This window comes from Gigantopelta aegis, chromosome 9 (genome assembly GCF_016097555.1).
Source record: "Gigantopelta aegis isolate Gae_Host chromosome 9, Gae_host_genome, whole genome shotgun sequence".
Lineage (NCBI taxonomy): Eukaryota > Metazoa > Mollusca > Gastropoda > Neomphalida > Peltospiridae > Gigantopelta > Gigantopelta aegis.
Window position 1 is genome coordinate 8,419,918 of NC_054707.1, and position 246,733 is coordinate 8,666,650.

Below are 246,733 nucleotides of genomic sequence, written 5' to 3' on the forward strand. Positions count from 1 at the left end.
AAATCTATCATCAAACATATGATAGTTACAACACAAAAGATATTACAAAGCAACATGATAGTTACAACACAAAAGATATTACAAAGCAACACGATAGTTACAACACAAAAGATATTACAAAGCAACATGATAGTTACAACACAAAAGATATTACAAAGCAACCATACATCCCACAGATTGCTTAGCCACAATCATCTGAAGAAGAAAAGTAAGTCGAACTGTTCACACATGGTACATCGCTGGAATTCTTTCATTTATTGACCTTCAGATTACCACAGAATCTCTATTCAATATTGCCTGATCAGTTCAATAACAGTTAAAGTCGCACACCCTAGTTCAATCCAGCGAAAATAAATTATAATTTGGTTTATCTACAAACCTGTAACACACTTAGATCACGTTTTTATCAAATGGAGTGAAAAAGCAGGTTTTATATCGATAAATACCATGGGAATCCCCATGTCCCAATTGCTTGAAATAATTTTGAAAGTTAGTATTCTGATGTCACCGGTAGAAGCACAACAATGCCTACATCATGACAAATTTCACAGACTTGGGGTGCGTTCGTTTCACCTCTCCTGGACATGTTCCAACTGTTCTGTCCTGGTTGTATCCCCTCTCCAGATATCGTAAGACTTAACAAAATTATTGGTTTTAAGGTTTTGTAACGTTTTGTATTGAGACACTTACTTGTCTGAACTTTATTGTTACTGAAAATGTTCACGAACTGTGAAGAAAAATCTCACAAATGAACAACATGTTGATTGCGCGAACCGTGCACGAGAAAACAAACCGAACCAAAATGATAACGGTCACGTGATATACCAACGTCTGTGACATTAAAAATAGATTGGACCTCGCTTGCTTAAAGGTTTTTTCTCGACAACACGTTTTGTGAAAAAATGCAAAAAATGCATTTCGTGGTTTTACAAACATCAGGATTACCAAAAAGCACTTCAGGTGAATGGAAATGTGTATTCTAAATAATAAAATGTAAGTAAAGTGCAATTTTATTTGTGAAAAATGGGTTTTAATAGCGAAAAACAACGCTGTAATGGTTAACAAATAAACGTAACTAGGGTGTGTCCCTTTAACACTTGAGCTATGTCAGTTAATGACTGAAATGTTCAGCAATATATTTTAGTTGAGGTTTTTAGTTAGTTACAGTTTCAGCTGTATTTTGTTTCAGTATCTATCCAATTGAAGAAAACTATTTTTTTTTACACCACATAGCCATAGTTGAAAAGTTGCTAAAGTGTTAATTGTTAAACAAGGATTCCTTTTCTCTTCTTTTTACATTTGTCATGTATATACTGTACAAAAAGGAAAGAGATTTTTCCAATTTTAATTTCTTAGTGAGTACTCAGCGTATGAAGATTTATAACACCCAGACTCCCCACAGACTGACAGAAATACAGTGTATTTAACAGCCAGACTCCCCACAGACTGACAGAAATACAGTGTATTTAACAGCAATCTATCCAGAGGTTTAGTACCATTAAACTCACGTTAATGGACTCTGTTATGCCATCTTCTAATATAATGTCAGACAAGCAAAACACCATTGTCCCTAAATCTAGGTTAATGTCTATTATACATTTATACTATAAGACAACAGTAATCTATGTAATGTCTCATATAAATAGCGCAAAGTAGTTATAATGAACTGGAAGGGACCATGATAGTTAGTTCGTTATCCCAGTAGTTTGTTGTACACATTTGTGTAAGTTGGTTATTAATCAGGGGTGGAAACTGGTGAACTGTAAAAAAGAAGAAATCTTGAGGGTCCTGGAAATTCTTAAAATCCTAGGTTAAAATCTGTGCCATCCGACATATTTTGGAGGAAAGGACGATTAAAATGCAAGGAAATGCAATGTTCCATGAGAGGAAAACAGCTGATCAAAGGAGAATTCCCACCCCTGATTAATGTATAGGGAGATAAAACAGGACTTTACGATCAGTTCGTTCTATGCAGTAGTTCGTTCTAAGCATGTTCATTATACATGCATGTGTACTTTACTGTATACTGCTATGAAACTATTTCCAGCTACTTCACACTGGCAATACCCACTGGTTGTCGATGTTCTCTGTTTAAGGTATGGAAATAACCACATAACAATAATCTGTACATGAGAGCTGTTACATATTACAACCAATCAAACAATCCAAGAAAAGTGGGTAAATTATCTTAATTTCTATCTTTAGACATATATGCTGATCTAAACAAGCATGTACAACATAACAAAAATGCTTGACTTCATTTCTGTAATGTTACATAATGTTATTTGTCTTTTTACAAAATATTTGTTTAACTTTTAATTTCTAAATAAACATAATTTTTGTTATATTTATCTCAACACAACTTTATTTCAATTGAAATTAATGTAAAAAATTTGCACATCAGAGGAAGCCCGCTACATTTTTTCTAATGCAGCAAGGGATCTTTTATATACACTTTCCCACAGACAGGAAAACACATACCACGGCCTTTGTCCAGTTGTGGTGCACTGGTTGGAATGAGAAAAAAACCAATGAGCTGAATGGATCCACAGAGGTGGTTTGATCCTGCAACACAAGCACCCCAAGCGAGCACTCAACCGACTGAGCTAAATCCCACAAAATCAAATGAGTTGAGTCAGGTAACTGGCAGATTCACGTGGTGGGGGTGGGCGTATCACAGAGGGCCAATGACACACTTCTTCCATAATATACATTAAACTGCCCTGAAAATTATTACCGAGTATCCTTATTTCAAAGTGTTCTGTGGAGTATGTCCCCAAATCCCCTACATATCTCACTCCCTTTGGGAACTCAGCTTCTCCGTCTTTGATGACATTTTTTGAATTGCGACACCTCCCCGCCCCCTTTTATAAACACCCTAGATCCACCACTGCAGGTTGCATGACAGGTGATGGCAATTAAAACTAATGGTAGCAGTTTCTTCCTTTGCTTCAGTGGTCACTATAAATGTATAAATGGTCAATACAAACAGTAATTGCAGGATAAAAGTATTATGACAATACATACATTTAAATGTATGAAAGAATGAACAACAGGTAACAAATTGTTCAGTATTCTGTCATGAATTGCTATGCAAGTTTCAGTAATAGTTACACTGTTCTAAAACTTATCACATTCACTATTATCGCAATCGACATTCTTCACAGTACAAAATTTTAAATGTCTTCCCCGACAAACAAATATTCTGACAAAGATACTTATATATGTATATCGCTGTGTGAAATTATCTAATTGGCAGAACTTTGAAGAAATGAGTAACTTAATATATTCAAACTGATTTGTAAATCTTGGAAATTTAGATATTAAAGTGAAACGGTTCCCTGTGTATGATTTTGTGACTAAACTGATCAAGTGTCAGATTTTCAAAAGATTTGTCACTTTATTATGAATAAAGTATTAACAATAATGCACAGTCTTTCTTACATATTTTCTTTATTATTCAATGACAATAATAACCAAAACAATTCATTAATAAAGACAAATTCACAAGCGTAGAAATCAAAATCTTTTGCAAGAAAACACATACACCATTCAAAAAATTGTCTTACAAACAAAATGTCGTAAATAACATTTTAGTATAACCCTTGCTATAAAACATGTTAGAAAAACAGTAAAGACAGTCTTCCTTCTGTTAATTAACATTTTCTGAAAGTTTAACCTATATCCAAAAACAATTGGAGTACATTACAATATATTAAAAACATCCAAACAAAACAAAGTAAACTTGTACACATACATACATTTGATATAGACAAGCATATTACCTGAAAGAAAGAAAGAAATGTTTTATTTAACGACGCACTCAACACATTTTATTTACGGTTATATGGCGTCAGACATATGGTTAAACCACACAGATTTTGAGAGGAAACCCGCTGTCGCCATATAGGCTACTCTTTTTACGACAGGCAGCAAGGGATCTTTTATTTGCGCTTCCCACAGACAGGATAGCACAAACCATGGCCTTTGTTGAACCAGTTATCACTGGTCGGTGCAAGTGGTTTACACCTACCCATTGAGCCTTTGCGGAGCACTCACTCAGGGTTTGGAGTCGGTATCTGGATTAAAAATCCCATGCCTCGACTGGTATCCGAACCCAGTACCTACCAGCCTGTAGACCGATGGCCTAACCACGACGACACCGAGGCCGGTATTACCTGAAAGATGTATAATAGTCACATTTCATAGGTGCATTGTAAGAAATTAACTCCTTAATAAAAAAAATTAGTTTCTGGACACCGGACTCTATTGGAAAAAAAGGATAGATGCTAATTCCAAGTTAGTTTTATATTATTTTTTAACATGTAGGGGAAAATACATAGCATTTATGTGGACCCAGGTATGAATGCAGTAAATAAAAAATAAAAAATGTTTTTTAATGATTATCTTTCCTTTATCCACGCACACAAAATTATACACTCACCAACCCACCCACACTAACACATTACAGACACACACCCATAGCCAAACACCTACACAGAAGAGGAAAAATAACCATAGGCTATGAAGGATTGTACTCAATATTTTGTAAATTCCCTGTCAAATACAACAATGCCGTAGTAGTTTCGTTTGGCTGAATGTAGGCCTGATGTAATGTCTCATCCGACTGGTCGAACGATTCCTCCATGGCCGCACCCACCACATCGAGGGCCTGTTGAGTCTGTATCGTCTGTAGCGTGTCAGGGTCAATCTCGGACAGCTGGTCAGTGGACAGACTCGGGATGTCTGTCTGCTCAATGTCCACTGTCGCCGCCTGCAGGTCAGTCTGTTGTTGTTGCTGTAGTTCATGGGTGCGCAGGTGGCGGTGAAGTGCGTACTTGGTGTTGAAACACTTGTTGCATTCTCCGCAGGAGAACGATCTCGGGTTGAGGTGAATTGTCTGGATGTGTTTCTTCTGAACCTGTCACGAGTAACAACACTGATTAAAACATCTTTAAAGAATTGTTTATCTTTTGTGAATTTATCCACATATAACAGTAACATATTATATAAAATCACATAGTGACACAATCTGATATTAAATTTTGACTGTTATGTTATATTCATTACAATATAAAGTCATCTCATTAACTTCATGATAAAGATAAAAACAGTCATATCTGATGACGCCTCTTTATAAAGTCATCTCATTAATTTCACGATGAACATAAAAACAGACATATCTGATGACGCCTCTTTAAAAAGTCATCTCATTAATTTCACGATGAACATAAAAACAGACATATCTGATGACGCCAATTTATACTGGTACTTTGTATTATTGAACTTCATTGTTCAAAACCCCACAAAAAAATACCAAAAGAAAATATGATATTGTTTGTGTTTTTATTAATAAATAATGATTGAAATTTAATAATAATGATTATCTGTTCTCTCTTTTAGATTCATCTGGGTATAAACAAACATAAAAACCAGTGACCAATACTGTTGACACACCAATCACCCAAAGCACTTCAACATTTAGTACGAATACTTCCAAGTTCAATTAAAAAACTCTTCCAACCCATTCCACATCCATATGTGGAAGATGGAATTCACTTCCAGTTCTGTTTTTTGTTTTTTTGGTTTCAATGATCAATGACAGAATACAGTTCCTTCCAGTTCCAGTTATGACATCACATTGTTCGAAGGCAATGATACAGTCCCAGACTTAGCGTTATGAGAAAGCAACAGAATTCAGTTTCAAAACCATATTTTATGCACACACACACCAGTTCGCAGCCCGAATTTAAGATGTTTTAATAAACTTCAGATTCACAGATCATATTTCAAGTGTACGTACTTGTGGTGTTTTGAACGATGCTCCACAGTGATCACAAAGAAACGGTCTGTCTTTTGAGTGCATTGTCTCGTGTTCTTTCAAATGTGCCTGTCAAAAGAAAAAACAAGCATTATTCTGTTGTAAACTCACATGTTATTACACGACCATGTGTGTCAAGCATACAAACTTAGCCTAGTAGCAATTAAACCAGAATAATGTTTAATTTTCTATCTTGGAAAGAAAGAATAGTCCCTGTGACATCATTCTACTGTGGGGCGGGATGTAGCCGAGTGGTAAAACGTTTGCTTGATGCGTGGTTGGTCTAGGATCGATCCCCGTCGGTGGGCCCATTGGGCTATTTCTCGTTCCAGCCAGTGCACCATGACTGGTATATCAAAGGCCGTGATATGTGTTATCCTGTCTGTGGGATGGTGCATATAAAAGATCCTGCTCATCGAAAAGAGTAGCCCATAAAGTGGCGACAGCGAGTTTCCTCCTTCAATATCTGTGTGGTCCATAACCATATGTCCGATGACATATAACCGTAAATAAAATGTGTTGATTGCGTCGTTAAATAAAACATTTCTTTCCTTCATTCTACTGAAAACAAATAAGTTCATCACTTACAGTCTGAAATATCACCACTTTTTACTCTGATGGGTCCAAAAAGGAAAGTAACTCTCATTAAACTTAAACATACAAGCAACATTTACTTTTGTTAAGAAGTGAACACATGCAATTTTCCACCAAATTTATTTTGACTACTAGAATAGTAATGTCTGTATTTTATACAAAGTTGTAATGTGGGATTGAATATCGCTAAGTTTCAAACTAACTGCCATTAACACTGTCAACTTTTGACACTCCGTGGATTGAGATTTTGGTTGCAATCACGGTGTGCTATTACTATTTACCGATAGACCAAATTTAATTTACTAGTAGCATAATAATGTCTGTATTTCATTCAAAGTTGTAATGTGGGACTGAATGTACATGTAGGTATTTTTAAACTGATTGCAGTAACACAATCACTTACCTGAGACCTGAATCCCTTGTTACACTGACTGTAACAGTGAACCACTAACCTGAGACGTGAATCCCTTGTTACACTGACTGTAACAGTGAACCACTTACCTGAGATCTGAATCCCTTGTTACACTGACTGTAACAGTGAACCACTTACCTGAGATCTGAATCCCTTGTTACACTGACTGAACCACTTACCTGAAATGTGAATCCCTTGTTACACTGACTGTAACAGTGAACCACTTACCTGAGACCTGAATCCCTTGTTACACTGACTGAACCACTTACCTGAGATCTGAATCCCTTGTTACACCGACTGTAACAATGAACCACTTACCTGAGATCTGAATCCCTTGTTACACCGACTGTAACAATGAACCACTTACCTGAGATCTGAATCCCTTGTTACACTGACTAACAGTGAACCACTTACCTGAGACCTAAATCCCTTGTTACACTGACTGTAACAGTGAACCACTTACCTGAGATGTGAATCCCTTGTTACACTGACTGAACCACTTACCTGAGATCTGAATCCCTTGTTACACTGACTGAACCACTTACCTGAGATCTGAATCCCTTGTTACACTGACTGAACCACTTACCTGAGATGTGAATCCCTTGTTACACTGACTGAACCACTTACCTGAGATGTGAATCCCTTGTTACACTGACTGTAACAGTGAACCACTTACCTGAGACCTGAATCCCTTGTTACACTGACTGAACCACTTACCTGAGATCTGAATCCCTTGTTACACCGACTGTAACAATGAACCACTTACCTGAGACCTGAATCCCTTGTTACACTGACTGAACCACTTACCTGAGATCTGAATCCCTTGTTACACTGACTGAACCACTTACCTGAGATCTGAATCCCTTGTTACACTGACTGAACCACTTACCTGAGATGTGAATCCCTTGTTACACTGACTGAACCACTTACCTGAGATCTGAATCCCTTGTTACACTGACTGAACCACTTACCTGAGATCTGAATCCCTTGTTACAGACTGAACCACTTACCTGAGATGTGAATCCCTTGTTACACTGACTGAACCACTTACCTGAGATCTGAATCCCTTGTTACACTGACTGAACCACTTACCTGAGATCTGAATCCCTTGTGACTGAACCACTTACCTGAGATGTGAATCCCTGTTACACTGACTGAACCACTTACCTGAGATGTGAATCCCTTGTTACACTGACTGTAACAGTGAACCACTTACCTGAGACCTGAATCCCTTGTTACACTGACTGAACCACTTACCTGAGATCTGAATCCCTTGTTACACCGACTGTAACAATGAACCACTTACCTGAGACCTGAATCCCTTGTTACACTGACTGAACCACTTACCTGAGATCTGAATCCCTTGTTACACTGACTGAACCACTTACCTGAGATCTGAATCCTTTGTTACACTGACTGAACCACTTACCTGAGATCTGAATCCTTTGTTACACTGACTGAACCACTTACCTGAGATCTGAATCCTTTGTTACACCGACTGTAACAATGAACCACTTACCTGAGACCTGAATCCCTTGTTACACTGACTGAACCACTTACCTGAGACCTGAATCCCTTGTTACACTGACTGAACCACTTACCTGAGATCTGAATCCCTTGTTACACTGACTGAACCACTTACCTGAGATCTGAATCCTTTGTTACACTGACTGAACCACTTACCTGAGATCTGAATCCCTTGTTACACTGACTGAACCACTTACCTGAGATCTGAATCCCTTGTTACACTGACTGAACCACTTACCTGAGACCTGAATCCCTTGTTACACTGACTGAACCACTTACCTGAGATCTGAATCCTTTGTTACACTGACTGCAGTTGAATGCGAACAGCCGGTCCTTCCTGTCGACGTGGACAATCTTGTGTTGGGCCAGTGTGTCGGGCCGCTTGAACGCCATGCCACATGTGTCACACAGGAAGGGGCGGGCGTTGCCGTGGACATTCTTACGATGTCGGATGTAATGCTCTTTACGAATTGTCGTGTACGAGCACTCGTTACACACATACTCAGTTGTAGCTCCATTTGTTGGTAGTGCTAGAAATAGTACAGAATACACGGTTCAGAAACAATCACATGTATTTTTGTTTTAATAGGCATCTGAAAGAAAACAAAATTGTCTACTAACCTATTTATGGGTTATGCAAAAATACATTTAATAACCATTTTCTTTTTGTGTAACCTGTTACATCCATGTAAATGATGTCCTAACTTTAATGCATGAAAATTAAGACTTTCGTGATCACCACACAAACAATCTTTGTAGCAATTTTCAGAGGCCTATTTAAAGTTTACTGAAGAAGTAAAAAGTGTAGCACAACAAGCAAAGGCTGTATGTTTTCGCTAACAAATCTTTAAGCAAACAAGCATTCAGAGAATACTGCTAAAGCAATACATGTCCCAGTGGCAGTGAATAGCACGTCCCACAAAAAGTTTGTATCTCCTAAGTTCAAGGACCATAACTCTGTCAAAAATCGATAAATTCCATATTAATGTGACAGTTACAGTTAATTCCCAAAGTCAAAGATTTTGCCTTAACTTTATATGTATCTGTACATATAAAATTTCAGCTCAATATCTTGAAGCACTGCGGGAAAAAAAAAGTTCAAAAATACTTTATGTGGGACAGACAGACGAACAGACAGTTAAACCAGTAGAGGACTTCAGGTTCTATATATTTTCATAGCATCTGTACTGTCATAACATTATTGACATACTTGGATTATTTCAGAATATTACTAACGTCAACCCTGAGTATTCCTAGAGTTATTGCTCTTGAAATAAGGCTATAAATACTGAACAGATTAAGCACTGAAAAAATGTTAAAGCACCAAATTTCAAAGTCAACCGTAATTTACAAGAACATTCAGCGAAATGAAAGTCGCACTGTGTTCATTATTGGATCAGTGAAAACACCAAATATTTTTTTAAATTTTAATCTTCTGATGAAGATGGCAGAATGCTGTCGAAATGTAGGGAGATAACTGAAAAGAAAGTGATTTATATTTATATTTTACCTTTTCCACAAGCAAAAGGTATACTTTTCTGACACCCATAACACATGAAAAAACTCAAAGAAAGTGAAGACGTAAATGTCCAAACCTCTGGTAGACGCGTGTGTCTGAAGATGGCGGTGATACAGGGTGTTGTGCACGGTCTTGTACTCGCAGTCGGGACAGAACTTGAGCTGGTTTCTCTTCTCCTGGTTCGACTCGTGTCGTAACAGTCTGTGTCGACGTAACAGCTTTAGGTTGTCGGCTTTGTACGCACAGATGTTACACTGGAACACATGAGTACTGTGGATGATCTCGTGGCGCCGCAACACGCTCAGCCGCACCGACACGAAGTTACACTTGGAGCAGTGCTGTAGTTTAGTGCTGTTGTTCTCGTGCAGCTTCCTGTGCTTCTCGAAATGACTCTCACGTTTTGTCCTAAACGAACACATTGGACAAAAGAATTTAAACGGCGACAATGCTTCATACTGCTTCCCCGGTCTTTCAGGCTTCTTTGACCCGGTGTATTTTGGGGTGTATTCCAAACTAGAATCTGAAAAAAATTATTAATAATAATTAAAATTAAATAAATTTGAGCTCACAGATATAAGTTACAAAGTGCAACTACATTTAAAACCATTAACAAAACACATCAAGGTTTGGATATAATGTGATTATTCTAACATAAAACATTATATTTAAATATAAATTCCACAGAATTAAGCATCTTGCCTACCATAAATAAATTTTCCACACAATAATTATTTCCTGCAAACGTAAGACTGGGGAAGTCAAGTCATGTTATAATGTCGCTTCCCAAAATTACGTCACTCATTGGTCAAATGATTACATATAATTTGTGACATAACGTTCAGGAATAAACTAATTTAAAAGATAACAAATTACATATTTTTTAGTTAATACATTTTTAGTCTTTTAAACACGCACTGTGATGACCATTCATCCACTATAAACCAAGTTTCATCAATTTAGGACTTAGAAAAATGGACCAAAATGCAAACACTTATGGTTGGAGCTAAGCAAAAAACTTGACACTGCTGTCAGCTGTCAGCACAATTAGAAAAGTAATACCTATGTTTCGCCGTTTCACTTTGTCAAAGCGAGAAAAAAAATACACTTACCATAATTATACTGTTTCTGAACATCCTCTGGCATATTTATTGTGGTGCCTGAAAAATATTAACAGTTATGAAAATATATCTACAGATATACAATAATACTGACACTAGTCTTCTACTAATATACTACCAGTGGGTCCTGCACAACCAGTTATTGGTACATAAATTAAAGTGACAGACTCTAGTTTTTAAACACTAGAACATATTTTTCGCTATTAAAACTGTTTTTGATCATTTAAATTAGAAGTATTTTCATTTTATTATTTAGAATATTCATTTTCATAAACCTGAAGTGGTTCTGGTCATCCAGGTTTTTGTAATACCCCAAAATGCATTTTTCATAATTCTAAAAATGCATGTTCATCTGAGAAGTAATGGTTATCGAGACAAGCTCTAGGTTTGTTTTAGACATTATTTCCCCGTTTAAACATCAGTCTTTTGCTTCTCTCTGTTATAAATGTATCCAAATGCGCTGCAGGTTTGTAGATTAACAAAACTTTGTGCCCAATTTCACTGCCTAAAACTAGCGTCTATACCTTTAAACGTCTGGCAGAATGAACACTGTGGTGATTTCCTTTAAACGTCTGGCAGAATGAACACTGTGGTGATTTCCTTTAAACGTCTGGCAGAATGAACACTGTGGTGATTTCCTTTAAACATCTGGCAGAATGAACACCGTGGTGATTTCCTTTAAACGTTAACCTTATAATATAGTACCGGCCTCGGTGGCGTCGTGGTAAGCCATCGGTCTACAGGCTGGTAGGTACTGGGTTCGGATCCCAGTCGAGGCATGGGATTTTTAATCCAGATACCGACTCCAAACCCTGAGTGAGTGCTCCGCAAGGCTCAGTGGGTAGGTGTAAACCACTTGCTCCGACCAGTGATCCATAACTGGTTCAACAAAGGCCATGGTTTGTGCTATCCTGCCTGTGGGAAGCGCAAATAAAAGATCCCTTGCTGCCAATCGGAAGAGTAGCCCATGTAGTGGCGACAGCAGGTTTCCTCTCAAAATCTGTGTGGTCCTGAACCATATGTCTGATGCCATATAACCGTAAATAAAATGTGTTGAGTGCGTCCTTAAATAAAACATTTCTTTCTTTCTTTTTTTTTGTAATAAAGTAAAGTTTGCTTTATTTGACGACGCCTCTAGAGCACATTGAGTTTTATCTTATCATCATCTATTGGACGCCAAACATATGTTCATTCTGACATATTTCTTTAGAGGAAACCTGCTGCCGCCACATAGACTACTCTTTCCGATAAGCAGCAAGGGGTCTTTTATATGCACTTTCCCCACACAGGACAGCACATACCACAGCCTTTGATGAACCAGTTGTGGACCACTGCTTAGAATGGAAAATAGCCCAAACTGCAAATGGGTCTACTGAGAAGGATCGACCCGATGACCGACTGCTTCGCAGGTGGACACGCTACCGCTTGAGCTACATCCCGCTCCCGAACTTTGTAATAAAACTACATGTAACTCGTGCTTTGCATGGGAACGATTAGATGGGCTATTGTGATCTTACACTGTGCTTTCCTCCCAAAATATTATCACTGTGATAGCCAGCTCCAATTTTTTCCCCAGAATTTTTGTTCAGAGGGCTGGCAAAATAATTTGATGTAAACTGAGGCAACAAAGGGGTCGAAAATGCTAGAAGGGTCCTTGGGCATACTCTCCTGTAAAACGTTTTTGAAAGTTTTGAAATTTCAGCTGCTTTTAGATGCATTCTGGAGTGCATGTGGGTGCCATGTACATTTATAGAAGGATATATTTTAAGATACATTTTAATAATAATGTTTATTACCGTATTTGACCGGGAATAAGCCCATGCCTGTGAATAAGCCCACTCCCATTTTTTGCAGATCTAAAGAATTAGGCCCATATCCTTGAATAAGCCCATACCCAAATATGTAGTATGTTTGCTATCAAAATTCACTGAAAGTTCAAAAGATCGTTGGGTGACAAACTGGTCCCAAGATAACAAGTATTAAAATGATTTAAAACAATGTTGTAGTTTGTGTTGTTTTTATTTTTTATAGCTTAATAAATACGATTATATTACCAATAAAGTGCATACTTTTAGTACTATGTACCATCCCCCCACCCCACCCAGCCACAAACACACTACAGTCATATGCAGTCAACAATTTCACAGTCGGCTATTGTACTTTGATCAACAAAGCGACCATTTCGTGAAACCTAAAGTATGTCTGTTTCACTTGTGTCTTTGATGAAAGCCGACCTTCCTGGCTTACAGTAAAAATAGCTACAACAAAAACCTTTCTGATTGGTTGATTTGTAATACTACTTGTGACGTCCCATGAACTGACTGTTGTGAGGTATGGAAGAGGGCGTGAAGACTGCCTTGATTGACAACCAACTCATGATTGGTTGAATGGTGTGGTAAGCATTTTAATTAATTGACTGTTGTTTTTGTTGTGAATTCTCAGTTGAGGCGCACTGACTCATTAATGAATAAAATAAAAGAAATAAGTGTTTAACACAAACGATGCAGCCACATCTGTGTTTTTATAATATCATTAGGTTTATTTAGTACTAATCACACATCAAACGAATTGAGAAAAAAATATTATGCATCAAACAAAATTAATAGAAAAGGTGAGTAATATTGATAAACAAGCTCGCTTGGGGGTAATTACTGAGAAATGCTATATAGTGGGTCTTAAAAATACACATAGTTTGTTTTCACCAATATACACTGAACATGCCTTTCGTACGCAAACGGTATACTGTAAAAGATAAGTTAGATGTTGTTGGCTGGTTTAGACGTAATGGCCGAAATCTGTCCGCGGCTGAAAGAGAATATGGCATTTCAAGAAAACAGGTTCGACTGTGGGACAAAGATTACGAGAAATTGCTGATGTTTTCGAAAGGCAAAGATAGCGAACGAAAGAATATTGGTAGTGGAGCGGAAGCAATGAACACCGAAATGGATCAAGCCGTCTTCGAATGGTTCAAGGATGAGCGGGCAGAAGGTAGATGCGTGTCAAAACTACTTTCTGCAAAGCAAGGCCAGAGAAGTTACCAGTCAGATTAGAGTACAGAAGTTCCAGGCATCAAACGGGTGGCTACGTAGGTGGAAGCAGCGATATTCGGTGGGAATCAGACGGGGGACAAACGACGCACAGAAAATCCCGAGTGATTACAAGGAGAAAATTTCAGGTTTTCATTCAGCAATCCGGGCTTTAAGACAGAAATGGGACTACACCGATTACAACATAGCGAATATGGACCAGACGATGGTTAGATTTGACACTGTACCGAAATACACAAATGAGGTCAAAGGAGCAAAGACTGTGCGAATCTCTCACACCGGCGGTGCTAAAAAGGGGTGTACAGTAGCTTTGACGGCGAGTGCAAATGGGGACAAACGGAAAGCTTTGATCATCTTCAAGGAAAAAATGGTGTTATCGGCCCACGAGTGCTACCCACGTTGAAAGTGCCAGACAATGTATTGATTACTGCTACGGAGAACGGTTGGATGACAACAGTGAAAGTACACCATTTCATCAGACATGTCTGGGGACCAAACGACGACGACACTCGGCGACTTCTCATATTGGACGCATACAAGCCACACACGTGCCAGTCATCGACAGATCGTTTTGACGAGTACGAGACCGACATAGTAACAGTACCAGGAGGTATGTAAAAAATGTTTTTTTAATTTGATATTTTGTAATTTGATATTCAAATTTGTTTATTTATTTATTTATTCACAGCGGTCTGGAAATAAGCCCACCCCCAACAAAGCTACAAATGAGTTGTCTTGGCCCCCTGGGCTTATTCCCGGTCAAATACGGTATTATTAAATATTGGCATTATGTCAAAACTATAATTTAAAAAAGAAGTATGAAATTATTCTAAAATTTTAAAAAATAAATCACTTACGACAATAAAAATGTACTGGTCATGCTTAAAAATTTATTTAATTTTAATCACTGATAAAACCAATAAAAGAAAGTAAATAATTTGTCATTGTATTATTTCAAATACTGATATAACTGAGATTGTGTCTGATAGTTTCTTACTTTACACAACAGATGAGTGGATTAGTCAGTGGATACTTAAATTGCTAATTTGTCTTTAAAAAATATGCTAAACAAATTAATTGGCTATTGAAGTAAACCAAAGCTAATGAATAAATGAAGCATTAAACAAATGAATGAAATTAAACATTAAACAATAAATTGATATTGAAAATTCTTTAAAAAGTTCTCTAAGAAGAGAGTGGAGGTAAACCATTGCATTGAAAACCATAAACCTTTTGTGTACCCCACATCTTTAAATATAGAACGTTTGTGATTTTATGTACCAGCTGCTGTATACGTTGTGTACCCCACATCTTTAAAAACAGAACGTTTGTGATTTTACGTACCAGCTGCTGTATACGTTGTGTACCCCACATCTTTAAAAACAGAACGTTTGTGATTTTACGTACCAGCTGCTGTATACGTTGTGTACCCCACATCTTTAAAAACAGAACGTTTGTGATTTTACGTACCAGCTGCTGTATACGTTAATGCATCTAACGGTTTAAAAACAGAACATCTAACGCTGTTTAATGCATCTAACGGTTTAGAAACGTTGGTCTTCTTGAGCACCTCTTCAGATTTCATAGAAACAACCGTTCCGCGGAGTTTCTTGGGCTGAGATTTGCGCCCTCGTCTTGAAAGAACTGGTTTATGATCCCCATCATCATCATCCTCATCATCCAGCTCCTGGAGCTGCAGACACCCTCCGTACCGGGATGGCTGGTGGATTTCTCGACCCCTCGACGACACAAACGGAACTAAGATATTGCAGTTGGTTCCTCGGTGATGGACTTCTGGTTTCGTCACCTCCTCTCCAACAAATTTTAACCTAGAATTAACATCACTATTAAGGACTGTAATAAATGTTTACTACGGGGTTCGATCTTAACGGTCGCTTTATCACCCCTGGCGACTGAAAATACGGACAGGCAAGTCAAACCCATCCCAGGTTGCCCACCTGGCGACAAAAATATTTATTGACAGTCACAGTGGAATGACTGAATGCTCAGATTTATATTCATCGTAGTGATGCGCAGTTAACCATGGAATCAGTTCGGTTTTGGTAACAGAAGAAAAACCGAAAACCATACTGGTAACCATGGAGATAGAAAAAAACCAATGTTTGGAAAACCCAGTGTCTGTGAACATAGGGCCTATTGCCTATTTTAACGCATCCACATGACATTTTCTTATGCACATGTCTTCTGCAATTTAAAGTCGTCTATGTTTATTATTTATTTGAACCTTTCATTTGTACCCGTACTTTATTATTTGTACCCATAAGGTATCTCCAGTGGGTTTTCAATATCACCTATTTTCATTAATTTCTGAGTCAAAAGGTAGATTTACTATTAACACTGCGATTGGGAAAAAAAGAGTCTTTATCAAAATGAGAATTACGTAAAATTGTTTGTTAAAGTTTATCCAGATTACAAACGAACTCAATTACCATTATGTCTGCCGTTCTTATCGTATTACCGGTATGTGACATTACCCGAGGACTTCCGATATTGACCCATTTGAAACAACTCAGCCATTTGATTCTTACTTACACTTCTACCGATGTGTTCAGAGTGAGTTTGTTTTGAACTATGGGTTTTTTTTAACTACTTTTTTGTTTGAGTTGCAATCTAAAACCATACTGATTTATTTTATATATGGAACAAAATAAGTTCACAACATTTGAGGGAAAGAATCTTGGGCTAGTGATAATATCTGTAGATTAATGTATTTTTTTATTTACTAACCTGGTTGACTAATATTTTTTTTAATCGACCTACAAGCCTGGAACATGATGAATTTCATCGGCAGTCACAGTGGAATGACTAGATGTTAAGATAAATATATATGAAAATAATGTTATATTGACAGTCCAGGTAGAAGGATTGTATTCGGCATGGCTAACTATGTTTTAAATGAATGGTATTTTATTTTATAGACAGACACTGAAATATTGTTCTGTCCAAAATAAATATTTTCTCACAGTATATGTTGTTTGGATATTGATAAATATATTTACTTTACAATTTTAAGTTGGGGAAAGTGAAAAACATCAAAGGCAAGTGAAAGTGCTTTTAACACTTGTCTCAAGTCAAAAAATATCTCAACAGCAAACACTGTTACTACATTTTCATATACAAAAAGGAATTACGGTGTTTGCCCATTTTACCCAGTGCTCCACGACTGGTAAATCAAATACCATGGTATGTACTGCCCTCTCTATGAGAATGAGCCTACAGAGGTTTTTGTTGGCCAACATCATCAGATTTTTTTTTGCCTGTTTGACAGTCTATTATTTTAAGTTTGATGCTGAATCAATCATGTTTAGTCCAGAAGATTTTGATTTGATTTGGCAGAATTTGTCGCTTGCTGGACCAAATGTAATAGTGATTTCCCTAGAAATTAGGCAAGGCATGGCAGACCAAACACTTTTGGGGCACTTGTTTTTCATTAAAAATACAAAAAAATAATAGTTAAAATAAACATTACTGTAATTTATGTGCTTGCTTTAATAAATGAATGGCAAAAGATATAAAAGGCATATTTTATTAATTAATAATACCTTTTTGGGTGTTTTATAAAGACAATTTTAGAATTAATTACTGAAAAAGGCTTGTTTAATCTCAGGGCAGCATGGTGCTGATTGAGGCAAGATGGTGCTAGACTACTGAGGCATGGTTCTGCACCATGCTAAAAGAAGCTAGGGAAAACACTACGTAAAGCAGAAATTTCAGTAAGTTTTGACCCCTGGCATATAAAAAATTATCTTACGGCCTTTCAGTAGGAATAGCATATTTAGTGGCAACAGATATTCTCCTAATCTCAACCAAAAATACTTAGTTTAAAATGTGTTGAAGGTGCCATTAATATGCCATAAAAAAGCAACCTAATTTCATGTTTTCGAAGTAGTCTAAAATGTAAATGACACCTACAAATTTTTCAAACTCTGCATCTTAAGCATTGTGTCAAATTTCTCAGGTACAAGCTATTGAGATACATGTGTTGGAAACTTAGTAGAAAATGATCTCAAAATATACCTGGAGCTGCCTGGGATGTTGAGCAGCTCCTGTAAGTGGTTGTAGAGGTGGACGACCATGTCCAGGCTGCCGGTGACGCTGTAGCCGAGGTCGGTTTTCTGTAGCCGTGCGTTAGTCTCAGACTGGACCTCGTCCAGTAGGACAGACTCACAGTCCGGAATCACGTCTAGTAGAGTGGACGAGATCGACACACACACATTGGAAAACACCTGAAAACACAGTACACGTGTAATTTTTGTCCTGGTGAAATTTGTTAAGTGGAAGATCTGTTAAATATAACTGCAGGACTCACTCTGCCCATAACTACCTCATCTAGTATCTAGCTAACAACATTTTATTTAAATGAGCTATACATGTACTTTTAATAACTTTCAAGAAAATACTCTTCAGGCAGACAAAATGTTTTTAAACAAAAACTCTTTCCAGTGAGCCCTGAAACACAGGTTCTAGAATATGGTTTTTTTCAATTCACTTGCCATGGGGCCATTGGATTTGAACATTCACTGGCCATGGTGAAAAAGTAAATTAAAATAATAACTTTTTAATGTACATTTTGCATACTGAGATCATGTTTAATCAATTTGTCAATTTATACAACAGATAGGCTCATTAGGCATACTTTATGGTGTGTTTAAAAAAAACATGAAACAATTTTCACCAGTTACCTATTAATTTTTTAAAAATTATTTCCATTAAAACTACCTAAGTTATAATAAATAATCCATGTTAGCCTACCTATTACAAAAATTAACAACATTAAAAACAAATTAATATTTTATCCCTTATAAATGAGTATATATTTATTTACTTGTGAATGGGAAAATTCTCCCCCACCCCCCAAAAACCGAAAAGAAAAAACAATAAAGAAACAAGAACTTTTATTAGCATAGTATTGCAGGCTTACGCACCCCCCCCCCCCCCCCAACACACACATCAAATTAGTAGTTTTTCAAAGTAGGTACTTTGTTAAATTTATCTATTTTACAATATTGTGTACTTAATTATTATAATATTTTTGCAATTTATATATTTTATAAATTAAATTAATAATTTACACATTTAAAATTTTGCAAATGTAAATGGTGACATGCAACCTTTAAAACTAATTTAAAAAACTGGTTTTGTTTTGCATATTACGCTTGCACTGTACTACTATTAGTATTAGAGTACACATCTTTGGGTTCCAGTGTAAAAAAAAAAATGGTGGCAAAACAATGAACTTTTGTTCTTTCAATGTTTTTTCAATGTTTACACTTTATAACTTGAATAAAGTTACATCGGTAGGTATATTAATGTCATGGATGGGTCAAAGATTACTGGTGGCCAACTATTTGCTAGTGACATATTGCATGTGACAGCAAATCGAATGAAGTGACTTGTAGATGTTTCTTTTGTTTTCGTATGATCGTAGCGTTATAGATTCTTTTTTTTTTGGATCAGGATCGCACAAAATAACTTTTAGTGACCCGAATCCAAAAACCTCTTGCCTTGGGTATTGGACCACTGTGTTCTAGAACCTCTGCCTGAACAAGCTTTAACACACCATGCAGGTGTGTATATTTTTTTGTTTTTAGTTAAAAATTATTGTACTTATAATTATAATTAATACTTGGAAATAATTTCTACAGTTTCATGTTGCATTTTTAACACCAACCATCATTTTATGTTCTACATGTAAATAGATGTAGCTAATTTTTCCAACAGTAATCTGTTTTAATGATAATACCCCTTCCAGACAAAAAAGCCCACATCAAATAAATGTTTAAAGAATTTTCCAAATCCTCCTTAACATTATCTTAACTGCTTGTTAACGTACAGAAAGTTTATCCACATCTGTAGTTGGAAGTTGGGGGTATTCCAAAGTCTGCGATTTGTTTTCTGATGAAATCTCTGTCGGGACTGACCTCGGGACGACTGCATCCATTTTCCCACCAGCACCTGTCTCCATAACAACCTGAGATGCAAGATTAGACTGGTCTGTTTTGGAATAACCAGCATCACTCTTACCCTCGGCACCATTCTGCAACACGAATCGAGCCCTATTCGGATCAGTGTACAATGTATTGTGGTCACCTTGAGCAGTAGCCTGCGCTGTGAACTGAGACGGATTGGGTTCAACAAAGGATGTGTTGTGACTGTCTTGAGACGAATTCTGTAAAATAAACCCAGAGAGATCCGGTTCTGTATAAGTCGGATCAGCGACGCATCCACTTGCGTTCTGTATAATAAATCTTGAATGATCCGGTTCCATGTAAGATGTATTCTGTTTACCATGAACACTGGTCTGAAGAATGACCTGAGATTGACCATCAGACTGACCCGGGTCAGAGAAAGCTGCAGGTTTGCCGTCAGTGCCGGACTGAATAATAAAGTGAGACTGCATTGGAAAGACATCCTCTTTCTTTCCAGCGCCAGTCTGCAGAATAAACTCTGTCTGGGCTGATTTAGTGAAAGCGATACTGTGTTTATTGATTGCTCTGTCAGAAACAACATACTGCTTACTGCCAGCATTGTCAGGAAGAACAAACGGCTTACTGCCAGCACTGTCAGAAAGAACAAATGGCTTACTGCCAGCACCATCAGAAAGAACATACTGCTTACTGCTGGTGCTGTCGGAAAGAACAAACTCCTTACTACTACCACTGTCCGAAAGAATAAACTGCTTACTGCTAGTGCTGTCAGAAAGGACAAACTCCTTACTGCTACCACTGTCCGAAAGAATAAACTGCTTACTGTTGGTGCTGTCGGAAAGAACAAACTCCTTACTGCTACCACTGTCAGAAAGAATAAACTGCTTACTGCCAGCATTGACAGGAAGAACATACTGTTTGCTACTACCACTGTCGGAAAGAACAAACTGTTCCGGTCCACCGACAACTGTCCCATCGCTGGAAATGATGGCCAACTCACTGCCTTCTCCCACTGCGGTCAGTTCTGCGGCTCCCTGGATCTGATCGAGGTTAAAAGGGAGCGTGTGAAAAGTGATGTACGTGTTCTGAGGACCAAGAGCTGTCCACTGTACTTGGTTGGCGTTGAATTCTCCGGACAGAGATGCAGGTCCTGTGCAGGTCGCCACCGCCGCAGAGATGGTGTTCTGTACAACTTGACCATCTTCAGAAACTCTGTTACAAGTAGGAAAAAAAGAAAGAGAGAAAGATATTAATATTATTAAATATTGGCAATATTTATGGTCATTCATATTCCATGGTGGGAATTGAATTCAATCGGTAGAATGCCTGCCCGAGTTGCTTAGGTCGTAGTGTGAAACACCCTCTGTGGATTCATTCTCTGGTTGTTTTTTCTCCAGTCCTAATCAGTGTCTTATAACTGGTATAACATGGTATGTCCTGTCCTGTTCGTGGGAAAGTGCATATAAGTTCCCTTGCTGCAAATAAAAAAAATTAAGTGGGTTTCCTCCAAATTTCACACAAAAATTACGTTTGATATCCAATAGCCGATGATTATAGTAATCAGTGAGCTCTAGTGGTGGCGTTAAACAAAACATTAACTTTCATATTCCATGTTATTAACTATCAAATATCTGTAGGCCTGACCAGATCAATACCATAGTCTAAAGTATGGAAGTAGATTAATTGAATCCAGGATGTTTCGCCCCCCAGTCAGTTCGCCCCCAGTTTGACCTGTTCGCCCTATGTACCAGTTCGCCCCCAACTGTTTGCTTGTTCGCCCCAACTATTTGTCAGTTCGCACCTAACTTTTAGTCAGTTCGCCCCAAACTCCCAATTATTTGTTACTTTTAAACAATTATTGTATTGTTTCTTTAGAATTATGTTAGTGCGTGTCACTGTGTTTCTTTTCATAGAGGGGAGGAATTGTTGTCTTTTCACGATTTGGACGGATCATGAGTCAGTCGGGGCACCGATTATATAATCACCAGTTTAATTAATATATATATATATACTGAACAAAATAAGAAACTTCCGCTAACTTTGCTTGAACATAACTTGATGAAAACAAACCGGGGGAATAATTGTTATACATGCGTTTAAGGGTGTTCCATGATGCATCGTTTGGTGCAAAAATCATGGCCATAGGTTAACAGAAACTGGGAGAAATTTTGACCAAGTGTAGTAGAGGTTAAAAATAAAAACACCCACTTAATAATGGGTATGACCACCTCTTGAACTGATCACTGCAGTGCATCGCAGGCGCATAAAATTGACTAAAGTGTTGATTTCTGCCTGTGGAATATTGTTCCATTCCTGAATGAGCGCTTGACAAAGTTCGTTGACGTTAGCGGATGGGTTGGGACGACGCCTCAATCGTCTGTCCAGACTATCCCAGACATGCTCGATGGGGTTGAGATCAGGACTTTTAGCGGGCCTGTCATCAATGAAATCGATGTTATTTGTCCTAAAAAAAATTACAGTGTCTCTAGCTGTATGAGAGGTAGCAGTATCATGCTGAAAAATCGAGATGTTGGTGTTGTTATGGAACAGAGGAATGACGTGATGAGCGAGAAGGTCATCAAGGTAACGTTGAGCATTTAAATTGCCATCAATGATGACTAGTGGTGAATGATAACCATGGGCAATGGCTGCCCAGACCATGACAGAACCCCCACCCCGAAACGATCTCGTTCAAGAACACAACAGTCAGCATAGCGTTCATTTCTCCTACGGTAGATGCGCACCCTGCCATCACCACATTGTAAAGAAAATCTGGATTCATCCAAAAAAAGAATGATATTCCAGCGTCGCCGTATCCACCGTGTGTGTACACGTGCCCAATTAAGACAATTTAGACGATGACGTTGCGTTAAAACTCATCCGACGTAAGGGCGTCGTACATGTAAACCGTTCTCCTGCAGACGATTATGAACAGTTTGCCCACTGATTCGGTTATTATCAAGCCCAGGTGTGTTAGCAGCAGTAGCAGTGGCAGTTTGGAATCGATTGCGCAAATGCGTGTACATGATATAGCGGTCCACGTGGCAAGTCGTTGGTGCTTCCTGTCGTTCGAAATCTGACGCGAAGATTTCGTATCGCTCGACTAGAACTCCCAACATGCCTTGCAACGTCTTCTGTCGACATGCCAGCATCAAGCATGCCAATCGCCCGTTTGCGTAAATTATTGGGTATGCTTGGCATACTAAAAATGCTACAATGTAAAAAAACTTTTTTTTTTACAAATTTTGAAGCGTTTTCGTTCACTTGACAACAATGTCAGTAAGACAAGTAAAACAAATTGACCGAATACTACACGGGACATGTCGAACCATGCATGCACGTGCAAATTGAATTTCACGTTGTCGACGATTAACAGTGCAAAAATAATCGATAAAATTCATGAATCCCTGATAATACAGTTCAAGGCTAATACTACCTATATAATTTCATTACACAATGAATTCTTTAACACAACAAATACTGTATTTACAAATCAGAAGTTTCTTTTTTAGTTCAGTATATATATATATATATATATATATATATATATATAAAATTAAAGAGAGCACTTTTACACATATACGGTTGCACTAGAGGAAGCTCGGCACACACAGATTGGTCCAGACCACACATTCACATCAACACAGTGGTATCTTTATGGGGGCGAACTGGTTATGCACGTGGGGGCGAACTGACATCCTAAATTTGGGGATGAACTGACTGGGGGTGAACAGACCTGGGGGCGAACTGGCTTGGTGGCAAAACGTCTGGTATCCGATTAATTTATTGTAATTGCTAACATGTGGTTCAGACTTCAGTTTATTATGGGCAAAGGCTGAGGGTGGGGGGTGGGCGGTTGACTAAAACAATTCTTGCCATGCAATATCAGGGCTAGCTCTAGGTGAACAAATATTTTGCCAAATAATCTAAATAATGCAAAACCCAGTCATTTTCCAACAAAATACCGACCATTACATTTCTGCATGATGGTGCATATAAAAGATCCCTTGTTACTAACAGTAAAATATAGCAGGTTTCCTCTCTAACACTATGATAAAATTACCAAATATTTGACATCCAATAGCCGATGTTAATGAATCAATGTTCTCTAGTGGTATCGTTAAACAAAACAATCTTTTTTTGGTGATTGTCAGACACTCATATTATCGTATGAGACGGCCCCTGGAAGACGGAATAGCTGAGTGGACGATCATGTAGGTCAGCAAACTTAGAATTCTACTATCCGAAGTTTACTGAAGCTTAGCCGAATGTGGGTGCTGTCGGGTTTCTTTCTGTAGTGTGTGTATTAGTGATTAATATCTGGATTTTTTTTTTAATCAAACAACTCGAAAATGATTGATGTAAATGTATTTGACGTTGAACATAGGATCGTTGTGATATTAGACTACTCTTTGGTGGGCAGCGACTGAATTTTTTTTAGCATAATTTGGTTTCTGACTGTAACGAGAGCATGTAACTGTCCAAATGTCCATCTAGCTCTCGTATAGTCAGTATTTGGGCTAGGGTAGGTAGGAGAGGGGACCACCCGTGTTGGCAAATACAAGGGAGCACCAGCAGCCCGACCAGAATCGGTAGGGGGCAGAGCCAATTTCGGTGCTATTGAATTTTTAATTTCCCGTAGGATTAAGTCAAAAAGGAGTGCACAATCGCTTAAAGGAATTGGGGCACATTTTTTAACAGTACATTCAAAAAAATAAAAAAGGGAGTTATATGTTAATTTGAACCTAGTTTGCCGAGAGTAGCTCATATTGGAACCTTGCATAATGGTGACTGTCGTTTGCCTGGGTACCAGATATTTCGCCCCAAAGTCTGTTCGCCTCCAAATAGGATGTCAGTTCACCCCCACGTGCATAACCAGTTCACCCCCCATAACGATACCACTGTGTCGATGTGAATGTGTGGTCTGGACCCATCTGTGTGTGCCGAGCTTCCTCTAGTGCAACCCTATATGTGTAAAAGTGCTCTTTTTAATTTTATATATTAATTAAACTGGTGATTATATCATTGGTGCCTGGACTGACTCATGATCTGTCCAAATCGTGGAAAGACAACAATCCCTCCCCTCTTAAAGAAAAGTAACACACACGCTAAAATGCCTCTAAAGAAACAATACAATAATTGTCTAAAAGTAACAAATAATTGGGAGTTGGAGGCGAACTGACTAAAAGTTTCGGGCGAACCGACTTGGGGGTAAAATAGGTCAAACTGGGGGCGAAACGTCATGGAATTGTTTGCCTCACATGATTGCTCCCCCATCTTTTTTTTCTCTGCTAAATGGTTTAAAAGACCACTCTTTGTTATTAACTAAGGCTTTATTTATTGCTTTGTCCGAGTGTGCAGTAGTAATTAAATGCACACATGGACACACAGAAAGTGAACATGGGATTAAATCTGTAAGTAAACTAAGGACACATCAACAGAGGAAACTAAACACAGAAATAAAAGAGACCGCCCACAAAACTTGCGAAAAAGTTTTAAGGAGTTCGTTGTAAATGAGTAAAACTTCCATAACAAAAAGCTCATAGCTCACATTTCTAATACACGATTGTTTTGCTCATCCATCCTTAATATAAACTGCGAAAATAGACAACATTAATAAAACCATAATATATTTTGAAATATGTTAGATATATTTGCTACAAAATGTGAAAACAACACATTTCCCCTGTCGGTCGCCATTTTCTTAGAACCTGATTAAATGCGCATGCGTGCCTCAAAGAACAAATAATTTGTTAAATATATAAATTTTCATTTGGGTTTACTGTGTTAGGTATTAGGATGTATCATAATAATGTAATATAAATTTTAAGGTGTCTATATTTTTAAAAAAGCATTTTAAAATCCCGCCTTTAACGCCATCATTATTATGCGCGCCTGATAAAATGGCAGCTTCCTTTGCCGGGCCTGACAGCCGTTTTGTGTACATTTCCGATTTCATTTTCGTTTGTTTGCAGACACCAGCATCAGATTGTATATACAAAGGTGAATAAAACATTGTGTGTGTCATAAAGCAATAAATGATTGTGGAAATATTTTCCTTCGGCGCTGTCAACTGCTAATTATGTGTAAAATATCGTAACGTAACCAAATTACGCCAGTAACCAGTTTTCGACACCTTCCTTCATGAGATCGCCCTAGCCCGAGTACTCTGACGGTAAGAGAGTTAAACGGACATTTGGACGGTTATCACGCTCTCTAACTTTTTCCCAATCAAAAAACCTCACTAAGAATTTGTTGTTTGCAGGACTTGAGCATAGATCAAAAGAAAGTAGTGGACACTAGACTCTGGTAGAGCAAGATGCTCCATCTGTATTTCAGCAACCTGGCAAGCCGAACCAGAAAAAATGCCCATGGGCTGAGAGATATTTGTAGACTGTGTATAAAATGTAAAATGTATCGGAAGGTAACGCTTTCCTCTCCAGCAAACGGGTGATTTATGCACTATGTGACTGACTACTCACATTTGATGTTTCATAAACTCTAAAATCTGTTCTGTTCTGCATTTTATCAACAAGGTGGAAATGGACAGATACGCATGTTTACGCCCGACAACATTATTATTACGACTATATTTGTGGTTGGTATAAATCATATGATATTTATAAAGTGTCAACAAAGTAAAAAAAACCCCACTTATTGGATACGATTTTGGCAGAATTATTTTCTTAGTGAGTTTTTTTGATTGGGAAAGTTTTTTTAATTGTAAATTTCAGGTGATCGTCTCTAACCGTCAGAGAACAATTATAGCAACAGTCTCCACCAAATGGTAGTAAAAGATTCCCGCTCTAATAAAACAATGATCTTATGTTCGACATTAAATACCTTTGCATAGATAATTTTTGAATTCCTTGATAACCAAAAATTCACATATTAATCACTAATACACCCACTACAGGAAAAAAACCCTTAATGCCTTAAAAAAAAATCAACAATATGATTAGTATTATGACTATGAAATGTTTTGCTTCAGGATTCAGCATTGGGACACACACACACACACACATATACATACATGCACACCCAAACACATACAAGTTAAAAACAAATTACCCTGCAATATTTTTTATTCATATATTTTTACATCTTTAGATCCAAGTGATATATCTAGATGGGGTGTATTTCCTGTAGACCATGTGTGGCAAAAACTATGTGACATACCAATTGCTGAATTATAAACAATTTGCTGGGGTGTCGTTAAACAAACTCTTTTTTAGGTAATTTATTCAGACTCCTGGATTAGGGTAAAAAGAAACGTCCTGGAAAATTAACTAAAATAGTGCTTAAAAGCCTTGGAAAATGAAACCTGTTGAAGTGTATGAACCCTGTGTACATACGTCTATTCTTTTTTTAGGTTGAAAAAAACTGAAATTCTTTTCTCACTGGACTGAAGATTGAACACAATGGAAGTAGGTCACAAAGAGGTGAGCAGTCTGACCAACCAGGTCAAGCTGACCCTGATGAGGGCGTGGCGTGAGAGGTGGTCGGAGGTCAAATGGGGAGTTCATCTGAAACGTATCGTCGCAGGACATACTGGAGAAACATGCGATTTGTCAGGTATGTACCCTTTTAGGTAGTGTGTAAATACAGATTATTATACTTGTAAGCTTGTGTGTTGTACTGATTTTACAAAACAAGTGTCAAGATTTTCGTACTGACCGAACGAGAGCAAGGGTAATGCATGAATCCTGACAATAGTTTCGTAAAATCAGTATGATTCACACACAAGTGTAATAATTTCTTTCTGATCCATAAAATTAGTTTTATGAATAACAAGGACCATGTCAAAACGTTTCAAATATAACTAGAAGGAGACGATGAAGTGACATCATTTCCGTAAGCAATTATACAAAGCTAAAAGTAAGACTGGGGGAACTGCATTAAGTTACGACGTTGCTTCCCAAAATTAGATAATTCATTGAGCACTTAAAATCATTATGACATACGTGTGTCATACTGGTTATATTTCCCTGTATATTTTGCTTTCCAGACGGTTCATCCACTGGACAATTTATCCACGGATGATTCGTCCACTCACATCGGGCATTTCATCCACTCGATGACTGCATTTTTTTCAAACATATTAATAGTTATTTCTTTTGACATTGTAATCGTTTCTTAACATTATTTTGTGGTATACTATAACGAAAAAAGTAAAATAGAGTTAGAATTCAACATTAATATCCGTTTTTTATTAACTGTTTGTATTGATTATCATGCGGACGATTTGTCTACTCGCTCATACATTATCTCACATGTCATGATGTGGTAAATAGGTAATGCAAGCCTCCGCGTCGGAAGACTTTATTACCATGTCATGTTCTCCTTCAATGGCGAAATAAAATAAAAACTCGTCTTCAATTCCAATTTAATTAAATGTTTTTTTAGACGTTTAGACTTGGTGAAACAAGCTTAAGCTAATTACTTCACAATATCACAATAGAGGACACCTGTACACTTAATTGGTAAAGCAAACAGAAACCAAACAAGTTGAAAGGGCAGGGCTAAAGATTATCTTTACTGGGCATATTGTACTAAAAACATCCTATGACATGTAGTGTGAAAGGCGTACATTATAGAAACAAACAATAACCGAATAAATAGAAACGCCAAAGAATTATGTCTGCAGAGCATTGTTACAAAAACATCTACCAAGCATAATCTAATGACTGCATCCCTATATTTTGAACTACATTTATGTGGATAATAATTGATTCTTTGTGTCTCATTCACCCAAATCTGAAATTAGATGTGGGTGTGACAAAGACAAAAGTCAATTTTTATTAGGCCAAATAAAAAAATATGTTCGGTTCTGGTTACATATGGGGAGAAAAATAAGGGTAGGTACACATGTATGTAGGCTATAACCTTTCTATTTAAAAAAAAAAAAAAATCCAAAAATTTGTCAAACCTGTTCTAGCAAAGAGCAATAAAGTAACATTTCATTCTCACTGAGCATTTGAAGATCAGTAGGTGGAATTTTTTTTTAGTCCCAGTGTAAGCATCTCCAATGTTTATAAAATTTCACCCAATTGTACATCCATATAAATAATAGATGCTTGCAAAATTTTAGGGACAAATTCTAATTTGTTTTGAAATTATGGTTGTTCAAATTTCAGCTTGATATCTTTATAATTAAAAAAGTTATTAGCATTAAAAAATTGTCTCTGTAACCACAAGTGCATAAAATGGGCCAACAGGCCCTGCATTTGACCAGCCATAATTTCAAAACTAATTAGAATTTGGCCCAAAAAATGTGCATGCATCCATTATTTATATGGATGCACAAATGAGTACCTGTAAACTTTCTTAAATATCGAAGATGGTCGCCCAGGAAGATTTGTGGAATTTTGTTGTTTTGTTGTTGAATGACCCATAAAACAACATTTTACTAGATAACTCTCATATATTAGTATTTATTACTTCCTTTTAGATCCCTTGCTGCTAATCGGAAAGAGTAGCCCATGTAGTGGCGACAGCGGGTTTCCTCTCAAAATCTGTGTGGTCCTTAACCATATGTCTGACGCCATATAACCGTAAATAAAATGGGTTGAGAGCGTCGTTAAACAAAACATTTCTTTCCTTTAGCAGTATCGTACTTTAAAACCCATTGATATCATAGGTGTATCAAAACATAACCTGTCCATTTCAAACAAATATTTAACCAACCAGGCTTGTGTTAACAAAATATTTAATTTGAAAAACAGATGATCTGTTAGTTTTTATATATAAAGATATTTGATGTAAAATGGTGCATATGGAAGAGCCAAAACAGTTCGTAACATGCATGACATTGGCTGTTGCCAAGGATATTTACATGTACTGTATGTTCATTCATCGTCAAGTCCATCTCAAACATTATGTGATACATCGAAAGTCTGCATATCCATTTAACTACCGGTAATTTAATTAACGTAGGAATTGACTGCATATATTTGTTTGGTTCATGCAAATATGAACTGCCCAAACAGTGTACCACTGTATGAGTCCACATAATGCCATAAAGTTTCTTGTGACTTTCAGAGATTTTACTACAGCAAGCATTGGTTGGAAGCAGTCCAAACACACTGGTTCTGTCCTATCTAAAACATGCCGTGCTTTCACAGGTGAGATTTCTATGACCTCTTACATCTGTTTCAGAGGAACCAATTTGCAGACACTGTTATAAAACAAGTTTGTTTTGAAAGCACAGGAACAAATTTAGTAAATACAGGACTCCAACTTAAGAATTTGTTGCCTACAGCAATTTTTAGAAAACATTGCCATGGGTGAAACGGCCTATAACAGTTTGTTTTGCAAAGTGATTTTTGCTATATGTAGACATTTCAAAAGCATAAATGTTAAATACTAGCAGATAATATACACCAGCTATATACCAGGGGTGGGAATTCTCCTCGGATCAGCTGTTTTCCTCTCATGGAACATTGCATTTCTTTGCATTTTAATCGTCCTTTCCTCAAAAAATGTGTCACATGGCACAGATTTTAACCTAGGATTTCAAGAATTTCCAGGACCTCTAGATTTCCTCTTTTTTACAGTTCACCAATTCCCACCCCTGATATACAGTTTGCCATCGTTGAGTTGCTTTACCAATGGCAGAACTTTTTAACCAGTGGCAGAAAAGTGCCATCGGTGACGCTCCTGACCTATGGCAATTTATATCTCAACTACGGCAATTGCCGTCATTAAGTTCGAGTCCAGAAATAAACTAAATATAAAAACGTCTAAATGGGTTATCCAAATGTTCAATTCTCAGAGGCGTGTTGATAACAGATTTATTTATTCCAAAACTATCATCTTTCAGCAACATTAATAAGTTGTTATTATTCAGTGTACAAAACATAGTGATTTACATATGAATAATCAAATGTACATCAGGGCTTCTAGATTATTTAAGTCTTATTTTGTAAATATAAATATCCTGCCCTCTCTTCCCACTCCCCAATCTAAGGTGGTTTTTCGAGCTCTATCTCCCTCTTTATGTGACATATCGGATTATTACTACATGTATTAGTAAAATTGTAGTTATTTAAAGTAGGGCTACTGAATTTTTAATCATGGCTAGTACATTTTTTAAATCACTGATTCCATGGCTAGTGGATGTTTATTAAATTCTAGAAGCCCTATACATTCATGTATTATACCAATAATGAATATTATCATGTTAACGACACTCATCGTTTTGTGTTGTTTTAGGTGATACCCTACAGCTCAGTGTTCAAACACATCTCCAAGTTTGAGCAACTCACTCGACCCTACTGTGTGCTGGCTCTTGTTGATCTGGCTGAAGTGTTCGCAACAAAAATAAGGTAAAATATTTGTTATCAAACATGCTGATTGAAAATAAAATAAAATAAACACTATATAGCTAGCCAGGTCGTTGAGAAAGTATTACACACATGTATTACTTGGCAGTAACTGGGTCTTAATCTTCTTTATGTGTGCGGTAACATGTTGTCACAAGGAAGAGATGGATTACTTGCAATATATTTCATATCTTGATTTTGTCTGGGGTATCCACCTCGCGATAATTTTAGGGTTCACACTGAAACAAATTTTGCTTTAGCCAATTTTTAGATATGTAGAGTATTTCCTTAAAAATTATTAAAATGTGACTAATTTAAAGACACTTTTATGAGCCAAAGACTAAATGTAGCCACCTTGTTAAAAAAATTAACAGTTATCTGTTAATAATCCCCATAGTATAACTTATGATATAACAGAAACTCTTTTCTTTTAAATGTCTGATAGCTTAAAATTTCAATGTTCTTCTGTGTGTTTCATATTGCCGTCTAAAGCAATACATTTTATTAGTATCTTGCATTTCACATTTCTTGTGTTGTCAGCTATATTTAACATATAAAAAACATAACATTAGTTTTTTTGTTGTGTTCTAGTTTTACATACAGCCCAGACAGTGCTCTCCAGCTAAGCAAATCTCTGCTGTTACTGCTGCACTGGTTGCTATTGACAACCCTGCGGTGTCTGCAGAAGGTGCAGGAAGGCAAACAGAGCCAGGAGTACTTGGCGATCATTGAAAACTCGAGTACCGCGGTTTTAAGAATGCTGGAACAGCAGACTGTGTGCGCCTTGTTACAGATCTCACGCTCTGAAGTCGTTGGTCAGTTTGTGTTGTTTGTTAACACTTCAGGTTGTTTATAGATTTTAGGGTTTTAACCATCGCTCGGTAATGTGTAGTTTGCTAATTGAAGTTGAATTTAGAGGACATATTTCTTTAATACTTTAATTAAAACAAATTTCCATTTAAAATGATGGATAATATGGAAAATATATTGCTACATATTTTCAAACAAAAACGCTAAATTCCTAAAACTGTTCTCGTTAGAACTGTTAAAACAGATCTTCTAGAATTTGTTTTAAAATCCACTAACCATGGGATCAGTGATTTTAAAAATTTACTAGCCACAATTAAAAATTCATTAGCCCTACTTTACTTTAAGTTTAAGTTAATACAATTTTACTAAATGATAATAAAAATTGAATATGTCACCTAAAGAGAGAGCGAGAGATAGCTTAAAAACAGTAACATTGGGGGTGGACTTGGGGGGCAGGATATTCAGCTTAAAAACAGTAACATTGGGGGTGGACTTGGTGGGCAGGATATTCATATTTACAAAATAGACTTAACTGCAACATTTGACCAAAAAAATTCACTAGCCGTCGGGCATGGCAATAGTAGTTATTTACTAGCCCAACATTGAACATAACTAGCCATGGGACTGGGGCTACCATAATCTATAAGCCCTGTTAAAAGAATAATTGTCACTTTGTGAACAAAATACAATGAAACCCACCCCACCATTTAAAAAAAACCCTGAAAAGCATAGTTCAGTTAAAACGGGATGTCGGTTCGACAGTCACGGGTATTCATTTTGCTAAACCGATCAAAGTTTTAATATTATTATTTTAATAAAGATTTCAAGATATCTGAAAAATAATAAAGAGATTTTTTTAAGCGATTCGCTACCTTGGGATAATATTTCCCTAGGGTTTTTTATTTCCATCTTCATCGAGTGAATCGATCGCATTGATATTGCCAGGTGATAAAAAGTAGGTTTTGTAAAGGCAGTGTATATATTATTTGGCACCCAAGATAAATGATTTTAATAATGAACACTACCACTTCCATTTTTATAGGTGATACCCCCCCACCCCCCCGAAAAAAAGAAAAAAAAAGAAAGAAATAATAATAATAATAAATGTTTCTAATATTTATTAAGGAATTGTTGAATAAACAAATGACAGTAAGTAAAAATCATCAGTTACGGCCAATTAAATCTGCACTGAGGTTAAAATATCAGACACAAGTTAATGGACACAAAAGACAGAATGACTGTTCTGATCACGTCACAAAGTTGGTGCCAAATAAGTGTGTGTGTGGGGGGGTTCTGTCGGAGATTGCCGAAAAAATAAAAATAAAATGTTTTCATTGTTAAAATAAAATATAACTTTTATTTGTGTATCAAACATACAGATGGATACTGGTATGGGACACAACAGAGGCTGTTGAAAAATAGTGTTAAATTATGTTACCGTAACTGCCGTAAGCTACTGAAGTTTTTCGTACACAACACGGCTTGTTTCCTTTGATGTCCAGTGTGCAGACTGATCGATGTTTTTCAGTGTGAAAAAAATGTGCATCAGAACTGGGTGATGTAAATTATAACAGGATACCAAAAAATAAAGAGGGGTGCAGAAACAACAAATGGGGCTGCCACACATCAAATGAGGTGGCATATCACGAAAGTGAGGAGGCAAAATGCAGTGAGAATGTATATTATACAACAACACATGGTACGCGCATGACTAAATATAGTTTCATTGCGTGATACGAACTAAACACCCATTAACTCCAACCAGGATCCAAACATCCGTGTTAAATACTGGCAGATAATGTTCATACACGTTTATACATTTTGCTGTCGGTCAGGAGCTTTACCGACTGCAGTAATTTTATCTGACGGCACAAAAGTGCCATCGGTTACGCCCCCAACTGACGGCAGTTTATATGTCACTGACAGCAATTGCCGTCGTTGCCGCCGTTAAATTCGAGCCCTGGGTTTCACTGACTGATGAAGAAATCTAATGTTATTATATTTGTCAAAGATTTTTGTCTTTGATATAAAAACTCCTATAACCAAGTATAATTAGTAGTTTTTGTGTGAAGTATTTTAATTTATGTTTTCAGATGTGTACCGTGAGTTTGAGCAGACTGAACTGAACGTGCGCGGTACACTGAGTCAGCTGCCACAGAATTCTCTACCAGGCTCGGTACGCGAGAAAGTGTCGCTCACTCTCACCAGTTTGTCTCAGTAAGTCTTACTCAGTCAGTTACCACAAATGCGCTACCGGGCTCAATATGCGAGAAAGTGTCACTCACTCTCACCAGTTTATCTCAGTCTTTCTGACAGTCAGTTAACACAGAACGCTCTACCGGGCTTGGTACACGAGAAAGAGTCACTCACTCTCACCAGTTTGTCTCAGTAAGTCTTTTACACAGTCAGTTACCACAGAACGCTCTACCGGGCTTGGTACGTGAGAAAGTGTCACTCACTCTCACCAGTTTGTCTCAGTAAGTCTTTCTCAATCAGTTACCACAGAATGCGCTACCGGGCTCAGTACGCGAGAAAGTGTCGCTCACTCTCACCAGTTTGTCTCAGTAAGTCTTTTTCACAGTCAGTTACTGCAGAACGCTGTACCGGGCTCGGTACGTGAGAAAGTGTTGCCCACTCTCACCAGTTTGTTTCAATAAGTCTTTCTCAATCAGTTACCACAGAATGCGCTACCAGGCTCAGTACGCGAGAAAGTGTCGCTCACTCTCACCAGTTTGTCTCAGTAAGTCTTTTTCACAGTCAGTTACTGCAGAACGCTCTACCGGGCTTGGTACACGAGAAAGTGTTGCCCACTCTCACCAGTTTGTTTCAATAAGTCTTTTACACAATCAGTTACCGCAGAACGCTCTACCGGGCTCGGTACTTGAGAAAGTGTTGCCCACTCTCACCAGTTTGTTTCAATAAGTCTTTTACACAATCAGTTACCGCAGAACGCTCTACCGGGCTCGGTACGTGAGAAAGTGTTGCTCACTCTCACCAGTTTGTCTCAGTAAGTCTTTCACACAGTCAGTTAACACAGAACGCTCTACCGGGCTCGGTACGTGTTTCAATAAGTCTTTCACACAGTCCGTTAACACAGAACGCTCTACCGGGCTCGGTACGTGTTTCAATAAGTCTTTCACACAGTCAGTTACTGCAGAACGCTCTACCGGGCTCGGTACATGTTTCAATAAGTCTTTCACACAGTCAGTTAACACAGAACGCTCTACCGGGCTCGGTACGTGTTTCAATAAGTCTTTCACACAGTCAGTTAACACAGAACGCTCTACCGGGCTCGGTACGTGTTTCAATAAGTCTTTCACACAGTCAGTTAACACAGAACGCTCTACCGGGCTCGGTACGTGTTTCAATAAGTCTTTCACACAGTCAGTTAACACAGAACGCTCTACCAGGCTCGGTACGTGTTTCAATAAGTCTTTCACATGTTGGATCTTTTCCATGTACGGGTGAGATTTAACTGGGTTGGTTGAGTGTGTTCTTGATTAGCTTTATTCCATCTTGAACCACCTTGGTGGACCTATTGTTTGGTTTAGTTTGGTCACCTGTACTCGGTAAACAGTATCCATCAGCTATTATATCAAAGGCTGTTATATGTGGGGGAAGTGCTTATGAAATACTCCTTGCCATTAATGAAAAAATGTAGTGGGTTTCCTCTGAAGAAGGGGCAGGATGTGGTAAAGCGCTCGCTTGATGCACGGTTGGTTTCGGATCGAACACGTTGGTGGCCTCAATGAGCTATTTCTCGTTCCAGCTAGTGCTCCACAACTGGTATAACAAAGGCCATGGTATGTGTTATCCTGTCTGTGGGATGGTGCATATAAAAGATCCCTTGCTGCTAATCGGAAAGAGTAGCCCATGAAGTGACGACAGCGGGTTCCTCTCTCTATATCTGTGTCGTCCGTAGCCATATGCCTGACACCATATAACCGTGCGCCGTTAAATAGAACATTTCCTTCCTTCCTCTCAAGGCAACTCAGCATTGCCAAGTGCTTGACATCCAGTAACTGATGGTTAATCAATCAATGTGTTCCAGTGCTTGACATCCAGTAACTGATGGTTAATCAGTCAATGTGTTCCAGTGCTTGACATCCAGTAACTGATGGTTAATCAGTCAATGTGTTCCAGTGCTTGACATCCAGCATTAGCAGTAGCTGACATTAGAGATAGAATATGTATTTTTTCGAGGAGATTTTACAGTTGATATATCTGTTGACTTCTAGCATAATAAATTGCATGTTATAACTTATAGCTCTGTGGTAGTGATCACATGAGATGCATTGGGTCTGAATTATCCTTTTTTACCCAACAAGTGGTCCATAACTGGTGTATGAAAGGCCATGGTATGTGTTGTTCTGTTTGTGGAAGATTCATGAAACATCCATTGTTGCTGTACAGTTCATATATTCTTTGTGAAGACAGGAAAACGTTCAACACCAATTAGTCATAGTTTAAAATCAGCTGAGATTTTGTTAACCACTCCTTTCCATTTTTGATATAAATTGTTTTCTGTTTGTATGTTACTGGAATGTCAGCTGTTGACCGATGTTGAAGTAATGTTTTTTATTTCTTATTTGTAGATTACAAGAATCTCAGTTGTCGAACACTCCGATACTACAAGTTCCTCACCTTCCCATTTGTCCAACTATCAATGGGCTTGTGGCACTGGAGGTAGTGCTGAATCCAACCAATGAAATGCAGCCATTTGTCGACCAAGTCTTGGTCATCACTAGACTACTGGTAATGAACATTTGCTTGATAAATCATCAGGATTTCAAAAATTACTTTTTACTTTTTTATTCAAGATATGGAATGTGTATGTAGTAGCATCATCGTTTTGGAACAAATGACAACTGCATTGTTTTGGGTCAAATGACTCTTTAATGGCTGACAATAGATTCCATTTTTATATCACCCTATAACAATATAATTAAAATACAATATAACAATACATTCATTATGCATATATAAATCTCAGGATACACAATACATAATATTCCTTCATTTAAATAATAGTATTTAACGTGGCATGACATAAAAGTAATTAATGCATAATACAAAATATGTCTTATGATTACAACAGATATAGTTATAATACATAATATACATTATCACTCACATGTCCAAATAAATGATTTAATATATGTCTCCATTATAACAAATTACAATACACAAGATATTCTCAATCATGTGAAATACATACATGTCCTGAAATAAGAATTATATTATAAAAATACATATACAAATATATTACATACCAAGTATGTGACACCAGGGCAAATGGAACTGGTCACACTTAAAAGGATTGACGTATCTGCATAAAAGAATTACAATAATAAATAACCACGCAGACACGTTATGCTTCATAAAATATATAATAAAATACAACAATCTCTAAAGTGTTCATCACCACAAACATACACTAGCAAACATTGCATTCATATTAAATTATGTTTATCACATATTTAGATTTAGATTAATCAAATTACTGAATTAATAAGAATTAATATTACACTGTACAGTTTATAATGTTATACAGAAATATATAATAATTACTTGTTATAAAGCATGATTTAGTCAATTACATTTACATTAAAGTATATGTTATTATAGTGTAGCCAAACAATAAATAACCTAACTATAACTAACCTTAAGTCTTCTCTAGAAATATCTTCCAATAAATTAAGCAAACATGAAGTATTAACTCTAGAAGAGCAAACTATAATGTGGACCACAATACCAGACGTACACCAGTATTTAAGGAAACAGTGAACTGTAATAAGCTATCACTTCAGACAAGAACGCTAAAACCACATCAGCTTACACTGTACCCAAGCTGGAAACAATAGGACAGGCGCGGCGCATGGGTGATAGTGCTATTGTTACTAAGTTGTGCAAGGTGTCATACATGCCTGTGCAATTTGTAACAAGCCAAGATACCTGAAAATAGTAATCAACTTGTCATTAAGAATAAAATAATTAAAGGTACACAATCTGTTGTAATTCACTACCTGTTTATGGAAATAAAATAATTAATTACATGAAAACAAATAAAACCAATGCATTAATATAAAACAATAATTATCCACAAGTCAATATTATTACATGTATACATGACATACATACTTCCAACGCTCACACAGAAAATAATTTAGTTTTAGCCAATTTAAAAAAAATATATTTAGAATATTTCCTTGAACATGATTGAAAAAAGGCTAATTTTTTCAATTTTATTTAGCCAACTACTAAGTATTGTTTTTAGCCTTTTTGTAAATAAAATTAACAGTTGGCTTATTTGGGAATAGGGAGGGTGAGCCCTGACTTTCCTATGGGAAAATGCCAATTAGTTACACTGAGATGGAGGCAACGATTTGGAAATTTTTACACATCCTGTATTTGCAAAGAAACCTTTATGTTGCGATCTGAATCTTCTTGCTGAATCAGCTATAATAAAGAGCTTATTGTCTAGGTTTATTATCCAGGCTATTTATTTTGTTAAAGGGACATTCCCGAGTTTGCTGCATTGTAAGATGTTTCCGACTAATAAAATATTTCTACAATTAAACTTGCATATATTAAATATATTTTCTTGTTTAGAATATCAGTGTCTGGATATTCAATGTGTTTGTGGTCATCTTAATATATACTACTCAAAAGAATTTAAGGGTCAAAAATTTATAACCAAATAAGTTTCAGAGTGTATTAGATTGACAATGTAAACTACACCCATTTTTTTTTTTATTGTTCCATATTTACAAAAAACCACAAATAAACGTCACTGTATACAAGAAAGTCACATGACATGCTGTCAAAGTTGAAGGTTGTCAAACATGGATTTTACACATTAGAACATTCGTTTAATAGTGTGTGAATCCACCCCTGGTGCAAATACACTCGACACATCGTTGCCTCATGCTGTTGATCAGACGTCTGAAGAACTCTTGGGGAATGGCCTGCCACTCTGCCATAAGAAGTTGACCCAGATCATGAAGGTTGGCCGGAGGGGCATGGTTATCCCGAACTCTCCTGCCTAATTCGTCCCAGGCGTGCTCTATTGGGGCCAAGTCAGGCGAATATGCTGGCCAATCCATCCTGGCGATACCTTGTTGTCTGAGAAAGTCCGTTACCACCCTGGCGCGGTGGGGTCTGGCATTGTCATCCTGCAGAACTGCCCCACCGCCAATCTGCTGAAGGCCTGGGAGAACCAACGGCCGGATAATCTCATTCAGATAGCGGATTCCATTCAGATTGCCATCCACCACATAGAGGGGGGTCCTGTGGTGGATAGAGATGCCGCCCCACACCATGACGCTGCCACCACCGAACCGGTGACATTGTCTAACGTTAACGTCAGCGAAGCGCTCCCCAGGACGTCTGTAGACACGAACCCGACCGTCGTTGAACTGGAGACTAAACCTGGACTCATCAGTGAACATCTCTCGACCCCACTGAACACGTTGCCACTGCAGATGAAGCATGCACCAGTGACGTCTGGCCATTCTGTGACATGGTAGGAGTGGTGGTCGAACAGCCTGGCGACGGCAGCGTAGATTATTGGCTCTCAGACGATTGCGTATGGTTTGATCAGACACTCGAGTTCCAGTCGCAGTCCGCAGATTGTCACGTAATCGGCGTGCAGTGGTTGTGCGTTGGCGTAGAGCCATATTGGTGATGTAGCGGTCCTCTCTATTTGTAGTGCTTCGGGGTCTTCCCGAACGTGGACGATTTCGAATAGAATTCGTTGCTTGGTACCGTTGCCACAGTCGCCAACAACACTCTGACTGACACCAAGTCTCAGAGCAACATTTCTTTGCGTATTGCCATCCTGAAGCCAAGCAATAGCCCTTCCTTGATCTTCGATAGTCAGTTGAAGTCGTACCATTGTCGAATTTGGAGTGCACCATACACGAACGCAAGCTCCAATTATATGGAAATTCAGCATTGGGAACATGGAATACACGTGCAAAGCGTGCAAATGAAGCGCTTTGTGAAAAAGCAAGTTATGGGCACTTAGCAGACCTTTCGCTTTCGCCCTAATTTACGTGCAAATGTAAGCATGTTTTTGCCATTAGAACTAGTCGACAGTGTCAATGACAGTGGATTTTAATTCATTTATGGGTTGCTTAGACCCACTTTCGTCAAAATGGAACAATACCATGCGTGACATTATGGTCTAGCTGATATAATTGACATTCAGAAAATAATGTCGAAAATATCGTCTGACCCTTAAATTCTTTTGAGTAGTATATTTGTAAGAAGCCCAAACTGGATTTTGTCTTCAAATAATTTTGTACGTAAGGAAAAAAATCTTTTTTAGGAAATAAAATTTAACTTAGTGCAAATATTAGAATGATCAGAAACACGTTTAATATACAGCCACTAATATTTTATGCAGAAAAATATATTTGATATGTAATTACAATCGTCAAATGTCTCTGTTAGTCGATAACATGTTAAAAATTGCAGCAAACTCAAGAATGTCCCTTTAACATTTAATGTTCAATGGCCAATGAATGTGCTCTGTTAGTGTTGTTAACAAAAGTTGATATTTATTTAGTGAGCTCTAGTGGTGTTAATAAGTGTGCTCTAGTGATGTCACAAAACAAATGAAACTATATTTTAACTGTAGAAACTGAGTTGGCCTCAGCTGTACCAGGAAATGTTCCGTGCGTGTTTCATGGGTTTGGTCGACTCGACAGACTCTCAAGAGGAACTCAAGTGGGCAGCATTCACCTTTCTTAAGGTGAGAAGTTTTAAAAATGTTTGCATTATCTTAAAAATAAAATAAACATTATGAAAACCCCCAGGAATTCTGAGAGTACTACTGAAGCAATACATGTCCCCTGCTGCGCCAACAAATTTCAATATCTCATCAGTTTAAGAGCCATAACTGTGTGAAAAAATGGGTAAATTGCCTTGAAAGTCAAACTTGATGAATAACAGAACATGATAAAACTATATACAAAATTTCAGCTCAATACAATGAGGCATTGCGAAAAACAAAATGTCTGGATAACAAATTTTCATATCTCTAAAGTTCAAGGGCCATAACTGTCAAAAATGGGTAAATTGTCATGAAAGTCAAATTCAGTCTGTGACCTTACATGATAAAGCTATATACAAAATTTCCCTAACAGGATCCGAAAACTCTTTGGGTCATTGAGACATCAGGGCTTATAGATTATTGTAGCCCCACTCCCATAGCTAGTGTTATTCCATGTTGGGCTAGTAAATATCTACTATTGCCATGCCCGACGGCTAGTGAAATGTTTTGGTTAAATGTTGCAGTTAAGTCTATTGTGTAAATTTGAATATCCTTCCCCGAACCCAACACCCAAAGCTCTATCTCTCTGTTTAGGTGACATATCTGATTATTACCATTATCTTGTAAAAAGAATTATTAACTTAAAGTCAAGTAGGGCTAGTGAATTTTTAATCATGGCTAGTAAGATTTTAAAATCATTGATCTCATGGCTAGTGTATTTTATAAAAATTCTACAAGCTCTGTGACATACACACACCCTCACCACGTCAAGGAAGAAAGGAGGAAATGTTTTATTCAACGACACACTTATCCACACCAAGAAATGGACCGTGATGGGGAAGGGGACTAGTAAAACAAAATATTTCATTAAATTAGAAAATTTGTTTTTGTTTCAGATGCCTCACATCCTGACTAAGATGCAGCAGCTGAGTATCGGTGCGGACTTCCGTGTCGAGCTGGAGCGAGGATTCGATCTCTTCCTCAACTACATCCACCTCCTCGACCTGACAGACATCAAACAGAAGTAGGTAGTCTCAGAGAAAAGAAATGTTTGTTTAACACAACTTCTGGCCATTTTAAACTATGGCTATTTGGTGTTTAAAATGTTGGTTATGGCAGTGTGACTTATATACATGGGTTACTATTGTCGGATAAGCAGAAAGGCATCTTTTAAACACACTTTCCCATAGACAGGATGGTGTATACTAAAGCCGTATATACCAGCTATGAGTACATAGTTTTGAAAAAATTTCTGTGAACTTACTCTTTAACTGTTTTTTTGCAAGTTTGTATTATTGATTATAGATGCATTGTATTAGTATTGACCCATCCTGTTAATTGTTCATACCTATTAAATATATTTATATTTAAATATATACCTATATATGTGCGAATACTATACATGGCAAATATGTATAACAGTTTCTGACTGTATTATGGGCCTATGGCCTTTATACTGAATACAATTGTCTTGTCTTGTCACAGTGTGTGAGATCTTATTCATATTTAGTGTGAAGTTGTTTGACTATGATGAATTGATGTTTTATTTCCGTCAGGTATGACTGTGTTGGCGAGTTACTCAAACAGTGCGTGCGGTTTGAGCTGCTGGCTGAGACTCAAAAAGATCACTTGCTTCAAAGACGGTAAGTTTATCATCACGCTATCAGTTCTTGGAGACACTAGGTTTTCTTTTTGTTACTTCAGTTGATATTGTCATAATTTTTTCCCACCTTATTTATTCTAGGAGTGCATTATTGTCTACTTTAACAGGTTTAAGGAGATTAGTTATTGGTTTTGTTGCCAAAATATAGGCTCTATATAAAACAACCTTGTATTTATATATAAAATAATAGGGGGAAAAAAAGAATTGATACTTTAACCTAAATGAAAATAGGACAACTGTTGCTTCATTGTGGGTTTTTGTCTTCCAAATTAATATATGATCGGACTCTATTTTGAAATTATCTGTGTGGTCCTTAACGCTATATAAACGTAAATAAAATGTGTTGAGTGCATCGTTAAATAAAACATTTCTTTCTTTCTTTCTATTTAGAATTTTGTCTATTAGTGTCACCAATGGTTTAGTTTAAGTGTTAGACCTGTGCTGTGTACAAATCAGCCGTTATTTAATCTTGGAGTATGGTAAATAGTTTTGTTTAACTGTTAGATCTGTGTGTTTTGTTTCTTTTCAGAAACGCGGAGAAAGAGAACCCGCGTCTGCCCGAGACGAGTTCAAGCAGCAGCACAACGTCGCTGATAATGCGAGCTGAAATGACGGTAACGTCAATACTGAAGGTAGAGGTAGTTTCATCCACACTGTTGGCCCAGTGCTTTCTTGCTTCTCTTTGGTTCGCTGTAATGGCAGTTTTACATTTATTTTCATCACGGTCGCTTTTTTTATTACACAGTTTTGTTTCCTTTGTTAAATAAACTATGTTAGTTTATGCACACATGAAGTATACTATTAGATTTTGTTTAGTTTTTTTGTCCTCATTTCATAGTGTTTACTATCAATAACCTTGCTTGCATTTTATAATGCGTTAGACCAAACTAGATTTTACATTCCAAGACAAGATTTCAAATTTTATATGGGAAACACTTTTTACAGTTCCATGCATTGTGATCATTTGAACTTATGGGAGAAAAAAAAATTCCTGATTAGTCGAGTTAAGTTTCATGTTTAGATCTGTTCTCACAAACTTTGAGTCCTAGATCATTGAAACTTGGTTTATAGATGCACTGAAAAACGTTTATAGTAGGCTAGATATTAACTTCTTCAGGATTTTGATTTGACCACAGTGTTGATTATCAATCACATTGTTTGTATTTTACTGTTGTCTCGCAAAACACTGTACAGTAAGTATCACTGTTGTTACTGTCTGATAAATTGATGTCTCCTCTCGTATAAACTATAACTCATTACTATTGGCTGTCCAACATTCACCATTGAATTTATTACACACTAGTGTAAGATATTGCTCATGTCAAACAATCAGTCGATATCTAACTAGTGTAATATTGGCGTGACGTAGATCACTTGCTGACCCAATTCATAGAAATAACATACAGTAGGTCTCGACATCTGCTTACTTTTGTGTTGCGGCTTGTTTGCAGTTGGTTTGTAATAAATAAAATACTAAACTAGCTTACCCATTATACCATTTTTATGAAACTCGTGAACAGTGTTGCTATCAATCGCTTTCGCTCGTTAAATACCAAAACTATTCACTCATTTTATAAAAATGGTATGACAGGCAAGCTCGTTTAGTATTCTATATATGTGCCGTGTTGGGGGTGGGGGGTGGGCAGTAATTATTGTTTTTTTATGCTTGATGGGTCTTCTACACTGGTTCCTCTATAAATATGTTCATATACTTACCATTTGTGACACCCAATAGCCGATATGTATTTTTGTGCTGGTGTGTCGTTAAACAAACATTCAATCAAACATGGTTTAAATAAAAATTTATTTGTGGGTAATGGGTATATTAAATTAAAAAAAAAAAAAAAAACCCCACACCATTGGTCAAATCTGAATACACCATACTGCCACAGTAATTTTATCACTTTTATTGATTTTTGTCATAAGTTGGAATACTGATTCTCTTAATATGGGTACACTTATTTACTGTAGTTTAAGAGTGGCCGGAGCAGAATGTATCCCAGTGGTAAGGCACGGTCGGTCTGGGATCAGTCCCTATCGGTGGACCCATTTGGGCTCTTTTTCATTTTAGCCAGTGCACCACAACTGGTATATCAAGGACCATGGTAAGTGCTGTCCTGTCTGTGGGATAGTTCATATAAAAGATCCCTTGCTACTTAGGGAAAAATGTAGCAGGTTTCCTCTCAAAGACTATATCAAAATTACCAAATGTTTGACATCCAATGATTAATAAACCAGTGTGCTCTAGTGGTGGTGTTAAACAAAACAAAGTTCAACTTTTGTGTGTGGACTACCAAATATAGCCATCTTGAAATACATCATCTGAAATGTCTTATCCTAGGATTATCTTTCTTAACTTCTGTGTGTGGACTACCAAATATAGCCATCTTGAAATACATCATCTGAAATGTCTTGTCCTAGGATTATCTTTCTTAACTTTTGTGTGTGGACTACCAAATATAGCCATCTTGAAATACATCATCTGAAATGTCTTGTCCTAGGATTATCTTTCTTAACTTTTGTGTGTGGACTACCAAATATAGCCATCTTGAAATACATCATCTGAAATGTCTTGTCCTAGGATTATCTTTCTTAACTTTTGTGTGTGGACTACCAAATATAGCCATCTTGAAATACATCATCTGAAATGTCTTGTCCTAGGATTATCTTTCTTAACTTCTGTGTGTGGACTACCAAATATAGCCATCTTGAAATACATCATCTGAAATGTCTTGTCCTAGGATTATCTTTCTTAGCTTTTGTGTGTGGACTACCAAATATAGCCATCTTGAAATACATCATCTGAAATGTCTTGTCCTAGGATTATCTTTCTTAACTTTTGTGTGTGGACTACCAAATATAGCCATCTTGAAATACATCATCTGAAATGTCTTGTCCTAGGATTATCTTTCTTAACTTTTGTGTGTGGACTACCAAATATAGCCATCTTGAAATACATCATCTGAAATGTCTTGTCCTAGGATTATCTTTCTTAACTTCTGTGTGTGGACTACCAAATATAGCCATCTTGAAATACATCATCTGAAATGTCTTGTCCTAGGATTATCTTTCTTAACTTCTGTGTGTGGACTACCAAATATAGCCATCTTGAAATACATCATCTGAAATGTCTTGTCCTAGGATTATCTTTCTTAACTTTTGTTATGCATTTAATTTTAATTTTTTTAAACAATTTTCTGTAGTATATTTTATTTTGTCGTATTTTATGATAATGTTTTAGTTACCAGGTATTTGCTATTTTTAACCCTAGATTGCTATGCTGTGCTGTGTTTGCTTTTATTGTTTTATTTAATGTTTATATTATAATAGTAACTGAAATGTTTGTTAGGAGTATTTTGCTATTTAAAAAAAAATCTGCAATCATTACCTTTTCTTGTATAATATATGTTCCTTAGCAGTATGTTTTGGTTGGTAGCCTTCAATATCATTTTCACAATTTTGACAGGCCTATGCTTAATTTAAGAAATGGAAGACTAAAATCAGTTACTTAGAAATTACTATTGTTTAGTGGAAAGACAGATAACTGCTTGGTATGGCTAAGATATCTTAAGTATATTCAACAGTCTTATTTGTTTATAAATTCAGCCTATTTGTGTCTAAGTTTGTTTTGGAGTTTATTATGCTATGCTTGGGTGTGAGGTAAACATTTCAGTACGGTTGACGATGGTTTTGTTTCAGACACTCGATGCAGACTATCAGAAGAACCAGGATCCACTGGTTGGAATTCTAAACCACATGCTGTCGGGTCGCAGTTTCGAAATCATCCTCGCGGCAGGAGCATCCATGGGCGAGCTGCAGAACTTCGCTCTGAAGTTGATAAAGTGAGTACAGTGAAGAGCAGATTGTAAAACTTCTGTTGTGTAGATTTTGAACCACATTTCAGATCAGATCTATCACGTTTGATGGAATTCTTGAAGCTCACAAAGTAAAGTGAAACATTTGTATGACGTTGTGAAGTTATAGTTGAACAAATGAATGAGGACGTTGTTTTGTAGAATTAGTGGAGAAACATCAGTTGTATTTCAAGGTGAGGTGTAGCTCAGTGAGGGTGATGGATCACAGGATCAGTCGCCCTCGGTGGATGATAGTTTTATCCTATCCCAACTAATGTCACAAGAATATGCTTCATCAAAACACGTATCAACCATCCTATTGGAGGTGCATATAAAAGATCTGTAACAGCTTTGTTGAAGAAATAGCCTTGTGTGTGTTTTCTGTCTCTTTCTCTCTCTGTCTGTCTTTCTGTCTGTCTCTCTCTCTCTCTCTCTCTCTCTCTCTCTCTCTCTCTCTCTCTCTCTCTCTCTCTCTCTCTCTCTCTCTCTCTCTCTCTCTCTCTCTCTCTCTCTCTCTCTCTCTCTCCCCCAAATGTTGAAATAACCATAGTTTAAAGCCATGCTGAGGTGTTGTTATACAAATATTCCTTTCCTTTCCAGTTGTATTTCATAATATAGAGTTAATGTTCTCAGAGAAGATGATGACTAATGACGATCGATTCTGAGTCTGCAAACTAATGAAGAAATCGCATGTCTGATTCTCTGAGAATATTTCCTTTGTTTTTCCCGATTCTCTGAGAATATTTCCTTTGTTTTTCCTGATTCTGTGAAAATATTTACTTTTGTTTTTCCTGATTCTGTGAAAATATTTCTTTTGTTTTTCTTGATTCTCTGAGAATATTTCCTTTGTTGTTCCTGATTCTCTGAGAATATTTACTTTGTTTTTCCTGATTCTCTGAGAATATTTACTTTGTTTTTCCATGTATGAAATTCTCATGTTAATATTGGACTCCTTTGATATCTTCTTGAGAAGACATGATGTTGGAGTAGTCATCAGGATATTAATTGTGGTCAGTCCTAGTTCCCCTATTTCAGACCCCTTTGTAAATGACTTGTTTAATTTATATTTGTTACAAACAATTAAAATGTATTTTCAGAATTAACGAGTTTGCTCGACAGGCTTGCGGTGAGGGTGGGAAGGCCGCCCAGATCCGAGCCCAGCTCTTCGATGTGACTTTCCTGATGCTATGTCACATCATACAGCTGTATGGGATTGAGGTTTGCTATTCTACATTATCAAGTGTGTACCTGCTCTCTCATAAGCAACATGTTGCATCAACTACGATAAATTACTCTCCTACCTTTAATTACAATTACATTTCCCCCAAATTTTGTCCAGACACAAGTTGTGAAAAACCCATTACAGTGACAGAAATTCCACTTGTGAGACTAACGGTGTCACCAGAATCAACTTCGTTTAGATCGCATAGGCCAAAATACATGCAGTTTTCTACCGTCTGCCATTTTGCTTTTTTTATGGAATACTCTTAAAGAGGGGTGAAAGCCTTCCCAAAGTATTTACATAATTAATATAAAATCAATGTTCTCTAGTGGTATCTTTAAACAAAACAAATTTTAAACAATAATAATATAACATATATCATCATATTATGACATTGTTAGATTAAGTCGTATCCTTTCACCCCTCTTAGAGAGTATTCCATAAAAAGTCAAGATGGCAGACAGCACAAAATGACATGCTTTTTGCCCTATTTGATCTCAACGAAGTCGATATAGGTGACATAGTTATCATCTAGTATGTGGAATCTGTGTCATTGTAATGTTTTTTTTCAAGATTTCTGTCTGGACAAAATGTGGGTAAAATCTAACGAAAAATAAAAGTAGGAGAGCAGTTTATTGTAGTTGTTAACATTTTGGTTCGGACTTTAGTGAGTAAGCTTATAAGAGATAAACGAAAAGGAATGTGTGGTCAGTGGCACCTCATTGTATTTTTAATTATGGCTATTCTGACCCGAACTCTTTTTAAATAATGTATGCATTTTCAAAGTCATGTGCAGTTATGTTACGATTTATCATTATAAAATATATATATACCAATTAGCATCTGTCGTTATTCTCCTACCAGGGTGGGATTCAGCTCAGTCGATTGAGTGCTTGCTTGAGGTGCTTGCATCGCAGGATCGAACCACCTCGGTGGATCTATTCAACTGACTGGGTTTTTTCTCATTTCAACCAGTGCACCACAACTGGTAAAAGGCCGTGGTATGTGCTTTCCTGTCTGTGGGGAAAGTGTATATAAAAGATCCTTGGCTGCGTTAGGAAAATGTAGTGGGTTTCTGCCTATGACTATGTGTCATAATTACCAAACGTTTGACATCAAATAACCGAGACCGGCCTCGGTGGCGTCGTGGTTAGGCCATCGGGCTACAGGCTGGTAGGTATTGGGTTCGGATCCCAGTCGAGGCATGGGATTTTTAATCCAGATACCGACTCCAAACCCTGAGTGAGTGCTCCGCAAGACTCGATGGGTATGTGTAAACCACTTGCACCGACCAGTGATCCATAACTTGTTCAACAAAGGCCATGGTTTGTGCTATCCTGCCTGTGGGAAGTGCAAATAAAAGATCCCTTACTGCTAATCGGAAGAGTAGCCCATGTAGTGGCGACAGCGGGTTTCCTCTCAAAATCTGTGTGGTCCTTAACCATATGTCTGATGCCATATAACTGTAAATAAAATGTGTTGAGTGCATCGTTAAATAAAACATTTCTTTCTTTCTTTTTTCAAATAACCGATGATCAATGTGCTCTAGTTTAACGTTATTCCCCTACCTGTCCTAGTGGTATGGTTCACCTGGTGGGGATTATATGTTTCTGTATTGTTTCTCTCCCACAGATTGTGTCGTCGTTGAAGGAGACGACCGACTCGTTCATCGTGCAGTGGGCCCACCGCTGGCTGCCGGAGGACGGCAAGTACAAGAACATTGAGAACTGTCTGCCCAACGACCCCACGAAGGTAGACAGTCTGCTGAACCAGTTCTCGTCGGGAGGCGAACTCAGAACCAAGTAAGTCATCATTAATTTAGTCTGGATTCGATACGGCAGAATGCAAAGGAATATAGATGTTACTTTTTGTCTTGTCAGGGGTGGGATTTAGCTCAGTCATTGGAGCGCTTGTCTAAAGTGCTGCTGTTGCAGGATCAAATCACCTCAGTGGGATCCATTCAGCTGATTGGGTATTTGTCGTTCCAATCAGTGCATTACAATTGATCAAAGGCCGTTGTATGTGCTTTCCTGTCTGTGGGAAAGTGCATATAAAAGATCCCTTGCTGCTAGTGGAGTCAGAATTATCAAATGTTTCACATCCAATAGATGATGATTAATTAATTAATATGCTCTAGTGGTGTCGTTAAACAAAAACTTTAACTTATGTCTTATCTTCAGTGTCAGAAGATGAGATAAAGATATTTATTTCAGGGGATTGCATCAACTTTTGTGATTAGCATCAAATGAGTGTAATAATCAATCATATTTATGTCTTACCATACTAAGTCAGAAAATGATGTGTAGGTGTTACCTTTACCCACCTTGGTTATAGTTATTATACATTTATGTTTATAAAACTATATTAAAGGGACATTCCCGAGTTTTCTGCATTGTAAGATGTTTCTGACTAATAAAATATTTCTACGATTAAACTTACATATTACATATATTTTTTGGTTTAGAATATTAGTGTCTGTATATTCAATGTGATTTTGGTCATCTTAATATTTGTAAGAAGCCCAAACTGGATTTTGTCTTTAAATAATTTCGTATATACAAATATTAAAACGATCAGAAACACATTTAATATAAAGCCACTAATATTTTATGCAGAGAAATATATTTGACATGAAATTACAATCATTAAAAAGTCTTTGTTAGTCGATAACATCATAAAAAGTGCAGCAAACTCAGGAATGTCTCTTTAAGATTAGACCTCAATCTACAGTGTGGTAAATATAACACGAAAACACATTCTGTCTCAGTTTGAATTCATCATCATTTGTCTTCAGTAATAAATCCAGTTTGTTCGATTTGACATAATATGTCGTCACTATTTTTTGTGTTTTCAGTTTGACACGATGGCATGATGTTTGTCTCAACACACCGTTTGCAATTCAAGAAGTTCTGTTTGCCTGGGAACATGAAGCCATTAACATTGACAATGTTAAAGTGAGTTGTCTTAAATTCAACACCTCAAAGTATTACGCTGCTGATGTATATAATACAAGTAGCCAGAATGTTTTATAAAAAAAAAATAAAAAAAAGAAGAAATATGTGTTAACCCAACAAGAATTGTAATATATATATATTTTTTGTTACATCAGAGCAGCTGCTTGGTTAAATATTTAATTTAATGGCTAGATTATTCTATATAAGATACGTAGAAATTTTAAAAAAACCCAGACATTTTAATATGACTAAAATTCTAAAATTTATATTTATATTTTTTATTATTTAATATTTATTACTGAGATTCAGTAGACCCTATCTACTGGTATCATTTATATATACATCGTCAATTGTGTCACATTTTCTTTTTTCTGTCTGTATATAAGATGTTCCTGGACAACGTGAAGAGTCTGATGTGCTGTCTGTCCGTGGTGGTGTGTGTGTGGCTGTGTAGTTACATGAACACCGTCGTCGAGAAGGCACGGGTCAAACCGCTCGCCATGTTGGAACACCTGACCAGCAAGTTCAAGTCGGACCCCACGGTGCAGGCAGACAGGTGAGTTACACATTTCAGGAGAGCGATCTTCAGCTCACCTCCATTTTACCCAGGCTGAACACTGTAGGTAATTAAGTAATATTTCACGGTTGTTGTTGGTGGCTGATTAAATCTAATTAACATTTCCACCAGCATACAAACTGCCCCCCACTCCAATTTTATTGTTGTTGTTGAGTTTGTAAGCAATATACTTCTATTAAATTTTAAAATATTTTTAAAAAAGAGCGTCTGGTGGCATTAGCACACTGCCCCCTCGCATTTAGTTTGTACTCATGTGTAAGTATTGATAATTGGCCATGAACCCTTACATTAATGTTTTAACTGAGGTTTTAAAGACGTTTATGTGTTATTTGACAAATTTCTTTTGTTTTCTAGTCGCACCCACTTGATGACGATTGTGATAGATCGGATAATCAACGACATCCTGCCGGTGAACAACCCGCAGCATTCCACAGTGAACGTGTACATCCCGGCGAAGTCGCTGCCGAGCCAAGTCCTCGAGAAGACTCTGACGCAGATCTTCAACAAGGGCTGGATCGACCTGCACTCGCTACACACCGTCGAGCAGCTGCTCAGTCTGTGTGGATCAGACTGGTTCTGTGAGAGAGTCGTCGTGGTCAGTGGAAACTAACATTATATCTCTGTCTTCTATTCTTCTTCTTCTTTTTCTTCTTCCCTTTCTTCTAAATCTTCTTCCTTCTGATTCTTTTCCCTCTTCTTCTCTATTTTCTCTGTTCTTGTTTAAATCCCAGATCATAAAAACATCTGTTTGTATTATAGATCACTGTCCATGTCCAGCTACCATTATGTCCTTTTTATGGACATGTCTAAATAATTTGTTTTAATCTGTGCATTCATGTAAGTAAGTGTGTTCTGCTTGTATATCCTGACCCCCTATATGCGAACTTGATTTTTAATTAGTTTCTGTTAGTTTTGTTTTGTTATTTTTTAAACTTGTTTTTTTTGTTGTTGCTTAGAACATGGATATATCCCAACCCCGACACTGCTATTTGATCTGAGACAATAAATATTTAAAAAGAAATAAAATTATATTGCACAGATTTCTTACATAATTATTGTTTTAGCACCAGTTCAAAAGCCAAAACATAAATCCTAATCATAAGTCCTAGGTTAAATTGTATTTTGAACTTAAGGAACTCAAGTTAAACATTGTTATAATGTTGGGAAATGTGATACACAACATTTTTATCCCTGATTTTAGATTTTACAAACCCCTATAAAATCAGAGCTCATACAGAAATTGTCATAGCTACAGTATGAATTGCCGTAGCTACAGTATGAATTGCCATAGCTACAACATGAATTGCTGTAGCTACAACATGAATTGCCATAGCTGCAACATGAATTGCCATAGCTACAAAATGAATTGCCGTAGCTACAACATGAATTGCCATAGCTACAACATGAATTGCCATAGCTGCAACATGAATTGCCATAGCTACAACATGAATTGCCATAGCTTACAACGTGGATTGTCGTAGCTACAACATGGATTGCCGTAGCTACCACATGAATTGCCATAGCTACAACATGAATTGCCATAGCTATAATATGAATTGCCATAACTACAACATGAATTGCCGTAGTTACAAAATGAATTGCCAGAGCTACAACATGAATTGCCATAGCTACAAAATGAATTGCCGTAGCTACAACATGAATTGCCATAGCTACAATATGAATTGCCATAGCTACAACATGAATTGCCTTAACTACAACATGAATTGCCGTAGTTACAAAATGAATTGCCATAGCTACAACATGAATTGCCGTAGCTACAACTTGAATTGCCATAGCTACAACATGAATTGCCATAGCTACAACATGAATTGCCATAGTTACAACATGAATTGTCATAGTTACAACATGAATTGCCATAGCTAAAATATGAATTGCCATAGCTACAATATGAATTGCCACAGCTACCACATGAATTACCATAGCTACGATATGAATTGTCATATTTACAACATGAATTACCATAGCTACAACATAATTGTCATAGTTACAACATGAATTGCCATAGCTACGACATGAATTACCATAGCTACAGTATGAATTGCCGTAGCTACAAAATGAATTGCTGTAGCTACAATATGAATTGCCATAGGTCAGGGGCTTTACCAATAACAATTTGTTTGTCACTAGATAAAATTGTTTGCCATCTGTTAAAAGTGATAATTTTCTGTTTTTAATGCTGTATTTATTTGTTTCAAAAAGCTTTCAAAATTGCCATGATAATAGTTAAATTAGATTTGACTTAAATTGTGAAAAATGACCTTTATAGTTTCCAGGCTTTAAATGATTGTTTCAGCCTTTTATTTTTGAATGGGTATCACATCTCAGCACTGTGCTTGCCTGTTAGATTCATGTTATATAAAGTTTTGTTAGATGTTTGCTGCTGTTTACACTGTGTGCTAGGCTGTTGTTAACACTTCTTCCTTTTGGGGGGGGGGGGGGGGGGGGGGGTGTGCGTGCGGGATGTAGCCCAGTGGTAAAGTGCTTGCCTGATGCATGGTCAGTCTGGGATCGATCCCCATCAGGGCTATTTTTCTTTCCAACCAGTGCACCACAACTGGTATATCAAAGGCTGTGGTATGTGCTATCCTGTCTGTAGGATGGTGCATATAAAAGATCACTTGCTACTAATGGAAAAAAATTTGCAGGTTTCCTCTCTAAGACTATATGTCAAAATTACCAATGCTCTAGTGGGTTGTTAAACAATTTAATTTTTTTTTTAATTACAAAATGTTTGACATTCAGTAGCTGATGATTAATAAATCAATGTGCTCTAGTGGTGTCTTTCAACAAAACAAACTTTAACTTTCCTGTCTTTTGCAGCAAATGCTCCAGACGAACGACAACGAGTCGCTGTGTCAGGCGCTGAGCCTGGTGTTCGCGATGTTCCACATGGACCTGGAGCACCTTACCCAGGCGCTGCTCCTGCACACTGTCCCCCGCATCCTCCACGCCCGGTCCAGGCAGTACATGCTGACCAACCCCCGCGGCTACACGCTCGCCAAGCTGTGTGTCCTGTGTATCACGGCCGCACAGGTCGCAAAGACTGGACACAAAGGTAAAACACGAAATCTGTGTCATCTTTAAACTGGACACAAAGGTAAAACACGAAATCTGTGTCATCTTTAAACTGGACACAAAGCTAAAACACGAAATCTGTGTCATCTTTAAACTGGACACAAAGGTAAAACACGAAATCTGTGTCATCTTTAAACTGGACACAAAGGTAAAACACGAAATCTGTGTCATCTTTAAACTGGACACAAAGGTAAAACACGAAATCTGTGTCATCTTTAAACTGGACACAAAGGTAAAACACGAAATCTGTGTCATCTTTAAACTGGACACAAAGGTAAAACACGAAATCTATGTAATCTTTAAAATGGATGCAAAGATAAAACACGAAATCTGTGTCATCTTTAAACTGGATGCGAAGGTAAAACACGAAATCTGTGTCATCTTTAAAATGGATGCAAAGGTAAAACACGAAATCAGTGTCATTTTTAGACTGGACACAAAGGTAAAACAGAACATTTGTGTCGTCTTTAGACTGGACGCAAAGATAAAACAGGAAATTTGTGTCATCATTAGACTGGATGCAAAGATAAAACGGGAAATTTATGTGATCATTAGACTGGATACTAAGATAAAACGGGAAATTTGTGTTATCATTAGACTGGACGCAAAGATAAAACGGGAAATTTGTGTCATCATTAGACTGGATACTAAGATAAAACGGGAAATTTGTGTCATCATTAGACTGGATAATAAGATAAAATGGGAAATTTGTGTCATCTTTAAACTGGACACAAAGGTAAAACAGGACATTTGTGTCATCTTTAGACTGGACAAAAAGTAAAACAGGACATTTGTGTCATCTTTAGACTGGACACAAAGGTAAAACAGGACATTTGTGTCATCATTAGACTGGATATAAAGATAAAACGGGAAATTTGTGTCATCTTTAGACTGGACGCAAAGGTAAAACAGGACATTTGTGTCATCATTAGACTGGATATAAAGATAAAACGGGAAATTTGTGTCATCTTTAGACGGGATACAAAGGTAATGAACAGGAAGTGATAAAAGAGTGGATACAAAATGCTTGGGACCCAATTCACAATTTGTGAAGACCGTTCATTTGGCAAAATAACTTGAGAACTGGGGTAAGATTATCTGTCTCAATCTTCACAACTCGTGAAAAAAATGGTGGAACAAACACGTCATTCGGGATTGGAGTGGTGGTGCATCTTGTCCATACATTGCCTGACTTGGTGAAGTCATGTTCACGATATTCACGAGCATCAAATGAACACAGTATGATATACTGTGATTTTTGTTTGACAGCCCAGGGTACAATAATATAATGATGTGTGATTTCCTCAAGATGGATTCTGAAAATGCTGCTTACAATTGTATACAGCCTGTGAATTCATTGGCTCATAACTAACAGTTGATAATACTTTATTAGACATTTGTTACATAACTATTTGTTACCAACTAGGATGTAATTTCATGCTAGCCTGTTTTATTGTTTAGTCTAGTTTCTACAATACCAATTGTTATTTTTCAGAACCATTCATCCGAAGAGGTCGGAAAAGGTCCAGAAAGGAGGTGGAACTGGAGGTGTGTAGATTTATTGACAAATCAAATAGAGTCAAACCTGTCCTAGCGGCCACCTGTACTCAGCAGTCACCTGCCTTAGGCGGTCACTTTTTTCTCTCCCAAACGATTTATAATGTAAATGCACCTGTAATAAGCGGTCACCTGTCTAACGCGGCCAGTGGCCACCTAAATCAGATCCCAAATCACTAAAATACCTGTATTAAGCGGCCACAGTAAAGATTTACTGTTATATTAAAGGGATATTTTGATAACAGCGATAAGGTGCAGCAAATAACCAATGTTCACACCTTCGGGAATACTATTACCCATTCAGTCCCGACATCTTTACTGTGTATCAATTCAGAAAGTATGAATCTGACATGCATCTAATTGCCTCTGGGCAGGACACGCTTGACATTTGTAGATTCACTTACTATGACAATACACCGCATGAAGTAGGAATTAAATAATTAAATGGAAAAAAAAAAAAAAACTTGATGAGAACGATTAATGTCAAAAGTTGATTTATAGTCAACTGTGAAGCACACAGATTAGCACTACAGATGGTAAAACAAGAAACAATAAGAAAAGTTTTTGACTATGTATGTGGCAACCTGAACTCAGTGGCCACCTGGCTTAAGCAGCCACTTTTATCTACTCCATTGTGTGACCGCTTAAGACAGGTTTGACTGTATAGCTAAAGCCATTATGAAATAAATCTCAGTTTTTCATCCCTGCCTGGGTAGAATTATAATTTAATAACAGAAAGTAGGGCATCAAGGCAAGTTGATAAAGATTAGTTCCCGGTGTAATTTGGTTGAGGCAGATTTCACTGTATTTTATTGGTACTGCATTTAGTATTTAGTTTTTCAAATTCTCAAGTTGTGAACTAAGACAACTGTACAACGTAACCTCTATTCTATGCAAAATTCACAATTTGTTTTGCATATGCAGATTCTCTATATTTTGCTATTGTTTGTCATAGGAGCAAGATGAAGCAGATCTCCGGCCGACCAAAGTGCGGAAAGTCAACGAACCACAACTCACACTTCACTCAGAGGGATACAACTTTGGTAAGACATGACACATTAAACACACACATAGGCTACTGTAATTCTAAAGCATACATTTTGTCAGGAACAGAATGGATGTTTTTTTTAATTAAAAAACAAAACAACTAAAATTTATGACAAAAATTTATTTATTTATGGCAGGCAGAATACCAAAATATTGGATGAAATAGATCTTTAAAGAAAGAATTTGTTTATGAGTTAATGACAGGCAAAATACCAAGATAGTGGGGAAAAAAGTTGAAGTAGGTATTACTTTTCCGACAATGTAACAGCATCGAGTTTTGCATTAAGTTTTTATGTATAGCTCCCATTTCTCACAAACGTCTTTTCATTGGAAAAGAGGTCAATAGTAAACCAAAAAATATGTGCCTAGTACAGAATAGCTGTCAACACTCTTCCCACTGAATGTATTCTGCACTCGGCTGTATAACACCTAGGGATGAGACATAGCCCAGTGGTAAAGCGACTGGTGTATCAAAGGCCATGGTATGTGCTATCCTGTCTATTGGATGGTGCATATAAAAGATCCCTTGCTACTAATAATAAAAATATAGCAGGTTTCCTTTCAAAGATTATACATCAGAAAAACCAAAGGTTTGACATCCAGTAGCGGATGATTAATAAACAAAACAAGCAACCTTTTTTTTTTTCTTTTCTTTTTTATACAACACCTATATCACTGATGTAATTTTATTTTTAAATTACAGCACCATTTTGATAACTTATACTGGTAAAATCATTCTTACCTAACTACCATTTTTCAAATATAACATATTAAAACATTACTGTTACATATGTTATATTTATTGTGTATGAAGCCAAAAAGATGGTACGAAAAAATGTCTTGTCATCAACCGTAGTATGTTTATTTTTCTCATCTTTATGTTTAACATCCCCTTTTTTTTTTGACACCCAATAGCTAATCTTTTTTTTTTTGTCCCCTACCAGTCCAACCAGATGGGACTGTAGGTTTCATCTCTGTCCTTCTGTCTGTCTGTCTGTCTGTCTGTGTGTCTGCGTGTCTGCTTGTCCATCTATCCCACATATAGTTTTCTGGACTTTTTTTTACAATTTTGTGTATAGCTTTGTCATGTCAATTTACTAATTTTTCATAGAGTTATGGCCCTTAAACTTAGGAGATACAAAATATGTTGGGCTTTAATAGTACTCTCAGAATGCTTGTTGTATTTGGGTGTTGTTAAACATTCATTCATTCATTTGTTCATCCATTCATTCAATCTAGATATATTTTAGAATCTCAGTTGTCATGTCGTATTTTGCCGAATTAAGTGTTGTGTATATTTTCAGAGGACATTGCTGTGAAGGAGGATGGGGAAGCCTCGCCATCACTTGACACGAAGGAGCCTGTCAACAAAGCACTCGGTTAGTACAGTGAAACAAACTCTTGAAAATCAGACCCTCGGTAAACCAGAATTACCTCAAAACCAGACATTTTTCACAACTGGTATATCAAAGGCCATGGTATGTGCTATTCTGTCTGTGGGATGGTGCATATAAAAGATCCCTTGCTACTAATGGCAAAAATGTAGCGGGATTCCTGTCTAAGATTGTATGTCAAAATTACCAAAACGTTTGATACCCAATAGCCGATTATTCATTTAATGTGCTCTAGTGGTGTTGTTAAACAAAACAAACTGTCTAAACCAGATAACCCCTTAAACTGGACATTTTGGTTGGTCAAATGGGCATCCAGTTTATAGGAGTTTCACCGTTTGCGGATGATTTTTGTTTGTTTGTTCATACCCCAATAAACATAAAAGAAATAAAAAATAATCCTTAAATTAATTAAATAATATTATTTGTTGTACATATATTTTAAAGATGTGTTTAGAAGAGTTGATTGTTTTTGATGAATTATTATACAGTTGAAAAGCACAGTATTTGTTAGTGCAAACCAAGATGTTTGCCCTGATAAATAACCTGTTTACCATTTTTTCAGCGAATCTCTTCCATCTGATGAACGCCATCATCCATCATCGCAGTCTGACGCCACGAACTGGCTTTGTTATTTCATTCGTCGAAGAAGCCGTCAAATGTGGAGTCCAGTATTCTCGACACATTCTCCAGTTCATGCCACATGATATGGTTCGTAGGTTTGATATTTCTTGTTATTTTTCCTAGATTGTTTTGGATTGTGGTTGTTTAGTGTTCAGTTAATCAAGTTGTGTACCTTCTAGTTCTCTGGTTACTAAATTAGGTATTATTTTGGGAGCAGGACGTGACTCGGTGGTAGAGTGGTTGCCTGAGATGAAATGGGTAGTAGGATTATAGCCCTCAGTAGATTATTTTTCACCCATCCCAAACTGTGTCCCACAACTAGTGCACCAAAGGCCATGGTGTGCTAGGTCCTTTCTAGAAGAAAATGCATATAAAAGATCACTTTCTGCTTTTCAGTGGGAATAACCTATGTGGTGGCAGTGGTTTTCCTTAAGGAAATATCAAAATATCTATATTAAACATCAAATAGCCATAGTTTAAAATCAGGGGTCAAAATTGGATGAAATTCCTACCGAACATTTGTTCTAACAAGCTACAAATTGTGCGTGCACGAATCAAAATCTGCTGAATGAAACATGATTATATGTTATAATAACTTCTGTATGGTTCTGTTGATCTTCCGAGATAATAATCCAAGTAGATTCGTATAAAATAAAGTGTTCATTTCTGTTGTCTTTCATAAATAGTGTATTTTGTTAAAAATAACCAAGAGAAGCATTATTCTAATAAATGTCATGGTGTCTAATCAATACATCTATAGTGGAATCAATTTTTAAAATATTTAGACTTAGATACATGTTTTACTAAATCTATGCGTGAGTATAAATGCAAATGTGCTAGTATAAAGACAAAATAATTGCCAGTACATTCGGGACGGTTAGGAAAAACAGGTCGTGACTGTAGTATTTCGAGCCCTGAAAATGTACTGAGATGTCATTAAAAAAAGCAACACTGATTTTAAATATTATTTCTGTTTTAGTTATTGCAGATACTGGAGTGGATGAGAACTCAAATTTACAATATTATTTTTTGTTTTAGTTACTACAGATACAGAAGACAATGCCTGGAGTATATAGCAATGCTCAGATTCTGCAGATCTGTGACGTCACCACGCTCTCTGGACGCAACATCGCAGCCAAGGCTGTGTGCCACAATTCTAAGGCTGCAAAACGATGAGCGATCCACACAAGAACCTAGTCATGTACACTTCTTTGACAGACAGCCGATCATCCAGACAGTGTGTGGTGTTGTGAGATGTGCAAGATATCCAGACAATCGTGGCATTCAGATATGATGAACCTGGCTTTTGGATAAAAGTTTCTAGTTCAATCAACTGGTAGTAAGGTGCAAGAAAACCGTGCTAGAAAAAATGTTTAGCACAGGTTCTTAGCTGGTAATATGCTAGTTTTGTTAATTGGTCTCTTTGTTTTAAAGGTAGACGACCATTGCTACCCATTGATTACATCATTCTGTAAGCAAGGAAGTAAATGACGTCACGTAATATGTAACACTGCACACATTCCTTGGTGTGATATATATCAGCTGAGAGGAGTGATGTCATGGTACAAGTATAAAATGGAATTAATTTTTTCAAAGTTATACTAAAATTATAAGACTTGGAACTAGAAAATATTATTTTGTAATTTTTCAGACAAGTCGAGAGTTTCTAGAGTCTCATGTCAGAAGAACCATCTACAAAATAACCTGTGCTAGAAACTATTAATTCATGCAGACAAATGTATGGTGTCCCATGGTCCTTTAACAGATGGATGAGCATCCAGAGATGTACTTTAACAGATGGATGAGCATCCAGAGATGTCCTTTAACAGATGGATGAGCATCCAGACATATCTATTCTTGTTAGATATACACAGCAACAGAATGAATGTTATCAGTTTACACTTACGCAGATTGCTTCATGCACGTCTTTGAAGCACTGATCTCCATATATAGAACTACTGAGGGAAAAAGAACATTTATTGCAACAGAAAGTTAAACTAAACTTAGGCAGACATGAGTGGAATATTGCTCAGGTGTTCCACATTCCATGTGGTTCGTGGTCTGCTTGTTCACACCTGCTTGTATAATAAGTAATTTTTATTTTCATGTGTAATAAAAGCTGGTATCTGTTACAATTTTCATGTTTTTAAAAAAAATGGTTTATGCTGTCAACACTGTAATAGATCATCTTTACAGTCTAGGAGCCAATTTCACAAAACATTTTAGTGTACATGTTTGGTTAGCTGTTTAACATCTGTAGTATGTTGATATATTTTGGTATTTTGGAATCTAAAATATTACGCCATTACAAAAGACAGATTATGGTATAGACAAAAGAAAGTAATTTATATGTAAATTTGTATTATTTGTACTTGAGATTATTTTCCATTCAAAGATTTGTTTACACCTGCAAAACTGGATTTACTCAGGAACCTAATTCACTAAACTCACGCAACTTTGCGTCTTACAGTCCAATGGCAGTGTGTTGCAAGATATGCAGGGACAATGCGGTGTTGTTTAAGAGAGATTTTGTGTCCTAACCAGGACCATACAACTGGTATTTACTGTCCTGCCTATGGGAAGAGTTCTTGCTGCTTTATGGGTAGGATTTGTCTCAGTTCAGGTGTCATTAAACACATTCCTATCACCAACAAGCAACCTTCAACCTATCCTGGAAAAAAATAATTCACTACAGAGAATGTGTCCATGGAAGCTTGTTTGAACCTTTTCTGTATACATGACTACATGATATATTGACACTATTGTTCTTACATAGCCAAGCATATAAATATTAGCCTAATGTGCAGCAATTAAACCAGAAAAACAATGTTCACCTTTCTACATCAAAACCCCCCAGCCCTTATTAGACAACTACTACCTAAAATATTACTTTTCAAAAAGGGAAGCAACTCTTGTGAAACTTGGGGTATACGGGTAACAAATTCGATGATGAATCAACCACTTGAGCTGATCACCTTTTTGACATTGCATAATGTAATAGTTGCACCAAAAATGTCCCATAACCATCATGTCAGTGCTCCTGATATCTAACGACGACACAGACTGCTATTGCCATCAGTCATCAAGATCTAAATTGCCGTAGGATGGGAGCATCACAGATGGCACTTTGCTGTCGCTGGTTAAAATTTTCTGCCATCTGTAAAGCTCCTCAACGCTGACAAACTGAATATACCTTCTGTATCTGTCAATATTTATCATTTGTGCTTTTAAAATAGGTCTACATAATCTGAATTTGAAAAAACTTTGCCTACTGCTGACTCGAAATTGCATCGATGGGCCATTTCACCCATGGCAATGTTTTTGAAATATTGCTGTAGGCAACAAATTCTTACGTTAAGAGCCCTACATCCAGTGTAAAGCCATCTGACAAGAAAAACACTCTTTACTGATGGAATCATTTATTGTGCAGAATAAGCTATGAACAAAGTGCACATTTTACTACTTACATTTCATATACACCAAGCCACAATTGAGAGTGAATTTCTATTAGAAGCGTTTAGCACACATGATTTCATTGATTAGACTATGTTGAAACTACAACAGTTATATGGTATATTAAAAATGGTTGACTAGTCATTAAAACCTGCGTACTTAGGGATGGACATTTTAATGTTCACTACACATTGTTAAAGCAAAAGCTTCTTTGTTAAGTCAAATACTATTTAATCAAGCCAGAAAAGAAAAATTCATTTATTTAAGGCTGCAATGAAAAAGTTCAACTGACAGCTAAAAATTATAGAAATATAAAACAGTCTATGTTACAAACTGGAAAATGTTTGTGCACTAGCGTTAAGCATTTTTAAATACAATAGTAAGATACCACAACCAGACTGAGCCATAACTGGCCACACTACATGCATATAAAAGTATCTTTTCCTTCAACACTATATACAATGGCAAGGAAACAAACACAAGTCTACACAAAATAAATTAAATTACACTGTTCATACATGTGAAATACAATTGATGGAAATAGTGAAATAATTAAATACCATATGATTGATAAATACAGGATAATGAAAGACTTGTTAAAATCCCAGTCAACATTGGTCATGGAAGCTGTCTGCTAACTTGCTTGCTAAGATGAAATCTCGAAAATACTGAACAAAACTCACCTTTTGTAGTAACTTTTTGAAAGATTATAGCTTCAGTTCCTTTTTTAAGGATGACAAAAAGAAAGAAAAAAAGTCGCTGGAGACCGAGTCCAATTTTGTTAACGGAAACATGTTTATATACTACTGTCTGCTGCACTAGCTCAGTCCAGTACACTGTTTTACTGAGTTGGCTGAAATTTCAAGAAAACATAAAGACAATGACATCTCAATTATTAGCTCTTTATGAATATGTCCACACAGACCCTACGTTGAACAAGGATCTCTCAAACATTAAGGGTTGTTCTAAAATTTATCACATGGAAGGGGAGAGAGGTATGCACAATTATTTTATTAAAGTCCTAGATCAATAAAACTTGGTTTAGAGTTGCAGCTATAAATGTGCATGATTGTGCATTTAAAAAAAAAAAATTACATTAAAATTGTTTTTATTAATTTTTTTTTTTTTTTCAATTATTTTTTAACATGCTATTGAGGTGAGATTCTATGCACGAGAAAAAAAAAGATTAAACAAAAACATTAAATTTTTGTTTAAAGTTTAATGTTATTCTTTTCCTTGATTGAACATCTAGGAATGCAACTGTCAGTGACGTCAAATAATTGTATTTAATTTCACACAATACATTGAATAAATAAAATTTTCTTTTGTGGGTTATGGATATACCAAAAAGTGCTCCCCTCCAGCCTCCCCATGTCATCAATTCTAAACCTGCCCCCAGTACCCACTCATCCTCACTTCACTCTTAAAGAGAGAAATAAGATAATGATCACAAAATATGTGAAAAAACAGTTACGAGAATTTGTTCAAGTTTATTTGTTGGGGAAAATACAGCACATATCAAGCAGTCACACTTCTTAATGAAAAAGCAATCGGTACACAAACACACCAACTTGATGCTCTTGCAAAATAATATATATGGTCTTAACTGTATCCGATAAATACCAGCTCTTATACGCATACATATTGATATCGTCCTAACTGTATCACATAAATACAGGCTCTTTTTTTTTTCCACACAGCATAACACACACAACTGTGAAGGCCAACACAAATAAGTAGTAAATTTATCACAACAAAATCTCTAATACACTTCTTCCTAGTTGTTTTTTTTCCCGTAACAACACTTCCCACCAACTCGAAAAGATGACCATTTAGTTCCATTTGAAGACACTTGCAGAAACATCCGCTCCGAAATGAAGTGCTGCATGGGAAAACCTAACGGAATGGAGAAGTGAATAGTTCTATGACCTTTGTTTCCAACAATACCGTCTTATATTATCATTCATCGTAGCAAATCTGAACACGTCTTCTAACATTAGCATTCACAATATGGTACTCCTAACAAATTAAATGTATGGAATTTCAACTGTAAATAAAGGCGTCCACTAAACATTTTTTAGAGACTTTATGAAATGCTAGGCAGGAAAATGCAATTGGATAGTTAAAAAACACATTTACTGATGGAAAGAAATAAAGGATCACGCCAACACTAACAGAAAAAGAGTGACTGCCACCAAAACCCTCATCCACAGTGTCAGACAGTTAACTCGGTTACTGACATTCAATCTTGCATTACTGACATTCAGTCCCATATTACATATTTGTAGTTTACACGGACATTACAAGCTAAGAGTGGCTGAAATTTGGTTGACAATACTAAGTGTTCCCTCATTTCTTTCTCTACAAATATTACAAAAGGTCTTATGTTCACCTCAAAAATTACCACGTGATAATGCTCCAGGTATAATACTCAAAACCAACAAGCAAACCCTTCATAATAAATGAGTAAACAAGCTCAAATTCTAGGCCTCTTTTGAAAGCATTATAACATGTAATTTCTTCAATGATTTTCTCACATAAGAAACTGTTATATTATTTCAATATATGAAAGATGTCATTGTGGTTTAGACAAAATTTAATATTAAATAGTCTTGGTGATAAACCTGATGCATAATTTCAAGCTGTCGTATACTAGGGGGAAAAATGTAATTTGCTTATCAAACACGTTTTGAAGAAAATGAATTGCTGATAAAAACAAATACATTTTTGCCACAACATCAAATATAAGCTTCAAGATAACTTTTAAAGTAAAAATCTCTCCTGCTTCAAGGTTTGCTACAAAATATGTTCATGCCCAAATTCCTTTTCAACTTAAAGTAGTGACAGACCCTAGTTTTTAAACACCAAGGCATATTTTACACTATGGAGCATTTATGATCACTGAAATCAAACATTACTCCTATTTTATTGTTTAGATTATCCATTTCCTTACAAAAGAAGTGTTTCTGGTCATCCTGGTGTTTCTAATACCACAAAATGCATATTTCATATTTTAAAAACCAATTGTGCGTTTGAGAAGTAACGGATATGGAGTCGCATTTTAGTCTATTTTTAAGGATATTTCAATGCCACAGACTCTCGTTTCACTCTATTGTATAAAATTTGTTACAGGTTTGTAAATTAACCAAACTTGGTATCCATTTTTACGGGTTAAAACTAGAGTCTAGGGGGAAAATATGCTTAGTGTTTAAAAACTAGGGTCTGTCCCTTTAAAATATTGAACATGTCTTGCAGGCTTTCAGAGACATTAGATATTCTATGCCTTTTACAGATGCCACCAATAAACTGAATTTGTACTGGGTTGCCGTGGCACAAAAACACATACCTTGAAAACTGTTGAATTCTTAGAAAAGCCTGACAAAACATTCCAACAAATCAAATAACATTTTTGTATCAAAAACAAAAGGCGTAACATCACCCTTTGGGTTTTTTTAGCAGTCTCTCCCTCTTTTTGTTTAAGTTAATGGTATATTATCAGAGGGTTCAATCTGGAATATACAACTGTCGGCTGATCATGGAATTATTTTCTGGATCATAGTAATTTAAACACATAACAACACTGAACTCATTAATGATCTGTATGTGTCCTAAGGAAAAAATTTCTATCCCATCCCAACAGTACCGATTTCGCGCTTGCAATGGACACTGTAACAATGTAACACAAGGTACATGACAAAGTTAAAACCAGACATTTCGTAAATCCGAGAAGAATGTTAGTAAATGAACACATTCTTGAAGCCTGCAATGTTACTGAATTGTCTTCTGAACCATGTTTTTTGAAGAAGCGATATGTAATACTCATGTTATCAAATTTTCTAAACACAGTACAGACTATTTAAGTTTAGCTTTTACAAAATAATAATTAAAAAAAAACATTTTAAAAACATCAAGTAAAATAAAAAGATATATAAATAATTCAAAACACCTTTATGGAACATTTTAAGTACATTTTAGAAACCATTTTCTCAATATCTATCACACCAGACATGTGGTCATTATATTAATAAAAATTACGAATAAATAATCAAAATGTTCCATGGTAAATAATTAAGTTTACCAATTAGTACACTCCTGGAAAAATTTAATATTTTACCTGAAATATCTTTCTAAAAAACTGATTGTTACTGTATTGAAAAAACTGCATTTAAAACACAAATTCAAATACTCAACAAATCCAGCAATATTTTGTATTAAATTAAGAGAAAAAAAATATATCAAGAGAATCATTTCTCCAACATGGAATCCACAAAACAAATCTTGACAGCGGTCTTCCTATTCAGCATCATTTCTCTGTACCGGTGATAAGCTCTATAAACGAACAGAAAGCTGTCAACCGCCACCGCTCTTCGAACAAGTCTAGTAACCACTTGGCAAGTCCATGTAACATAGCACTGCTGAATGTATATTTGGTAAGGTAAATATAGCACACAAAATGTTAGAGAAAAACATATTGCACGATGCCAAGAACAGTGACAGAGAAAAGCACGTCGACACGTCACAAAATGGTTTGCTAGGCCTCGTGTCATTACACAATGAGACGGAACTGTGAGATGAGAAATAAACTGTCACCAGGAATCACCACAGTATGCTGAACCTGAAAAAAGAAACGAATTATTATAATCTAGCCCTGCTACTCGATCATTAAAACCCCCAATTATTACTGCAGTCTGTATATTTTAAATGATACCTGGAATGATTCATCTGACAGCCATAAAAATTCTAATGCAGATGTGTGCACGCTCAAACAATTTTTATATATATATATATATATATATATATATATGTTTTGGAGGAGCATGATTCAACACCCCTATAAACTTTGCTCCCCACAATATACCTCCCCTGCATATATTCTTGCACATGTGCCTTTAATGATTGTTAAGACTTAATAGCTATGTAAATAGTAATGACCATAAAGACTTGATGGCTATGTAAATACTAATGACCACGAAGACTTGATAACTATAGAAACACCAATGAGTGTGAGATAGCTCTGGAAATACTTACTAATGACCGTCGGACTTGATCGCTATGGATTCTGGTTTGATCGGCCCGTTCTGTGACATGCCGCCACCTCCCCCCCGGATGCCAGACGAAGCGGCAGGGGAGCCGGGGTGCTGGCCTGGTCGGATTGTTTTAGCTGAAACAAAACACACGTTAAATATTTTACACACACTTTAACAGAATCAATGGGTTTAGTCATTAGTCTTGTCTGTAAATCCACTGTATAAACACTAGTCTGGTGGTTAGGAATTTAATCAAACTGTTATCAGTGCCCCAAATATACCAATAAGTTAATCATATTATTTATTTGTAAGTTAAAAAAAACTAAACATTTTCAAAAATAAGTAACATAATTTAATTACTTGGTGAAGTGAATTCAACACACTTAAAATCTCATTGTAAGTGGCTATGAAACTAACAAATCAACACAGCTGAGGTGTAACAAACCACAATGAAAGAAAGAAAGAAGTGTTTTATTTAACGACGCACTCAACACATTTTATTTACGGTTATATGGTGTCAGACATATGGTTCAGGACCACACAGATTTTGAGAGGAAACCCGCTGTCGCCACTACATGGGCTACTCTTCCGATAGGCAGCAAGGGATCTTTTATTTGCGCTTCCCACAGGCAGGATAGCACAAACCATGGCCTTTGTTGAACCAGTTATGGATCACTGGTCGGTGCAAGTGGTTTACACCTACCCATTGAGCCTTGCGGAGCACTCACTCAGGGTTTGGAGTCGGTATCTGGATTAAAAATCCCATGCCTCGACTGGGATCCGAACCCAGTACCTACCAGCCTGTAGACCGATGGCCTGCCACGACGCCACCGAGGCCGGTCAAACCACAATGAAATCATCTCCCAGTTTCTCTTTGACCCGAAGAATCTCGCTCAACAATGAGCTAAAATAACACATCAACACAGAAGATGTATAAAAAATACACAACAAAATCAGCTGACAGTTTGTTTTATGAATTGTGACCGTACACTGGTTCTGATGACATACTGTTAGGTGAACACAACACTGTGTAGTTGCCTAGCAACAAGATTTGTTTAGCTATCTGGGCAGCACAACACTGTAGTTGCCTAGCAACAAGATTTGTTTACCTATCTGGGCAGCATGTCCTCTGCGTGCCAAATTCCTCTGTCTGACGGCTTCCTTTATTCTGTCCACCTCGATCTGATATCTACAAAATAAATGTCATTATGTCAACCTTGGTTTTAATATCTATAAATAAAACAAAACATCAAATGAGTAATAAATTTACTATTATAATGTCAACACTTATCACGAACCTGAAAAAAACATTACATTATGTTCTTCAAAAATGTATCCAATGCAAACATGAAACCAAATGATCTTGACAAGAACAAATTACAATTAAATGCCAGAGGCAGAATTTTTAAAGAAATTAATCTGACTGACCAGGAATAATTTAATATCATTTTTATTTTCTTTGAGAAATGCTGTATTTATAGAAAAGAAATCTAATTCTCAGTATCTACAATTCAAATTCTACAGTAGACTGTATCTGAATGGAACTGAAGTCTGCATTAGGATAGTAAAAAACATTACCAATATTGGAAGAATTTGTTGTAACTAAATAATATTCATTATATATAATGCTAGTGTAGACAGATTTTGCAACCCCTGCAATTAAGAAAATGTCTTCGGCAAAACAAATGCCTGGGAAAAATATTAGAATATAGTCCACAGCAAAAAGGTGCCACAGAGAATTAAAAACTCCATGGCATTGCCAACTGCCGTGGTCGTTTTGTAGTCTATCTCGTCTGATCTCTAAACCAATACATTAACGACAATCAGTTAATAAACACACCAACACACACACACAATTTATACAACTTTAAAAAAAAAAAAAAAAAAAAAAAAAAATGTTATTGCTGAATGTCTAGTTAACTCTAGTTAACTCCAGTCAAGACGGATTAATAAGACTATATTTCAGCTATTTTTCACAACAGTTATTCGTAGTAACTAAATTTGCATTCTAAATATTATCATTGTTTAGGCAGTTAGTTTGCAAAAAAAAGAGAAAAAAGAGCACAAATCTGGTGAGTCCTACGGAAGAACTACAGAAAGAAGAATATGAAATTGGTAAAACATTAGCTATGTCATACCCCGAGTTAATCATGATAGCCAGTAACTACATACAAAGCCACAGCATAGCAAACTCCACCTAGATATAAAATCCAGTGCATTAGATAAAATGTTTTTCTGGGCTTCGTTTTAGGATAAGATCAAGGTGTTCTGCCACCTTGATTTCAAACTCCTATCATTATCCGACTCCCTTTGAAAGAATAAAACAACTAAGTACTGGCTATTCAGTAAATTCCCTCACCGTTTACAGACTTCTTGGTCGAGACTGAAGGAAAAACGAGGGATGAAGTAGAACAACAGAGCATTACTCTCAAATGCAAATGAATAAATGAATGAATTAATGTTTAACGACAACCCAACAAATGCTCATGGAAGTTCATTTGACAAAAGATGGTTGATAATGAAGACACCAAAAAACCCATTTAATAACCTACGTTCTCTGATTATCTTTATATTATTTTGTGTTATATATATATGAAAACAAAAGTGAAAGTTTGTGTTGTTTAATGGAACCACTAGAGCACAATGATTTATTCATCATTGGTTAGTTACATAAATTTGGCTCATCATTATCAGCAACAATTTAACACTGCAAACTATTTTTAAACAGTTTAATCCCTGATTATTCCCACTGCTTATACAGGACACATAAAATATGATGCTACTATTCCATTAAATCTGTTCCTACTTTGTTTGTCAACCTCTAAGTCTGGCTGGAACTTTAAATAACAGGCACTATTAAATTAAGAGTTAAACACATTAATTGAAACCAGGAAAATGTACAGGTAAACAGGAACTAATGGTTAAAAGCAAGGTTTCCACAATGCTACAAGGAGAGGCTGCATGCTACGAACTTCTTTCTTACAGGGAGATTAAGTTTAAAGGTGCAATCAGTTTAGTGGTACAGATGTTCAACAGGTGATACAGTCATTCCACTTGACGAACCCACTGGGGGATTTCCTATGATAGCATGTCCTCCATGACCTGTTTAAGGTTCTGGAATGTGCTGTTCTGTCCATGGAAAAGTGAATACAAACTTTCCTTGTTGATAATTGTTAGAAGTACGAATATCTTACGCCAAACACCTTATAGTCTCCAACTGAAGAACATACTCTGGTCATGTATTTCTGAGATGAACTAAAACACCTATTTTTACCGTAAATACCAGGATAAAAGCTATTAATATTGATTAAAAACACACATGCATAATCACATGTTCCTGCTTATAGGGGTTTGTCCAGTGCATAGTTTACCAAATTTTTTTTTTTTTTATCCCTCACTGAAACACGTTATTTACAAACAGCCAAATCTGCTCAAGTGGCCATCTGTCTGAACACGTCACCTACGAGACACAGACCTGCAGTACGTTCAGGAAAATGGGTGCTCATGACTGGTATCATCGCTCATGACTGGTATCATCCCTCATGACTGGTATCATCGTGTTCTATCGCATCGCACTCACTTTAAGTTAGGCGCAAAAGCAATCTATGCTTTCCCCCTGAACATGCCAATGTATTAAACACCTAACCATCTTTAGTTAACGGTCAATTGTCTTTAAACTTCCTTAGGCACTTGCTTAATGTCAGTTTCACTGTATAGTATATCAAGACTGAATTCTAAAACTCCAGGAAGAAAGAGTATACTGCCTAGAGAATGCAGGAATATAGCTAGGATTAAAAGTTGAGAATTACACCCACTAATAATACAATGATACTTAGCCATGCTACCTATTAGCAAGCAACCAGCACATGTAATTGGCTATTGCGTCATGAGCTCCAGCTACCTTTTATTCTCGCTTCATTATTTTTTTTACCAAGCTAGGATGTGTAACAAGTTTGGATCATCCCAGTACTGGCTCCCACCTGGAGTCTTTACAACCCAATGGGGAAAGTGTTAAATCCAACACACTGACGTTTATATTGATAACAACTATTAACCCCCAGTCCTGGACAGACAGTTCAGAAAGCCAAGGTGAGTGCCCAGGACAAATATGTGCTTGAACCATAGTTGAATATAAGCACGAAAATAAAGTTTAAAAATAAAATCATTACTTTGTGTGTCCTTACTTGACAAGCTGCCTATTAAACTTTGAAACACTGTAAACATTTCAGAATAATAAACCACAAATGTTTGAGAAAGTTACTAGCCCTCATAGAAGCCTTGGGTAGTGATTATGCATTATAGTAATAGTTGATAATTTCCACTAGACCAGACCAAAAGTTCACTAGCCGGGACTGAGGGCTTTGTTGAACCCTGAACACTCTCCCTGTATCTCACAGCCCCCTCCCTGGCCTCTACTACTGTCACGTGTATCAGCTAAATGTTACTATACAGTATTCTCACCAGATTATTTTGTGTGTGCTTACTCAATGTAGGGGTTTGTTCAGCATATACAATTTACCGTAGAATATCTAGCCTCGCATCTTGAAATTGTAACAAAGTCAGACTAATAAGACGCTGTTCCTCTTCCTATTTCTCACCATCTAGCGAATGCTCTACCACTGACGTACATCTCCCCCCTCAGCCCCCACCCCAAATCTGGACTAGAAAACTCTCGTACCTCTTCCTATCTCTCATGGCTCCCTCCTTGGCCTCTTTCAACGCAGTCTCGAGCGATTTCACCCGCTCCATGGTGGCACGGAGACGCTTCTCCAACTTGGGCAGCTCACAACGCAGATCAGCATTGTCACGAACAAGCTACAAAAACAAGACATGGTGTGAATATTTCTAATCCGAGACATGACAACCAGGACAACCAAAGTTGCGAGAGTTTTGTGAATTAGGCCCCTGCTGTATAACAATTCATTGGCAAATGTGAATTTTCAAAACAAAATGTGTATGACTGGTGAGACAACTCTGTTCAATAACCATAACAACCACTAAGATTTATAAGTTTTATTTATCAATACCATTAGTGCACACTAAAACATTAATCATCAGCTATTGGATATCAAACATTACCGTATTTGACCGGAAATAAGCCCATGTCTTTGAATAAGCCCACCTCCGTTTTGATAGCATTTAAGAAATTAGGCCCTCATTCGTAAATAAGCCCACCCCCAACTTCGTCACCTTATAAATAACATGAAATTGCAAGTTTGCTCAAAGTTCATTTAAAAGGTCATACCTCCTGCAGATAATTAAACACAAATGTAACACAATATTTTACCACCAGTGAGATTTAGCAGTCTAACAATAACAGTGTGTAACATTGTTTTCAATTTCATGCCTGCAGTATTTCTCTGAAGTATCCAAGCCAAGTATGAACTAAAAACCAGTGTCTATTTTTACCACCACACTGGGTCCGCAGTTAATGCTAATTAAGCAAATACCGTATTCTGATTGGCTAAGAACAATGACCTTAGATTGACAATTCTTTGCAGTGTAAGCTAGCTGCCCGTGTCAGAAATGTGTGTATAGGCTATTGAGTTTGTTGTTAATTGCTGTTGTTTTAAGTCTTCTCAGCATTAAATTTTGGATGTAAATAAACAGCACTGGTAAGTAATTGTAACATAGAAGGTGTGTTTCTGATAATTAGATACTAGTAAAAAAAAAAACAATTTAATTAATAAACAATTATTATTTATTAATAACAAATGGAACACTAATTAATAGATGTGCTACTGAACGTTTTTTGTTTTTTTCCTAGTTCATTTAAATATTGTTATTTATTTTAATTATTATTATTAAAAAAAATTTCAACAAAACTGGCCCCTTGTCTGGGAATAAGACCACCCCATGCCAAGCTCACAATGAGTTGTCTTGGCCCCCTGGGCTTATTTCCGGTCAAATACGGTATAGTCTTAGAGAGGAAGTCCGCTACATTTAACCATAAGTAGCAAGGGATATTTTATATGCACCATCCTACAGACAGGATAGCACATACCATGGCCGTTGATATACCAGCTGTGGTGCACTGGCTAGAATGAGAAATAGCCCAATAGGCCACAGACAGGGACCACCAAGATTTAACGAACCTGTTTGTGTACTTTCGTGAGTTGTTCGAGGTTGTTTTCGAGGAAGGAGATTTTCTGTTTCTGAGCCGCACTCCCGACTGAGTCCTCATCATTGTCATCATCCTTCTCCTTCACAGACTGAAACAGCAGAAAAATATATAATTTATTTAACATTAACATAAAATACAATGAAACCCCACAAAAGCAGACCCTTAGAAAACTGGAATTGCCTCAGATATGGACAATTTTCAAGGTCCCTTAAAAAGAACAATACAGAACAGTTTAAACTGGATCCAGATTATTATTAGCAATTTTTTAAATATGGTCATAAAATCTGTAGCAAAATTCAGATACCCCAGCACGAAAAATGCATCAGCTATTGGGTGTCAAACTATGGTATATGCAAAAGACAAGAAATAAAGTGATGCACATCATACAGTTGACACTGGTTTACTAAAAGTAATGGGAGATTGTTAAACGACTCGCCTTCTTGACTCTGTTCTGCAAGTCCTGGACAAACAGTTTCCGCAGGTTGTGTAGTGTCTGCAGCTCTTTAGCCTGGAAACAAAAACAACAATACCAGATCAGTATATCACACATACACTATCAAAAAATTATATGCAAACTGTCTTTTTTTGCCTCAGCAACACTACCAACTATCATCAAGATTTCTAAACATTGTCGAAACATGCAAATGTCATGATTCAACAGAAATCTCAATACAAACCACTTGCCTGAAAAAATGCATGATATATAATGTTATGATCTATAGGTTTCTTGCAATCAGAATACTCCACTAGGTAATAAAGGTTTGTAACAAACAGAAGAAAACTTTGGATAGTTTTTCTTTTCTTTTTTTGCATGAATACTGAAACATATCTCTTACTCAGTGCATTCGCCCGCCCCCCCCCCCCCCCCCCCCCCCACATCTATGGACTGGTCAGAACATTCCAACAGCCAATCAAATGGCTATAATTTTCCACTGTGTCTAGAGTATCAACTTCCAGACACCCAACTACCTTTTTTCCCTTGTGATGTTAAGACCAGTCCATGTGTATGTAAATGGCAGCCTATGATGATAGGCCAGGTTAACATAAGAAAAGACAAGATATTTTAAGTTTCTCGTGAAACCTATAACACCTACCACAGTTTCTTCGAGTCCTTTGAGGTCCTGTGCGGCCTGCTGTCTGCGGTCGATCTGGAGCGACAACTCGGCCAGTTTCGAGGTCTTCTCGGTCTCCTCCGACTTCAGCTTGTCGTAGTCTGCCTGCAGCTTCTCCAGCGCCAGAGACAGTTTCTGGTTCGTTCTGAAGTTACAAACATAGAAAGGTTAACTTCTTTTATTTTAACTTTGGCAAATCAGTAATGATTTTTGTGATCGTAAAACAAATATAATTTTGTAATATGTTTTTTATATCCTGTTTGATTAAACTACAATTTACAACACTCACTATTTAGACAAATGCTCCGTTAAAAAAAAACAAATCTATAATATTCACTCTCTAGATTGTCAATATGTTTAAATAACACTCCATCTGAACTAGAAATTAATTTAGAACTCACTCTGAATATATGACGCCCAGTCTGTCTAAGTACTCACTCTTTGAGATTGTCTATGACGCCCTGTTTGGCTAACTATTCACTCTTTGAGGTTATCTATGACGCCCTGTTTGGCTAACTATTCACTCTTTGAGATTGTCTATGACGCCCTGTTTGGCTAACTATTCACTCTTTGAGGTTGTCTATGACGCCCTGTTTGACTAACTACTCACTCTTAGAGATCGTTTATGATGCCCTGTTTGGCTAACTATTCACTCTTTGAGGTTGTCAATGACACCCTGATCGACTAATCACTCTTTGAGGTTGTCAATGACACCCTGATCGACTAATCACTCTTCGAGGTTCTTAATGACACCCTGATCGACTAATCACTCTTTGAGGTTGTCAATGACACCCTGATCGACTAATCACTCTTCGAGGTTATTAATGACACCCTGATCGACTACTCACTCTTTGAGGTTATCAGTGACACTAATTACTCACTCTTTGAGGTTATCAATGACATCCCGATTTAACTATTCACTCTTTGAGGTTGTCGATGACACCCTGATTTAACTACTCACTCTTTGAGGCTGTCAATGATCAATTACTCACTCTTTGAGGTTGTCAATGATTAACTACTCACTTTTTGAGGTTGTCAATGACGCCCTGATATAACTACTCACTCTTTGAGGTTGTCAATGATTAACTACTCACTCTTTGAGGTTGTCGATAATGCCCTGATTTAACTACTCACTCTGAGGTTGTCAATGATTAACTACTCACTCTTTGAGGTTGTCGATAATGCCCTGATTTAACTACTCACTCTTTGAGGTTGTCAATAATGCCCTGATTTAACTACTCACTCTGAGGTTGTCAATGATTAACTACTCACTCTTTGAGGTTGTCGATAATGCCCTGATTTAACTACTCACTCTTTGAGGTTGTCAATGATTAACTACTCACTCTTTGAGGTTGTCAATGATTAACTACTCACTCTTTGAGGTTGTCAATGATTAACTACTCACTCTTTGAGGTTGTTGATAATGCCCTGATTTAACTACTCACTCTGAGGTTGTCAATGATTAAATACTCACTCTTTGAGGTTGTCGATGACGCCCTGTTTGGACGCAATCTCTTCGCGGAGGGCACTCAGCTGCTTCTGGTGCTGCTCGCGGTGCATCTCCATTTGTGACTCGAGCGTCTGCTTCATCTCCACCTCCGACTGCAGCTTGTCCGACTCCTCCTTCTGCTGTGACAGAACCGTCGCGTGCATTTGTTCTAAACAAACGAAACACATGTCATCAAAACACTTACACACAGTTATGTTCTAAACACACAAAACACATGTCATCAAAACACTCACACACACAGTTATGTTCTAAACACACTAAACACACTATCATCAAAACCCTTATACACAGAGTTATGTTCTAAACAAACGTCATCAAAACACTCACACACCCAGTTATGTTCTAAACACACGTCATCAAAACACTCACACACACAGTTATGTACTAAACACACGTCATCAAAACACTTATACACACAGTTATGTTCTAAACACACAAAAGATAGAACACCATCAAGATGTCTTCAATACACCTAGTTGTGTTATTATTCTGAACACTTAAAACATAGAATATCATGAAAACAACACCCTCCATATACAAGTTACGTGCGTTTGTTCTAAGCATACAGACCAACACAACAATATCTTCAATACAAACACAGTAATAGTTATGTGCATTTTGTTCTAAAAACACAAAATGAAAGAGCTACAGATCTCTGTAATTGTCACTACATGTTCAATAGTCATGGTGTGGTAAGCATGTGCTCTAAATACACAAAACATTTTTACTTTAATTCAGGCCATAGAAAGAATATTACAAATGAATGCAGTTGGGGAACAGGGTCAGAGACATGTTCCCCTGCAAAATATTTTTTGGACAACTAAAATGCAATTTCCAAGCACCTGAAGAACAAATTAACTATGTTTTGGAGGACAATAAAAAATATTTTTTTGATCTCAAATGCAATTTTCTAGCACTTAAAAAGAACAAATTAACTATGTTTTGGATGACAATTATGAAAACCTTGTTAATCTGTGTACCTTGTACTCTGAGTTTGGCCACCTCTTCATTGAGGTAGTCAACACTTTCCTCCAGCTTCCTCTTCTTCGAGTCTATGTCATGTATCGTCTCCGTCAGGGTCGAAATCTTAGCTTCGTGCTGTAAAATAACCAGTCACATGGTCAATAGACATTGTAGGTTCACATTGTACACATTAGATGTTAAAGTACCAAATACGTGACTAAAATATATGTGAACTAAGGACCACTTTGCTAGACTACCATATAGTAAACTAATGTTCACAACAGATGGCTAGGTATGTGATATGAAGCCATAGTGATGGTTTCATGATGACCTAATTTCAATGTATGTGGATGTAGTCATATTATTTCTAAACATGGGGCCTAATTCACTAAATTCTCACAACTTTGCGATCTCGCAGTGCAATGCTAAAAGACTTGCAAAGAGGATGCTTTGTTGTCTGGCAAAGCCTAAGAGAGTTTTGTGAATTAGGCCCCAGGTCCACTCATTTAGTATAAAACATCTTATGAACAAACATACTGTGATATATATATATACATGGTAGACATTGTGATGGTTTGCTCATGATATATAACATTGTATAATCTAAACAAACATTTTTTAATGGTAATGAAGGAAAAATTTTAAACTTTTCAAGAAAATATTTATTGGTCATTCATAAACATGAGACAATTTGAATAATTATGGTGTGTCCAAATGGGTTATAAATTTTACAGTTGATTTTACACCATTTTATTTGGTGCATAAGAACTTTTTCCCCCCGTGGTATACATATAACATATCAGAGATAGTGACATTTTGCCGATAGTAAAGAAGCATAACGAACCTGCTGTATGGTAAGCTTGCAGTCGGACAGTTCCTTCTCGGCCTGTCCCAACTTCTTGGATGTGTCCTCCTGGTTGGTCTCAATAGAATGTAGGCGAGTGACGAGTGTCTTCACCTCCGACTTCATCTTGCTGATGTACAGACGAGCCAGCGTGAAGTCCTCCTCTATCTTCTCACTGCCGCCCAGACTCGGCTGAACCAAACACAAACAAATATTAGTGCAACAACACCTCAGTTCATTTCAAACTACTAACACATGGGACCCATTTTACGAAGCCAGTTTTCTTAATGTAGATTTTCAAGTATTGTCAAAGTATGTAGTTGGATCTTTTAAATGCATTTACCGGATGACAGTTTTGATGTCACCGAGATACTTCAATGACCTAATCACTAAAACACATAGAAACAAGAACTAAGTTTAATACATTGGCTGTGGGTACATTTGACTAGGCTGTTTTCTCTCTGATCACCGTTTCATTATCACCTAGATCCTTCAATGTTCTAACTACTAACCCACTTTGAAACAATAACTAACTATGTTTAATACATTGGCTGTGTGTACATTCAACTGGGAGGTGATTCCTCTGATCACCGTTTCATTATCACCTAGATCCTTCAATGTTCTAACTACTAACCCACATTGAAACAATAACTAACAGTGTTTAATATATTGGCTGTGTGACCTTGGACTCATCAGTGTTTCCTCTGATCAACATTTCGATATCACATAAATCCTTCTGTGTTCTAACCACTAACCCACATAGAAATTGTAAACAACTGTGTTTAACATATTGCCTGAGTGTACCTTGGACTCAGCGGTGTTGCCTCCGATGACAGTTCCGATATCACCGAGATCTTTCAACAGACTGATCATCATCTCCATGACACGTTTCTTCTGGTGTGCTGATGAATCACGAAGTGCATCCAGATCAGCCTGCACAGAATTCAACGAACTCTGGAAAACAAATTAACGACAGGTTTAATGATTGGCCAGAATTCAACTGACAAATGTAAAACAAACTGACATAGGTTTATGACTGGCTGCTAACAATCTACCAATTTTTAACTGAATTCTTCGAACAGCATATCACCGATTAACAATAGCGTTCTACCGTAACAGTGGCAACTGCCATAGCTGCGATATGTATTGCCACAGGTCAGGAGCTTTTCCAATGATAATGTTTTGACAATGACCAACAACCTACCAGTTTCTGACTCAGTTCGTCGGTGAGCATGTCGATGTCCTTGTTCTTGTTCTCTACCTCCTGCGACTTCTGGTCGTAGTTCATGGCAAGCTCCTCCAGGGCCTGCAGAACCTCCTTCACCTCATCCTTGGCAGACTCATTGTCGCCCTGGATACGAGCCATCTCTGCAGTCAGATTGTCGTACTCCCGTCGACTCTGAACGATGAGCTCCTCCTGCTCCAACATCTGTTCCTTCAGCTTCTCGATCAGCTGAGCCTGGCTGTTGATCTCCTCGTCCTGAGAAAAAGAAAAGGAAAATATTATCTTGATTGTAAATGTGACAGTACATTGTAATTGATACTAATCGAATGAGAACTTTTGATTTTATCCACTCCTCCTGCTTAACATCTGTTCCTTCAGTTTCTTATCAGCTAAGTTTGGCTATTGATTTTCTCACCCGATTTCAACATTACCCCTTCCAAAGTGGAAAGAAAGTATTGTTTGACTCATCAGACCTAACTCAGGCCTAATTCCTGTTATATATAAGAGACTTAAACCCTGAACTACACTCAGATAAACTCGGTTTATAATGAAAATGTCAAATTTGAACGAGCAATCATGATTGAACCTTCACCGAGAAATCCCTAGGCTACACTAACTCTCAACAGTGGCCCTCAGTCAAGTACTGTACCACTGAGCTATATCAGCAGTGACCTTCCGTCAAGTACTGTACCACTGAGCTATATCTCACCCCCCTAACTATCAACAGTGACCTTCCGTCAAGTACGGTACCACTGAGCTATATCTCGCCCCCCTAACTATCAACAGTGACCTTCCGTCAAGTACGGTACCACTGAGCTATATCTCGCCCCCCTAACTATCAACAGTGACCTTCCGTCAAGTACGGTACCACTGAGCTATATCTCACCCCCTAACTATCAACAGTGACCTTCCGTCAAGTACTGTACCACTGAGCTATATCTCATCCCCTATCAACAGTGACCTTCCGTCAAGTACTGTACCACTGACCTATATCTCACCCCCTAACTATCAACAGTGACCTTCCGTTGAGTACTGTACCACTGAACTACATCTGACACCTAACTCTGAAGATAACGAGTTTTTACCTTGTCGTCGAGTTGCTGGTAGATCTTCATTTTCTCCGACTCCCACTGAGTGCGCTCGTTCTCGGTGATGGTGCTTCCTGTCAAACTGCCGCTCAGACTGCCCAGCATGTTGGCGATGTTAGCTGGTCCAGTCCCGGGGGTTTCGGCTTCAACACTGACGGCAGCGGCAGCTGCCTTCAACTCAAATTGCTCATCAACAGGAACTTCCTTGCCTAAACAAGCAGACATAATCATAGAAGTCACTGAAATCACTGGGAATACATCAGGAAATCGAATAAACCAGATAATCATGCAAAAACATTAATTAATGAACTGGGTAAATGAACAAAACATGAATAAATGGCTAAATGAAATAAATGAAGCTCAAAACCGATCAACGTACCACTTCTCCACATGCACAGTTCAGCTTGAAGTTTCTCAATGATCGTCTTCAGTTTAGCGTTCCTTTCCTTCTCTCTCTCATAGCGTCTCTTCCATTCGTCCGCCGTCAGTTCTTCATTCACAGTAACAACATTCTTGATGGTCTTTGCTCTGTACACAAATGTTTATTACATTAACAATATCTCTGTGGATGTTTGTCAAAGCTCAGTTTTGTTTAAACCAGCAGAAATGTTGAAGAGTGAAAAACATTCACTAATGATTTAACATAGAAGGAAGGAAGGAAATATTTTATATAACGACGCACTCAACACATTTCATTTATGGTTATATGACGTCAGACATATAGTTAAGGACCACACAGATATTGAGATAGGAAACCTGCTGTCACCAATTCACGGGGTACGCTTTTCAATTAGCAACAAGGGATCTTTTATATGAGCCATCTCACAGACAGGGTAGTATATGCCTTTGATACACCAGTCGTGGTGCACCGGCTGGAATGAAAAATAGCCCAATGGGCTCACCGACGGGGATCGATCCTAAAACAACCGTGCATCAAGCAAGCACTTTACCACTGGGCTACGCCCCACCCCGATTTAACATACAATGAATGGATTGAATTTCCTAGAACTCACAACCGTCATTATACAAACTATTTAACATCTTGAAGCCCAATCAAAATATATTCAATTTTGTTTCTCTATTTCTAATTTTATTTACAGCTATTTATTCATTAAAGATATGACTAAATGTTATTATAATTATTAAATTATATCACATAAATCAACTTTTCCCCAAAAACAAATTGAACAATGTTTCAAATGCTAGATGAAGCACTTACAATTAATGTTATCTGACAAACATCTGATTGGACAGTCAGCTAATTTTTAGGGATTAACTTTATTTTAGATCACTTAGAAATACTATAAATGATAAAATATTAGCGATCTTAAAATTTACCGATATCCAAATAAGTGGCATAAAACTTTAGTGAAATAGTCATATCACAAACTCAAAAAAGAAAGAAAGAATAAGCTTAAGTTTTAGGGTGCTCTGAAATAGTGTTTTTGATCAATTTTGATGTTTTGCGGCTTACAGACAACTTAAATTTAGTAGCAATAGCATGTAACCATTGTCGTGTGTTCATTTAAAACAATCACTGACAAAACAATTGCACACAATTTTTTTCGGAACAGTCTGTTTTTCGTCTCTTTAATTTTAGCATCATGAAATATTAACACCTTGTATGACCTCGGTAAATTAGCTAATATTTTATACTGGCTAACATTTCCTGATTTACTGTATTCTACAAATCAGAGCAGATCTTTATGTCTAACAAAGTCTGAATGAAAACCTCACCTCTGTCCGAAGAGTAGAGTTGACTTTGTTTCCGATTCATTGTAGGAGGCTGGCGAACAACAGATGACCATGGTGGTGCGGGCGTTTCCTCCCAGACTCTCCTGCAGGATTCGTGTCAGCTTACTGTCTCGATATGGTACATGAGATTTCTAAAACACAAAAACATCTTATATCACAGCAGGTCACATCAGTCAACTTCTTACGGTCATGTCAAAGATGTCCGCTTTGCAAATCATGTTTATATGATTATCAAATTACAACTCTACTTATTAAAAATTGTCATATCTGGTATGCAGGGAACATTTTGTTTGATTAGCAATATTTTTAGTAAATTGAAAATTGTTTAGCAACAACTGTTTATTGTTTTAAAAATTGTGTAGCGATCTCTGAAATTTGTGTAGTGACTTGTGACGCGATATACTAAAAAAACGTTCCCTAGTATGGGGCTGTCCATAAAGTATGTACACAATGAGGGGTTAGGGCAAGTTGGATGTTTTGAAGAAACTACATAGATAATTGTGAGAACTTACATTTCCATCTGCCAAAGCTGATATAACATTTCCTAGAGCAGACAGAGATTTGTTGATGTTCTTCGCCTCATCTAGTACTGCTCCTTCTGCACCCGTTTTGCTAACCTATAAATATAAAAGTACAATTTATATATTTTACATCTCTTATTTTGTTAATCGAAAGCGAAAAAAACACATGATAAGAGTTCTGAGAAAGAATATCATTCCAATCTTTATAATGCGTGCAATACTGCATGTAAAAACTAAAGCTGAAAAAGAATGCAATACTGATCTCAAATAGATCTAATTACATGTCCTTTATTGTGAGAAATGACACAAGAAATAGATAAACTTTAAAAATCTTACTTTTTCACTACCCGCCAAGTCGACTAGATAAAGTTTTCCATGAAGTTTTTTCTCTGTTTCTACATTTTCCTGTTTTACATGGATAAGGAATACACTGTGGCTTCTAGAGCTGTGTTCATTCATATCTAGGAAAAACAACAAACAAATCCCATTGTTAAGTGAATATACACCTCATTCGTACATCTAGTCTACTTTAAAAAAAAATGTATATAAAAACATACACACTAACATTTCACTGGTAATTCTTTGTGTTAACTAATTCACACATAAACAACAATTAAAACTTAGTCTCCACAACGTTATTGTAATTACACTTATACATCATTTGTAAAAATGAATTTTATAAGTACATCTGACCAATAAAATAAACAGAAATTTTAATTTAAATCTGCATATAGACTGTTATGCAAAACTATGTGATGCAAATTCCGATTCATTTTGTCAGCACTAATAAAGAAAAAACCTTAACAAGGAACCAACTTACTTGTCACAGCAACATGTCGGTTAGCTTTTCCGTCTTCTATTGTGTCCATCACTTCCTCTGGGCTGGACACAAACCTTTCTGTGCAGCCCTAAAATTGAGAATTAAACAGTGACCTGAACAAAAAAGAACATAACACCGCCACCCGCCTTGCTCCAAAAAAAAATATGTTCAGGGCATTCATTTTTAATTAAAAGAAACAAATTAATTGAAATAAAAATAAATGTAATTATGTACTTGCTTTAATAAATGAATGGCAAAGTATTTAACAAAGATATTTTATCAATGAATAATAAAATTTCTAAGAGTTTTATAAGGAAGGAAGGGAATGGTTTATTTAACTTCACACTCAACAAGAGTTTTATAAAGGCAATTTTAGAATTATTGAAAAAGGCTTGTTTAATCTCTTGACAGCATGGCACTCATTAAGGCAAGATGGTGCAATACTAATGACATATGATTCCGCACCATACTAAAACAAAGTAGGAAAAACACTAATACTATAATCAGAAAGCTAATATATTAGACACAGGTTAACATGTAAAAATATGTGAGTTGCTACAAATGGCAAGTTCAAATTTATATCTGCTTATGTTCTGTCCTTGGCTACCCGGGATGGACATGCCTCAAACCTTATGGTATAGGTTACAAAAGTCAAAGTCAAAGTCTGCTTACGTTGCAGAAAAATATCTTAAAGCAAATATACTGGTATATATATATTCTAACTGAAAGATGTGTCTTTTTATTTTATTACATATTGTTATAGTTCTATCACATACAACTACTTTGTAAGGAAATCTCTCTGAGATCTTACCTTCACATAGGGAGTCTTATTTTTATCTTCATGGACAGCCAGGTTTGTTTTTGTGACTGAAAAGGAAAAAAACCCAGCACTGATATTAAAGTCTCATTCGTCATATGACCTCTTTTACAATAAGCTGCTTACGAAAGCCTCAAACAGTTGATCTCACACTGATTTTAACAGAAAAACATCATGTCATGACCAAAAATTATTCCAAGAATTATTGAAGTATTACCATAATTCAACATGAGGACATAATAATACAAAATTAAATTAATTTATTTGACAATTACATATACAACATTGTAGTGGATGAAATACCATAAAAGGTATCAGAATCCAATTTTTTAAATTAAGCAATCAAGATGCATATGCATCATTCAATTGTGTTTTGTATAATTTTATCCAAAACTAAAAGCTGATGGTTTAAAATACACTTTGATAGCAACAAATATAATTGTTTTTCCCTCCTGTCCATACTAAAAAATAATTCAAAGAACAGACTACAATACTTACAGACAATGTAAAAAGCTACTTACTGTCTAGGAGATCTCGTATTTTGTCCATGTAGATCTCAAAGTAGGACACCTGAAAAGTAATAAATATTTGTTTATATATGTTGAATTCTTTAAATTTTGCAAATTGTACTTCATGGAATAAGGTATATTACTGTTATGCTACAACATATCTCTAGGCAATTCTTGTTATTAAACAAAAATAATTAATCTATAATGTTACTTGCACATAAGTTACAATAGTTGATAAAATTTGCTGACTGCCAAAAATAATTTGTTACATTTTTAATTATCTTTCAATCCAACGTCAGTGCATGAAAAATTTGACTATGACATAGTTGGCCAACACAGTAATGAAAAACACTTTGCTGTAACCAAACAATACTTAAACCATAACGAAAAGTGTAAAAGTAGGTGATCACTAAAACCATCTTTTGTATAATAAAACCCCCCCAAAAAATAACAACTAACAAACACCATATTTAATGAGGAAAACATATGAAAAGTTAGAGAGGTAAGTTAAGCATTTTAACAAAAAACCAACCTTAATATGGAACTCCAGATTTTCATCCATACCATAGATATAGTTGAATATATCAGCAATGATTCTTGGGATAATACCGGACAAGTTGCTGTCACCCATAACACCCTGAGGAAGAAAAGAAATAAAAAATTACTAAGGACAACTGACGACTAACAATTAATCATGTAGAACATAGCTCTGAAAACACTGTAAACACCGAATACATACATCTCCTGCAAAAACAACAATCAAAAGCCAACAGAACCCACATATTGGGATTCTAGAAATCTAATCATATGTTCGGTTATATAAGTATCCAGTAAGTTGTCTCACATGTTATGATAACATGATAAATGCTGGTAAATTATCAGTGCATCAAATCAATGAAAAATGTCACAGAACAGGCAGCTACCCCAGTCCACTACTGCTTGATTCAACACATATGGTAAATTATCCTAAGCTTACCTCCATGGTGTGCGTCTTCCCACTAGCAGTTTGACCATATGCAAATATTGTTCCATTGTAGCCACCAAGTACATCTGAAACAAAATGTCACATAATAATATTTGTAATAGTCTACACATATTATGTATGTTCTATGCTGATAATAAAAAAATAAAAAAATAAAAAAATTGAATTGGTTCTAATTCTTTGGTGGGTTTTTTTTAATAACTTTAATTAAATAATAAAAAAAAATTTAAATAACAATACACAAATCAATAAATAAGTTTTTGTGCCTTGTCATGCATAACGAAGATATTTTTAAAATACTCCACCCCACCCCAAAAGATAATGTAAAACAAACATTATTCAAAGAATTACTGTACATCTATTACACAGAAGTAATGCAAAAGTTAGCAGTCAAAACTACGGTTTAATGTCAGCAGAATCTTCTTCAAAAATATTGAAGATCAGTATTATCAAACCCATTCACCAACTGTTTATAGGCAAAGTAGTTATGCATGATTTGTGTTTGTCTGGTTTGATTGTAATCTGAACTCGAGTCTGATGACCAACCATCTGTACAGTTGACCAGTTACCAGTTGTGACTGATGACGACTGTTTTGTGTTTATATTTATTGAATTTATTGAAAAGTCTCATATTATTGTGTGGATAAAAAATACTACAGACATTATTATTATTCATCTGCATTTTCATAACATTCTAATTATAAATTTGCTGTTCACAACAAAACTTTCATGATCCATATTAACAGCAATTAATTTAAAGAAAAAAAACCCATCTGGCCTTAAGCTACAAGTAAATGCACAAAATAACTTCTGGGCTGTAAAAGCAGTAAATTTTTATTGCAAGGACTGTGTGGTAAAGCCTACATCATAAAATACCAGACAACAAGCTTCACAAATATGGAAACATCTCCCTTAATTTAATGCAATTATATGTGAAACTTAAAACAAAACAAAAAACCCCACAAATTAAAGACGACAAATGCAATCAATTATTTCTTCAGAATGCCAACAGCCAGCCATAAATAAAACATGTATTAGCTGTCAATGGTTCAAACTGCCATCCATACATGACCTAATGCTGTGGCATGAATAATGTACTGGACCACCTCAACTACTGCCTATAAATACAGCTGTGAGATACAATACTAAACTGATATTGCATAGCTTTCTGGCTCAAGGTGTTGCCTGGATGTGTCCAGCAACACAGCTGGTGAGGACAATAGCTACACAGCAGCACTGGCACATTCAGCTACATTCAGCAACATGCAGCTCCAAAAATAACCACCACAGTATGAGCACTGCAGTGGAACCCCTTTAAACTGGACACACACAATACCAAGTAAAGATTCAGCTTTTAAGCTGCATTAGATTTAAAAGAGGTTTGGTTCTGTAGCAGTAATTAAAAAGTTGCTGTTAAATACATTCAAGTTTCAGGAAATTCCGGTTTACTGAGGGTACACTTTTGAGAGGTTTCACTGTATTTACACATAGTAGAATCTGCTGATGAATGAAGACTGCAGTCATTACAAACAGTCCCACCCATCTCTGCTTATAACACATATGTAGTGTTCTTCATTTCATTCAGTCATACCTGTATGTTTACATTCAAATAGGGTTCAAGTATTTTGTCCTGGACACACATAGTGATCTTAAAGGGCAAAATGTGGTCAGGACCTGGGGGTGGGGTTTCAAATATGAACCTAGCAGACACTTTTGTCTACATTTTCCCTTGACACCTAAAGAATAGCTTCATATTACACTGTGGATTTAGACTGTGGCTGTTTGGACTACATCTGTACAGGACAGGTGTTAATTATTTATGAAAACATGATTGTAGTAGTGTTACTCATCTCCCATTCACTCTGGGTCAGAGCCAGTATCGAGATAGAGCCAGTATTGAGATAGTGCCAGTATCGAGATAGATCCAGCAGCTACAACTACCAGCTCAAAAGTCAGTATCTAAATTAACTAAGATGCCCTTAACAAAGGCTTTGAAAATGTTTAAAAAGCTTATTTTGTTTAAAGATACCACTAGAGCAGTTTATTAATCATCAGCTACTGATGTCAAATTCTAAATAGTCTTAGAGGAAGTTTGCTATATTTCCCCATCAGCATCACATCGGTAGAGCCAAACAAATTATTACTAGTAAGTAAACTATATCAATTAAAACACTGTGTATTTAATGTAAACTTACCTGCAACAATTGGTTTTGCGGCCACATTGTAGACATATTCTTGTGAAACATTTGGTTTTAATATTTTGTCAAATGCAAACACTTTACCCTGAAAGCGAAACAAAGGTGAGTTGTTTTATATATATATATATATATATATATATATATATATATATACATGGATATATTTAACACTAAAAAGTATGTATATTTTACAATATTTTCCATGGCTTTAGATTGCACCATAGCTGAGACAGTAAAGGGTGTGCTCAAAATATGTATGCTCAAATTCAGTGTCAACAAATGTTCAAACTAGCTTTGGCTAGTAGCCCTATGTATTATGGTACTATAGTTGATAATTTCCACTAACCTAGAGCAAAAAAAATCACTAACTCGGACCGAGGGCTAGTGGATGGGTCGAACCCTGCCACATTAAGTACAAATATGCGAACCTTAAAACATTTCACCTCAAAATCAATGGAATGTTAAGCTGTAATTAAATTAAAATAATTTGAAATGCATTTTTGATTTTTTTTAAAGCAATAATGTTAATAATAGCTGAGAAAAGAGTTGTATATTTTCAGAAATTCATTTCAAGTTATTCTAATGTAAATACAGCTTAACATTCCATTGATTTTTAGGTGAAATGTTCAGAGGTTAGCATGTTTGTGCTTAATTTCCACTTGTCTATTTTGCGCACACCATCTATTGCCTCAGCTTTGGTGCAATCTAAAGCCCTATACATGTACACGAAATCCACTGTAATCATAAAATGTTTTACATTTCATTTACAGATGCAGGCTTAAATCATAAAATATTAGCAATTTGACAAATTTCCTACGAAAATCTGTTGCCAAATTAAAGTTCTTTAGCCAAATAGCAAACATGGTGGTACATCTATATTTGACTATTTTTTAATTAGCTTTTAGCCAAATTAGTACTGAAATATATTTGCCAAGTTCCAACTTTAATTTACATTTAGCACTATGGTGAGTGACAGCTGAAACCCTTCAGTTTGTTTGTATTTCAATTTGATGAGTGGCAGTAAAGTAAAGTAAAAGTGACAGGCAACATACCGATATGTAGAGATTTATACAAGAACAAGATACATTGTAATTATATGCAGCGGAGGTAAAACAAATTGGTTAATGATCGTAATAGCTGTAGGTGGAAAACATTCAATAAAGTTGCCACAATTTAACTTTAAATGTTTTGTTCTGACGGTCTCAAAATCTGTGCTCATTCTGGCACTGGCCAAATTCGCCAGTTACAAATTTTAAAAACCATTGGCAAATTTTATTTTATTTTGGCGAAATAATTGCATGTAGAATAATAGATATTTTGTTAGTAAATAACTGTGGTTTTAGCAACTTTTGAAGTTTAATAGACAATTTGGTAAAATGTTCTGCTCACCCAGAGCTAGCCCTGAATGTGTACACTTAAACAAATATATGATGCATGTGTATATATGTGTACTAATAATAGTAATATATACATAATATACATGTACAGTGATAACATGCTACTGGTAAATTTAACGTTTTTAATTTGACTGCTATAATAACATTTTAAGTCTGTTTCATCAAAACCTGTTGCACAGCACACAAGAAGATCAACATTTATAGCACGATTAATCTCAATAACTGTCACAGCCTTGAAAAAACTACTTTTATATCTCATTTAATAATGAGTGTTCGGTCATGCATCATCATTGTGTATTTTAGACCGATCCCATCAAACCTCCATACACATATCCAAATAAAATACCTGAATACATTGCCCACATTAGCAGGAGCAATGTAACCTAAATAACTGTATTATGATGGACTCTGAGATAGGTGTGTGTTTATGTGTGGACCAGCAGAATGCTACACAAAAGACCATAGAAATTTACATGTATATTGAATAACACATTCCTGCCTATTATACATGAGTGACTTGTCAATACAATGACTCAATCATCTACATCAGCACTTCTGTCAGGGGGCTGCACCCTGACAAAATCACATCATTCGGTTTACTTACATCTAAATGTACCTCTATGTTGGAGATTTATACCCACATATATATATATCTTGATATATGCATAGTGATGATAAAAAAAATACTCCATCAACCTACCCCCAATCAGGGTTTCTGCCAGAGGGTAAAACAGGTATGGCGCCATACCCCAAATAATTAGCAGATTGTTTATTTTAAGTTAACCTTTTGACAAAATTAGTTATTTATTATTACTGTACAATTTTCTTAACCCTATCCCTAAACTTAACCCTTTTTTTTTCTGGGAGAGGCCCCCTATACCCCCTGTTGACTGTGATTGCATTCAATTCTATAGTGCCATACCCAAAAAGTTTTTTCTAGCAGAAACACTGTCAACAAAAACAAATAACATTGACACAAAAACTAGGAGTGCTCAAACCATACTCCATAAAATTTGCATGTCAAAGAAATGTACATATAATATTATGTAATACATGTATACATATATAAATTGTATGTACATGTATGGCTGAATAGATTATGTAAATAATGTTCATGGGAGTGATTTTGGACTTAGGATGGGTTTATCCACACAAAGAAAAGTTACAAAACAAGGAATAAATAATACTACAGAAAGATTTAAGGATGTTTTTTTTAAATCAGTAAATGATAATTAATGAAAAAGCATTATGTCTAAATTACATGTACGGTACATGTATGTATAGTTATTTTATTTTTGTTTTGATATTGAACATGTACATGTGTTACTGTTACTGTTACACTAATTAGTTATACATATAGTTATTGATATAAATGTAAAAAGATTAAATGTAGGTACACGTACATATCAATAATTTGTTTTCTTATAAAGTTAAAACCAACAGCATTATTTAACCATCAGCATCAGACCTTGCAATGCAAGATTGTGTAAATTTCTAATGTACTTACATTGAATTTATATTCACCAAATATGCTGGTCATGATTAATTAATAAGTTATGCTGCAATTCAAAATAATCAGTTAACTTGCAGTTTTAAATTAAAAGTTTGTTTAAGGATAAATGAAACTGACACATATCGATCAAAATGTGTTATAGTCGGTTCCAATAAAGGTCACACTTGCCTGTTTACTGACCTCTTTATTTTAATTTCAAGAGTAAACACCACTTTATAGATCAATGGGAGCACAAACAGGTAAATGCTAAATTAGGTAGAGTATCATTAAATAGATATTTACAAAATATTTACTTGTCAGTTTAAAGCTGCAGTCCCTGGAATATTTTTATTATTTAAGCATTTAGAATAGATGATCCAGTTCTGTTTGGTACATAAAAGGTCCACCACATCGCTATAGTTTCGCAGTGCTCACTTATCTACAATATCTAGGTCAACTACAAACGCAATGGCCAGCTTTGTTTTTCTTCATTTAGCGGGATGCCAGTAGAACCGGGATTTTATGTGATTTGCGCAGGCGCCGAGCCTCTCACATGATTTTGAACAAATTTAACTGTCTTGATTGAGGGGTTGTCTTATATCGCCAAAACATATTTATATCCATAGAGGTATGGTACAATATTGCCAGGGGTTGGTGGGGGATTTGTCTTGAAATTTTGACAGTGGTCAGCAGTTGGCATACATGTTACATGTAAGAGATATTAATAAATACGTAACGCTCTAGGGGTAAAGGAAGAGGGTGTTGTGTTCGATTTACATAACATTTCAGTGGTGTAGGAAGGTGCCAAAAAGTGGGGGGCACACTTTTATATTTACACACTTTTACAGTATTATAAAACAAATATAAAGCAAACTATCTGAAAAAACTCCACATTCCCCCTTGCCCCCCCCCCCCCCCCCCCCCCACACCCCAGTGTATTTATCAAGATTATATGTTATTTCTATTCATTACTTAGACCTAAAAGGTGGGGTTTTTTTTAATGTGCGGTCGGTCTAGGATCAATCCCCATCAGCGGGCTCGTTCCAGCCAGTGCGCCATGACTGGTATATAAAAGGCCATGGTATGTGATATCCTGTCTGTGGGATGGTACATATAAACGAACCCTTGCTAAAATAAAATGTAGTGGGTTTCTAAGGCACGTGTGCACAGATTTCAGCAGGTTGGGGGTTATAGACTGTGTTGAGTGAAGTTTATATTGGGCCATGCTCCTACAGAAAATATATTTCAATTTTTTTTTACCTTGGGCATGTAAGGGTTTCGACCCCCAATACCCTACCCCACACCCCCCCTGCACATGCACCCGTTTCCTCTTAAATCAATATACTCTAACACTGATATCATTAAACAAACAAACTAACTTTGCCCTTTCCAAACAAAATAATATTTTTTTGAATTTGTTGATTTTAACACATGTAAAATTAAGATGTGAAAACGTTCATTGTCTACTTTAGTATATTTTATTAAAAAATATATACATGATCAATATGTTATTAGTATACAAACTAAACTCTGAAAGTTCTACTGACACTTTATAAAATATTAATTCTGAAATAGGAAGGTACAATTGTTGATAATGTGTTGTCAAGATCAAACCGGTTTTAACGAAAGTACCATATCCTCAACTGAACATTCTTCGTACAGCGCAAGATTTCTCATTTCATTCTTGAGACGACCCCTACAATTTCAAATCCGCAAATGCACATGTTAACTGAAACTGACAACAGGCTGTCGTTTGTGCTTTGCCGAGCAATGGCAGCACAGGCGACGAATCGAGTGTATACTTTTGATGATCGCCATTCATACCCAACACACACGAGTTTTTTAAAAGTGCATTTGAGCTTGTATTTCATATTTATGCATGATGTCATAATATGGTAACCAGAGACTGTAACTTTAATATGAAAGAAATAATTGACGAAAATAATTTTTATTCTATTTACGACACTACTTTAGCTCCCCTTAACATGTGGATTTTTAAAGAATATTTTCTTGTTCAAACCAGTGCACCACAACTGGAAAAAGGCTGTGGTATGTGTTTTTCTGTCTGTGGGAAAGTGCATATAAAAGATCCCTTGCTGCATTAGAAAACATATAGCAGCTTTCCTCTGATGACGAGTCAGAATTACCAAATGTTTGACATCCAATAGCCGATGATTAATGAATCAATGTGCTCTAGTGGTGCCGAAAAACAAAACAAACTTTCTTTTAAAATATAGTAAGACTACTAAGTACTACAAAATATTAAATATCAATGTTCAGTATTATATGGGCAGATCTTCTAGAATTTGTTTTAAAATCCACTAACCATGGGATCAGTGATTTTTTAAATTTACTAGCCACAATTAAAAATTAACTAGCCCTACTTTACATTAATTAATATAATTTTACTAAATAATAGTTATAATCAGATGTCACCTATAGAGGGAGATAAAGAAAAAAAACACACTAACATTGGTGGTTCGGGTGGGGTCAGGATATTCATATTTACAAAATTGTCTTAACTGCAACGTTTGACTTCTTTTGTTTTTCACTAGTCGTCAGGTATGGCAATAGTTATTTACTAGCCAACAATGAATATCACTAGCCATAGGAGTGGGGCTACCATAATCTAGAAACCCTGCTATAATGGGAAATAAGATAATATCTTATTATTCATAAATACCCATTAGATACAGGGTCGAAGCTAGCTGGGGGGCAAGGGGGTACTTGCCCCCCCCCCCCCCCCCCCCCCCCTCGAAAAAAATCCGAAAAGCATTATAGAAATTCTCTTAACTGTTTAAGGAGTTTTAGACTATTAACTACTCAGTTGCCCCCCCCCCCCCCCCCCCCCGCCCCCCCAAACAAAAAAAATCCTAGCTACGGCCCTGAGATGTTACATTTATTCTGTGGATAAAAAACAGTTTGTAAGTTGTTCATTATGCACCACTACCAGCGTTTCTGCCAGAAAGAAATATTTGGGTATGACGCTATGGAATTGGATGCAATCACAGTCAACGGGCGGTTGGGGGGGGGGGGGGGAGAGAGAGCTTCCCAAAGAAAGAAAATGGGTTACGTTTAACTTTAGGGTTAAGAAAATTATACTGTAATGATAACAGTAATAAAAAAAAATTAAAGGTTAACTTAAAAAAGTAAAATTGCAAACTAATTTTGGTATGGCGCCATACCTGTTTTAAACCCCCGACTACAAATGATGTTGTATAGTGCTTTAGCCCTAACTAGAACTGGGCGGTATATTGTATATACAGGGGTAGAATTAAAAAAAATTCAGGGCAAGGCCATTTGGGCTTTGGGTTTGAGGAAATTTTTGGGGCACCAAGGCCAGTGGGCAGGGCACCAAGGGCAACATTTCTTTCAAGGGTAGGGCACCTAGGCCACTTTCTGTAAAGTTTTCACTGATGCGAGTGAGTGATGAGGTTCCCTGCGCAGAACAGTCTTTATAGAGCGACTGCGCAGTTACTTCTCGGCGACCACATGGTTCTCGGATCTGTGGCTTGTAAACAATAACAATATGGCTGCGCCCATCGAAATTGCGTGTCTGAGAGTCGGCAATAATTTCTTTGGATTTCTGTTCTTATGGACGAATACACGGCAAGTGACAAATGCTGCAAAGTTCAATTTAGTTGGTACCAGACACGATAAGAGCACTAGGGCATACAAGGAAGGCAACCACGGCTACTTATGGCTGTGGACACAGTCCAATTTATCGGGGCACCGCGTCCAGTAACAAGGGCACCTACGGCAATAGCCGTAGTGCCGTGGGCCAAAATCGATCCCTGTATATACCATTCAGTATCAATACTGATTTACTATACCTAGCAAGTCTCAAAATACTAAAATGTTTTTATTAATAATTGAAACATTCCTGCTAAAATACAAGTACACTTGTATGTATCCAATGACATTGCAGTAACCCAAACAAGCTGATAATAAGAGCGTGTGGACATCATATTTCCAACAAATTTACAGTTAGTGTGTTTTGTTTAACGACACCACTAGAGCACACTGATTTATTAATCATCAGTTGATAATTTTGACTTGTAGTCATCAGATGCAACCCGCTACATTTTTCCATTAGTAGGGTAATTCCGTGGTGTCGGACGTACATTTCAGACACTTCAGCAAAGCATTACATAAATGTACAAAAAGTTCCACAACTTTTACTGTTATACATTGTAAGAACCAACTAGGGCACCATTGTTATATATAAACTTTATTCCATCCTTATGTCACTTTAGGTGTACAGAGGAAAATATGCATGGTGTCAGACGTATGCACACACACTGCAATATTTCACCCACACATGGTTGTCCAATTCTCTGTGATGTGTGAAGGCATATTAGAAATATTGTGTCCTATTCCTATAGGGTAGATGTTTATCTGTATATCAGATCATACAGACATAAAAACTTTGTGTTTTAATCACACACTAAAACAATAAAGTTAAACATGCTTGGTGTCGGACATACATTCTTTTGGTGTCAGACATATCTGTATGAAATACAACTATACAAGTTTTGAAAAACTGTCATTATAGTTAATAAACAAGATGATATAAAAAAAACAAGAACACAGTTAGAGCTAGGATTTATCGTTTTTGTTTAAAAAAAAAAAAAAAAAAAAATTACCAGGTGTTCAGGGGTGGGGGTGAACCCCACTCTTGGCCATGTTAATTTTCCACAAAGGCACCAACAGAAACTCCTTTGTGGAATAAATTTAACAGAAAATTTGACATGTCAAAGTTTCAGATACAAAGTGGTGATTACGAAATATAAACATTATTATAATGATTATGTTGGTATTCTCGAACGAAACTTAACCCTAAACTAAAACCAGGAGGCGGCTATGTGATTGAAATTTAGATGAAAACAACAGGAGGGTTTCATCTCCTTTATGCATGTATAGCTGGGTATACCGAAAATATTGCTTAATATGGTATAGGTATCAATAACGTACCAATACAAATCAACCCAAAAATACTGATACCGAATGTGAAATTTCAATATATACCACCCAGCTCTAGCCCTAACCTAATGCTAACAAATATTTGTTTAATTCACTGGGGTGGGGGAAGGGAGAATAAGTTTGTCCCAAGCCTGTGGGAACCGTGACCCCACTTGAGGATGAAACTGTGCAGGTTGTTTGGTCCATATGGTAGTCAAAACGGTTCTAGTGCAAAACAGCCCTGAAAATAATTTGTCAAAACGGCCCTAAAAAGTTAAAACAGCTAAAATGTAAACGTCAAAATGGCCCTTAAACAAGTCAAAACGGCCCTTAAGAAGTTTAGACTGCTCTAAATATATAATATAAATATATTTATTTCAAGGAATGTTATTTATTATTAATGAAATACTTTATATTCCAAGTTTGGTTGAATAAACAAAAGTTAGATTAAAATGATTTAATCATCATGTGCGTTTAGTTATCAGATAGGTCCCAAATTCAGGTTTTTACTTTCAAAAATTAATATTGGGCTACATATCATTCCTAAGAAATTACTGAATGACTTTGGTATAATAATAAATAATAATGACTTTTTTCTTAGGCCGTTATGAATATTTCCTTTGTCCGTTTTGACTTACATGTTCAGGACCATTTTATCTTGGGGCCATTTTGACTGCATACCAATTGGTCCTACTTTATATTTAAATTTAAAGCTAAAAATTTGGCTTGTCCTCTCCCCAATAGACTGTGCCATTGTGACTAGAGATTGTGCCCCACCCCCACCCCTCCAGATATCATTCCCAGTGTCTTGCCGATATTCCATCTAGTGACTACAGATTCTTTTATTTCTTGGCAAAATATTTCTGATATACATTTATGTACAAAGTATGTTTTTTAACAAATACAATATAGAACAATGATTAACATTAACAATAATGTTCATATCTTGGTTTTAACAGTAACTTCATGTACCAAAACCCCCATGAATAAATATAGTTAGTCACAGCTCAATATAATATATTATGAAAATAAACCGCTGGTTAGCCAATGCGGGCACATTTCCCTTAAAAATCAATATCACCAGACTCAGAGACTGCAGCATTCATGTTGACATGTAATGTTTAGCACCGTTACAAATGACATTAAAAAATTTAGCAGGTAAAGTAGAGGTAACAATAAAGAGAAAAATTGAATGACAGCAATTTAATTTATGCATATATTTACTGAATAAAAAATAAACTAAACAAATGTTTTAAATGTGAATTTACTTACTCCAATCGAGACTGAATCGTCTGTTGGAAATTTTAGGACAAACTTGCTGCCGGCTTTCTCTTCTGTGGGATTCAACGGCCTGACCCTGCATACCACCTTAATATTGCACTCGTTGGCCATTATCACAGTTCGGGAAATGCGTTATGTAACCAAAACACTGGCTCAATCTGATGACATAATCCTCAAAGAAGAGGTCAAAAAAGAATCAGATTCAACAAATTACGTCGACATGACTGAGAAAAAAGCAAATTTTTCATTTGTGAAATCGTCTACGGTGTATTTCCAGTTCAACAAAATAGGTATTAGAAAATAAATGCTTGTTATACGAGATTCCAAAGAAAAAGTTAGTCGGCGAAAAACGTAATTTAATCACCAGTCCCCTTCACCACAATACACATCCATCGTCCGCCGCCATTTTCTTTCTTTGGAATGCTGGGTAATGATGTCACATCATCAAATGACCTGCTTTGACCTAAAGATAGTTACACCTGCCTGTCAATCAAAACAAAATAAGGTGGAGTGGGACGACATTAGTACCTGCGGAGGTGTGGGAGGGGCCCATGGGTCGATGAACAGTATTACCGATTAATAACCATATTACCTACAATAAAGTGGGTAAATAAGAAAAGTAAAATCATGCTAAGTGATATTTAGGTCACAATTAATCCTACCTAATTTCTTTTCTTGAACAGAATGAATTTATGGCATATGTTATTTATATATCGACGATTCAGAAAATGGACATAGTTTACAACAATTAGTTAACATGTACATGTACATGTGCATGTACATGTATATTTTCTGGGCCGCATCTAGTCAAAAATACCCTAGAGTGTAGATAATAATAATAATAGACTTAAATAGTTATTATTAGCCTATTATAATAATGATAACAACGTTGTGTGTGAATAGAGCTGTGCAATTCAAATCAACTTTTATTGACCAAATGTTATATATTAATGTCATTTTAAGACTTGAAGATACCTCTCTCAGCCCCCCCCCCCTCCAAAAAAAAAATCAAAAAAAAAAATCAAAAAAGAAATCCGGTCATGTAGCTAGATAACCTATGACACAGTAATCACATGTAAACCATTTGCATAGTTAGACATACATATGGGCGTAGAAAGGTGCCAAAATGTATGTGGGGAGGGGCAAAAACACACATACGTAATTAAATATATATATACAACCACTGCTGCTACAAAGTGGGGGAACATGCCCCGTTTGCCTACGATGACTATAGCTTGGAATCAGATGACAAAGCTCAATCCATTGATGAAAGTAACTTAACCAATGAAGAACCTTGAAGATGATGTGACAACATTCAATATATATATATTCAATATATTTTAGTTAGAACATTCCATATTACTACTACATGTACTAGTATTATTATTTATAGCACAACTTGTAGACTACATTGATTATTAAAAAAATCATAAAACATTATGTAAATGTTTTGCCAAATGTTATGGTAATGTTTTCGATAATGTTTGTGTGGTGCGAAGATGTAGGGTATTAATAAAACGTTTCTAAAGTATTTATTAATAATGTTTTTAAAATGTCTTTAAAATATTACGTAAATGCTTTGGCACATGTTGTACTAATGTTTTTCAGAATGCTTTTATTACTGGAAATTTATGATTTAAAAAATGTTTTAATAATATGTTTTGATAACAAATCATAAAATGTTTCAAAAATGTTTGTTAACGTTACCCGGTATTTACAATGATCATGGACTGGGATCACTTGCTGGACACTTCTGCAAGCGTGATTTAGCTCTGTCGACTCGGTAGAGCGCTCGCCTGAGGTGCTTGCGTCATGAGATCGAACCTCCTCACTAGACCCCTTCTCTGAATTTGTTTCTGTCCCAAACAATGCACCACAACTAATATATCAAAGACCGTAGCATGTGATGTCCTGTCTATGGGAAAGTGCATATAAAACTCCCCTTGCTGTACAGCTGGTTTCCTCTAAGATTACGAGTAAAAAATACCACATGCCTAACATCCAATAACTGAAGATTAATAAATCAATGGGCTCTAGTAATATCGTTAAACAAAACAAATCAACTGTTTGGTGTGCATGTAATTACAGGTATAATTAATTACAAATTAATAAATATATTTGGTCACCATGCGATTTATAATTTTATTACCCGGCAGACTCTGCAGGTTCCGTGTACCCCGGGCTCGAGTGATACCGAGAAAGCTCAGTTGACAGCGTGTGTGAAAAAAACCTGGTCAAAATATCCTATACCAAAAGAGTTATAATCATAATGTCATAAACAAACCAAAAAAAAAAAAATAATAATAATAATAATAAAATAAATAAATAAATAAAAAAAAAAAAAAAAAAAAGTATTTGTGTTATATGTTTGTGTAGTCATTAGAAGATTTTTTTTTTAGTCATTTGTAAAAAAGGGTATATATAAAAATGCACTTTGTGTTTATCGCTGAAATAATAATAACATGGATCCAATTCTTGTTGGTGCTCCATTTTGAAAGGAGTAAAGTTCACACACGAAAGAAAGAACGAAAAAAAATAAAACATTCCAAAATGTCTGGGGAACAGTTGTGGGAAGACAGAGATGTCAGATTTGACATTAGTCCAATGTACTTACCGTATTTTAATTACTGTTATTTTTACAAATACATGACTTTTTAATTTTTTAATTATTGATTATCTAAAGAATGTATAATATGTCCTATCACAGGTTTTTATTATTTATTGCAGTAGGCCTAATGATACTGGGTTGTCATGACAATAATTCACTTAAAGGTACTTGTTCCAGGTGTGCAGAATATCATAGAAAGACTCCTCACCCACAATAAGATTGGACTAATTGATGTTACTTGAACACAAGTTCTATATAATAATACTTCTATTTTCTCTTAGATGGTCATTTGAATGTATTTATAATTTTAATTCTTGGAACTGGAAGTCCTATTTAAAGTCCAAACAACATATATAGAGGATACTCCCCGAGTGTCTTGTGATATCATAATTTATCAACGACATCACAAGACACCAGGGTGGGGGTATTCTTTTTATCATCCATTGTCATTCTTTTCTTTTGCGACAGTTGTAAACAATGTCGCAGGAGATATTGCAAGTTATAGTGCTAACGATATCTCCCACAAAAGCCTTTAAAGGGACATATCCTAATTTCAACCTGTGAAAACTAACACTAAGTTTAATTAATCTACAAACCTGTAACACATTTTGATAAAGTTTACAACTCTAAAAATAGACTTAAACTTGACTCCATAACTGTTACTTCTCAGACGCACATGCATTTTTAAAAATATGAGAAAAGCATTTGTGATATTAAAAACACCAGGATGACCCAAAACACTTCGGATGTACGGAAATTGATAATCTAAACAATAAAATCTAAGTGAAGTATCATATAAGTTACCAAAAATGGTTATAATAGTCAACAATATGCGTTAGTGTTTAAAACTAGGGTATGTCCCTTTAATGGATGATAAAGAGATTATAATGGACAAGGGCAAAATGCAGAGCATGTCGACCATACTGCCTTTAAAGGCATCGAAATGGTCAGTTTGACGTGTCTGGTAATGCATGTACAGGTTACCACAAAATACAGACCTGATAACCTATAGGTTACGACACATTTATATTTTCATTAATTTACTACATGTATAACTAGTGAGGCACTGACTTTCCGTTTCAGATTTTTCCCTTATCCGTTTCATAATGTTACAAATTCCGTTTTTTTCCGTTTCAGTATTAAACAGATTCTGTTTTTGTTTCACACACACACACACACACACACACACACACACAGTGACACACACACCGCAATTAATTGCTGGTATAAAATAAATATGCAATGAGGCAAAACATGTCAGTAGTTTGTATTTATTTTTGGTTTAAATTTAAACACGAATACGCCACGACACAGACTTCGGACATTTTCGGTTTTCTTTACGATATGATCGGGAAAATAATTACAAACGATCACACTAGTGTCACTATAAACCACTTCCCTTGTATAATTTATTTTGAACAAAGCCTGGCATACAATATGCAATTACTGCATTCCTTTGTGAGATCGGAAATATGGCAATGCCGCAAATGTTAAAAATTAATAAGCAAACATAACATAATATATCTTTCACTTGAGTAAATATCAGACAATTTTAGCTTACAATGTTCGGTTTTTCCCGTTAAATCGCCGGGAATAAGCGAAGAAAACATGACTGGTAAAACGTCTAGATACTCTACATTAAACATTTGGCGTAACATACAAAGGTACTAGTGTCGTAGCGTAGCACAGGCAGATGTCGGTGTCCATAGTTTTTAGTTCGAAAAATAAATTTTAATTAATCAAATGCGCTAATTAAAGTTGAATAATGTTTTTGAAAAAAATCGGGAATTCCGTTTCAGATAGGTATTTCCGCGATTCCGCGATCGCGGGAAAATCAGTGCCTCTAAACTAGTATAAGATACCTTCAAAGACACACTAATACTTTGCTGTTCATTCATACTCCTGTACTGATGCTGGCTGTATGTGTATCTAATTGATACTTAGACTAAGTAAGTTAGTTAATCAAAATTTAGGTGATCAAGGTCTCTGCCAGATGGTAAAACGGGTATGGCACCATACCCAAATTGTTTTGCAGATATTATTTTTTAAAATTAACTTTTTCACAAAATTAATTTCTCTTATCATTACTGTATGATTTTGTTAACCCTAACCCTAAATTTAACTCATTTTCTTTCTGGGGGAGGACCCCCATACCCCCTGTTGACTGTGGTTGCATTCAATTCCATAGAGCCATACCCAAAATATTCTTTCTGGCAGAAACACTGGTGATGTAGTTTTATTTTAATAAGGTTTTGTGTAGAATGAATTACCGTTCTTGACTTTCTTAATTAGGGTTGACTAATTCGGTCTGTTTTACTATTGGAATAGTATTGTGATAGTATCGCAATAGTGATAGTACTATTGCAATAGTATTTTGAATTTTTAAATCACTTGATAACAGTAATATGAATAGATATTTCCCCAAACTATTTATATGTACCTCAGTCTTCCAATATGTATGTATGTATATGTTTGTGTGCGTATGCCTGCGTATGTATGTATGTTTGCGTTTTTATGCATGTCTTGTTTGTACTAAGTTATTTGTAATAATGTCACTAGGTAGTGAAATCATGTTTAATACATTTATAATATAAAGACCACACATTGTTGTTATGCTTTAACTATGCATACTATTAAAACTATCGATAGTTGAGTAAACAATTGCAATAGTTATCAATAGTTTAATTAACTATCGATACATTGCTATCGAGGCACTGCCTATCGCAACATATTGATAGTTTGATGTATTGCTACACCACTATATTGTTGATTAATATGCAGTAAACTCCTTTTAACCCGAATGACCATTCTTGACTTATTTCGATCCCTGCTTTATATATTATTAAATTCTGAAGCTTTGCTTTGAAATCAAAAGGAACGTGTAAAAATTTTAAATTGTAATATTTTTTGTTTCAGCCAAATGCGGATGAGGCCAGGTGAGAAAGTGATTGATCGCCTGGATGCTGTAGAGGACACCAAAGGAAACAATGGAGATCGAGGTGAAAGACGGGTCATTAATTTAAATAAATGTGTTCACTATAGTCCATTGGCGACGAAAGGGAATCGATGAATTGGCATATAACTATATACTGTATAATACTAAAACTCTGTTGAGTGCTTGCCTGAGGTTCTTGTGTCTCAGGATCGAACCACCTCGGTAGATCCATTCAGCTGATTGGGCTTTTTCTCGTTCCAACCAGTGCACCACAACTGGTCAAAGGCCATGGTATGTGTTTTTCTGTCTGTGGGAAAGAGCACATATGAAAGATCCCTTGCTACTAATAGAAAAATGTAGCGGGTTTCCTCTCTAAGACTATATGTAAAAATTACCAAATGCTTGACATCCAATAGCCGATGATTAATTAATCAATATGCTCAAGTGGTGTTGTTGAACAAAACAAACATTAACTTTCATCCCTAAATCAAAAAGAGAGATAACCTATGCAATTTTATGGAAATTTGTAAAGAAACTCTCTTTTATTTACACAGATTTTTTTCAAAAAATGTTTTATGAGTTAGTATGGGTTTAAAACGTTATATGTTTACATATGGATTTTAATGCTATTCGTTACAGAGTTACTTACCAATTTACCGGTTCCCTTACGATGCAACAGATTATATATACAAACATGCATTTTAATTAATTGTAACAATAATCCATCTATTTTGTGGAGTGACTGATGTTTTTACATACGTGCTAATTTTGTAATTAAGTTAATAGTTTGTTGAATAATGTATTTAGAGACTGATAGATACAAACATTCTATTCACATTATATGTATGTTCAGAAACTGTTAGAAGTTTAAATGTGGTTGAGAATAGACAAAAACAATTGTCTTTAATCTTTTGAATGTTTACATTAAATTACCTTTTTATCTTGTGTTCTCAAGTTTCATGACTAAATATGGACTGCTTCTAATAGTATTATACATGTACTTAATTGTTTTTTAAATGTTTTTGCTCATTACAGGTAGACTAATAGTGACAAATCTTCGAATCATCTGGCATTCCCTTTCCCTGTTAAGAGTGAATTTGTGTAAGTAATAGTAACTAGTATTAAAAAATTCATCCTGTAATTGTATGTCTTTTGCCATAATGCAGCTTCATTCTTTTAAAACTTTCTTATGACTTTCTAAGGCTATGTTTAATGTTTAATATTCTGTCTAAAAAGTCAAACAATTAGACAAAATGTTAAGATGTGCCTAAAGTACCACAATGCACTTTAACCGATTTATGCATTTGCCCCAAGACTAATAATAACTTATAAACCCCACCCCAAAACCACATTTCCATTATTTTAACAAAGTGTAATTTTTGTTTTATGCACAACTCTTGTGTTGATCCATACGTTACTACTAAACTTTTATTTATTTGTTGACAAAGACAAATTCATTTACACATTAAACAAATAGTTATTTTTCTTCGTGCTTAAACCATGTATGTGTAATTGTGTAATCACCAGATCATTTTATTTTCAGCAATTGGATTGAACTGTGTTATCAATATCTCAACAAAAACTGCCCAATCGGTATGAATATAAAATCTTTAAGTTTTGTTTTTTGACTGTTATTTGAACAAAGTTTTTTTTTCTTCACAATTCATCAATCCCAGAATGGTATTACATTCATAATCTGAAAAATCATTTTGTTTTCCTTGTTATTAAAAAAAAAAAAGAAAAAAAAGTATTATTAATTACAGTAGAATCTCGTTGTGTTGAACTCGGAAGGGTCAAATACACTGCAACACTTGAACCAAAATTAAAGTTCCGAGTTATACTTACACGATGTTGACCCAATGGTTGGGTCGAACTACCCGATGGGTTGAACACTTTCTTGAGCACCGATGGGGTTCGAGTGATTTGTTCTTATTAAGTGATTATAAATACATTTTTGTATAATAATAATGTGTATGTTAATGTCGGTAAGAATGACCAGTATAGGTTCATGTTGGAGTTTTAAGATTAGATTTAATAAGTTTCCTTTTTTCCAGAAACTGAAAGGAAATTCTGAAGCTCTGTATGTTCTGACAAAATGTTCAGCAACCAGATTTGAATTTATCTTCACTAACCTGGTAAGAAGCACATGACTCCATTTTGTTTTATTATTTAGAAATGCAGGCAGGACACATAATTGAGATGTATGGTTTAAGTTGGACCTAAAATCTTAGTACTGGTTTGGTAAATTTGGTCGATAAATATCATTAGTAATTTGACAGATTTGGTCAATAAATCTTCACCAAAATTTACATTTCAGTTAGCCAAATGAAATAAAATATATCAAAATTATGTCTCTTTCAAGAAATGTATATCATTGTTATAAAGTGTTTCATTGTATAATTTCAACACTACAATTATAGTGGTTTATATTTCATTCCCCCCTCTTTATTAGATTTCAGGCACACCTCGGCTGTTTACCTCCATAATATCGGTTCACAGGTCAGTTTATTTGTTATTATTGTATTTACGATTAATATTAATATGTTAGTATTTGTTTGGACTTAAAAGATCAAAGAGCAAATAGTATGAAAACAAGTGGAAGAATTATGACAATTACATTGACATTACCCAATACATAATATACACTGATCGCATTTCCGTGTCAAGAGTGTAATAATCAGATTGCTTGGGGATTATTTGGGTTGTGTGTGTGTGTGGATGTTGTAGGTCTCGCACAGGAACAGATTTTAATTTTGCCAATTTTCGGATATGTAGAGTATTTTCTTGAAAATTATTAAATGTTGTAATTTGTAATGTTGTAAACTTTGTAAATGTTTTTTAATTAGCAATTGGCTAATTTGGAAATGGACATGGTGAGCCCTGATGTTGTAATGACTAATTATTATACACGTACTTGTATCACCAGATGTCAGATGCTGTAATTTGACATTGAAACAAGTGAATCTGTTTTCAGAGCGTACGAAACGTCTAAACTATACCGAGACCTGAAGCTGCGTGGTGCTTTGGTTCATAACAAGAATCTGCGACTTCTCCCCCTGGAGGAGATCTACGACAAGGTGAATGGAGTCTGGAATCTCTCCAGTGACCAGGTAAACACTGCACATCATATCATAACCATTCAGGTTTTTGTCCGGTTTTAAATAACTGTATTGTCATCATGTTACTATTAGGAAATTTATGACCGCGTGAATGGAATTTGGAATCTCTCCAATGAACAGGAAAAATGTGGAAATGGTTGTTAGGCTCAAAACACACTGGATCTGGGTCTGGGTCTGGCGAGTATGGTACCAATCTGAAATAAAACACACTGAATCGATTGTGACAAAAACACATCGTGTCTGTGCTGGCACAAACTACAGATCAGACAACAGATGACATAGAACATGGGCTATATTTTTACACTGCCACACTGGCAATTGCACAATGTATGAACCTTACTCTTTTATTTTTCTATAAACAACATAAAAGATATATATTATTCATGTTCTTAAATAAATTTATCTAACGATATGAACACATTAATATATATTGATAACACGTAACAGTTTCAGACCTAGACGTCAAAATACACCAGACATGGTGTCTCTACCACACTTGCCACACCCAGTTTTGAGCCTTACTGTGTTCAGTGTAAACAGCAAACTTTGTGTAGTTAATATAAACTGATTTCTTACTCTCCTACTGAAGAACACATGATGATATCATATATGAGAGATTGATTTTAAAATATCTGTTTTGCTGCTCCATGGTGATTACCCAGGCACCACAGCCACACTGACCAATGAAAAGAACACTTATGGAAATAATTGCTCTGTGACAAATGTTTATTGTGTAAACACGAAGCCCAGTAAATAAGTCGATAATAAAATGTCTTTGAAAACTGTTTTTTGTAGGACTTGTATGAAATAGAATATTATACTACACTTGTGTCTGTTAGATACCATTTAAGTTATGATTCATTGTTTAAAACATAATATCCAACTCACTTTTCCTCGTTAGATATGTTTTAAAACAAATCATAAGATAAATGGTGTGTACAACATAGTTTTCTTCTTGTGAAATATCAAGTTTAGTCTTGTCTTAGTGTAAGTAGGCTAGTTGTAAGGTGGAATGGTGAATTTATATATGTATAAGCTTTCAGTTTTACAAAATGTTAAGCATTATTGAGGATATTGAATTTTATCAACAGGCAGTGAATTCAGGTTCAAATGGAATATAAGTGGGAACGTTGTTTTGAGTTAAATTTATAAGCAATAAATTTAGTTTTTGTATAGATTTTGTCAGTCAGTGTCAATCAATGTGATATAAAAATATGTTTTCTGTCTGACTGATAACAAGACACACACTCTTATTGCAGGGTAACCTGGGAACGTTCTATATCACCAATGTGCGCCTTGTTTGGCATGCTAACATCAATGAATCATTCAATGTCAGCATCCCATATTTACAGATGGTAAGCATGTAATAAAGTCTTGTGTGCTGTAAGTTGAAACCTTTAGCATTATACATTTACTTTGAATTGGATCAAATTATGTAATGCTATTACCAGTCAGATCTTCTTTTTTTTGTTGAAAAGTTCATGGAAAGTTAAAAAGTTTATTTGGTTTAACTACACCAGTAGAACACATTGATTTATAATCATCTGCTAAAAAGCTGATTGGATGTCAAAGGAAAGTTTATGGATTTAAACTATAATGCATGTATATTTGTGGTACCAGTAATGAAATATTAATAATTAATTAATATTAATGCATTTTTTTTAACACTGGATTTATTTTTCTGTCTTTTTCTTCTTCTAGAAAACGATTAAGATCCGAGATTCAAAGTTTGGACTGGCGTTTGTTGTGGAAACATCAACTCTTGTGAGATATTTTTACATTGTGTAACACCTACACTATCTGGTCACTGTTCGTCCACCCTACTGGCATGAACACAACTGAATGTTGTAGAAAATATGGACATGTATTAAAAAACATTGGATATTTGTCTAACTTCAGACACATGTTTTTGTTTGGGAGGGGAAGTTCTATGTTTTTTCTTTTTAATTAATTTTCCAAGGCAGCATTTCTTGAATCCGCTCTTCCTCCCCACCCCCCCCCCCCCCCCCCCCCCCCCCAAAAAAAAAGAAGCTTGTCAGTCTAGACCACTCTTGCATAAAATCCTGCACACGCACCTGGATTTAATTAATCTAATTAACATTTTAAAAATATTTTAATTCATTTTTATTCGGTAATTTACAATATATTCAATTGTATTATCAGGTTATTTATCAGAATAAAATTATCAACCTTTAGAAACTTTCTTTCTTTAATATTTTGTTAGAAATGTTTTTCTTGCAGAGTGGAGGATATGTCCTGGGATTCCGAATAGATCCTCCGGAAAAGTTGAAAGAGATTGCCAAAGAAATCCAGAATCTTAATCGTATTTACAGTTCCTGTCCAATATTTGGGGTCGAGTTTGAGATGGAGGACAAAGTAAGTGTTAATGGTTATCTTTAGAAAGCCTATAGATCTGTTGGACAGTCGTACAACACATAAATGTTTACAGTTATTTTTAACCTGACTTAAATTGTTGAACAGTCATATAATATTTAAATATTTACAGTTAAATCTGATTACCAAACTTTATCTTTAAGTTGACTGTTAAACAGTCATACAATATTTATTTGTTTAGTTATCTTTGGATTGACTGTTGTTAAATATTTTTTATGAAGTATATGCACTCAGCAAAGATTAAAGGGACATTCCTGAGTTTGCTGCACATTTTAAGATGACATTATCGACTAACAGAGACTTTTTAACGATTGTAATTACATATCAAATACACTTTTCTGCATAAAATATCAGTAGCTGTGTATTAAATGTGTTTCTGATCGTTCCAATATTTGTACTAGGTTAAATTTCATTTTATTTCCTAAAATATATTTTTCGTACGTATGAAATTATTTGAATACAAAATCCAGTTGGGATTCTTGCAAATATTAAAATGACCAGAAACACATTGAACATACAGACACTGATATTCTAAACAAGAAAATATATTTAATATGTAAATTTAATCGTAGAAATATTGTATTAGTTAACATCTTACAATGCAGTAAACTCAGGAATGTCCCTTTAAAGTGTTGTATTAATTCAACTTTGTTTAGCAATATATATGTTTTACAAGTAGCCACTGAAATTCACACATTTATTGATGTGATCATTTTACTTGTTTGGCTATAAATAACCAGTTGTTGTTTATCGAGTAATCTTGTTTCTGATTTTTGTTTCTTTTTTAATTTTACAGCCTCAGTCAATAGAGGAGTTGACTGTGGAGCGGGTGACGGACGATATCGAGATAGAAAACGACGGACAGACGGACGCTTTTGCTGTAAGTTTGTGTGATTCATATTTAGTTTTATCAATATAGATCACATCACCATGTTTTCTTAGTTCTTCTGGCATAATGTTTTAAAGGATGTGTAGCCTATTGTGTGGCAGCAGCGGGTTTTCTCTGTCATTATCTGTCTGGTCCTTAACCATATGTTTGATGCCATATAACCACAAGTAAAATGTGTTGAGTGTGTCGTTAACTCAAACATTTCTTTGGTCTTTCCTTTCTTAAAGGATATGGTATATGCTTTTTATAGGAAAGTACAAATACTACTGTAGACCGATTAATATTGACATATGATGCATATTCGCAACAGGTAAAATTTGCAAACAACCATCGATATCAGCAATAAGCATCAGCAATGAAATAATGAGCGCGTATAAATTTTGTGACTTGAGGTTTAGTGCAAATGGCACAAAATTAATATGCACATGTGGTGTTTTTTTCCGGGTTACAGTATATTGTTGAAAACTGATGAGTAATGTGTTGTGTTTTGAAAAAACATTCGATTGTTTCTGGATATTGGACGGCTTTTTTCCATAACTGCATTCTGAAAGCTTCATACTTTGATGGGCTTTAAAAAAATGTCTTCAGATCATCATATTGATGAACATTTTTTATCTTAACAGAGCTGTAGTAATATGTTTTACACACCTGTTGATGTTAGCAAATAACAATAGGATGTTTGCCTGATTTCATCAAACATTTCACACTTGATTAGTTATTTTTTATTCAGTAACCTTCAATATATTCAACTGTATAAATACCACCCCATCCCAGCTGGCATTTTCTGACACCAGATTTAGACCTTGGGGGGCCTGGGGCACATCAGGTTCAGGGGCTCCTCAACATAGAAATTAAATTACATAACAAATAAAAAATATGAACTAATTTTATAATTATTACACTTTTTTTATAAAGGAAGTCCTTAGTCTGGGGGTCCCTCTGGCAGTGGGGCCCGGGACCTTTGCCCCCTTATAAATCTGGCACTGATTCTCTCTGAATTTGAAGTAAAACAAGTTCCAATGTACTTTGTTGTTGTTTTCCAGGCATATTTTGCTGATGGTAATAAAGAAAGAGACCGAGATCCAGTGTATTCAGAAGAACTTGGTTTGGCCATAGAGAAACTCAAAGACGGTTTTACTCTTTCTGGACTGTGGGAAGTGCTGTCCTCATGATAAACAATCAATTATTCATACACTTGATCTGGGACCATTAGATTCACAAGAACAGTAGTAGTTGTACCACAGATTTAGTTTGTTAAGACTGTTGGACGTTCTTTTTTTATTTTTATGTCAGATGAACTAAGAAAAAGAAAAACATGATTAGAATTATCCTGCTTTTGTTTTTGGTTTTTGTTACTGGCATTTGTAAAGACTATCAGAAAATTCTGACTGCCAAGTTAAAAAATATAATGCAAGTCCAATAGGTGACCATTTAAACTTGATTGTGGAAATAAAGTATTCATCAACCATCAGCATTGTGGTGATAATTATGTGCACATTACACGTTTCTAAATTGTTATTCAGTTCATTATTTTCAGTTTATATTTTAGAGTTTTTGGTTTTAACAAAATTGTTTATAATGATAGGAATACAAAAAATATTAAACAAAAGTGTTTTCATTTCATTTGATGGAACATATTTCTCTCAATTCCATGACAGCTAAGATGATTCTGGTTTTGTATATATGCATAGTGTTTCTGGTTGATGTGCTTTCTTGTTTTATTAGTATGGTATGATATGTATTCCAGCTGGTTTTGTGTGCCAAAACGGATTTCATTGGCCAACTTTATCCATTAAGGACTATGTACCTTTAACCGATGGGATTTATTGAGTTTGTTTCCAGCACATAGTATTTTTAAATTAGTGGAATTGTTTGAACCAAGTCTAAATTATGAATCACAAATTCTTCTAAAATGAAGTTCATTATTTATTCCAAATGGCTACCAATACTTCTGATAAATAATTAAGAATAATTTCTACCATGTATCTCTCCCATTAATATAAAAAAGTAATGCTATTTCCACAATAAAACAGCTCTCAGTTGTCGGTGAGTAAAGATATTTTAGCAAAAAAAAGATTTGAGAATGGTGGCCATTTTACAGTCCAAGATGGTGTCTGAAAATGCAGATTAAAAAAATTGTACCTAAAATTTTGCTTTCAGCAAAGTGAGACAACTAAATCCGTTTTGGCACAAGATATCATACTGTACTATATTGTTGAGGCAGTTTTTATTATTATTGTAAGTTACATGTTGTTTTAGAGTAACATATTGTGGCATCAGCTGTATAATTTGAACAGTAAATTGAAAAGGAAATATATTTGTGGAATATTGATAAGAAGTCTAAATCATTAAATTTATATATTGACACAACTAACAAAATGTAGCATTTGTATACAGATTCGTCAACTGTGATTTTATGTACTTTGTTCAGTGTAATATATATGATTCCGTCCATTAAAACAATTTGCAAGTGTCAATGTTCTAGTAGTTTTTTCTTTCTAGCATGAGATGTTGAGATATGTGATGTGTTGTAGGATTGGTTATCAATGGGGTTTTCCAGTCCCAACCAGTGTCCTTTGACCATCTACCATTTGAACAATATATGCTCATGACGGAATTGTGAATGTATGAAAGTAATACCTGATGCTTTAAAGTCACAGACCCTAGCTAGTTTCATTCATTTCATTTATTTCAATTTATTATCGTGCTTCTATCCAATTAAGGTTCAAGCATGCTGTCCTGGGTACACATCTCGGATATCTGAGCTGTCTGTCCAAGGCAGTGGGTTAGTTTTAGTTGTTGGTGGTTAGTGAGAGAGAAAGAGTGTGTAGTGGCCTTACACCTACCCATTAAGCCCTTAAGAACTCGCTCTGGGTTGGAGCCGGTACTGGGCTGCGAACCATGTACCTACCAGCCTGTGGTCCGATGGCTTAACCATTGCACCACCGAGGCCGGCAGCTAGTTTCAACTTGCGAAAATGGACATGAAGTTCGGTTAAACTACAAACCTGTAACACATTTGGATCAAGTTACAATAGAGTTAAAACGAGAGTTGATGTTGAAATGGGGAAATGCCCTTTAAAATAGGCTAGAACTCGTTTCGATGACCATTACTTTTCAGCAGTACTGGGTAATGTCTGATTTCAGTTATCAAAAATGAATACCCTGTACATTTTGCATACAAATAGAAAATCAGGGCCGTAGCTAGAATTTTGTTTGTTGGGGGGGGGGGGGGGCAACTGAGTAGTTAAGTCTAAAACTCCTTAAAAAGAAGAAAAGAATTTTCTTTAAGTTTCTATAATGCTCCCCCCCCCCCCCCCCAGCTAGCTACGGCCCTGTATATATATATATATATATATATATATATATATATATATATATATATATATATATATATACTGTATATAGGCCTAACTTTTCAAATTTACGATGTATTTATCAAATGCCACTTTGATCCTGTTTTCATGACAATGACATAGTTTATTATTGTCATCACTGGCATGACCTAAAAATAAAGCATATCTTTTATAACATGAGTGACCACTGTAAAATTGAAATGATGTTTGAAATACGAAATGGATTTAGAACTCGTATGACTAATATGTGCGATTGGGGTTGGGGTTTTAGAGGAAGGGGCGTAACTCTTTCTTTTCTTTCTTTCTTTTTTGTTACAAGAGTTGTTGAACGTTAAAAGGAAGATAACTCATGTAAAACGCGCCATTTATAACTTGGGAGTTGGAAGTGTTAATTTTAGGACAAGTAACATGCTAATAACAAATACCATTATTAAAAATGAGTAAATCTAAGGAAGCAGGTAAATGTGAATGCAAAGAATTAAACTAGTGTATTGACATTTGTAATGCGTTCAAATAGTAGTTGCGACGTAGGGGCCCGTCTTTCCGTGTCTACCTCGGCCTCGGGTAGCTCAGACTCGGTGAGTGGTGAAACGTTAGATTGATGCGCGGTAGGTCTAGATCGATCCCCAGCGGACCATAAATCAATGTGCTCTAGTGGTGTCATTAAACAAAACAAATTTTAACTTTAGAAAACTTGCTGAGGCGTGATTGGATGTGAGATCATTTACTCTTAAGTTAATGGACAAGTTTGTTCCTGGTTTCCAACGATTTTTCTACATCCGAGTCGGTCATCTGTCGGAGGGGGATCGGGATTTAGCTCAGTCAGTTGAGTGCTCGTCTGAAGTGCTTGCGTCACAGGATCGAACCACCTGGGTGAATCTGTTAAGCTGATTTTTTTTTTCTCTCATTCCATCCAGTACACCACAACTGGACAAAGGCCGTGGTATATGCTTTTCTGTCAGTGTGAAAATGCATATAAAAGATCCCAAGCTGCATTAGGAAAAATGTAGCGTGTTTCCTTGGATGGCATGTCAGAATTACCAAATGTTTGACATCCAGTAGCCAATGATTAATTCATCAGTGTGCACTAGTGGTGTCGTTAAACAAAACAAACTTTGATCTTTGGTTAGGACAGGTACAACAAATCACTGTTCCCCACCTCTTGAGTGTCTGTGGGGAAAGGCATATAAAACATAAAACAAGTTAAAAGATTTTTTGTTTGTAGGAGTAGCCTACTTATAGCTTAGTCCAATGCATCTGCTGTCAATCTGAACATATCTATTATCTGGTAAATAGTAAACACAGGCATGGAAAGTAGGTGGAGTGCAAATTATTATATAACTGAAGATTATGTGCATTACCACCTTCCATTTGAGAAGCAAATTAAAATAACTGCCAACACCACCCTGTCAAAGCTGGCATCCCCAGATGCCTGTGTATACTTATTTCCCATCCAAGTAAGTACACACATACATGTTAATGCTACATAATTTCATACAACAAAAGAAAACGGTATTTTAATGACGCATGTATGTATAGTGGTTACTGGTAATCACAATAGTTGAAACCTAGCAAAGAACATGATCCCGACAATGTAGGTAAGATGTTTTCAGTCTATTAAATTATTTACTTCATCACTGATAGGCAAATAAATTTCTGTTATATTTTTGTTTATTTTTAAGTCTCATGTAGATGTAAATTTATATAAATGTTGATAAAATTTTAATTTCTTTTGAACAGGTGCAGCGAAAGGTATTCTCATTTACCTGGCCCAACAGAACAGACCATACAGTGTAGTGGATATTTTCAACAATTATGGCAAAGAATTTGGAAAAACGGTATAATTTTTAAAACAAACAAAAAAGGAAGAAAACATTTGTTGTATTTTGATATAGTTTGTTAGTTCATGTATTTACTAAACCACGATATGTTGTGAAAGCATTGTGAGATATCCATTAAGCATATAAAATTTGCATTTGTATATGTGTGACATGATTCCAGCAGTTCACTGGTTTATTTATATCAAAACTGGCCATGTAGGGACCCAGTGTTTGACAAATGTTTGAGAAAGTTACTACCTCTCACAGAAGCTTTGGCTAGTGCCCTATGTATTACAGTAATAAAATTGATAATTTCCACTAGCCCAAATAAAACATTCACTAGCCTGGACTACGTGTTAGTGGATTTATTGAACCATAAGGGACCTACAGAACATGACCGTAATCAGTTAGGTACGGTATCTGGTTATTCGATTATGTGATTTATATTTACGTAATCTGGTCAGTTGTCTCAAACTAGCACTGCAATGAAATATTTTAAGAAGTTTACAGCTTTTAATTTCAGAAGTTGTAACGGTTTACTGCATAACCGATTGGCATTGTTCGTCATTTTAAAATTACATAACCGATACGCGAATATAACAACAGTTTGTGTGAATTATTGTGACCTGAGCCCTTTATACAGGGTGCAATGTGTAGCCAGTTGGACTACATGCATGTCAGTTTTTATTTTAGGCTGTGCAAAAGGCATGTGAATCCCTGGCCGAGGAAGGCAAAATCCGAGAGAAGGTGTACGGCAAACAGAAAGTGTATGTCGCAGATCAGGTGAGAAAATGTATTGAATGTCAGATAGCTGAGTACAAACTAAACATGTTTTAAATGTTAACATAGTAATCAGTGATGAGCGACATGGTTAAGACAGCTGTGGGATGATGATCCCTTGCTGTATTAAGAATTACCAAATGTTTGACCTCCAATAACCGATGATTAATAAATGAATATGCTCAAGTGGAGTCATTAAACAAAACAAACTTTGACCTTTGGTTCGGACAGGAACAACAAAACACTGTGTCCCCCACTTCTTGAGTGTTTATTATGTTCAAAAGTTGAGGTTGCTAAAAGTCTTCACAAAACACACTTGACACACACAAATGCAATTTGTTTTTAGTTATAATATTAACTGTTGAAAATATTCCGACTTGCCATCTTTTTAAATCAGCATTTTTATTCTAAAACACTGGTGAATATCTATTGTTTCTAAACTTTTCTATCGGATTACCACATTTTGTTAATAGGTATTCTTCTTCTTCTGGGTTCAAACACTGTTGGTTACGGCTCAGGATTTGTATGTTCCTGATGGAACTGTGTGGTGTTAATAATAGGTATTCAAACTTGAACAGATTACATATATATGGACCAGGGGTGGGGAAAAGCCCTTTTTTCCCGGTCTGGGGCCGATTCTCGATCTCTGAGACCGAAATTATTTTTAAAAAACGTGCGTTTGCTGGTCCCACTTTTGTCATTCTTGTCGGTCCGAAGCACCTGTCCATTTCTATTATTGGAACAAATTCCTATCCGTCAAGTGGACCGGCCTGCCTAGACATAGGTATCACATGCATGGTTTAAAATAATAAATAAATAGTGGTCAATATGGCTGGTGTTTCAGACGTTTGTGATTTTAAAGTCTGCCTAAGTATATCCATAATATCGCCAGTCACTGAAGTCGGACCTACAGTAGTGTCAATCGACTGCCACTAGGCTAGACATTTGTCAAAGTCGCTGAGCTGGTCAAGAGATTAAACAGACGTTAACGATAGCACCATTCTTGGTTTAGAGAGCCATCAAGGTATTACACTCCAATTAAAACAAAGGACCCAGAATTTGCAACTGGTTACAGTCAACACCTGTCAGCCATACTGTACAGAGCTTTGTCGGGTCGAATGTCCTAGTCCGAAGCAAGAGGTTTTTGTGCAATAGCATAAAATATACTGAAATAATCTATAAATGTATTTATTGTTGAATGTTCAATGTAGTGTATCCAATAATTATAAAGGATTTTAAAATTAACAAAAGGTTTCCACCTTTTTTGTTAACAAGTGGGAGTAAGCAGAACAGCTACATGTACTGTTATATCTAGAGCTAGCCCGAGTACTCTGACTGTAAGAGAGCTAGACGGACATTTGGACATAAACACGCTTTCATTACAGTCGGAGACCAACCTATGTCTTTTTTTGGCAATTCCTGACTACCAGACGGTAGGCAACGAGTCCCGCTCTAATACCACAACAATCCTATGTTTGACGTCAAATACCTTTACATCAATCATTTTCGAGTTAAGTGATACAAAAAAATCCACATATTAATCACTAATACACTTACTACAGAAAGAAACCCGACAGCACTCACATTGAGCTACGCTTCGTGACACTCCGTCGCAACAATTGCAAAGCTCGGCGATCTATTTCGAGACGTAGACCACGTGATCGCGCACTGGGCGATTCCGCCTTGTGCAGCAGTTACAGGGGCCGTCTCATATCAAGCGAAGTTACAACATGGAAGAGTTGGCTAATGCCGTTTTGGATGAATTTGGATTTCATTACGTCATTAAACCAAAACAATTACACATTATTGATTCCATTTTGAATTTGAAGGATACATTTGGGTGTTATCGACAGGATACGGCAAAAGTATGTGCTACGTACTGCCTCCTCTTATGAAAGATAAAGTAAGTAGTAATTTAATTTGATTATTTTATGTTTTATGAATTAGTCATTAGTACAGTAGTAGAGTGTGTGTGTGGGGGGGTTTTTTCTTCAACAATTACGTAACGCTCTTGAGGGGATGGGGTATCATAAGATGTATTCCGAGGCGTTAAGGGGAAGGATGGCAATGCTTGTTACTGCAAAATCAAAATTGAATCGGTGCATAGCTCATTCGATCTTTAAAACTTATCTTATAGTTGTTTTGCTATTCAGATCAAACTAAAAAATATTGAAATTTGTTTTGTTCAATGACACCACTAGAGCACATTGATTAATTAATCACTAGCTATTGGATGTCAAACATTTGGTAACTCTGATATGAGTATTGGAGAAGAAACCCGCTACATTAGCAATGGATCTTTTATATGTACTTTCCCACAGGCCACTGACCAGTTCTGGTGCATTAGTTGGAACGACAAAGAAATCAATTGGTTGAATGGATCCATCGAGGTTGTTCGATCCTGCGACGCGAACACTCAAACGACTGAGCTGAAACCCACTCCCTAAGAAATATGCGGAAATGACTCAAATGTGAAACTGTGGTGTAATATCTCATTAAAAAGCAAAAAGAAAAATAAAGAAGAAAAAGGCGGTAGGATACTAGTAAATTAAGTAATAAAAATAGTTCAAATTTTGTTTTGGGTTGGTTGTAAGTATTCTGTTTGCTTAATAACTAATTTCATATGAACGATCGTTTTATCCAAGCAAATGTAAATCACATATATGTATGGTAGTTAATAATTATTGACAATGAATTAACCTACGTAGAACACAGCCCAATTGTTTTCAACAACTGAACAAAGACCGATTCTGTAACACAATACTCAATGATCAGTTGTAGACAGGAGTTCCGTCATAGTAGACAAGCTGACGCCTAGGGACCGATGGCGATGAGTTTCGCCGTATGCATGTATGGCCACAAATGACTGCCAGGTCCGATGTCGGGAATTAACCTGCTTATATCAGTTTGATGTTCAAGTACGCTACCACGATTTCTGATCAGGGCCACAAACTGTACTCAGAACGAGAGGGTGTGTGGGAGCTTTAAAAAAAGGTTTAGAACTTTTTTTCAGCGTAGAATGTAGCCACAATTAATGAGATTACCCATCGATACGCATTGGCAGTTAACAGTACGACAATGATATTTGTCGCTGATTTACAAGTTCTTTTTTGACTGACGATTTGTTTATGAAAATAATAACCGCTTGATATGAGACGGCCCCTGTAACTGCTGCACAAGGCGGAATCGCCCAGTGCGCGATCACGTGGTCTACGTCTCGAAATAGATCGCCGAGCTTTGCAATTGTTGCGACGGAGTGTCACGAAGCATAGCTGAATGTGGGTGCTGTCGGGTTTCTTTCTGTAGTAAGTGTATTAGTGATTAATATGTGGATTTTTTTGTATCACTTAACTCGAAAATGATTGATGTAAAGGTATTTGACGTCAAACATAGGATTGTTGTGGTATTAGAGCGGGACTCGTTGCCTACCGTCTGGTAGTCAGGAATTGCCAAAAAAAGACATAGGTTGGTCTCTGACTGTAATGAGAGCGTGTTTATGTCCAAATGTCCGTCTAGCTCTCTTACAGTCAGAGTACTCGGGCTAATCTAGAGCCAGCAGAGGTCAAATTTCATCCAATCAATGATGACGTTATTACTTTCTTTGTCTAAACATGTGCTAGCTCAGGCTGTCAAACGCTTCAACGGTGCCATCTTTTATTAATTTTCAGGACACAGTACTGAATACTCGTACTTTTTATATATATATATATATGGGAATTAAAATTCATAACTTTTATTTGTTTTTTATATTATTTATTCTATTATGTAAAATATATACAATTTGTGTTTTTTTTCATGTTTATCGTTTCGTGTTCATGATTCAAGATAAAACCATACAAATGTCACTATGATTTTGTTAAGAACTATTTGGCAAATATCGACTTAAATGTTCTTTTTTTATTATCTCTTCCCCCCTCTCTGGTAGTGACGACATCAAGTGGGACCAATTGACAATTTTATTTTTCCCCACCCCTAATATGGACATACCTGGCTGGTCTGAAAAATTTGGCGAAAACAAAGGAAAAGAAAGTGAAATTTCTTTCAGTCAAATATGAATCACACATTAGGAATAGGAGCTGCTCTAAATTATGATTGTAACTTGATACATCATAGCCAGTGATGTTTGTCTGTTGTTGACATGATTGCATCATTGTTTATTTATAAATACAGTACACCCGATATGTAAATGTGTAAGATGGGAATGGAATGTCTGCTACAGTTTTTAATTTTGTTTTTTTTTAGTCGCAGTTTCCTGATGTGAATGATGAGAAACTCAAAGCTATGGATTTAACAATATCCAAGTTAACAGATGATTTGCAGAATGAACAAACAGAAATGAAAAAACTAGAAAGTGGTAAAAATATTGTTACTGTAGTTAAATTAAAAATTGGTGTTAAGTGTATTATATAGCAAATTCAAGGAAATAATGGACAAACTGTTAAACTATAATGTTTACTGTGTCTGTATAGAGCAGTCTGGGATTACTTGACCAAAGAAATATTTTTAACATCATCTCGGCCATTTTTAAACGTGGTTATTTGTTGTTTAGCATATGGTTGTTTCTTTGATATGAGAGGGAGGAAAGGAAAGAGATAGGGTGTGGGGGAGAAATAGAACTGAGGTTGAGCAGTCTATGTAGTAATGCAAACATTGAAATAAATGGAACCAAAATGAAAGGCACTTATTAATAAGAAAATGGAATGCAGTTAGTAGTATTTTAATTTCAGAACTGAAAGTGTTGAACAGTTCAATAACAACAAAGGAAGCTCAAAACCAGATTGAGGAGTTAACAAGAGAGGTAAGCATTGCATTGTGGAATGTGGGAGAGGGGAATGTATTTTATTTCAGACTATACCGAGAGGGTTTTTGGGTAGTATATGTTTTTAGAAAAAAATAACACAGGTGATTTTTCAAAGTTTCATTGGGAAGTGGGTTGACATGGTGGTAGGGCTCAAACAACAATGTATTATTTTTTAACAAGGTGAAAAACAAATGTACAGATTGGGGTTGATCAATACAAGGGAGAAACCAGATCTCTCGTATTGCAGACTTAGTTTTTAGTGTTAATAAATAGTTAACAGTATGGGAACTGATAATATGTGTTACTAGTTCTTAAATTAAAATATGACTGAACTGCTTACACAGATATTTTTGTTAATTTAAGTTTATGCAGGGGCGTTTTGTTTTAAACAATTTTTTTATTAAAAACAGTTGATGATCAGTTGAAAATTGAGTAGCAACTACTATTTAAAGTTTTAGAATTGTTTAGTGATCTCTGAAATTTATGTAGTGAAGAGCGATCTGATACTGACTGTTCACTGGTATGTAGGTTATAATAACTTATTGATAATATTAGTATATTAATGTTTAAAACTGAATTTTATAAATATATATGTATTTTTGTTTTAGATTGAAACAATGACAGACAAACTGAACACATTGAAAGAAGGCCGAGTTCTCATCTCTCCACAGGAAAAGGAAAAAGTAATTTTTAAGTTAAACAAAATAACAAAAAAAACCCATTATTGTTAGAGCCACAGACCCTACTTTTCTGGGTACATACCTTTTTCTGCCTTATATAAAATGCATCTTTAGCTACTACAAAGACCAGAGTTAACAGTTTAAGAGGATGTAATAGACAAACCTATTTTACATGTCTAATAACTAGGTCACTGGCTTTGATCCAGTTGAGGACGGGATGTAGCCCAGTGGTAAAGCACTCGCTCGATGCACGGTCAGTCTGGGATCGATCCCTGTCGGTGGGCCCATTGGGCTATTTCTCATTCCAGCCAATGCACCATGACTGGTATATCAAAGGCCGTGGTATGTACTACCCGGTCTGTGGGATGGTGCATGTAAAAGATCCCTTGCTGCTAACTGAAACCATATGTCTGTCATTTCCTTCTTGATCCAGTTATTTTGTTTATATTCTATTCATATCCTTCATTTGTGCAAAAAGCATAATTTTGTTCAACATGTGGTACTGTAGTTGTTCACACACCATTTTAAAAATATTTTATTAAATTAAATATAGTTTATATAAATATAATTATTAGTGTTCATTGAAATCTCTTGTCATTAAACTAATAATGATAGTTTATTTGTGTATACCATCATTAATATATATGACTTGACAGAATTATATTTAGTAAGGTACTAGTGTGTAATTTTGGCAGGTTTTATAGTTGGTACTTCCAGGAATGAGGGTAGGAGCTCATTGGATTAAAACAAATGGGGACAAGTTTGTGGCCTTCCAGTAGCAATGAACCACTTATGTATCTACTAACTTTCTTTGTTGACTTTTAGGTATAATTTCTTAATATTACAGAAGATTTTTATCTTTGTAGGTTTACAAGAACAGAGTTAAATATGTAAAAGAATGGAGGAAGAGAAAAAGAATTGTAAGTGTTAATTAGTTAGCATGTCCTATCCTATCTTGTATTAAATTACCTAAACTTAAATGAATGTTTTGTACAAATATATACTGAACAAAAAAAGAAACTTCCGATTTGTACATATAGTATTCAGTATAGTTAAAGAATTCATTGTGTAATGAAATTATATAGGTAGTATTAGCCTTGAGCTGTATTATCAGGATTCATGAAATTTATCGATTATTTTTGTACTGTTAATCGTCGACAACGTGAAATTCAATTTGCACGTACATGCATGGTTCGACATGTCCCGTGTAGTATTCGGTCAATTTGTTTTACTTGTCTTACTGACATTGTTGTCAAGTGAATGAAAACGCTTCAAAATTTGTAATTTTTTAAACGTTTTTTACATTGTAGCATTTTTAGTATGCCAAGAATACCCAATAATTTACGCGAACGGGCGATTGGCATGCTTGATGCTGGCATGTCGACAGAAGACGTTGCAAGGCATGTTGGGAGTTCTAGTCGAGCGATACAAAATCTTCGCGTAAGATTTCGAACGACAGGAAGCACCAACGACTTGCCACGTCGTGGACGTCCGCATGTTACAACGCGTGGTCAAGACCGCTATATCATGAACACGCATTTGCGCAATCGATTCCAAACTGCCACAACGTGGCGATGGCAGGGTGCGCGTCTACCGTAGGAGAAATGAACGCTATGCTGACTGTTGTGTTCTTGAACGAGATCATTTCGGGGGTGGGGGTTCTGTCATGGTCTGGGCATCCACTGCCCATGGTTATCGTTCACCACTAGTCGGCATTGATGGCAATTTAAATGCTCAACGTTACCGCAATGACATTCTCGCTCATCACGTCATTCCTCTGTTCCATAACAACGCCAACATCTCGATTTTTCAGCATGATAATGCCACCTCTCATACAGCTAGAGACACTGTAAATATTCTTAGGACAAATAACATTGATTTCATTGATGACTGGCCTGCTAAAAGTCCTGATCTCAACCCCATCGAGCATGTCTAGGATAGTCTGGACAGATGATTGAGGCGTCGTCCCAACCCACCCGCTAACGTCAACGAACTTCGTCAAGCGCTCATTCAGGAATGGAACAATATTCCACAGGCAGAAATCAACACTTTAGTTAATTCTATGCGCCTGTGATGCACTGCAGTGGTCAATTCAAGAGGTGGTCATACCCGTTATTAAGTGGGTGGGTTTTTTTTTAACCCCTACCACACTTGGTCAAAATTTCTCCCAGTTTCTGTTAAGCTATGGCCATGATTTTTGCACCAAACGATGCATCATGGAACACTCTTTAAACGCATATATAACAATTATTCCCCCGGTTTGTTTTCATCAAGTTATGTTCAAGTAAAGTTAGCGGAAGTTTCTTATTTTGTTCAGTATATATATATCTGGCCAATACGTAAAAAATGCTATCCAGAAAGTGTTGTATTTGTATAACATCAGAAACACAATAGTCATTTTTAAAGATGTACCGGGTATATACAATTATCTCATTTGCTATTTAACTTGTGATTCTGTTAAATTTTTATTTCACAATACTGTAAAATACATACCTGACATCCTAATTTTTCACACATTATCCCAAATCCTTTCCTTATCCTATATATGATGTCTTCCCTGCAGGCCATATGTTTTCTTAGCAGGCAATATTTCTTTTAGACTGCTTTTTGAAGACAAAAATAACAGAAGGCCATATTTTACTTCCTATTTCAAGCTCTAAGGATATTCAATTATTTGGAAGAATATTCTTCACATCATCACTTAGGGAATCCTGTATTAAATATTGTATACAGAACTGAGCTCTATTTTCTTAAAAATATGTTACATTTCTCTTCAGTCAACCGACATCGTCAGTGCAGTTCTTGAAGGATATCCCAAAACAAAGAAACAACTATTGGTAAAGTGACAGTTGTTATCCATTTGTGATAGCACAAAGTAGTTTTTCTTTTATAGATTTATTTCGTACAATATGAAGCTTGTGATTCCTGAACCTACTTTCTAGTTTATATTGCTGTTTACAACTTATCTTCCCATAGAAGTACATGGAAACATTAATTGTATGAAACGTTAGAACTAACAATGTTGGTTAAATAAATCTTCACAGCGTAATTGTAAAATATTGTTTTATTTTATTATTCTCTAGATGTATTGTACTAAATGTTTATTACTTTGCTGTTCTGCCTGTTTAGGGTAGTTTAATATGCCGAGAAAGTCAATGGTATGTATGGTTGGGGTGGGGGTGTGTGTGTGGTAAAAGTGTACCTTCAGAAACCAAAATTAATTCCACCAACCCCCACTGTTATTTGTACCTAAGATATGAACAACTTCAGTCACCTTTTCCTGACCTGTTCCTAAATATATGGTTTCAAGGTTTACTGTTGTGATGTTATGGTAATTTCTCAATAAAATCAAATCTTTTCTTAAAACCCTGTACACAGAATGAACTAAGTACATTTCTGACAGTTACTTCTCTCTTTTTTTTCAGGAAGAAATTGGCATAGAAACTGATGAAGATTACAATGTAAAACCACCAGAAGTTTGACAAAGCCGTGGGAAGCAGATATTACATAAAACATTGCCAAAAATACTATTTGAAATACATCATTGATGTGTTTTACAAATATCCCTTTGTGTAAGATCTGAGCCCTCTGTTAAGACATGCATCAAAGACTGCAATAGGCTATTATAAGCCGGTTTTAGTGAATATACCGTAAAATGAGTTCTACAGAGCGGAGATTTTCAATTAAATTTGTGTTTGCTTGTTCTTATATATTTTATTTATTATTTACAAACAAATAAAATATTTTTGTTAGTAAGCAGGGTTTAAATGTTGTTTTTGTTTTACAGAAGGCATATAAAGTCCTACTTTTGCCTGAACGAAGTAAAATGGTGAGATGTGGGCATTACTTTTCCCGACAGCATTTATATAGCTGCATTAGTTTTTGTGTTTAGGTCAGTTTGTCACAAACTTTGTTTAAGTCCTAGGTCAGTGAAACTTGGTTTATAGTTGCACCTAAGGATGTTCATCGCAGTGCACTGAAACTTGGTTTATAGTTGCACCTAAGGATGTTCATCGCAGTGCACTGAAAACATTTATGGTAAGTAAAATTTTATTCCGTGGAAATCTTGTTTTGTAAAACTTGACAATAACGTATGTTTATGTTGTGGTATTGTGATGTAAATTGAAGCTTCACTTTGTCAGAAGTCTGTTACTATCATTTGCTTTTGTGGTTGGGATTTAGCTGTTAGTTGAGTGCTCACCCGAGGTGATTTCGTCACAGGATTAAACCACCTTAGTGGATCCATTCAACCTATTGGGTTTTTTTTCTTGTTCCAACCAGTGCACCACAACTGGTCAAAGGCTGTGGTGTGTGCTTTCCTGTCTGTGGGAAAGTGCATGCAAAAGATCCCTTACTGCATTAGGAAAAATGTAGTGGCTTTCCTCTGATGACTCATAATTACCAAATATTTGACATCCAATAGCCGATAATTAATTAATCGATGTGCTCTAGTGGTATCGTTAAACAAAACAAACTTTCATTTGTTCTCAGTGAAAGTTCTCCACAAATATTTTTAAATCTTCACCAAACATTCCCGACTTATTAAAATGATTTAGGCCAAAGGTGAAGTCACACGAGTGCTAGAGATATCTAATTTCCACAATGTACTGCTTTACAAAAGGGTCATTCCATGTCAAATCAACAAATGGCCCACGCACTTCGGTCTCAGATTCACTTGAAATTTGTACCAAACATGCCTCAGCTATCCACATGAACAAATTGCAAGTTTGAGTTCTGTATTTCAGATAGCTTTGAAGTGATTGACATTTTCCTAACTATGGTATGAGTTAAATTTAGCTGAAAAATGGCTGCCGTAATTGTCCTGCTATGTGAAGTCACACGAGTGCTAGAGATATCTAATTTCCACAATGTACTGCTTTACAAAAGGGTCATTCCATGTCAAATCAACAAATGGCCCACGCACTTCGGTCTCAGATTCACTTGAAATTTGTACCAAACATGCCTCAGCTATCCACATGAACAAATTGCAAGTTTGAGTTCTGTATTTCAGATAGCTTTGAAGTGATTGACATTTTCCTAACTATGGTATGAGTTAAATTTAGCTGAAAAATGGCTGCCGTAATTGTCCTGCTATATTTCAAGACCTATTATCTCAGGACATGATGGACTTAGAGCCCTGAAAGTTTGCATGGGCACTAAGGAGGTTATAAAGGATTGATCATACTGAATGATTGGATACAAATGAAAAATGTCGAAAATGCATGTTTATTTCACGAGCACCCATTTTCCAGACTCTAAAACAATGTCTTACATTCACTGCACACACACAATCTTTTTTGTCTATGAAGTCCACCGCAGTCACTGCATAACTGTAACGTTTTACATCTATGTGCTGTTTAGTTATGGAATAACACCCTTCCAAAATCAGAAAAATGTCAGGTTGTGAACATTTTCAATGACAAAAAACCCAATGTGGGTTAACTTCAAAAATCCTGAAACTGAGCTCAATTTATAGCTAATGTGATGTAGTTTGTGTGTCCAAATTTCATTATCCATATAGAAGCCCTTCTTGGGAAATTTATCTTTCAATTATGCATGACTAATGTATGCATGGTTAATGTATTTTCTCATTATAAAACACCCACATTTCAGTCACTTTGCTACTTATATAGATTTAAGATTAGTAATTGTTTACAGGATGAATATTTTCTTCAGTAACACCAAAAACATAAGCTCATTTAACCCCTTGGAATTGGAATCGTTGAAGTATTTTTACTGTTACTTGTATAGTATGACCACAAGTACAAAAAAATTGTTTAGAAACCTCACAAACTGAAAGTATATATTAGACATTTTTCCAAAACGGCATGATGTCCAAATATTCAAGATTGACATTAGTGAAATGTGTGACGGTTGGTTTTTGGGGGGTTAATTTTTACCAAGAACATTATAAATTAGTGACTGATATCATTTGGCAAGTATGTCTACATGTTTAGCTCCTTGTACATGTGCTTATGGATCTGAAGACCAAGTCATCGAACTAAGTTCTGTAGAAAACAAGAACTGAAACTTTCTGATCTAGATGATAATATCAAAGAACTTTTGTGACTTCGAACAGACCTCCCTGAGGTTGAAAATGGGACTCTGTGCCTACACCATAAGCAAATCTATATCACCAAATATGTCTTCTTCCAGAAATCATGTCGTGATCCTAGGAAGGTTCACAATAAATCTGTGACTAAGGGTCTTAAAACACTAACATTTGAGATAGACCTGCTAACAGTAATAAATAAGGATGTTAGAAATCAAAAACCAGCACTGCCTGTCAGCTGGAAATGGTGTGAAATTGGAAAGTATGTTGCCTGTATATATGATGGAAAGTGGTGGGTTGGTCATGTAAGAAATATATCCAAGGAAAATGAAGATTTTCAAATTTCATCCATGCATCCTCATAGTCCAGCAAGATCATTTCATAGGCCAGAAAGAGAAGACAACTGCTACGTGTCATTCCAGTGTATTCTGTGTCTACTAAATGTACCAACCACAACAAATGGCCACCAGTATTATCTGGATGAAAAGGATGAAAGACATAAAACAAACCTGGAATGAACTGTAGTCACAACACTGTTTCTAAAGATGAAATGCTAATAACTTAATAAAGACTACATGACACTCTTACGTGGTATTAAATACATACATACATATACATGCATCCATCCATCCATTCATTCATACATATAATACTGCATACATACATGCAAGCATGCATGTACACACACACACACATACACAAAATGTCATTTGATCCATCCATTATATTTTTGAAATGCTTTGCGGATGCTGAAATCGTGCATAATTGAAAAACATATTTCCCCAAGAAGGGCTTCTATATAGATGATGAAATTTGGCACACACAAACTACATCACATTAGCTATAAAATGAGCTCAGTTTCAGGATTTTTGAAGTTAACCCATTGGGTTTCTTGTCATTGAAAATTTTCCCATTCTGACATTTTTCTGATTTTGGAAGGGTGTTATTCCATAACTAAACAGCACATAGATGTAAAACGTTAGTTATACAGTGACTGCGGTGGACTTCATAGACAAAAAAGATTGTGTGTGTGCAGTGAATGTAAGACATTGTTTTAGAGTCTGGAAAATGGGTGCTCGTGAAATAAACTTGCATTTTCGACATTTTTCATTTGTATCCAATCATTCAGTATGATGACTGAAAAGCACCAGTCTGCTACAAATCAATCCTTTATAACCTCCTTAATGCCCATGCAAACTTTCAGGGCTCCAAGTCCATCATATCCTGAGATAATAGGTCTTGAAATATAGCAGGACAATTACGGCAGCCATTTTTCAGCTAAATTTAACTCTTACCATAGTTAGGAAAATGTCCATTACTTCAAAGCTATTTGAAATACAGAACTCAAACTTGCGATTTGTTCATGTGGATAACTGAGGCCATGTTTGGTACAAATTTCAAGTGAATCTGAGACCGAAGTGCGTGGGCGACCTCAAATATTTGTCGATTTGACATGGAATGACCCAAAAGTTTACTTCATGATTTACATCAACTTGTCTTCAGCATTGGGGTATCTATAAACATAAACAATAAATCCAATAGTTGTACCAAAATATCTTTATTGCCTTAAATCTTTTCTATAATCCATTGTAATGTAAATACTGAATATAAAGCAAAACGAAGATCAAAATGAATCACACAGTGCCATGCAAAATAATATTTTTTATTCCAAATTGGTGAAATTATGAAAAAAACTATGCAATAGTAGTTTGTACATATTGACATTGATAATTCTATAATTATTTCCATAAAACAGGCTAATTGTACATTTTAAAAATTGATTTGCCACTTTTCAACAATGTAACTTCATTTTCAAGTTAATAACAACAAAGTTTTTAATATTGGATGTTCTCTTTTACAATAACCTACTGGAACTTGCAGGGTTCACTTCTTCCAAATAATTATTTTATACTAGACTAGGATATATTCCGTGGAAATATGTCATGAGCAGCAATGAAGTATATCACAGAGTTACTGTACCAGTACAGTACAGTATAATTTCTAGGCATTTATAATTTAAATAAAAAACAAATTGTGTTATAAATTAGAATATCACAAAATTGAGAAATAGCTAAGAAAATAACCTTTGTACAGGATGTTAATCAACCAACATCTTCAAAGTCCAACTCTTTTTTTTTCCAACTATTGTCTTGACTAGGATGTACACATATCTTATTATTCATGTGAGTCTCGTTTAACAGCATTGAAACAATACGGGCCGAATATATGAAATCTGTTTTGCTTAACGCAGGTGTTTAAGCATTGTAAATACATGTAATTACATGTGTGTAAATCATAAACAGACTGTAAATCCAGCCTCTTTATGTTTGAGAAAAAGCACACACACCTCACACCACCAAAATGAGCTTCAGTTTGTACAAATTTATATATATCGGTATAAATAATTGTATCATAAACATAACGGTAATATCTTCAGTTTGTTTTGCACAGATGTCATCCAATGGCCAAATATAGTAGCTTTCTTTTTAGTTGTTTTGATACAAATAAAAAATAGTCACAGTATGCCTAATTAAAGACTGGTTAATTGCCCAAAAAACATTATTGCTTAAAAATAAGGGCCGAATTTACGAAGCCTGTTTTTCTCAAACGCAGGTGTTTAACTTATGTAAATGTATGTAGTTACACATGTGTAAGACAAATAGGCTTTGTGAATTCAACCCTAATGATTCTTGCATGTGATTTTTATTTATGGATATACATGAAGTGAAACTGATTTGGTTGCTGGATGTGCCAGGTTCTTGTTTTATGATGAAGATTCCACTGACGTAACTGACTTTGCCAGTGGTAAAACAAGCTAACTGCAAATCAATAACAGAACTATCTATATAAACTGGGCTCATCTAGAAACTAGAAAAATTGTAATATGTGATTGTATCTCAATTTTTACCAAAAGGTGAATTACTATGTTTTGGAATTGGGATGATAAAAATGTCTACTTGTTACAGCATAAATTATATATATACATGTATATACCAGTGTACATATTTCTTTTCTTACAAACCAGTACAAAACCTCTCCAAAGACAGCTAGAAAATAAAATATGTAATTTGCACTAATATTTATACTATCAGTAACATCCATTTCTGTAATGTAAGTAGAATAAAATGCATATTGTGTTGTATATGTGTATATTTAAACATACCAGGTACACAGTATTAAACATGTAGCACCAAGTATAACAATGAGCTAAGTATGTACATGTAATAATAAATGTTATGTTATAACATGCACATTCATCTAGGACAGGAAAGGTTGAGGTGGGTGGGAGAAGGGATCACCTGCACTGGCAGGTGCAAACGAGCACCAGCAGCTCGACCGGGGTCTGTAGCAGGTGGAGAGATAATAATAAAAAGATTCTAAATATTTACAGTGAGACCTCTGTAGTCTGGACTCCAGTAGTCCAGAAACCCCACCTTACAGACACCCGACATACACAACAAACTCTCCACTATATAAATGTGTTCATTAATCCAGATATTCAGCTTCCGGAACTGGACGACCATTATCCAAAACAATTTGTAACAAATAAAAACAATTTGCTTCACTTGACCGGATGTAATTTCTTGCAACAGATTATTTACTGTAAAAAAAAAAAAAATTATAACTTTTTTCAACCAAGGCCAGTAAGCAACAGTAGCCACTACCATGGCCAGTAAACACCACTAGACAACATGTGCCAAAGGTTAGGTCTCACAACTATGAGTATGTTTAATTGTTGGTTTGTTCGATAGTTTCCTTCAACTTGGGAATGACATGGTTCACCGATATAGCATACCGTTTTGTTATGTTCATTGCCTTTATAAAATGTAATGAATAAAATTAAGGCCAATTGTCCTTGACAACATGTAACTGTATATTATTTTTACACTAATCCCAAGAAATGAAAATGTTGCAAAAGTACTGCCTTTAAATTGAAAGAAAAATGTTGGTACAGATAAATTAAAAAAATTCAAAATCCAGTTAAGAAATAGCTTTTAAAATTGAATTGGTTTAAAAAAATATATATACATGTAGAATTTTTTTTTTTATATAAATCTTTTATATACAAATCTGTATTTGTTGCTTATTTCTTTTATTGGTTTTCCATTCAAGGGAATCCTAAATTCAAGGGCCAAACATCAGTGAAAAGTGGGTAAATCACCACGAAAGTTAAACCTGATCAGTAACAATATATACATGATAAAGCTATATACAAAATTTCACCTCAATATTTTCAGTTATTGCAAAACGAAAGTGGAAAACTAATTTTCATATCTCTTAAGTTCAAGGGCCATAACTCTCTCAAAAATGGGTAAATTTGCCATGCAAGTTAAACTTGATCTGTAACAGTACATGATAAAGCTATATACAAACTTTCAGCTCAATATCTCAAAGCCTTCTGCACAAAACATCCGGAAAACATATGTGGGACAGACAGACAGGCGGACAGAAGGACGGAGATGAAACCTATAGTCCCCTCTGGCTGGACCGGTGGGGACTAATAAGTCTTCATGTATGATTCAGTACTACAGAAATTCGATAAACCAGACACTTTTAGGAAAAATCACACCATCCAGATTATCAAGGTCTCACTGTATTGGTACCTTACATATCAAAAAAAAAAATACTGTTATACAATATTAAGTGAATCGTTGGAGATACAACTATATAAACCTCATTAATGAAGTCAAATAATCCAATCAACTCCAAAGATAAAATTATTTGAATAATTATAAAAAAATAGCCTTAGCTGCCATTGTAATGATATTTTCAAATAATCTTTTTACAACAGTGGCATAGTGAGTGTATTTGATACTCGAAAGGAAATGATAATTTTGAGCCCTTTCCTTCATAAAGATAAATTCTACTTTGAACAACCTGTAAACACTTACAGGTTGCTAATCTGAATCCCCTCTGTTTACACACTGGTTACAACATCAGGCCCTTCCTGATTATGCCTCGGTTTCTACCATGTACTATTCTAACCACAGCTGGTAAAATATACTACTGGCTAAACAATGTGCTGGGGTGTCATTAGCCATTCTGTTTAGGGATGATACATAGCGCAGTGACAGAACATTCACCTCAGGTGTGGTGGGTCACTAGAGTAACCATCATCAAGGGAAAACACCAAAGTAGCAAGAGTTTAAAATATGCTGAGGTGTCATTAAACAAACATTTCTTTTCTTCTTTTTTTTGTCTACCACACATAACTACAGTAAAAAAGATTCATTCATCATAGACTTTCATGTTCTATTCTAAAGAGGTACAATATGCTGGGGTGTCACTAAACATTCCTTTCTTCTACCACACATTCATCACTCAATCTACAGTACAACTATCACCAGTCACAACTTGTTCTTTTTCTTTTTCGTTTCCCCCTTCTCTTTTTGTGATCTCTGCTGTTTGAGTACTTCCTCGTATCTTTTCAACTGAGAGACGAACCCTGGGTTTGGACACGTCTTCTCTCGCTTGGTCCTCAAGTATCTGAAGGCCTCTTCGAAACTCATCCCCTCGTGCTGCATCAGGTAGGCAATAACAAATGTGGCCGACCTCGACACACCCGCGTTACAGTGCACCAGCACACAGCCAGCCTTCCGCCCCTCGTCGATGAAATCCAGGGCCTCGGTGAAGTGCTGCCTGATCAGTTGTTGTGGAGTGTCGCGCAACTCGATAGTCAGGTATTTGTATTTGTATGGGTAGAGATTCTCCACCAGAGTCGCACAGTTGAGGATGTGAGTCACTTTGTATGTCTTCAAGATCTCGTCACTGTGAGCAACATCTTGAGAGCCTGTCGTGTAAACAATATAAAGTGTAATAATTAAATAAGTATATAAGTATTAAAAACTACAATGATGAATAACAATAACCAAAAAAATGGTAATGTACATGTAAGTACAGCTTCTGATTGAATGAATGAATGGATGTTTAATGACACCCCAGCACAATAAATACATCGGCTATTGGGTGTCAAACTATGGTAATGCAAAAATAATGTGATGATCAACATCAATATAAAAATTCAACAGTTAAATTAAAACACCATGTAAAGAACTGTGCAAAAGTACAAATATTACAAATACATCAAATTAAAATTTAGAGTAAAAGTCAGCATCATGTAAAAATTGTAATACAAATTCTGGATAGAATTGAAACGATTCCATCACATTCAGCTTCTAATTGTGATGATTTATATAATAGCCAGAGGTACTTAAAAATAAAAAAAACCCATAATAAAATGTGAAAAGTATACTGAAGTAAGTTTAGATAGTTTAAAAATTAAATAATTATATAAAATAGAATAGAGCCATTTTAGTGCATGCAATCTAATAAAGTAAAAAAAAAAAACTCCAAGGATTCCCCTACCGGGCCCAACAACTTTTTGTATCTCCTAAGTTCAAGGGCCATAACTATGTAAAAACTTATAAATTGCCATGAAAGTATTACGTCTAGCTTGATCTGTAACAGTATAAATGATAACAATACCAACAATTTCAGTTCAGTATCTTGAGGCATTGCCCCCCCCCCCCCACTCAAAAAAATTTCCAACATTCAAGGGCCATGAAAGTCAAACTTGATCTGTAACACAGGCCTCTGAGAATTGAAACTTTGCATAAATCATTTATGGGTTACGCAAAAACAAATTCAGGTAACCCATTTTGTTTTTACATAGCCTGTCGTGACCATGTAAATGATGTCATAAATTCAATGCGCGAATGATAAATGGGTTATGCAAAACTATACTTATGTGAACGATGTGCGAACAAAACTATCATGCCATTTTCAAAGGCCTATAACAATACATGGTTGGAGAATAAAAATAGATAACCTTCCGGTTGACAGTTTGATTCAGAATGATGCATTCAAAATGGATATTACACCTTCCAGTTGATAGTTTGATTCAGAATGATGTACATTACCGGCCTTGGTGGCATCGTGGTTAGGCCACCGGTCTACAGGCTGGTAGGTACTGGGTCGGATCCCAGTCGAGGCATGGGATTTTTAATCCAGATACCGACTCCAAACCCTGAGTGAGTGCTCCGCAAGGCTCAATGGGTAGGTGTAAACCACTTGCACCGACCACTGATCCATAACTGGTTCAACAAAGGCCATGGTTTGTGCTATCCTGCCTGTGGGAAGCTCAAATAAAAGATCCCTTACTGCCTGTCATAAAAGAGTAGCCTATGTGGCAACAGCGGGTTTCCTCTAAAAAACAATGTCAGAATTAACATATGTTTGACGCCCAATAGCGATGATAAAATCAAAAATCAATGTGCTCTAGTGGCGTCGTTAAATAAAACAAACTTTACTTTTTTAGAATGATGCACCCACCCATGATGAGTCCTGGCAAGACTTCGCCCACTTGGAGATCCTGCCATACATCTCCAACGTAGCCCTGCTCTCCGGTGATAACACTCTTCACCACCAGCCTCCCCCGCTTGTCCTTTCCCTCCACGATCTGTCGGCCGTCCACTGTCGTCACAGTGGTGTCCGTTTGACGCAGTGCCGACCTGTCGAATCCCGCCAGGAGCAGAGTTAGTTTGCTAGGTGGGGGTGAGTCACCCATGTTGCCAACTCATGTACTAAAACGAAATGAATATTTGTCTGAAAGCTTCTTGGAACATTTTAAACTACGGCTATTTGATGTCTAATATGTTATATTGATCAACATATGGTCTGGTCTATAGAAATGACAGAATGGTACCTTGTGACCATTCAAATGTTATGTATGCTCAGTGTGTGTGTGTGTGTGTGCACGCGAGTGTGTATGCATGTGTGCATGTGTGTGTGTGTCCAAACATCATGTGGTGTTACAATGGGTAGGCAAGCAATATACCATTTTTTAAACACTGTTTGTTTTTCACTCATGAATGTTCGTATGGTATAGCATTACATCAACTTATGTGGTGGGGCGGCATAGCTCCTACTGGAAAGATTTAGTTTTAATAATAACTTTTAAAATATGAACAGTACATTATATCACTAAACATGATTAAAAAAGATGGCTAATTAAAAAAACAAAAATAATTAGCCAACTACTGTCAAAGCATAAAATCTGAATGACAAAACCACTAGCCTATCTACAATCAAGACCGCATCTCTGCACAATGCAGTCGAATGGGCATTTCGCAAAATATGGATTGAATCCATGAATATCTATCCTTTAGTGCCTCATGTGTAGGACAGCTACTACTGAGGAAATCCTATAGTGGACAAAAAGAGGACTGCCACTCTCAGACTGGTTGACTAGGCCTAAATCAAAAGTGCAAAACTAGCCCCATTCTAGTACCATACATTTGACATACCAGTTGTGCCTGTGGGGCACTGAACTGGTTAGAATGCATTGGCCAGGATTTTTGATAGGGGGCAACCTACTAGGTATGATTTTATAAAATTTAATACAGTATTTTAAAAAAAAAAGGGTTTGATTGGTGAGACAATCTCTGACCCTACTCCATCAAGATAAATGCTTCGGCCCGTTATTTATTATTGTGATGTTTATTGCTGGGCCTAACAATACATGTTGTTATATGTCAAAATGTAAAAAAAAAACCCCACCCCAACCGGACCGTAGTTTACCTTTCTGACACTGTCATTCTGAACTATCACTAATACTATAATACCATCACTGTCACGGTCAGTGACCTAACCCCTACAGATGCAGTTTCAAAACATTTAACGGAACCTAGATAATGATTTTTATGATATATAATTATTTCTAAAGGTATGAGTTTAAAGGTTTTTTTTCTTCTGAATATGAAAGTCGTACGATTGATGTATTACCGGATATTACACTGGCGAATGATCGTCTGTGGGCGCAGCCATTTTTGTTTTGCTGTTCCTCTTTCCCCCTATCTCTCCAGTCTCCGCATTATTTTAGAAATATTAATTGTTGTAGGCATAAAAAGGAATGATTGTTTAACGACGCCTTAACATATTTATAAACACACAAAGATACCTACCTACCGTGCGAGCGAGCGAGCGAGAAAGAGAGAGAGAGAGAGAGAGAGAGAGAGAGAGAGAGAGAGAGAGAGAGAGAGAGAGAGAGAGAGAGAGAGAGAGAGAGAGAGAGAGAGAGACAGACATCGACAGAGAAAGGGGGGGGGGGGGGGCGAACATGCATTAATATGCTTATACATGTATGAATGTATGCACGTATACGTATGCATGTATGTTTAATACCGATATTGTCTGCAATAAACGGTTATATACATTTTTATCGTGTTTTTTCTTTAATGACATGGATCATAATAATACATTGAAAACTGCTATGGCACACTTCTAACGCCACCGTACTTGCTATAGCAGATACAAGCTTGCGGCAGCTTCGGTTATCATATTATCATATTGACACCATCCATCGTCACTCTAACTGACATCGCTTCAAATGTTACAACCACATTTAACGCTTGTTATATATATATATCTATATATATAAACCCACCCAGTTAGTGGATAATAAATAAATTATAACATTCGCGTAAGTGTCGAACGACATTTATGAAACTCGTTTAGAAATTTATTTTATACCCGCTCGGGTAATAAAACTTTCCCAAACTCGTGTAATAAATTCTGTATTGTACTCCCACTCATGCTTATTTATGGGCTATTCTAGAAAGTACATATTGATCAGATACTTCCTCCTACCACTACCACCACCACCACTACTACTACTATTACTACTACTATTACTACTACTACTACTACTACTACTACTACTACTACTACTACTACTACTACTACTACTACTACTACTACTACTACTACTACAGTGTCGCAAATACTATGCACCATATATATATACGTATGACACTTAATATATCCAATGTGCTGAGATGTCGTTAAACAAACATTCCTTCGTTATCGTCAGATCTGACACTCTGCTATCTTTATCCAACGACCACAAGTGATAGTGTGACTATACAAACAGGTCAGCACGAGACCTTCGATGTCGTGTCAGTAGTGTAGATTTAGGAACACATACGTTCTGTTAGCCGTGGTGTCTACCTATAACTCTGTCTTTACTCCACAACTCAACATGGCGAATACAGTTACTCTGAACAACGGACACAAGATGCCTGTTATAGGCCTGGGTACCTGGCAGGTATGTATCTATCTTTTTGTAATTACGTTCTATCACCATACAAATTAAACCCTGAGATGTGTATGCTATTTTCTGGAGTAAAACAAAAAAGTTAGATTCTCAGGGGGGGTGATAGCCCCCCCCCCCCACCTGCCCCCGGAGGGTACTGCCCTGTTTGTATAACAAAAAATCTGAACGACAAAACCACAATAAATGGTCAGGGCCGTATCTCTGAACAATGATGATTCTATGAATCTAGTACCTTGGCTACAGAAGGACAACAATTCCTGGAGGTTTTCTCACTCTTGCACCACCAAAAAGAAAACCGCCACCCCCAAACTAGCTTACTAAATCAAAACCAGCACCAGACAGAGCTCATTAGAATAACTACGTACAGCTCATTAAACAAAGTATATTATTTCTAATCTACAAACACTAAACATGAATGTCATGAACTTAGTTATTAAAAATAACTGGCACCCTAATAAGGTTTGTAACCATGGTGACAAAGTTGTTTTTTTTTGACGATTTTAGGGTGTCTCAACCGCCCGCTTGAGCATCTAAGTCACGGCCAGTATGCTGGCAATTTCGTCTACTGAGGCGCGGATCCAGGGGGTTCGTACACCATCTCCGAACCTTGAACTGCCCTGAAAATCTAGGACAAAGTTGCTTTTTGACGATTTTAGGGTGTCTTAACCGCCAGCTTGAGCATCTAATCCATGGCCAGTCTGCTGGCAATTTCGTCTGTAGGGGCGCGGATCCAGAACTGCCCTGAAAATCTAATGCTTGATGAATTACTGTATAATGATTTTTTGAGGATCTAGCTCGGTCGGTAGAGCGCTCGTCTGAGGTGCTTGGGCCATAGGATCGGAAACACCCACTGATGGTATATGAAATATTGTGGTATGTGCTGTCCTGTCTGTGGGAAAGCGCATATTAAAGACCACATGCTGCTAATGGAAAATATGGCTGATTCCTCTGAAGACCGCAGGTCAGATCCATGGCGATGTCGTTATACAAACAGACAGACAAATACCACCCCCACGCCCGCCAAAAACCCCAACGAAACACCCACCCCCCCGAAAACCCCCAAAAACAACAACAACAGAAAACCAAAAACAACAACAAACCAACTAAGAACCCCTCCCCCCCCCCAAACAACAAGAAAACAAAACAACAACAAACAAAAACAAAAACAAAACAAAACAAACAGCCACCAACAAAAACAAAAACAAAAACAAACAAACACAAAACGTCTATTGTATGTGTTTTCCTGTCTGTTTAAAGTGTGTCTAACATATGTTTACTGTTTCTAGGCAACGCCAGAACAAACACACAGGGCTGTAAAGATAGCGCTGGAAGTGGGCTACAGACACGTGGACACGGCGTTCGCCTACGGAAACGAGGAGGCAATAGGAGCCGCCCTTCAGGAGCACTTCAAGGAGGGCAAACTGAAGCGAGAAGACGTGTTTATCACGACCAAGGTTGGCTTGTTTAATATTCGTCTGTCTGAGGTGCGATGGGTCATAGGAACGATCGCCTTCAGGGATAGCCTTCAACGGTCTCGGGGTTTCCCTCGTCCCAGCCATTGCTCCACGACTGGAACATCGAAGGTTGTTTCTCGTCTATAGGAGGACTGCCACTTCATAGGAGATCATTTACAGGATAATAATACTAAAGGAAATTAAATACTATAGGTGAACGGCCTATTCAGTTGTAAATATATTACATCTTTAAGATAAGTGGATTTTTTAAAATTATATATACTAGTATATATGAAAGGGACATTCCTGAGTTTGCTGCAGTTTTTAAGATGTTATCGACTAATAAAATATTTCTACGATTAAACTTACATATTAAATAAATGTTCTTGTTTAGAATAACAGTGTCTGTATATTCAGCGTGTTTCTGATCGTTCTAATATTTGTACTAGGTTAAATTTCATTTTATTTCCTAAAATATGTTTTTTCGTACGTACGAAATTATTTGAAGACAGAATCCAGTTTCGACTACTTACAAATATTAAGACGACCAAAAACACGTTGAATATACAGACACTGTTATTCTAAACATGAAAATATATTTAATAAGTAAGTTGAATCGTAGAACTATTTTATTAGTCGAAAACATCTTACAATGCAACAAACTCAGGAATGTCCCTTTAATTCGATAAACTTCATTTTAAAACTATAAAATTATTTAAAAGTTATAATACAGATATAAAATGGCCACACCCCTTTCATCAACTAAAACATTTAGTACCCCAAAGTATAATGTACATTTTAATCGATCATTGATCGCTTTGTGCAATCTAATACCCAATCACTAGACTCGTTTACAATGTGTGTTGCCTTTCAGTTGTGGATGACTCATATGAAGAAAGATGACGTCCCAATTAACTTGTCGGAGAGTTTACGTCGGCTTAAACTCGACTACGTAGATCTGTATCTGGTACATGCGCCAATGGGATTCAAGGTGACTAAATCTCATTATCACTGATAGCTGCTCTTAATAAAGAATTCATTACGACGAGGCCAAGATGTAAGTTGAAAGGATGGTCAGTTGCCTGCCTGTCTAGATCTGCTTTTTACCTGCTTATCTGGCTAATCCAAATTAGTACCAGTCCTTATTAGCCCTCAGCTTTGACGTCCCTCCCCGAAATATTCGTAGACTCGCCATTGTTCACACAATGTTGTGAACAGCAAAAGTGTATACTCCAGAGCTGTCAACTTGTGGCAATTCTTAGGCGTGAGAAAGTTAGAAGTAGGCTCTTGGTCAGGTTCAGGGCGAAGTTTTTTGTTGTTGACAATGGAAATCTAAAAAAAAATCTAAAAAAAAATAAAAATCGAGCGAGTGCAACTTTTACTAATTAATACGGTTAATTTAAACCATACCAGTCGATTATCGGTAGCACCCGCGAGTGATTGTTGGTATTGAACCGATATGCTGTATTATTATTAATAGGTAACGAATTCAGAGACCCTGCATAATCAGTATATAATTCCATTCAGCTCTCAAATATAAACCACGACTATAAAATAATTTTTATTTTTTAGAAAAAAGAGTGATATTATAGTAACGTTGGGTGAGAGCGTGATGTTTGTTACAAATGCGTGAGACTCACGCCAAATGCGTGAGAGTTGACAGGTATGATACTCTGTTCTGTTCTGCGACAGTCATAAATGTGTTAAGACATCATCAACTAGTGTTACATTTTCAAAGTTTACATCGTGTGACAATTATTGGATATTGTGTTATCAATATTAATTATATGTATGGACTAGACAAGGATTAGAGCTATTGTAATTGTTATTTATTTATTTTGACTTCTATATTTGCTAATATTTATTTTTAGAATCGTGGAGACTGGACGATTTTTCCTGCTGACGAGCATGGCAAAAGTGAACTCGAAAGTGTTAATTTGATTGAAACATGGCGGGTTTGTACTCTGTTTATATATAATGGATATATAGCAAGGTTATATTAAACATGAAGATGAATACTACATGTTGGTTATTTTATAATTAAAATATGTGCTATGCAATAGACCATTTGATGCATTGGCATAGCCAGCATTTTATATTGGGGGGGGGGGGGAGACAATATTGGGGGTCGGGGTGGGTTGGTGTGGGTGATAGGCAACCCACACTATACAATGGCGTAGCCAGCATGAGGCAGACCAGGCGCTTGCGTCGTCTGGAATTTCCCCAGATTTATTTTATTTTTCCCATGGTACTGATATTTATTTTTATGGATCTGGGTTTGCCCCGGCGGTTTTTTCCTCTCTGGCTACGCCCCAGCTATATATGTATGTTTTTATTTAAACAAAAAAGTTATACTTTTTTTTCATTTAATGGTAAATAAACTATAGTACGTTTTGAATATATTTTACCCAAAAATTGAATCAGCGACTTTAACTATTAGCACCAATGCGTTTCTAATTATTGCAGTACTAGTATTTGTTATTGCAGGCCATGGAAGATCTATTGGATTCTGGAAAGGTCCGAGCTATCGGTGTGTCTAATTTTAATTCTGAACAAATTGATCTCATAGTCCAGGCAGCACGCCACCAACCAGTGACTAACCAGGTGTGTTAATTATTGTTTATTCCAGGTGACAGATTCTATCCATAGGGTACAGCTTCTATCCATATAGGTTTTGTAAAACATTATAGGCTTTGAAACATGTCAGCTACTGAAGGGTTCAGTTATATTAAAGGGATAGTAAACTCAAACATGAACTTACCTTTTAAATGGTAGGCGGTTCATAATCTTGGAACTCCTATGTAAATACATCAGTTTTAATTTGACGATTTTATTCAAAAGTACATGTGTAGATAAATATCTTAATAATAAATAAATAAATATTTACATGTAGGTTAAGTATAACGTCTATTGTTTCCTGTGATGGATTTACATGTAGGTTGAGTTCAACGTCTATTTTCTCAGTAATGGATTTACATATAGGTTGAGTGTAATGTCTATTTTCTCAGAAATGGATTTACATGTAGGTTGAGTGTAACGCCTATTTTCTCAGTAATGGATTTACATGTAGGTTGAGTGTAACGCCTATTTTCTCAGTAATGGATTTACTTGTAGGTTGAGTGTAACGCCTATTTTCTCAGTAATGGATTTACATGTAGGTTGAGTGTAACGCCTATTTTCTCAGTAATGGATGTACTTGTAGGTTGAGTGTAACGTCTATTTTCTCAGTAATGGATTTACATGTAGGTTGAGTGTAACGCCTATTTTCTCAGTACTGGATTTACTTATAGGTTGAGTGTAACGTCTGTTTTCTGTTATGGATTTACATGTAGGTTGAGTGTAACGTCTATTTTCTCAGTAATGGATTTACATGTAGGTTGAGTGTAACGCCTATTTTCTCAGTAATGGATTTACGTGTAGGTTGAGTGTAACGTCTATTTTCTCAGTAATGGATTTACATGTAGGTTGAGTGTAACGCCTATTTTCTCAGTAATGGATTTACATGTAGGTTGAGTGTAACGCATATTTTCTCAGTACTGGATTTACTTGTAGGTTGAGTGTAACGTCTGTTTTCTGTTATGGATTTTTTTTCAGTAATGGATTTACATGTAGGGTGAGTGTAACGCCTATTTTCTCAGTAATGGATTTACATGTAGGTTGAGTGTAACGCCTATTTTCTTAGTAATGGATTTACATGTAGGGTGAGTGTAACGCCTATTTTCTCAGTAATGGATTTACATGTAGGTTGAGTGTAACGCCTATTTTCTTAGTAATGGATTTACATGTAGGTTGAGTGTAACGCCTATTTCCCCCAAGAGAAGCTGGAAGAGTTTTGTGAGAAGCGCAACATCCGGTTGACAGCGTACAGCCCCCTTGGATCACCAGGAAGACCTGGACACTTGTAAGTCTTGTTCAGTGTCCAAACAAACTTTAAAAAAAAATCAACACATTACAACTGTCGTAAAAGTCTTGTTCAGTGGAAAAAACAAAAACCTGAGAAAGTCAACAAATTACAATTTTCGTAAAAGTTTTGTTCATTATCCAAACAAACTAAAAAAAGTCAACACATTACAATTGTCGTAAGTCTTGTTCAGTGCCTAAACAAACTGAAAAGATCAACACATTACAACTGTCGTAAAAGTCTTTGTTCAGTGTAAAGAAAACCCTGAAAAAGTCAACACATTACAATTATCATAAAAGTCTTGTTCAGTGTCCAAACAAACTGAAATAGTCAGCACATTACAACTGCCGTAAGTCTTGTTCAGTGTCTAAAAAAAAAACCCTGAAAAAGTTAACACATTACAACAGTCGTAAGTCTTGTTCCTTGTTCCAAAAATAGAAAAAGTCAATACATTAAAACTGTTGTAAGTCTTGTTCATTCAATGTCTAAAACACCCCACAAAAAGTCGATACATTGCAACTGTCATAAGTCTTGATCAGTGTCTAAAAACTTGTTCCAAAAAACAGAAAAAGTCAATACATTAAAACTGTTGTAAGTCTTGTTCAATGTCTAAAACACCCCACAAAAAGTCGATACAATGCAACTGTCGTAAGTCTTGTTCAGTGTCTAAACAAACGGAACAAGTCAATACATTACAACAGTCTTAAATTACGTTCGTAGTCTGAAAGTACTGGGATATTGTAATACACACGACAGTTGTAACTTCTTATTCAGTGTCTGAAAATATTGTTAGTTTTAATAAACAAAATTTATAAATTCTTGTTCAGTGGGTGAACATATGGCGCACTCAAGAACAAAATATCAGTAGGGTACACACAACAGTTGTAAGTCGTATGTATGACAATAGTGGTGTTCTTCGGGGGGAAAAGCAAACATTGCCCCATTAATTAAGAAATCAACATTGATGTTGTTTGAAGCAAATGTCTTAAGAGATCACGTGTTCATAACAACAGTAATTCACGAAAACATGCTGTTTCTAATCTCTTTTTAAAATAATATACACCAAAACTCATTCATTCATTCATTGAATTGTATTACAGTTTCAAGGTTTGTTAAAATTGTAATTGGTTTTAAATATGGATATTATTATAATTAATATGTAAATTTTGTTGTGTGTTTTACGTAGGATTAGTTAAAACTGTACTTGGTTTTTCTGTTCAACAGTGCAAATATAGATACTTAAGTTACTATTGACTCATATTTACTAATTAGCTATAATATTACCGAAACTAGTTTTACGTTTTAAATATGGATATATAATAATGAATATGCAAATTTTGTTGTGTGTTTTACGTAGGATTAATGAAGGGTCGCGAGTTCTTCTTGAGGAAACCACACTACAGGATATTGGAAGGAAATATGGGAAGACGCCTGCACAGGTATATCAAATATTTCTTGCGTAAAATGTATTTAAGTATCTGTTTTATCAATGCTTTAGCAAACCTCAGGGTTCCTTAGTCGTTTCAAATTTTGACATCTAAATATTACGTGTATATCATAAATGATGATGAATTTTAATAAAATGTGACACACTCTTGTATTTGATAAATAAACAAACATTTAATTGCAATTTATCTCAGAAAGTGTTACCAATAGGATTATCTTTTGAAAAGCAACTCCGTCTATTTTTATCTAAAAGTTTACATTGTGAAATACATGCATGGAATAAAACAGGCCTACGTTCAGCCAGCTGTTTTTCGCTAAACATTTGCAGTCTATTTTGACTGGTCCCTGAAGTTGTCATTCGTTTAGCATAAAATCAGTCTAGCAAGCGTTAGTGACAAACGGCTAGACGAATTTACCCCAGAACACAGAACGAAAATGTCTTTTTTACGTTTCTAAGAAAGTTGATATAGGAATGTTTATCTAATTCAGGTTCTGCTTCGTAATTTGATACAAAGGGGAATTTTTGTGATTCCGAAAAGCACAAGTCCACAAAGAATAAAGGAAAATTTTGAGGTATGTGTATGTGAAGTAGTGATGCATAGTGTAGGTCTATACTTATTTATAGACCGTTCTATCCTCCTACAAATTTTTTTTCTATCCTCCTACAATATTTTTTTTTTTTTTTTTTTAATTTTTTAATTTTTTAAATATTTTTATGTGTAAATAATTTCAGTTTGGTTTCAAGTAAGATGAAACTAATTGTGTTTTAGAAATAACAAAACAATATTATTTTTGTGTGCAATCTAGAAAACAATCGGCTCAAAAAAAGAAGAAGCTTGTAGTAAATTCTGTAGTATGAAAAAGGCGTTCCCCGTGGGACGGACAATAGGAGTAATGTACAGCATTGCCATGTACCAAACATTTTGTAAAAAATAGTTTTCGTTTGTTTTGAATTGAGTGATATAAATAATGCTCGTGACAACTGAAAATTATTTCACTCGGGACATAACCTATAAATATGTTAGGCAGGTATAAGTTGTTTGTTTATCTTAGGTATTTGACTTTACTCTGACTGAAGACGACATGAACAAGATAAGACAACTCCAGACCAATGAGAGAATGTTGAAATTTCATTTGTAAGTATCGAGTAATTACACAAACAATCCCAAACTCGGGATGGAAGTAATGGGCACAAAAGACAAATTTGCCGGGAATTTCAGGCCTCAAATTTGCATTTTGTATCAGGCAACCATGATAAAGTTAAAAGAACATATATTCATATAAATGCATATACACATTTATTTAAGCTAAATTATGACAAGAAGGTAACAATTCGATATAAGGAACACAAAGGAATACTTGGGTGCAAAGTAAGGGCAAAAGAACCACAGTATTAACATTTTGTATTTTCTGTAATAAAACAATATTATTATTCTATTGTCTTTCTTTTAATTTTGCTAGTGTTAGCAGGGCCGTACCCTGACCAAAATCCATGGGGGGGGGGGGGGGGGCACTAAATTTTATAAATCATTTTTAACATACTATAAAGATTAAACATTTCTATGCTATTACTGGAGATATATAAAAAAAAAAAAAGGACAAGATTCTCAGGGGGGGGCAGCTGCCCCCCCCCCTGCCCCCCCGGAGGGTACGGCCCTGGTTAGTCATATGAAATTCTCTTTGCAGCTGTTAATGGGAAAGTGTATTAAATTGTAATTGCATGTGTCAGAAATATTAAATATTTGACACCCATTAGCAGGTGATCAACTCATCAGTGTGCTCAGTGTGCATGGCGTTTGAAAGCTCTTAACAGAACGTCCACCAGGGGCATCCAAACAATGGAAACCCAATTAACCGTAGTTAAAGGGACATTCCTGAGTTTGCTGCAATTTTAAAGATGTTATCGACTAATAAAATGTTTCTACGATTAAACTTGCATATTAAATATATTTTCTTGGTTTGAATTTTAGTGGCTGTATATTAAACGTGTTTGTGATCGTTTTAATATTTGTACTAGGTTAATTTTCATTTTATTTCCTAAATAATATTTTTTTTGTACGTACGAAATTATTTCAAGACAAAATCCAGTTTGGGCTTCTTACAAATATCAAGACGACCAAAAACGCACTGAATATGCAAACACTGATATTCTAAATAAGAAAATATATTTAATATGTAAGTTTAATCGTAGAAATATTTTATTAGTCGGAAACATCTTAAAATGCAGCAAACTCAGGAATGTCCCTTTAAGAATGTATGCTGCCAAACACTTCATTTTAGTCGTAAAAAAGGCTCCATATATTCATCGTGTGATATTAATATTGGTGAACGTTTCTTTTCATATTTCAATAACTTAACAAGTCACGATTTGGATTGTAGGTTGTTATTTGTAACTCCAACACGTAACAATAAGTTATGATTATTAAACAAAACGCTTGGTTATAGTAATGCCATTCAAATCTTCCAGTAGAGTTTGTGTTTTTCCAGAGAACTTCAAGGCGTGTGAACATAACCTGTTCTCCCCGAGTCTCACGTCCATGGGTAAAGGACCCTTAATTATAAGACAAATACTAAACACGTATCCACGTAATGGTATTTAGTCATGGTATACCCGTTGAGACAAAAATTAAAATACATTGTGTTTTTCATTGCTCGTAAAATATTATTATTGCATGTCACTAATTGGTCTGATTGGCAGGTCGCCCACTAAGTAGAGACCACGTTAATGTTAGATTACCAATAACTAATTCTTACTGTACATGTGAAAATAAATATATGAAATGTCTTGTTACAAAGTTGAAGTTGTAGCACTGTGACAATATCTTTGTTATTTGTTTTTCAGTGCCGCGGATCATCCTGAATATCCATTTAATATCCCGTACTGATCCCGACTTTGATCCGTCATGTTATGGCACGTCTGATTTGGGTCAAGAAACAATATGATGTCTGTCTATAATGTTGTCTACGTCTTTGATGACATTATAATAGGACACAGTTATCAGTGATAATATTGTTAAATTTAGTTGATTACATATATTATTGTTATGTAAATAGTTACATATAAATATATATGAATATTGTCATTTGTCATGTATTACGTCATCAATAAATGATCTATTTCAATTCAACTTGCTGTTCATGTATTTTATTGTTTGGGTGAATTCACTAATACATACACTACAGGAGAAATATTTAAGGGGGTGCTGTCGGGTTTCCTCCTCTAATGAATGTATTAGTGATTGATATGTCAAATATTTGTTATCGACCAACTTGAAAGTTATCATTGTAAAGGTGTTTAACGTTAAACATTATTGTTGTATCAGCGTTGGGATCTTTGTCTACATAGCAGTAGCCAAAAATCCCGCGTTTTCGTTAATGAGTTGTCTCTGACGTCATAGTGCGATCACAACTGTCAAAATCACGGGCGTTCGGATCCTGGTTCGAGTTTCTAGGTGTTTGATTAGTACCAGTCGATGGAACACTCACGTGCGCTACGCTATATCAGGGGCGTAGGCTGGGTGGGGGGGGGGGTCGGACGACCCCCCCCCCCCCCCCCCCCCGCTGAAGCAAATGGTCCGCTTTCAGTACTAAAACATACAGGTTTATAAATATTTCGGGTGGTGCAAAAACAAAATAGAAAAAGGTCCACTTGGTTCATATTCAATCCCCCCCCCCCCCCCAGGTCCAGATCACGCTACGCCCCTGTATATTGTCGGTGTTCATATATATATATATATATATATATATATATATAGACAGGGTAGGAAATAAAGATATCTCTCTCTCTCTCTCTCTCTCTCTCTCTCTCTCTCTCTCTCTCTCTCTCTCTCTCTCTCTCTCTCTCTCTCTCTCTCTCTCTCTGTGTAGGAAGCAACAAGTACTCCCTGACAAAACAAATCACCAAACCTTTCACCCAACCTGACAGTACTCGTCAAATTATTAGGAAGCAAAGCATTAAAACATCTCAAGCAATAAAAAAACCTCCAAAAAATACTTTGTCCTGAAAATATTCAATTCCAAGACCCCTTATCCCCAAACAAAACCGCCTCATACGTCTGTTTTGATTACACAAAAGTAACAAATTTCGACTCATTTAACCTATGCTTTGTTCATTTAATTTTGTTTCCATATTATGAAGATGAAGTTCATACACGCTGCTCTGACCTCACACAACGTAGTTCGGTACACCTGCGAAAAGCTTCTTTCAACAGAACACAGCACAGCATAATTAGCACAATACATAACAAATGAACACCAATGCCTGCATATCAACAAAAGAGCACAACATAATATACAAATCAGATTTTATTTATGCAATTTAGAATAAAACAAATTACTTAATAGCTGTATAGGAGTCAAATTATACAATATATTTTAATCAATGTGAGTATTTTTACATTAGAGTATTTTAATCAAAAAGTGTATTTTACATTACAATATTTTAATCTGTGTATTTCACCAGATTATTTTAATCCGTTCGAGAATTTCACATTAGAGTATATTAATAAATGTGAGTATTTTATCAGAGTATTTTATTAAGTGAGTATTTCACCAGAGTATTTTAATAAGTCATTTTGTTACCAGAACAAAAGTAAACAATACATTTCATGATATTATTTTAATCATTATGAAATCATTATGATTATTTCACTTGGGTATTTTAATCAATGTATTTCACTTGGGTATTTTAATCAATGTATTTCACTTGGGTATTTTAATCAATGTGTTTCACTTAAGAAATTTCACCAAAATTGTTCACCAACATCAGTATGTTTTATTTAATTAGAATACATGTATTTTATCAAATAATTTCTTGTTATTTGATCAGAATATTTAATCCAAGTTTATCATATTATTTCATCAGAATATTTTATTAAAATGTTTGCTATTTTATCAGAATATTTTATTATCAAAACTTTTCATATTATTTCATCAAAATATTTTATTAAAATATTTGTTATTTTATCAGAATATTTTATCAAAGTTTTTCATATTATTTCATCAGAATATTTTATTAAAATGTTTGTTATTTCATCAGAATATTTTATCAAAGTTTTTCTTATTATTTCATCAGCATATTTTATCAAAGTGTTTCTTGTAATTTCATTAGAATATTGTATTAAAACATTACTTGTTATTTCATCAGAATATTCTATAAGAGTATTTCGTCATATTGAACAGACAGTTTTCATGGTATGATTTTCTTCACAGGGTACACGTGGCTGTCGTAGTCTGGAGGGGCGAACGACACCGCTGCTGGTTTCTTCTTCTTGTAGATGAGAACCGCCATCACGACCAGAACAATGACACACAGTCTGGAACATAACAATTATAATAATATTGACATAGCTTTAAAAAGTGAAGAGTTCGTTTAAGTATTACCATTTTAAAGGACTTGTGGTCACTTACCTGTGATTTGTGTATTCGTACACAACTCTTTACACCGTGTTTTATTATAAATGTGAGATTCTTATTCATCGTGCTGGGGTGTCGTTAAACATCCATTTGGTAATTTATTCAATTATTTCTTTATTCATTTACTGATATAATTATGAAATTTAAATTTTGCTTGTAATAAGTGATCAAGGCATAAAATAAACTGGTTTAGCGAAGTGTAATATTTACGTTATTTACATAATAAACAGTTAAGATTAAATTTAAAATATATTTAAATATATATAAAACAATTATGAAAATAAACTTTATTCACGAAATTATAAACTACGTTTAGAGGGTTAGTAATACGTACAGTATGGTTACACTGTGTTTAGAAGGTATGTAATACGTACAGTATGGTTACACTGTGTTTACAGGGTGTGTAATACGTACATTATGGTTACACTGTGTTTACAGGGTGTGTAATACGTACAGTATGGATACACTGTGTTTAGAAGGTAATATGTAAAGTATGGTTAGTGTTTAGAGGGTGTGTAATACATACAGTATGGTTACACTGTGTTTAGAAGGTATGTAATACGTACAGTATGGTTACACTGTGTTTACAGGGTGTGTAATACATACATTATGGTTACACTGCTTACAGGGTGTGTAATACGTACAGTATGTTTACACTGCGTTTTAGAGGGTAATACGTAAAGTATGGTTAGTGTTTAGAGGGTGTGTAATACGCACAGTATGGTTACACTGTGTTTACAGTGTGTGTAATACGTACAGTGTGGTTACACTGTGTTTACAGGGTGTGCAATACCTACAGTATGGTTACACTGTGTTTACGGTGTGTGCAATACGTACAGTATGGTTACACTGTGTTTAGAATGTATGTAATACGTACAGTATGGTTACACTGTGTTTACATGGTGTGTAATACGTACATTATGGTTACACTGCTTACAGGGTGTGTAATACGTACAGTATGTTTACGCTGCGTTTTAGAGGGCAATACGTAAAGTATGGTTAATGTTTAGAGGGTGTGTAATACGTACAGTATGGTTACACTGTGTTTACAGGGTGTGCAATACGTACAGTATGGTTACACTGTGTTTACAGGGTGTGCAATACGTACAGTATGGTTACACTGTGTTTACGGTGTGTGCAATACGTACAGTATGGTTACACTGTGTTTAGAATGTATGTAATACGTACAGTATGGTTACACTGTGTTTACATGGTCTGTAATACGTACAGTATGGTTACACTGTGTTTACATGGTGTGTAATACGTACAGTATGATTACACCGTGTTTACAGGGTGTGTAATACATACAGTATGGTTACACTATGTTTACAGGGTGTGCAACACGTACAGTATGGTTACACTGTGTTTATATGGTGTGTAATACGTACAGTATGGTTACACTGCTTACAGGGTGTGTAATACGTACAGTATGTTTACACTGCGTTTTAGAGGGTAATACGTAAAGTATGGTTAGTGTTTAGAGGGTGTGTAATACGCACAGTATGGTTACACTGTGTTTACAGTGTGTGTAATACGTACAGTGTGGTTACACTGTGTTTACAGGGTGTGCAATACCTACAGTATGGTTACACTGTGTTTACGGTGTGTGCAATACGTACAGTATGGTTACACTGTGTTTAGAATGTATGTAATACGTACAGTATGGTTACACTGTGTTTACATGGTGTGTAATACGTACATTATGGTTACACTGCTTACAGGGTGTGTAATACGTACAATGTGTTTACACTGTGTTATAAAGGGCAATACGTAAAGTATGGTTAATGTTTAGAGGGTGTGTAATACGTACAGTATGGTTACACTGTGTTTACAGGGTGTGTAATACGTACAGTATGGTTACACTGTGTTTACAGGGTGTGCAATACGTACAGTATGGTTACACTGTGTTTACATGGTTTGTAATACGTACAGTATGGTTACACTGTGTTTACATGGTGTGTAATACGTACAGTATGATTACACCGTGTTTACAGGGTGTGTAATACATACAGTATGGTTACACTGTGTTTACAGGGTGTGCAATACGTACAGTATGGTTACACTGTGTTTACATGGTGTGTAATACGTACAGTATGGTTACACTGCTTACAGGATGTGTAATACGTACAGTATGTTTACACTGCGTTTTAATGGGTAATGCGTAAAGTATGGTTAGTGTTTAGAGGGTGTGTAATACGTACAGTGTGATTACACTGTGTTTACAGGGTGTGTAATGCGTACAGCATGGTTACACTGTGCTTACAGGGTGTGCAATACGGAAAGTATGGTTATACTGTGTTTACATGGTGTGTAATACGTACAGTATGGTTACACTGTGTTTACAGGGTGTGTAATACATACAGTATGGTTACACCGTGTTTACAGAGTGTGTAATACGTACAGTGTGGTTACACTGTGTTTACAGGGTGTGCAATACCTACAGTATGGTTACACTGTGTTTACGGTGTGTGCAATACGTACAGTATGGTTACACTGTGTTTAGAATGTATGTAATACGTACAGTATGGTTACACTGTGTTTACATGGTGTGTAATACGTACATTATGGTTACACTGCTTACAGGGTGTGTAATACGTACAGTATGTTTACGCTGCGTTTTAGAGGGCAATACGTAAAGTATGGTTAATGTTTAGAGGGTGTGTAATACGTACAGTATGGTTACACTGTGTTTACAGGGTGTGCAATACGTACAGTATGGTTACACTGTGTTTACAGGGTGTGCAATACGTACAGTATGGTTACACTGTGTTTACGGTGTGTGCAATACGTACAGTATGGTTACACTGTGTTTAGAATGTATGTAATACGTACAGTATGGTTACACTGTGTTTACATGGTCTGTAATACGTACAGTATGGTTACACTGTGTTTACATGGTGTGTAATACGTACAGTATGATTACACCGTGTTTACAGGGTGTGTAATACATACAGTATGGTTACACTATGTTTACAGGGTGTGCAACACGTACAGTATGGTTACACTGTGTTTATATGGTGTGTAATACGTACAGTATGGTTACACTGCTTACAGGGTGTGTAATACGTACAGTATGTTTACACTGCGTTTTAGAGGGTAATACGTAAAGTATGGTTAGTGTTTAGAGGGTGTGTAATACGCACAGTATGGTTACACTGTGTTTACAGTGTGTGTAATACGTACAGTGTGGTTACACTGTGTTTACAGGGTGTGCAATACCTACAGTATGGTTACACTGTGTTTACGGTGTGTGCAATACGTACAGTATGGTTACACTGTGTTTAGAATGTATGTAATACGTACAGTATGGTTACACTGTGTTTACATGGTGTGTAATACGTACATTATGGTTACACTGCTTACAGGGTGTGTAATACGTACAATGTGTTTACACTGTGTTATAAAGGGCAATACGTAAAGTATGGTTAATGTTTAGAGGGTGTGTAATACGTACAGTATGGTTACACTGTGTTTACAGGGTGTGTAATACGTACAGTATGGTTACACTGTGTTTACAGGGTGTGCAATACGTACAGTATGGTTACACTGTGTTTACATGGTTTGTAATACGTACAGTATGGTTACACTGTGTTTACATGGTGTGTAATACGTACAGTATGATTACACCGTGTTTACAGGGTGTGTAATACATACAGTATGGTTACACTGTGTTTACAGGGTGTGCAATACGTACAGTATGGTTACACTGTGTTTACATGGTGTGTAATACGTACAGTATGGTTACACTGCTTACAGGATGTGTAATACGTACAGTATGTTTACACTGCGTTTTAATGGGTAATGCGTAAAGTATGGTTAGTGTTTAGAGGGTGTGTAATACGTACAGTGTGATTACACTGTGTTTACAGGGTGTGTAATGCGTACAGCATGGTTACACTGTGCTTACAGGGTGTGCAATACGGAAAGTATGGTTACACTGTGTTTACATGGTGTGTAATACGTACAGTATGGTTACACTGTGTTTACAGGGTGTGTAATACATACAGTATGGTTACACCGTGTTTACAGAGTGTGTAATGCATACAGTATGGTTACACCGTGTTTACAGGGTGTATAATACATACAGTATGGTTACACTGATTACAGGGTGTGTAATACGTACTGTATGGTTACACCGTGTTTACAGGGCGTGTAATACGTACAGTATGGTTACACCGTGTTTACAGCGTGTGTAATACGTACAGTATGGTTACACTGTGTTTACAGGGTGTATAATACGTACAGTATTCCTCCCTCTATGATCGTCATAGTCTCTATAGTCCAAATCGCGGGTGTAGCCGTGGAGGGAGGTGGTGGAGGGGCAGGTGTCGTTGTGGTATCTGGCACGGGACAGGCGTACTTGCTCGTCAGTTTAAAATACTTTAAAATAAAACAGTCACCTTTTAATATAAACTGTATTAAAAATTCACGCACACTTTGAAATCCACTTTCAGAAGAAAAAATATTCGTAATAAATCTTAAGGCAGAGATGAATTATACTTGTAGAATGCAGGAAATTGCATTTCAGGACATCTAGTATTCCAAATCTTACGGGGATCATATACCGGAACACCCTAGAAACTTTATTTTGTGCTCTCAATCTCAGTGACCCCCCCCCCCCCCCCCAATGTCTACTTGCTTTCGCCGTGCCTGATGAAGCCATATGGAATGCAATACAAAGGCATGATTTGGCATCCATGTTCAGCGCTGGAATTAAGATACATAATGCTATTTTACTTTATTACTTAGTCTCATTATCATATAGTACTCTGGTACTAGAGTCCAATATTTTGGACTCGTTGAGGCCCTAGTTTCTTTGTTAGGTTGTTTGTTTTGTTTATTGGTTATATATATATATATATATATATATATATATATATATATATATATATATATATATATATATATATATATATATATATATAACAACAAACAAAACAATACGAAACAAAACTAACCAAAAACAAACACAAAATATATATCTACACATGTACGCATATACGGATGCCCGCACATACGTAAGCACATACGCAGTAGATAAACACGCTTTCGACACTGTCTTTAAAGCCGCGATCTAGGACATGTTTTCTTTTTAACAGTTAACCATTCAGAATAAACCATTCAGTTTTAAATAGTTTTCCATGATGCGCCATTCTTTGATTTACGTTGGCTTCTATTTCAAATGTAGGTCACATAAAATACACTGTTAGTCAATGTTAGTTTACTGGGCATGATTGCAGCTGGGCGTTTCTAGTATTATACAAATCCACGTACTTCTATATTCTCAAATTCCACGGTACGAAACAAACACCATATGGATTAATCTACTGGTGAGAAACTAATTTTCTATGCAAGAAAAACTGCCTCCATTTTCTATCAATTTCATCTTTCGCTGTTATATTGTTCAACCTTCACTATTGTAGAATGTACCTTTAACGTTAGCTTATCGATAGTTAGACTGTTGTACTGTTAGTACATGTAATTTGTTAAGAAATATATATTTTTTAATTTACAATTTTTAGAGTTGCATGCAGGATGACTATAATAAACTTACATATTGCATACTGCCTGATGGGAGTTCCCCCAGGGCTGTAAAACTGGCCTCTGTGTTTGGGTCACAGACGAGGGACACGTGGGACACACTGTAACAAAACAACATCAACACGATAAACACCAAGACGCACTCAACACATTTTATTTACGGTTATATGGCGTCAGACATATGGTTAAGGACCATACAAATATTGTGAGAGGAAACCCGCTATCACCACTTCATGGGCTACTCTTTTCGATTAGCAGCAAGGGATCTTTTATATGCACCATCTCACAGACAGGATAGTACATACCACGGCCTTTGTTACACCAGTTGTTGAGCACTGGCTGGAACGAGAAATAGCCCAATGGGTCCACCGACGGGGATCGACCCTAGATCGACCGCACATCAAGCGAACGCTTTACCACTGGGCTACGTCCCGCCCTAACTAGGTTATGTTTAATAATAATATCTCATACAGAACAAATCATCCTGTTGTATCTTCGTCAGGCCCCTGGCGACCCCTACGTAAATTATTACCCACCAGTGTAGTACCCTCAGGTTCTAGTGTCAAATCTGTGTACAACAATACGTAAATTATTACCCCCCAGTGTAGTACCTTCAGGTTCTAGTGTCAAATCTGTGTACAACAATACGTAAATTATTACCCACCAGTGTAGTACCCTCAGGTTCTAGTGTCAAATCTGTGTACAACAATACGTAAATTATTACCCCCCAGTGTAGTACCTTCAGGTTCTAGTGTCAAATCTGTGTACAACAATACGTAAATTATTACCCACCAGTGTAGTACCCTCAGGTTGTAGTGTCAAATCTGTGTACAACCATACGTAAATTATTACCCACCAGTGTAGTACCCTCAGGTTCTAGTGTCAAACCTGTGTACAACCATACGTAAATTATAACCCCCCCAGTGTAGTACCCTCAGGTTCTAGTGTCAAATCTGTGTACAACCATACGTAAATTATTACCCCCCAGTGTAGTACCCTCAGGTTGTAGTGTCAAATCTGTGTACAACCATACGTAAATTATTACCCCCCAGTGTAGTACCCTCAGGTTCTAGTGTCAAACCTGTGTACAACCATACGTAAATTATTACCCCCTAGTGTAGTGCCCTCAGGTTCTAGTGTCAAATCTGTGTACAACCATACGTAAATTATTACCCACCAGTGTAGTACCCTCAGGTTCTAGTGTCAAATCTGTGTACAACAATACGTAAATTATTACCCCCCAGTGTAGTACCCTCAGGTTCTAGTGTCAAACCTGTATACAACAATACGTACATTATTACCCCCCAGTGTAGTACCCTCAGGTTCTAGTGTCAAATCTATGTACAACAATACGTAAATTATTACCCCCCAGTGTAGTACCCTCAGGTTCTAGTGTCAAACCTGTGTACAATAATACGTAAATTATTACCCCCAGTGTAGTACCCTCAGGTTCTAGTGTCAAACCTGTGTACAACAATACGTAAATTATTACCCACCAGTGTAGTACCCTCAGGTTCTAGTGTCAAACCTGTGTACAACAATACGTAAATTATTACCCACCAAATGTAGTACCCTCAGGTTCTAGTGTCAAACCTGTGTACAACAATATGTAAATTATTACCCACCAGTGTAGTACCCTCAGGTTCTAGTGTCAAATCTGTATACAATAATACAGTAAAACAGTAATCATAATTAATTTATTATTCAGTTTCACCATCCCTGACATTGTCATTAAATGGACATTCCTGAGTTTGCTGCATTGTAAGATGTTTCCGACTAATAAAATATTTCTACGATTAAACTTACATATTAAATATATTTTCTTATTTAGAATATCAGTGTCTGTATATTCAGTGCGTTTTTGGTCGTCTTGATATTTGTAAGAAGCCCAAACTGGATTTTGTCTTGAAATAATTCCGTACGTACGAAAAAACATTCTTTAGGAAATAAAATGAAAATTAACCTAGTACAAATATTAAAACGATCACAAACACGTTTAATATACAGCCACTAAAATTCAAAACAAGAAAATATATTTAATATGTAAGTTTAATCGTAGAAACATTTTATTAGTCGATAACATCTTTAAAATTGCAGCAAACTCAGGAATGTCCCTTTAATGTGGAAATCATAAATATAGGGGGGGGGGGGGGGGGGGAGCACTACTTATTATAAACTAATGAAACACTATACAAATTAATCCCTGAGATGTGTATGCTATTTTCTGGAGTAAAAAAAAAGAGAAAAAAAGTGAGGGTACGGCCCTGCATACAGGAACTATTACACAGTAGTATATAAGCAAATGTTCAGACTAATTAGGAATATAATTAGTGAGGACGTTTACCGAATGTTGTGTAAAACGCTAGTCGCCTTGTACACGATGGTGAGACCTGACCCAGGAACAGTGACGAACTCGGCAGACGACTGGGTTCCCAAGGAGTACGACTTGTCCATCGTTCGAGTCAGCTGGCAAATCTGATTAGTATATACAATATTCCTATTATACATATATTTATGAATAAAAACTGTTGACATCCCTAATACTTTTATGAAGGGTCGACGGGAAGAACCTAAATAGAAAGTAGTAAATAATGAAACGAAAATAATGTGCAGTGATTGTAAATTAGACGTCATATTAAAAGAAGAAGGAAATGTTTTATTTAACGACGCACTCAACACATTTTATTTACGGTTATATGGCGTCAGACATATGGTTAAGGACCACGCAGATATTGAGAGAGGAAACCACTTCATGGGCTACTCTTTTCGATTAGCAGCAAAGGATCTTTTATATGCACCATCCCACGGACAGGGTAGTACACACCACGGCCTTTGATATGCCAGTCGTGGTGCACTGGCTGGAACGAGAAATAGTCCAATGGGCCCACTGATGGAGATCGATCCCAGACCGACCGCGCATCGAGCGAGCGCTTTACCACTGTGCTACGTCCCGCCCCAGGCGTCATATCAATATCAAAAACATAAAATACAGTGGAATAACCTGTGATGTCAAAACAGGGGTTCAATGCTATTAAGATCGTGTATGTCAAGGTCACAATAACCTATAATTATGGTAGGCCATTAAGGGTTGTTGATGAAACAAGCTTGCTTAGGTATAAATAATTCACGATTGCATTGCTACAGAGTTGTAAACTTTAAAATTCAAAATTCAAAATTCAAAATACCAAAAAGTGTGACACCGTAGGTTATTCCCGAGGACATTTCATACATGTATATATTACTTAAATCAAATAATTGGAAATACTTATACATGTATGTATGTATTAATATGTTATAATATACATTATATTTACAGCACCATGTTTCAACAATCAGTACATACCATACTTACGTCCCCATATTTCATTGTTTTAAATATGGGATATAATATAGCGCACTCACCGCCACATTGTTGCATATTTGCGTGCCTGTTGTATCAGCCTCGGTGAAGGAAAAGCAAGGATTATACGAGTACACGTAATTTTGTTGACCTGGGCCGGACGATGCCACATCTTTAAATCTGAAAACAAAACGTTATCACAAAATGACGTTTTATATGGCATTATTTATTTACAGTGAGTGGACTTTATTTGCAATCTGTTTTCTCTATGGGAAAGTACATAAGCTCCCTTGCTGTATTTTCTTAGCAGTAGCATGCATGGCGACAACGACCTTCATTTGTGTCTCTGTCTCTCTGTCTCTCTCTCTCTCTCTCTCTCTCTCTCTCTCTCTCTCTCTCTCTCTCTCTCTCTCTCTCTCTCTCTCTCTCTCTCTCTCTCTCTCTCTCTCTCTCTCTCTCTCTCTCTCTCTCTCTCTCTCTCTGCTTTTAACTAAATACTAAGACATATTAAATTAATTGGATTTACCTGGAAGTATAGCTGAAGTGTTGAACTAGAGGTCTAAGATATTTTAAATGATTGGGGTTTAACTGGGAGACTGGCTGAAGTGTTGAACAAGAGGACTAAGATATATTAAATTATTTTTATCTACCTGGCAGACTGGCTGAATTGTTGAACTAGAGGACTAAGATATATTAAACTATTGTGATTTACCTGGGAGATGACTGAAGTATTGAACAAGAGGATTAAGATATATTAAACTACAGGGATTTACCCGGGAGACTGGCTGAAGTGTTGAACAAGAGGACTAAGATATATTAAATTATTTTGATCTACCTGGGAGACCGGCTGAATTGTTGAACTAGAGGACTAAGATATATTAAACTATTGGGATTTACCTGGGAGACTGGCCGAAGTGTTGAACAAGCGGACTAAGATCAACAACGCCCTGGGGACTACGACATGAGCACGACGTCAGCGGTGTGCATTGAGACTGAACAACGTCGGTCACAACCGCGGCAGATATGACCAGAATTGTGTAAAACATCTTCATACTGGACAAAACCTGCTGACAGCTAAACTACCTCGACGAAATGTCTTGATACAGTAAAATCACATGAGGTATTAAGAATTATTTTGTGTACATACAGAAAGATAACTGGTAATGCTTAGCTTGCAAATATGCATACTATACGTAATTCGATCTAGAACAATGGACGTTCATGTTTGTTTACGTTAAGACGTTAATTAATTCCCACCCAGTAAAAATAAATAGTCTCATAAACGTACTAACGAAAAATAGACCATTGTTTTTATTATTAGCTTTTACGAACATTGGTTATTTGAAATTCATAAGCATACGAGACAGGGAGGGAGGGGGGAGGGTCTGGGGTACCCCCTCCCCCCTGCTGGAGCAAATATTCCCATTCAGTCAAAAAACGATGAAGATAATTGCTGGGAACTGAGAACTCTATTAACGTGTCCATATCCTTAAAGGTTCAGACACGCCGACCACGGATCCAGTCTCTGACATCGCCAGTGGCTGGTTCCGGGGTAGGAGGTGGGGTAGGGGGGTAGGGGAGCAGCTGAGATGTTGGGGACAATTTGGAAATAATTTTGTTGGTAAGACCATAGTCAAAAAATGTAATGGGGTGGGAAACAATTACTTTAAGAAAAAGAAATAATTAATTCAAATGCACCATAGAATGGTAATAAAAAGCCAGGATATGAATTTAAAACCTCGGTCTTGTCTAAATATAAAACATTGATATAATTAATATATTAAGTTACAAGATAATTGCGCAAAATTAGCTGGCCTGAAACCTTTATATCGTGTATTTCCATCATTCTACTCACAATACTAAATTTTTAGTTGTAATCCATGGGAAAATGCGTAGTGATTCGTTTGTAACCCTATATTGCTGTTGGTACTAATGCATTTATAAATAAACGTTGTTATCCATATTAGGGCATGGTCGTTTAATTCGGGGAAAAAGTCAAACTGCCCTTCGGCCTACAAAAATGGTAATCCGTACGTTCATGTTCGAAAACATTAGCTCTGGAAACATTTGTTTTTTTGTTAGTGCGTAGCTTACAAGTATTTTCTATAAATCTATTTAAAAACCTTTGTATTTGGACCTATGGGGTATTTACCTCACGTATATATTTCGGTTTCGTGAAGTTACATTCCTTTCATTTCGTTTGCGATTTTGTATTTATAATAAGTTTATTACGAGCTGAAAATAAGTTTATTACAAGCTGAAAATAAGTTTATTACGAGCTAAAAATAAGTTTATTATGAGCTGAAATGACTTTATTATGAGCTTAAAATAAGTTTATTATGAGCTGAAAATAAGTTTATTATGAGCTGCAAATAAGTTTATTACGAGCTAAAAATAAGTTTATTATGCTGATTGCAATCCAAGTAGACCGATACCCGTCTATTGTGTTTAGGATAGAATTACCGGATTACCTGGGCCAGGTGACTAGGTGATAGGTTTTCAGTTTCAAGGTTATTGCCGTGGAGAGTAAATGAGTGAACCCATGACTTTGATCATATGGTTTAAATATGGGGCGGGACGTCGGTCTGGGATCGATCCCCGTCGGTATGCCCATTGGGCTGTTTCTCACTCCAGCCAGTGCACAACGACTGGTATATCAAAGGCCGTGGTATGCGCTATCCTGTCTGTGGGATGGTGCATATAAAACATCCCTTGCTACTAATGAACAAAATGTAGCGGGTTTCCTCTATAAGACTATGTCAAAATTACTAAATGTTTGACATCCAATGTGCTCTAGCGGTGTCATTAAACAAAATAAATAATTATAGCGCTACTGAGGTGTCAAACAAGACTGTTGTACAAGCTTCGTATTCATAAAGGTACTTAAATCAGCGTAAGATACTTATCTACAACCGGCCTCGGTGGTGTAGTAGGACACAAGGCTGGTAAGACCTAGGGTACTGGGTTCGCCTCCCGGTACCGGCCCCACCTAGAGCTATTTTAACGACTCAGTGGTTAGGTGTAAGACTACTACACCAACTTCTCTCTCACTAACCACTAACCTCTGTCCTGGACAGACAGCCCAGGTATCTGAGGTGTGTGCCCAGGGCAGATAGCCCAGGACAGCGTGCTTGAAAGTTAATTGGATATAAGCACGAAAATAATTTTCGTTGACTTAAGTTTGTTTATGAATACGGAGTCAGGCCCGTCGAAACGAAACATTTAAATAAGGTTAAAGATATGGTTTGCGTCCCACACTAGAATGTTTGCCCCTTCCACTAGAGATTGTGCCCCCTCATTCAAAATATATCGTTCCTCCGGGACTGTTGTATCACATTTCAAACCACGGCAAATTGCAATGCTATGGAAGGAAGGAAGGAAGGAGGAAGGAATGAATGTTTTATTTAACAACGCACTCGACAGATTTTAATTACGGTTATATGACGTCGGACGTAATGTGGCCACTGAGATAATTAGAGAGGAAACCCGCCACCATGTACTACTCTTTTCAATTATAGCAGCAATGAATTTTTTACATGTATATGCAGAATCCCACAGACAGGATAGCACATGCCACGGCCTATGATATATAACTGGCACTGGTTGTAACGAGAAATAGCCCAATGGACCCACCGATAGAGATCGATCTTAGACCGACCGCGCATCAGGCGAGCTATTTACCTCTAGGCTACGTCTCGTCCCGTTTTTTTTTTTTGTTATTGTTTTTTTCCCCCTGTATTTATTTTGCCGTTACTTTTCTTAATCACATGTTCTGTTGAACAGGCTATCGATAAAATATAACGTGAAACTGACTACAAAATAAAATAAACAATCCGTTTGTTGCTGTCGAGAGTATTTCTGTAGTCATGGTAACGCGCGTGGATACCGTAAAGATCAAAAACGATAAGTCTAACACAGACAACTCTGTTGATTGTGATGACGTGTTAATATTAAGGACTCGACAGTTTTCTCAGCTATGTATGATGAACAAGGTTTCTTTGAGCGATACCGCAAGCATCTAAGAGAGAAATCTCGTGCTGAAAATAATGGATGCGTCTTTTGGACAGGAGCCGTGCACAAGACTGGACGATCGGGTTCCGTGTACGGGGCTATTAGAGTGCAACTTCCAGGTATACCACCCAGTCCCCCCCACCCGCCCGCCATCAGGCACGTGTCCAGGGTATTATGAAGGGAAAGGGCGCTCTATATTGTGGCGAGCTAGGTTTCAAATAGACCGAATATTTCTTCATTTTTTTTTTTTTTAATTTAAATTATTTATTTATTTTATATTTATTTCTTATGTTCTGTGAAATCATTGAACGTAAGTTATAAATATTTAAAATAGATAAATAATTAAAAGTCACTAAATATAAAATATTCGGTCTATGTTTCTAGGTGGTTCAAGTCAAGTCACGCTTCACAAGAAAATATAGATAAAAAGATAATTCGCTTTGGGCAGGAGACTGTTTTGACCCTCGACCCCCCCCCCCCCCATCCCTCCCCCTCACACACGCCTGGCAATGAAATCATTTCCCCTCATAATTGGGACGGGTGGGGTGGATGAGGTGATAGTTCGTGTGTCCTCTTGCTCTAACATATCGGGTGATTAAGGAAGGAAATGTTTGATTTAAAAACGCACTCAACACAATTTATTTACGGTTATATGGCGTCGGACATTTGGTTAAGGACCACACAGATATAGAGAGAGGAAACCCGCTGTCGCCACTTCATGGGCTACTCTTTTCGATTAGCAGCAAGAGATATTTTATATGCACCATCCCACAGGCAGGATGGTACATACCACGGCCTTTATTACACCAGTTGTGGAGTACTGGCTGGAACGAGAAATAGAACGATCCTAAACCGACCGCGCATCAAGCGAACGCTTTACCACTGGGCTACGTCCCGACCCTTCGGACGATTAAAAACAAAACAACAAAATACCCGTCCCATTTAAAACAAAATAAAAAATTGAATAGCGGTAACAGTATGCAACATAACAGAACACAGGTTTATTTCTCTCAGTGGCGGGATTTAGCTCAGTCGGTTGCGTGCTCGCTTGAAGTGCTTGTGTCGTAGGGTCGAACCACCTCGGTGGATCCATTCAACTGATTGGGTTTTTTTTCTCTTTCGAACCAGTGCAACACAACTGGACAAAGGGCGTGGTATGTGCTTTCCTGTCTGTGGGACAGTGCATATAAAATATCCCTTGCTGCATTAGGAAAAATGTAGCGGGTTTCCTCTGATGACTGTGTGAGAATTACCAAATGCTTGACATCCAATAGCCGATAATTAATTAATCAATGTGCTCCAGTGGTGTTTTTTAATTTCTCTCAGATCACCTATCGGTGATACATTGAGGTGGTTTACAGACATATATATTGATACCTGCAGTGTACTATTAACAAATTATGTTATATAATAATTAATTATGTTATATAATAATAGCAATAATACAAAAATGGGTATAATTATTATATAAGAATAATTTTAACGACAGCAGTGCACTCTAGACACGATACATATCTGAAGATTATTGCATAAGCGGGAGTGCCATACGGAATTTATGAAACGAGTTTGAGATTTTTTTATTCCCCGAGTGAGAGCGTGGTGTATAAAACAATTTCCAATCCAATCCAATATTTATTTACATGCTCATATATACCACTAGAGTTTCATAAATTTCGTATGGTTCTCCCCGAAATTTTAATTATTTATTATCCACAAAGTGTGCTTTATAACTTTTGGAAATGCGCGGTCAGTCTAGGATCGATCCCCATCGGCGGGTATACAAAAAGACCATGGTATGTGATATCCTGTCTGTGGGATGGTACATATAAACACAATCCCTTACTAAAAATTTTTTTAGCGGGTTTCCAAGGCGCGTGTGCAGGGATTTCAGCGGGGCTGGGGTTATAGACTGTGTTAAGCGAAGTTTATATGGGGCCATGCTCCCACACAAAAATACATTTCAATCTTTTTTAAGCTTGGGCAAGTAAGGGTTTCGACCTCCAATACCCTCCCCCTGCACATGCACCCGATTCCTCTCTAAGATTATATGTCAGAATTACCAAATGTTAGACATCCAATAGCAGATGGAAGGAAGGATAGGATATGTTTTATTTAACGACGCACTCAACACATTTTATTTACGGTTGTATGGGGTCGGATGATTATTAAATCAATATGCTTTATCTTTGATGTCGTTAAACCCCCCCACCTCCACAACTTTACCCTTTCGAAACGAAATAATATTTATTTGAATTTGTCGATTTTAACACGTAAAATTAAGAAGTGAAAACGTTCATTGTTTACTTTAGTATATTTTATTTTTAAAATATATACATGATTAATGTGTTACTAGTATACAAACTAAACTTTCAAAGTTCTACTAACACTTTATAAAATATCAATTCTGAAATAGGAAAGTATGACTCGATAATACGTTGTCAAGATCAAACCGGTTTTAACTAAACTCTAGTACCGTATCCTCAACCGAACGTTCTTCGTACAGCGCAAGATTTCTCTTTTAATTTTTTGAGACGAACCCCACAAATTGAAATCGGCAAACGCACGTGTTAACTGAAACTGACAACAGGCTGTCGTTTGTGCTTTGCCGAGCTATGGCGGCGCAGGCGACGGATCAAGCGTATACGTTTGACGATATCCGTTCACACACACGACTTTTTTAAAAGTGCATTTAAGCTTGTATTTCACATTTGTACATGATGTTATAATATGGCAATCAGAGAATGTAACTTTAATAACCTTCAGCGATGTCAATTACAGTGAGGCGGTATGATGTCAATATCATAGCCGCGACCATCGCAAGCGTGCAGCTACTTCAGAAATTATAGTTACGTTAGCCCGAGTACTCTGACTGTAAGAGAGCTAGACGGACATTTGGACATAAAATTAATACGCTCTCATTACAGTCAGACCAAGCTATGTATTTTTTTGGCAATTCCCGACAACCAAAAGATTTCCACTTTGCAAAGATTTCCACTCTAATACCACAACAATCCTATGTTTGACGTGAAATACAGTTACATCGACCATTTTCGAGTTAACTGATTAAAACAAATCCACATATTAATCACTAATACACATAGTACTGAAAGAAATCCGACAGCACCCACATTCAGCTACGCTTCGTGACACTCCGTCGCAAGAATTACAAAGCTCGGTAACCTATTTCGTGATGTAGATCACGTGATCGCCCACTGGGCGATTCCGCCTAGTAGACGGAATGACTGAGTGGGCGATCATGGGGGGGGGGGGGGGGGGGGGGGGAGAGGGGGGGGGGGTGTTGAAAATGGGCAGAATTAGGAAAATAGCAATTAGTAAAAAGGTTAATAGAATAATTTAAAAAAAAGAAGAAAAAAATTTACAAGCCAAAAAAAAAAAAGAATTGACTGCTCGGCCGAATATTTATATAATTTGGAGCATTTTAGAAGGACAGTCCAAAAATAAATAAGAGAAAGAAGAGAGGATCGGACTATTTAATAATATTTAAAAAAAAGAAGTAATTTCGACATAACGAAGGTCTAAATGTTTAAAGTCCAATCTATATGTCCACGTGAGTGGCCTCGTTAAGGCCGTTAGGGTTTGGAGGTTGGCCTACGGCGAACTGATGAGCGGAGAACCGGCAAAGGCGGGGATGAAGTGCTTCCATCTCTGGTCGGCGAGGATGGTTATAACACTCCGGTAGTCTTTGCCGAAAAGGGCCTTGACGATCCTGTGGATGGTATGGCTATCCATCTCTCTAACTAGGACCGCTTGTCGGTAGACTCCTTCTCGGCGCTGAGTTAGTACCAACCCCGTCTTGCCAGCTGTAGACTTGATGGTGTGTAGCTCGTAAGCGCTTCCATCAGGCAGTTGTTTCAGCTCTGGTTCCACTAGTCCGCCCATCAGTAATGCCGGATCCGAAGTGTCCCCCTGCACGAACTTCAGGAAGCCGGACCTGATTTTCCCGATCTGAACTTTCCAGACGGCTTCCGAGTCGGAGGGGGACGGTGCCTGTGAAGGCGGAGGCCTTGCCTTGTCAGGCTGGTTCCTCTTCGCAACGGCTCCTGCCCGGACCACCGCTTTCCGAACTGGCAAGACTGGTGACAGTGGCCAGTTACGTGTAGGCGGTGGCGTAGAGGGAAATGGAGGTCCGTTTTGTTCCCCTCTGAGCCGCTCCTGGCGCACGTTTCTTCTTCCTCCGTCCACTTCCCTTCCTCTTCTGCGAGTCCGAGTCGCCGTACACCAAAGTCACGGTTGCCCGTGTCCCGGTGTACGCGACGCGAAACTCCAGCAGCGATCCAAAGCTTGCAATCAAGCCACCCAGGTGGGGGTGGGGGGGGGGGGGGGGGGGGGGGGCAGGGCAAGTCGAGAGCACAGGCGACAGCGTCCAGCTTCATCGAAAGTTAGCTTGGAAGTGACTCATTCTGTGCTTCAGTGAATAGACAACTACATACAACAACAAATGCATCGAAGAGAATACGCGAGAATGATATAATACAAAAGATAACAGACACATTAGGCTTTAAACCTACTGACAGTTACAGAATAGGTGACAGATGTGTAAATAAAATTATTAAATTCCAAAATTTTAAAACACAGGTTTTTGAAAATCTACAGAATGCAGGTAATCATATAAGCACAGGGACGCCACCCAGCACTGGTCCGACGCCGAAACGAAGGAAAACTGTTGTTGACAAACTTATTGAGTCTGTTGAGAAGTTAAAAGTACATACAGATCGCCCACATGCCAAAGCTTCATCACGAAGAAAACTAGTTTTTAATGATCACATATATCAAAAGAAAGGTAATTTTATAAACAAATAAATATTCCTGTTGTTATTTTGGACATTTCTTACCGATCGTTTTATATAATAATGGTCCAGCTACGGAGTAAAATGCGTGTCAAATTTATAAATTTATTACAATTTCTTCAATTTTAACTATAATTAAATATGTTGAAGTAACCTTTTTCAGAAGTTTCTAAAACAGCTTGAAAATACAAATCCATCACGAAACAATTTTTTAGTTGTCATATCTTTATCTTTACTCATGAACCACGGTTAAATCTATATCACAGTTAATGTGTGCCGTTGGCGAGCATGTTCCATAGAAATACTGACAAGTCAGTTTTTTAAACAATCCAGCGCTTTCACATTTAAGAACAATTTCATCAAAACATCAGTCTGTTTAATCAGCTGTTTCTTGGTACAGATTGCCAATAGGTTCAGCTCCTCCAAAGAAATAAGTGGGGCTTTTGATCGAACTACATTATGTTACAAACTTCGCCCTAACCGCGTCACCAAATACATGCAAATTTGGTGTATTCCTACAACTTGTGTCCGAGCCTACATCTAGCGTAGCGGAATGTGACGAGGTGTTCCGATTGCGTCACGATATAGGTCGGCGAACTTAGAATTCTGCTGTCCGGAGTTTGCCGAAGCTTAGCTGAATGTGGGTGCTGTCGGGTTTCTTTCTGTAGTGTGTGTATTAGTGATTAATATGTGGATTTTTAAAAATCAATTAACTCGAAAATGATCGATGTAAAAGTATTTAACGTCAAACATAGGATTGTTGTGATATTAGAGCGGAAATCTTTGCCAACTTTTTGGTTGTCGGGAATTGCCAAAAAAATACATAGCTTGGTCTCTGACTGTAATGAGAGCGTATTTATGTCCAATGTCCAAATGTCCGTCTTATAGTCTCTTATAGTCAGAGTACTCGGGCTATAGTTACGTCAGAAGTGTGCTATACAATGCTGTTCGGTGTATCGGCGCACCTAAGCATTCAAAGACCATTTTCTTTGTGAACACTGAAATACTTAATAAAATGTGTCCCTCACCAGTGAACCGGCCTCGGTGGCGTCGTGGTTAGGCCATCGGTTTACAGCCTGGTAGGTACTGGGTTCGGATCCCATTCGAGGCATGGGATTTTTAATCCAAATACCGACTCCAAACCGTGAGTGAGTGCTCCGCAAGGCTCAATGGGTAGGTGTAAACCACTTACATCGACAAACTGGTTCAACAAAGGCCATGGTTTGTGCTATCCTGCCTGTGGGAAGCGCAAATAAAAGATCCCTTGCTGCTAATCGGAAAGAGTAGCCCATGTAGTGGCGACAGCGGGTTTCCTCTCAAAATCTGTGTGGTCCTTAACCATATGTCTAACGCCATATAACCGTAAATGAAATGTGTTGAGTGCGTCGTTAAATAAAACATTTCTTTCTTTCTTTCTTTCCCTCACCAGTGAAGCAGTGCATAATCTGAAATACACTAGAAATTGTTTTATATCTGTAGTAAAGAAACATTTTAAAATGGTGCATAAATATAGACACCCCATTGTATCCAACACGATTTGCATGTCCGAAGATTCGGCGCAGTAGATGTGGATCGTTGACCCCGCTATTTATAGACCGTCTATGACCTCAGTTTTAGCCCATAAACGCTATACTATTGTCCCAAAATTATTTTAGTACTTTTTTGTTTTGCCTTGTTAAAAATATTACTATGAAAATGAACGATCACACATGACCCATCTCATGTTCAGTTTCGAAAACGTTTTCTTGAGTGGCATAGTACTGCAGATGCATACATGTTCATTGTCATGCATGGCTAAGATGCCTACATGGATTTTATTTTTCTCGGGTATATTGTGCACACACGTGTATCTTATTTCGCTTTTATTTTTCAGTTTAAATAAAAATAACCGAACAAAAATAATTACATTTATACTGCTTGCTATAATTTAAAAAATGCGGGAAAAGTGTTTTCAAACTGGTTTTAACATTCTTAATATCAATAAGGATGACCTACTTCGCGTTTATATACACGAAAACAGGTGAATGATTTATTTTGAAATTATGATATAATTATTGATAATTCTAAAAAAAAATTAATTGCACCCTTAACAATAAATATGTTGATACTTGATTAACCATTGAAAAATAAATTGAACTTTAATTCGTTAAAAAACACCGACAACATGACAACTTCCTAAGCATACTTCAGCAAAATATCAAGTGAGCCGAATCACCGGACACGGTTATAACAGTTTTCAATGCACATGTATTATTAAAAAGAAAGAAATGTTTTATTTAACGACACACTCAACACATTTTATTTACGGTTATATTGCGTCAGACATATGGTTAAGGACCACACAGATATTCAGAGGAAACCCGCTGTCGCCACCTCATGGGCTACTCTTTTCGATTAGCAGCAAGGGATCTTTTATATGCACCATCCCACAGACAGGGTAATACATACCACGGCCTTTGATATACCAGTTGTGGTGCACTGAACGAAAAAGAGCCCAATGGGCCCACCGACGGGAATCGATCCCACGCCGACCGCGTATCGAGCGAGCGTCTTATCACTGGGCTACGTCCCGCCCCATGTATTATTAAAGCCCATGCGATAAAGATAGTGGTGGAAATACCATATGTATGTAACATTTATTGTAGACCATATGGGTAATAAAATATAATAATACACTGGATATAATTATAAAATATACATGGTTTCTTAAAAACGGTGTTAATAACATTGAGGAACATACATAATTTCTTTGTAGTTGATAACTTTGTAGAATTAAATAACTGATAAAATTTGAAGGACACTGAAACAAATAATGATATTCGTCAGCTAAGGCAGTGTTACAAAGAGGACATTTTCTGTCTTGCAATGCAGAACGTTTAACTCTTTGACAAAACAACGATTACGGTCCCCTCCTTTCTCAAACATATATCACCCCCCCCCCCCTTTAAACTTCGTACGCCGCAGTCTAGACCCCACCCCTGCTAAAATGCCTTCACACGCCCGTTACACTAAAAGTGATGGTCCGAGTTCAGTGAGACCGAGCAGAAAAACGTCCGCTAGACTGGATATGCTATTCACGGTAAACTAAATGGACGTTTCTCACTTCTTCGAGATATTTTCCCACAACACTTTGAGAGTTCTGTTTTATATCCTACGTATTAACCCTTTTTACTAATCAATATGGGACTGTGTCTCGGAAACAGTCAACAACGGATATGAGTGGTCTAGTGGATAAGCTGCTGGACAATCAAGCTGACGACAGTGGTTCAAATCCCGTCAAAGCTGGCTCACACATTCATTCATCTTTCTCATCTATCACCCTCTGCCTATCATTCTCATTATCTTAATATAAAAAACTTTCCAATTTCTCCCACGATTTCAATCTGTTTCGACCCTTTCTGTCAGTTTTCCTCCGACTCTGTCTTCTGAGTTGTCCACACCATCGCCTACCTGTCTCAACTTCCTCCACGGGTGCAGTCTCTGTGTATTTCCCTGCACCCACCTGGCATCCTCGTCCTTTGCCGCTAATAAAACTGGTCTGACCCACGGCACTAACTAACGACCGCCGGTAGTAGGGGTGCATAGTAGGTGGTTACAAGTGCCTCTTAACAATGCCAGAAGTAACTACTGAACACTCCCCGAAGTGGTCAGACTAAGTCCACAGCTAAAAGCTGATGAGGAATGACAGGTGTGTGGCACAGATAGCCACAAGAGACAAGCACCTGTCGCGGTTGGAGAGACAAGGACTGGGATGTGGAGGTGGACAGCAAAAGAATTTGAAAGATAGGAGGAGTTGCCAGATCGGGAAGAAATGAGACGGAATTCAAAAAAGGAAAGTAAAGGGGGCAGTGGGATAAAAAAAAAACCCCACAAAAAACCCCAACAACTCCCCCCCCCCCCCCCCAAAAAAAAAAAAACCCCAAAAAAACAAAACAAAACCCAAACCCAAACCCCCCCCAGCGGATATGATCCCGAAATGCATAACCTTTATTAGGGTAAAATGATCTGGAATGGAACACGCTCGTGAATCGGACAACTTTGAAGCTGTATTTCTGGGGTTTTACACAATAACTGTGATTAAATAATAAATAAATTATAAAGATTAGCTATAGAACCTTTGCGATTTGTCATTTGTTCTAGCGTCGCGTGATTTCTGCCTTTTTATTTACCACTAGAAGAAATCAACCACGGCGGGAGTTTTGAATACGATATAATACACATTCATAAAGTATTTAAAATAAGAAGCAAAGTGGGAATATCTATACAAAAAGGTTTTTGTAAATAATTTCAGTTTTATTTGATGTAAGAAGAAAAGTAAAAAGTGTTTTTGAAACAAACAAAAAAACCCAACAACCCCCCAACAACTATTTTTATGTCCAATTTAGAAAACAGTCGGCTCAAAAATAAATAACGTAATAAATTCCATAGCATGAAAAAAGGCGCTCCCTGTGGGACGGACTATAAGTTATTTATTGCCTTGCATATACATCTACATATAGGCTACCTAAATCTATTACTGCACATTGCGTTCTTACGTGTTTGTATGTTCATTACATTGACTGCTTCCCCAATTGGCTGTATTGATACAATAAACTTAACTGAACTCAACTGAAAGTTCTATTATCAAGTTTTATTTTAAAGTTATGGATCGACTTTTTCAGGTACATGTGCTAGGAGAACTATTGGTGTTCATAGACTGGCGTTTATGATAGACCGAGGACAATGCTACATTGCGCGTGGATTGGAGGTGTCACATCTGTGTCACCAGCAACTGTGTATAGCGGGCAAGCACCTCAATCTGGAGCCACCTAGCGTGAACAAGAACAGAAACATCTGCAAACACATTGGACGATGCAAGGGTCATGTCGGGTATCCGAAATGCGTAATGTGATATTGGACCAGTCTGTAATTCCACGCGGCAACCAGGGAATGAAAATGTTATATTGTACGTTGAAATACTTGAAATAAATGTTTCATTAATTTTAATTATTTGTTATTTATGAATCGGGGATTACGGTGTTAAACAAATTTATACATGTAATTTAAAACGAATATGCAAACCTGTTTCCCCTATTCAACATTGCAATATTTCGATTTATATAATAGTGACCACGGGTGTGAAGAATTTCTGAAAGGAGTTGATGAACGAGTAATTTGTATTGTCAATATATTATACTTTTTGGGAGGCTTTCCAAGGCAAAGCACTACAAAAGATGAGGGGTGGGGTGGTGTGTTGGAAAAGTTGTCTGCATAAAAAATAGTTTCCGAATTACATAATCATAGAAAAGTTTGCATAAAAAATATTCCCTGAATTACATATTCCTGAAAAAGATATTTGCGTAAAAAAATATTCCCAGAATTACATATTCAAGGAAAAGTTATTTGCGAAAAAAATATTCCCAGAATTACATAATCATGGAAAAAAGTTGTTTGCGTAAACTTATTTCCTGAAAATGGGTGTGACAGTACCTTTATAATAAAGAACAAACACACTATGTGTAAAAGATGTATTTATTAACAACATCATTTTATTAATAAAAAATATGTTGATTAATTTGATATAATGTACTATAAATATACAATCACGAACGTAAATAATGTCCACTGCTTGCTAAATTAATTCAATCAGTTGATCTGTGAATACAAATACACTTTTACAAGCCGTACACTACAGCGAACAACAAGTAACTTGGGGTATTGCTTGAGAGAAAAAACAAAAACATTACAAGCTTTCTACACGATCACACGTCACGCATCAATTTAATGTGTCATTCATTCAGGGCTACATTCAGCCAGACCGAGCAGAAAAACGTCCACTAGACTAGGGCTGAAGTAGGCCTACGCTCGCATTCTCAGAATCTGGGTTGCGTTTAGCCAAACCGAGTAGGAAAGCGTTTGAATCCAACATCAATCAATCAACCATTTGAATTGTGCTAACATACACAGAAGGTTGACTCACGTTTTACTTGTGTTCAAAACAAGACAAGATTTTGCTATCCAATACCCTTCACATTAAAATAAATGACTACATTGGAAACCAGTCAAATAGTTCGCGGACGTTAGCGTCACTCGCTGTTGCTGAACGCAGGCCAGGCGTCCAATCGTCACAAACAAACATGTAAAATCGACAAGCACTAAAGATATTCATTCTTGTGTGGCACACAGCAAATTTGTTCCAAATCTCTATTTCATAGCAAAAATACAATTAACAAGTGACTACACGTAAAAAATTTTTTTAACATAATATATATATAGCATGAACAGTAGATGAATACATTATTGAATTACTAAACAGTACATTAAATACTACATGCATGTACTTTACGAAATGCTTATTTGTAGTGTTCGTATTATGTCCTGTATTGCTCAACAAACAAGTTGGGAGGCTATATGCACAGAAAAGACCTGCGAACTGATTCACTAGACTCTCGTAACTTTGCGATCTCACAGTGCAATGAAAAAATACTGCAAAAGCGATTAAGAGAGTTTAAGAGAGCGTTGTGAATGAAACCCCTGTCGTATAAGAACAAAAACTACATTAGCATTGTTGACATACTAGGCTATAATATAAGCCTATGCCTCTCGTACGAAAAGACTGAATTGACGTTCTACATGTATAATATAGCCTCTGCCACTCACACGAGAACACTGCATTGACATTCTATAATACTATAGCCTATGCCGCTCATATGAAAAGCACCAAGTATTTAAGACTGAGTCGCACGAATTGCGTGACTTGAAATATACACCGCGTACGATCTTCTTCAGCTAACGCTCGCTAACTAAGGATGTTTTGCAAATATATTAAACAGATGGCGTTATCACAAAATAAACAAACCTTTCTCCTCCTCCCCCTGATTTATGGCTACGGAGCCTTAATTCAGTTATATACAACAGTATCGATAACAAGTAGGACATGACTACTTGTTTAACTGGTTCAATATACTATTTTCAGGACAAATTGAATGCATATACAGTGAAACATGGTCTAACGGTTACCTGTAATAAGCAGCTACCTGTGTTAAGAAGCCATTTATTCTCGCGGATCATATACTATTCTAGTAGTATAAACTGACCTGTATTAAGCAGCCACCTTTTTTAAAATGACATTTTGATACTCTCTTTGGTGGCTACTTAACACAGGTTTGACTGTATTTTCAGGATGTATTTTGTTGAGTCATGTAGCATGACAACTAGCGTGTAACAGTGGCTTTAAATGATGGATCATCTCAGATGATGTTATAAAGATAACGCTTGATCAGCTACTCATTCACGTCGGCGATCTCATCGCAACTCCAACATCATCTGTTTCAACTACGGAATGTATTCAACTACAAAAATATATCTTACAAAACATACCAATTGATTAACAAAGAAAAACAGTTTACACCCCACCCCCCCACCCCCCCCAAAAAAGAAGTAAAAAATAAAATAAAAAAGTAAAAAATAAATAAAATAAAAACAATGACATAAAAAAACCCACCAACCCCTCAAAAAAACCCCCAAAATAACTAAAAAAAATTACAAACAAACAAACAAAAAAACAAAAAAACAATGGTTTTGCTGACAACTAGGTCACATAAAATGATAAGATAAATTTTAGTATACATGTAAGAAAAATGTCTATTATGCTGTATTTACAATGTAAATATGTCGAGAACTGTGATATTAATAGAAAATAGCACCAATACGGACAATATGCTGGAGAAACACTTAGCACTGACTTCTTTACCCAATACTTTACACGGTTGTTTGGCAGTAGTTTAGGTCCGTACCTAGTCTTTAAATAAGTGAGGGTAACAGTACAAAAACAATAGAGGGCACATTAATGTATTCTCCTCTTTGGGAATTAGGGCAATTATAAAGCAAAAATGGCACTTTTTCGTATTTTGTAAGGTATAACAGCTCCCCCCCCCCCCCCCCCCCCCCCTCCCAACTTCTTCCCGGTCATCCCCTGCTAGGTAAGGCCTTGTTGTACTACCGTTAATTTAAGGTAGTATGAAATATTGGTAACAGACACGTGACTGGAATGATGGCGTCGAATAAATAATAAAGCCAAATACTAATATCTCTACAACTAATGATACAGCTGTGAAAGCATATTCGTATAGAATACATTATTATGCAATACATTAACACTAATATAAGCAGGCAACCCGCCTAAATAAAAAAAGACTTGCATTACAAACTCCAATATATATACGAACTTAGATATGTTAAATAAAAATAATAAATGTGTCATGAATAAGTGAAATTTGTAAACTATAATTTTTACAAAATGTTTTTCTTTCTTTTATAGTCAACAACACAACGTAAAGAAAAAAACACTCATGGTCACAGATCGTTCACACAACACTATGTTAGTTTGGCAATGGCCGCTAAACCAAAGTTATATCACAACTTAGCTTCTAAGACTAAATTCTCTGGGAAATATTAGTATGTCCCCTTTCAATAAAATGTTCCATTCAGGTAACATAATAGTTGTAGCAAAATGGTGCCAAGGTCTGGAGCGGACGAAACATACTATGTTGGGGCATGAATCGAGTTTAAGAACAATAAATGACCAACAATATTTATTAATTTGTCTCGTGAAATGTAAGATTATTCCTTTCCACAAAATAATTAAATTTGATTCAAATAATTTCATTTTGTACTATTTTATAAATTTATATTTTTACAAACTCCATTATGGATGACCAACATGTTAACACGTGACGTCACAATTTGGAGGCCTTCTGGCTGTTTACCTGTTCACTTCGTTTATTGAAAAAATATTGTTTTATAAAGAAATTTGAATTTGAATTGCATCGCCTTGATACATGATGAATAAATTCTGTCTGCTATCTTCTAATGGAAACCAATATTTGCGCCGTAGTTAATTATGTAAATATGCTACATGGGGTCGATTAATTTATAGTTCTTTATCAGAATCACTGTTCTTAAACAATTGCATCCAGCTGATATACTCACTCTTGATCAATCAGAAATTCGCCATCGACTATTGAGTAATGTAAAAAAATACGTCACAATGGGAATTAAAAACACATTCCTCGGAAAACAGTCTAGCCCCCATTTGTGGGTATACGACTATTTTCAAAGAAATACTGTGTGAGTTCAAAATACTGTCTTGGTAATTGGGTAGAACTATTATCAGCCATGTGTCAAGTATTCCTTTTACAGTGTTGCCCTATTTTAACTACTTGTTCAGTTGGTTTGGCAGAACAGTACTGAGCTGTCTTTTCATATATACGTTTTTTGCGTCCGTCATCCGTCACATTAAAAAACCGCTCGCCTACTAAACTTATTACACCCTTTCCATATGTCCGTGAGTGCCCGGCACACGTCATCCCACTCTGTTTTAATCGCAACCCGATGCGTTTGTTGCGGATTACGTGCCGTGACGGACCTAGAATTCTCCTCGATCACTTCAAACTCCTTTTCCCAAATTTTGCAGTACAGGGCATAACCCTATAATCGTATATGTGGAAAGTGTTTTCACATATGACAAATTCCTCATGTCAAACGCATGACGGATGACGTACATACAGACCTCTTAAAATTGCGAGAACGATTTAATTTAACCTATTTTCCGTTCGCGCATTAAATTTAAGACATTATTTAAATGGACATAACGTGTTACATAAAAAGAAAATGGGTTACCTGAATTTATTTTTGCTTAACCGATAAATGGTTTACGCAAATATTGAATTATCAAAGGCTTGCGTACATATGGAAAGCCAGCCTTCGTATGTGACTGAATACTAACACAGAACACAACTATAGTTCATGGAACCAGCGATATGAATGTATTGAATGGTAAATAATATTATATAAGAATAATCGTTTTCGATCCATTAAATTTAACACGTTTCCAGTAACTGTTTATAATAGTTATCACAACACTATCAAATCCTGATGTACTGATTAAAAAAACAACTAGTTTGATAGATGCATTTGGTGTCTATTCGTTGTTACATCTAACAAGAAGTATTCCTAAAAACATATCTTTGACTTGATGTTAAATGGTTTACGTCAGTGATTTGATAAATGTAGTATTTTCATCTTAATAAGCATCTGTCACCTTTTAAAATTATTTCTTAGGTAAAGGTTGACATCTAAACACGTTTTCCGTTGCAGTTTTGAACTTGTACCAGAATGGACGTATTTTAACATTTAATGAATACACGAGTATGTAAACAGAGTGCCCTACCTTATACTAATGTAGACTGAATTAATATGGCAACATATTATGCCGTTATCGGTGATGTGTGGTATTTAAAGATGAGTAACAAATAGTATACACAGTTATACTGCTAATACACAGTATACTAGGTAACACAGCCACAAGTCTGTAGCATCAGTATACAACATCAATACACATCACGATATGAAAACATGAACTCCGCACTGGAGGAGTTTACTAAAGAAAAATATCATTGCAAACATCCACTGCTCTTATGTAACAAAAAAGATAAGGCAGTTTGAATAATTATGCTCAAAGTCAAAAGGGATTCTGGTGACATAATAAATGATATGGGAATTACCCAAACCATAAGGGATGATATATTAAGAAATATATCTGAGGAATTGTCAACCCAATTTTGGTATTTGCATGACCCCTTAATAAACACGTTTAGGCCAACTCTTTTACAAATACCAATTAATCTGAATAAAAAAACAAAAACATTAGCGCAATCAAAAATCGTATCTCTGCACTAGGAAGAGTTAAAGGGAAGTTTTGTCGTGTGCTTTGTCTACACGTGGACTTCTACTCCCCTGGGCCCCGTTCCACGAAGCGATCTTAGCGCTAAGATCACCATATCTGTATAACTACCGTATGCACTAAGTTACGGTGATCTTAGTACTACGATCGCTTCATGGAACGGGGTCCAGGACGATACATGCCCAAACTTGTAGTTATCCAACAAGGCATATTGAAAATAAATTTGTTCTTACGGTAATTATGACACAACATGAATGAGAAAAAACCCTCTGTTTTCATGAGTAGTACTAGTATATCGGAAATTAAAGCTTGGCAGTATTCTTCACATATTATGGCCACAAAGAGAATAACAAATATTTTGATTACTATAACATACAGAAGAGTAAATATTTAAATATATCTTATTAGTAAATAAGCTGTTAATATATAGCCAGCTTCATTACCTTTTAACTGAATTAAAACAAACTTTCTAGCCATTAATCTTTCAACAACAGTATGTTTAGAATTATTTCTGAAGTCATCAGACTGACAAGTATTTAAGATTGTCATGGTCGTTTTACTGACATCGAAATGGAATGAACAGAACCAGCATCCTAAATTTAGAATGGTTCAGCTATCAATCTTTTGACTTAAGAATAATTCCAACTTTGAAAGCCCCAAACTTAATAATAGTTCAACTATCAATGGCTTGAACGTAAGAATATGTTTTAGTAAATAGTATCCTAGACGTAACAATGGTTCAGATGTCAGTGTCTGAATTGTAATAACAGTCCATCTAATGGTATCCTGGACTTAGAATAACTCATATATTAATGGCCTTAATAATGTTCGAATATGAGTCTGTTGAACTTAAGAATGGATCACATCTATATGAATGTCCTTGAACGTAACAGTGTTTCAATGGACTTAAGAAAGTTCCAGTGGACTTTAGTAATGGTTCAACCATCAGTATCTCGAAGTTAACAAGGGTTCAGCCATCACTGTCCTCAACTCAAGAACGGCTGGTCTTCGCTCGGTGTTTTCCTGTCAGCGCCTCTGTAGGTCGGGTTCTGATATGTCGACTTGGGAGTCTTGTAGATGGGATTTGCATCCTGAAATACACATAACAACAATGGTTTATAGTCCTACACAAATAATATCCATGAAAAAATATTAATAATATTAACGGTGGTTTGTAATTTAACAAAGATGATTTCTGCGATGAAGTAATAACAATAGCAATAACTGGTTTATATTTAACAAAGATAATGTCAGTGAAGAAGTAATAGCAGTTTGAAGTTCTACAAAGATAATAACATTAACAGTGTTTTATATTTAACAAAGATAATGTCTATGAATAAGTAGTAATAATAGTAATGAGAGTAGTTTATAATATAACAAATATGTCTACGAAGTAATAATAATAGCAATAACTGGTTTATATTTAGAAAGATAATGTCTATAAAGACGTAACAATAATATTAATAACAGTGGTTTATAATTTAACAAATAATGTTTATGAAGAAGTATTAACTGTGGTTTTAATTTAACAATGACAATATCTATGAAGAAAACATAATAACAGTAATAACATGTTCATATTTAAAAAAGATTATGTCTATGCAACACTAATAATAGTTTATATTATAATAATAATAATAGTAGTTGAACACTGGTTTATATTTAACATTTTAGCTGAAAGGACAAAAAACTTAAAACAATTTCTATATCCCATATAAAAGTAAGAGGACTGCCACTGAAACCCGACATGACTCGTTATAACGACGCGGAAACAAGATAACATACCGATTCCCATCTGGCTCTCTCCTTCTCTCTTTCAAACGCGGCGAATTCCTTGGCTTCCTGGCGCTTCTTGATGAACAGGATGAGTAAGATGATGATGATTCCGATGAGGACGATTCCACCCACGATACCCAGAGATATCGCCATCACTGGCGCCGCAGTCGGGCATTCTAAAGATCAACACACACAAAAATAAATGTTTTCAATTTATATTGGTACATATATATCAATTATGTAAAATAATATCCCAGTGATGACGATTCCACCCACGATATACCCATGGATTGTGCCTCACCCACTTGAGGATGAAAATGTTTGGGTGTTTTTCCTATTCTATATAAACAAAGATAAAAATCGCGTTTGTGTCCAACCCCAAGACACTGTACCCCCTCCATTAGAGATTGTGCCCACCCCACTCCAGATATCGTCCCTACGGGCTAGTTTAATACTTTATTTCACTATACTATTATATGAATTATGTAAAAACATTGCACATTTTGAAAAATACAAGAGACCACACCAACACTGACAGGAAAGATTGACTGCATGCAACATCCTCATCCAGTTACTGACATTCAACCACACATCACATCTTTGTACTTTAAACAGACATTACAACACTAATAGTAAATGAAATTTGGTCTACAATATCAAGTGTTCCATTTTTGTTTCTCTCATAAGTATGTAACAGTAAATAATGGTCATGTATGGAAACTATAAGTGTGAATACAAGCATGCGTTATACATAAGATTACATAGATATTGAATTTTTAAATACATACAGCATTTTGACTAGATATGGCCCCTATGTCCATTGCAAAATGTAACATATAAAAAAAGTACAAAAATGTGGGTATGGTTTTTTGGGGGGTGCTAAGCCGAGTAATACCATTAAAATGCACTCATTTTCAGTAGCTTACTGAAACACCCCCCCCCCCCCCCCCCCCCAACATTTTGAGTACCACAAACATCAGAATGACAAAAACATGTAGATATGTAAGAACAGGGCTGGATTTAGATCTTGGGGGGCCCGGGGAAGGCAACCGGGGCACTTCAGGTTCGGGGACTCCTCAACATAGAAATTAAATTACATGACAAATAAAAAAAATGAACTAATTTAATAATTATTACATTTTTTATGCTCGAAACCTTTGTGGTATATAAGCATGTTAAAAACATTACGGAATTACATTTTTTTTTAAGTCCTTAGTCCGGGGGGGGGGGGGGGACTCTGGCAGGGGGCTCCGGGGCAATTGCCCCCTTATAAATATGGCACTGTGTAAGAAAGTAATACCGTGAACTAAACATTCTAATTCAATAACTTGATATCTAGTGTCATATAAATTGCCCATAATAACAACATTATTTGGCCTGACAATTTTATAGACCCACCTTTCGTTGTCTGCACCCTGAGAATGACGTTGTTGTCGGGGTCGTATTCGTAGGTGTAGCGAAACAGACAGCCGTCGTCGTCGTTGAACGGACACGTCCTCACGTCTTTTGACTCTGAAAAAACAAAACAAAAACGTTTGTGTTATATCAGTAGAGGTGGATCCAGAATTTTATAAAATGGGGGCTGTTTAGAAAATGATACAAATGGCAATTTGAGTTTGTTGAAGGTGGTTTTAAAATAATGATGCTCTGAGACACGATGTCTATCCAGGATTCTCCGTAGGCAAGAAACGGGGCCGAGTTCAGCCTGATCAAGCAGAAAAACGTTCGCTAGACTGGTTTATGTGCTTCCGGTTAAATCTGTCTCAAAGTTTGTTTTGTTTAACGACAACACTCAAGCACATTGATTTATTATTCATTGGCTATTGGAAGGAAGGAAGGAAAGAAATGTTTTATTTAACGACACACTCAACACATTTTATTTACAATTATATGGCGTCGGACATAATTATGGTAAAGGACATCGACAATTGGATATCAAACATTGGTAATTTCGACATATAATCTTAGAGAGGAAAACTCGCTTCATTTTTCCATTACTAGCAAGGGATCTTTTATATACACCATCCCATAGACAGGATAGCACATACCATGGTCTTGGATGTACCAGTCATGGTGTACTGGCTGGAGCGAGAAGTAGCTCAATGGGCCCATCGATGGGGATCGATCCTAAACTGACCACAGATCAAGCGAGTGCTTTATCACTGGGCAACACTGCACTCCTTATTGTGAATGAATGTTTTTTAAAAATCATTAAAAAGGTCACTTCATCAACCTTTGCACCGTCTTCTAGATCCACTAATAATGATCAATGTCTTCGAACACGATTTTTACTTCTTATTCCACTCTGAACCACACACCTTTTTATATCACTTTCCCACAAACAGAACAGGACATACCACGGCCATTGATATACCAGTTTGGAACGGGAAAAAACCCGAATCAGATAATGGATCCCTTGAGGTGGTTTCATCCTATGACCCAATCACCTCAGGAAAGCGCTTTATTGGATTATTACCTTGTATGGTAGGAACCATTTCAAATTGGTATTCAGAACACTTTTCAGAACAGTCTGAAGCATATTCCCCTGATCCGAAGCCCATACACTGAGCACATGGTCGATACAAACTGCACTTGCTTGGACATGTCTGAAATAGAAAGTAAACAGATATGAAAGTGTTCTCGACATATTTGGAATTCGTCGGTACAGTATTTCAAGAGGTTTTTTTTTTTACTGTTTATCCTAAATCATGTCCTAAATTTGATGCACAAGTACGAAATAGGCTACAAAAACTAGATGTGCATTGCCTGAGCAGCATGCAAATGTAAAAAAATATTTTAACAATTTTTAGAGGTGAGCTTTGTTCACACTATTATGTATGGATTGTAATGCTAGTGTTTACAATGTTCATATTGGTATGTATAGAATATAATGGTAGTGTTTGCGATGTTCATATTGGTATGTATAGAATATAATGGTAGTGTTTGCGATGTTCATATTGGTATGTATAGAATATAATGGTAGTGTTTGCGATGTTCATATTGGTATGTATAGAATATAATGGTAGTGTTTGCGATGTTCACTCTACCTGTGTTATATATGGAATGTAATGATAGTGTTTACAATGTTCATATTAGTATGTATAAAATATAATTGCAGTGTTTACGATGTTCTTACTATTATGTATAGAATATAATCATAGTGTTTACAATGTTCATACTATTATGTATGAAATGTTATGACAGTGTTTATAATTTTGATACTATTATGTATGAAATGCCATGGTAGAAGAAGTTTGTTTTGTTTAACGACACCACTAGAGCACATTGATTTATTAATCATCGGCTATTGGATGTCAAACATATGATCATTTTGACACACGCTACATTTTTTTCCATTCGTAGCAAGGTATCTTTTATATGCACGATCCCACAGACAGGATGCCATGATAGTGTTCACAATGTTCATACTACCTGTATTATGTATGTGAAATAATGACAGTGTTTGCAATGTTTATACTACCTGTATTATGTATGTGAAATAATGACAGTGTTTACAATGTTCATACTACCTGTATTATGTATGTGAAATAATGACAGTGTTTGCAATGTTTATACTACCTGTATTATGTATGTGAAATAATGACAGTGTTTGCAATGTTTATACTTACAGGACAGTCCTCACATGTTGGTCCTCTGTACTGAGTCCTTGGGTCACATTGACATCGGCCACACACACACTCACCCTGACCAAAACACAGTTTCTGAAAGACAATAAATCCACACATTTTCGGAAACAAATAAAACATCTTAAAATGGCTTTACAATATACACGGTCTTACCCCATTGGGTTTGCAATATATAATGTCATACCCTATTGTGCTTGCAATACATAATGTCATACCCCATTGGATTTGCAATATATAATGTCATACGCCATTGGCTTTGCAAAATATGTCATATGCCATTGGCTTTGCAACATACAATGACTTACCCCATTGGCTTTGCAATATATACTTTTTTGACAAAGTATATATGTCTGTCAAAAAAGAAACGCATAGGTGATAGGGAAAGAAGAAAAGTGTTTGATTTTACAAAATATTGTGTTTTGGTACAATGATGCTGAATGACCATGTTTGTTAATGTTCCTGGAATGGGACAGCATGCCCAAATGCACCCTAAAACAAATTTAACGCACGTTGTGCGACAATTGCAGGAAATCGGCGTGAAATGGTCAGATTTTGGCGAATGTACGTGAAACTCGGGGAAAAGATTAGGGTAGTGATGGGTATTTAAAGCTGCAATGCTCGCAATGATGCCTCATTTCCATTTCGACGTAGACGAGTTACAAGATGCCAAGACTAAGCCTGCCGAGTCGAAACATTGCAATAGGCCGCCTCCAGTTAGATGAATCGCAGTCAGCAGTCGCACGCCACATGAAGTCCATCAGAGCACCATTTCACGTCTCTGGTACAGGTACCAGCAGTTTCAATCAGCTGAAGACCGGCCCAGAAGTAGAAGACCTCGCATAACAACTGCAGCACAAGATCGCTACATCCGGGCCAATATATAACGTCTTACTCCAACGACTTTACAATATAAATATTACCCCATTGAGGCCAATATATAATATCTTACCACATTGACATTACAATATAAATATTACCCCACTGAGGCCAGTATATAATGTCTTACCCCATGGACTTTGCAAAATAAATATTACCCCATTGGGGGCCAATATATATAATGTCTTACCCCACTGAATTTACAAAATAAATATTACCCCAATGAGAGCCAATATATAATGTCTTACCCCATTGACGTTACAATATAAATATTGCTCCATTGAGGCCGATATATAATGTCTTACCCCACTGAATTTACAAAATAAATATTACCCCAATGAGAGCCAATATATAATGTCTTACCCCATTGACGTTACAATATAAATATTGCTCCATTGAGGCCGATATATAATGTCTTACCCCACTGGCTTTACAGTTCTGTCCTGTGTATAGCAAATGACGATGTCCGATACTGTACACAGGGCGAACGTGCCTGAACCTTAGGTAGAGACGAGCACGTACATGATTTACAATTATTACGGTATTATAACATACAGTGTTAACGCCTAACCCCATTGGACGCCATTACACGTATCGATTAGTACGTTATTATAACATACAGTGTTAACGCCTTACCCCATTGGACGCCATGCACGTGTCGTTTCTAGTCGAACAGCCGCAGTTTATTGTGGAGTATCCCGGTAAACACTGGCAAGTTCCACACTTACACACACCACGTGTTGGGCCTTAATAATAATATAAAAAAAACAGTATTAGATCTGGTAAACACTGGCAAATCCCACACTTACACACACCACGTGTTGGGCCTTAATAATAATAATATAAAAAACCAGTATTAGATCTGGTAAACACTGGCAAATCCCGCACTTACACACACCACGTGTTGGGCCTTAATAATAATATATATAAACCAGTATTAGATCAGGTAAACACTGGCAAATCCTACACTTACACCACATGTTGGGCCTTAATAATAATAATAATAATAATAATAAAAGAGTATTAGATCTGGTAAACACTGGCAAATCCCGCACTTACACACACCACGTGTTGGGCCTTAATAACAATATTAAAAAAATAGTATTAGATCTGGTAAACGCTGGCAAATCCCACACTTACACCACGTGTTGAGCCTTAATACTACTACTACTACTACTACTACTACTACTACTACTACTACTACTACTACTACTACTACTACTAATAATAATAATAATAATAATAATAATAATAATAAAAACGGTATTAGAATTGGTAAACACTGGATCTGGTAAACATTGGCAAATCCCACACTTACACCACTTGTTGGGCCTTAATAATAATATCATTAATATATATATAAACAGTATTAGATCTGAACAACAAAACCATACCTGCAATAAAACAATCGTCTTACACAGGTATAGGCGTACGGGCTACTATATTTATTTATTTTTATTTATTTATTTTTGGAGGGGAGAAGCTATTTTTTTCCAGAATTAAACGAATTTTGTGCATATATCCATAACAGACGGTTTTTATGTCATGCACTCACAAATAAAACAATGATGACAGTTAAAATTAAAGTTTGTTTTGCTTAACGACACTACTAGAACACATTGATTTATTAACATTTGGCTATTGCATGTCAAATATTTGGTAATTTTGACACACAGGTTTAGAGAGAAAACTCGCTAAAAAAAAATTCTATTAGTAGCAAGGAATCTTGTATATCCACACAAACAGGATAGCACATATCACGGCCTTTAATCAGTTGTAGTGCACTGGTTGGAATGAGAGAATAACTCAATCAGTTCAATGGAACCACCGAGGTGGTTCGATCCTGCGACGAAAGCATCTCAAGAGAGCACTCAACCGACTGTCTAAATCCCCTCCCACTCTACCAAGAAACACTCACCTCCACAGAGTTGTCGTTCGTAGTAGTCGCAGCTGTAGTCATTGCACTCGCAGAACTCGCCACTGTATCGTCTGGCGCTGTCCTCGGTTGTGGAGAAACACTCGCACACGCCGCACACGCAGTCTCCGTGGTCCGAACATACCACCGTGCTATTGGGGCTGAAACAAGACACACACACACACACTTTACACCTGAAGAATGTAAATTGTGGCAAACATAGGCGTAGGCAGGAATTTATATGGGGGGTGGGTGGGTTACAACCCATATTGGGGGTGGGGTGGGGTGGTGGCAACCTACATTAATAATACAGTAAAAAAAAAAAAAGGTTTGATGGGAGGGTTGCATGGATCCCCTGCCCCCTCGCTACGCCACTGCTTCAAACCAGCAGATTGTGTTTATTATAAAGAGACAGATCAAAAGTTGGGTAGGAAGGGACTCATCCTGCCTTTAAAATATTCAAGTGCCCTTTGCAAACTTATTTCCCCCTACTGTGTGATGCCCTTTTGACGAGTTGGTCCATGTGCCCTCTTCCCGTTAGCCCCTCCCCATCCCCCACCCCGCAATGTGCCGCAATAATACTCATTTAATACTCATTTAAAGCTGCAGTGTCTGGAATAGTTTTATTATTTAAGTATTTAGAATAGATGATCCAGTTCTGTTTGGTACATAAAAGGTCCACCACATCGCTATAGTTTCGCAATGCTCGCTTATCTACGTTATCTAGGTCAACTGCAAACGCAATGGTCAGCTTGTTTTTCTTCAATTAGCGGGACGCCAGTAGAACTGGGAATTTACGTGATTTGCGCAGGCGCTGAGCTTCTCACGTGATTTTGAACAAATTTAACTGTCTTGATTGAGGGATCGTCTCATATCTCCAAAATATATTTATATCCATAGAGGTATGGTACAATACCTTTCCAGGACCAAACTTTCTTCGTACAGCGCAAGATTTCTCATTTCAGTTTTTTTTAGACGAACCCTACAATTTCAAATCCGCAAACGCACGTGTTAACTGAAACTGACAACAGGCTGTCGTTTTTGCTTTGCCAAGCAATGGCGACACAGGCGACGAATCGAGCGTATACTTTTGACGTTCTCCGTTGATAGCGAACACACACGAATTTTTTAAAAGTGCATTTGAGCTTGTATTTCATATTTCTGCATGATATTATTATATGGTAACCAGACACTGTAAATTTAACGAGAGTACCGCTCGACTTACTTCGACTTGCATTTCTCCAGTGATTTCTGACTGCTCAGCTTGGCCTCATCACATTCGCAGTTCCGACCGTACCGCTTCGGATTGCACGTGCACTGACCGCACTCAAACGTCCCGTTGCCGTTAAAACACTTCGGACTGTTCTTCTCCTGTTCACGAGATCAAAACAATCGGTTAAAACAACCAACGCTGCATATTTATAGAAAACAGGCTAGTGGACAGCTTGAGAAGAAAAAAACTGATAGTAAAAATCATTTCTAATGTAAAATATGAGAGAATGTTATCTTCAAACCTAACCCGAGTACTCTGACCATAAGACAGCTAGACGGATATATTTGAACAGTTATAATGCTCACGCAAATGTACTTTTGTGCAATGTGTTTTTCGTTCGCGCAAGAAAGGACATCATTTACACGGAAATAACGGGTTAAGCAAAAAAAAAAAAAACCAGAAAAGATTTTCGGAGCCGTGTTAAAGACAAGTTATAATGTATAAAGAACAGTACCTCGTTTCCTGGCTTCTCACATTCACACTCGCAGATGAGATCAAGGTTGAGGGTCAACTTCTCGGCCAATCCCACAGCCTGGATGTCGAACGATCGTCTGGTCCGTTTACACAATTCGGGAGACACGTTGATTGTCACATCGAACACAACCTGAATACAACAATACTTGATTTATGTATATGTATATGTATATGTATATGTATATGTATATGTATATGTATATGTATATGTATATGTATGTATGTATGTATGAATGTATGTATGTGTGTATTGATGTATGAATATCTATATATTGTATGTATGTCGAGGTTGACTGTTACATACATAGATATTAACGCACTGGCGCAGGGGATAATTAAATCCTTTCTGGCCTCACAAATTGTCCCATGCTGTATGTATTGATGTATGAATATCCATATATTGTTTATATGTATGTACGTACGTACGTATGTATGTGTGTATGTGTGTATGTATACATACACGTATGTATGTGTGTGTGTATGTGTGTATGTGTGTATGTGTGTATGTGTGTATCTATGTATGTGTGTATGTGTGTATGTATGTATGTATGTATGTATGTGTGTGTGTGTGTGTGTGTGTGTGTGTGTGTGTGTGTGTGTGCGTATATATGTGTATATATATATGTATATATATATATATATATATATATATATATATATATATATATATATATATATATATATATAGAGAGAGAGAGAGAGAGAGAGAGAGAGAGAGAGAGAGAGAGAGAGAGAGAGAGAGAGAGAGAGAGAGAGAGAGAGTACATACACAAGGAAACACTTGGTATTGGGGACCTAATTTAATTCACTAGTAGAGTCGTAGTGTATTAGCTAATGTCGCTATGTACGGGGACTTCGATTCCAATCTATATTCGCCATTAGTGACGGTATGATCATTATTTCTTGTCATCAGTAAATATAGTTAACTTTAAAGGCTCTTACCGATTCCCCTAATTCCAATCCTGAACATTCATTCGTGGTCTGCATTACCTTCCTGCAAAACAACAATATTTGGTATAAAAGTAATCGTACTGATATCAATACAGTACAACACAACACAACACAACACAACAACTTTATTTCCATTTTCATGTATGTTTCATCAGACCCAAAAACATTTCACTGAATATGAGCGGTTTTTTCATTAAAGATAAACGCTATTGAATAGTTTTAAAAGGTTAAGGCTCGAATCCCACGAATGTACATATATAAACATTATATATATATATATATATATATATATATATATATATATATATATATATATATATATATATATATATACATATATACATACATACATACATACATCAATACATACATATACATGTTGGACCGATACGAATATGGTCGACTAACGATCGTTCTATTTTTGTGGAACGTCGTTGGTCTGATTGGTAGCGTTCCGGCCCAACAATTGCGGGCGATTAAGTCATCAGATAAAATAACCTTTTCTTATAGATTATTTTTTCTTGGAATACTGGAATATTGGAATAATTCGGTTGACGTATTTAGAAGCAAACTGAAAAAAAAATTCAGGAATAAATTCGAAGTGAAAGCTGTTATCTCGTATTTAATAGATTTACTGGTAGTATACTGATGACTCAAAATCAGATCACTGTTTGTTCCACATTTACAAAGACATGTAACCCCCCCCCCCCCCCCCCCCCCCCCCCCCACCCCCCCCCCTTCAATTTGAAGTCTGTGATAACTTACCCCGTGCACCGTGTCTGGAACGTCACTTCAATGTCTTCAGCATTCTCAGGCAAAAACTTTATTGTTGATCGGAGTTTCTGAAATATAACAATATTAACTGTAAACCAGATCTTCTGAAGCATAACAATATTAACTGTAAATTGGAGATTAATGTTTTTGGGGTTTTTTTTTAATTTTAATTATATTTAAAAACAATATTTATTCAAATAAATCAAAGAAAGAAAGAAAGAAATGTTTTATTTAACGACGCACTCAAAACATTTTATTTATGGTTACATCAGACATATGGTTAAGGACCACACAGATATTGACAGAGGAAACCCGCTTTCACCACTTCATGGGCTATTCTTTTCGATTGGCAGCAAGGGATCTTTTATATGCACCATCCCACAGACAGGGTAGTACGTACCACGGCCTTTGATATACCAGTCGTGGTGCACTGGCGGGAACGAGAAATAGCCCACTGGGATACGTCCCACCCCTCAAATAAAAGTCGATCGGCAAACAGGCGGTAGGATTAATGTATAGTTACTTTTCTACTCGAACAAGATCATCATATCAATAGTTAAAGTTAAAGTGTGTTTTGTTTAACGACACCATTAGAGCACATTGATTTATTCCTTGGATGTCAAACATTTGGTAATCTTATAGATTACAGTTTTTCATTAGTAGCAAGGGATCTTTTACATGCACCATTCCACAGACAGGGTAGCAGATATCACTGTCTTTGATATACCAGTCGTGGTGCACTGACTAGGACGAGAAATCGCCCAATAGGCCCATCGACGAGGATAGATTTCAGACTCGCCACGAATCAAGCGAGCACTTTACCACTGGATCATATCACATCCCGACCCCATTATTCAAATAAATGAAATAGATCGGCAAATAGGCGGTAAGATTAATGTCTGTTTACTTTTCTACTCGAACCAGATCATCAAATCGATAGGACACAGCCGATAAATTTTCGATTATAATCGATTATTTCATTTCATTTCAACTTATTTTCATGCTTATATCCAATTAAGGTTCAAGCACGCTGTCCTGGGCACACACGCTTCAGCTATCTGGGCTGTCTGACAGTGGGTTAGTTGTTAGTTGGTTAGTGGTTAGTGGTTAGTGAGAGAGAAGAGGGTGTAGTGGCCTTACACCTACCCATTAAGCCCTTAAGAACTCGCTCTGGGTGGGAGCCAGTACCGGGCTGCGAACCCTGTACCTACCAGCCTGTAGTCCGATGGCTTAACAACTGCGCCACCGAGACCGGTTATAATCGATCATCGGAACATCACTATCTGCCCCATCCCCCTGTTGTTGATATCTTCTGATCTCTCGATGCCACTATGATGTACTCACGTCGTAGTTGTCTCGGACAAGCTTGATGATGTTGGTGCCATCTTTTTCCAGCTTGTCGACGGCCGACCCTTCAATGAACGACGCCAGCCTGTTGTGGACGTCGTACACGTCACCCATGACGGCGAACACGACGTTCGCTTTCTTCTCCTTCACCTTGGCCGCCAGCTGACTCACAGACGGGTAGTCCTGAAATAACAACACTAGGTCAGCAAGATACAGAGAATACTACATGAGTGGCCGTTAGCATATCACGCCACAGACCACAATTAATTTCGCTATATGTTTCTATATAGCCTTAGCGGCTATAACATTTTTATTAATAATAGCAGGCCCATGGAGTTTTATATGCACATTTGCCTGTCTGGGAGACAACTACCCTGAAAAGGACAACCCCTGTTGTCCAGCTATTTCTCCCAGCATATTGGTTTAAACAAACACACTCTCTAAACCTGGCCGGAGTACATCCATTTTACACAAAAAGCACTACTTTTGCATGGGCCGGAATTACCACAAACAAGTCTTCAATGTCAACAAGTTACACGTTTACAAACTACATGCTCTCCCCTGTCACGTCAGTCAAATAGTTGCCAATTCATAGCTGTCTGCCATGAAATAATCACAGTCAAACAGCAGACTATTTGCGCGGACAAATTTCCGGACAACCCAATGGGAAGATAACTGTAATCTGAGGCCATAACGTCACAGAGTAATCGATTGTTTTGTTTCATCCATTTTATTGGAGTGGCTTTGGTGTCCAGGTTATCACCATGGAGCAGCCAATCATATGTATTTATATCGATATCCCACATGTGTGATATTGCTATTTATTACACACCAGTGTAAGATATTGCTCATGTCATAACAATCACTCAATATCTAACTAGTGTAATATTGGCGTGACGTGAGCATGATGTAGATCACTGGCTGACCCAATTCATAGAAAAATAATGTGTAGTAGGTCTCGACATCTGTTTACTTCTGCGTTGCAGCTGGTTTGCAGTTGGTTTGTAATAAATAAAATACTAAACAAGCTGCTTGCCTGGCATACCATTTTTTATGAAACTCACGAACAGTGTTGGTATATGACTCAATCGTCAAGATACCAAAACTGTGACTCATTTCATAAAAAAGCTCGTTTAGTATTCTAAATATATTGTGATACCAAAATATCCAACGGGTGTGTGAAATTAGAAAAAAAAACCCATATCTAATCTGAACAAAATAATTTTTCATAATCAAAACCATATCTCTGCACAAGGCAGAATCAAATTGTTATTTTGGCTAAAGGGTGATTGCTACCATGAATCACTATCAGGTTCCTCGTCTATACGAGGACTGCCACTCTGCAGATGATTTACAAAACGTGTCACCCTTCTTGCGCCGCCCGAAGGAGGACTGCCACTCTGCAGATGATTTACAAAACGTTTCACCCTTCTTGCGCCGCCCGAAGGAGGACTGCCACTCTGCAGATGATTTACAAAACGTTTCACCCTTCTTGCGCCGCCCGAAGGAGGACTGCCACTCTTATGTCTATTTTAATAATCAAAACTCGCACCGGACAGAAGAATATATTTAACTAGAATGCCATACACATTTCAATAAAATATTTTCCATATTATTATTATTATACTGTATTATTATTATTATTATTATTATTATTATTATTATTATTAAAATTTAAACCTATACCAACTCCCATAACATTTTACAAAAAAACATTCTATGTAAATAAAAAAGGTTTAACAAATTATAATCAAACTGTATAGATAAAATCTCATTGTTCTACCTTGGCTGTTCCGTCGGTTACCTTCATCTCTGTATCAAAAAGGGAGATTTAACCTATGGAATTTGATGACAATTTGTTAAAAAAAACCCACTTTTTATTTGCAATGAGATTTTTTTCAAAATACGTTATGCTAGTTATTTTGGGTTTAAAAATGAACAATATTTTCATATGAGGTTTAATGTTATTCACTGTAGAGATACAGGCCAATTCATCGGCTCCCTTTTGACGCAAAATGAACTATAATTATAATGAAACATTGTATTTGTACAGGGAACATCTATTCAAGCTGTAACATGATACACCAGTCTTGGGACACATCCACCGGGGAATCTAGGAGAATGTGCCCAAGACAGTCGTGATTGAACCTTCAGTGGATGTAAAAGAAAGAAATGTTATATTTAACAACGCACTAAACACATTTTATTTACGTATTATATGGCTTCAGACATATGGTTAAGGAACACACAGATATTGAGAGAGGAAACCCGTTGTCGCCACTTTATGGGCTACTCTTTTCGATTGGCAGCAAGGGATCTTTTATATGCACCATCCCACAGACAGGGTAGTGCATACCACGACCTTTGATATACCAGTCGTGGTGCACTGGCTGGAACGAGAAATAGCCCAATAGGTCCACCGACGGGGATCGATCCCAAATCGACCGCGCACCACTGGGCTACGTCCCGCCCCAACAGTTGACGTAAGCACGAATCCAATGGTTGACTGATTGATTGGCTAGGTGCATCTCTCACTTCTTACGTATGGAGAATTAATATATAACCAACCATATCATTGCTGTCATCTTCCGACGGCTATGTAAAACATGAACACAATACAACGATTTAATTATCATTATTATATTTGTGTATTTTTAAAGAATACTAAAACATTAGTTATAATTCAAGAAATCTAAATCTTGTATTGTTATTTGGCTACTGAAAACAGAAGTTGCTGCCCTTGAAATACGGGTAAATAGTGCTTTTATTTTCTCTAATAAAGATTTTCATGTTTGCTACTTACCAGTATTTTATCATACGTGGAATAAGAACCGCCGTTATCTAAGTGACAGACTCCATCATTGAATCCAACTGCGCCACCAAGCTGAATAAAAAAAGTATATATATATATATATATATTTATCCTATAACTTACCCATGATATCCATGTCATAAACCCATGTGATAATTTATTTTATTAGCTCGGTTAATAATGGTATGCAAATTTGCAAGGTCTCTAGGTAATGTGTTGCTGGTGATGGGTCATTTGCTTACAAGCCAACAAGACCCGTGTACCTGAGCGTAACGTTTTCAAAGATTTGTTTAAAATGCGTGACGTCAAACTAATCTGTGCTAATCGTGATGACGTCATATTATCGATGGCGGCGACTTTAGTACTGTGATTTACTAAAAAAAAAAAATTAAAATGTTATTTTAGAAGTATTATAGGATAAATAGAATTCGCTACTCGTGTTTTTTAATATGTAAAGTATCAACCTCGTCTAGTTAATCGATATTTGTCACGGCAGAGCCTCGACAAATACCGATTAACATAGACTCGGTTGATATTTTCCATATTAAAAAAATACTCGTGACGAATCATATATACACATGTATATACATATGTATATATGTATATATATATATATATTTGTATAAACATGACATATGTACTGTTTATAGAAACAAAAGGAAGGAAACAAATCAAAACAAAAACTCACGAAAGCAATACAAGTTCTACTCACGGACTGGCTAAGCAATCGGACAAGTCGAGGAACAAGTATGTCAGGTTAATTACGGGCTCATAATCCAACCTTCACGACGAGTGTGACATGATTACAAACTTCACGAGATGAGATATAAATCATATTTGACAAAAAACATGAAATATCCTCTAAATATTTCAGCAAAGAAATGGGATTGTACGACAGTTCAGGGCCATCCCTCCACAAAAATAACTAGATGGCAGTTTAAAATAAAAAAATTAAAAAATCGGGCAAAATAATATAGGGTTTATCCAATAGATAAAAAAAAGATACTTTTAAACTAAAAATGCATATTTTTCTGTGGCTGCAGCTGTCGCCTTTTCATTATAGCTCTGAAATGGTCAAAAACGAAGTACTATTAAACTTCTCTGTAAATTTCTACATGAAGTAAGATCTATTATTACCCATATGGTTAAAAATATCTTGGTACATAACAAAGTGATACCCAGGCGCGGATTTAGTGGGGGGCCCAAGGGGCCCGGGCTACCCCTATTTTTGGGGTCAAGTTATTATTATTTTTTAACTATAGCATACACTAGAGTGGAATTACACAAAAATGCACTTATTTCCCAAGAGTCTTTAAATTATATTTTGTTCATAAAAATCGTCTTAAAGGGACATTCCTGAGTTTGCTGCAATTTTTAAGATGGTATCGACCAACAGAGACTTTTTAATGATTGTAATTACATAACAAATATATGTTTCTGCATACACATTGGCCCAGTTGTTCAAAGCAATGTATATTACTGAAACAACTGTTTCGATATTTCTTCCCATTTACCGGCAGCCGCAGTCAACGGAAAACCAGCCTAATATGGGAAGGAGAAATTACCACTTTAATTTTTTTAAAAAGAAGAGACCAGAGTTTATGAAATTTTGAAGATAACAAAAACAGTATGACAATACCAAAAACATACGTTAATATAGCTATTTTGTTACTCAGATGCGAGGAAATCGCGTTTCAGGCCCCCCCCCCCCTATTTAAAAATCCTGGATCCGCGCCTGATACCTCCCACTAGAACGCCAAGTGGGACGTAGCACTTCGACGTCATACGATGACGTCATCGATTGAGGCACTACAACCTTACAGGAACGCCAACCAAACGAGTTGAGTGATATAAATTAAGATCGATTTTGGGTAATAAATAAGATATTAAACTCGCCATTTATGTCCCTCGTAGAATAATTTTCATTGTCACTCGCTAAAGCTCGTGACAACTAAAAATTATTTCACTAGTGACATAAACATGATACGAAATGGAAACTCGTTTAATATCCTATAAAGCTGAATTAGCATTTAACAAAGAAAACAATGGCTGCCACTGTGGCCTGTACAGGTTCCCTCACCTTGCCGTCTCCAGCGATGTGGAAGAAGAAGTTAGAACTGTACACAATCATACGACGAGATCTCTCACGCCAACCGATCTGATCCTGAACGAAGAGAATAACCATTTGACAAAATACTTTAGTAAGTGTATCATAAAATATTAAACATTAACATTAAAGCCAGTAGGAACCGGGACGGGGAGGGGCGGGGCTTAACGGGGTGGGGTCGGAGCGTGGCGTAATAGGGTGGGGTCGGAGCGTGGCGTAACGGGGTGGGGTGGGGTCGGAGCGGGGCTATAAGGCAGGGACTTTGACCCCCACCCCGAGGACAACCAAATTTACTTTTTTGTTCTAGTATATAAACAACCTTTAAAATAGCTGGAAAATGCCATCCAAAACATTTTTTATTTTTATTTTTATTATTATTTTTTTTGTTTTGTTTATGAATCTTTAGTATGTATTTAATTATGTGTCATATGGTCAATTAGCTGTTTGATTTTTTTTTTAATTTTTTTTTTTATTGTCCCAGATCACAAACATAGCAGTGTCAGGGATGGGATCCCCAAATCACTGCTGTACATATAATAAATATACAACACATATATCCATACACAAACAAATACGTACACACGTACCCGGATGTCCTCCGATACACACACATATGTACATACATAGATTCACACATACACACACATACATATATGCAAAAAGGCATAAAAAAAAAACATTTTTATTTTGTTCAGATGTTAGATCATATGTCTAAAGTCATCTAAATATTTAAAAATTCGACTGTGAACACCCACCCCAGCCCACTTCAACTATCCCTACAGGTTTGGCCTGCCATACAGTGCTGCTATAGCAAGCACGTGTTCATCTGGTGGTAACCTTTATTTGCACAATCAAATCTCCACGGCAAATCTAGAGTATAGTAATGGTGCACATTAAAGTTCAGACGGAAAGATCTTTGAGGTAACCGTACGAGCGTATATTAATTATTATGTATTAAATTTCTCTGTAGTTATTCATCTACATGTGACATTTTCACCTCTAGATATTTAGAAGGACTAAAAGGAGTATTTGGTTAACAGCACACCTCAGAGCATTGTTTAACTAGCAGTATAACCAAATACAGTAAAGTACTCTAATAACGAACCGGAAGGAAACATGATAGTAAGTTCCTTATAGCAGTAGTTCATTGTACACATTTGCACAAGTTGGTTATTAATGTATAGGGAGATAAAACGGGACTTTACGATCAGTTCGTTCTATGCAGTAGTTCGTTATAAGCATGTTCGTTATAAGTGTACTTCACTATACTGTTTCATACACATAATAATTAAAACATTTTGCTTGGAGAAAGGAAGGTAGGAAGGAATTTTTATTTTTTATTATTTAATGTTGCACTTAACACATTTTAATTATGATTATATGGCGTAGGACATATGGTCAAGGACCACACAGATGATGTGAGGAAACCCGCAGCTGCTATGCAATGGGTTATTTTTTCTGATTAACAGAAAATGATCTTTTATATGCAGCATCATACAGACAGGACAGTACATACAACAGACTTTGTTACACCTGTTGTGGAGCATTTGCTGGAACGTCCGAAGGACTAGTTAAATCTAAATACCTTGCTGCTAACGCACAGCCCACTCCTTTCAATAAGCAGCAAGGAGTCTTTTATTATGTACTTTCACTATAGGCAAGTGTGAGATGACATTACCGTTAGTTACATAACGTCGTGGACGTTGAATCACTGGTTAAAAGGTCAAATACCCCAATAGACCCATCAAATACGATCAAATCGACGACCTGTAGTACGCTACATCGGCAAATACTAATCATTAAGTTGAATTTCATCTACATGCCATAACGCTCAAATCAAACAGTAAAGTGGTGGGGTGAGAGGGGTGTACTTACATCACACGCTAGCACCTGAATCATTCCGTCCATACCTCCCTCGGGATTGTCCAGGGACTGTGACATGTGTTGCAAGGCGTCACTCATTTTGTCCTAAAACATGAATAGAAACTGAAAAACACGCTCAGCTATAACTGGATTAATATATTTTTTATTCTATCTTAAATAAAAGTTTAAAAACCCATTCAAAGATGAGTACTCTTTGTTTCCTCTGATATTCGTGAAATCATGAACTGGTTTCATTTGTAATCTGGGCCATTAACAAATGACATTGATGAAGATGCTGTCAACAAATAACAGAAGGGTTATACATTTCGTGCCATGTGGGATGTTGTACGTTTGAGTCATGCAATAGCTCAAGATTAATAAATCAATAGGTTCTAGCGGAAGGAAGGAAGGAAATGTTTTATTTAACGACACACTCAACACGTTGGACATATGGTTAAGGACCACACACATATAGAGAGAGGAAACACGCTGTCGCCACGTCATGGGATACTCTTTTCGAGTAGCAGCAAGGGACCTTTTATATGCACCATCAAACAGACATGATAGTACATACCACAGCCTTTGTTACCCCAGTCGCGGAGCACTGGATGGAACGAGAAATAGTCCAATGGGGCCACTGACGGGGATCGATCCTAAACTGACCACGCATCAAGGGAGCGCTTTACCACTGGGCTACGTCCTGCCCCCTATGTTCTAGCGGTGTCGTTCTTGGTTTATAATACATTAGTTTATAATACATTAGTTTATAATAGTTTTAAACAGCTTGCAATAAGCCATCACCCCCATCTTGATTAGACATCCCATATGGCCCATATAGATTGCACCTTAATCACTTTTTTAAAATGTATTTAACCACAACACTAAAGTGCCCCGAAAACGCGTCTCTGACCATCTTTATTTCAAACTTTTATGGGAAGCATATCCCCTCCCGATCACCCTACATATCCCCTCCCGATCACCCTACATATCCCCTCCCGATCACCCTACATATCCCCTCCCGATCAACCTACGTATCCCCTCCCGAGCACCCAACATATTCCCTCCCGATCACCCAACATACCCCCTCGCGATCACCCTACATATCTCCTCCCGATCCCCCTACCTATCTCCGCCCGATCAACCAACATATCCCCCCCCCGATCACCCTACATGCCCCCTCCCGATCACCCTACATATCCCCTCCCGATCACCCTACATATCCCCTCCCAATCACCCTATATATCCCCTCCCGATCACGCTACATATCTCGCTCCCTTTCGGAGCTCGGCTCATTGGTCCACAGTTGTAGTACGATGTAATAACTAAACAGAATTATGTCAGAAATATCATTTGAATGGGGTAGTGATCATTTCATGGTTACAAATAGTTATAACATTGAAACTGAACAAAACTGTTTACATTTTGTTGTTTTATGTACATGGACATGTTTGAAACCCATGTGTGGTATAGGAGCACATAAAACTAGTTGCCTGAGTCATGTGTGTTTCCGAGAACCAGACCCTACCAAAACCAAGGGCAGTATCTAATTTGTTGTTCAGTTTTAGAAACATTAATATGGCAGTATCTAATTTGTTGTTCAGTTTTAGAAACATTAATATGGCAATATCTAATTTGTTGTTCAGTTTTAGAAACATTAATATGGCAATATCTAATTTGTTGTTCAGTTTTAGAAACATTAATATGGCAATATCTAATTTGTTGTTCAGTTTTTGAAAAATTAATATGGCAATATCTAATTTGTTGTTCAGTTTTTGAAACATTAATATGGCAGTATCTAATTTGTTGTTCAGTTTTAGAAACATTAATATGGCAGTATCTAATTTGTTGTTCAGTTTTAGAAACATTAATATGGCAGTATCTAATTTGTTGTTCAGTTTTAGAAACATTAATATGGCAATATCTAATTTGTTGTTCAGTTTTTGAAACATTAATATGGCAATATCTAATTTGTTGTTCAGTTTTAGAAACATTAATATGGCAGTATCTAATTTGTTGTTCAGTTTTAGAAACATTAATATGGCAATATCTAATTTGTTGTTCAGTTTTAGAAACATTAATATGGCAGTATCTAATTTGTTGTTCAGTTTTAGAAACATTAATATGGCAATATCTAATTTGTTGTTCAGTTTTAGAAACATTAATATGGCAGTATCTAATTTGTTGTTCAGTTTTAGAAACATTAATATGGCAATATCTAATTTGTTGTTCAGTTTTTGAAACATTAATATGGCAATATCTAATTTGTTGTTCAGTTTTAGAAACATTAATATGGCAGTATCTAATTTGTTGTTCAGTTTTAGAAACATTAATATGGCAATATCTAATTTGTTGTTCAGTTTTAGAAACATTAATATGGCAGTATCTAATTTGTTGTTCAGTTTTAGAAACATTAATATGGCAATATCTAATTTGTTGTTCAGTTTTAGAAACATTAATATGGCAGTATCTAATTTGTTGTTCAGTTTTAGAAACATTAATATGGCAATATCTAATTTGTTGTTCAGTTTTTGAAACATTAATATGGCAATATCTAATTTGTTGTTCAGTTTTAGAAACATTAATATGGCAGTATCTAATTTGTTGTTCAGTTTTAGAAACATTAATATGGCAGTATCTAATTTGTTGTTCAGTTTTAGAAACATTAATATGGCAATATCTAATTTGTTGTTCAGTTTTAGAAACATTAATATGGCAATATCTAATTTGTTGTTCAGTTTTAGAAACATTAATATGGCAATATCTAATTTGTTGTTCAGTTTTTGAAACATTAATATGGCAATATCTAATTTGTTGTTCAGTTTTAGAAACATTAATATGGCAATATCTAATTTGTTGTTCAGTTTTTGAAACATTAATATGGCAGTATCTAATTTGTTGTTCAGTTTTTGAAACATTAATATGGCAATATCTAATTTGTTGTTCAGTTTTAGAAACATTAATATGGCAGTATCTAATTTGTTGTTCAGTTTTAGAAACATTAATATGGCAGTATCTAATTTGTTGTTCAGTTTTAGAAACATTAATATGGCAGTATCTAATTTGTTGTTCAGTTTTAGAAACATTAATATGGCAGTATCTAATTTGTTGTTCAGTTTTAGAAACATTAATATGGCAGTATCTAATTTGTTGTTCAGTTTTAGAAACATTAATATGGCAATATCTAATTTGTTGTTCAGTTTTAGAAACATTAATATGGCAGTATCTAATTTGTTGTTCAGTTTTTGAAAAATTAATATGGCAGTATCTAATTTGTTGTTCAGTTTTAGAAACATTAATATGGCAGTATCTAATTTGTTGTTCAGTTTTAGAAACATTAATATGGCAGTATCTAATTTGTTGTTCAGTTTTTGAAAAATTAATATGGCAGGATCTAATTTGTTGTTCAGTTTTTGAAAAATTAATATGTAGGTGAAATTTAAAAAACATATATATAACATTTTATCTGAACCCATAGGAATGAATGTAGTTAATGTTTAAAGCCTTTCAACCCCACCTATACCCACAAAACCACAGAAGCACAGTTTTTAGGCCATAGTATTGGCACTTACTGAAAAGAGGGTCATGTTTCTAGTGAGCCCCTGCTGGTTCTTGAAGGCATAAGGGCGACGACACGTCACTCCAACCGGGCACCTCGCCGTCAGCCTACAAACAAACGGAAATCAGACACTGTTGTCAAAATAGAAGAGACATACCATCTAACGTGTGGAAAAAAACAAAAAACATATTTGTTTTTAACTTTCTAGCTCAGTTACTCTTTAATAATATTAAAAACTGAAACTAAGATTGTCCCCTACATGGAGAATATCGTCATCCTCTTAACATGATTGCTTAACTTGTAGAGCTTTTGAAAAAAATCGAGAATGGTTTTTATATATACAAACGGAAATGAATTCTTTTAAAATTATTAATATATTCCCTCCACAACAATTACTGGTACTATCTTCCATCTACAAATCGTAAACACACCCTAAATATAACAAGGAAGGAAGGAAGGAAATGTTTTATTTATCAACGCACTCAACACATTTTATTTACAGTTATTTGGCGTCAGACATATGGTTAAGGACCACACGGATATTGAGAGAGGAAACCCGCTGTCGCCACTTCATGGGCTACTCTTTTTCGATTAGCAGCAAGGGATCTTTATATGCACCATCCCATAAACAGGATAGCACATACCACGGCCTTTGATGTACCAATCGTGGCTGGAGCAAGAAATAGCGCAGTGGGCCCACTGACGGGGATCGATCCCAAACCGACCGCGCATCAAGTGAGCGCTGTACCACTGGACTACGCCTCGCCCCTAAATATAACAATAGATATTTAAGATAACAATGGATATATATGTATCTGTGACATGCTTATATGTATTCACCACAACAGTACAGGAACAGTCAGAATAAGCCACAGCTGTATGTTGTGCACAGATTTTCTAAAGTAGATTGACTTACATCTCTTCTGTCCACGCCACAAACGGCATTGTTAACTTGTCAACAAATGATCCAAAGCCGAGTTTTGCGTCTTTGGTTATTTCAGACATACTCTTAGCTAAAATACAAAAACATATATACTTTATTATTTATTAAACTTAAACGTCCATGTGTAGACAAGAGTCCAATACATAATGTATCACTGTAAGTATGAAGCGAAATAACGTTTGACAAAAAGTAATGAAAATACCGTCTACAGAAGAAGAACTGGTCAAACTCCGTCTACAGGAGGACTGCCATAGCACTGACTACTACAGGCTCCGAAAACCTCAGGATGCGCACAGATAAATAAACAGAACACTGTTTCAAGTAAGGAATTTTAACTGTACCCACGATTTAGAGGTAGAAACTATTAATTGTGAACAGTCAGGGGCGGATCCAAGGTTTTGTTAAGCGGGGGATCAATTTTTTTTTTAATACGGGCAATTTCAGTTTGTCGAAGGTAAATGTGCAAAGCTTTCAAAGGGAGCGAGATCTGTCGGGAGATTCGGGGGAATGCTCACCAGAACTGTTTGAAATAAACATGCTCAGACACGCGCTTTCTGTACCATTTAGTGTTGTATATTATATGGATGATCACTTTTTAAAAAGTAATTAAAAGAGGAACTTCAAAAGCACGGAGGACCGCTGTGACCCTACCCCTCAATCAACCAACAATAGTGTTAAAAAAAAGAAAAAAAGATAAGTATTAAAAGACAGCGTTATGCTAGGTTCCGACTGTCAATTGTCACGACGACGTTGGCCAACTCGACGGTTGCGTTGTTAGTTCCCCAACTCCTGTCTTACAAACTGGTGCGCTCAGATTAACAACAACTGATCGGTCACAGAAGCTGTATACGACAAAAATCGAGTTGTGAGAACGCTCAGACTAGCAACTGGACAGTCGTAGAAGTCGTGAGAGCAGAAAGTAGGCCAACTCTGTCGTGACAGTTGAAAGTGTGAGTCTAGCACTAGTTACTGACACATGGCTTTGCCGAGCCTGACGAGCCAGGCTTTAGCATTCCTCTCGCGGATCATGGAGTAGGACATGTCGAGCAGGAAGTACAGGTCCACGGGGTAGTTCTCCGCCTGGCGGAACTGCAGCTGCAGCGTCACAGGCTGGTCTGAGGGAAACAAAGAAAGGAATGTGTTATTTAACAGCGCACTCATCACATTTAACTATGGTTATATGGCATCGGACATATGGTTAAGTTGAAGTTAAAGTTTGTTTTGTTTAACGACACCACTAGAGCACATTGATTAATTAATCATCAGCTATTGAATGTTAAACATTTGATAATTTCAGACTCGTAGTCATCAGAGAAAAGCTGTTACATTTTTCCTAATGCAGCAAGGGCTCTTTTATACGCATTATCCCACAGACTGAAACAAAATAGTCCTGTTTTTGTTATATACCAGTTCCTAGACCGACTGCATATATGAGGCGAGTGCTTGACCACTGGGTTAAGTCCCACCGACGAACACCAAATAAAAAAAAAACACGAACATGTACAAAACAATATTAAAACAGCAGTTTCCTAAAAAAAAAGGAAAAACAAAAGAGTCAATATTATACAGACAAAATGACCACTTAACATCTTTTTACTTTCAACAGTGTTATTTTTCTTTGTTTTTAATTAGTTGTTTTAAGAAGATAATTTTAAGATAGAAAACTTAGACTTTTCTTTTTAAAAAGAAGTATTTCAACAGACATGAATCTATTTCAACAGACATGAATCTATTTCAACAGACATGAATCCATCTCAACAGACATTAATCTATTTCAACAGACATGAATCTATTTCAATAGACATGAATCCATCTCAACAGACATGAATCCATCTCAACAGACAGGAATCTATTTCAACAGACATATATCTATTTCAACATATATGAATCCATCTCAACAGACATGAATCCATCTCAACAGACATGAATCCATCTCAACAGACATTAATCTATTCCAAGACGTGAATCTCTTTCAACAGACATTTATCTATTTCAACAGACATGAATCCATTTAAACAGACATGAATCCATCTCAACAGACATCAAGGAAAGGAAAGAAACGTTTTATTTAACGACGCATTTAACAAAACATTTTACGGTTATATGGCGTCAGACATATGGGTAAGGACCACACATATATTGAGAGAGGAAACCCGCTGTCGCCACTTCATGGGCTACTCTTTTCGATTAGCAGCAAAGGATATTTTATATGCACCATCCTACAGACAGGGTAGAACATACCACGGCCTTTGATATACCAGTCGTGGTGCACTGGCTGAAACGAGAAATAGCCCAATGGGCCCATCGATGGGGATCAATGCCAGACCGACCGCGCATCGAGCGGGTGCTGTGCCACTGGGCTATGTCCCGTCCCCAACAGACATGAATTTATATCAACAGACATGAACATATTTTAACAGACATAAACATATTTCACTGGACATGAATTTATTTCAACAGACACAAATCTATTTCAACAGACATGAATCTATTTCACTAGACATGAATCTATTTCAAAAGACATGAATCCACCTCAACAGACATGCATCCATCTCAACAGACATGAATCCATTTCAACAAACATGAATCCATCTCAACAGACATGAATCCATTTCAACAGACACAAATCTATTTCAACAGACATGAATCTATTTCACTAGACATGAATCTATTTCAACAGACATGAATCCATCTCATCAGACATGAATCCATCTCAACAGACATGAATCCATCTCAACAGACATGAATCTATTTCAACAGACATGAATCCATCTCAACAGACACGAATCCACCTCAACAGACATGGATCCATCTCAACAGACATGAATCTATTTCAACAGACATGAATCTATTATCAACAGACATGAATCCATCTCAACAGACATAAATCCATTTGAACAGACATGAATCCATCTCAACAGACATAAATCGCTGTCACCGGTACTCACTTGGTCTCACTCTCAGTGTGATGTTCTGTGGCTGGACTTGAATGGCCTCCTCCAGAACACCTCCACCTCTCACATCGTCATCCTAAACAATACAAATACTCATTGTAGTCTGTTCAGCATTAGTAATTTTTATTTCTGAAATGAGCAACTTGACCCCCAATTGTTTCTGATTCACCTTAATGGTGAGGGGTGGTAGTATTTATATCCGTGGTGTATATGTCAATTGATACGCTGCAGATAGGAGTTTTAGCCACATATTGTCGTCTATAGGATTTGATTTGGTGGCTTACACCCTAAATTAATGTTAAATCATTAAGTTTAAGAAAATGTGACAATATCGACACCTTACAGCGGAACAATATGTATTTTATTTTCGCCATATTTAAAGAAAAATTACGAAAATATCAACTGGTCCTTATTTAATTGTGTCGAGTATATGGTGGGTATGTTGAGTGTTATGTAAGTGTAGAGCGGTGGTCTTACTGTTACAACACACTATATCACGAAGGGCTTTTAAAAATAACACATTTTGCGTTACACAATTGTTGACGGGTTCCAACAACAGACTTAACTGAAGTAAGCTTATAGCGATAACAGATATTAGTTCGTTAAATTTACAAAGTAACAGTAGCTGTAACAAAAGTGCAACTTAAACATTATGTTAAGTTGCCTATACAGTGGTAAATCAGTTTGTTGTTATTATCAATGATAACAACATAACTGTCAAAGATTAAGTATCTGTGATATACGTTTTGAATTAAAGCTTGTTAAAGGTGTTTATTTGACCAAAACGCTTTATCACCATTAAATGGTCTGTCTTTAAGTACGTGTTAATGTATATCCATTAAGGAGGTGGCTGTCCACTCCTCCAAAATACAAAAAAGTCCTTTTTGAAAAGCTGGAAATTACGGGACAATATTACAAAATCTCAAGTAATCAAAACTTTGTTCACATGATATTCACCCATAGTCTGTCATATCCTACACATTTTTATTTTTGTAAATAATTTCAGTTTGGTTTCACATAAGAAGAAAAGTAAAAATGTTTTGTAAATTATTTTCTTTCTTTTTTTTTACTATTTTCGTGTATAATTTAGAAAACAATCGATTCAGAAATAAACAACTTGTAGTAAATTTCATAATATGAAAAATGGCGTTCCCACAGAAGTATACGTAACCGATTGTTTCATAATATACGAATTATACTTGCATAGCAAATACAGTTATGATGATCCTGAAGTGTATCACTTTTAATTGTAGAGTGCATCGCGTAACTGACTGGCAGTTCACGTAACCAACAAGCGAACAGAACGAAGGTTCGCGTGAAATGTGTCCTGTATACCATGTTACTATGCCCCGATTTTTTAAAATTACTTTTTTATCTCTTTTTTTTTTTTTTACACATCACCAGTTATTTTAGACTACCCACCCCAGGCATTATTAGCAGTATACTTATTCAAAACGTCTTATAACATCAAACGTATCTATGTCTCATAAAGCTTTAACTCAACAATGACATGCAAAACTGACCACGGTTAATTAGGTTTGTGCAATTTATGTTCATATAACAGTCTTTTGTTACCGGCACGGCAAGATAGTATATTCTAACGCTAAAGCGCTACATCATACAGAATTACCAATACAAACGCCTAAAGCGCCTCTGGGAAAGTATCAGTTAATTACTTCGCCGTGAGAAAACGATACTTAGTCTCATTGTTATATTGAAATCGAGTGGTTTCTCTCAGGGCTCACGTACCCGCTCGATCTTGACGGCGAAGTCCGGTGACTGCAGATCAGCATCTTGGCATATCCCCGTCGCCACAAACAGATCCTTCAGGTCACACCGTGACTGGTGGCTCTCGAAATTCTGAAACAGTTTACAATAGTTCTCAATAGTTTTAAACAGTTTACAATATGTCTCAATAGTTTTAAACAATTTACAATAGTTCTCAATAGTTTTAAACAGTTTACAATAGTTCTCAATAGTTAAAAACAGTTTACAATAGTTCTCAATAGTTATAAACAGTTTACAATAGTTCTCAATAGTTTTAAACAGTTTACAATAGTTTATATTAATTTGTAATAGTTTACAATAGTTTACAGTCCTTTGTAATAGTTTACAGTACATGTACTTAGTTTACCGTTGTTTGTAATAGTTTACAATAGTTCTCAATAGTTTAAAACAGTTTGGAATAGTTTATATATAATAATGTTTAACAGTTTACAATGGTTTACCGTTGTTTGTAAGCTGACCGTCCTTTGTATTAGTTTACAACAGTTTACAATAATTTAGAACATTTTACAGTTCACAACAGCTTATACTAATTTACAATACTTTGCAACAGTTTACAACAATTTACAAGTTACAATAGTTTGAAACACTTTCAATAGTTTATAATACATTAGTTTATAATAGTTTTATTAAACAGTTTGCAATAAGCCCCCCCCCCCCCCCATCTTGATTAGACATCCCATATGACCCATATAGATTGCACATAACACTACAGTGTCCGGAAAACGTGTCTCTGGGCATCTCTATTTCTAACTTTTAAGGGAAGCATATTCCCTCCCGATCACCCTACATATCCCCTCCCGATCACCCTACATATCCCCTCCCGATCACCCTACATCTCTCCTCCCGATCACGCTATATATCCCCTCCCGATCACCCTACATCTCTCCTCCCAATCACCCTATATATCCCCTCCCGATCACCCTACATATCCCCTCCCGATCACCCTACATATCCCCTCCCGATCACCCTAGATATCTCGTCCCGATCACCCTACATATCTCCTCCCGATCACCCTATATATCCCCTCCCAATCACCTTCACCCTATATATCCCCTCCCGATCACCCTACATATCCCCTCCTGATCACGCTACATATCTTTCTCCCTTTCAGAGCTCGGCTCATTGGTCCATAGCTGTAGTACGATATAAAACAGAATTATGTCAGAAACATCATTTGAATGGGGTGGTGATCATTTTAAGGGAAGCATACCCCCCTCGCGATCCCCCTACATATCTCGCTCCCTTTTGGAGATCGGCTCATTGCCCTTTTTAGAACTTTATGACCCCTCCCCTTCACAAAATTCTGAATCCGCTCCTCAGATTATCGCCGAAACAGACGCTTATAAAATTTAGCATAACAAGAACTGGTGCCTCATATCTCCTCCCTTGAATCCGCCCTTGGACAACCAGACAATGTTAGACTGCAATACGTACATCCGAGGCGCACCAGGCGCACACGCTGGACGTCCGAATACATTCCCCACACGTCTGCGCGTTCGTGCATGGATTGCTCTCCTGTTTGGACGCTGAAATACAAACACCACTGACTTGATAACATGATGCTAACTCCGGGAATAAACACTCGGAAAACACGTTGAGATGCTGCAATACACCACAATACAAATAAAACATATATGCGGAAAACTAAATCGAATTATTCGTAGGTCGTTGCATATAGAAGTGTTGTTGATAAGTGGCCGCAGTATTGGCCATTTTGTTACAGACTCTTTCCATAAATTAAGTAAAACATTGGTTGTTATCTACTTAAAGTTATATACTGACAGCTTCCAGCCAAAATTATTTATTGACCTTTGGTTTCGTAATATAAACATTATACCTTCAACTATTAAAATCAAATATAATTTATTAATAGAAAAAAAGGAAAATCTTTAAACGATGAATAGAAGTGGATAGGTTCAGTTCAAGCGAACAATTTGTATTGTTATGCCAGGTGGATGTTGCCGACAAGTTTGCTGTCTTTGTGCAACTCACGATGTCTCTTATCTAGCTGAGACAGTCAACGTGCCAGATTTTATGGATTCTCCGATTCCATAAGGCAGGAACCTAGTTGTACTAAACGAGACTTTTTACACGGCGTGAAAGCAAAAGGAAGGAAGGAAATGATTTATTTAACGACGCACTCAACACATTTTATTTACGGTTATATGGCGTCAGGCATATAGTTAAGGACCACACAGATATAGAGAGGAAACCCGCTGTCACCACTTCATGGGCTACTCTTTTCGATTAGTAGCAAGGGATCTTTTATATGCACCATCCCACAGACAGGATAACACATGCCACAGCCTTTGATATACCAGTCGTGGTGCACTGGTTGGAGCGAGAAATAGCCCAATGGGCCCACTGACGGGCATCGATCCCAAACCGACCGAACATCAAGCGAACGCTTTACCACTAGGCTAGGTCCCGCCCCTTTGCGAAAGCAGATTAATGTTTCAACATTCCCAGGCTATTTACGCAAAGATTATATACACGGTCGATTCATTTTTATTTATTTATTATAAGTAAATGTAAAAAAAAGAAAGAGAAAAAAGCACTTCTCCATTGAGCTCAATACATGAACATAATATTAAATAAAATAAAACTACTGAAAACGTAATTCAATTTAATTGAGTACAGAAAATATTTTTGTAATTTTTCTTTATATACAATACGAAACAACTTCACCTTGTGCACTATTTTTGCATGCATCACTGCGAATCACTAATCACAATTTACTTAAACAACCTTTAACCGGCCTCGGTGGCGTCGTGGTTAGGCCATTGGTCTACAGGCTGATAGGTAATGGGTTCGGATCCCAGTCGAGGCATGGGATTTTTAATCCAGATACAGACTCCAAACCCTGAGTGAGTGCTCTGCAAGGCTCAATGGGTAGGTGTAAACCACTTGCACCGACCAGTGATCCATAACTGGTTCAACAAAGGCCATGGTTTGTGCTATCCTGCCTGTGGGAAGCGCAAATAAAAGATCTCTTGCTGCCTGTCGTAAAAGAGTAGCCTATGTGGCGACAGCGGGTTTCCTCTCAAAATCTGTGTGGTCCTTAACCATATGTCTGACGCCATATAACCGTAAATAAAATGTGTTGAGTGCGTCGTTAAATTTTTTTTTTTTTTTTAAAAAACCTTTAGAAATCATATGTAATCAAAACTTGTTAACATATTATAACACAAGCAAAAACTTTTCAAAACGTCTATTGCTTCTTAATTAATTTTGTTGAGTATATCAGTGGCGGATCCATTGGGGGGGGGACAGTGACATGAGGTGGAATGCCAAAAGAACTTTGGGGTATTTAGGAGGGGGATCGTAAAAAAAGAAAAGAAAATTAATATATAATAAAATTATAACTATCGCAAAATTTAGGGGGGCCCGGGCCCCTGCCTCCCTTGATCCGCCTCTGTATATGTGCGTTCACGTAACACTACCATTATTAAAGTAAAGAAGTCGTGTTTAACTGTATACTGACCTTGTTGATCGGTGTGATGCACGAACAGAATAAACAATATAAAGGCCAGACATACACGAAACATGCTGAACATCTGAAAGAGAACATAAAAATGTATTAGTAAAATATATATACTTTTTTTTATATTCTAGTATATTGTATATCTTATGTTCGCAACAGGATAGTATTTATACATAAAGCATGGCCAATTAATTACTCAAGTTGGTTTTAGCAACAAACGCGTGACGATACCTAGATATGTTTTATTGTAGCTCTAAAATGAAGGAAGCTCAGCATGGTTGCACAAACCAATTAAATCATAGATGCAGGCATACGTGAGGTCATGACCCCGTGGATCCATATATTTAATTTATCATCTTATTGTTAGGCCACTGCATGGGGTATATTGCAATCGCTTCTCAAATTACGTTTTATGTGTCAGATCAGAATTTCCGTACAGGTGTAAATTTCTGTCCGTCTCTTTGGGTAACCCCCATTTCACCTGTGTCTGATGTTGTATTTTTTTGCATTTGTACAGGTGTAAATTTCTATCCCTTTGTATGGATAATTCCCAGTTCACCTGTGTCTGATGTTGAGGTTTTTGCATTTGTACAGGTGTAAATTTCTATCCATCTGTTTGGGTAATCCACATTTTACCTATGTCTGATGTTATGGGGTTTTTTGTTGTGTTTCTGCATGATACTTTTGATAGCAGTTCTCTTAACAATCTGGACTTAATAATTACTATCAACACCACTAAAACAAGTGGGATGTTCCTCTTTGACAGTGATGGGCGAATCCTCGGAGACAGCGTTACCTGCAATAACCTGTAATTGGTGCCAACACGGCGATAGTAACAAAAGCTGGGCACACAGATGAAAAGAGATGCTATTGGTAATGACAACTCTCCGCTCTGTTAGTCCAGGTGTTTAATTTAGTCCCCCATTGTCCTATAATAGACCGGGGGAACTGTCAATAAACACATCTCCGCCAAACCCACGGACCGGACTTTGATGTTGAGTACATTACATCCGTCAGGCCTTCTCTGGGCGTGTTCGGGGGGGGGGGGGGGGGGGGGGGGGGGGCGTTGTCTCTGTTACACCTCTCTCGCCCTGTTCACCGTCCTTTACTCTCAGGAAGGCACCAGACCATAGGATTGCCTTATTCACGAGAAGATCTGTTGTTAAATAGAGAATTCACGGAACACAGATAACAACAATTTGTCGTCAGCCTGTCAAAGTGTTGTCTACTCAGCTGTAACTGACCAGCCAGGTGTAACCGATCCGAGTTCACGCGCTGGCCAATACTAGTAAATCAGATATATTTCTGCCATGAAATGGAACTTATGGAGGGAAAAACCAAACATTTATACTTATACAAAATACAACAATGCAGGTTTTACATGAAGGACCATATTGAATGGCATTCAAGATGGCAGAAGAATCAAATACAATCAAAAATCCATTGGCATTCCCATAATAAAAACATTAGCATATTTGTTCACTTAAAGGAATTAATTTACGAGCGGTCAGTTGGTGGTGTGGTTGTACACAATGCGCACCAATGGAGCATTCAGACCAGCTAGGAAGGTGATAGCCTTGTCGGTATTTTTATCATTGTCAGAAGAATCTAAACCACCATCTTGCAGCATATCTCAGTATTGAACAGTTTTAAACGAGATGAAAATTTAACCAGGGACACAAATAGGGACGGAAAGGCAAAAGTTCAGTGGTGTGGCTCCTTTCAATTAAAGAACACCTGAAAACACACGGGGGTGAGGATGGTGGGTTGGGGGGGGGGGGGGGGGTCAGTCAGTTTCGCTCATCACCGTTCATTTAAAAACAAATTTAAAATATGGTTTGTTTAACAACAACACTAGAGCACATTAATTTATTAAACATCGGCTAACATTGGATATCAGACATTTGGTAATTTTGACATAGTCTCAGAGAGGAGGGAAATGAAGGAAATGTTTTATTTAACGACGCACTCAACACATTTTATTTACCGTTATATGGCGTCAGACATATGGTTAAGGACCACACAGATATTGAGGGAGGAAACCCGATGTCGCCACTTCATGGGCTACTCTTTTCGATTAGCAGCAACGGATCTTTTATATGCACCATCCCATAGACAGGATAACACACACCACGGCCTTTGATGTACCAGTCGTGGTGCACTGGCTGGAGCGAGAAATATCCCAATGGGCCCACTGACTGGAATGGGTATTTTAATCTATGCACAAGGTGAGACGTAAATAATTTGTGTCGGTATACCAAGAATCCGGAAATCACACTTTCTATAAGACAGCGTTTTACAGGTGTGTTCTACACATTTATAATATATGTTAGTGTACTTTGGTATAACATAGGTACCTCTTTTTTTAAAATGAACCCTCAACCCACACCATAAACATCTGCCTCCGTTCTTGTAACTACTACGTGCATAGGACAGTCACTCAATTTACGTGCAAATATGAAATTAATTTTCAGGCACATTCATCCCAGGCGCAATTTCTGCCATCGCTAGTGACTGGTACAGGACGAACACCAGCTTCATGTGGTGAATGTTTTTATGTATGAGGCGGACGACAGACTCGTCAGCTCGCCGACAAGCTATTTAAATTATGCGCGACCTGTGCTCCGCGCTTTATGACATACATTAGTTAAGGACGTAAAGTGGACTCCAAATACAGTTAATGGTTTTTCACAGGTATTTTTATTATGGCCGTGGAGTGTCCGCGTTAGTCAGCTACAATCAATAATTGCTAATCATCCTTGAAATAGCGGGAAGTAGCCCAGTGGTATAGCCCTCGCCTGATGTTTGACGAATCGTGGTGCAGCACTCGCCTGAAGTTAGATTTTACATAACATTAGGCCCCCTATGTCACTCCTATCGGCTCCTCCCTGTCACAAACAGAACTCAATGGCGAAGTCAGAGGTTGTGCCCACGACAAGCGTGTTGAACAGTTCTCTGGTGAAAGCATGCCAAAAATTACTCACACCCACAGTCCTATCGGCTATTTGATGTGAAACAGTTGGTAATTATTACACGCAGTGTTCAGAGCAAACCCTCTACATTTGTCCATTAGCAGCAATGCACTTTCCCAGAGACAGAACAGCACATACCACGGGCTTTGATATACCAGAAGTGGAAACTGGTTGGGGTGGGGAAAACCACAGATAATATAATTGGTCTACCGAGGGGATTCGATCCTTCGACCTAATAGTATCTCAGTCGGGCGCTCCAAATACCGACTGAGATTGACCCCGCTCCCTCCTTTAAACATAGATGCCTTACATATTAGTTAAAGTGACTAGAGTACATAATAAGAGTTTATAATTATAATATACTGCGAGAAATAAAATAAGGGAGCACTTGGTATTGTAAACCATTTTCTAGTAACTATTTGTTCTAGTAACTATATGAGATGTGAGACTAAATGTTAATAGTCATAAGCGTACGAGCCCGGGGAGCAGGGGTATGCCCTCCCCCACCCCCTCCGTCCACTGCTGAAACAAATCCTTGAATTCGGGCAAAAACGATGGATACATTCAGGAAAAATTAACTGACCTGAAACCTTTTCACCATGTATTTCCATCATTTTACTCACAATATTAGTTTTTAATCCATGTTTTTAAAAAAAATGCGCAGTAATTTGTTTTGCAACCCTATACAGCCGTTTGGCAGTAACCATTGAATAAATGTTGTTATTCAGATTCGGACATTTTCCTTTAATTTGGGCAAAAATCAGCCTGCCCTCCTACAAAAATGGGAGCCCGTACGCCCTATGTTAGTAACACGGTTAACTTCTTAGACTATACTATGGGTGATAGTTTTGGATGCAGTCACTCTTTCCTGTTACCCACTGGACTGTTTCTCGCTCTAGCCAGTGCACGACGACTGGTATATCAAAGGCCGTGGTATGTGTTATCCTGTATGTGGGATGGTGCATATAAAAGATCCCTTGCTGCTAATCGAAGAGAGTAGCCCATGAGGTCGCAAGAGCGGGTTTCCTCCAATATATGTGTGGTTCTTAACCATATGTCCGATGCCATATAATCGTAAATAAAATGTGTTGCGTGCGTCGTTAAATAAACAATTTCCTTCCTATGGGTGATAGTTTTGGATGCAGTCACTCTTTCCTGTTGGTGTTGGTGTGGTCTTTTATTTCTTTCCATGAGTAATATCTATACTAAGACAAACACGTTTAGCAATTTAGTATTATTATATTGTACACTAAAATACAAGCTACATTCAGTGACGTGACAGTTACGCATTTCATCTTGTATGGAAAATCTCCTGTTACTTTTAAAATAAATGATGTTGAGATGTTAAGTTGGTGGTTAGTTCAAAACACCGGACCGAGTCGTATGAGCCAGAGAATGAGATCGGAAGTATGAAAAATCGAAGTTCCGTTTTAAATATCATTTTATTAAATCGTAAACACCACCACCTGGCATACGCTTTGTACGACCGTGAAAGTGTCGAAAACATACTGATGGTGCATCAATCCCAGTGTCTGATTAGACCTTGAAATTAAAAATAATAAAAAAGGTATTCAAGCAGATTTACCAAATTGCTAAACTGTTTTCTCTTTGTATACAAACGAAAGCACACGCCTCTGGTTGACAAAGAGCAGCGCGTATATCGTGACTATGGTATAGCTAGCCACACACAAAGTGGGCGCTCCGACCTGGCTGTCACAACCACGATAATGTGCAGCACAAACTCACAGATAGACCAAAGGGCAAGGAATTCCTCCCCTCGGAAACCTCTCTCATTGGGAACAGTCGGCTAACAAGTCACAACAGCTGTATCGAACCTGCAACTATTTTAGCACGTTTTTCTAACAGACAATCTGGAACGATTCCTAGTTGGTGTGTTTTCTGACACGAACGATACACATGCGGTGCATGCAGGAGAACAGAAACACGTGTGGTAAACGCAGAACAAATAAACACGTGTCCATTGTGTTGTAAAAGCAGAACGATCCAGCACGTGTGCGATTCGCTATGATCAATAATTATTATACATTTCACTCAAAAAAAGAAAAAGAAGAAAAGTAAAAAAAAAAAAAGTAGCCACAATAATTTCGGCAATTAGAAAACATTTACATAATGTAACATGCATTATTCATTCTTCAAAACGGTTCTCCAATCGTAATTTTTCGTTTAATAGAAGATAACAAACGGTTACTTTCCAGTCGATAATTATAGTCGTACAGATTGTGTAAATCGTAAAATGAATATGATAAACTGCATTCTACTGAAAGTACTGAAACCCCGGCCTAATTAAACTTAAAACAGCATAGTGTGTTTTGTCGGTGGTAGTGGTGCTGGTGCTGACGTAGTTTTACATTTAAAAGATGTTAATCACCATCGAGAGTCGCTTTAACCCGAATAACATAAAACATCCCACAGTTCCATTATTGGGCACGGTTCCAGGTAATGACGATGATGAATTTGGTTGTCAGTTCTATAATGAAGCCCGTGTTAACGATACTGTAAACCCCGACTTTATCTCAGAAATCTAAAAACCATATCCTACAACCATTATCACAGCACCGAGGCCCGTTCTGAGAAAAGAATGTCAAACGCTTTAATCTGACGTAAAGCAAAGCGTGTTATTAAAATAAAAAACTGACTTCCCTCACTGGCAAAACACCGGCAGTGTAACTGTATATTCGTTTGTGAAATAACCGAAAACACGTGTTAAAAGGAAACTCCTAATAAGAAAATGTTCCATATAAGTGTTACACTCCTGTAGTGCAAGGGGATGAAGCGAAATCTTTAGAAATAATTGACCATCTGTACAAGCCTGGAACTACTTTACGAAGCACCTTTTTCTTAAACACGCGAGTTTAAGCATTGTAAATATATGTACACAATCGTGTAAGACAAAAACAGCCTCTGTAAATTCGGCTTCCTGCTTTTGTCTTATACGCGTTGTCTAAATTAATTTATATTGCATGAACACTCGAGTTTAAAAACAAAAAGGCTCCGAAAATTCGGCTTAATGTACCTTGTAATGAGTTTAATCAATATTGGGAAAGGAAACCATGGGCGTACATAGGATTTTGAAAAGGGGGGGTTCCAAAATAGATGGCAGAGATATTGGGCATATATTTCTATGTTGAGTAAATATAATAATGTCAGATATCAATGTCAGATATATTAAATTATAAAAAAAGCGATTTCGGGGGGGGGGGGGTTCGGTCGAACGCATCGAACCCCCCCCCCCCCCCCCCCCCCCCCCCCCAATGTACGCCCATGGAAAAGACACTCGATTTGTTTAACACCTCAGCACAGTTTAAATTACGGCAATTTGGTGTGTAACATGATTATTTTGACACTTATATAAAAATCAGTATGACAGCACGAACATGGGTTAAATCAGTCGTGTCTCATACATTAACATTCTGTCTGTGTTCTGATAACTCTATTCCCCAGCTACAGACTACTGATGATGACATATGGTAATGGATCTCCTATATCCATTTGCTCCTAAGTTGCTCATAACGATGAATTATTGACTTTTTTTTCAGTGAATATCACCGCGACCTTCTGTTAGAGAGTTCACGGGATCTGTTGTAGAAATTCCCCCAAAACGGAAAACAGATTTTGATCCCGTAAAGCGTTTCATGTTGAATCCTCGTCCTGTCCATTTGCCTCATTGCCATGCGCCGAGAGTCGACGTCCGAACAAATGGGAATTGTAATCCTCTGACCTATGCCTGGTCTGCTAGCTGAACAAACACGGCCAGGAGAGGCACTAGGCGAGATTGTTTACAATCAGCGGGACGACACTAAAAAAACGATAATACGTTTTCCATTGCCATTGCCTATCGTTTTGCAGCCAGTGTGTTGTATCAAGGACGTGTTGAAGCAGTCAGTACTCGATATGTCTCGTGGCAGTAAGCTCGTGACGATTAATATGATTGAATATTGGACAATTCTAGAAACACGACCCGTCTGCCACTAATCGCAGTCATTTCCTCCTGAACCAGGCCAAGGATTGAATGCCCTAGTACAACTGACTTAATTAGAGACATGTCGTATATGTAGCGCCATGATCGAAAACAAAGCAAGTGCACCAGGATTGGTATATCAACGGCCATGGTATGTGCTATCCTGTCTGTAGGATGGTGCATATAAAAGATACCTTGCTACTAATGAAACAGTGTAGCGGGTTTCCTCTCTGTGACTGTGTCAAAAATGACCACATGTTTGACATCCAATAGCCTATGATTAATAAATCAATGTGCTCTAGTAGTGTTGTTAAACAAAATAAACTTGTTTTTAATCTAAAACAATTTGTAGCCCCTATATGCCAACCCAGTTCTATCCGCCTTCATAAGCATGTTTACTCATTTCTAATTTTATTCAACAGTAATAAATTAAAAAAACGAAAAAAAAAAAAAAAAAAAACATTTTTCCTGGGTCATATAAACCCCCTGTCCCCTTTTCCCCGGATTGGGGCAGGTATATGTAATAGGGTATATAAATGTACGAGATGGGGTTGGGGGGGGGGGGGGGGGGCAGGTGACAACTGTCCCTAGTACTGGTAATAATCAAATTCGGGCAAAAACAATAGATATATTCGGGAATAATGTGCCAACCTGAAGCCTTTTTACCATGTATTTCCATCATTCTACCTCAAAATTAGTTGTAATCCATATAAAATTGCGTAGTGATTCGTTTGCAACCCTATATAGGTGTTTGGCAGTAATGCTAATATGAAATGTTGTTAACCAGATTCGGGCATTTTTGTTAATTCGGGAATTTTCGTTTTAATTCGGACATTTTCGTTTTAATTCGGGCAAAGATCAGCCTGCCCCCCCCCCCCCCCCCCTACAAAAATGGAAGCCCGTACGCCTATGATAGGGTATCTGCGAAAACAATTTCTCCTGTCTATACTACGTACACAACTCCTATCTCTAAAGCAGCAAGAGATCTTCAATATGCACTATATCATTATATCATAGACAAGAGAATACACAGCCTTTGATATACCCGGGGGGGGGGGGGGGGGGGGGGAGCGGGACGTAGCCCAGTGGTAAGGCGTTCGAGGCGCGGTCGGTCTTGGATCAATCACCGTCGGTGGACCCATTGAGCTATTTCTCGTTCCAGCCAGTGCTCCACAACTGACGCCATATAACCGCCCCTGCGTGTGCTGTAACCTCACCGTGGTGCAGGGGTGTAACATTCTCTTTGAGAATGGCCAATACAGCACAAATGGAAGTTTAGAGTAAAATTCGGTGTCCGTAAAATTCTGTGATATTTGTATTTGTATTTTTGGTACAGTTCTTTACACTGTTTTTGTTTAAACATTGAATTTTTATATTGATGTTGATCATCACTTTATTTATTTGAATTATCATAGTTTGACACCCAATAGCCGATGTATTTTTCGTGCTGGGGTGTCGTTAAACATTCATTCATTCATTCATTCATTCCATATAACCGAAAATAAAATATGTTGAGTGCGTCGTTAAATAAAACATTTCCTTCCTTCCATGGTATACCAGATTGAGACACCACTGGCGGATCCAGAGTGGTTGCAGAGGTCCCGTGACTCCCCTCCACCCGTTTGAGGTGCCTTTTTGAATGATTCTTTTAATTCATCATCCACAATATACAACACAAAATTGCTTCGAAAACACGTCGCTCATTATAATTATTTTTTTAAAAATGGGGGTGAATACCCCTAATGGCTCTTACAGATCTCGCTCTCAAACTGTCCTTTTTGGATTTTTATGACCCCCTTTACAAAATGCTGGAACCGCCCCTGTGCCGTTTGGGACAGGCAATAACACGAGTCAAAGAGGATAATCTATACTACATCAACGAATTGATTCAAATGCAGCCCAACATGAAATCTGATACCTTTGTGCAGGGCCGTACCCTCCAGGGGGGGGGGGGGCAGGGGGGACAGCTGCCCCCCCCTGAGAATCTTGTCCTTTTTTTTTTTTATATATCTCCAGTAATAGCATAGAAATGTTTAATCTTTATAGTATGTTAAAAATTATTTATAAAATTTAGTGCCCCCCCATGGATTTTGGTCAGGGTACGGCCCTGCTTTGTGTAAATTCATCTTCTGGTAACTGATAACATGGGTACTGTGAATAAAGACAGTTTTTAATTCTTCTCTTATATGTTTTACCATGCTCTCTACGCGTGAAAATGGATTCTTAACACGATACGCTTCACCTATTATGTCTATGTGTTAATTTTGTGAAAATTTTATATTACATAACGTTTCAATTAGTCCAGTCTTATTTACTATCATTGTTGTTCATACCGTGTCCATATCTTCATATCACACGTACCGATGTTTTACATATCTATTATTATTTTTTCCCCATATAAACATGTTCTTTTCCTTGCAAACATGTTCATTTCCTATCAACATGTTCTTTTCCTTACAAATGTGTTGATTTCTATAAATATCTTCTTTTCCTTACAAATGTGTTGATTTCTTTAAATATGTTCTTTTCCTTACAAATGTGTTGATTTCCTATAAACATGTTCTTTTCCTTGCAAATGTGTTAATTTCCTATAAACATGTTCTTTTTCTTACAAATGTATCGATTTCATAAAAAAACTTGTTTTTTCCCTCACACATATGTTGATTTCCAATGAAGACGTTCTTTTCCTTATAAATATGTTGATTTCCTATAAACACGTTCTTTTCCTTATAAATATGTTGATTTCCTATAAACACGTTCTTTTCCTTATAAATATGTTGATTTCCTATAAACATATTGCTGACATCGTGTCGATAGCTCCATCGCATCTCTCTAATGATGTTTCGTTATTCTGTCAGTTTCCCTTATACATAAAGATTAGCTTTAGTTTTCTCTTCTTTTTTCTTTTCTTTTTTCCCGTGTTTCCAAACAAATGTCGAAATGTTTGCTAATCGTCGATTTATTGTGGATTCGGGCTATTATTTTTTATTTAAATGTCACGAACAGCGTGTTTTGTTCAAACACGATAATTGACGGAGATTGCAGGCCGAATCAATGAACTATACTGGGATACTGGCTTCTATTTCAGATCGAGACGGTCACATAATATCTGAAAGCGAGAGAGATAGAGAGAGAGAGAGAGAGAGAGAGAGAGAGAGAGAGAGAGAGAGAGAGAGAGAGAGAGAGAGAGAGAGAGAGAGAGAGAGAGAGAGAGAGATTCCAACGATCCAGCAGTGACTGACAACCATCTAGTTTACACATCCAGCGAGTGGTATACAGTATGTAAATGTAAAGTACATACTCTAAAGAATACACATCCAGCGAGTGGTGTACAGTTCTCTAAATGTAAAGTACATACTCTAAAGAATACCACTCAACAGACTCGTGTCCCAAATCTATGTAACAAATAAAAGTGGTATCGCTGAAAAAATACTTTTTACTTGCTTTCCGTGCTAACATCCCAGGGGTCTCTGGTTAATGGTTAGTAAGAGAGAAATCAGTGTAGTGGCCATACACTAACCCCAGTGAGCAAATAAAGTCCACTCTGGACGGAAGCCGGCACTGGAGAACGAACACCGAGAGAACTGTTAAACACGCCGATTATGGACGAAATCTCTGACCGCCAGGTAGTATTGTACAAGTATGTTTCAATTTCGTTCTTATGTCTAATAAAAGGAAGGAAGGAAATGTTTTATTTAACGACGCACTCAACACATTTTATTGACGGTTATATGGCGTCAGACATATAGTTAAAGACCACACAGATATTGAGAGGAAACCCGCTGTCGCCACTTCATGGGCTACTCTTTTAGCAACAAGGAATCTTTTATATGCACCATCCCACAGACATGATAACTAGTACATACCACGGCCTTTGTTACACCAGTTGTTGAGCACTGGCTGGAACGAGAAATAGCCCAATGGGTCCACCGACTGAGATCGATCCTTAACCGACCGCGCATCAAGCGAACGCTTTACTATTGGGATACGCCCCGCCCTCTATGTCCAATAAAGGTCCAAACACGCTGTCCAGGGCACACACTTCAACTATCTCGGTTGGTAGTAGATGGTAGTAAGAACAACATTAGTAGAGGGCCTTATACCTTCCCATTTAGCCGTTAAAGCTCGCTCTGGATGGGTTTGTTTTGTTTAACGACACCACTAGAGCACATTGATTCATTAAACATTGGCTATTGCATGTTAAACATTTGTTAATTCTGACACGTAGTCAACAGAGGAAACCCGCTACATTTTTCCTCATGCAGACAGGAAAGCAAATACCACGGCCTTTGTTCAGTTGTGGTGCACTGGGTGGAAATTGGGATTCGAAGGCTGACAGTTTAAACACTATATTATCGAAGTTGCTGTACAAGTGGCAGTGTAAATTTTTAGCATGCTTTCATCACAGAAATGTTTAGCCACGCCTGCCGTGGACAAAACATCTGTCATCATCAGAGTCCTGTTCAAAACAGAACGGGTTTATTTACACAACCAACTGAATGAATGAATGTTTAACGACACCCCAGCACGAAAAATACATCGGCTATTGGATGTCAAACTATGGTAAAAGCAAAACAAATTTGATAAGCAACATCAATATAAAAATCCAACAGTTAATTACACAACCAATGCTCCTTGATTGGTGTATCAAAGTTCGTGGTAAGTGCTGTCCCATCTGTGGGGAAAATACATATAAAAAGATACCTTACTGCTGATGGAAAAATGTATCGGATTGCATGGGCGGATCCAGGAAATATTTTTAGGGGGGGACCAAAAAAGAAGGGCACATTGACTCGTCAAAAGGGCACCTTACTACAAGTTTTGATATTTACAATTAATATGAATTCCTACAGTTCTACGTCATAATATACTAGCAATAATGAAGTAAATTGGCGTCACTCGCGTTAGAACCTCAATGGGGCCCCATTGAGACTCAATAACACAGACACATATCTGCAAGCTTGCGCATATACACGAAAATCTTGATTTCATTTATCTACAATATAATTATTGTTTACTTAAAAAAAAAAAAATTCTACAAACAAAAAGGGCACTTGGACATTTTGAGGGCACTTGAACAATTTTTTTGGGGGGACGCGTCCCCCTGGTCTCCCCCCCCCCCCCCCCCCCCCCTTGGATCCGCCCATGGATTGTGTGTCAGAAATTACCAAATGTTTTACATCCAACCACCAATGATTAATAAATCAATGTGTTCAACTAAAGTAGTGTCGGAAATAGAATAAAAATGATTTTCGTCGATTATTTCTTTTATATTAAACTGACGATTAAATATTTTTTAAATATCTATTTAATGATACTCTACCTAATTTAGCATTTACTTGTTTGGACTCTCACTGATGTACAAGGTGGTGTTTACTCTTTAAACAAAACAAACCACAACAAGAATTTATTTATACAAAGTCGTAACATAATTACTTGATCAGACGAGTGTCGTTTCATTTCATTTCAAGTTATTTTCGTGCTTATATCCAATTAAGGTTCAAGCACGCTGTTCTGGACACACACCTCAGCTATCTGGGCTGGCTGTCCATGACAGTGGGTTAGTTGTTAATTGTTAGTGGTTAGTGAGAGAGAAGAGGGTGTAGTGGCCTTACACCTACCCATTGAGCCCGTAAGAACTCGCTCTGGGTGGGAGCCGGTACCGGGCTGCGAACCCTGTACGGGGCGGGACGTAGCCCAGTGGTAAAGCGCTTGCTCGATGCGCGGTTGGTCTGGGATCGATCACAGTCGGTGGGCCCATTGGGCTATTTCTCGTTCCAGCCAGTGCACCACGACTGGCATGTCAAAGGCCGTGGTATGTACTACTCTGTCTGTGGGATGGTGCATATAAAAGATCCCTTGCTGCTAATCGAAAAGAATTGCCAATGAAGTGGCGACAGCGGGTTTCCTCTCTCAATATCTGTGTGGTCCTTAGCCATATGTTTAACACCATATAACCGTAAATAAAATGTGTTGAGTGCGTCGTTAAATAAAAAAAAACTTCTTCGAACCTTGTACCTACCAACCTGTAGTCCGATGGCTTAACCACTGCGCCACCGAGGCCGGTGACGAGTGTTGTATTACACACTCGCGCTGTGAGCGTGTTGGCACACGGTGTTAAGCAACACCAATGAAACGTTAGCTGTTACACTGGCTTAGTGTGTAATATAATCACGTAACACTGATCAAACAGTTATTACCCACACTGTATTACATGGCCGGTGCCAGTATTGTACGACATGCTAAAATATTCTACGTAACACACATTACTGTCAACAAGCCAAAACAACAATATAACCAGCCCTAAGTTCAGCCAGCGAACGTTCCGCTAACGTTCGCGAACTATTAGATTGGTTTCCAACGTGGCCATTTGGTTTAACATGAAGCGCACAAACCAGTCTAGCGTAACCCTGACATTATCAATATATAAATATCTGGGGCAATAAATATATTTAAAAAACAACAAACAACAACAACAACAAAACACCCAGTCTAGCGTAAGTTCTTTTCTGCTCAGTCTGGCTGAACGCGGCCCAGACAACACAGCACCGGCCGCGATGACGTATTCAATACTATTGGTTCAACAGTTGATTCAAAGGCTGGTGAGTATTGGGGTCGCGTCCCAGTACAGGATCCACGCAGGAGTTAATTTTAATATGTAATTTTAACATATTAAAAATCCATTGCTTCTAATGGATTTTTTTTTTTTTTAGCTAATTTCCTCACTAAAACTATATGTCAAAATTACCAAATGTTTGACATCCAAATAAATAGCCGATGATTAATAAATCAATGTGCTCTAGTGGTGTCGTTAAACAAACTTCAACTTTCCATTTTACCAAGACACAACTAGTTTGATTTGTTTAACGACACCACTAGAGCACATTAATTAATCATCGGCTATTGGATGTCAAACATTTGTTAATTCTGACACGTAGTCACCAGAGGAATCCCGCTACAATTTTCCTAATGCAGCAAGGGATGTTTTATATGCACTTTCCCACAGACTTTTGACTAGTTGGAATGAGTAAAAACCTAATCAGTTGAATGGATCCACCAAGGTGGTTCGGTCCTGCGATGCCAATTACCTCAAGAGAGCACTCAACCGACTGAACTAGAAACAAAGTCCTCGTTTTATTTTTGAAATGTTCGCCTATCGGCCCATCAATACCTAACGGTCCACCTCTCACAAACGTACCGAACAATATTGTAATTAAACAATATCTTAATTAAAGTGCTATGTTAATGTGTTCAGCGAGATCTCCGACAGAATTAGACAGGACTGTGAAATGGAATAACGGTTGCATTGCACCAAATCGGAGACTTCCGTATCAAGACGTGAAATACGAAGTAAAAGCAGCTGCGGTTCTGATAGGTGGTAACACGTGGCATTGATTATTTCTGCAAATACTATTATCTATTCCAAATACATTAATATAATTTCCTTTGGTATATGCACTTACAAATGGTCAAAACAAATACAGTGTTCCATAAATTTTTTTTAAAGTGACAGATCCTAGTTTTTAAACTCTATGGCGTATTATTCACTATTTAAGCCGTTATTGATAATTGAAATCAAGACATTATTTAAATGTTATTGTTTAGATTATTCATGTCCGTACATTCAAAGTGTTTCTGGTCATCCTAGTGTTTCTAATCCCACAAAATGCTTTTTTGCCATATTTTTAAACACGATTTATTAAAAAAACACTCAGACACATTACAATGTGTAACGAGAGGACATTTTCAAATACATAATTAACATACATGACAAGACGAACGTACATCTAAGAAGTAACGGTTAGGAAGATGACAGCTCTCTGGCCTACCTTTTTAAGGGTATTTCCCTGTTTCAGCTTAACAGACTCTTGTTTCACTATGTTGTAACTTTATCCAAATAAGTACAGGTTTGTAGATTAACCAAAGTTTTCACAAGCTGAAACTTGGGTCTGAGATTTTAAAGGCGCATATTCTAGTTTCAACCTGCGAAAATGGGCACTTAAGTTTAGTTAATCTACAAACCTGTAACACATTTGGATAAAGTTACAATAGAGTAAAACAAGAGTCTGTGACTTTGACACGGTGAAATACCCTTAAAAATAGACAAACTCCGACTCCATAACCATTACTTCTCAGACGCACGTGCGTTTTTAAAAACATGAAAATTGCATTTTGTGATATTAATAACACCAGGATGACCAGAAACATTTCGGATGTACGGAATGGGATAATCTAAAGAATACGTACCCCGCGCTTGACATTTTTTAAATTAAAAATTGTTAACATTATCGACAATGGGGATTGATTTAGTTTACTAGAACCTAAAACGACCACCAGCGGTTCCATCACGACCGCGTGTCCTGGACGTGTTTACGTTCCTCGGGCTCCGCGTGTCCCGCGTTTTATAGCCGCGTGATTTACACATTAAGGCGATTACATTAATTAACTCTTCGGCGATAGGAGACAATAATTTATCGAGATCTCTCGTTTCCCTGTCACACGTGACCCAGGGCGAGTTTCGCAGATAGTCTCAGCTCGGCGTGAGAGGCACATATTGGTTTGTGGTGCATATGTGGTGTTGGCAACACGTGCGTACCAATCAGCGGTGCTGCATACGGGAAAACAAGTTCTGAATGAAGTTAATGTTCATCATGAGAAAACATGGGCGTACATAGGATTTTGAAAAGGGGGGTTCCAAAATAGATTGCAGGGATATTGGACATATATTTCTATGTTGAGTTTTGAAAAGAGGGGCTCCAAAATAGATTGCAAAGATATTGGGCATATATTTCTATGTTGAGTAAATATAATAATGTCAGATATCAATGTCAGATATATTAAATTATAAAAAAAGCGATTTCGGGGGGGGGGGGGGGGGTCGAACCCATCGATCGACCCCCCCCCCCCCCCCCCCCCCCCCCCCCCCCCCCCCCCCCCCCCCCCCCCCCCCCCCCCCCCCCCCCCCCCCTATGTACGCCCATGGAAAAAAAGCTCATTGTTAACCCTCTACTGACTTTGATGTCTAGGAGACTAAGAGAGCCGCCAAATAAGATCTGGGCCCCATTTTACGAAGCGATCGATCTTAGTGCTAAGATCACCTAAGATCTTAACTACCTACAGGGCCGTACCCTGATCAAAATCCTAAAGGGCAGGGGGGGGGGGCGCACTATTTTTTTAATAAACAAATGAAACACTATACAAAATTAAACCCTGAGATGTGTATGCTATTTTCTGGAGTAAAAAAAAGAAGAAGTGAGATTCTCAGGGGGCAACTGCCCCCCCCCCGCCCCCTGTAGGGTACGGCCCTGACCTAATGCACTTAAAGTGATCTTAGCGCTAAGACCGCTTCGTAAAAAGGGGCTCTGGGGCAGATGGTTATAGCTCAGTCGTAGAATGTTAGTCTGAGGTTCAATAGATCTTAGGTTCAGTTCTCTATAAAACCTATAGAACTCCTGACAGAAACAGACCTGAGAACAGGAATAAAGGTATCATTGTACCAAAGCAGAATGTTCCGCATCAAGCCGTGATATGAGGAGTTTCAAAAGCAGTTAATGTTTGCTTTGTTTAACGACACCACTAGAGCGCATTTCACCCGGTTTACAATAGACAGTCCACAAAAGACTCCATGCACTTAGTTAACCAAATATAACATATTCATCATTTGATACACTGTTCATCCTTTTGCACAATTCGTATACACCGATACCAAACTAATTCCAACGTACTTTCCGTGACCTTTTTATTTTCAAAGATGTTTCTGCGATCATCAACATCATCGAGTAATATTATGTTTTGACGCAAATAACCGAAACCAGCTTCTGTTATTTAATTAATTAATTTCCATTTCCCATGAACGTCTATCACCCAACTCAAAATATATACGACTCTCCAGGCCTGGATAATGATAACTGTCGATATTAATTTTCCACGATAGTGGACCTGCCAACATACAGAAAAAACTAATTCTGATGGCATTTGCATGTTACAAGCTCAGCTTGTTGTGACTATATATGCTGTCTCGTACTTCTGCTCAAAATGACAAAACCTGGACACGTTGGTCATAGCTCGGTAGCAGAGTTTTTATCTGACGTGCAATAAATCTCGGGGTCAACCCTCTTCAGTAGAGCCAGCGGAGTTTGTCCCCAACTTTGAGCCAGTGCGTTACGAATGCTTGTTGCTGTCGTATTTGCGGGAAAGAGCGTATAAAAAGATTCCCGTCCCTACTAATCGGAAAGTTCTTGACATGACTCTGTACAAGTCAGGATACGGGGAATATTTATACTGTAAACTATATATATATATATATACACCTGGAAATTAATTCAGCATCACCTGAATTGTATTGCATGGATGAATGAATGTTTAACGACACCCCAGCACAAAAACAAATCGGCTATTGAGTGTCTAGAATTGTACTGCAGTTAAAATAGCGTCTAGAGGTAACTATCAGTTACGACGGAGTTTAAACCTGATATTGAGGGGTTTTTGGGTTTTTAACACATTCTTTATTTACTGCGTATTTACCGAGATGGCATGAATACATTACTTGATTCCAGCTACATAGTCAATTAAGGTACATTTTTATGCATATTTACGGTTTTTGTCTTTTTCTCTAGAATACAATAAATGTTGATATAACAACAGTCAATTTTAGTATTTTGTATAAAATAAATAAATTTCAGTGTTTTATAACCACGAAATGTTCAGAATTACTTACCAGGTATAAGCCACACGGTGGTGCTTAATTCATTCTCAGGTGTGTGTGTGTGTGTGTGTGTGTGTGTGTGTATGTATGTATGTGTGTGTGTGTGTGTGTGTGTGTGTCTGTCTGTCTGTCTATTTGTGTGTGTGTGTGTGTGTCTCTCTCTCCCTCCCTCCCCCTCTCTCTCTCTCTCTCTCTCTCTCTCTCTCTCTCTCTCCTCTTCTCTCTCTCTCTCTCTGTGTGTGTGTGTGTGTGTGTGTGTGTGTGTGTGTGTGTGTGTGTGTGTGTGTGTAAACATGTACACATCCATCTGACATAGCTATATATATATAGGACCACAATGCAGAAATGAAACGTTATTATATGCACAAACACAACTAACGAGATAATAGTGACAGCAACGCAATTAGTAGAGGAATGATTGATGGTGGATTGGCGATCATTTACACCGCTTGCAGAATTGACCAGTTAGCGTTAGTGATTTACAGTTACACAAACAAATCCTCAGATTTGTGTAAGGAATGGAATGGTTGGGTCGTGTGTTAAAGGAAGAGTTACTAGATTTATTTGTGGAGGATTTAATTTATTGAGAGGTATACTTAAGATCGTTGCAAAGCTCTGATGTGCAAAGAATGAAGCAAATGTTAGATCACATATGCTGGTCATGGACTAACGAGCGGTTTTTTTTTTTTTTTTCGTTTTGGTCTAAATATGAAATGGATATGATTAACAGTACTGAACTTGACATATTTGTCAAACCATCAAATTACACAATGACATTTTTTTCAGCTACTACAGGTTTTTTTTTAAATTACAATTACATACAAGTTCTTGCTTAAATTATCAGTTTTGTGAATGGATGGCCGTCTCGTGTTTGTAAAGCTCCAAATACATTTTTCGCAAAACAGGAAAACTACGTTTCTAAAACGATTGTTAGTCACTTTAAGGTATCGTGTGTTGTAATACCAAGTATGTGATCTGTTGTTTAACCTTTCAGTATTTCGTGCATTCTTGATACTTGGCTCATTTTACACACACGGAGCAGTTTCCATCCCAGTCCACGACACAACCTATCGTGGGAGGCTCACGTTCTAAGACCATGTGTAATGATACAGGACGTTTTACGTTTCACGGATCCCATTGTGTTTTGAGTCATCTGTTCGTTACAAGTACAAATGCCCAAACTCACTACCTTACGTATTGCAAGAGAGGCCTTGATAAAGTATATAAGAAACGTAACTAAATAATCAAACATAGTTAATACAGGACTGTATCATAGTTACAAGTATTTCAAATAGATGTTTTTAACGATGCTGAAATTTTATATTACGAAATACAGTTTGTCGTTGCCATTCTCTTTTTTAAACAATGGCTAAGATAATACCTTGAAAATATGTCATGCGGTATACTACTACGTCTTGTAGGTCAGGGTCATTTATAGCATGCTTCTATCATTGAACAGTTCAAGTATACAAGTCCTGACTTCGCCAGTTCTGTTCAAGGAGGGTATTGCGGCTTTAGAACGACATACGGGGCGGGACGTAGCCAAGTGGTAAAGCGTTCGCTTGATGTGCGGCCGGTCGGTCCAGGCTCGATCCCCATTGGTGGGCCCATTGGGCTATTTCTCGTTCCAGCAAAGTGCACCACGACTGGTATATCAAAGGCCGTGATATGTGCTATCATGTCTGTGGGATGGTGTATATGAAATATCCCTTGCTATTAGTGTATAAAAATGTAGCGGGTTTCCTCTCTAAGACTATATGTCAGAATTACTAAATGTTTGACATCCCGTGGCTGACGATTAACAAATCAATATACTCTAGCAGTGTCGTTAAACAAAACAAACTTTAAAACAACATACATACAGGTGGTACTAACAGTAGGTTTGTTTTATGTTTTATTTAACGACGCACTCAACACATTTTATTTACGGTTATATGGCGTCGGACATATGGTTAAGGACCACACATATATGGAAAGAGGAAACCCGCTGTCGCCACTTCATGGGCTACCCTTTTCGATTAGCAGCAAGGGATCTTTTATATGCACCACCCCACAGACGGGGTAGCACATACCATGGCCTTTGATATACCAGTCGTGGTGCATTGGCTGGAACGAGAAATAGTCCAATGGGCTAACAATAGGTTAGACTAGTGAATCTAAGCACTTAACAACTACACACAGTTTGGGTTTACTTAGAAAGTGATAGTTACGCTTCCGGCTCGAGTATTCACCTATAGTCGCGGCGTGTCGTATACTGTTTGTGTTGTACATGTACACCGAGGTTTGTCATAAAGAGACATGCCACAGCAATTATGGATTTTTATCGTGATACACCAGTGTGAAAAAAGACGTGCATTACTCGGTCTTTACCTCTAGCTAGCGACACCGTCGGTTATAGCAATCAGCCCACTAACGCGACAATGCGTGTTTTGTGTACTCTTGTACTTAGCAAATAGCCCTCGAAAATGTCCGCACCTTCACCAGGTGTGCCCAGGTGAGTAACACCTGAGGACGTGCATGTCTCGTGTATCTGCACAGGTAAACCAGGTCATTGATTACAACGCATGACAGGTACTTACCACGGCAAATGATGGCTTCTGTCCGTTTCCACACTGCCAGGTATTCCGAAAGTCGAGATATGAGAGAGAAAGAAACGTCCAAGGTATATCCTCACACACGACACAAGCGTCGTACGCTTCGTGTATAATGTGGTACAGTTCCGCGCGTCCCTCGTCACACCACACCACAGTACAGTTAGGCTGATTTCGCTTCGGTCTGCTCAGTATTGCCAAGTAGAGCGTGACACTGTATATTATTGGCGAACGGGTTTACCCTGCTAAGCTGCGGCAGGCATCGGGCAAACACGCTACTAAAATGACATCCCACGCATTCCTAATGGAACGGCGTGTTTTATGGGTCCGACCAGTCCTAGATGGGCTCGTGTAACTTAGGACAAGACATATGTAGGGTTTCAGCACTGGCTTTTTTCACATTCTAAAATATCAATGTTTGCCTGTGTATGTTTTTTTCGCCTTTGACGTCACGTGTAGCAGAGTATTTATCAAGTTATTTTGCTTCATTAGAATACATGCATTTATGAATTATTATTAATATGATAACATATCTCTGGAGTCAAATTGTATTTTTTCGTTCAGAGGTTGACATGGCATTCATAGTGATTCGTACTTTAATAAGTATCATTTATTGATAAGAGAGAGAGAGAGAGAGAGAGAGAGAGAGAGAGAGAGAGAGAGAGAGAGAGAGAGAGAGAGAGAGAGAGAGAGAGAGAGAGAGAGGGAGAGTGGGTGAGAAAGACACACACGGAAAGATAGTCAAATATATGAATGAATATATATAAATATATAAGAATGAATGAATGAATGATTGTTTAACGACACCCCAGCACGAAAAATACATCGGCTATTGGGTGTCAAACTATGGTAATGCAAACAAATAAAGTGATGATCAATATAAGACTTCAAGATTTAAATAAAAACAGTGTAAAGAACTGTGCAGAAATACAAATATCACAGATGGATACTGACTTTTACTCAAAATTTCAATTTTGTGCTGTATTGGCCATTCTCAAAGAGAATGTTACACCCCTGCACCACAGTGAGGTTACAGCATGCGCAGGGGAAATACACGGAGGAAGTCGTGTACTTACATTGCTTGACACCCATACACCTATGTATTTGTCGTGCTGGGGTGTCATTAAACATGCATTTTCTCTGCTATCTCTCTGTGCCGCTTTCTCTGAGAGAGAGAGAGAGAGAGAGAGAGAGAGAGAGAGAGAGAGAGAGAGAGAGAGAGAGAGAGACAGACAGACAGACAGACAGACAGAGACGGAGAGGAGAGTGACCGAGAGACAGAGGCAGAGAGAGAGAGAGAGAGAGAGAGAGAGAGAGAGAGAGAGAGAGAGAGAGAGAGAGAGAGAGAGAGAGAGAGAGAGAGAGAGAGAGATCCATTCATTAATTATTTAACAACCTCTATTCTCGTATGGTATGACGGAATATGCAACAGCATTTATAATGATAAATGCACCAGAAAAATATCAGTGAAAGCGTTAACATTTTACTGAATAAGAGAAATCATCCTATTATATTGAACATGTTTATATTCAGGGATTGGAAATAGTGACTCCTCAACAATAAGCTAACTATCACCCTTAGATCCAGGCGATGTCAGAACGTGTTCCCTGGAAAGTCGTGCTTGAACCTTTAGTGGATATAAATGCATGTCAATGACATATAGGCTGTGGGGTTTTTCTAAAACACACACACACACACACACACACACACACACACACACACACACACACACACACACACACACACACACACACACACACTACAGCATAATTTGCTTTTCGTTGCCATATGTAATTAAGGTTGTACCAGACAGTCCTGAGCTATTTTGATAGGCATGAAAACATGTAGCGGGTTTCCTCTAAGGCTACATGCAAAAATACCAAATATTTGACATCCAATAGCCGATGATTAATAAATCAATGTGCACTAGTGGTGTCGTTAAACAAAGCAAAACTTTGAACTTTGTCATCTGCAATGTAACTCCGCCTTTAAACGGAATATTATGACAACTGTGTCACCGAACTACAGTTTCCCCAGAGAAGGCCTGAAGCCGCTTATGGTTACCTCGCACAAATCAGTTTGTTTGCTTTGTTTAACGACACCACTAGAGCACATTGATTTATTAATCATCGGCTATTGGATGTCAAACGTTTTGTAATTTTTGACATACGGTCTTGGAGAGGAAACCCTCTACATTTTATTTTTCATTAGTAGCAATGGCTTTTTTTTAATATGCACCATCCCATAGACAGGATAGCATATTCCACGGCCTTTGATAGATATACCAGTCGTGGTGCATTGGCCGGAACGAGAAATAGCCCAGTGGGCTACCCATGGGGATCGATGCTAGATCAACCGCGCATTAAGCGAGCGCTTTACCACTGGGCTACATCTCGGCCTCGCACTAATCGGAGGCCGATGGGCCAAACCCACAAAGGATAAAAAAAAAATACATGCATTTATTACCCCAGCGGTCACTCATAACAGGGAAAAGAAAAATTCTCACTGAGAAATTATCATGCATTGGTCTAACGAACAATACTATTGGACAATTTGACGCTTACAAACCAATGACTTTGTCGGTACTAAATATGACGTCATCACGATTTGACAAACACACAAAATGACGTCATGTAGTTTAAAGAGTTTGCCTTTACGGGTCTCTGTTTTTGGTGTTAAATTAATAACAAAATATCATTTTAATGCAATTCATTATAAATTTGGAAGCAGAATAAAGAGAACTTGTGTTTTTAAAAATTATCTATGAACGTGATTAAATTACAACGTTATAGTAATTCTCAGAACAGTGCGTAAAGTGGTTTACATCGTTCCTATACAGGTTGGCCTTCGTGCATGTGCGTCGAAATTAAAGGCTTTTAGAGAAAAATAGCTGAGGTAATAAATAGAATAAGAAACTTGGTACCAATTATTATCAAATTTATGTCCCTCGTGAAATAATTTTCATTTGTCACTCGCTAAAGCTCGTGACAACTGAAAATTATTTCACTCGGGACATAAATTTGATAATAACTGGTAACTCGTTTATTATCCTCTATGTATTAATCTAAAGTTGTAGTGGGCAGTGATATTATGACAATATATGTTTGTACGAATACTGTTATCGGGGGGGGGGGGGTATTGGCGGTATATAGCTCAGTCGGTAGACCGCTTGCCTTGATTCTAGGATCGAACCCTCTCGATGGACTCAGCATCTGGTTGTTTTTTCCTGTTCCAGTCAGTGCCCCACTATTAGTATATCAAATGCCGTGGTATGTGCTGGCCTGTCTGTGGGGAAGTACGTATACAAGATCCCTTGTTGTAATGGGAAAATGGTGTAGGTTTTGATAATACTTTTCAGAATAAACAAATGTTTCACATCCGATAGTCGGTGATTTTTAAATAGTCGTTAAACAAAACAAACTTTAATTTTTAATTTTCTTTTATTATATCTTATTTAAATGTTATTTGACATCAGAGCCATATCTAGTGTGGCAGGGTGGACTTTACACACACACCTGAAAAACATAAACATGTGCCCTTTTGGTGCCCCCCCCCCCCCCCCCCCAAAGACAACGCTACACGATACGAGTGTCTTGTGTACAAGAATAGCCACGAGAATTGCCGATTGACAAGATTACGATTTCATCAGTTGCTATGCAATCGGTTATTCTTGTACGAGTCACTCGTATGGTGTGGCTTCGCCTTAACGAACATCTTTATGGCTTTATCCAGACTGTTTTATTGCACTCCCAGCTATTATAGCCAAAGCACGGCCATTCACGTACCATTACACAATATGCTGAATATGTTAATATATTGCCAATATCTGCTTTATTATAAAATATTAACAATATTGACAGTGGACATTGATTTGCTGTGAGGCAACCTCATGGTAACCGATGTGTCATGTTCGGGAACTGGGCCTCTTCAGTAGAGAGCGAGAGAGTAGTTTGGTTATCGGTGACATCTGAAGACAGTCAGATTCCCAGCTGATTAGTTAAGTGAGAGGTCAGGGAATAAATGACGGATGCGTTATTAATTACTGTCAGAGAGAGAGTGGATCGTTTCCAGTATTGATGTTCGTACTTCCTCGCTGTTGAACCTTTGTTCCGCATTGGCAGGCTCGACAAATGGACACCAAATCAACTGGAAATTGAGACAGGATTAACCAGATCTGAATGACATATCATCTGGCTTTGGTTCGTGCATATCATGGCATGACACAATCTGGAAATTGTAAAGTTAAATTGGATTAGAGCAGATCGTCAAATTCAGGCAAAAATGATAAAGATTTTCGGGCAAAATGTGCTGGCCGTTATTAAAAAAAAAAAATATGCCAAGATAACTAAATTCATTTACTGTTTCTAATTCCCAACAATTATATTTTAAAACCACTTTTCATTATCTCGAACTTTGCCACCATTTCTGATAATAACAACCTTAGTCTTGTTTGTATGTACTGTTAGATCCCATGTATTGATAGACTTTGATAGCGAATCACGCTTCTTTGCGGTCCTTCTGGTATTTCAGAAAAAAAAAGTACCATATTATCTGCATGCATTATTAAAACTGTTTAACATTTGTATTTAAGCATATGGGCAATTTCTAATAGTAATTGGTTCTCACAGTTATTGACATACACAGAAAATAACACTCTCTGAAATGGAACGTTGTTATACTTAAACAATCTGAAAGCACGCTATTAAAGTTGACACAACATTTAACATCGCCGTATTATTTCCCCCTCGACGCTATTTTGAATTAACTTGAATCATAATTTTTCAGTTAAATAGGGAAGGAAAGCAAGGATTGAGGTCAAAGATATGGTTAATACGACAGAGAGAGAGAGAGAGAGAGAGAGAGAGAGAGAGAGAGAGAGAGAGAGAGAGAGAGAGAGAGAGAGAGAGAGAGAGAGAGAGAGAGAGAGAGAGGGGACACAACACAGAGAGAGAGTGGAGAGAGAGAGAGAGAGAGAGAGAGAGAGAGAGAGAGAGAGAGAGAGAGAGACAGACAGACAGACAGACAGACATACAGACAGACACAGAGAGAGAGAGAGAGAGAGAGAGAGAGAGAGAGAGAGAGAGAGAGAGAGACAGACAGACAGACACACAGAGAGAGAGAGAGAGAGAGAGAGAGAGAGAGAGAGACACGACAGACAGACAGACATACAGACAGACACAGAGAGAGAGAGAGAGAGAGAGAGAGAGAGAGAGAGAGAGAGAGAGAGACAGACAGACAGACAGACAGACAGACAGAGACACACACACACACACACACACACACACACATACATAGACATACATACACAGGCAGAGGCAAACAGAGAGAGATATCGGTATTGAATTTGTAACAGTGAAATGAACTAGCGACATGAACATAGATACTGTCAAGCCGTCAGTATTGAATTAGTGACAGTAAAATGAACTAGAGACATGCATACGAATACTATCAAGCTATCACTATTGAATTAGTGACAGTGCGATGAATTAGAGGCATGCATACGGATATTGTCAAGCTATAGGTATTGAATTAGTGACATCAAAATGAACTACAGGCATACATACGGTTACTGTCAAGCTATCGGTATTGAATTAGTGACAGTGCGATGAACTAGAGGCATGCATACGGATATTGTCAAGCTATAGGTATTGAATTAGTGATAGTAAACGGAACTAGAGGCATGCATACGGATACTGTCAAGCTATCAGTATCGAATTAGTGACAGTAAAATTAACCAGCGACATGGACATAGATACTGTCAAACTATCAGTATTGAATTAGTGACAGTATTTTTGTTTAATTCTGGCAAAAAACCAGCCTCCCTATCCCCATACAAAAATGGGAGCCCGTACGCATATGACAGTTATTAAAACACTGAGCCGAAGTGTCAAGAAACCAGCATTCCTTTGTTTCTCAGTTAGAAGCACGACAGAAGATCGTTGCTCTATGATTTAAGGTAAGTACCACTGTAATCGTATCACATAGCTATAGCCACGCATTTACAATCGGTTATTGACGCGATAAAGGAGCTGAAATTTGGAAAAGACGTCTGGGCTAATATAAGTTCAGCCAGACCGAGCAGAAAAACGTCCGCTAGACTGGTTTAGGCGCTTCACGGTAATCCAAATAGCCACGTCGGGAACCAGTGGCGGATCCAGAAAATCCATTTGGGGGGGGGGGGGGGGCAGTGACATGAGGTGGAATGCCAAGGGAACTTTGGGGGAGGTTTGGAGGGGGGTCGTAAAAAAATTAAAATTAATATATAATAAAATTATAACTATCGCAAAATGCCCCCCCCCCCCCCCCCCCCCCCCCGATCCGCCTCTGGGAACCAATCAAATTGTTCGCGAACGTTAGAGAAACGTTTTCCTGCCGAACTTGCGGCTGGTGTCAAGTAACAAACTGTTAATCACGTGTAGACTACACCAGGCTTTGCGGGGTGAACAGTTAGTATGGTGTTTAATTAGTTGTTACTATTTCGCAAATACTCAAAGTTAAAGTCTTTAACGCCACTTCTAGAGCATATTGATGTATTAATCATCGGCAATTGGATGTCGAACCGCGCATCAGGCGAGCTTAAATATCGATGGTCAATTTAAAATTTGAACATACTAGTCAGATAGAGAACGCATGAGGAGTACACGTTCTGATCTTTATGTGTTCATGCTATCACACCAACCTTTAAAAGCACACCAAAAAAAACCCCCACACTCCCCCTCAAAACGCCCCAAACAAACAGAAAACCCACCCCAAAAAATCCAAACAAACATCAACAAAAATAAACCCTTAAAAAATCCCAACAACCGAAAAACCCAACGACAACAACAAACAAACAAACAAACAAAAAAGAAAACAAAAACAAACAACAAGCAAAACATCTTCTACCACCCCGAACACCAGGCTGAAGATCGGAACAAACAACAACAAAAAATGTAATTTTTAACAACCTTTCCATAAGAAGGACTATATTATATGCTTCTATATTTGACATAATAGTGGCAAGTCATTGGAAAGAAAGAAAGAAATGTTTTATTTAACGACGCACTCAACACATTTTATTTACGGTTATATGGCGTCAAACATAAGGTTAAGGACCACACAGATTTTGAGAGGAAACCCGCTGTCACCACTACATAGGCTACTCTTTCCGATTAGCAGTAAGGGATCTTTTATTTGCGCTTCCCACAGGCAGGATAGCACAAACCATGGCCTTTGCTGAACCAGTTATGGATCACTGGTCGGTGCAAGTGGTTTACACCTACCCATTGAGCCTTGCGGAGCACTCACTCAGGGTTTGGAGTCGGTATCTGGATTAAAAATCCCATGCCTCGACTGGGATCCAAACCCAGTACCTACCAGCCTGTAGACCGGTGGCCTAACCACGACGCCACCGAGGCCGGTGGCAAGTCATTGGGTGCACATTAATAAATAAACACTAGCTGAAGATACGAGACGATATAATCAAATATAATATCGATTAGTTTGACCTATAGCATTTCAGATGGCTGAATGATTTTAATAGCTTGTTAGTTAAATTATTAATATAATGTAAGGCGCTTTTATTCTGACTATATAAGATATACTTAACGTTTGTTAATATTTGTGTGCATTTTGTGCACTGTGCACGACAAGTATATTTCAGAAATAGTTTTATTAATATACTACTAAGCTTTGCCTATTGGTGATATGGCAGATAAAATTAATTTTTAAAAAGACAACACAATAAAGAAGAAGAAAGGAATATTTAACGATTCCTCAGGACATTTATATATTTTTATCTATTTGGAAGCTAACATATAGTTATTCTGAAACGAAATTGGTAAGGGGTCAGAGAGAGAGAGAGAGAGAGAGAGAGAGAGAGAGAGAGAGAGAGAGAGAGAGAGAGAGAGAGAGAGAGAGAGAGAGAGAGAGAGAGAGAGAGAGAGAGAGAGAGACAGACAGACAGACAGACAGACAGACAGAGAGAGAGAGAGAGAGAGAGAGAGAGAGAGAGAGAGAGAGAGAGAGAGAGAGAGAGAGAGAGAGGTGAGGAAGAATGCGGGCGCGCACACACACACACACACACACACACACAGTCCCGAGTTACATTTACACAATGTTGACCGAATGGTTAAGTCAAACTACCGAGTGGATCGAACATTTTCTCGAGAACCGACGGTATTCAAGCCAAAGAGATTCAACTATATATTGGGAGCCCGACGGCTCTCTCCCCCCCCCCCCCCCCCCCACAAAACCCCGCCCCAAAACCAACGATAACTATTGAATATTGTATGTAGTTTTAATATTTCGCACTCATTATTGTAGGCCAATAGGTCAAATATTGTTAAAATTGCAACATATTCAAACTGTATGTTCGTACGGGCCTGCATTAGCTTAGCAACACTGACATTATTATGGTGTCACAACAGATGTGCACATTTGTAGAAATTCTGCACAAATCAATAACATAACTGAAATAGCTGGCAACATTCCACAATGAATTTAACATTGTGTGTGAGAAATTGAAAAGATTTGGTTCAAACTATAAAAATGCCCATGCCAAATTGTGTAAATATCGTGTTTATCCTCAATCATCTCCATACTTAAAACAATTGTTTTGTTATCTTTTTTTTCCGTTTATTGGTTTTCAATAGTTTGTTTTAATACTGCGTTACAAAACTTTGGAAAAACAACAACACAGAGTCTGAGTTTTAAGATGGAGATAGTATGACCTATTCGTAGATCAGTTAAAGGTAGAGCACATTGATTTATTAATCATCGGCTATTGCATCTCAAACATTTGGTTATTCTGATATGTATGTCTGGTATGTATGTGTATAAGAGATAAATCATTTGTATGTACTTGTATAATATTAACACCAATAATGTGCAAGTACATGCATAGGACCAACATAAATCATTTGTATGTACTTGTATACTATTAACACCAATAATATGCATGTACATGCATAAGACCAACATAAATAAGTTGTATGCACATTTTAAAAGATCATGTTTGTAAATAATTTCCAAATAAAGGTATACAATTCATTTATGTAATGTTTCTGTGTTGTTTTTGTTGTTTTTAAGTGGGTTTTTTTTTCTTTGTTCCTTTGGGTTTTTTCTAAACCGAGCTTCGCAGGGTGACAACACACACAAAAGTGTATACAAGGAATTTGTGATGACAGATGGAAATTCGCATTCTCCAGCAGTTGCAACTTCTCGAATTTGTCGGACATAAACATCTTATTTATTTCAACTAATAATCTTTGACAGTTCACCACTAACATATGTTACTTTCACTGTAAACACGATATGCCCCCAACTGTTTCCGTGCTTTACGTGAGATACTTCACACCAATTTTAAAAATCAGGGTACAAAGTTATACACAACAGGACTGGCATAATGACAAAACCTTGTATAACTCACTTTTTAAACACCCCCCCCCCCCCCCCCCCCCCCTCGAGAAAAACGAGAAATAGATAGTAAAGTTGTACGTGATTAAAGATGGGTCGATTGCAATAACAGGATTATTGTTTATTAAATGCTAACGCATCATGTAAATTATTTTACTTTTGGGGCAGGATGTGCTCATCTTTCGAAAACACCTGTTATCATCTCTGTTTTGACAGTGATTCATGAGTGCATGTTACCACAGCTGTATTTATTCCAGTGAGCTCTGTCCTATGCTCGGCCTCGGTGGTGTCATGGTTACGCGATCGGATATAAGGCTGGTAGGTACTAACCACTGTCCTGTTTGTAAAACTATGGAGGCCATGGTTAATTCCAGACTCAGCCACTATCTAGAAAGTAATAACCTTTTGACCATATATCAGAGTGGTTTTAGAAAAAACCACTCTACTGCCGTTATGGATCACTGGTCGGTGCAAGTGGTTTACACCTACCCATTGAGCCTTGCGGAGCACTCACTCAGGGTTTGGAGTCGATATCTGGATTAAAAATCCCATGCCTCGACTGGGATCCGAACCCAGTACCTACCAGCCTGTAGACCGATGGCCTGCCACGACACCACCGAGGCCGGTTCGTTCAGATTAAGTCTGTATCTACGAATATCGTCTTTTGGGTGTTAAATTGACTTGATAAGTTTCTGACTTAGTGATGTTGCAGATTCCCTTACTGTTGAGTTTGCAATAAATCACCACCTCAGAATAACTTAGTAACTTCAAGATTTAATGGGTCGAGGCGTAGCCCAGTGGTAAAGCGCTCGCTTGATGAGCGATCGGTTTGGGATCGATCCCTGTGAATAGGCCCATTGCGCTATTTCTCGCTCCAACCAGTGCACCACGACTGGTACATCGAAGGCTGTGGTATGTGCTATCCTGTCTATGGGATGGTGCACATAAAAGATCCCTTGATGCTAATCAAAAAGAGTAGCCCATGAAGTGGCGACAGCAGGTTTCCTCTCTCAATATCTGTATGGTCCTTAACCTTATGCCCGACTACATATAACCGTAAATTAAACGTGTTGAGTGCGTCGTTAAATAAAACATTTCCATCTTACTTCTTCAAAATTTAAATTATCTAAACTTTTGTTAAAATTAGTTACTAGGTTTCGTAATTGAACGGGAGAGAGTACATTAGCAGATCTATGGAAATGGTCGAGAATTACATATTTTTACTGGATTTCACAATGCATTACATAAATACGTGGCGTGGGGAGGATGGAGATTAGTGCTAAAGCTTAGTGTAAAACGTATTTTCGTGCATACTAGTTTATCCAGTTAAGATTCAAGCAGGCTGTCTTGTGCATTCACGTAAGCTATCTGGGCTGTCTGTGTGGAATAGTGGGTTAGTGGTTAGTCGTTAGTGGTAGAGAAGTCAGTGTAGTGGTCTTAAGGTCAATTCATACTTTGTTTGCCGACTTCATGCGAAACTTAAATTTATTTTTTTACTACGTAAACGAAAAAGAGTTCAACGAAAAAGCACGAAAATTTAATGTGAACTATGTTAAATATACACTGAATCCACTGAAGAATGAGGATTAAGTCTGAACAGCAGGACTGGACGAGTCTACTCTCCAATAATAGTCGGCGATGAAGTATGAATCTAGCTTAACACCTACCCATTGAGTCTTTAATACTCGCTATGGGTGGGAGCTGGTACCGGGCTGCGAACCCAGTACCTACCAGCCTTTAGACCGATGGATTAACAACAAAACCATCGAGACCGGTGAATTTCATTGAATTAAATAGTTAACTTAATAATATAGCCTAAAAGAGTCATACAGAATGTGCGCAGACCGACAATTACGAATATTTAATTCTTATTTCACGTAAAACAGTAGAAATTATGAAATATCTTTGTCGAAATAAAAATAAACATTTAAAAATAATGTGTAAATTTAAAAATAATTTGTACAAATAAATGTGTTATATTTTGGGGAAAAACAATTATTTGAACACTGGGATAATTGAACTGTATTCCGTTAAGTTATTATTATTTGAATTTGAAATTAGTTTTAAGGGGACAATACTAACGGTATCATAGCCTTTGGGTATTTCGAGTTGTCTTTCTTGCGCTCATTGCTATTTTTTAAAACATTCAACCGGCCTCGGTGGTGTCGTGGTTAAGCCATCGGACATAATGTTGGTAGGTACTAGGATCGCAGCCCGGTACCGGCTCCCACCCAGAGCGAGTTTTAACGATTTTACGGGTAGGTGTAAGACCATTACACCCTCGTCTCTCTCACTAACGATTCAACGGGTAGGTGTAAGACCATTACACCCTCGTCTCTCTCACTAACGATTCAACGGGTAGGTGTAAGACCATTACACCCTCGTCTCTCTCACTAACGATTCAACGGGTAGGTGTAAGACCATTACACCCTCGTCTCTCTCACTAACGATTCAACGGGTAGGTGTAAGACCATTACACCCTCGTCTCTCTCACTAACGATTCAACGGGTAGGTGTAAGACCATTACACCCTCGTCTCTCTCACTAACGATTCAACGGGTAGGTGTAAGACCATTACACCCTCGTCTCTCTCACTAACGATTCAACGGGTAGGTGTAAGACCATTACACCCTCGTCTCTCTCACTAACGATTCAACGGGTAGGTGTAAGACCATTACACCCTCGTCTCTCTCACTAACGATTCAACGGGTAGGTGTAAGACCATTACACCCTCGTCTCTCTCACTAACGACTAACAGGGTTCTCACTGGACTGTCTCCACTGGGGGTCATTTGAGCTTTCTTGTGAAATTTGGGGAGTCCCATAATAGGATTTTAAGTTAAAACTAAAAAAATAAGAGTTCTGTCCAAGTTCCATGCTTCAAAAGACACTTTTCGAGGGTCAGTGAGATCCCTGGACTAACAATTAACAACCAACCCAGATAGCTGAGGGGTATGCTCAGGATAGCGTGCTTGAACCTTAATTGGATATAATCACGAAAATAAGTTGAAACGAATTGAAAGCAAATAGACATTGGGGGAGGGCGGGGGTGGGGGGGGGGGGGGGGGGGCTGCCTGAGATCGAGGTCGCAAAGCAAAGTTTCTAGGTGGTTCGGGGGTATGCTTCCCCGTAAAATTTTGAAATCTAGATGTCATTAAATGCAATTTTCTGCATTCTACGAGTAAAATTCTTTACCTTAAGATTTACTACCAATATTTTTTATTCAAAATTATTAGGGTTAGAGCCCCCCCCCCCCCCCCCCCCCGCTCCGCCATGCCTGCCTTTATTCTAAAGTAATTTTGGATGCAAAACGACAGAGGGATTGCCAAATAACCGAGAATGCCTAGGTTTTCCCGTAAAAATTACTTCAAGCAAGGTAAACATTCAAGACGTTCGGTCTAGAAATATTTTTTAATAAAGAAAGCAGCTTATTGTTTCATCAGTGGCTATTAGGTATGAAACCCCCACGACTGGTATATCAAAGTTAAACTTTCTTTTGTTTAACGACGCCACTAGAGCACATTGATTTATTAATCATCGGCTATTGAATGTCAAACACTTTGTAATTTTGACATATAGTCGTAGAGAGGAAACCTGCTACATTTTCCCGTTAATAACAAGGCATCTTTTATATGCACCATTCCACAGACAGGATAGCATATACCACAACCTTTGAAATACCAGTATGGTGCATTGACTAGAACGAGAAATAGCCCAACGGGGCCATCGACAGGGATCGACCCTAGACCGACCGCGCATCAAGCGAGCGCTTTACCACTGGGCTACGTCTCGCCCTCTGATATATCAAAGAAAGACATGTTTTATTTAATGACGCACTCAACACATTTTGTGTACGGTTATATGGCGTCAGACATATGGTTAAGGACCACACAGATATTGAGAGAGGAAACCCGCTGTCGCCACTTCATGGGCTACTCTTTCCGATTAGCAGCAAGGGATCTTTTATATGCACCATCCCACAGACAGGGTAGTACATACCACGGCCTTTGATATACCAGTCGTGGTGCACTGGCTGGAACGAGAAATAGTCCAATGGGCCCACCGAAGGGGATCGATCCCACACCGACCGCGCATCGAGCGAACGCTGTACCACTGGGCTACGTCCCGCCCCCTGGTATATCAAAGGCCGTGGTTTGTTCTGTCCTATCTGTGGGGGAAGTTCATATAAAGGATCTCTTGCTGATAATGGAAAAGTGTAGCAGGTTTCCTCTGATGACTATATTGTCATAATTACCAATTATTTTACACCCAACAGCTGATGCTGAATAAATCGATGTGCTTTAGTGGTGTCATTTACGAATTTGTGAAAATGACAGGTACATCAAATGCACACTATTTACAGTGTATTCAAGAGTGCGCTGTTAGATTAATCGTATCTGTTTTTCTTGCATGTATCAAGCAGTACTCAATGCAGATAACACTAACATACAACTCAAGGTTTGTGATCATCGACACTGCCGGTGATATGGCGTGCAGGACGGGCGACACTCCGTACCACCGCGTGTTTGTCTGTTCTACTTTCACTTTGTCGCAGTATAGATTACTGGAAAGGTTAACTGGAAAGATTGCAGTGTAAAGACAATCGTACTGAACCAGGATCACTGATAGGAGTGTACTATCTTAGTGCTTTCTGCAAACAGAATGTTATGTGCAGATGAACATGTATCACTTATAAAACACACGCACGCACGCACACACACAAACAACACACACGCAGAGGCAAAGCAAAACAAAAACCCCCGAAAAAACAACAAAGAAAACACAAATCAAAAAGGCACAAAACCAAAACAAAACAAAACAAAACAAAGCAACAACAATAAAACAAACACACAAAAAACCAATACCTCTAGTCCCTCTCCCCCCCCCCCCCCAAAAAAAAAAAAAAAGAAAAGAAACGTACAAAAAACTAAAACAAAACAAACAAACAAAACCCCACAAGATCCCATCAAACCCTCCAAATAAACGGATCTGGACAATTCGTAAAGACCGAGTGTGAATCCAGACTAAAATATATTGAGTCAGACTGATGTGATATGCTGGACTCATTGACCATGTATATTTGTGAAATTTGGGTATAGATGTGACATGTAGACAGGAAATGGGAATCCCCATGAGCACCAACTGTGCCCCACTACTCGCCGATTTTGTTTCACTGTTTCAAAACATAGCAACTGGCTAAAACTATTAACTTTACTTACCGCTATATTGATGATCCGATACTATTCAATGATAGGAGGATTACAGATTATCTTCCTTTGATTTACCCACAAGAGTTAAAATATAAGAAACATCTGATGGTATTAAATCAGTTTCGTACTTCGATTATAGGTATTAAATCAGTTTTTCTACCTCGATCTTAGGTAATAAATCAGTTTCCTACCTTGATCTTAGGTAATAAATCAATGTTTTCTACCTCGATCTTAGGTAATAAATTAGTTTCCTACCTCGATCTTATGTAATAAATCAGTTTCCTACCTCGATCTTAGGTAATGAATCAGTTTTCTACCTCGATCTTAGGTAATAAATCGGTTTCCTAGCTCAATCTTAGGTAATAAATCAATGTTTTCTACTTCGATCTTAGGTAATAAATCAGTTTCCTACCTCGATCTTACGTAATAAATCAGTTTCCTACCTCGATGTATGGTAATAAATCAGTTTCCTACCTCTATCTTAGATAATAAATAAGTTTCCTACCTCGATCTATCCATAGAGATTCAAAGCGACACTTGTCTCCAAACTAATCTGTATGACAAAAGGGATGACTTCAATTTTCCAATAGTCAATATATATAACGGTGCCAACGGTGGGGCAGGATATGTTGAGCTTTTCCCCCATCGTTTAAGATGAAGTGACAGACGACAGCTGTCGTGGCAATATATATAACGGTGCCAACGGTGGGGCAGGATATGTTCAGCTTTCGCGAACACTTGATATCATCACTTTTATGACAGTGATTCATGAGTACATGCAATCACAGCTGTACGTATTCTAATAAGTTCTGTCTGGTGCTATTTTTGATTTAATAAAGTGGTCTGGGAGTGGCAGTCCTCCTTTTGGCGGTACAGGAAGATAAAATATCCAGTAAAGGATCTCCTGGGGAGTGGCTGTCCTCTATACACGAGGCATTAGATAGAGATCCATGGAATCATCCACTATTTTGCCAAATGCCCATTCGACTCTGCATTGTGCAGAGATACGGCTCTGACCATGTATTACGGTTCTGTCGTTCAGATGTGTTAGACAGTTAAAAAACAAACAAAAAAAACAACCCTATTTACTTACATTTACGGAGGTAGTGATATATAGCATACGGACGAAAGGCCTATTTAAAAATAAAATACACACACGCACGCGCGCGTACACACACACATACACACACACACACACACACACACACACACACACACACATAATTCAAGACAAATGTGGAATTGTGTATTTTCTATATTGAAGAAAATGTCAATAAAATTCATGTATCGCAGACAGCTGTTAAGCATGTTTATAGTCGTTTGGATGGCTACTTAACACCGATTTTATATAAGAGTAATAAATGAAAGGAATTCAAAGCGCTTCGTTCATCTATCAGTATATCTATGTATTAGTTAGCAGTCTTCTATAACAATGTTAATCTTAATCTTTGAGATGGTTTATCAGTTTGACTTTGAGCTACTATTGATGTACTGGGAGGCGCTGGGACCGGTGATAAAACCTACAAGTAAAAGGTAGAGATCACCTCGTTTATCTCAGTTTCTTTCTTTTGTTTGTGGTGGATATACCAATGCCATAACTGTATGGTGATAAACATATCCGTCACACCTGTAAATGAAAGTGAAGTTAATTTTACTAGCGCTAGTCACTGCTTCTGCAGGTAGGTCATTCATAACAATAGTTTACATTTAAAAAATAATTAATATTCAACTTAAAAGAAAATGCTATTACGCAAATCAAAAGACTATTTCTGGGCGTGTTGTGTGTTAATCAAATTAAACACTTGTATTGTGCTGTATACTAATTGTAAACGTCTATGTAACAGGGGTATTTTATTTACATTTTATTTTATATATTTCAGCATATTTATAGTATACATGAGTATATTTTGCAATTACAGTGGTATGCAGTACTTCAAATGTCATATAGCAAATTGTTATATCACCATATAGCAAATTGTTATATCATCATTTGTATTTATTGTTTCATTTATAGATATAACAAATAATATTATTTCCAATATAATATATAACATACAGTCAAGTCGATTTTTAAAATATGATTTGTCCTAATAATATACAACATTGTGGAATGAATTTTCCGAATTATATAACATATAGTCTTATTTAAAAGCATACTATTATAGTTAGTTCTAAATACCGTTCTATTTTAT

At 36.9% G+C, this 246,733-nt stretch overlaps 10 protein-coding genes across 14 annotated transcripts; 5 read left to right on the forward strand and 5 right to left on the reverse strand.

Annotated features, from left to right (window-relative positions):
* Positions 1-4,061: 4,061 nt before the first annotated feature.
* On the reverse strand, positions 4,062-25,673 carry LOC121380374. The gene is made up of 10 exons (XM_041509159.1): positions 25,538-25,673; positions 19,893-21,198; positions 18,077-18,285; positions 15,575-15,867; positions 15,509-15,532; positions 10,983-11,030; positions 9,950-10,393; positions 8,634-8,884; positions 5,804-5,890; positions 4,062-4,921 (listed from the first exon to the last, which is right to left on the reverse strand). Exons 1-10 carry the CDS (start codon positions 25,567-25,569, stop codon positions 4,523-4,525), a joined length of 3,093 nt encoding a protein of 1,030 aa, XP_041365093.1. The 5' UTR covers positions 25,570-25,673; the 3' UTR covers positions 4,062-4,522.
* Positions 25,674-25,761: 88 nt separating this feature from the next.
* On the forward strand, positions 25,762-63,452 carry LOC121381941 (mediator of RNA polymerase II transcription subunit 24-like). 4 transcript variants are annotated; one of them, XM_041511365.1, is made up of 23 exons: positions 25,762-25,989; positions 27,359-27,561; positions 30,028-30,110; positions 31,201-31,313; positions 31,902-32,125; positions 34,214-34,337; positions 36,716-36,875; positions 40,765-40,878; positions 41,796-41,923; positions 42,456-42,542; positions 43,092-43,200; positions 46,262-46,404; positions 47,514-47,634; positions 49,271-49,440; positions 50,493-50,592; positions 50,979-51,148; positions 51,524-51,764; positions 54,011-54,245; positions 55,761-55,813; positions 56,778-56,865; positions 58,174-58,248; positions 58,826-58,971; positions 59,923-63,452. In XM_041511365.1, the coding sequence occupies exons 2-23, from the start codon at positions 27,408-27,410 to the stop codon at positions 60,058-60,060; spliced, it is 2,976 nt and encodes a 991-aa protein (XP_041367299.1). In that variant the 5' UTR covers positions 25,762-25,989; positions 27,359-27,407; the 3' UTR covers positions 60,061-63,452. The 4 variants fall into 4 exon arrangements, with proteins under 4 accessions (XP_041367299.1, XP_041367302.1, XP_041367301.1 ...); XM_041511368.1 differs by having other exon boundaries at positions 43,092-43,176; XM_041511367.1 differs by having other exon boundaries at positions 25,763-25,989; positions 43,092-43,194.
* A 2,474-nt stretch (positions 63,453-65,926) lies between these two features.
* On the reverse strand, positions 65,927-97,373 carry LOC121380948 (kinesin heavy chain-like). Of its 2 annotated transcripts, XM_041509991.1 has the most exons (24): positions 96,956-97,373; positions 87,830-87,917; positions 85,629-85,702; positions 85,185-85,289; positions 84,665-84,713; positions 84,138-84,193; positions 83,327-83,414; positions 82,843-82,967; positions 82,498-82,602; positions 81,968-82,116; positions 80,610-80,758; positions 80,228-80,439; positions 79,122-79,397; positions 78,722-78,871; positions 77,918-78,109; positions 77,091-77,208; positions 76,075-76,258; positions 74,583-74,745; positions 73,925-73,996; positions 73,460-73,576; positions 72,043-72,179; positions 68,474-68,553; positions 67,366-67,498; positions 65,927-66,952 (listed from the first exon to the last, which is right to left on the reverse strand). In XM_041509991.1, coding segments are annotated over exons 1-24 (2,943 nt in total). In that variant the 5' UTR covers positions 97,076-97,373; the 3' UTR covers positions 65,927-66,951. The 2 variants fall into 2 exon arrangements, with proteins under 2 accessions (XP_041365925.1, XP_041365927.1); XM_041509993.1 differs by lacking the exons at positions 65,927-66,952; positions 67,366-67,498; positions 68,474-68,553 and adding an exon at positions 69,705-69,747.
* A 1,944-nt stretch (positions 97,374-99,317) lies between these two features.
* Positions 99,318-111,386, forward strand: LOC121380639 (Bardet-Biedl syndrome 5 protein-like). The gene is made up of 12 exons (XM_041509550.1): positions 99,318-99,570; positions 102,489-102,571; positions 103,543-103,608; positions 104,051-104,100; positions 104,562-104,642; positions 104,960-105,006; positions 105,482-105,617; positions 106,886-106,981; positions 107,328-107,390; positions 107,868-108,002; positions 108,817-108,900; positions 109,953-111,386. The coding sequence occupies exons 1-12, from the start codon at positions 99,392-99,394 to the stop codon at positions 110,079-110,081; spliced, it is 1,149 nt and encodes a 382-aa protein (XP_041365484.1). The 5' UTR covers positions 99,318-99,391; the 3' UTR covers positions 110,082-111,386.
* A 1,208-nt stretch (positions 111,387-112,594) lies between these two features.
* LOC121381202 (homologous-pairing protein 2 homolog) lies at positions 112,595-124,101 on the forward strand. Its single transcript, XM_041510396.1, has 9 exons — positions 112,595-112,722; positions 114,005-114,102; positions 114,778-114,867; positions 119,107-119,218; positions 119,592-119,662; positions 120,274-120,348; positions 121,212-121,265; positions 123,123-123,182; positions 123,771-124,101. The coding sequence occupies exons 1-9, from the start codon at positions 112,701-112,703 to the stop codon at positions 123,825-123,827; spliced, it is 639 nt and encodes a 212-aa protein (XP_041366330.1). The 5' UTR covers positions 112,595-112,700; the 3' UTR covers positions 123,828-124,101.
* A 3,838-nt stretch (positions 124,102-127,939) lies between these two features.
* LOC121381871 (dual specificity protein phosphatase 19-like) lies at positions 127,940-135,228 on the reverse strand. Its single transcript, XM_041511257.1, has 3 exons — positions 135,182-135,228; positions 133,730-133,980; positions 127,940-132,188 (listed from the first exon to the last, which is right to left on the reverse strand). Exons 2-3 carry the CDS (start codon positions 133,962-133,964, stop codon positions 131,746-131,748), a joined length of 678 nt encoding a protein of 225 aa, XP_041367191.1. The 5' UTR covers positions 133,965-133,980; positions 135,182-135,228; the 3' UTR covers positions 127,940-131,745.
* A 1,208-nt stretch (positions 135,229-136,436) lies between these two features.
* On the forward strand, positions 136,437-146,302 carry LOC121380813 (1,5-anhydro-D-fructose reductase-like). Its single transcript, XM_041509794.1, has 10 exons — positions 136,437-136,502; positions 137,798-137,965; positions 138,840-138,956; positions 139,837-139,920; positions 140,453-140,569; positions 141,754-141,866; positions 143,224-143,305; positions 143,802-143,885; positions 144,366-144,448; positions 146,155-146,302. Exons 1-10 carry the CDS (start codon positions 136,437-136,439, stop codon positions 146,195-146,197), a joined length of 957 nt encoding a protein of 318 aa, XP_041365728.1. The 3' UTR covers positions 146,198-146,302.
* A 2,198-nt stretch (positions 146,303-148,500) lies between these two features.
* On the reverse strand, positions 148,501-158,654 carry LOC121380815. Its single transcript, XM_041509796.1, has 6 exons — positions 158,506-158,654; positions 157,671-157,788; positions 156,613-156,743; positions 154,282-154,369; positions 152,971-153,107; positions 148,501-148,627 (listed from the first exon to the last, which is right to left on the reverse strand). The coding sequence occupies exons 1-6, from the start codon at positions 158,652-158,654 to the stop codon at positions 148,501-148,503; spliced, it is 750 nt and encodes a 249-aa protein (XP_041365730.1).
* Positions 158,655-161,501: 2,847 nt separating this feature from the next.
* On the forward strand, positions 161,502-171,408 carry LOC121380365. Its single transcript, XM_041509147.1, has 2 exons — positions 161,502-161,738; positions 171,089-171,408. Exons 1-2 carry the CDS (start codon positions 161,585-161,587, stop codon positions 171,316-171,318), a joined length of 384 nt encoding a protein of 127 aa, XP_041365081.1. The 5' UTR covers positions 161,502-161,584; the 3' UTR covers positions 171,319-171,408.
* Positions 171,409-174,342: 2,934 nt separating this feature from the next.
* LOC121380470 (integrin beta-1-B-like) lies at positions 174,343-230,076 on the reverse strand. The gene is made up of 23 exons (XM_041509291.1): positions 229,926-230,076; positions 209,691-209,763; positions 207,641-207,732; positions 206,168-206,278; positions 204,413-204,494; positions 202,439-202,579; positions 201,438-201,534; positions 200,535-200,628; positions 196,978-197,070; positions 195,076-195,159; positions 192,987-193,067; positions 190,181-190,366; positions 188,828-188,904; positions 188,054-188,105; positions 187,092-187,241; positions 186,590-186,735; positions 185,368-185,525; positions 184,086-184,195; positions 182,556-182,648; positions 181,403-181,532; positions 180,325-180,438; positions 178,936-179,102; positions 174,343-178,241 (listed from the first exon to the last, which is right to left on the reverse strand). Exons 2-23 carry the CDS (start codon positions 209,761-209,763, stop codon positions 178,137-178,139), a joined length of 2,436 nt encoding a protein of 811 aa, XP_041365225.1. The 5' UTR covers positions 229,926-230,076; the 3' UTR covers positions 174,343-178,136.
* Between the last annotated feature and the right edge of the window lie 16,657 nt (positions 230,077-246,733).

Coding starts and splice junctions, on each gene's coding strand:
- LOC121381941 (XM_041511365.1), top strand. CDS start 27,408: ATGGAAGTAGGTCACAAAGAGGTGAGCAGTCTGACCAACCAGGTCAAG. Junction 40,879..41,795: donor CAGCATTCACCTTTCTTAAG/GTGAGAAGTTTT, acceptor TTTTTGTTTCAG/ATGCCTCACATCCTGACTAA. Junction 56,866..58,173: donor CTCAGAGGGATACAACTTTG/GTAAGACATGAC, acceptor GTATATTTTCAG/AGGACATTGCTGTGAAGGAG.
- LOC121380365 (XM_041509147.1), top strand. CDS start 161,585: ATGTATGATGAACAAGGTTTCTTTGAGCGATACCGCAAGCATCTAAGA. Junction 161,739..171,088: donor TATTAGAGTGCAACTTCCAG/GTATACCACCCA, acceptor CGACTTTTTCAG/GTACATGTGCTAGGAGAACT.
- LOC121381202 (XM_041510396.1), top strand. CDS start 112,701: ATGAGTAAATCTAAGGAAGCAG. Junction 114,868..119,106: donor AAGTGTATGTCGCAGATCAG/GTGAGAAAATGT, acceptor GTTTTTTTTTAG/TCGCAGTTTCCTGATGTGAA. Junction 121,266..123,122: donor GGAGGAAGAGAAAAAGAATT/GTAAGTGTTAAT, acceptor ATTTCTCTTCAG/TCAACCGACATCGTCAGTGC.
- LOC121380813 (XM_041509794.1), top strand. CDS start 136,437: ATGGCGAATACAGTTACTCTGAACAACGGACACAAGATGCCTGTTATA. Junction 143,306..143,801: donor ATGGGAAGACGCCTGCACAG/GTATATCAAATA, acceptor TATCTAATTCAG/GTTCTGCTTCGTAATTTGAT. Junction 143,886..144,365: donor GAATAAAGGAAAATTTTGAG/GTATGTGTATGT, acceptor TGTTTATCTTAG/GTATTTGACTTTACTCTGAC.
- LOC121380470 (XM_041509291.1), bottom strand. CDS start 209,763: ATGTTCAGCATGTTTCGTGTATGTCTGGCCTTTATATTGTTTATTCTG. Junction 188,106..188,827: donor TTCCAGACACGGTGCACGGG/GTAAGTTATCAC, acceptor GTTGTTTTGCAG/GAAGGTAATGCAGACCACGA. Junction 185,526..186,589: donor CTGGAGAAATGCAAGTCGAA/GTAAGTCGAGCG, acceptor GTCTTGTTTCAG/CCCCAATAGCACGGTGGTAT.
- LOC121380374 (XM_041509159.1), bottom strand. CDS start 25,569: ATGGATGAGCAAAACAATCGTGTATTAGAAAT. Junction 15,533..15,574: donor CAACGTTTCTAAACCGTTAG/ATGCATTAAACA, acceptor TTAAACCGTTAG/ATGCATTAACGTATACAGCA. Junction 4,922..5,803: donor CATCGTTCAAAACACCACAA/GTACGTACACTT, acceptor TACTCGTGACAG/GTTCAGAAGAAACACATCCA.
- LOC121381871 (XM_041511257.1), bottom strand. CDS start 133,964: ATGGGTGACTCACCCCCACCTAGCAAACTAACTCTGCTCCTGGCGGGA. Junction 132,189..133,729: donor CTTGCCAGGACTCATCATGG/GTGGGTGCATCA, acceptor TTTACACGACAG/GCTCTCAAGATGTTGCTCAC.
- LOC121380815 (XM_041509796.1), bottom strand. CDS start 158,654: ATGTTTTACACAATTCTGGTCATATCTGCCGCGGTTGTGACCGACGTT. Junction 156,744..157,670: donor AAATATGCAACAATGTGGCG/GTGAGTGCGCTA, acceptor TATACTAATCAG/ATTTGCCAGCTGACTCGAAC. Junction 153,108..154,281: donor CATCAGGCAGTATGCAATAT/GTAAGTTTATTA, acceptor TTTATTTTAAAG/TATTTTAAACTGACGAGCAA.
- LOC121380948 (XM_041509991.1), bottom strand. CDS start 97,075: ATGGCCAACGAGTGCAATATTAAGGTGGTATGCAGGGTCAGGCCGTTG. Junction 78,872..79,121: donor ACGAACTGAGTCAGAAACTG/GTAGGTTGTTGG, acceptor TTTGTTTTCCAG/AGTTCGTTGAATTCTGTGCA. Junction 68,554..72,042: donor GCCATGAGAGATAGGAAGAG/GTACGAGAGTTT, acceptor TTTATTTTGTAG/ATATCAGATCGAGGTGGACA.
- LOC121380639 (XM_041509550.1), top strand. CDS start 99,392: ATGCACTTTGTGTTTATCGCTGAAATAATAATAACATGGATCCAATTC. Junction 102,572..103,542: donor AGGAAACAATGGAGATCGAG/GTGAAAGACGGG, acceptor TGCTCATTACAG/GTAGACTAATAGTGACAAAT. Junction 108,003..108,816: donor AGTTTGAGATGGAGGACAAA/GTAAGTGTTAAT, acceptor TTAATTTTACAG/CCTCAGTCAATAGAGGAGTT.